Source organism: Geotrypetes seraphini, chromosome 6 (assembly GCF_902459505.1).
Source record: "Geotrypetes seraphini chromosome 6, aGeoSer1.1, whole genome shotgun sequence".
NCBI lineage: Eukaryota > Metazoa > Chordata > Amphibia > Gymnophiona > Dermophiidae > Geotrypetes > Geotrypetes seraphini.
Window position 1 is genome coordinate 249025315 of NC_047089.1, and position 257224 is coordinate 249282538.

General features: G+C 46.6%; 2 protein-coding genes across 14 annotated transcripts; both read left to right on the forward strand.

Moving 5' to 3' along the window:
- The first annotated feature begins 8473 nt into the window (after window positions 1–8473).
- On the forward strand, window positions 8474–224154 carry DDX3X (DEAD-box helicase 3 X-linked). Of its 13 annotated transcripts, none has more exons than XM_033947566.1 (19): window positions 8474–8558; window positions 30541–30595; window positions 69083–69133; window positions 86769–86828; window positions 111233–111337; window positions 143107–143230; window positions 176941–177087; window positions 177167–177266; window positions 177424–177559; window positions 178231–178316; window positions 188171–188269; window positions 188697–188857; window positions 189038–189182; window positions 189267–189411; window positions 189970–190151; window positions 194366–194483; window positions 210204–210357; window positions 221226–221398; window positions 221631–224154. In XM_033947566.1, the coding sequence occupies exons 1-19, from the start codon at window positions 8514–8516 to the stop codon at window positions 221705–221707; spliced, it is 2163 nt and encodes a 720-aa protein (XP_033803457.1). In that variant the 5' UTR covers window positions 8474–8513; the 3' UTR covers window positions 221708–224154. The 13 variants fall into 13 exon arrangements, with proteins under 13 accessions (XP_033803457.1, XP_033803462.1, XP_033803468.1 ...); XM_033947568.1 differs by having other exon boundaries at window positions 8499–8558; window positions 69086–69133; XM_033947565.1 differs by lacking the exon at window positions 8474–8558 and adding an exon at window positions 8746–8907.
- A 17846-nt stretch (window positions 224155–242000) lies between these two features.
- Window positions 242001–247928, forward strand: NYX (nyctalopin). Its single transcript, XM_033950057.1, has 2 exons — window positions 242001–242121; window positions 246541–247928. The coding sequence occupies exons 1-2, from the start codon at window positions 242001–242003 to the stop codon at window positions 247926–247928; spliced, it is 1509 nt and encodes a 502-aa protein (XP_033805948.1).
- The last annotated feature ends 9296 nt before the right edge of the window (window positions 247929–257224 follow it).

Sequence of the window (257224 nt, forward strand, 5' to 3'; positions counted from 1 at the left end):
TTATCTTTAATCAAAGCATCTACTGCTGATTTTAAAGTAGTTATGTCCTCATTTAGAGCACTAAATTTAATCTAATTATCATACTTAGAGTCTTTAACAATCTTAGACAGAGAGTCTACTTTCTTTACCAAATCAGCTGTTTCTTGGGCAGACTTTTGAACTGTTTCGTCCATTTTTTGGAGCATTTTCCAGACGACCAATAGAGTTACCTTCCTCTGGCTTGAAGCAGAATCTGCAACCTCAGCTGATTTCACCTTCTCCGTGAGATCTTTCTCTGCCCGACTTCCCTCAGCAAAGACCTTCCCCGCAGCCACCTCGGCATCGGGTCTGTTCTGCAGATTGGGTGTCTCACTCGCGGGACACATAGGAACCTACGGATCTAGAGGTGAGAAAGAAACTTCCGGCTCCAATGCAGCCGCCATGCCCCCAGGCGCCAGCTCAAGCAAGCCTTGCTCTCCAGAGATTGTAGGAGTCCTGGTGGTGTATTCCAGAGTCGTCTGGTGCAGGGGCATTGAAGCGTCCGCCGGTGAGGGTCCCATCTGCGCCTTTGTAGTTTATATGAGGCATTGTAGGAGTAAAAGCTAGAACACTAGCGAAGAGGAGAGTACTCTGGACTAGAGAGTTGCACAGGGACAGAAATCCCATCCATCCCAGCCCGGCCCCTCCAGGATCCTCTCCGTCCCCACCCGTCCCCGTCAGGATCCTCTCCGTCCCCACCCATCCCCACAAGGAATTACCTCCATCCCCGCCCGTCCCCATAAAAAGCAGCAATTCCTTCTGACAGGATCATCAATTCCAGTTTCTTTTGTGTTTGCGCTGCTGTTTTCCTTGTGGAATCTCTTTGGTGGAACCCTTTTTTTGTTTTCTGTTCAGGTAATTCACTTATAAACCCCCTCTTTTACTAAGGCTGACGTGTCCATTATATTATATGGACGAACCCTGCTTCCTAAGCCTTCCATCACCGTGGGAATCCCGTTGGCTAGAGGGGGGTCCCTGTGGGAGTCACGTGGGTTAGGGGAGATTCCCGCGATCCCCGTTCCCGTGCAGACCTCAACTCTGGACTAACGCTCGCCACTCTTTGCCATCTTGGCCACTCCAAAAAAAAGGTTTAAAGTGGGAAGAACAGGTGTAACCGACGAAGATAGGTCTGGTTACCCATCAAAATCACATACACAAGAGCACATGAACAGGGCGGATGCCTTGATTAGAGAGACCGATGGATAATGCTGCCTCAATTGGCTGCAAATTTGGATATCAGCTATGGATCTGCATTTGCTATAATGCGTGATGACTAGGATACGAGAAAGTCTGCGCATGATGGATTCCCAAACAGCTGACTGATCTGCACAAGCAATAGCGTGTGGTGGTTATGACCCAGTTCCTGAGACAGTAGAGAGGAAAATCCAATTATTCTGGAGAGAATTGTTACTGGCGACAAGACATGCGAGCATCACTGCAACCTGAAGAGCTGAAGACAAAGCATGATGAAGTAAAGAAAACGGTGCTCACCTGCCTTCAGGAGCAGCCAAAAACCCTCTTCTCTACAGAAATGCAGACGATAGTTGAATGATACAACAAATGTGGAAACTTCTATTAAAGTCATTGATTGTATTGTGCCTTTACTTTTAGATTTATCCTCGTATCCCACAGGAGGTATTTATTTATTTTTAAAATTTTCTTCCCCACTTAATGCCTAAGTGGGTTACAATAAAAACATATACAGTATAACGGGAGAGTGGGACTTGGGTGTGATAAGGATTTTCGACCATTGCTACTTTTATGAACATTTTTGAAAATTGTTGAAAACCTTTCTCTTTTCTAAATTTTTGACTAATTAGATTTTTTTTGTATTTTCATCACATTCTGTATAATTGTCCCTAGCATAATCTTTTGTTAACTGCATTGAACTTATGGCTATGCGGTCTAGAAATATGCTGTTATGATGATCTTAAGGTGGTCAAACAGGTTGAAAAGCTGACAGCGAAAGCTAGAAGGATGCTAGGTTGCATAGGGAGAGGTATGGCCAGTAAGAAAAGGGAGGTATTGATGCCTCTGTATAAGACTCCGGTGAGACCTCATTTAGAATATTGTGTACAATTCTGGAGGCTGCACCTTCAAAAACATATAAAAAAGATGGAGTCGGTCCAGAGGAAGACTACTAAAATGGTTTGTGGTCTTTGTGATAAGGCATATGGGGACAGACTTAAAAATCTCAATCTGTATACTTTGGAGGAAAGGCGGGAGAGGGGACATATGATAGAGACGTTTAAATATCTAGATATTATAAATGTTCATAAGTCGAATCTTTCATTTGAAAGGAAACTCTGCAATGCGAGGGCATAGGATGAAATTAAGAGGCGATAGGCTCAGGAGAAATCTAAGGAAATACTTTTTTACAGAAAGGGTGGTAGATATGTGGAACAGTCTCCTGGAAGACGTGATGGAAACAGAGATTGTCTGAATTCAAGAGGGCCTGGGATAAGCACGTGGGATCTCTCTGAGAGAGAAAGAGATAATGGTTACTGTGGGTAGGCAGACTGGATGGGCCATTTGGCCTTTATCTGCCATCATATTTTTATGTAAATATTACCCTGCCCTGTTCTTCTAAAATCTCAATAAATCTAGCATAATGCTAAATAACCATTGTGCCACACTCATTCCAAGCTACACCTGGGCATTGGACTATGTGAAGCTAAAAAAATTAGCACATCAGCTGCAAGAATACAAAGTTGGAGGAAGGGGAGAACATGTTGTCTCACATAGAGAAGAACATGGTGGCTGTTCCCCGCGGCTAGCAGTAGGTAACCCGCCGAAACAGTGGAAGAAAAAGTAGCCGTTGCCATGGGTACGGCAACAAGGCCATTCACTGCCACATGGAGCGGTGAATGGCCTTGTCTCCGCAGTTAAGGTCGGGGATGTGCACAGTCACCGATCAGGCATCTCCCTCCCTCCCCTTACCGTGGTGATTTTGTGTGTGTGTAGGGGGTTAATCTCCCAGCTGCCCGAGCCGGCTTTCATCAAGTTGCGTGTGGCTGCCGAAACTTCTCTTCTGATGCAACCAGAAGCAGGAAGTTGCATCAGAGGAGAAGTTTTGTCAGCCACATGTGACTTGATGAAAGCTGGCTCGGGCAGCTGGGAAACGAAAAAAGCCCAGAAAATTGACATGGTAAGGTGAGAGGAAGAAAGTTAGGGAGATGCCCTCATATGACTAAGAGATGACTTTGTCGATTGGGAGGGAGGATCTCTGGCAATGGAGGGGGCTGCTAGACCCCCGCGCGCTGAAGGGAAGTGGAGAGAGAGTGGGCTGAAGATACTGAAGGGAAATTGGGAAGAGAAGTGGAGACTGGGGAGAAGATGCTGAAGGGAAATGGGGAAGAGAAGTGGAGAGTGGGGGGAGCGGAGGGAAGAAGATGGGTGCCAGACCAATTAGGGTGGGGGTGGAGGAAGAGATAGAAGGGAGAGGCACAGTAACAGAGCATATGGAAGAGACAGAGAAGGTAGACAGTGGATGGAAGGAAATGAATGAGAAGATGAGGAAAGCAGAAATTAGACAACAAAGGCAGAAAAAAACTTTCTATTTCTTTTCTTTTTTGCTTTAGGATAAAGTAGTATATTAGTTGTGTTGATAAACATTTAGAAACAAAGCCCTGCCAGCTCAACATCACTTTAGTTCAGCAGCCAGAACTTTGATTTAAAAAGTGACAATTATACAGAATATTGTTTCTTTTTATACTTTAATAAAATAAGTTCAGTATAAAACTATTTGAGGCTTGTGTGGATGGGATCAGATGGTTTGTGGGGGAGGGGACTGAGCTCGCAGGGCTGGGACGGTGATGGTGACCAAGCTCAAGGGGACAGGATGGTGATGGGGTCCGAGCTCGAGGGGACAGGATGGTGATGAGATGGCAGGGAAGGGGACAAATTTTTTCCCCCTTGTCATTATCTAGTCTCACAAACTGTGTGTTTCTTGGTTTGACCCCCTGGCGTTCCCTGTGTTTAATTGCTAAATCCTTGTTCCCCTCTTGGCAAAACTCTGCAGTCATCTCCCAGATCTCAACTCGGTGTCCTGAGCCGGATGCTTGTTTCTTGGCCACTGGAGCAATATAATGCAGGCAGCCCATAGTGGCATGCTTCTATGCCCTGGGCTGCTGGAATGTTTTCCCACTCAACATGCACTCTCTGAGATTTCAAACTGTGATCCTTACTGGGCTGCCAGAGCTCAGTGTGAGCGTGTGGCAAAAAAATCTCATATAGACCCAACAGGCAGAGGTAATCATTGACCCTGAATCTGTGAGTACCAGGGGAAGTGCTGCAGTGCAAAACGGGATGGATGAAACTGCCTGGAGCCAGGGAGAGCAGAGCAGGGAAATGAGCCATCCCTGTGGTCAACAGGGATTCACAAATGGAAGATGAGTTAAACCTACCAAGGAAAGGAAATCTCACCTGTAGATGAGATTGAGAAGTTGGGAAGAAGTGAAGGGATGGATGAGGTCGACAGGCATTTAAAAGCAACTAGTTAGGGAAATGTGCACTGGAGCTTGCTGGGGAGTGTAGGGAAATAGAAATGTGGGTCAAGAGGAAATGAGAAGCAGAGCAGGCTAAAAAATATTTAGGGAGTGGAGCAGGAAGTGAGCTGTTAAACTCCCTGACTCCAAATCTAAAACATCAAATGATGTCTGTGCACAAAGACAAAAAAAATTAAAAAGTGCAGAGGGAGTAGGATTGGGGGGAGCGAAGACAAGGAGTACATAAGAAAAAGAAATTAGGAAAGTGAAAAGAGTGTGGTGTAGATCAGTGGTTCCCAACCCTGTCCTGCAGGACCACCACAGGTCAGTCGGGTTTTCAAGATAGCCCTAATGAATATGCATTAAGCAGATTTGCATGCCTGGAACCTCCATTACCTGCCCTTGACATTTAGATACATTCATTACTAGATGTATTTTGGTTTTCTTTGCTCGCTGAGGGGAGCTTTGTTGCGAGTTTTGAGTTCAGCACTCCCAACCATTTTTAAAAGTTGGCTTCTATACACAAACATGGGCTCTGAGGTGGTGTGCCTCAAAGTTCTATTCTTGGGCCTGTTCTTTTAACATTTTTATAAGCGATATTGCTGAAGGGCTGTCGGGTAAGCTTTGCCTCTTTGTGGATGATACCAAAATCTGCACTAGAGTAGACACTCAGGATGGTGTGAATAAAAAGAAGAAAGACCTGGCAAAGCTTGAAGAATGGTCTAAAATCTGGCAACTAAAATTTAATTCTAAGAAATGCAAGGTCATGCATTTGGGCTGCAAAAACCCGAGGGAACAGTACAGTTTAGGGGTGAAGAACTTATGTGAACGACGGAAGAACGGGACTTGGGTTTGATTATATGTGATGATCTTAAGTTGGTCAATTAGGAATTTGGTCAATTAGGTTGAAAAGGTGACGGTGAAAGCTAGAAGGATGCTAGGTTGCATAGGGAGAGGTATGGCCAGTAGGAAAAAGGAGGTATTGATGCCCCTGTATAAGACTCTGGTGAGACCTCATTTAGAATATTGTGTACAATTCTGGAGGCTGCACCTTCAAAAAGATATAAAAAGGATGGAGTTGGTCCAGAAGAAGGCTACTAAAATGGTGTGTGGTCTTCGTCATAATGAGTATGGAAATAGACTTAAAGATCTCAATATATTAGATATCCATGCAAGTGCATAATTAGATACCAGTCCTTTAAATACGTTTTCTTTGACCCATCTCAGTTAACTAGTTTTTTTTAATCTCTAAGATGCCTTGACAAAGAAGGAATTGCAACAACCTCTAATGAATAGAATTAGACTCTCTCAACCTGGTAGCAGATTTCTAAATTTGCTTCATACGAGCAGCTGGAGTGTTGAAATTGCGTGTGGCTGCTGTAAAGGTCATCTCTGATGCAACCAGAAGTTGCATCTGAGAAAAATCTTTCCTGCAGCCACACGCGATTTCAACGCTCCGGCTGCTCATAGGAAGCAAATTTAGAAATTGCCTGCCACGAAGGTAAGGGGCAGGGAGGGAGAAAGGGAGGAAAGGTGGGGTGGAGAGGAACAGACGCAGAAGGGAACTGGGGAAGGTGGGGTATGGAGGAACAGACGCTGAAGGGAAATGGGGAAGAGAGAGTTGGGGGAAGACGCTGAAGAGAACTGGGGAAGGGAGAGAGGGAGGGAAGGTGGGTGGAGAGGAACAGACGCTGAAGGGAAATGGAGAAGAGAGAGATTCCAGACTGTGGGGGGAGCGGAGGGAAGAAGATGGGTGCCAGACCAATTGAGGGGGGGGGAGGGAGAGATGGGAGAAGCACAGTAACAGAGCATATGGAAGAGACAGTGGATGGAAGGAAATAAATGAGAAGATGAGGAAAGCAAAAACCAATTTTTATTTATTTATTTTGCTTTAGGCTAAAACCGCTATCGCAGCTTAGGAAAAGAAGCCCTAAGATTCATTTACATTACATTAGAGATTTCTATTCCGCCATTGCCTTGCGGTTCAAGGCGGATTACAAAAGAATTACAATAAAGGTATTACATGAAGAAGATATCTGGTAATTACTAGAGGAGATAAAGAGTAGATGAGGTTGCTTTGGGGAATCGGGAAGGTATTAGGGAGTGGTATTGGGAAATTGGAAGGAGCTAGCGGTATCAAGTCATTTGCAGGAATTTTTTGAAGAGTAGAGTTTTTATTTCTTTTCTGAATGTTTTGTAGTCTGGGGTCGTAGTTAGTAGATTGGAGATTTGGTTGTCAAGTTTTGCTGCTTGTATGGCTAGAAGGCCATCATATAGTTTTTTCCGTTTGACTTCTTTGATTGGAGGGGATGTGAATGGAGTGTGGGTTTTCCTATGTCTAGATGATGTAGTTTGGATGAAACAGTTGTTCAGGTAGGTTGGACTGTCGCCGTTTATGGTTTTAAATAGTAGACAGTAGAATTTGAATAGTATTCTTGCTGGAATTGGATGCCAGTGTGAGTTGAGGTATGCCTCTGTGATGTGGTCATGTTTCCTCAATTAATAGATAAGTCTCAGTGCTGTGTTTTGGATTGTTTGTAGTTGTTTTATCATTGTTGCTGGGCAGGGGAAGTAGAGAATGTTGAAATAGTCTAAAAGACCTAGGAATAGGGATTGTACTAAGAGCCGGAATTGTGTTCTATCGAAGAATTTTCTCTTAACTGTGAATGATTTCTGTATTGTTTTATTGATTTGTGGTTGCATGGTGCAGCATCTATCTATCGTCATTCCTAGCAGTTTTAGGGTGGGTTGAATGGAATTGTTTGAGTTAATTTCTATATTGGTTATGGTGGGGAGTTTGTTATTTTTGAGGAGGATGAATTTTGTTTTGTCCGGGTTCAGCTTGAGTTTATGATCTCTCATCCATGTTACTATTGTTTCTAGTGTTTGGTGTAGTGCGTCTGTCATAGAGGGCTTTGGTTGATCAAAAATTATGAGAATTGTGATGTCATCAGCATAGCTATATGAGGTTAGGCCTAGTTTGTCCAGGCAGGTGCTGAGGGAAGCAGTATAGAGATTGAAGAGAGTGGGGGATAGTGGGGATCCTTGGGGTACGCAGAGGTTGGACCAAGGTTCCGATTCTTCTCCGTTACGGCACCTCAAACTTGGAACTTGCTTCCAATTTATATAAGGGAAGAAAAATCACTTAGTAAATTCACAGGTCTCCTGAAAAGCTGGCTTTTTAAGGATGCTTTTTAGTGAGCTACTTGAATTCTTTATAACTCAAACATCCTATAGCGGACTTAAAACTCCTTTAAAGGAAAATTAAGTGGGTAACTCTTTCCCAACCTATAGTTTTAAGCCCTTGTTCATTTTTGGTTTTGAATTGTATTTAAACCTACTCTCCTCTCGTGTCCTGTAATGTCTTAATTTTTAACAGAGGTGTGATTTTTGTTGTTTTTTTTCTTACCCTGATTTTATCACTATTTGTAAATCGCATTGGATTATATTGCGATCAAATCAAATTTTTAAATAAACTTGAAGATTTAAACAACCCCCCCCCCCACAACTTTCATTGCATTCCAATACCTTCCATTCCGGGGGAGGGATGATAGTAATATGTATGGAAATTTAAATTGTTTATTTGCTTAATTCCTTCAATACAATGTTATAAATTGAAATAAAAAGAATGAGGGGGGGGAAGGGATCAAAGAATGGATTAGGTCATACGGAAATATATTTTGGAGGAATGATGGAAATATTATTATTGTGTATTTATTTGATTCCTTCAGTAAAATCTTATAAATTAACCCCACCAAAATGTCACCCTTGGCATCTGCGCACCTTCTCTTTGTTGGGAAACGTGTCCAGAAAGAGCAGCACTAGGTCTAGGAAGGTTCGCCTCGGCCTCTGGGCCTCGCTGAGCTCAACCAACCCGGCTGCAGCTCCCCAGTAGCTAAACAAAGCCTAACTTGGCGGCACATCTTCAACGCCTTTCCGGCACGCTCCACCCGCTCGGCGCTGACGTCATAAACGCGGAAGTCACGCAGGGCGCAAAGACTTGCCTCCATGGCGATGGAGCCACTTCCGGGCCCGAGCGAGCTGCAGTCGAGAGTAAGGAATTTCCCCGGTCGTCGGGAACCGTCGCCTCCCGAGGAGGACAAGGGCGGGGGCATGGGGAGTCTTCGGGAGCGGGGCCGCTCGACCTCGCAAAACGGCGGCGGCGGGCGGGCCCGGCCGTGAGGCAGGGATGTTGCGCCATGACGTAGTTTGCGTGGGCTCGTTTAAGGAGACGCATAAGAGCCGGCCGTTCAGTTGGAAGCAGACCTCTCACGGAGCGTTTCGGCGACCGAGAGCGCGAGCGGAATTTCTTTAATCGCTAAGCAAAACGAAAACCCGTTCCCTTTATTCTTTAGTTATGAGTCATGTGGCCGTGGAAAATGTCCTCAGCCTAGATCAGCAGGTAAGGTGGGGGTGGGGGAGCGCTCGCTCGCTCGCGCGCTGCTACCGTCGGTGGGAGGCACGAGAGGAGGAGGGGGGGGGGGCGCGTGGCAACAGCAGCAGCTACTACTGCCGCCCAATAACGGCCCGGTCCTGGAAGGCCTTCTACAGCCTCGACGGGGCTGCGTCGTTGCAGGGCCCTTTGTCTGGGGTCTTTGTGAGGAGGTGACGTAGAGTAATCGCGCGTGTGTGTGTGTGTGTGGGGGGGGGAGTGTTTGAGGTGGAAGAGAAATGGGGAGGGGGGGGGAAGGCTTGGTGGTACGGATCAAGGGAGGGGCGCGTGCGCGCTCTGTCTCCGAGGTCTCTTCAGCGCGCGGCGCGCAATGGCGGCTTTTGTTTTCAACCTGGCTGAGGAGAAGAGTGGGGGGGAGGGGCGGGTTCGCCCAGGCCCCTCCTCTCCGCTCGTGCCTTGCTGGCCTCGAGGCCGGGAGGGGGGTGGGGGCTGCGGACAGGCTCTTTGTTCGCCCTGCGCCCGGCTTTGTTGGCGCGGGGCCTGGCCGCCAGGGCTGGTGACGCAGCTGCTTTATTGACGAGGCGGCTGGCGCCGGCCGAGACCAGGGGGGGGAGGGAGGAGGGGGGGTTCTGAGCAGCGCCGGTCCCGGCTTCTCCGGCCTTGACGAGCGCAGGCGCTCGGGCAGGCCCCGAGCGACATCCGAGCATGGGGCGAAGGGGCCTATAACGTCGCCAAGCTCCCTCGCTCGATTTAGCCATGGCTTTAGGACGTTGGTAGCTTTTGTGTTTAGCGTCAGTTGAAAAAAGCGACGTGGGGTCTAAACTGGAACAGGTTCGCTACTCTGCTTTGATCCTGTTGTGTGTCTGGCCTATGGCGTCCTCTTCCCCCCTCCTTTCTGTTCTGCTGAGTTACATTGGTGCCCTAGATATTTCAACGCTTTAGCCTGGGGAGCAATTGGGTGAACCAACATTTTGGTCTGAAGTTGAGTTCAGGCTTTATTGTAATAGAAAATCGAATTCAAGTCTCCCAATTTGGGCATGAGTCGACTTGAAATTTGTTAACCTTTATTTTGCTCCCCCCCCCCTTCTCTAGTGGCTACAGTGCCTAGGCCTGGCAACTCGGCCCTGTCTCTTAATTCTGGACCCTTTCAACATTGTGTTCTTTCAAAATACTTTATAGTATCTACTTTCTCTGGTGACTTAATGCATCACTAATGTGTCCCAAGTACTTCTGACTTTCTTGCTTTCTGGTTGTCATTACAGTGTATCAGTACTGTAATAAATCCTATTCAAGTTCATCTGCCGTAATTTGGCATTACCTACACCAATGGTTAAATCTGACTTCAGTCAGGAAAGGTTATTCTAGGCAGAAATAATGACATTTTTATTTGTTATGGTTCTGTAGCATAGGGGTCTCCAGAACATCATATGATAAGGGCAGGCAGACTCTCCCATGTGGCCCATCTGATTATTTGACACTTTCTGTCCCAGTGGTAATAGCAGACAAGTAATCCTGTCTCACTAAACTTACTGCAGCAGCACTTTAACTTTTTTTTTTCTCCAGTTCCCCCAGAGCATTAGTTTCCAGCAGATGGAGATGTACTGCAGTTTATCCAAAAAGTGGAGTCTTTGTGATCTGCTTTTCCTAACCAGGAACATGTTGGAAGTCTTGGCACAGTTGTTAACCTTGTTGAGGAACTGTGGTCAAGCACTTTGCTCTGATCTGAATGAAAAGCTGAAGCAAGTACAGTATTAGCTATTGAACCTTCATTATATGTTACTGAGTTCATAGTGCTGTGGGAATGCATCTACTACAGTGACCATGGCCTAAATTCAGTTCGGAAAAATTTGTCATCACACCTGAGTTTCAGTACTTCGACAACTGTCCTGGGTCCAGCTATTCAGTAATACTGTATATCTTTTTACCCTTTCTGGTCAGACTTTGCAGTTAATAGGACGCGGAATAAAAAGGGTATTGAGGGAATATAGTTTCTTCCCAACCAATAACCTAAGTAAACAATTTTTATAAAAATGGAGGCAGGTATGTTCCAGTAATATTTTGACGGTGATTTAGAGAAACTTATGGCGAACCAGGAAGATGAGTACTGGCCACAGTGGTAACAGTTTTTTTTTTTTTTAGAAAGCAGAATTGGATGACATGTATTTAGCAAAGGGGTCTTATCTGTTTTGTGGGAGGAGGGGTTATAAACATGTGGACAAAATATAAGTTGGATATATTATACCTGAAATATTCAGAAAGCATTTGGCAGTCCTTGAGATTCAAAATGGGAGATGGACAGTGTTCTAGTTAAGGCAGGAATTTAGTTGGTGAGGTGAAAGGTTAAAATGAGGCAGATAGACGAATGAAAGTAATGTGTAGAGTCAAAACTATAGTATTTTGAAACAAAAACCCTTAGATGAGCATTTGAGGACAGGTTTTTTTTTTTTTTTTTTTCTGTCTGCCTTACTGAGATGGTTCAAAGAAGAGCAACCAAGATGGTAAAGGGGATGGAACTCCTCTCGTAAGAGGAAAGACTAAAACAGTTAGGGCCCTTCAGCTTGGAAAAGAGATGGCTGAGGGGCGATATGATTGAAGTCTACAAAATCCTGAGTGGAGTGGAACGGGTACAAGTGGATCGATTTTTCACTACAACAATTACAAAGACTAGGGGCACTCGAAGTTACAGGGAAGTACTTTTAAAACCAATGAGACACTTTTTTTTTCACTCAGAATAGTTAAGCTCTGGAACACGGTGCCAGAGGATGTGATAAAAGCAGATAGCGTACCTAGTTTTAAGAGAGATTTAGACAAGTTCCTGGAGGAAAAGTCCATAGTCTTATTGAGAGAGACATCAGGAAGCCAATGCTTGCCCTGTATCAGTAGCATGGAATATTGCTACTCCTTGGGTATTGGCCAGGTACTAGTAAACTGGATTTGCCACACTGAGAATGGGCTACTGGGCTTGATGGCCCATTGGTCTGACCCAGTAAGGCTATTCTTATGTTGGTCATACCTTCACAGAAACCTAAAAATGGTGATTGGTGTAAAACAGTAGAACAATTTGGTAAATGGAGCAACAAGTCAGTAGGACAAGATGTTCACACTGATGTTCCTGAAAGTGCCTAAACATAAGGTCTAGTTATCCCAGGACAAGCAGGCAGGTATTCTCACATATGTGTGACGTCACCGGAGCCCGGATGCAGAAGCCTCGCAAGCAAACTTGCTTGAAGAAATGAGAAGTTTTGAGTCAGCCGCACCACACCTGCGTGAGAGCCTTCCCGCCCAGTGTAGGGCACATCTCAGTTTTCTGCGGAGCTGAGAAGTCCGTCTTTGACCCTCTGCGTTTAACTAACTAACTTCGTGCCTTCTCTCAAACACGGTTTTGTGTTATTTTCTTCACGAATCGCTGTGTTTCTTTTATTATTTAAAAAAAAAAAAAAAAAATTTTGTTTCTTTCTTCCGTCTGGTTGCCGGGGCAGGCTGCTCGGCTGCAGCCCACGGGCTTCGACCTTACAGCGGCTGTTTTTTCCTTCTATGTCCCGGCCAGCTACCGGCTTCATGAAGTGTAGCTAGTGTCAGCGTGCAATTTCTTTCCTGGACCCACATACCAGGTGCCTTAAGTGTCTTGGGCCTCACCATCAACCAAAGTCGTGCACCACTGTGCTGCTCTTCAACCTTGTGCTCACACGTTGTCTACTTTCAGTGGAGAGGCTCTTCCAGATGGAATCCGCTTCTTCCTCGACTCCGAAGTCGACCCCGGCCTCAACTTCGATTGAGGGTCCACCGGCCTCCACTGCTTCGACCTCGAACCTCATAAACCCTTCCTCATTTGCAACGGCTCTTTCCTCAACGACGACTGCTGTATCTTGCCCTGTATCCTCAGGTGAGCTAGTGCAGCAGACAGTTCCACTGGTGGTGTTTCAGGTGCATAAGACTTCCAAGTCGAAGCACATTTCCACTGCCTCGGTGGAACCTCCAGCCAAGGCAGGTGGTCCGGTTTCAGATGCGGATCCATCCTTGCCGGTTTCTTTCCAGACCATATTTGGGCAGCAATTTGTTCAGTTATTGAGCAAATATAGTTCTGCCTCGACAATGCCTCTTCTACTTCAGCTGGGAAATCAGCAGTCTCCTGCGAGGTCAAGTGTTTGCTTGTGTCCCGAGTTCCAGATTCGTACTCTATGAAAGGAGCAGAGTCTTTGCGAGTGTCTGGTCTGGCATATACACACTCTGTGCAAGGAGCAGAGTCTTTGCGAGTGTCTGGTCTGGCATATACACACTCTGTGCAAGGAGCAGAGTCTTTGCGAGTGTCTGGTCTGGCATATACACACTCTGTGCAAGGAGCAGAGTCTTTGCGAGTGTCTGGTCTGGCATATACACACTCTGTGCAAGGAGCAGAGTCTTTGCGAGTGTCTGGTCTGGCATATACACACGATGCAAGGAGAGCAGAGCCTTTGCGAGTGTCTGGTCTGGCATACGCACACTCGATGCAAGGAGAGCAGAGCCTTTGCGAGTGTCTGGTCTGGCATACGCACACTCGATGCAAGGAGAGCAGAGCCTTTGCGAGTGTCTGGTCTGGCATACGCACACTCGATGCAAGGAGAGCAGAGCCTTTGCGAGTGTCTGGTCTGGCATACGCACACTCGATGCAAGGAGAGCAGAGCCTTTGCGAGTGTCTGGTCTGGCATACGCACACTCGATGCAAGGAGAGCAGAGCCTTTGCGAGTGTCTGGTCTGGCATACGCACACTCGATGCAAGGAGAGCAGAGCCTTTGCGAGTGTCTGGTCTGGCATACGCACACTCGATGCAAGGAGAGCAGAGCCTTTGCGAGTGTCTGGTCTGGCATACGCACACTCGATGCAAGGAGAGCAGAGTCTTTGCGAGTGTCTGGTCTGGCATACGCACACTCGATGCAAGGAGAGCAGAGTCTTTGCGAGTGTCTGGTCTGGCATACGCACACTCGATGCAAGGAGAGCAGAGTCTTTGGGAGTGCATCGAGATTCCTCCATCCAGCCTCTGGAGCTTTGATCCACAGCTCCAAGCCCCATCCATTCCCTGGTGGCATCGCCTTCCCCGGCGAAGGCTCCTCGACCTTTGAGATCTGCTTCCAAGCACAGTTCTCATTGACGTTCGAGGCATGCTTCCAGGCATCGCTCTTCTAAGGAGCGCCTGTCTTCCACTAAGCCACCTGCATCTCCTCAATCAAGGTATCCACTTCCACACCTCGAGGACTCAGCAGTCTCGATTACCTCCCTATTCTTTTGATGCCTTTTTTCCAGCTGAAATTTTATCTTCAACCCAGGCTGCCTCGATGTCCTCGTGTCCTTCTCCAGGCAAGGGATTACCGGATCTCCTCATACCGTTCCAGGCACATTGTACTCCTGGAAGGGATGGGAAGTCTATGGACGAATTTGGACGTCGCATCTCTCAAAATGCTATGATGTCCTCTAAAGTGCTTAATTATAATTTTCATTTTATTACTTCTTTTCCCTAAATTTGAGTTATTTGCATACTCAAAAGCACTTTGAATTTCAAGATGTCATAGTTTTTCTATCACAACTCAGATTGCATCTCCTCCAGTCTTATGATGCCTTCGAGTTGTCTGCCCGAGCGGCTGCTTGTTCTGTTGCAATGCGCCGCCTTGCTTGGCTTCGTACCATTCACATGGATCCTACTTTTCAGGACACCTTGGCTAATATTCCTTTTGCTGGCAATGACCTCTTCGATGAATCCATTGAGGCAGCCACCATAGAATTGTCTGAGCATGACAGATCCTTTGAGACCTATGCTAAAGCCAGCTCCTGCTCATCCTGCACGCCCTTCTCCAATTTACCAGAGGCGTTTTGCTTTGAGAGTGGCTCCTTACAATCACCCTCCTCCTATGCAACAGCACCCTGAGAAGCTACAAAAATCTCAACCTTCTGCTGCACCTAAGGCTACACAGCCTTTTTGTCTGTTTAAAACGGAGCATAACCTCCACCATTCTGTCTCTGTCCTATCTTCCTCCTCTTGGAAGTAGTCTACATCATCAAGGAAGGATACTCTTCATTTCTCTCAGATTCCACCAGAGCTTCCTCCAAGAGAGTATCTTTCCAGCCCATCCCAGACCGCCCTTCTTCTTCAGGAAGTTCAAGCTCTGCTTCGTCTCCATGCCATCGAACCAGTTCCCTTGGAACAGCAGAACAGGGGGTTTTACTCACGTTACTTCCTTGTTCCGGAGAAGATGGACAATCAAATTTCAAGTTTATTAGGATTTTATATACCGCCTATCAAGGTTATCTAAGCGGTTTTTACAATCAGGTACTCAAGCATTTTCCCTCCCAATCAGCGACCCATTCTGGATCTCAGGGCTCTCAACCAATTTTTAGTCAAAGAAAAATTTTGCATGCTATCCCTGGCATCCCTGTATCCCCTCCTAGATCAGAACGACTGGTTATGCTCTCTGGAACTCAAGGAGGTTTATACTCGTATTCCCATTCATCTGGCCTCCCGCCAATACCTCAAATTTTGGGTGGGGAATCTGCATTATCAGTACAGAGTGCTGCCCTTTGGCCTGGCTTCATCTCCCAGAGTGTTCACTAAGTGCCTCGTAGTGGTAGCAGCAGCTCTAAGGAACCATGGTCTTCAGGTATTCCCCTACCTAGACGACTGGCTCATTAAAGATTCAACATCTCAGGGGGTTATTGTAACGACCCAACGGACTACGTGGTTTCTACGACGCTTAGGATTCGAAATCAACTTTCCCAAATCTCAGCTTTAACCCTCTCGGAATCTACAATTCATCGGAGCTGTTCTGGACACTGTCCAATTCAGAGCTTCCCTTCTGCAACAACGTCTGGCAGCTCTCCTGCAACTCTGTCATACAGTGTCTTATCCCAGGACAAGCAGGCATGATATTCTCACATGTGGGTGATGTCATCTACGGAGCCCCAGCGCGGACAGCTTTTCAAGCAAACTTGATTGAAGTTTCAAGTTTGCTACACTGCACCACGCATGTGCATGCCTTCTTGCCCACTAGAGGGCGCATCCCCACCTCGTGGTCCTCAGTTCAGTTTTTTCCGCGGAGCCAGAAGCCCTGTGGAAATTGAGCACTGTTAGCTTGCCTTCTGTCACCACGTCTGGGTGTTTTCGCTCGATCGCTGTGCTTTAATTACTTTACTTTAATTACTTCGTTTTTTGTTTAAAAAAAAAAACAAAAAAACTTTTATTTTTCGGTTCGGCTCCGGGGGCCCCTGTGAGCCGCGGCCGCGGGCCGTTGTTGATCCAGCCTTTTTGGCTTTCATGTCCCGTCCCTTGACGGGTTTTAAAAAGTGCACCCGGTGTGATCGGTTGCTCTATCACCGATCCTCACCGGTGGTGCTTGCTCTGTTTAGGGCCCGAGCATCCGACAGATTCTTGCGACAGGTGCTCGACTTTCCAGGCCAGAGCGCTCCGTCGACGCCGTGCCAGGATGGCGGAGCTTTTCGTGGTTGACTCCGCGGCGGGGAAGGCCTCGACGTCGGCTTCGGCCCCGGCCTTGACCTCGGCCTCAGGATCCTCGACCTCGCCGCGTCCATCGACTTCATCGAAGCCTGCTGCCCCGACCAAGCCTGCCTCGGGTAAGTCCCCGCTTCCGTCCTCAGCCCCAGGATCTATGAAGAAGCCATCCTCGGGCTCCTCGACAGCGGGTGGGTCGTCCGCGGCCCAGGCCAAAGTAGCCAAATCTAGTGCCCCGAAGGAATACTCGAGACCGAGGTCGCCCTCCAGGGAGCACCCCCCCGGCCTCGGATCTACCGGCCATGATGGGGATCCCGGCTTTCCAAGACTTGCTCCGTGCTTTGATTACCTCGGAGCTGTCCGGAGCCATCGAGCAGTTGCAGCAGGCTTCGGCCTCGACTGCACTGGCCTCGGCGGCCTCGGTCTCGGTGCCCTCGACTTCGGGTGCTGGGACGGCCCCGACCTCGACTCCGACCTTGCCCTCGGCTTCGACCTCGGGGACCCAACCTGAGAGGAGCGTTAGACCTCGAGACAAGGTGCGCCGGGTGGGAAGAATATCGTCGTCCTCTTCCTCGAGGTCCTCACGGGGCTCTTCGCCCTCGGACCGGCCTCGGGCGAGGCGTCGTCCAAGAAAGCCCAAACGTGCTCGGGGTTCTCCTCGACGACGTGGGCGCTCTTCGCCGCTCGGGGGCGAGACGTTGCGGGTCTCGGAGCTCCGCCTCGACAACCCTCAACTGTTTCGGTCCCCCGCGAGAGGGGGTTCGAGAGACTCCTCGCCGAGGCGGATGGGGCCAAGGGCTTTTCGGGGCGTAGGCGCTCCCCGACCCCTTCGAGGTCACTAGATGTGGCCTCTTGGGGATCGGGGTCTGGCAGGGAACCGAGGTATTCCCCCGAGGCTTCCCCCTTCTGTTCGGCGGGGAGGTTACGAACTCCCTCGCCGCCCGCCAGGACATCCTCCTTCTCCAGATTCGTGCACGATATGGCACGAGCTTTGGGTCTCGACTTAATGGCGGGGTCCCAGTATACTAAGGAGTTCCTCGAGGAACAGGACCTTCCCACTCCCCCAAGGGGAACTCCTCGCCTTCCTTTGAATAAGGTGTTACAACAAACCATCCTCAGAAACTTGGAATCCCCTCTTACAGTCACTGCGGTGCCGTCTAAGATGGAGTCCAAGTACCGGACCATTTCATCTAAGGGGTTCGATAAACCGCAACTCTCACACCAGTCGTTGCTCGTGGAGTCGGCGCTTAAGAAAACGCAGCCCTCCAGAGTCTCGGTGGCGGTCCCGCCCGGTAGGGAAGGTCGCACTCTAGACAAGTTTGGTCGTCGCCTCTATTCTAATTCCCTCATGGCGACCAGGGTACTCAATTACGCCTTTACGTTTTCATCCTATCTGCTTAACATGGTGAAGGACTTGCCTCAGTATCGGGAGGTCATGCCTGATTCCCATAGAGAGGGGTTTGCCACCTTCATGTCCAACTTGTCTCAATTGCGGCTCTACCTATTCCACGCGGTGTATGACGCGTTTGAGCTCGCTTCAAGGGTGTCGGCTTTTACGGTGGCTATGAGCCGCCTGGCGTGGCTCCGTACCCTCGATATGGATCCTAACCTACAGGAACTCCTGGCCAATTTACTCTGCGTGGGTTCGGAATTATTCGATGAATCACTGGAGGCGGCGACCAAACGTTTGTCGGAGCAGGAGCGCTCCTTGGCCTCTTTGGTCCGGACGAAACCTCGGCCCCCGCCGCAAAAATCATTCCGGCCGCCCCCGAGAAGATACCCGCAGAAGTCTACGCCGGCTTTTTCTAGACCTCCGGCTCAGCGACCGCCCCAGCAGGGTAGAGGAGGACAACCGAAACCTCCAGCGCAGGAACCGTCCAAGCCGGCCCCGTCCTTTTGACGGACTGGGCGGATGGGGGCGGGCCCCCTCCGCAATATCGCACGACCCCCTTCCAATCGGGGGTCGACTCAGGTCCTTTTATGTGGCTTGGACCGAGATTACATCCGACGCATGGGTGCTCCGGATCGTCTCCGAGGGCTATTCGCTCAATTTCTCAGCCACGCCACCGGACCGCCCACCCGGATCTTGTCCGGGCAACCGGAAACAACTTCCCCTTCTCCTTTTGGAGGCCAGGGCCTTGTTGAGCCTACGGGCGGTGGAACCGGTACCCCCCGACCAACGGGGGCGGGGTTTTTACTCCCGTTACTTTTTGGTCCCAAAGAAGACAGGGGACTTACGCCCCATTTTGGACCTACGGAAGCTCAACAAGTTCCTAGTCCGGGAGAAGTTCCGTATGTTGTCGCTTCCGGTGTTGTATCCTCTTTTGGAGGAAGGAGATTGGATGTGCTCCCTAGACTTAAAGGAAACATATACTCATGTTCCGGTGCATCCCGCCTTCCGCAAATTCTTACGGTTTCAAGTGGGGGAGTTGCACCTTCAATACCGGGTCTTCCCCTTCGGACTGGCATCGTCCCCTCGAGTCTTTACAAAGTGTATGGTGGTGGTCGCTGCAGCCCTGAGATCTCGGGGGCTACAGGTCTTTCCCTACCTGGACGATTGGCTGATCAAAGCGTCGACCAGGGAGGGGGTTATCTCAGCGACCCAACAGACTATCATCTTCCTTCAACGTTTGGGGTTCGAAGTGAACTTTCCCAAATCTCAATTGGACCCGACTCAATCCCTTCAGTTTATTGGAGCCGTGCTGGATACGGTTCGCCTTCGTTCGTTCCTCCCCCCTCCTCGGTTGGAGGCTCTGCTTCGATTGAGTCGTCAGGTCTCGCTGATGCCTGTAGTATCGGCTCAGCGCATGATGGTTCTTTTGGGCCACATGGCATCGACGGTCCACGTTACTGCATTCGCCCGCTTGCATCTGAGGCTTCCTCAGTGGACCTTGGCCTCGCAATGGCGTCAGGACCGCGACCCAGTATCTCGTCCAATAACGGTGACTCCTTCTTTGAGACGCTCGCTCCGTTGGTGGACCGACTCTTCCAATCTTTCCGGGGGTTTGCTCTTTCTCGTTCCTCCGCATCGCAAAGTCCTGACCACGGACTCCTCGGAGTACGCGTGGGGGGCTCACCTCGACGGTCTGCGGACTCAGGGTCTATGGTCGGCAGAGGACCGTCTTTGTCACATCAATGTGTTGGAGCTTCGGGCCATTTTTCTGGCGGCCCGAGCGTTCTGCCACTTGCTACACGATCAGGTAGTCCTCGTGCGGACGGACAACCAGGTGGCAATGTATTATGTAAACAAACAGGGCGGGACGGGCTCTTGGTCTCTGTGCCGGGAAGCCCTGCGCCTTTGGGAATGGGCGGTCTCCCAGAACATTTTTCTGCGTGCGGTTTACATTCAGGGAGAAAGGAACTGCCTGGCAGACAAACTCAGTCGTCTTCTCCAGCCGCACGAGTGATCGCTGAACTCCTGGGTTCTACGTGAGGTCTTCGACCGCTGGGGGACTCCTCAGGTGGATCTGTTTGCCTCCCCGGAGACTCACAAACTGCCCCTCTATTGTTCTCGGATGTACTCCCGGGACCGTCTCGAGGCCGATGCTTTCCTTCTCGACTGGGGGGGGAGGTTCCTTTATGCGTTCCCTCCTTTTCCTCTGATCTTGAGAACGTTGGTACATCTCAAATCGACCAGAGCCACCATGATTCTCATTGCGCCTCGTTGGCCCAGACAGCACTGGTTCTCCCTCTTCCTTCAACTCAGTGTCAGGGAACCTCTGCTTCTGCCTGTTTTTCCCTCTCTGCTGTCTCAGAGTCAGAGTTCGCTGTTACTTCCCAATCTTCAGTCTTTACATCTGACCGCTTGGTTCCTTTCCCCTTGACTTCGATTCCTGTTTCTCAGTCAGTGAGGGAGATTTTGGAAGCCTCGCGCAAGGTCTCGACTAGGCTTTGTTATTCCCAGAAGTGGACCAGATTTTCATCCTGGTGCTCCTCGAACCATCTGGACCCGAGTTCGGTTCCAGTGTCTTCGGTACTGGAATATTTGTTGCATCTGTCTAAGTCTGGGCTGAAGACGTCTTCCATTCGGGTGCATCTCAGTGCCATTGCGGCGTTCCATCGGCATATAGACGGTCGGTCGCTCTCTCTTCATCCTCTGGTAACTCGTTTCATGAGGGGTCTTGTGAATGTTCATCCTCCTCTGAAACCTCCTCCTGTAGTTTGGGATCTTAATGTGGTATTGGCTCAACTGATGAAGCCTCCTTTTGAGCCTATCGACAAATCTCTTCTTAAGTTTCTCACTTGGAAGGTGGTCTTTCTGCTTGCGCTCACATCTGCTCGTCGGATTAGTGAGCTGCAGGCTTTGGTTGCGGATCCACCTTTTACTGTGTTTCATCATGACAAGGTGGTTCTTCGCACCCATCCTAAATTTTTGCCTAAGGTTGTGTCTGATTTCCACCTCAATCAGTCCATTGTTCTTCCGGTGTTCTTCCCAAAGCCCCACTCTCATCCTGGTGAGGCGGCGCTTCACACGCTTGACTGTAAGAGGGCGTTGGCCTTTTATCTCCAACGTACCAAGTCTCATCGGAAGGTTCCTCAATTATTTTTGTCCTTTGATCCGAATCGGCTGGGACATCCTATTTCCAAGCGCACCTTGTCCAACTGGCTAGCTGCTTGTATTTCTTTTTGCTACGCTCAGGCTGGTCTCACGCTCCATGGTCGAGTCACGGGGCATAAGGTCCGGGCGATGGCAGCTTCTGTTGCTTTCCTCCGGTCTACTCCTGTAGAGGACATATGTAAAGCTGCCACTTGGTCTTCGGTTCATACGTTCACCTCCCACTACTGTCTGGACACTTTGTCCAGAAGCGACGGCCGGTTTGGCCAGTCGGTGTTACGTAACCTGTTTTCCTAAATTGCCATCCTCCCACCTGCCCTTTTTTGGTTGGCTTGGAGGTCACCCACATGTGAGAATATCATGCCTGCTTGTCCTGGGATAAAGCACAGTTACTTACCGTAACAGGTGTTATCCAGGGACAGCAGGCATATATTCTCACAACCCGCCCTCCTCCCCGGGGATGGCTTCTTTGCTGGTTATGGAACTGAGGACCACGAGGTGGGGATGCACCCTCTAGTGGGCAAGAAGGCATGCACATGCGTGGTGCAGTGTAGCAAACTTGAAACTTCAATCAAGTTTGCTTGAAAAGCTGTCCGCGCTGGGGCTCCGTAGATGACGTCACCCACATGTGAGAATATATGCCTGCTGTCCCTGGATAACACCTGTTACGGTAAGTAACTGCTTTCCCGCTCTTCCATCTCAGTGAGACACATGATGGTACTCCTGGGTCACATGGCCTCGACAGTACACGTGACTCCTTTTGCCAGACTTCACTTTAGAATTCCTCAGTGGACCCTGGCATCTCAATGGACATAGGTTTGCGAACCTCTATTTCAACACATAACTGTTACTCCTTCCTTGAAGCAGTCTCTCCGTTGGTGGATGCTCTCTTCCCAACTCTCCAGAAGCTTGCTGTTTCAAACGCCCCCTCATCAGAAGGTCCTCGCCACAGATTCCTCGACCTACGCTTGGGGCGCTCATCTCGATGGTCTCCATACACAAGGCCACTGGACCAGTACGGATCGTCAGTGTCATATCAATCTGCTGGAACTCAAAGTGATTTTCAAGGCTCAACGCTTTTCAACATCATCTTCACGACCAGGTAGTCCTTATTCGGAAGGACAACCAAGTCGCCATGTACTATGTCAAACAGGGAGGGACGGGATCTTCCTCCCTTTGTCAAGAAGCTCTGAAGGTTTGGAACTGGGCAATCTCATAACACCTTCCTCAAAGCTGTCTACATCAAAGGGGTGAACAATTGCTTGGCAGAGAACTTGAGTCGTCTTCTGCAACCTCATGAATGGACACTCCATTCCTCGCCTCTTCACATCTTTTCACAGTGGGAAACGCCGCAGATAGATCTCTTTGCAGCTCCCCACAACCACAAACTGCCTCAGTTCTGCTCCAGGATATATTCTCATCGCCTCAAGGCAGACGCTTTTCTTTTGGAATGGACAAATCTTTCTGTATGCATTCCCTCCATTCCCATTCATTTTCAAGACTCTGGTCAAGTTGCAGAACGACCATTCCACCATGATTCTGATTGCTTCTCGGTGGCTGAGACAACCTTAATACTCCCTTCTATTTCAGCTCAGCACCAGGGAGCCATACCTTCTACCAGTTTTTCCATCTCTGCTTACACACAGTCAGGGATCTCTGATTCATCCCAACCTGCACTCTCTACACCTGACTATTTGGTACCTCCCTACATAACTCCTCTTCAGTTTTCTCAACCTGTAAGAGACATTTTAGAAGCTTCTAGGAAGCCTGCCACTAGACAATGCTATCCCTAAAAATGGACTAGATTTTCTATATGGTGTTTCTCATGATAAGGAACCTCCAACATTCCTCCTTATCTTCTGTTTTGGATTACCTTTTGCACTTATCCACCTCTGGCCTCAAGTCTACATAGATTCGAGTCCATCTTAGTGCAATTACGGCTTTCTATCAGCCTATTGAAGGTAAACCTCTCTGCTCATCCGGTGGTTTCCAGATTCATGGAAGGACTTTTCAACGTCAAACCTCCTCTCAAACTGCCTCCAGTGATTTGGGACCTCCATGTTGTCCTTGCTCAATTGATGAAGCCTCCATTTGAACCAATGTCTATGGCTCATCTCAAGTATCTCACTTGGAAAGTGGTGTTTCTCATTGCTCTCAATTCTGCTCAACGAGTTAGTGAGCTGCAAGCTTTAGTTGCTGATCCACCTTTCACTGTCTTCCATCCTGACAAGGTGGTCCTCCGTACTCATCCTAAATTCCTTCTAAAAGTGGTATCGGAATTTCATCTCAACCAATCTAAATCCATTGTTCTTCCAGTGTTCTTTCCTCAGCCTCATTCTCATTTTGGAGAATCAGCTCTTCATACTCTGGACTGTAAACATGCTTTGGCCATTTATTTGGAACACACCAAACCAAACTGATCTGCTCCTTAACTTTTTGTCTCTTTCGATCCACACAAGTTGGGACATCCTATCTCTAAACGTACCATCTCCAACTGGATGGCTGCTTGTATCTCGTTCTGCTCTGCCCAGGCTGGATTACCCTTGCACAGTAGAGTCACAGCCCATAAGGTCAGAGCAATGGAAGCTTCAGTAGCTTTCCTCAGGTCTACCCCTATTGAGGAGATTTCCAAGGCTACCACTTGGTCCTTGATTCATACTTTCACTTCTCACTTTTGTCTGGATGTTTTTTCAAGACGGGATGGCCATTTTGGCCAGGCAGTATTACAAAATTATTCTCCTGAATTGCCAACACTCCCACTATCCCATTCTGGTTAGCTTGGAGGTCACCCATATGTGAGAATACGCTGCCTGCTGGTCCTTGGATAAAGCACAGTTACTTACCGTAACAAACGTTATCCAGGGACAGCAGGCAGATATTCTCACATCCCACCCATCTCCCCAGGTTGGTTTCTTAGCTGGCTTATCTTAAGTGAGGGACTGCGCCCTACATCGGGCGGGAAGGCACTCGCGCATGTGCAGTTTGGGCTATCACAAACTTTCCAAAGACTTAGTAGCAATGCACTTTTAAAGTGGTCCGTACCGGGGCTCTGTCGGTGATGTCATCCGATTGCGTTTAATACAAAATACGGCAGTCCGTTTGATTTTTGGTCTAAGAATGTTTGATCATTTGAGTCCTTTATCAAAAGCTACATTGGTTGCCTTTTGAGGCGAGAATTTTTTTTTTTAATTTGGATGTATCTGTTTCAAGGCATTATTTGGCTTAGCCCCTGAATATCTTTGCTCTCAGTTTAAAGTATACAACTCTAACAGGAATACTCAAAATAACATATTTATGTATCCATCTTTAAAATTTGTTCAATATAAGAGATTTAATGAACATTTGCTTTCCAGGCAGGGAAAATTAATATTTAGTTGAGCTCTTATTCCCTTAGCCCAGGAGTTGGCAATTCCAGTCCTCGAGAACCAGAGCCAGGTCAGGTTTTCAGACTATCCACAATGAATATGTATGAGATGGATTTGCATGCACTGCCTCCTTGAGATGCAAATCTGTCTAATGCATATTTATTGTGGATATCCTGAAAACCTGACCTGGCTTTGGCTCTCAAGGACTGGAATTGCCTACCACTGCCTTAGCCAAATCTTACTACTTTTTTTGGAAGGTATTAAAAACTAAATTATTTGAAAAATTGTGAAATTTGACGACTTTTTAACTGTTTGTATACCTCACTGTATAGCGTTTGTTTTTATGTAACTGAGCTTTTCAATTGTCTATATCAGTGGTCTCAAACTTGTGGCCCGGGGGCCACATGCGGCCCGCCAGGTACTATTTTGCGGCCCGCGGCCTCTACTAGTGCTGCTCGCTCTTTGCAGTGTCCTCTGGCCTCCCACTCTTACCTTCAGATAATTACCACAGCCTGCAGAGAGGATTGCCAGTGCTGCAGCGATCCTTGCATGCTGCCGTGGTCCTCGGCAGCATGTTCCCACTGCCGCAATCCTGCCCCTGACGTCAGAGGAGGGGCGGGACGGGACTGCGGCAGAGAGAACGTGTTGCGGAGGCCGATGGCAGCCTGCAAGGAACATTACAGCACCGGCGATCCTCTCTGCAGGCTGCGTTAATTAGCTGAAACTAAGACTGGGAGGCCAGGGGGGAAGCTGGAGGACGCTGCAAAGAAGTGGGGAACATGCAGGCCTTCAGGAGAGTGGGGGGAAGATTTATAAACTATAAGGAGTTTTACCTCATGCAAAATTGTCATTTCTTTAAGACATTACCGTATTTTCACGCAAATAACGCGCACCCGTATAAAACGCGCACACGGGTATAGCGCGCAGAAATCACGATGATATGTACAAAAACTTTGGTATACCGCGCTCACGGGTATACCGCGCATGCTGCCCGACGCTCCTTTCGCCCGCCCTGACTTTCCGTGCGCTGTCCCGACTCTCCGTTCACCCCCCCTGACTTCCGTGCACTGTCCCCCCTTGAAGGTCTGTCCCCATCCTGAAAGCCTGATGCCCCCCCCCCGACGTCCGATACATCCCTCCCCCCGAAGGACCGCCGACTCCCCAACAATATCGGGCCAGGAGGGAGCCCAAATCCTCCTGGCCACGGCGACCCCCTAACCCCACCCCGCACTACATTACGGGCAGGAGGGATCCCAGGCCCTCCTGCCCTCGACGCAAACCCCCCTCCCTCCAACGACCGCCCCCCCCCAAGAACCTCCGACCGCCCGACCCGCGACCCCCCTGGTGACCCCCACGACCCCCCACCCCCCTTCCCCGTACCTTTGGTAGTTGGGCCAGAAGGGAGCCCAAACCCTCCTGGCCACGGCGACCCCCTAACCCCACCCCGCACTACATTACGGGCAGGAGGGATCCCAGGCCCTCCTGCCCTCGACGCAAACCCCCCTCCCCCCAACGACCGCCCCCCCCAAGAACCTCCGACCGCCCCCCCAGCCGACCCGCGACCCCCCTGGCGACCCCCACGACCCCCCCACCCGCCTTCCCCGTACCTTTGGTAGTTGGCCGGACAGACGGGAGCCAAACCCGCCTGTCCGGCAGGCAGCCAACGAAGGAATGAGGCCGGATTGGCCCATCCATCCTAAAGCTCCGCCTACTGGTGGGGCCTAAGGCGCGTGGGCCAATCAGAATAGGCCCTGGAGCCTTAGGTCCCACCTGGGGGCGCGGCCTGAGGCACATGGGCCCAACCCGACCATGTGCCTCAGGCCGCGCCCCCAGGTGGGACCTAAGGCTCCAGGGCCTATTCTGATTGGCCCACGCGCCTTAGGCCCCACCAGTAGGCGGAGCTTTAGGATGGATGGGCCAATCCGGCCTCATTCCTTCGTTGGCTGCCTGCCGGACAGGCGGGTTTGGCTCCCGTCTGTCCGGCCAACTACCAAAGGTACGGGGAAGGGGGGTGGGGGGGTCGTGGGGGTCGCCAGGGGGATCGCGGGTCGGCTGGGGGGGCGGTCGGAGGTTCTTGGGGGGGGGCGGTCGTTGGGGGGGGGGGGGGGGTTGCGTCGAGGGCAGGAGGGCCTGGGATCCCTCCTGCCCGTAATGTAGTGCGGGGTGGGGTTAGGGGGTCGCCGTGGCCAGGAGGGTTTGGGCTCCCTTCTGGCCCGATATTGTCGGGAAGTCGGCGGTCCTTCGGGGTGGGGGTGCGAGCGGTCCTGCCGGGGGGGGGGGATGTATCGGACGTCGGGGAGTCGGCCGGGCAAGAGGGCTTGGGCTCCCTCTTGCTCCGATCGTGGATGCGGGTGCGGGTGGGAGCGCGTGCGAGCGGTCGTTCGGGGTGGGGGTGCGAGCGGTCCTGCTGGGGGGGTGAGTCGGGCGGGGTGGGAACTATGTTTTAAAACTTTTGTATACCGCGCTCACGCATATAACGCGCGAGGGGTATGCGCGGTAGGTAAAAACGCGTATAACGCGCGCGTTATATGCGTGAAAATACGGTAACTATTTTTTCTGCGGCCCTCCAAATACCTACAAATCCAAAATGTGGCCCTGCAAAGGGTTTGAGTTTGAGACCACTGATCTATATGTATCACTGAACAGCAGGAGTGTCAAAATCCCTCAAGGGCTGCAATCCAGTCGGGTTTTCTGGATTTCCGCAATGAATATGCATGAGATCTATTAGCATACAATGAAAGCAGTGCATGCAAATAGATCTCGTGCATATTCATTGGGGAAATCCTGAAAACCTTACTGGATTGCGGCCCTCGAGGAGACTTTGACACCCCTGATGTACAGTGCTCTTTTATGTAAACCGCTCAGAACTTAAGGCAGGGCAGTATATAAGAATAAATTATTATTATTATTATTATAATGGGATTTACAATTTCCTGCTCTGATATAGGAGAGTTTAATAACTATCATTTTCAGAAAGCTTGGGACCATTAGTGGTACCTTGGATTACGAGCATAATCCGTTCCAGGAGCATGCTCATAATCCAAAATGCTCGTTCATCAAAACAAAGTTCCCCATAGAAAATAGTGGCAATAGCAACAATTCGTTCTAGAACCCGGGGTCTATACCTGTTGGGTGTTGGGTGCTGCAGTGCCGTCTCCTCCCTCTGCCTCCTCTGTCGGTCATCTGAAGAAGAACCCCACAGTGCCGCTTTTGGGGGGGGGGATGCCAGCCGCCGGAGAACCCCACAGTGCCGCTTTGGGGGGGAATGCCAGCCGCCGGAGAACCCCACAGTGCCACTTCAGAGGGATGCCTCCTCCATCCGCCGGCCAGCCCACCACGTCGGATGCCCCCCCCCGCATGCTGGAGAGCCCCCACCCGAGCCCACATAGCTGAGCGCCGCCCCACCCGCATGCCGCGTACGACACGCACAAAGCCGATGATTGACACTGTGCGCGTCACATGCAACGTGCAGATGGGACAGCACCCTGCCGCGCAGGCCCAGACAGAGGTCCTCCAACCTGTGGAAGGCACCCGATGTAGAAGGCTGGCCGGAAGAGGAATCCCCTGAAGCGGCGCTTCCTGAACTGTAAGTGCTCGTTGATCGGGGCAGTACTCGGTTTGCGAGTCAAAAGTTTGCTGAGTGTTTTGTTCGTCTTGCAAAATACTTGCAAACGAGGTACCACTGTATTTAAGAAAGCTTTACAGGCTTTAGCATTTACACATTCAAAGTGTAAAGTTTTTTTTTTAAATAGAATTCCATAAATTGTTTTTGAAATATCTTCACTTTCTGTAAGCATTGAGCCTTTCCCATTTCTAATAGCCGTGATATGTTTCCTATTTCTCTTACATTTCAAAAATGCTGTCATCTTTTCAACCTTTCTGGCCACCTTAAGATCACATACTCTTTCATGCACAAGTTCTTCACCCCCCTAAACGGCCGTACCCTTGGGTTTTTGCAGCCCAAGAGCATTATCCTTCATTTCTTAGCACTATATTTTAATTGCCAAATTATGGACCATTTTTCAAGCTTCACCAGGTCATTCTTCATTATCTACCCCATTAGGGGTATCTACCTTATTGCTGATTTTGGTATCTGTATAGAGGCAAACCTTACCAGATAGCCCTTCAGCAATATTACTAACATGTTACGAGCAGGCCCAAAAACTGAACCTTTTAGCACCCCACTAGTGACATTCCTTTCCTCTGTGAGCTCCGTTTCTCTATCCTCTTGTCTTTCACTCAACCAGTTCCTATTCCAGTCTGTTACTTTGGGCCCATTTGGGGGGGGGGGGCATTCTGACACTGTCCCACAAGGGTTTCTGAGAGGATTTGGCTAAATTGCATTCACTCCCTCTGTCCAACTCTCTGGTCACTTACCTTTTGAGTTTTTCAGAGTACTTAGAGGTAGCAGAAAGCTTTGCTTTTTTTTATTTTTTTTTTAAGAGGCCTTTTCTGGCACTTTTTGTTCAAAACATTTTTTTATTATGAAAGGCTTTAGAAAATATCAGTGATCAACAGATCAATAGAAATGCAATCAGCCAGAAGTACAATAGATAATCATCCCTCCCCCAACCCATAACTTCAACAAACCAAGCTTGAAATACAGTAAGATCCCATCCTTTACCACTATACATGTCTGCTGAAAATATTCCCACTCTACAGCAAGTTACAGATAGACATCACTAACAAATTCCTGCTCCCCCATCTGCTTCCCCATCCCAAGGTTCACTGAATTTTCTCCCTACCAAGCAATCTTCCCGTCCAGCACTCATGAGAGGAGGTATTGATGTCCCTGTATAAGATTTTGGTGAGACCTCATTTAGAATATTGTGTACAATTTTGGAGACCGCACCTTCAAAAAGATATAAAAAGGATGGCGTAGGTCCATAGGAAGTCTAATAAAATCATGCGTGGTCTTCATCATAAGGCATATGGGGAAAGAAAGATCTCAATATGTATACTTTGGAGGAAAGGCAGGAGAGGGGCGATAGGTGTTTAAATACCTATGTGATGTAAATGCGCACGAGTTGAGTCATTTGAAAGGAAGCTCTGGAATGAGGATAGGCTCAGAAGTAATCTAAGGAAATACTTTTTAACTGAAAGGGTGATAGATGCGTGGAACAGTCTCCTCGGAAAAGGTGGTAGAGACAGACTCTGAATTCAAGAAAGCCTGGGATAGGCACGTGGGATCTTTTAGAGAGAGAAAAAGATAATGGTTACAATGGATGGGCAGACTGGATGGGCCATTTGGCCTTTATCTGCTATCATGCTTGCTTTTTTTCTCTTGGGTACAAAATTCATATACAGTATAATCTTGTTATAACGGACCTCAAAGGACTTGGAAAAACAATCTGTTATATCCAGAGTTGGCATTTTTAAAACTTTATTTAGGTCAACTTGAAACAAGCATATCAGCAACATCAATAACAAAACTCTGCAAAACATTGATATGGCATGAAATGATTGCAAAACCAGAATACTAAAAGATGTTCTAAAGCATTGTTCTTCAACCGCTGGTCCACAGAAAATTTCTGCCGGTCTGTGCAGGGCCGGCGAGATCAAGTCAGCAGTTAAATTTCCTGCCGACTGCGGTTCCTGCTGACTGCTATTCCTCCCAGCCTCAGGTGATCAAGACAGGCTGTCAACGTCAGGGCCTTCCCTCTGAGTCTTGCCTGTTAGGAAACGGAAGTTGAAACAAAATAGGCGGGAGAGTGAAGGTCCTGACTTAGGCAGCCTGCCTTGATCGCCGCCCCTGCCGAGTTGTTGAAGAGGACCGCGGGGAAGTTGCAAGCAGAACGGAGAGAGCTGCAGATGCAGGTGGAGGAAGATGGCCAGCTGTGCGAGCAAGATCTTGGGGAGCCTTCACAGTGGCTGTCTCCCCTCCCACCAGCTCTCCTACTTGCCAGGGCAGTGATTTACCGGCAACTTCCTGCAAGTACTGAGAGCTGCTGGAAGTTCTGCAGTTCTGTGGTCCCCTGGAGATAAATCATTAATACACTTCATACAAACTAATATTTCCTTTCAATACAATTGGATTTGACAACACGTTCCCTTTTCCCTCCCACATTTGATAATATAATACAGTAGATATCCCTCAACAATGCTGGCACTTATTTGTATTTTAATTTATTCATTGGTGTTATTAAGTAAATTTATATACTCTCTAATTTAGGAGGGAGAGTGGGATATAAGATTTAAATAATTACCTTCGGTTGCAGTGAGCATCTCTTGACTTCTTTCTCTTTCAGTTTGCTGGCCTAGACTTGAACTCTTCAGATTCTCAGAGTGGAGGAGCTGCAAGCAGTGAGTATTTGAGATGTTCCAGACAACACATTTTCACTTCATGATAGGGCTTTATCATTAGACTAGTTGACCAATTCTGGCCAAGTACTCTATTGTAACTTGACTGGTTAGTTATGTAAAATGTGTGGATGGGGGAGTGTGATGCAGTGGTTAAAGCTTCAGCCTCAGCACCCTGAGGTTGTGGGTTCAAACCCATGCTGCTCCTTGTGACCCTGGGCAGGTCACTTAATCCTGCCCCAGGTATTAGATAGATTGTGAGCAGGAAAAAATGCTTGAGTACCTGAATAAATTCATGTAAACTGTTCTGAGCTCCCCTGGGATAACGGTATAGAAAATTGAATAATTAAATGGGGACTCTCATCCAGTGCAATAGGTAAGACATTAGCTTATTCTGTCTCACACATTCAAGGTCTCATTCTGCATGGTAGCTTAAATTGAGTATTAGCTCGTAAGCTTTATGTACTACAGTTTCATTTTAATTTGTTGTATTTATCAATGAGAGAAGTAGACTACAAAGATTATGTACTTACCCTGATAAGCTCTTTTCCAGTAGATAAGTGAGACATTCTAGACAGATGGGTTGTGTCCCCATGGCTGTGTGCCATCTGCAAAAGGAATCCACTCCGGATTTCTTCTCTGTGCCTCTGCTGTACTTCACTGGGCTCCTTAGCTCCACCTACAATTTTTCCCTTCTGCATGTGTGCCAACAGGAGTGTTTGTTCTCTGCTCTCTCCCTTTTATTCAGTGTTTTTTTTGTCCTTTTTTCAGGGTTTCTTGCAGGGCTGTGGAGTTGGTAGATAAATTTTCCGACTCCTCAGTTTTTTGTACTTCAGACTCCGACTCCAGGTACCCGAAATTTCCTCCGACTCAGACTCCACAGCCCTGGATTCTTGTGCTGGGAGCGATTCTTCAGCTCTGCCTGCATTAAGATCACACAGACTTCGGTCTGCAGCTTATAGGCTAATCCCTGGTGGTAGCTGTCAACCAGCCTGCATTTACTTCACAGGGGCTCAAGACTGTCCATATTTCTTTTTCTGCCAAACAAAGGTTCGAGCACAAGCTATTGGGCACCCGTAGGAGACTTGGCAGTGTCTCGCAGGGTGCTGGCTTCGTCTTCTCGCGTTTGGAGGGGTGGAGGTGCAGTCAGGCATTGAGAGGCAGTACAAGCATGAGGCAGTGATTCTAACTACTGTTAGCTGAGGCGGGCATCAGCACATTACCAGTGCAGAAATTGGGGTAGATTTGAAAATGGAAGTTGTAAGGGTTTCTGCATGTCCCTCTTGTTCCCCCACCTGAAAAATCCTAAAATCACCGTTTTTGCACGGTTTTCTTTTTAATAAATAGTTTAACAAGTGGACAATACTAATACAATAAATACAAAATATTAGTCGTAATAAGTTGCAAGAGTATCATCATAACTGCCATAAGTATATTAATTACAGAATTTAAGCAAAGGTTCCCATATTAGGTCAAATCTTCTCAAATTGCCACACTTAACTGCAAACATTTTTTCATATTTAGCATATACGAGGTGCTACCCAAAAGTTCTTCAAGGAATTCAATTGAAAAAAAAATTGCTTACTGAAACTCCTATTATCCCAGGACAAGCAGGCAGGTATTCTCACTAGTGGGTAATGTCATCCGACAGAGCCCCGATGCGGACGTCTCACAAGCATACTTGCTTGAAGAAACTTCAGAAGTTTCGAGATGCCCACACCGCGCATGCGCGAGTGCCTTCCCGCCCGATGCACTGGGCGTGTCTCCTCAGTTCTTTTCTTTCCGCGGAGCTGAGAAGTTTGCTTCAACTCTCTGCGTTGAGTGAACCCTTGTTCTTGCCTTCTAGTGCTGGCAGTTTTGAGTTTATTTCTCTTATCGTGTGTTCTATTCTGTCGTTTTATTGTTTTTTCGGAAAAAAAAAACCCCAAAAACATTTTTCCGTGGATTTGACTGGATTGGCCGCGTGGCTGGGGCCCCGCAGCTTCGATCTAGCGGTGGAGCTTTTTCGGCCTATGACCCGGCCTATTACCCGGCCTATTACCGGTTTTAAAAAGTGTATCAAGTGCCAGCGCGCGATTTCGTTGACGGACCCGCATCGACGCTGTTTGCAGTGTCTCGGGCCTCAGCATTTTCCGAAATCGTGCCAGCCTTGTTCCACTCTAACAGCACGTGCTTTCAAGCGTCGCTGTTTCCTGTGGGAGTCGATGTTCGCTATGGAGGCTTCCAAGGAACCTTCGGCTTTGACCAGCCCTTCGACGTCGGCATCTGCTCCTGCTGCATCGGGTCTTTTGAAACCGGCTTCCTTCGTCGACCCCGCCTCCTGCTCCGGTGCCTTCTTCGGTCTCCTCAGGTCAGGTGACTCCACAGACCATTCCCCCCGGTGGTTCTTAAGGTGCCTATGGCTTCTAAGGCTAAGCACTCGACCGCCTGGGACCGCGAAGACCGTGTAGGGGGTCCCACTTCGGATGCGGCTCCCCCTTATCGGCTTCGATGCGGTCGCTCATGGAAGCCCACTTCCTCGAGCTCATGACTACCATGGGGCCCAAGTGGCTTGCCACAATCCAGCATGGGCATGCGGAACCTCCTCCATGGAGTCGAGCTGCCTCCTCCTCCGCTTCGCCGCTCGCTCTCACTGCTAGGCTCGGAGGCTTGGCGTTTGGCTGCAAGTTCGAGGAGTGCTTCGATTAGTGAGATGCCGCCTCTGGAACCCATCCCCGCCTCGGACAGAGACAATTGGGATTTGCCTCCGAAGAGCTGAAGCCCTGTGCATCATCAGGAGGATTTCTTCCGGAGCCCCTTGCCTGCCAAGCCGTCTCCCGACCCGTGGCATGCTGTTCGGGAGGCATCGACCCAACATCATCTTCGTTCTACGGCCTCCAGCCCCATCTACTCGTTGGAGGCCTCTGCGGAGCCATCTTCGCATCATCGTTCCAGATCTCCTTTGAGGCGGAGTGCGGGGCACCGCTCCAGGCATTCTTCGAGGCATTCGTCTAGACATTCTACCGTCTCGCCTCAGAAGAAGCTTCCTCGTATGGTGTATTCATCTTCGGATGTCTCGCCTCCTCCGGGCCCGGAGTTCGAGGATACCTTCAGATAGTTCTCTCCTTGTAGATCCCATGTCTCCTTGGATCAGGAGGCCTCGACTTCATCGAGTCCGTCTCAGCATCCTGTGTTGGCGGACCAGCTGTCTTTTTCATCTTTTCTGTGGCAGATGGGACAAATCCTTCTTCAGGTACATTAGCGACAGGAAAAAAAACACAAATGGAATAACACGCCTCAAAACACCAGACGGGAATTACGCGGAAACAGATTCCGATAAAGCCAAACTACTAATTGAATACTTCTGCTCGGTTTTTACCTGCGAGGCACCAGGGCAAGGGCCACATCTGGAAGCAATGTCAAGCGCGGAAGACCGATTTCAGAATTTTGAGTTCACACCAGCTGATGTCTACAGCGAATTGTCAAGACTCCAGGTGAGCAAAGCTATGGGTCCAGACGAATTGCACCCAAGAGTGCTCAGAGAGCTGTGCGAGGTCCTGGCGGAACCATTAGCCATGCTCTTCAATCTCTCCCTAAAGAAGGGGAGGGTCCCCCAGGATTGGAAAACAGCGAATGTTGTTCCTCTGCATAAAAAGGGTTGCAGGGCAGAGGCTGCAAATTACCGACCAGTGAGTCTCACATCGATAGTATGTAAAATCATGGAAACACTAATTAAACGTAAATTGGACACGATCTTGGATGAGGGAAATCTTAGGGATCCTAATCAACATGGATTCACTAAGGGTAGGTCGTGTCAATCCAACCTCATCAGCTTCTTTGATTGGGTAACAGGAAAGTTGGACTCAGGAGAGTCTCTGGACATAGTATACTTGGATTTCAGCAAAGCTTTTGACAGCGTCCCACACCGCAGGCTACTAAATAAGATGAAATCAATGGGGTTGGGCGAGACGATAACCGCATGGGTCAATGATTGGCTGAGTGGTAGACTTCAGAGGGTGATGGTCAATGGTACCCTTTCTGAAACATCAGAGGTGACCAGCGGAGTGCCGCAGGGCTCGGTCCTGGGTCCTCTCCTTTTTAACATATTCATAAGGGACTTGACACGAGGGCTACAGGGTAAAGCAACGTTATTCGCCGACGATGCAAAACTGTGCAACATAGTAAGTGAAAGCTTTTTACAGGATAGTATGACACAGGACCTTCGTACGTTGGAAAACTGGTCCTCGACATGGCAGCTAGGCTTCAATGCTATGAAATGTAAGGTCATGCACCTCGGTAGCAGAAATCCGTGCAGAACTTACACCCTAAATGGAGAAACATTAGCCACGACCTCAGCAGAACGAGATTTGGGAGTAATCATCAGTGCAGACATGAAGGCTGCCAAGCAGGTAGAGAAGGCCACATCCAAGGCAAGGCAAATGATGGGATGTATCAAAAGAAGTTTCGTCAGTCGGAAACCAGAAGTCATAATGCCGCTGTACAGGACCATGGTGAGACCTCATCTGGAGTACTGTGTGCAGTTCTGGAGGCCACATTACCGTAAAGACGTGATTAGAATCGAGTCGGTTCAGCGGATGGCCACTAGGATGATCTTGGGGTTCAAGGGTCTCTCATACGAAGAGAGACTGAGCAGACTGCGGCTCTACACTCTAGAGGAACGCAGGGAGAGAGGGGACATGATTGAGACATTTAAATACATCACAGGACGGGTCGAGGTGGAAGATGTCATCCTCTTGCCCAGGGGACCCTCGACCACAAGAGGGCATCCGCTTAAACTCAGAGGAGGGAAGTTTAGTAGTGACACCAGGAAGTATTTTTTCACGGAAAGGGTGGTAGATCACTGGAATAAGCTTCCGGTGCAGGTGGTCGAGGCCACCGGCGTGCTTGACTTTAAAAGTAAATGGGACATGTACGTGGGATCCCTACATAGCACGAATCACTAGCATCTAGACTTATCGGGGTGGGTCAGTAGAGTGGGCAGACTTGATGGGCTATAGCCCTTTTCTGCCGTCATCTTTCTATGTTTCTATGTTTCTATGGCAGATGATCTTGACATCACCTTGGACTCGGGTTCCAGCTACTCCAAGGAGTACCTGGATACCATGCATCTGCCTCATCCTCCTGCTTCTTAACACAAGCTCCTCGACCAGACGTTCATGTGCTGTTTTGAAACGCCGTACTCCATTCCTGGCAAACTGGATGCCAGGAATCGCACAGTGCACCATAAGGGGTTTGAGGGCTCCCAACTCTCCCATCAATCCCTGTTGGTCGAGTCCTCCCTCAAGCGATCTCATCCGTTCCAGGTATATGCCTCGGTGCCCCTGGGTCGCGAGGGGAGGACCATGGATAAGTTCGGGAGGCGCATCTACCAGAACTCGATGAAGGTGTAATTGAGAACTCGGGAAGCCATCCATTTTGCCACCTATTTGGAGTTCTTCCTTCCAGTGCTTCGGAAGTTTATGCCTTACATAGACTCTCAAGCTCGTTTTGAATACGAGGAGGTTGTCGCCTTGCTGTTCCAGCTGCGTCTTCAATTGATGCAATCCTCATATGATGCGTTTGAGCTCTTGGCACGGGCTGCCGCCTGTTCCGTGGCCATGTGTCGCTTGACATGGCTTCGGACCATTGATATGGACCCGAACCTCCAGGACAGGCTTGCCAACGTCCCGTGTGCAGGTGCGGATTTGTTGTCCATCGAGACGGTGACGAAGAAGCTGTCGGACCATGAGAGGTCATTCCAGTCCATCCTTCGTCCGAAGCCTAAACCTACTCAATCTCGACCTTCTCGACCTCCCTTGATATACCAACGGCGTTACACTCCCAGGCAGGCTCCTGCTGCGAGGCAACCGGCGAAGAGACAGCCTCCGCAGAAGTCTCAACAAAAACCTCAGCCTTCTGCTGTTCCCAAGGCTCCTCAGCCTTTTTGACTCTCTTGGCGGGAGCATAACCAACACCGTTCTGCTATCCCCTGTCTTTCCAATTGGGGGTCGCCTCCATCATTTTTACCATCGATGGATGGCTATAACCACCGACCTTTGGGTCCTTACCATCATCAGGGAAAGATATTCTCTTCAGTTCCATCGGGTCCCCCCGGACCATCCTCCAAGAGAGTATCCTTCCAACTTGACCCAGACCTCCCTTCTTCTTCAGGAAGCTCAGACTTTGCCCCGGCTTCGGGCCGTCGAGCCGGTCCCTGTGGACCAACACAACCAGGGGTGCTACTCCCGGTACTTCCTTGTTCCGAAGAAGACGGGCGACCTGTGTCCTATTCTGGACCTCGGGGTGCTCAACAAGTTCCTGGTCAAGGAGAGATTTCGCATGCTGACCCTAGCTTCTCTCTACCCCGTCCTCGTGCAGAACGACTGGTTATGCTCTCTGGATCTAAAAGAGGCCTACACTCACATTCCCATTCATCCGGGCTCTCGCAAATTCCTCAGATTTCGGGTGGGACATCTTCATCTGCAGTATTGAGTGCTCCCTTTCGGCCTGTCCTCATCTCCCAAAGTTTTCACCAAGTGTCTGGTGGTGATGGCCGCTGCACTCTAGAACCATGGTCTTCAGGTGTTTCCCTACCTCGACGACTGGCTCATCAAAGCTGCCTCGGCTCCAGGGGTCATCTCGGCGACCCAAAGGACTATTTGGTTCCTGCAGAGTCTGGGGTTGAGATAACTTCCCAAAATCTCATCTGCAACCTACCCAGTCTCTTCCCTTCATCGGGGCGGTTCTGGATACTATCCAACTCAGAGCATTCCTTCCTCCACAGCGCCTGGAAGCTCTTCTTCATCTGTCAGTCAGTGTCTTCTCGCCAATCCATCTCAGCGAGACACATGATGGTTCTCCTGGGCCACATGGCCTCTACGGTTCATGTGACTCCTTTTGCCAGACTTCACCTCAGAATTCCTTAGTGGACCCTGGCTTCTCAATGGACACAGGTGTCAGATCCTTTGACTCGTCACATCCTGGTCACTCCTGCTCTTCAGCAGTCTCTATGTTGGTGGATGATCTCTTCCAATCTATCCAGAGGTTTGCTGTTTCACACTCTTCCCCACCAGAAGGTTCTCAACGACCGATTCCTCGACCTATGCATGGGGGGCTCATCTGGACGGTCTTCGCACTCAAGGCTTCTGGACCAGTGCGGACCGGCTGTGCCATATCAATCTTCTGGAACTCAGGGCGATTTTCAATGCTCTTCAATCTTTTCAACATCTGCTTCACGACCTGGTGGTCCTCATTCGCACAGACAATCAGGTCGCCATGTATTATGTCAATAAGCAGGGGGGCACGGGATCGGCCTCCCTCTGCCAGGAAGCTCTCAGAGTCTGGGATTGGGCAATTCGCCACAGCACCTTCCTCAAAGCTGTCTACATTCAGGGGGCGGACAATGCCTTGGCGGACAACTTAAGTCGTCTCCTCCAGCCTCACGAATGGACCCTCCATTCCAAGCCCCTTCATCAGATCTTCTCTCAGTGGGGGACGCCTCAGATAGACCTCTTTGCGGCTCCCCACAACTTCAAACTGCCTCAATTCTGCTCCAGGATCTACACTCCTCATCGCCTCGAGGCAGATGCCTTTCTTCTGGACTGGAGGAATCTCTTTCTATATGCATTTCCTCCGTTTCCTCTCATTCAAAAGACTCTGGTCAAGCTGAAGTCCGACCATGCCACCATGATTCTGATAGCTCCTCGGTGGCCCAGACAGCCTTGGTACTCCCTTCTACTTCAACTCAGCAGCAGGGAGCCATTCCTTCTTCCAGTGTTTCCTTCACTGCTTACTCAGCATCAAGGATCTCTGCTCCATCCCAACCTGCAGTCTCTCCACCTGACAGCTTGGTTCCCCTCAACGTAACTCCTCTCCAGTTTTCCAAAGCGGTGAGGGATGTGTTGGAGGCTTCCTGGAAGCCTGCTACTAGACAATGCTACTCCCAAAAATGGACTAGATTTTCTACCTGGTGTGTTTCTAATCGTAAGGAGCCTCAACGAGCCTCTCTATCTTCTGTGTTGGACTATCTTCTGCACCTATCTCATTCTGGCCTCAAGTCTACATCGATACGAGTCCATCTGAGTGCAATTGCGGCTTTCCATCAGCCTCTGCAAGGGAAACCTCTCTCTGCTCATCCTGTGGTTTCCAGATTTATGAAAGGACTTTTCCATGTCAATCCTCCTCTCAAACCTCCTCCAGTGGTTTGGGACCTCAATGTTGTCCTTTCACACCTTATGAAGCCTCCTTTTGAGCCTCTCAACAGGGCTCCGCTGAAGTTTCTCACTTGGAAAGTGGTTTTTCTTGTTGCCATCACTTCTGCTCGTCGAGTCAGTGAGCTTCAGGCCTTAGTGGCGGATCTGCCTTTCATAGTATTCCATCATGACGAGGTGGTCCTCTGCACTCATCCGAAATTCCTGCCTAAAGTGGTCTCTGACTTTCATCTCAACCAATCCATAGTTCTTCCTGTGTTTTTTCCAAAGCCTCATTCTCATCCTGGAGAATCAGCTCTTCACACTCTGGACTGTAAACGTGCTTTGGCTTTCTACCTGGATCGCACCAAACCACACAGAACTGCTCCTCAACTTTTCGTCTCCTTTGATCCGAACAGGTTGGGACGCCCTGTCTCAAAGCGTACCATCTCCAACTGGATGGTGGCTTGCATCTCTTTCTGCTATGCCCTTGCTGGATTACCCCTTCCCTGTAAAGTCACAGCCCATAAGGTCAGAGCAATGGCGGCCTCTGTAGTCTTCCTCAGATCGACTCCAGACGGGATGGACAGTTTGGACAAACAGTATTGCAAAATTTATTCTCCTAAGTTGCCAACTCTCCCACCATCCCCTTGGGGTTAGCTTGGAGGTCACCCACTAGTGAGAATACCTGCCTGCTTGTCCTGGGATAAAACAATGTTACTTACCGTAACAGTTGTTATCCAGGGACAGCAGGCAGCTATTCTCGTGTCCCACCCACCTCCCCTGGGTTGGCTTCTCTGCTAGCTATCTGAACTGAGGAAACACGCCCGGTGCATCGGGCAGGAAGGCACTCGCGCATGCGCGGTGTGGGCATCTTGAAACTTCTAAAGTTTCTTCAAGCAAGTATGCTTGTGAGACGTCCACATCGGGGCTCTGTCGGATGACATCACCAACTAGTGAGAATAGCTGCCTGCTGTCCCTGGATAACAACTGTTACGGTAAGTAACATTGCTGTTTCCACCTTCCTCTTCAAAGTAATCCTCTTGAGAATGTATACAGCGATCCCAGCAGTTTTCCCATGAGTCCATGCATCTATGGAAGTCATCTTGGATGAGTGCTTTGAGGACCTCCTGTGATTCTGCCTGGATCTCTTCAATCATCTTAAATGGCACCCTTTCAGTCGTAATTTCATTTTGGGGAATAGGAAAATCTCACAGGGGGCAAGGTCAAGTGAATAGGGGGGGTGCATAATCACTAATGTTTCTGGAAGTCAGGAATTGTCGAACGAATAATGTGTAAGTGGATGCTTTGTCATGGTGGAGCAACCAATTTCTGTTTTTCCACTTGTCGGCGCTTGCGCCAAATGCTCTTGCTCAAAACGCTTCAAAACCTCACAGTATGACTGTCCTATCTCACAAGCATCGTGGATAGTTTGCCTACAATCTGCAAGGATAGTCTCAACTGGTTTCCATGTTGTACTTGTTGAAGGTCGTCTGAAACGGTTTTGTGCTCCTTTCATACTTGACAATACGCCTATTGAGATTGTATCATCTTTAAAAATCCTTGGTGTCATTATTGACAATAACCTTTCCTACCATGATCACATAAATAATACTGTTAAGTCATGCTTCTTTAGACTTCGTTTAATCAGATCAATCTCAAAGTTCTTAGAACCAAAATCTTTAAATATCCTACTTCACTCTTTAAATCATCTCTAAACTTGATTATTGCAATTCTCTACTGCTAAATATAACTCAAAAAGAAAAACGTTTACAAATTATACAAAACACTGCCGTTAAGCTAATTTATAAAGGTAAAAAATATGATCACGTCACTCCCTTTCTGATTAAATCCCATTGGCTCCCCATTAATCATCGTATTACTTATAAAATCTTATTAACATTTCAAAACTCTTGACACCAATGAACCCCAATTCATAAAGTACTTATTCCATATAGTGCTTCACGTTCTCTATGATCAAACAATCATAAACTCTTAACAGTTCCCTCCTTAAAAGTTATTGGAACCCGCCAACAAGATATGTTCTCTGTATCAGCACCGCAACTTTGGAATTCATTACCTTTACAGTTAAGAAATGAAAATAACTTAAGCGATTTTAAGAAGAATTTAAAATGCTTTTTATTCAAGGATGCCTTTAACTTATAAATTATTTCTGAGCTCTCCCTTGTTCTCTTTTTTATCCCAGGACAAGCAGGCAGCATATTCTCACATGTGGGTGACGTCATCTACGTAGCCCCAGCGCGGACAGCTTTTCAAGCAAACTTGATTGAAGTTTCAAGCTTGCTAGGCTGCACCATGCATGTGCATGCCTTCTTGCCCACTAGAGGGCGCATCCCCACCTCGTGGTCCTCAGTTCTGTTTCTTCTGCGGAGCCAGAAGCCCTGTTGATTTTGTGCTCCGTACCTTTTTGCCTTCTGCCACCGCGGCTGGGTTATTTTTCTCGGTCGCTGTGCTTTGTTTATTATTTTCTTTCGTTGCGTGTTTGAAATCCGTCAAAAAAAAAAAAAAAAAAGTTTTCGTTCGGCTCCGGGGGCTCCCGGGAGCCGCGGCCGCGGGACCTCGTTCGTTCCCGGCCGTTTTTTGTGTTCATTTCCGTCCCTTGACGGGTTTTAAAAAGTGCACCCGGTGCGATCGGTTACTTTCTATCACCGATCCCCACCGGTGGTGCTTGGTTTGCCTGGGTGCGGATCACCCGACTGACTCCTGCACTCGGTGCTCCACGTTCCAACCTAGAGCTCTCCGCCGCCGACACGCCCGCATGGCGGAGCTCTTCAGTGTGGACCCCGCGGCGGGGAAGGCCTCGACGCCCTCGACCTCGCCCCGGATGCCTTCCTCGTCGAAGCCTGCGTCCTCGAAGCCGACCCTGGGTAAGTCCCCACTTACTTCTTCTACTCCAGGGTCTTCGAAGAAGCCATCCTCGTGCTCCTCGACGGGGGCGGGTGGGTCGTCCTCGGCCCCGCCCCGGGCGTCTAAGTCGGGTGCCCAGCGGGAATACTCGATACCGAGGTCGCCCTCGAGGGAGCACCCGCCGGCCACGGACATGCCGTCCATGATGGCCATGCCCGTATTTAGGACATGATCCGAGGGCTTATTGCCTCAGAGCTGTCCTGCACCTTGGCACACCTGCAGCCTGCTTCAGCCTCGGCAGCCTTGGCCTCGTCCCCGACCTCGGTACCAGTGGTGGTCCCGGCCTCGACCCCGACCTTGCTCTCGACCTCGGTAGTCGACCAGCCTGAGCGGAGTGTGCGGCCTCGGGACAAGGTGTGCCGGGTTCGCCGGATTTCCTCTTCCTTGTCGATGTCCTCCCGCGGATCCTAACCCTCGGGTCGGCCTCGGGCAAAGCGCCGGGCCAGGAAGCCCAAGCGCCATCGAGGGTCGCCCCGACGGCGCTGTCGCTCCTCGCCGACCCGGGGAGCAGAATCTCTGAGGGTCTCGGAGCTCCGCCTGGATAATCCGAGGCTTTTGCGTTCCTCTGCGGGGAAGGGATCGTGGGACTCCTCCCCGAGGAGGTTGGAGCTCGCCTCGGTGCCTCGTACCCCGGGGACTTCTCCGAGGGGTTCTTCGGGGCATCGGAGATCCCCGACCCCGACGAAGTCTTTTGGTGTGGCTTCCTGGGGCTCGGAGTATGGCACAGGTCGGGAACCCAGGTACTCCCGTGAGGCTTCCCCGTCTTTCTTGGCGGCTCTGGCCTCTCGATGTCCTTCCCCCTCCCTCGAGGCCCTCTTCATTCTCGAGGTTTGTTATTGATATGGGGAAGGCCTTGGACTTCGACCTTTTGTCAGGGTTCCAATATTCGAAGGAGTTTCTGGAGGAACAGGATTTGCCATCTCCCCCACGGGAGTCTCCGCGTCTGCCCTTGAACAAGATCCTTCATTAGACATTCTTGCGGAACTTGGACTCCCCTTATGCTGTCACGGCGGTCCCCTCGAAAATGGAGTCGAAGTACCGCACGGTCCCCTGTAAGGGCTTCGAGAAGGCGCAGTTGTCCCACCAGTCTTTGCTGGTGGAGTTGGCTTTGAAGAAATCAGCCTTCTCGAGTCACCGCAGCGGTCCCGCCCGGGCGGGAGGGGCAGACCCTGGATAAGTTTGGGCGCCGCCTCTATCACAATTCGATGATGGCTAACCGTGTGCTTAACTATGCTTTCACCTTCTCTTCCTATCTGCGGCAGATGGTGAAGGCGATGCCCCGTTATCACGGGGTCATGCCGGATTCGCATAAGAGTGACTTTGGCAAGTTCATGAACACCTTGTCCCAGCTGCGCTTGTATCTGTTTCATGCCATCTATGACGCCTTTGAGTTGTCATCCCAGGTCTCCACCTTTGCGGTGGCTAAGCGCTGTCTAGCGTGGCTGCGCACGGTGGATATGGACCCGAATTTGCAGGAGCGCCTGGCCAATTTGCCGTGTGTGGGCTCAAACTTTTTGATGAGTCCCTGGAGGCGGCTACTAAACGCCGAGCATGAGCGCTCTATTGCCTCCTTGGTCCGTCCCAAACCCAGGGTGGCGAATCCGAAGCCGTACAGACCTCCGCCGCGGCGCTACCCGCAGAAGTCTACGCCGGCGTTCTCTAGGCCTCCTCCCCGGCGTCCCCCTCAGCAGGCCAGGGCATCACACCAGAAGCCTCAGGCACCCGGGGCGTCCAAGCCGGCGCCGTCTTTTTGACGCGCTGAGCGGATGGGGGCGGGCCCCTCCGCGCTGTCACCGAACCGGCTTCCCATCGGGGGCTGGTTACGGACCTTTTATTCGGCCTGGACTCTGATCACTTCGGATGCTTGGGCACTCCGTGTCATCTCGGAGGGTTACTCCCTAAACTTCATGACTACGCCGCCGGACAATCCACCCGGCGCGTCTCTTTCCAACCAAGCCCAGCTTCCTCTTCTCCTCTTGGAAGCCAAGGCCTTGTTGAGCCTTCGGGCGGTGGAGCTGGTACCCCCCGTACAACGGGGACAGGGGTTTTATTCCCGTTACTTTTTGGTCCCAAAGAAGACCGGGGACTTGCGCCCCATTTTGGACCTCCAGAAGCTCAACAAGTTCCTTGTCCGGGAGAAGTTCCGTATGTTATGGCTTCCGGTCCTGTACCCTCTGTTGGAAGAAGGGGACTGGATGTGCTCCCTGGACCTGAAGGAAGCTTATACTCATGTTCTGGTGCATCCCTCCTTCCGCAAGTTTCTACGGTTCTAGGTGGGGGAGTTGCACCTTCAATATCGGGTCCTCCCCTTTGGCTTGGCTTCGTCCCCTCGAATCTTCACAAAGTGTATGGTGGTAGTCGCGGCAGCCCTGAGATCTTGGGGGCTGCAGGTATTTCCCTACCTGGACGATTGGCTGATCAAGGCATCTTCCAGGGAGGGGGTTATCTCAGCGACCCAACAGACTATCGTCTTCCTTCAACGTCTGGGGTTCGAAGTGAACTTTCCCAAGTCCCAACTGTGCCCTGCTCAATCCCTTCAGTTTATCGGGGCTGTGCTGGACACAGTTCGCCTTTGTGCGTTCCTCCCTCCTCCGAGGTTGGAGGCTCTGCTTCGACTGAGCTGTCAGATTTCGCTGCAGCACTCTGTATCGGCGCAACGTCTGATGATTCATCTCGGCCACATGGCGTCGACGGTTCATGTTACACTGTTCGCCCGCTTGCACCTGAGGCTTCCTCAGTGGACCTTGGCCTCCCAGTGGCGTCGGGATCGGGACCCGGTCTCCTTTCCTGTAACAGTGACTCCTTCCTTGAGACGCTCGCTCCGTTGGTGGACCAACTCTTCCAATCTTTCCGGGGGTTTGCTCTTTCTCGTCCCTCCGCATCGTAAGGTCCTGACCACGGACTCTTCGGAGTACGCGTGGGGTGCTCATCTGGACGGTCTGAGGACTCAAGGCCTGTGGTCGGCGGAGGACCGTCTTTGTCACATCAATGTTTTAGAGCTTCGTGCCATTTTTCTGGCAGCTCGAGCGTTCTGCCACCTCCTCCACGATCAGATAGTCCTTGTACGGACGGACAATCAGGTGGCGATGTACTATGTGAACAAACAGGGGGGAACGGGCTCTTGGTCCCTGTGCCGGGAGGCCCTATGCCTTTGGGAATGGGCGGTCTCTTAGAACATCTTCCTTCAGGCGGTTTACATTCAGGGAGAGAGGAACTGTCTGGCCGACAAACTCAGTCGTCTTCTCCAACCGCACGAGTGGTCGCTCAACTCCCGAGTGCTGCACAAGGTCTTCGACCGTTGGGGGACTCCTCAAGTGGATCTGTTTGCCTCACCGGAGACTCACAAACTGCCCCTCTATTGTTCTCGGATGTACTCCCGGGACCGTCTCGAGGCTGATGCCTTCCTTCTCGACTGGGGAGGGAGGTTCCTTTATGCGTTCCCTCCTTTTCCTCTGATCTTGAGAACGTTGGTTCATCTCAAATCGACCAGAGCCACCATGATTCTCATTGCGCCTCGTTGGCCCAGACAGCACTGGTTCTCCCTGCTCCTTCAACTCAGTGTCAGGGAACCTCTGCTTCTGCCTCTTTTTCCCTCTCTGCTGTCTCAGAGTCAGAGTTCGCTGTTACTTCCCAATCTTCAGTCTTTACATCTGACCGCTTGGTTCCTTTCCCCTTGACTTCGGTTCCGGTTTCTCAGTCTGTGAGGGAGGTTTTGGAAGCCTCGCGTAAGGTTTCGACTCGGCTTTGTTATTCTCAGAAATGGACCAGATTTTCATCATGGTGTTCCTCGCAACATCTGGATCCGTGTTCTGTTTCGGTGTCTTCGGTTCTGGAATATTTGTTGCATTTGTCCCAGTCTGGCCTGAAGACGACTTCCATTCGGATGCATCTCAGTGCTATTACTGCTTTCCATCGGCATCTCGAGGGTCGGCCTCTCTCTCTTCATCCTCTGGTTACTCGTTTCATGAGAGGTCTTTTGAATGTTCATCCTCCTCTGAAACCTCCTCCTGTGGTTTGGGATCTTAATGTGGTTCTGGCTCAACTGATGAAGCCTCCTTTTGAGCCTCTTGCCAAATCCCATCTTAAGTTTCTCACTTGGAAGGTGATCTTTCTGATTGCACTCACCTCCGCTATGCGGGTTAGTGAGTTGCAGGCTTTGGTTGCGGACCCACCTTTTACTGTGTTCCATCATGACAAGGTGGTTCTTGGCACCCATCCTAAATTTTTACCTAAAGTTGTGTCTGATTTCCACCTTAATCAGTCCATTGTTCTTCAGGTGTTTTTTCCAAAGCCCCACTCTCATCCTGGCGAGGTGGCGCTTCACACGCTTGACTGTAAGAGGGCGTTGGCTTTTTATCTCCAACGCACTAAGTCTCATCGGAGGGTTCCTCAATTGTTTTTGTCCTTCGATCCTAATCGGTTGGGCCATCCTGTTTCCAAGCGCGCACCTTGTCCAACTGGTTAGCTGCTTGTATCTCTTTTTGCTACGCTCAGGCTGGTCTCCCGCTCCTTGGTCGAGTCACGGGGCATAAGGTCCGGGCTATGGCAGCATCTGTTGCTTTCCTCCGGTCTACTCCGGTCGAGGACATCTGTAAGGCTGCCACTTGGTCTTCGGTTCATACTTTCACCTCCCACTACTGTCTGGACACTTTGTCCAGAAGTGACAGCCGGTTTGGCCAGTCGGTTTTGCGTAACCTGTTTTCCTAAATTGCCATCCTCCCACCTGCCCTTTTTTGGTTGGCTTGGAGGTCACCCACATGTGAGAATATGCTGCCTGCTTGTCCTGGGATAAAGCATAGTTACTTACCGTAACAGGTGTTATCCAGGGACAGCAGGCAGATATTCTCACAACCCGCTCTCCTCCCCGGGGATGGCTTCTTTGCTGGCTATGGAACTGAGGACCACGAGGTGGGGATGCGCCCTCTAGTGGGCAAGAAGGCATGCACATGCGTGGTGCAGCTTAGCATGCTTGAAACTTCAATCAAGTTTGCTTGAAAAGCTGTCCGCGCTGGGGCTCCGTAGATGACGTCATCCACATGTGAGAATATCTGCCTGCTGTCCCTGGATAACACCTGTTACGGTAAGTAACTGTGCTTTCTTTTCCATGCATCTTTTCTTAATTCCTTGTTTTTTTTTCTTTATCTTTTTCATTATTGTATAAATTTATTAGTACATTTGTTATGTAAATTTTTTTTTTTAAATTGTATTTATTGTATAAATTGTTAGTTTTTAATATCGTATGTCATTTCCTATTTTAGTATTATGTTTAATTTACATGTTACTTTTATATATTGTAATTCGCTTAGAAACAATTTAATTAAGCGATTAATCAAATATAAATAAAACTTGAAACTTGTCCTTGAAGCGAAGAGAGGTTTTGAAGCTTCCTGTAGCAGTTTTTTTTAAAGTTTGAAACAATTTGATGCAGATTCTTTGCTCAGTAAAATCTGCCGAGTCACTAAAACACAACCTTACAAAATTGCACAGAACCAAACAACGTGACCACTTAGCTGTAAGCCTGTTGGCACACTGATTTACAAAGCATACTGCTAGACACCTCTAGTGGTGGAAGAGCATGCTATACCCAGTTCACGCATGCTGTTCACATTCCCCAAACTTTTGTCTACTACCTCGTAAACATACCAAATTCCACCAGTTGTTGTATTCCAATTTAGAAGAGTCTTTCCAGTGGAACAAGATAGATTTAATAGTTATAACTAGATTCTTCAGTAACTGGTCTTTATTCAGCACAACTACTGCATCAGTAGTACTAAAAATAATTAATCTATAAGACAAAGGAAAAAATATTGTGATCTTGACGTGAATTTCTTAGCAGTGGCTTTTTATTTTTTTTTCTCCTTCTAAAGCTCCCTGCTTCTCCAAAATTGCAGATTTTGCCTCAAAACCTGCTGGGATGGAGTCCTTGGGCTCTCCTAATGTGAATTCTTGCCAGGATTGCACAAATATAGCACCTTAAGAGCATCCTTGCACCATGTGTAGCATGGCACAACCGGTAGAGGCAGCAGCTCCAAGCTTAGCCTCTCCCATGCTTAAGCAAGTGACAAACACTTAGCTAGCTAGGCCTTCTTTATCAAAGCTTGGCACGGTTGCTAGTTCCATATTGTATGTCATTGGGCTCCTTTGCTCCACCTACAACTTTTCCCTTGGCTTTGTGGTGTGTGCTTGTAGTCTGCTTCCTTTCCCTGGCACTGATATGAGCGTTCTAATCTCAGAGCTGTATGACTCTCTGGAATGTGCTCTTAGGATACAAAGAGCCATGTCTTGTTTGCATTCTCTGACACAGGAATGCTAGCAGATTCTGGGTCAGCCTAGGGTGGATCTTTTGGTTGTGCAATTGAGTAAGCGCACCAATGAAGATGGTGTGGTGCTTAGATAATGCAGGACTATCTTGTGATGTGGTCCTCTGGAGACTTTGATGCAACTACTGCATAAAAACTGCTTTGGCGGCATCCTTTGTCATATGCGTCTCCCTCGGTTGCACATGCTGGCAAGTGAGGCTGTGGATCCTCATCAAATTATTTTGGCTGGATCAGATTGTTGCTGAAGAGGATTCAACTTTTCCAACGAGACGGAAAAGTTTAGTAACCAAGTTTTAGAACACATAGCTCCTGTAAAAACATAAAAAGACAGAGACCCTCCAATGAATGGTTTGATATTGAATTATTAGTCTTTAAACAGGAATTAAGAAAAATGGAAAGGATTTGGTTGAAATCAAACAATGAGGAGGATAAGGTAAATTGGAGACTTAAAAGAATTTTAAACTATTGATTAAAGAGAAATGTTCAAAACATTATGCACAGAGAATTGGTTCATCTAAGGTAAGGTTTTGCAATCAGACAATGAATGCTCTTGGTCTCCTGAAATTCTTGCGGAGTTTTTTTTTTTTTTTTAATCTTTATTCATTTTCAAAAATTACAAGTGTACAACAATCATTCATAAATATCTTAATTAATCACTTGAGATATTCTTATTTGTAATATTCCAAATAGATAATTATATAAGAAGCCCACCCTTCCCACCCATATACTAATAAATAACAACTATCAATTATTATCCTTCATAATCCCACCCCCCTTATCTTGACCAATATTTAGGTGTTTAAGATGTCTGATCATCAGAATAAATCAATGGCCCCCAAATCTTTTTAAACTTATAATTGCCTTGTTGTATAGCAAATACCCTTTCCATTTTATAAATATGACACACTGAATTCCACCAAAAAGTATAATTCAATTTAGTATAATCTTTCCAATTTCCTGTAATCTGCTGAATGGCAACCCCTGTTAATATTAATAAGTTTATTATTATTCGCTGAAATTTGGCTTTTAAATCTCATTGAAGTACCAAATAATATAGTATCATATGAAAGGGCAACATGATTTTCTAACAATGAATTAATTTGGGGCCAAATTAACTTCCAAAAGGCATTTATACAGGGACAAAAAAATATCAAATGATCTAATGTCCCAACTTCTAAACCACAATGCCAGCATCTATTGAATCTTGAACTATCTAACTTCTGTAAACGAACTGGGGTCCATAAAGCTCTATGCAACAAAAAAAACCAAGTCTGTCTCATAGATGCTGCCCTTGTAGTTTTTATTCTCCAAGACCAAAAACTTGAGAGGCAGAAATTTGATGCCCAAGCTCAATGCTCCAAATGTCCCTAAGACCATCCTTGATTTGAGAGCAACTTTACAATCTCCTACCTATAATTTTGTCGTTCCACAATTTAGTCATCTGGAAGATGGCTTAAGAGTAGACATGTTCTGGAATCATTTTCAGACTCAGACTGGCAACAGTTTTTAAAACTGTTTAATAAATATGTTAAATCGAATTGCTTATTGGATGATTGTCCCCCGATTATTATGAAAAATGCTTCATTTACTTTTAAAGCTGATCTATTTAAATGGGCCACTTTTTCATTGATTAATGGATTGTTTCCTGATAAATTGGGTCAAATTTTGATTACTCCTATACTTAAGAATCAGAAGGTATCAATTGCCACTAAATCCAATTATAGACCCATTGCAAATATTCCCCTGTTTACCAAATTACTGGAAGAATTGGTCAGTTTAGAACTAGTACCATATATACTTGAATATAAACCGGGATTTTTGGGCCCAAAAATGGGGGTCCCGGTTTATATTCAGATCATCTCCCAGTGACCACCCAAAACTCCCAGACTTCTTGCAGGCCTGCCTTAGGCTGGGACAGGAGGGATACCTCCCGTCTCCTGCCCTGGCCGACACTAATAATTACCCTCTGGCTTAGTAAGCCGCCACCTTTTTCTGTGGGTGGAACACCACCTCCAGGCACTATCAGCAGCACATGTCCGGCACTGTTCCCTCTAAGCTGAGCAGGAGTCCTCCACCCACAGTCTCACCAATAGAGGGTGTTGTTTTACTGTCACATTTTCAATTGTGAGGGACAGGCAAGTTCTGCAGGACTCCAGGGAACATACCTGTTCTTAGCGACTGAAAATATTCCACCCCCTAGTGGTAGCAATGCAGCTGGAGGACACCTGCTCAGCTTAGAGGGAACAGTGCGGGCCCGGCCCGGCCCGGCCCGGCCCGGCCCGGGGTCAACAATTTTCAAGTAGACTTCCTCAGACACTTTGGATACAGGCAAGTAGGCGCTGTCCTCGGCAGTTTTCCGAACCATATTGTGGTGCTGTGGTCAGCCCTGCTTAAATCTCATGGCAACAAACAAGAGAACCATTTCAGTTGAAGATCCAAAACTGGAAGCAAGGGTCTCGACTCAAGTGCAACCGTGGTCTCGGAGCTTCTCCTGTGTCTTTCCTCCCTGATCTATGATTGGCCGTATCATTTGACAGATCGAAGTCCATCCGGGCTGCGTCATTCTGGTGACTTCAGATTGGCCTTGCAGACTGAAAACGTAGATCCACTGTGTCTTTGCAAGGATTGCAGCCATTCAGACCTGCTTACACGGTCCAGTCTGCATGGAGGACCTGAGATGCTTTGCTATTATGGCATGGGTCTTGAGTGCACAGCCTTAAAAATACAAAGGCTATTCTGATGTGGTCATTGCCACTCTTCTCAAGTCTAAGAAGTCATCTACAGTTTCTGCTACACTAAGGTGTGGCAGGCATTCCAACATCGATGTGCTCGGGACTAGGTGGATCCTTGATCCAATCGGTGATTTTTGTCTTCATGCTGGTTTTGATAAAGGTCTCACTGTAGCATCTCTTCGGATCCAGGTAGCTGGGCTTTCTTGTTCTAGAGCCCTGGTATCATTGTTCTTCTTTGGTATTTCATCCTGATGCCGCTAGATTTCTGAAGGGGGGGGTCTTTGCTTCAGACTGCCAGTTAAGCAGTTGTTCCCTTCCTGGGACATCAACCTGGTGCTGTCCATCCTCACCAAGGCTCCCTTTGAGCTCCTTTTGGTATGCTTCCCCCTTGGACTTGATGCTCAAGTCTGTTACTGGTCACTATCTCAGCTTGACATGTCTCAGAATTCCAGGCTTTCTTGTAGGGAACCATTCTGTCTCTCTTGAAGACTGGTTTTTCCCTATTTATGGTTCCTTCTTGCCGAAGGTGATTTTGGCTTTCTATATTCACCAGGAAGTGCGTTTGCTGTTTGTCAGCGTACTGGTTCCAGGACACAAGATTGCTTTTGAGTAAACTTGATGTGTGCAGAGTGCTTCTTTGTTACCTGGAGGTCCCTAATAAATTTTATCTCTGACTATCTGTTTGCGCTGACTCATTCTGTTAAGTAACATAACATAGTAACATAACATAGTAGATGACGGCAGATAAAGACCCGAATGGTCCATGCCCAACTTGAATCAATTTAAATTTTTTTTTTTTTTAATTTAATTGAATTTTTTTTTAATTTTTCTTCTTAGCTATTTCTGGGCAAGAATCCAAAGCTTTACCCGGTACTGTGCTTGGGTTCCAACTGCCGAAATCTCTGTTAAGACTTACTCCAGCCCATCTACACCCTCCCAGCCATTGAAGCCCTCCCCTGCCCATCCTCCACCAAACGGCCATACACAGACCGTGCAAGTCTGCCCAGTAACTGGCCTAGTTCAATATTTAATATTATTTTCTGATTCTAAATCTTCTGTGTTCATCCCACGCTTCTTTGAACTCAGTCAGTTTTACTCTCCACCACCTCTCTCGGGAGCGCATTCCAGGCATCCACTACCCTCTCCGTAAAGTAGAATTTCCTAACATTGTCCCTGAATCTACCACCCCTCAACCTCAAATTATGTCCTCTGGTTTTACCATTTTCTTTTCTCTGGAAAAGATTTTGTTCTACGTTAATACCCTTCAAGTATTTGAACGTCTGAATCATATCTCCCCTGTCTCTCCTTTCCTCTAGGGCGGGGGTCGGCAACCTGCGGCTCCAGAGCCGCATGCGGCTCTTTTCCACCTTTGCTGCGGCTCCGGTAGTGTGTCACGCAGGCACTTACAAGTCCGGCGTCGCGGCGGGAAATAGCCATGCTGAGCAGTGAGCTCAGCACATACACAGATGAAAGCCTTGCTTGCTGATTGGTCCGGCGGCCCCGCCCCGCCGTGCCGCCGGACCAATCAGCAAGCAAGGCTTTCATCTGTGTAGTGCTGAGCTCACTGCTCAGCATGGCTATTTCCCGCCGCGACGCTGGACTTGTAAGGTGCCTGAAAAAGAAATCATCCTGGCCGGGGTCGGTGTCATGCTCCGGAGATCTACAGCCTTCCTATCTCCCTCTCCCTTCTACCTGCGGCTCTCTTCGGCAACAACGATCGACACAAGCTTCTGGCGTCGGGGCCTACCCTCTGCGAGTCCCGCTTGTTTCAACTTCCTTTTTCCACAAAGGCGGGACTCGTAGAGGGAAGGCCTCGATGTCGGCAGCTTGTCTTGATCACCGCTGCTGACGAGTTGCTTAAGAGAGCCGCGGAGCAGGGGGGTGTTGCCAGGTGCAGGTAGAAGGGAGAGGGCCAGATGCAGGACTCGTGGGTGAGGGAGGAAAAGAGAGAGGGGAGGGAAACAAAAGGAAATATTTCATACTGGGCTGGGCCGGAGTGGAGGGAGGGTGGAAAGATTCTAGCTACAGGGTGCAGTAACAAAGGAAAAGGGGAGAAAGCTGAAAATGGAGATAGTGACACAAAGAAGAGAAAGGGTAAGCAGGACCTACTGAATAAGGATAGAGATACAGAGGGGACATGAAGAGGAGGTGAAATAGAGACATAGAAGTAATGCTGAAAAAGGGAGGGAGATAAAGACATTGAAAGGGCAAATGGTGAACATGGGGTAAAGACAAAGACAGAGACAAATGAAGATTCTGAAAAAGTGGTGAGATAGGGATATAGGTGAGATGGACACAAAGAAGGGTGATGCTGGAAAATAGGTGGAATGGTAATTCTGACAGACACAGAAGGGAAATGCTGGATCAAGGAGAGATGGGGCTCAGGCTGGATGGAATGAGGAGAAATGCCTTGTTGGCCTGGAACTTCCTCTCCTACGTCAGAATTGACGTCAGGGAGCAGAATGCTGGTCAGCGCAACACTTCTGCAGGGAAAGCTTGGGACGGCGGTGGCTTGGGGGCTGTTCCCCGATTGCGGTGGCAACAAACCGAGTGGCTTGGGGGAGGGCACGGAGACAGAAAGAAGGGGGAACAGGGAGACAGAAAGAAAAAGTTGGGGGAGAGAATGAGGTCTGGAGGAGAGGAAACATACAGGAGGCTGAAAGAAAGGAAGAAAGATTGGATGCACAGTCAGAAGAAGAAAGTGCAACCAGAGACTCATAGAAATCACCAAATAGCAAAGGTAGGAAAAATGATTTTATTTTCAATTTAGTGATCCTGTATATAGCATTAAGATAAGAAACAATATATGCAGTGTTAGATTTGTTTTATAATGGTTTTGCGGCTCCAAGTTTTTTTTTCTTTTCGTAAACGGGTCCAAGTGGCTCTTTATGTCTTAAAGGTTGCAGACCCCTGCTCTAGGGTATACATATTCAGGGCTTCCAGTCTCTCCTCATACGTCTTCTGGCGCAAGCCTCCTATCATTTTCGTCGCCCTCCTCTGGACCTTCTCAAGTCTTCTTACGTCTTTCGCCAGATATGGTTTCCAAAACTGAACACAATACTCCAAGTGGGGCCTCACCAATGACCTGTACAGGGGCATCAACACCTTCTTCCTTCTACTGACTACGCCTCTCTTTATACAGCCCAGCATCCATCTGGCAGTAGCCACTGCCTTGTCACACTGTTTTTTCGCCTTTAGATCTTCGGACACTATCACCCCAAGGTCTCTCTCCCCGTCCGTGCATATCAGCTTCTCTCCTCCCAGCATATACGGTTCCTTCCTATTATTAATCCCCAAATGCATTACTCTGCATTTCTTTGCATTGAATTTTAGTTGCCAGGCATTAGACCATTCCTCTAACTTTTGCAGATCCTTTTTCATATTTTCCACTCCCTCTTCGGTGTCTACTCTGTTACAAATCTTGGTATCATCTGCAAAAAGGCACACTTTTCCTTCTAACCCTTCAGCAATGTCACTCACATACATGTTGAACAGGATTGGCCCCAGCACCGAACCCTGAGGGACTCCACTAGTCACCTTTCCTTCCTCTGAGCGACTTCCATTAACCACCACCCTCTGGCGTCTGTCCGACAGCCAGTTTCTGACCCAGTTCACCACTTTGGGTCCTAACTTCAGCCCTTCAAGTTTGTTCAACAACCTCCTATGAGGAACTGTATCAAAGGCTTTGCTGAAATCCAAGTAAATTACATTTAGCATATGTCCTTGATCCAGCTCTCTGGTCACCCAATCAAAAAATTCAATCAGGTTCGTTTGGCACGATTTACCTTTTGTAAAGCCATGTTGCCTCGGATCCTGTAACCCATTAGATTCAAGGAAGTACACTATCCTTTCTTTCAGCAACACTTCCATTATTTTTCCAACAACTGAAGTGAGGCTCACAGGCCTGTAGTTTCCTGCTTCATCCCTGTGACCACTTTTATGAATAGGGACCACATCCGCTCTCCTCCAATCCCCAGGAATCACTCCCGTCTCCAGAGATTTGTTGAATAAGTCTTTAATAGGACTTGCCAGAACCTCTCTGAGCTCCCTTAGTATCCTGGGATGGATCCCGTCTGGTCCCATCGCTTTGTCCACCTTCAGTTTTTCAAGTTGCTCATAAACATCCTCCTCAGTGAACAGCGCCGAATCTACTCCATTTTCTCGTGTAACTTTGCCAGACAATCTCGGTCCTTCTCCAGGATTTTCTTCTGTGAACACAGAACAGAAGTATTTGTTTAGCACATTTGCTTTCTCCTCATCACTCTCCACATATTTGTTCCCAGCATCTTTTAGCTTAACAATTCCATTTTTTATCTTCCTCCTTTCACTAATATATCTGAAAAAAATTTTATCTCCCTTTTTTACATTTTTAGCCATTTGTTCTTCCGCCTGTGCCTTCGCCAAACGTATCTCTCTCTTGGCTTCTTTCAGTTTCACCCTGTAGTCCTTTCTGCTCTCCTCTTCTTGGGTTTTTTTATATTTCATGAACGCCAACTCTTTCGCCTTTATTTTCTCAGCCACTAGGTTGGAGAACCATATCGGCTTCCTTTTTCTCTTGTTTTTATTGATCTTCTTCACATAAAGGTCCGTAGCCATTTTTATTGCTCCTTTCAGCTTAGACCACTGTCTTTCCACTTCTCTTATGTCCTCCCATCCTCTTTCTTTAGGTACTTTCCCATTGCATTAAAGTCCGTACGTTTGAAATCTTGGACTTTAAGTATCATGCGGCCGCTCTCCACTTTAGCCGTTATATCAAACCAAACCGTTTGATGATCGCTACTACCCAGGTGAGCACCCACTCGAACATTAGAGATACTCTCTCCATTTGTGAGGACCAGATCCAATATCGCTTTTTCCCTTGTGGGTTCCGTCACCATTTGTCTGAGCAGAGCCTCTTGAAAGGCATCCACAATCTCCCTACTTCTTTCCGATTCCGCAGACGGAACATTCCAGTCCGCATCCGGCAGGTTGAAATCTCCCAACAGCAGAACCTCCTCTTTCTTTCCAAACTTTTGGATATCCACAATCTGATCCTTATCAATTTGATGCGATTGAGTCGGAGGTCTGTAGACTACACCCACGTAGATAGAAGTTCCATCTTCTCTTTTCAGAGCAATCCATATCGCTTCTTCCTCTCCCCAGGTCCCTTGCAATTCGGTCGCTTAGATATTGATCTTTACATAGAGAGCTACTCCTCCACCTTTACGACCATCTCTGTCCTTCCTAAAAAGATTATATCCCGGTATGTTTGCATCCCATCCATGTGATTCACTGAACCATGTCTCTGTGATAGCAACAATATCTAGATCTACCTCTAATATCAGGGCTTGCAGATCATGAACTTTGTTGCTTAGACTGCGAGCATTTGTGGTCATCGCTTTCCAGCTATTTTTCAGCGATTAATCTCCTTTTTCGTATGGATTTTTGTGTTGTTCCTGCGTCGAAGGCTATGATCTGTTGTAGTGCTGCCCGATTAAGGAAAAAATGTCAATTCGATTCAGCCTATTGAATTACTTTTTTGATTAGATTTTCCTGCCCAATTGGGTGGGGGTTTCTTTTTTTTCCAAACATCCTGGTGGGTTTATTTTATATACTAGTATATAAAACATATACCACTTAATATGGGAAATACACTACCTAAGCATCTGCCTTGAAAGGGTACAAGCCTCCACGAAGAGACTTTCCTGAGCAGAGAAGGCTCAGAAGCCATGGGTTAAGGAGAACCCCAGGGGAAGCAGAGAAGACTGGACAGATGCCTTAATGTCCTTTGGCTACTGGCCCTGACACAGTGGACTTAAAACGTTGTCCATGAAACGCTGGCTGCGTCGGCCATTGCAGTCCCTGACTTCTCCCGGTGCCGCTTTATTGCGGTCCGGCAAGTCGGTGCGTAAGACCCGGCACATTGATCCCTCGACACCGGACTCCCGGGATCTAAGTTCCCAGGTTAAAGATCCTGATCTCTGGGGCGACTCTGAAGAGCCCCTGTTATCTGAAGATGAGGTTTCCTCAGGTGAAGAGGACCCTTCTGTACAGGATCCTTCTTCTAAACCAGACCATTCCTCCTTCACGACTTTTCTAAAGGAGATGTGCGAGTCTCTTTCAATTCCTTTGGAGGCTGAATCCAAAAAAATCCAAGGCATTCCTTGATGCTTTGGACTTTGATCAGCCTCCAAAGGATTTTCTTAAATTACCCCTCCATGATATTGAGGGAAACTTTCTATAAAAATCTAGAGACTCCATTGACCATCCCAGGGGCTCCTCGAAAATTGGATTCTTTATACAAAGTCATCCCCATACCTGGCTTTGATAAACCCCAGCTCCCGCATGAATCCTTATTGGTGGAGTCCACTCTCAAAGTCTGCGGGAGCTAGCGTCTATGCCTCAGTCCCTCCTGGCAGAGAATGAAAGGCCATGGATAAATTTGGCAAGAGGTTGTACCAAAATGCTATGCTGGCCAATAGATCGGGTAATTATGCCTTTCATTTTTCCTTTTATCTGAAGCACCTGATTCAAAACTTTAGCTTCTTTTGAAAAATACTTACCTGACCGCAAACGCTCTGCTTTTTGTCACTGTTCTTCCTCTCTTCTCCATCTTCGGAAGTTCATGATACGTTCAATCTATGACACATTTGAACTTACCTCAAGGGCTACGGCAATATCTGTCGCCATGCGCCGTCTGGCTTGGCTGAGAGTCTCGGAGCTTGATGTCAACCATCAAGATCGCCTGGCTAATGCTCCATGCCTAGGAGATGAACTGTTTGACTCTCTTGATTCCACCACACAAAAATTGTCAGCGCATGAGACTTACTGGGATACTCTTCTCAAAACCAAGAAGACTCCACCTGCCCGGCCTTTTTGGCAACAATCAGCCTATCAGTGACGTTACGCTGCTAGACCCTTACCATCGGCTCCTCAACAACCTAGACACCAGCGTCAGCAGCAACGTCAACCACCTCGTACGCAACAGCAGCAGCAGGTGAAACCTCCTGCACCACAGAGGTCCACTCAGCCCTTTTGACTCCATTCTCCAGGGCCTAGCCAGTATTCTACCATCCGCCCTTCGGCCTCAACCCATAGGAGGACGTCTTTCTCTGTTCATCTGCCGTTGGGAGATCATCACTTCGGACCAGTGGGTTCTCAACATCATCCGCCACGGCTATTCTCTCAACTTTCAGACTCTTCCCATCCAAAGTCCTCCAAAAGAGTCTGCTTTGAACACTCCTCAGTCCTCCCTCCTCCTTCAGGAGGTACAATCCCTTCTTCTTCTGAACGCCATAGAGGAAGTCCCTCTAGATCAGAAGGGGCAGGGATTCTACTCCAGCTATTTTCTGGTCCCCCCAAAAAACCGGACCAGACCAATATTAGATCTTCGCGATCTCAACAAATGCTTGGTCAAAGAAAAGTTCAAAATGCTTTCTCTGGCCACTCTTTATTCACGCCTCACTCAGGGCGCCTGGCTATGCTCCCTCGAGCTCAAGGAGGCATACACTCACATTCCGGTCAATCTGACCTCCAGACAGTATCGCCGCTTCATGATCAATCGCCGCCATTACCAGTACAAGGTGTTACCCTTCGGTCTTGCCTCCTCTCCCAGGGTATTCACAAAGTGTCTCATAGTGGTGGCAGCCTTTCTACGCTCCCACCATCTTCAAGTCTTCCCTTATTTGGATGACTGGTTAATCAAGGCTCCTTCATCTCAGGAAGTACTTCTTGCCATCAATCAGACCATCCTATTTCTCCAACTTCTGGGTTTCGAGATCAGTCTACCCAAGTCACATCTCATCCCCACTCAGCGGCTTCAGTTCATCGGAGCATTCTTAGACACGGTCCTCATGCGGGCGTTTCTTCCATCCAACTGCCTTCAGACTTATTCATCTCTGTCAGCAGGTGCTTCCACTGCCTTCCATCTCGGCAAAGCAAATGATACTCTTGGGTCACATGGCCTCGACAGTTCATGTCACCCCCCCCTTGCACGTCTTCACCTGCGCACTCCTTAATGGACCCTAGCTACCCAGTGGTCCCAGGCGAAGGATCCTTGCTCTCGACACATATCTGTGACATCATCTCTTCGTCAATCTCTACAATGGTGGTTGAAATCTTACAATCTATCCAGAGGCCTTCTGTTCCATCTACCTCCTCACCATCTTGTCATCACCACCAACGCCTCCCCCTATGCCTGGGGAGCTCACTTGAACGAATTCCAAACTCAGGGCCTTTGGACCGTCCAGGAAAAGAAACATCACATCAACTTCCTGGAACTCAGAGCGATGTTTTATGCCCTCAAGGCTTTCCAGCATCTCTTTCCTCAAGTTCTCCTACTTTGCACAGACAATCCAGTTGCCGTGTACTCCATCAACAAACAGGGTGGGACGGGCTCTCGCCTGTTGTGTCAGGAGGCTCAAAAGATTTGGTCTTGGGCGACAGCTCACCATATATTCCTGAAGGCTGTCTACATTCAGGGAGAATAGAATTCCTTAGCGGACAATCTCAGCAGAATTCTCCAACCCCACGAATGGACTCTCGATCCCATGACTCTTCAGTCCATTCTCGATCAATGGGGCACTCCTCAAGTGGACCTTTTTGCAGCTCCGCACAATCATCAACTCCCCCACTTTTGCTCCAGACTCTTCTCCCCTCATCGTCTAGCAGCAGATGCGTTTCTCCTAGATTGGACCAACCTATTCCTTTACGCATTTCCTCCTCTACCTCTCATGTTGTGGACTCTATTCAAGCTCAAGAGGGAACAAGCCACCATGATTCTCATAGCTCCCCGGTGGCCCAGGCAACATTGGTTCTCCCTTCTACTTCAACTCAGTTCCAGGGAGCCCATACTTCTACCACTGTTTCCTTCTCTGCTTACTCAGCACCAACAGTCTCTGCTTTATCCCAACCTCCACTCTCTGCACCTGACAGCTTGGTATCTCTCGGGCTGACCTTGGCTCATTCATTTCTTTCTCAGCCTGTCCGCTCTATTCTTGCTGCTTCCAGGAAGCCGGCCACTCATAGAAACATAGAATATGACGGCAGAAAAGGGCTGCAGCCCATCAAGTCTGCCCACGCTAATGACCCACCCCCAGACTTCACCCGGCTAGAGATCCCACATACATATCCCATTTCTTTTTAAAATCGAGCACGCTGCTGGTGTTAATCACCTGCAATGGAAGTTCATTCCAATGATCGACTACCCTTTTGGTGAAGAAATACTTCCTGGCGTCGCCATGAAATTGCCCGCCTTTGATTTTCAGCGGATGACCTCTTGTGGTTGAAGGTCCTTTAAGAAAGAAGATATCGTCTTCCACCTCGATGCGGCCCGTGATATATTTAAAAGTCTCAATCATGTCTCCCCTCTCTCTACGTTCCTCGAGCGAGTATAGCTGCAGTTTATTTAGTCTTCCCTCATATGGGAGGTTCTTGAGTCCCGAGACCATCCTGGTGGTCATTCGCTGAACCGACTCGATTCTCCGCACATCTTTTTGATAATGTGGTCTCCAGAATTGAACACAGTATTCAAGATGAGGTCTCACCATGGATCTGTACAGGGGCATTATGACTTCGGGCCTCCGGCTGACGAAACCTCTACGGATGCATCCCACCATTTGTCTAGCCTTGGATGCAGCTTACTCCACCTGCTTGACAGTTTTCATGTCTGCACTAATGATTACTCCCAAATCACGTTCTGCCTTAGTCCTAGCTAAGGTCTCACCATTCAGAGTGTAAGTTCTGCATGGGTTTTTGCTGCCAAGGTGCATGACCTTACATTTTTTGGCATTAAAGCCCAGCTGCCAAGTCGAGGACCAATGTTCCAATAAGAGCAGGTCCTGCTCCATACTGTTGGGTAAGGTGCTGTTATCTACTATGTTGCATAGTTTGGTGTCGTTGGCGAATAGGGTTATTTTACCTTGAAGCCCTTGAGTCAGGTCTCTTATGTATATGTTGAAAAGGATCGGTCCCAAGACTGATCCCTGTGGCCACTCTTCAATGCTATCGGCAGAAGTGGACCCAGTTTTCTTCCTGGTGCCTTCTATATCCTCATAATCCAACTTCGCTAGCAGTAGAACTAGTATTGGATTATCCCCTTTCTTTGTCTACTTCTGGACTCAAATCTACTTCTATCAGAGTCCACCTCAGTGCCATTACTGCTTTTCATGAGCCAGTTCACGGAAAACCTCTTATGCTCATCCCTTGGTATCCAGATTCATGCGGGGTCTTTTTAATGTGAAACCACCTCTCAAGTCCCCTCCTGTGGTCTGGGATCTTAATGTAGTTCTTTCCGCCTTAATGAAACCTCCTTTTGAACCATTGGCTACAACTCATTTCAAATTTCTCACTTGGAAAGTGGTCTTCCTTATTGCTCTCACCTCTGCCAGGAGGGTCAGTGAGTTGCATGCACTAGTTGCTGATCTACCTTTCACAGTCTTTCATCATGACAAGGTGGTTCTACGTACACATCCAAAGTTTCTTCCTAAGGTTGTCTCTGATTTTCATCTTAACCAATCCATTGTCCTGCCTGTTTTCTTTCCGAAACCTCATTCTCATCCTGGAGAACAGGCCTTGCATACTTTGGACTGTAAGCGTGCTTTGGCTTACTATCTAGAGCGCACTAAGCCTCACAGATCATCTTCCCAACTCTTTTTGTCCTTTGATCCTAATAGGATGGGATATCCTGTTTCTAAACGTACGTTATCTAATTGGCTTGCTGCTTGCATTTCCTTTTGTTATGCTCAGACCGGACTGCCACTGGAAGGTTCTGTCACGGCCCATAAGGTTAGAGCTATGGCAGCGTCTGTAGCTTTCCTCAGATCCACTCCTATTGAGGAAATCTGCAAGGCTGCTACTTGGTCCTCAGTTCATACTTTCACATCTCATTATTGTCTGGATGCTTTCTCCAGACGGGATGGACACTTCGGCCAATCTGTTTTACAAAATCTATTTTCCTAATGGCCAACCTTCCCTCCATCCCTCTTTTTGTTAGCTTGGAGGTCACCCATCAGTCAATATGCTGCCTGCTTGTCCTGGGATAAAGCACAGTTACTTACCGTAACAGGTGTTATCCAGGGACAGCAGGCAGATAGTCTTGTGTCCCACCCACCTCCCCGGGTTGGCTTCATAGCTGGCTTATCCTAACTTGGGACCGCGCGCCTCCGTCGGGCGGGAAGGCACTCGCGCATGCGCAGTGCGGCCTAACTAGAACTTTCTAAGTTCTTAGAGTGCAATCACTCTAAAATTGTCCATACCGGGGCTCCGTCGGTGCCATCACCCATCAGTCAAGAATATCTGCCTGCTGGAGAGGAAGTGACGTCATCGAAAAGCATGGCCGCTTAATTTTCGAGCTCCGGAGGGGCTCGATATTGTCGGTATAATCAAACATCTCTACAGCTCAGTGGGAGTTCAGTAGCAGGTGCATAACACTTGTGAATGGATGGCGAGCAGGAAAAAGCTGGCGAAATTTCAATATTCGGGCGCAGTGAGTGTGAATACGAGGTCGCACGCTCTGGAGTCTCTGTCGGCCTCTGCTAAGATGGTGCAGCAATTAGGGCCTAAACAAGTAGTAGCCTCTCAGGCTGGCGCCGAATCGAGAGACAAATTACTGGAAGGGAATTTGGAGAGATGGTTCCGGGAACTTAAGGAAGAAATGGTGGGGCTACGCTCGGATGTTCGAGTGGCTCTAGCGGAGATATGCTCGGAGGTGAGCGAGCTGGGCACTCGGGTGACGGCAACCGAGAGCCGCTTGACTCAAGTGGAATCCACAGTACAGGAATGTTCCACAGATCTGCACGTGGCGGTATCCCAGCTAGATGAATTGCGGAGTCAAGTGGAGGACTTAGAAAATCGATCGCGGCGCCATAATTTGCGCTTTAAGGGTTTTCCGGATACAGAACAATATAAAGATGCAAGAACAGTGATTCAGGATTTTTGTACCGACCTGCTGCGAGAAGAAGATCAGGAGGACAGGAGTCTTATAGTTTTGCAACGGGCTCATCGGAGTCTAGGACCAGCTCGGGGCACGGCCAATAGAGACATCATAGCTTGCTTTGGAGACTTCCCGCTCAAGGAACGGATCCTTCAGGCAGCAAGGCGGCACCCTAACTTCACGTGGCAAGGAGTAGCGGTGGGGGTATATCAGGACCTGGCTGCTGTGACCCTTCAAAAACGCCGTGCTTTAAAAGAAGTAAACTTATGCGGGCCGAGGGCTATCGTTATCGCTGGCTCTTTCCATTTGGATTGTTAATTACAGTGAACGGGAAACATCGCCGGGTGGATTCCTTGGCAGATGCATGGATTGCACTAAAGGACTTGGGATGCCGATTGCCAGTGGACAGTCGCGACCGTAGCTTGACAGGGACGGTGGATGAAATCGGTACCAGGGACTTGGGAGTTATCCCTGAGATTCCTCAGCCATCCACATCAGGCACCTGAACTGTTTGACTGTTCTTGGAATTGACTGTTCCTGTTCTGATTCCATTCTATATTTCTCTGATACAGAATGAGTGTGTGCTCCCTGTTGTAGATTTGAAATCCTATGGGATGTCTGGGGCGGGAGGCAGCCTGCCTATGCTTGGCTCTCCTGATGAGAACTTGTTGAATATTACTTATTTACTTTTTATAGCTTTAATACTTGGATTGCATGTTGTGTTAGCTGAATGGAGAGTGATAAGGGATGGTTGGTGTGGAGGGTAGGGCGACTTGTATGTTTGGAGTGTGACAGCCACCTTTATGGGCGAGCCTTTTTGTTTTGATCTACATTTCCTGTAATGGAGGTGTCCGAATAGGGCAGTCATTGACTGTCCAGTTTGGGGGAATGATCGGCTATCCTTCCCATTGTATCGTTTTTCTTGGTTCTTCATGCCTAATATGGCAGGCTCTTTTAGAAGTTAAGTTTATCGTTATAACATGCCTCAAACTGACTCCTTTAGCTTGGGAGTTGGTTCTTAACTAGTCTGTCTAGTACTGTGATGTTTAACTTAACAGGACACCTGCATATGTTTTTCTTTCAATGTGAGACTGGATTGCATTCTAACCATGTTTTATTACAATTCCAGTTCTGAGAGAGTATGTAAGTTTACTGAATACAGAGTTATGCTGGGGGGGGGGGGGGATGAATGCATGAACGGCTTGTGTGACTGTAGAGACTATGTAAGCAATCAAAATGAGCCTCTTTGAAATGACGTACATTTCTCATAATGGCTGATTCCAAATTGGGTAAATCGGCTAACTGGAGGGGGGTGGGAGGGGAATGGCTAGACGGAGGGAGCAAACCAGGCAGTACGTAGGGGATAAGGAACCGGAGATTCTCATTGGATCCTGGAATGTCAATGGGCTAAATAGTCCTGGTAAAAGGAGCATGGTGTTTCGGGAATTAACACGTATGAAATGGGATATCTGTCTGTTACAAGAGACACATTTGAGACCCTGAGATGTTGGTCCCCTTCAAAGACCACAATTCGATTTGATCTGGACACATCAAGGTGAGAGTGCTACTAAACGGGCGGGAGGGCTGGCCATTCTGGTGCGAAAAGGGTTGGGCCTTCAGGTGGATCACATATATCGGGACAAGAAAGGGCGCTGCTTGGCCTTACAGGGAGTGTTGCAGGGTTATCCGCTGACAATTATTAATATTTACGGGCCATGCTCTGCTCAGGTTGCCTTTTTTAAGGGCCTTCAATCTAACTTGAGATCTTTCGTTAGAGGGGCTGTCTACCTGGGGGGTGACTTTAATGTTCCACCAAACCCGGTATTGGACCACTTGGGCGGGGGGCGTAAATCCCTGAATAGTCCTGCTAATAAGGCGCTAGGCAAATTGATGACTTCATTAGGCTTAGTGGACTGTTGGCGCCTACTTCATGGATCCCAGAAATCGTTTACATTTTACTCTCATGCTCAAAATACCTATACTAGGCTGGATGGGTTGTGGATTCATCGAAATCAGATGGGTGGGATCTCCAGAGCTGAAATAGAGCCGATACATGTTTCTGATCATGCACCTGTCTGGGTGGCCTGCACTGGTATGCTGGATCAGGGAGGGCGCAGATACTGGAGGCTTAATGAGTTTCTTTTGGGCTCCCCGGCAGTGCACGCAGCGATGGAACATACGATAACAGACTATTTAGCACAGAATGATAACGGGGAGGTTACCAACGCAGTATTATGGGATGCCCTAAAAGCAGTGGTTCGTGGGGAACTTATCAAATGGGGGGCTAGATTCAAACGAAAAAGAACCCAGAGATTCCTCCAGTTGCGTCAGAGGTTGTCATTGCTGGAACGAACCCATCAAGAATCACGGGAGACACAGGTATTAACCCAGTTACAGAGGGTGCGAGATGAATTATACCAACTCCAGGTAGACGAAATTGACAGGATGCGAGCACGTTTCCGACTTCAAATTTATGAACATAGCAATAAGGCTGGGGCTCAATTGAATAGATATATCAAAATTAAGCAGAATAGGGCCACTATAACACGGATACGGGGAGTACAGAGGGGGGATATAAAGGTGGTGGACTCGGAGATCAGACGGGAGTTTTTGGCATTTTATTCTAAACTATATAGTACACCGGACCCGGTAGATCAGGAAGCTCAGGCTGCTTTTCTTGACTCCATCCCTTTGCCGCGATTATCAGACTCGGACCAAGCTTATTTACAGGAACCAGTTACAGTGGCGGAAATTTTGGGAGTGATTAAGAAGTTGAAGAATGGGAAATCACCGGGACTGGACGGGTACACTGGCTGTTTTTATAAACAATTTTCAGGGCAGTTAGGGCCACTTCTGGCGCGAGAGGTGAATGGGATTCCACAGGGATCCAGTCTTCCGAATACAATGGGGGAGGCTGGTGTTACTATACTTTTAAAACCAGGGAGGGATTCCTTGTTATGCGGGTCCTACCGACCTATTTCACTGCTGAACTTAGATGCAAAAATCTTGGCTAAAGTGCTTGCTTTGCGCCATCAATAATTCACCAGGATCAAGCGGGATTTATACAGTGTAGACAGGTGAGCGATAATATTAGGCAGACCCTTAATCTGCTATGGGGAGCGGGACTTCGGTCAGATAAATTGGTTTTGATGTCAGTAGACGCGGACAAGGCCTTTGATAGGGTTCTATGGGAATTTCTTTGGGAAGTGATGGACCGCATGGGATTGGGTCAGACTTTTACAGCATGGATTCGGGCTCTTTATAATGACCCGCGGGCTTGTCTACGTATTAATCTTATACCGATTTTTTTTCTATTTGTAGAGGGACCAGACAAGGGTGCCCGCTTTCACCTCTATTGTTTGCTCTTTCTATAGAACCTTTGGCGTTGAGCATTCGGAATCATCCGGATTTATGTGGAATTGTGATGAATGGGGTTGAACACCGGGTAGCGCTGTTCGCGGATGATATTTTACTCTATGTGGGACGGCCTGAAGTTTCTATTCCGCATCTATTGCAACTCTTTAAGTCGTATGGGGGAATCTCTGGGTTCCAAATCAATCTGGATAAAACGGAAGTTTTGAATTTGACTCTCACGCCTACAGAAGTGGAGAACATTCGGGGTGGTTTTCCTTTTAGATGGGCAACTCATGGCCTTAAATATCTAGGCATTTATATCCCCAAAGATATAACCTTGCTTTCTGAGAAGAACTATCAGCCCCTTTATCGTCGAATTAGAGCTGATTTGCAAAGGTGGCATGGCCTTTGGTTATCATGGTGGGGCAGGATCGCCCTTGTAAAAATGAATGTGCTTTCAAGGCTGTTGTTCCTGTTCCAGACATTACCAGTGCGGGTCCCAGCTCGGGGGCTAGGGAAGGAATTGCGCAGTTTTATTTGGCAACGAAAGTCTCCTAGGTTATCCCAAACTTTGCTGTGGGCGGCTAGAACTGAGGGTGGGAGGGGACTTCTGAATCTGGAATGGTATTATCACTCAGCTCAGATGAAATTGATTCTCGATTGGGATCTGGGAGAACATAAAGCGGGGTTCTGCTAGAACAGACCTCGGGGGACAGACTGTGGATCCAAAGTATACCTAATCCCTTTGTGCAACATTTGGCTCCGTTGTGGAACCAAGCTCAAGCACAGTTGGGTAATGGAGCACTGATTTCTTCCTTGGCTCCGATACAATTTGAACCTCAATTTCAGGTTGGGAGTGATAATAGGGTTTTTCATAGGTGGGCCCAGAGAGGATTGAGGGTTTTTCGAGATTTGTTGGGGACTTCCGGGATCTTACCCTTTGCCATGCTCCAGCAGAAATTTAACTTACCAGACCGGGACTATTTGGCCTATTTCCAGATCAGGCATTTTTTGCAGGCTCAGGGTTGGGGGAACGCCTTTGAGCATTGAGCAGGAATCTTTTGAGAATCTCTGGTTGTTGCTTCGACAGGTGCCCCGACCCCTATCGGTGTTGTACCAATACTGGAGAGGACATTCATCTGTTCAATTCTCCTTTCAGAAGCACTGGGAGCGAGATCTTGAGTTTTCCTTTACTACTGCGCACTGGGAAGTTATCTGCAGGGAGGTATACCGGGCTTCTACTTGTGCTTTGGTTCAAGAAAATGCTTACAAAGTACTCACTAGATGGTATTATACTCCTGAGCGGTCACACAAAATGTTTCCTGGGGTATCTGCTACCTGTTGACGATGTGGGATAAACGAGGGATCTTTTCTACACATTTGGTGGGCTTGTGTGGTTCTTGGTCCATTTTGGAAGGCTGTGGCAAGTACTTTGACCACCCTGCTTGGAGATCCGGTAGATGTGTCTCCTCAGTCGTGCCTTCTGGGGCTCTATAATGAAAGAGAACATCCTTGGCAGACTAAATTACTACGTTGGGGTCTAGCTGCTGCCAAATGTCTCATAGCTAATCACTGGAAAAATACTGTGGCTCCCTCATTATCTGACTGGACAACTAGATTTTTGTCTATTGGGAGGATGGAGATGGCGGTGGCTACTCGTCATAAGTTCCTGACCCAATCAGTAACTTGGATCAAAATAAGAGACCTATTGGATTCTTTGTAGGGTATCCTTGGCTACTTCTGCCTGGTTTGCTCATTGGATGGTGTGAGGGGTTCTGAGGGGTGGGTTTTACTGGGGGTAAGGAGCTGGGGATGTGTGCGATGAGGGGGGGAAGGGGTGGGAGGGGGGGAAGGGGCGCAATTTGTATGGTGTAAGTGCATTTTTCTGTTATGAGCCTTATTAGCAGTTGTTGGCTATGCTATTGATGTGACTGAAGAATGCTGTTCAATGTTAGATGTACAATTTGAAAAATTGAAATAAAAATTTAAATATTAAAAAAAAAAAAGAATATCTGCCTGCTGTCCCTGGATAACACCTGTCACGGTAAATAACTGTGCTTTTTGTCAGCCTATATTCTTTCTGGGAAACTGTCTCCCATTTCTGTCAAGGCGCATTCTACCAAGAGTGTGGCTTCTTCGTGGGCTGAAGCTACAGCTGTCTCCCCTGAGATCTACTGGGTGACAACGTGGTCCTCTCTACACATTTTTACCAAGCTTTAGAGAGTGGATGTGTTGGCGAGATAGGGCTCTGCCTTTTGGATCCTTGGTCTTCCAGGCTGGCACAGGAAGCCAGCACGCCCTATCTTTTTGCGGACTGCTTTTGCACAGCCCATCTGTCTAGAAGTCTCGCCTATTGCACTGGAAAAAGATGATGTACTTCCTGGGAAGCTCTTTTCCAGTAGATAGGTGAGAGATTCTAGACTCCTGCACCTGCCTACTGTTTTTCTGTTTCTGCTTCTCTAAGTTGTTTCTTGGATGCCTGCCAGCCCTTGGGGGCTGGGAAGTATACTGTGTATATGTGGGTTTTTTTTGTTTTTTTTTCTGCGGGAGTAGTTTGCTTTCCTTGGTGGCCTTTGGCTGTTTACAGTTGATGCTCTAATGTTACTTCTTGAGCAGAACGGTGGTTGCTGAATTTGATTTCTAAAGGTTTCTCTACTTCACGTTTTAGTGGCTCTCTGTGCTTGGGTTCTAACTGTATGTGGCGCTAAGAAGCCCAGTGAAGTACAGCAGAGGAACATAGAAAAAATAGTGGATTCCTTCTGCAGATGGCACATGACCATGGAGACACAACCCATCTGGCTAGAATGTCTCACCTATCTACTGGAAGAAAGCTTACCAGGGTAAGTACATAATCTTTTTGTGGTCGTCTTCTTTCATTGAGAAATGCAACAAATTAAACTGTTGTACATAAAGTTTATGAGCAGATCTCGGGATATAATGTAAGCTATCATGTAGAATGTGTCAGTGAGACAGAATAAATTAATGCAATTATGGCTCTAACCCTGTAAGTTTGTTCATATATAGCTGTAAATATCAATTCTGATTTCTTGATGATGTTTAAAAAAAATTTTTCCTAGAAGGGCGTTACATTCCTCCTCATTTAAGAAACAAAGAAGCTTCAAGACATGGTAAATATAAATATTTTAAAATTTGAAATAAAACAATTTTTTCCTCTAAATTCACATAGCTTGGTCATGAGATGTCATGGTGCAGAAGACTAGTTGAGTATCCAACTGGATTGATAAGTGTTAAAGTGAGTCTGAAAGAAGGAAAAGGGGCCTTTTTACCTTGACTCTCTTGGTCTGCTACAATAAGCAGTACTTGCCTGAAAATAAAATTAAGGCTAGTATTGTGTTAAATAGATTTTATATGGCTAATCAAGAAAGCATGGGACAGGGATTTCTTAGAGGCGGCAATGGTGGATGCTTTGGGCAGACTGGATGGGCCTTATATTTCATTTGTTTCTATGCTCTTCCCATGGATCTAAGAAGGTAGTGTACTAGTACATAGTTGTTTTGTGTAGTTATACTGCTAATTTGTGAACTGCAAAAAAGTTTTCATAAAGTGAATTCCATTTCATCTTGCTAAGCAGGTCAGACCAATGGGTTGAGTCTACTCTGCATGTGGAGGCAGAGATACTGAACTATTTTTGGTTTTTTTCAAGACAAGCAGGACAGTATATTTTCAAGTCTGAGTAATGTCATGAGATGCAGCCCTTGGTAGAGATACTCCCCAGTGTTCTAGAAGCCTTAGGGACCATCGGTACACATGTGTGCATGTTCCCATGTGCCACTGGGAAGCATGCTGTTTGTAGTTTCTTCCTCGCATCCTTTTTTGCCTGGCACTTTTTTGGCAAGTAACCAGTTCTTGCCTGTTTTATCCTTCTCACATGGGTCCAGGTTTCTATTCTTCCCAGACTCTTATTTACACTAGTTTCCTTTTTTATTTATTTATTTATTTATCCCAGGACAAGCAGGCAGCATATTCTCATGTGGGTGGCATCATTCTCGGAGCCCTGGTACGGACAGCTGCAAAAGTGCACCGGCACTTTAAGCACTTTAGAAAGTGTGCGACTGACCACATTGCCCATGTGCAAGTGCCTTCTGCCCGACGTAAGCACGTGGCTTCTTAGTTCTTAGTTTCCGTGGAGCTAAGAAGTTGCATTTTTGAACTTTCTTTTTTCCTAAAATCTTTATTCATTTTTCATCTTATAACAAGTGCACAATATTACATCATAATTTTATACACATCACTTGAATGTCTTTCTATTATCTTAAATACATAAATTAATTCCCTCCCCACCCACCCTTCCCACAAATATAATCATAAATCTCATATAAATATTACATTTTTGAACTTTCATTCTCTTGCCTTGTCTTTCCGCTTGCGTGTTTATTTACTATTCTTTTTTTTTTTTTTTCATATCCGCTTCGTGGCCTCCGTTCTCGCCTCAGCTTTTCGTTTTTGATTTGGCTGAGGTGGTTTTTCTGTCGTCTCGTCGTTAACAGGGTTTAAGAAGTGCAGCAGGTGCCAAAGGACAATTCTGTGACCGACTCTCACAGCTGGTGCATTCAGTGCCTCGGACAGGAACATCACATTGACACTTGCGTTCGTTGTTCCACTCTTAAACGCACTATAAAATGCGGCTGCCTTCAACAACAGCAATTGTTCGGTGCTGGCATGGAAGGGGAGGAATTTATACATCCATCAATATCCAAGTCATCGGCATCGAAGGCACTGACCATCCTCAGATGCACCGGCATTGACCCAGGCATTGCAGCCTCTTGCTCCTTCTGGTAAGCCAGCGAAAATCACCAGCTTCTCAGGTGGGGTTGCAGGCCACTAAGGCATTGAGTACAGTCATGTCAACCAAGCAAAAACCCCTTATGCAACATTTCCAAATCCAGAGGTGCATTGACATCTGAATCATCCACTTCAGAATGAGTCACGACACCAATGGTACCAGCATCGAAGCCACAGGTACCAGTGTCCACTTTAAGAGAGCTGTTTGAAGCTTTCTTTCGTGTGGAGTATGGGGATATATTTAAAATATTTACCTCAATACCGACTCTGCCGGTACCAGCACCATCCCAAGCTAAGTATAACCAACTAGGGTTAAGGGTTTCTTTAGTGGATGTTTGAATTCCTAAAGTTATGCACTGACACATGAAATAGTGAGTTAAAGTAAAAAATCACAGAAAACATTAAAGTTAAAAAATAAGGATTTTTTGACCGGTGATAGCCTGCTATCAGCTGACTTATCAAAGACAAGTTCTAATTATAAGCACCTGTGGGCGCTTGAGGTCTTTTCTCCCCTTCTAAAGAACCTGCGATACTAATCCAGAAGAACTTTAATTCAAATGAACATAAAACAGTACCGACCACAGCGTCCTAAATTAACCCATATCCAGTAGGGCTATTGGTCTATGACATTATTTTGAAGGATAGTGGTTACCATCACTGTCATCAATGCATTCTTCTGGTTCTCAGCACCAGTCATCGTTCAGATATGCATCAAAGCATCGTGCCTCCAGTCATTGTTCCAGTTCGTCGAGACACCATTCTTCTCCTAGACAACCTCAATTGAGCAAATGTTTTCGCAAATCAAAGCATATTTCTCCTAAGTGTTCAAAGAAACGCAAGCATCGTACACCATTTCATTCTCCAGACCAGTACGGTCACAAAAGGCAAATCTTACCCGACAACCAACCCTTCAGCAATGTTATTTATAAAAATATTAAAGAACAGAACCTTGAGGCACACCACTGGTAAACATCCCTTTTCTCAGAGAGATCTCCATTGATCACTACCCTCTGTCGCCTTCCACTCAACCAGTTCTGGACGCAGCTCATCACTTTGGGACCCATCCAAGGGCATTCAGTTTATTTATTAGATGTTTTTGTAGATACAACACATCCAGCGCACATCCTCTACCCAGTTCTCTGGTCACACAGTCAAAGAAATTGATCAGGTTTGTCTGAAAAGACCTACCTTTAGTGAATCCATGGTGCTTCTGGTCCTGTAATCCACAGGATTTCAGAAACTTCTCCATTCTCTGTTTTTAAGTGTTTCCATTAATTTGCTTTCCACAAAAGTCAGACTTACCAGCTACTCAGGATTTTATAGACTTTAATCATACCTCTCTCCTTGGCCATCTCTTTTCCAAGCTGAAGAAACCTAACCTCTTTAGTGAGGACATCTGTAAAGCAGCTACCTGGTCCTCCATGCATACAATCACTTACCACTACTGTTTGGAGAACCATTTCAGATGGGGTAGTCTGTTCGTCCAAGCAGTTCTACAAAATGTATTCTCTATTTAAATGCTAGCTTCCCTCCAAACCTTATCCTGGGAGTCCTGGAAGCTAGGGAGTCCCATGTGTGAGAATATGCTCTAGCAGGTGTTCTGAGGATTGAAGATAAATATTCTCACAACCCTCCCACTTCCCCTAGTTGGCTTCTTAACTCTCTTATTTTTTTTAAAATTATTTTTATTTTTGCTGAACTAATGGTCATTGGAGGGAATGCACCTATAGGCAGTCTTGAGACTTAATTGAAAGTGATAGTACACTTTTGCACTGCTCTTTCCAGACTCTGTGGATGACTTCACCCACATGTGAATATCTGCCTGCTGTCCTCAAATAACACATGTTACAGGTACTATAAGCAACTGCTTTCTACTTGCTTACAGTGGTTTTGCTTGATGTAAGTTTAAGTGCAGGAGGTTCAGTTGCACTCATTTCTTTTTTTTTTTTTTTTAAATTCTTTATTCATTTTAAACCTTATAACAAGTGCACAAAATTACTTCCCTAGCAACAGCAGCAGATGAATCCAGAGACCAATGGGATAGCTCACATCTACCAGCAGGCGGAGATAGAGAAACTGATTAACAGGTGGTCTTATTGGCTGGCACTCCTCCTGTCTCATCAGTAATCTCTATCTCCCAGCAGGAAAAGGTCGCTATTCAACTAGCTCCTGAATTCTGGCTGTGGCTGGAACTTTATTTTCTCCTGTTGAGGTTTCTCTTCAGTGAGACGGTCATTCTGTTTCTCCTGTTGAGATTTCTCTTCAGTGAGCTGGCAATGCTATTTCTCCTGTTGAGATTTTTCTCTTCAGTGAGACAGGGGTGTCCGGCTGAATGGTGCCGGCTTTAGAGGTTACACTTGGGCCCCCCCCCTTGTCCCTGCCTCACCCTCCCTCCATTGCTAGAGGGTCTGACTGGGTCTCAAATTTTTTCTTCTTTCCCTTCTCTGTAAAAAAAAAAAAAAAAAAAGAGACCACAGTTATTACATTCTGCCATGCTTTTGCTGCAAACTGGCTTCAACCGGCCCTAACAACAAGCTGTGAGTATGTCTGGCTTTTACAGTTGTTTGAACTTCAGGTTCTGTTTGGGAGTCTTAGTACTGTGGGTTCGGTCATCATACATTTAAGGTATGGATATTTTATTGAGGCTAAGTTTTATGACTAGAAATCCATGGAGGGAGCCGGGACTTCCCGCCCTTTGCATGCACGCGCTTTGTTTCCTTGTTGGTTACAGCGCAGCAGTAGCGATGCGATTTCATGCTCGTACTTGTTCTCTTTGTTGGGTTTCAGTGCAGCAGTAGTCCTGTTTATTCTGAGGCTCTCTTTCATCAGTGTTTGTCACAGCCATGTGCAGCTGATTGTGCAGGTGCCGGTTTATAGCAGTGCGCATGAGATGGGATATGTTTTTTTCCGGCGCTGTGGGCCGTTGTTCTGGTTATTCCCCGAGTCTGATTTTCTTTCTATGCAAGCCGCGGCAGGATAAATTTTGCGGGGCTCGAATCCGACTATGTTTCTAGGAGCGTTGATGCAGCGGCCACGTGTCAGCGAGAATCAGGCGTGCGCACGGGTCTCCGGCGATGGCGGGAGAGCTGCAGCGTTCCGGTAGTTTGTTTCCAGCTGACTTTGGTCAGGGTATGCCGGGGCTTCTCTCCTTTCCGGTTCAGACAAGTTGTATGTGTTTCACCAGCTTTGGGACAAGCTTGGGCAGCTTTATATGTCTGTGTTCCTGCTGTACTCCCTTGAAGGAAGCTGCTTGTTTAATCGGACTCTGGGGTTAGCACTCAAGGGGTTTACCAGAGAGACTCTGACCTGTGCTAGGTCACCCAGTCTCGGTTTGTCTCCGGACTGGGGCGACATACGGCAACTCACGGCACAGTGAGATCAGCAGTAAGATAGTGCCCTGTATTTCACACAGGTATCTCATTGTCTCTCTTGGGGTCCCTGCAGATTGAGTCTTTGTCTATTGGTAACTGTCCTTGTTTGGGCCTCTGTGCTGAGCTGCATGTGTCTAGTAGTGGCACAGGATATTTATGCCTAAAGGTAGTACAAGCAGTTTCCAAGTTCGGGCTGTCTCTATGGGCATAATGACACTGCGCATATTCCTGTGGCCAGGACTCTTTCTCTATTTCTGAGGGGGCCTGGACTTCAGATTTCCATGCTTATCCCGCTGGTTTCTCCTGTCACCATTTTCTCATGGCACATGCTAGACGGGCCCCCCAACCAGACAGAAAAGGCTATACAGCTCCTTTTAACCAGGAGCCAGTTACCTATTCTATCAAACCCATGGAGGATCACGCACTATGTGGCTGTTAGCCTCATCCCTGAAGCTCTCATTAACGATGTGAGCTTTGTCTGATACCTGTAAGGAGGCTGTTGTTTTCCACGGGGCGGTAGATGCAGCATCTTGATTGAGTCTAGTACGTATTCACTTTAAAGGACATACGTATTTCGCTCATGTTGCATGGGGTTAGTACTGTTTTCATGGTTCCAGTATATTCCTCTTTACATTGTGAACCTTGATTTTTCCTAGGAGAATCTTCTTGCAGATCCTACAGTCTTATTCTGCCATTCCCTGACCTTCTGCACTTCATTCTGAGGGAATCTTGACTTCTTCCAATGACTCTTCAGGCTTTCTCATGAGGGAGAAGACACTATAATGTCAGGTCAGAGGGCTGTGAAGATTTTTCAGGATGCTTGCATCTTTGCATTCTCCTCAGGTTTTCCAGTTAGTTCTTGTGAGTCTCTATGTTTTGTGTTTCCCTTTTCAGTGTTACTGGTCCTCAGGACGGTTCTTGTAGTTCTTCGGGAACTAAGGGACGTTGTTCCACTTACCGCATGGTGCCCGAGATAGGGGGCATTGGGCAGGCTGGATCCCATTCTGCTGAATTAGTTTCTCGGGGTTACACATTTCTGCAGACAACCTGGGAGTATATTTACATTTTCTCTATGGACTCCGAATCGGCACTTGGTTTGCCTGCCTCTCTTGGAGCGGTGCTTTCGGTTTTGGCACATGCCATTTTGCCTACCCAAGGCTTCATGAACGTTTTAGGTGATGTGGGCGGTGGTACCGTTTTGGCGCTACCAGGCGATTCATCTAATTTCTTCTTGACTGCCTGCTTGATTCGGACGACTTCCAGTCGGGCCATTTGACTGACATGAAAAGGGTGATATCTTTTCCTCAGTTCTTTACACGTACATCTTTGTTTTTTTTTTTTTTTTTTAATCTTTATTCCTTTTTATTTCTTTCAACAAGTGTACAATATTATTACAATTAATTCACATAACTCACTTGACATTCTTAAACAATATTATTATACATGTTTTAATACCCCCATCCACCTCCCATCCCTTCCCATATCAACAAAATATTTCATCCAAACTTATACATACTTGTACATCCCTCTTTCATAATACAATTAATCTTACATTAAATCTGTCCCTCCCCCCCACCCTTTCTTCCTCAAACTCTTTATTCATTTTATTATATAAAGTAATGCACAACAATATATATCTCATCATAGTACATATATCCCCTTATATTTCATAACAACATATTTCCAATAAATTTACCCTCTTTCCTTTTCTATTCATACCTATATACCATGTTTCTTATATCCATTAATCAGTTGAAATATACCGCTAGCTAACTAAATTATCCTATCCCCCCCACCCCACCCCATTTCTATAAATTATCCCCTAAGGAAAAAGAATAAATCTTAATCATTATAATAATCAATTAATGGCCTCCACACCTCTTGAAACCTTTTAAAATACCCCCTTTGTACTGCAAGAAATCTTTCCATCTTGTACATATGACAAACTGAGTTCCACCAGAAACTACAATTCAGTCTAGAACAGTCTTTCCAATTAGTTGTTATTTGCTGAATTCCCACACCAGTAAGAATCATCAATAATTTATTGTTTGCTGCAGATATTTGGCATTTGGCCCTCATACACATTCCAAAAACCACTGTGTCATAGGATAATGCCACATGACTCTCCATTAATATGTTGACTTGATCCCAGATTGATACCCAAAATGCCTGAATACATGGACAATAAAATAAAAGATGGTCTAAAGTTCCAACTTCAATTTTACAATGCCAGCATCTATTAGACTTAGAGCAATCTAATTTTTGTAATCTAGTAGGGGTCCAGAATGCTCTATGCAACAAAAAGAACCATGTTTGCCTAATAGATGCTGACATCGTACCTTTAATTATCCCAGGACAAGCAGGCAGGTATTCTCACTAGTGGGTGATGTCATCAGACAGAGCCCCGGTACGGACGTCTCACAAGCACGTGTTGCTTGTAGAAACTTAAAGTTTCTAGATGCCCGCACCGCGCATGCGCCGGTGCCTTCCTACCCGGAGATCCGGGCGTGTCTCCTCAGTTCTTTCTTTTCCGCGGAGCTGAGAAGTTCAACTTCTTCATGCGCTAGCTGAATTCAGTTAAATTTGCCTTCCTTGTCCGCGTTTTCGTTTTCTTTTAATTACAGTTAACAGTTCTTTTCTTTTTCAGTAAAAAAAAAAAAAAAAAAGAAGATTATTTCCTCCGGCGGGTCGAACGGGCCGGCCACGTGGCTCAGGCCCACTGGCTTCGACCTAGCGGCGGAGATTTTCCGGCCTATGTCCCGGCCAATCACCGGGTTTAAAAAGTGCAGCAAGTGCCAACGCGCGATTTCACTCACGGACCCTCACTGGCGCTGTTTGCAGTGTTTGGGCCCTGACCACATCCCGAAATCGTGCGGGCCTTGCTCTACCCTTACGGCACGCTCATTCAAGCGGCGTTGCCTATTGTGGGAATCGATGTTCAAGATGGACGCAGCTAAGGATCCCTCAGCCTCCACTTCATCTGATACCTCCCCGGTTCGGGCGAAACCGGCATCGACCACTCCTGCATCGAGTGTGGTGAAACCGGCATCGCTCACCCCGACACCATCCACGAGCTCGACGTCGGTGCCTGCCCCGGTCTCCTCGGTTCAGGTACCTCTTCCTTCCACAGTGCCACCAATGGTCATCAAAGTGCCGAAAGCTACTAAGCAGAAGCACTCGGCCTCGAAGGAGCGCGATGTCCGTGCAGGAGGACCCCCTTTCGGTGCGGATCCCTCCTTATCGGCTTCGCTACGGTCCGTGCTGGAAGCTCAATTCGTTGAGCTCATGCAGACCATCGGACCCGGGCTCATCGCTGCCATACAGGGTGACCTCCCGGTACCGGTCCAAAGGGGCGGTCCGCCCCCTCCCCCTCCCCCGCACCGTTCGACCTCGACAACCGACGAGGACGAACGGGGGAGGGCGGCGATGCCCACGCGGCAAGCCTCGCTTACCGATATGCCGCCATTAGAACCCATTACGCCTCCGCGCCAACATGGGACCAGACCTCCGATCGATACTCGAAGCCCTGGGCATAGTCAGGAAGAGTTCTTCCGTACTCCTTACCAGACTTGGGTAGCATCGCAAGAAACCGCATCGCAAACCCAGTTGCGATCCACTGCTTCCAGCCCTATCCACTTGGGGGCCTCGGGAGACCATGCGATGCACAGACGATCCCGATCCCCGTCCCGCCACCGAGACGGGCACCGATCGAGACACTCATCCTGGCACTCCTCACGCCATTCGGAGGTGTCACCGCAGAAAAAACTGCAACGTAGGGGATACTCCTCATCAGAGGTGTCCCCCCCGAGGGGCCCGGAGTACGAGGAGACACTGGTGCCCGATTCTCCTTGTCACTCCCCGATGTCCACGGACCTGGAGGCCTCCTCCTCCTCCAGCCCGTCCCACAGACCGACGCTGGCGGAACAATTGTCCTTCTCATCATTCCTCCGACAAATGGCGGAGGATCTGGATGTGACCCTTGACACGGGCTCCCGATACTCCAAAGAGTATCTGGACACCATGCATTTACCTAACCCGCCAACGGAGTCGCTTCGGCTCCCCTTGCATAAATTACTGGACCAGACCTTCATGCAGTGCTTCGAAACGCCGTATTCCATACCGGCGATCCCCAGCAAACTCGATGCTCGATACCGCATCGTGCACCATAAAGGGTTCGAGGGCCCTCAACTCTCCCACCAATCCCTACTGGTCGAGTCCTCCCTTAAACGCTCTCATCCCTCCCAGGTCTACGCCTCTGTACCGCCGGGCCGAGAGGGGAGAACGATGGACAAATTTGGTAGAAAATTCTACCAAAACTCCATGATGGCGTCACGGGTGCTAAACTACAACTTCTTTTTCTCTTCCTATCTGGAGTTCTTCTTGCCGGTGCTCCGCAAGTTCACTCCGTTCATAGACAACCAAGCTCGATTCGAGTTCGAGGAAGTGGTAGCCTTCCTCTCCCAATTACGCCTCCAGCTGATGCAATCCTCCTTCGATGCATTCGAACTCTCGGCACGCGCCGCCGCAAGCGCGGTAGCTATGCGTCGCCTAGCATGGCTCCGTACTATCGATATGGATCCCAACCTACAGGACAGACTCGCCAACGTACCATGTGCTGGAGCCGACCTGTTCGATGAGTCTATCGAAACTGTTACCAAGAAGCTGTCGGATCATGAAAAATCCTTTCAATCCATCCTGCGGCCCAAACCCAAACCTTAACAGTCTCGACCTTCCAGGCCACCCCTGATTTACCAGCGGCGTTACATGCCCAGACAAACGCCTGCTGCGAGACAGCCTGCGAAGAGACAACCTCCCCAGAAGTCTCAGCAAAAACCTCAGCCACCGGCTGTACCTAAGGCTCCCCAGCCCTTTTGAGGCCCCCCCCGGGAGCATAACCTCGGCCTCTCCCATAGGGGGCCGCCTCCATCTTTTTTACCATCGATGGGAGGCCATAACCACGGACCTATGGGTCCTCACCATCATAAGAGAAGGATACTCTCTTCAATTCCACCGGGTCCCCCCCGGACCATCCTCCAAGAGAGTATCCTTCAAGCTCGACGCAGACCGCCCTTCTTCTTCAGGAAGTCCAAACCTTACTTCAGCTTCGGGCTGTCGAGCCGGTCCCGTCAGACCAATTGAACCGAGGGTTTTACTCCCGGTACTTCCTCGTCCCGAAGAAAACGGGCGACCTGCGACCCATTTTAGACCTTCGGGCCCTCAACAAGTTCCTGGTCAAAGAGAAGTTTCGCATGTTGACTTTGGCTTCTCTATACACCCTCCTCGAGCAGAACGACTGGTTATGCTCCCTGGATCTCAAGGAGGCCTACACTCACATCCCCATTTACCCGGCCTCCCGAAAGTTCCTCAGATTTCGGGTGGGAAATCTGCACCTACAGTATCGAGTGCTACCATTCGGCCTATCTTCGTCCCCCAGAGTCTTCACAAAGTGCCTGGTGGTAGTGGCCGCGGCACTCCGGGACAGGGGTCTACAGGTATTCCCATACCTCGACGACTGGCTCATCAAGGCCCCGTCAGCCCCAGAGATCACTTCGGCGGCCTTGGCTACAACCTACTTCCTCCAGAATTTGGGCTTCGAGATCAACTTCTCCAAGTCTCATCTACAACCCACCCAGTCCCTCCCCTTCATCGGAGCGGTCCTGGACACCACCCGACTCCGAGCATTCCTGCCTCGGCAACGCATGGAGTCTCTTCTTCATCTCAGCCAGTCGGTGTCTACTCGCCAAACCCTACCGGCGAGACAACTGATGGTGCTCCTGGGCCATATGGCCTCCACAGTACATGTGACACCCTTTGCCAGACTCCACCTCAGGATCCCCCAGTGGACCCTGGCATCACAGTGGAATCAAACGTCCGATCCACTATCCAAACGCATCTTAGTCACACCTGCTCTTCGGCAGTCTCTACTTTGGTGGATGACCTCTTCGAATCTATCCAGAGGTTTGCTGATGCACTCTCCCCCCCATCAGAAAGTTCTCACAACCGATTCGTCGAACTACGCATGGGGGGCCCACCTGGAGGGTCTCCGCACCCAAGGATTCTGGACCAGTGCGGAAAGACTACACCAAATCAATCTACTGGAACTCAGAGCCATCTTCAATGCGCTCCAAGCTTTCCAACACCTACTCCACGACATGGTAATCCTCATTCGCACAGACAATCAGGCCGCCATGTATTATATCAACAAGCAAGGAGGCACGGGCTCGGCCCTCCTTTGCCAGGAAGCTCTACGAGTCTGGGACTGGGCGGTGCGCCACAACACCCTACTCAGAGCAGTATACATCCAGGGGGAGAACAACGTCTTAGCAGACAAACTAAGCCGTCTGCTACAACCGCACGAATGGACTCTCCATTCCAGCCCCCTTCACCAAATCTTCACGCAATGGGGGACGCCTCAGATAGACCTCTTTGCGGCTCCCCACAACGCCAAACTGCCTCAGTTTTGCTCCAGGATCTACACTCCTCATCGCCTCGAGGCAGATGCTTTTCTACTGAACTGGGGGAAACGATTTCTATATGCGTTCCCACCATTCCCGCTGATCCAGAAGACTCTGGTCAAGCTGAAACTCGAACGGGCCACCATGATTCTAATAGCTCCTCGGTGGCCCAGACAACCTTGGTTCTCCCTCCTACTTCAACTCAGCAGCAGGGAACCAGTACCACTTCCAGTGTTTCCTTCACTACTTACTCAACATCAAGGATCACTACTTCATCCCAACCTGCAGTCTCTCCACCTGACAGCTTGGTTCCTCTCAATGTAACCCCTCACCAATTCTCACAAGAAGTGAGGGAGGTCTTGGAAGCTTCCAGGAAGCCCGCCACGCGACAATGCTACTCCCAGAAATGGACCAGATTCTCCTCATGGTGTGTTTCTAAGTCAAAGGAACCTCAGCGAGCTTCCTTATCCTCCGTGCTGGACTATCTCCTACACCTATCTCAATCTGGGCTCAAGTCCACATCCATACGAGTCCACCTGAGCGCTATTGCGGCGTTCCACCAGCCTCTACAAGGGAAACCCCTCTCGGCCCATCCGGTGGTCGCCAGATTTATGAAAGGACTCTTCCATGTTAACCCTCCTCTCAAACCACCCCCAGTAGTTTGGGACCTCAATGTAGTCCTTTCCCACCTCATGAAGCCCCCGTTTGAACCACTCAACAGGGCCCCTCTGAAGTATCTCACCTGGAAAGTGCTTTTCCTTGTAGCCCTTACGTCCGCTCGCAGAGTCAGCGAACTCCAGGCATTGATGGCGGACCCACCATTCACAGTATTCCACCATGACAAGGTGGTCCTCCGCACTCACCCGAAATTCCTGCCTAAGGTGGTCTCCGAATTTCATCTCAACCAATCCATTGTACTTCCAGTATTCTTCCCTAAGCCTCATTCTCACCATGGAGAATCGGCCCTTCACACTCTAGACTGTAAACGTGCCTTGGCTTTCTACCTGGATCGCACCAAGCCACACAGAACCACTCCTCAACTTTTTGTCTCCTTCGACCCTAACAAGTTGGGAAGACCCGTATCAAAACGCACCATCTCTAATTGGATGGCGGCTTGTATCTCTTTCTGCTATGCCCAGGCTGGATTATCACTTCCTTGTAAGGTCACAGCCCATAAGGTCAGAGCAATGGCAGCATCAGTAGCATTCCTCAGATCAACACCAATCGAGGAAATTTGCAAGGCTGCCACCTGGTCCTCGGTTCACACATTCACCTCACATTATTGTCTGGATACCCTCTCCAGACGGGATGGACAGTTTGGCCAAACAGTATTGAAAAATTTATTCTCTTAAGTCGCCAACTCCCCCTCCATCCCACTGAGGTTAGCTTGGAGGTCACCCACTAGTGAGAATACCTGCCTGCTTGTCCTGGGATAAAGCAATGTTACTTACCGTAACAGTTGTTATCCAGGGACAGCAGGCAGCTATTCTCACGTCCCACCCACCTCCCCTGGGTTGGCTTCTCAGGCTAGCTACCTGAACTGAGGAGACACGCCCGGATCTCCAGGTAGGAAGGCACCGGCGCATGCGCGGTGCGGGCATCTAGAAACTTTAAGTTTCTACAAGCAACACGTGCTTGTGAGACGTCCGTACCGGGGCTCTGTCTGATGACATCACCCACTAGTGAGAATAGCTGCCTGCTGTCCCTGGATAACAACTGTTACGGTAAGTAACATTGCTTTCTCCAAGACCAAATACGTGGCCATTGAGATGCATTAATCTGATGCTTAATCTCAATGCTCCAAATATCTCTTAATCCATTTTTAGGCTTCTTATTCAAATAATTAGATATAGCACTCTTTTCTCCTGTACTATTTATAGGTATATCGGGGTGATGTTTTTTATTCATATAGGAGAGACATGTGTTTCTTTCCGGAGACTTGGGCGTGGGGTCTCGGTCTCAGATTGGTATTCTTCTTCGCTTACCATGACCAAGAGTATGGGATTCTGTACAGTTTCTGGGATCCATATTGCTGACTCCACTGGGGACTTCGGCTTGCTTTCCCCTTCTTACGCTACAGCAGTCGCTTTTGTTCCGGTGGTTCCCGGTATCTCAGGGCACCAATTATTTGGTATGCTCCTCCTGCATCACTCTGTATGATTTGGTGGCTCCGCGCGATTTCTCTTTTCAAGGCATGCCTCGGTCTTTGCTGGACTATCTCATGACCACCGACCATCCCGGGCTGTCGGGTTGGGGGGCTCCGTGGCTTTCATCCTCAGCTCCTGGAGTCTGGTCTTCAGAGGCGACTCAGTACTTGTTCATTCTTCTGCTCTTGAGCAGGGTCAGGCTACCTTTCTGGAGCTTCAGATCATTCTTCCGGATTGCCGCTGAAGGTCCTTTTGGTCAGTATTAGGATGGGGGTATTTCTCTACTGCTTGGGCAGTAAGTGTTGTACTCATTGGCAGGTGAAGTTGTTCTGCTTCAATGGGTGGACTCTCATCTTCGTCTTCTGTTGGCAGATCCTTTTATGGAACAGGATAAGAGTTTGGATAGACTTTCTCTCCGCGGAATCTGAGCATAGCCCATTTCTTGTATGTTACAGTGTACAGCGCTGTGTACGCTCTGGAAAGTGTGCATGTTAGTAATAGTGTAATCTTCTGCATCCTGGATATTGAGATTTGTGGCTCAAGCGTTCTAGCTCTTTTTATGGAAGTGAGATCTGCTTGACCTAGACCTCATGGCCTCGTCTCTCAATTCTAAGCTTCCTAGCTTCTTCGGCGGGCCCAGGGAGTGGGAGTTAGAGGGGGTAGCTGCATGGCTCCTTTCTCGCTTCTGCATTCTCTTTTTCAGTGTTTTCCGATGGCTTGGATTTGCCACCTCGAGCTCGCTTTCCAGGCACAGTATTTGTAGAATCTCTGGATTGGCGGCGCCATCCTTACTTTGCGGATTTGATGAGTCTTTCAACAGCCGGACTAAGAAGTTTCCTGGTATCTCCGGCTTTGCTCGCCTAGGGTCCGTTCAACATGGATATTTGTACTACTTTAGTATTACGACCTAGTTTTTTTGGAAAATCTTGGCTGACGTGTAAGGATTATGCGAAGCAGGTTGTTTCTTCTCTTATCCAGGTGCTACGGACGTCTTCTCCTGTGGCTTCTGCTTCCTTTTGGAGGTTTTTCCTTTCTTGGGTGCTTCTTAACGTTTGAACCACTCCAGAGTTCCTTTTTGGCACAGGTGTATTGCCGAGGGCTTAGCATTCAATTCCCTTCAGCTTCTAGTGCCATTCTTAGCTTGTTACAAGGGCTAGGTATATTGCTCTTCGCTTACTTCTCAGCTTCATGTAGTTCAGGTCCTAAACAGAGTGCGGTATATTCATGCGCCTCTTAGAAAGCCCGGTTTGGAGTACAATCTTCACGTACTTCTTCTCAGTATACCGAAGGCTTCATTTCATCCTTGTCTTTTGGGACTCTAAAGGGCTGTGCCGTTGAACATGGGGTTTCTTGTGGCCATGGCTTCAGCTCTGCAGTTTTCTATATTGCAGGCCTTGTTCAACGGGGATTCCTATTTCTGATTTCCGAAATATGGGGTATCAGTTCGGATGGTACCATTATTTCTTTCTAGGGGGGTGTCATCCTTTCTTTTGTCATGCTCGCTTTTCCTTCCTTCTTCCTGGGAGGGGAAATTGGGAGCAGTGCTTTTATTCACTGCATTTTTTGATATGTACGTTGCGTTCTCTGTGAGCTCGGTTTCTTACGACTTTTAGTTGTTTATATCTACTTTTTGCATTCTTCAAGGGACGCCTCAAACGTTTGGTGGCGTCCGAAGCCTCCATCGCTCAATGGGTCCAGGAGGACATTCTTTATGCTTGCTTGCTGGCAGGGAAGCGGTTGGCGAAAGAACTTCATGACCATTCCGCTGGAGCGATGGCTACTTGGGCTTGGCCCAGAGTTTTTTTTTCCTTGGAGGAGATTTGTCTCGCGGCTAATTGGTCTTCCGAGCGTGCTTTCTCTCCCCATTTCTGCTTGGATGTGGGGGCGCATGCCGTAGGGGCGTTTTGTGCTTCGGTTGTTGCGGAGACGACGTTTGCTTCCCACCCAGATTGAGGAATGCTTTGCTACATCCCATTGGTCTCTGGATTCATCTGCTGCTGTTGCTAGGGAAGGAAAAATTATGTTCTTACATGTTAATTTTCTTTCCCTTAGACGCAGCAGATGAATCCAGAGCCCCACCCTTTCTGGATATTGTCTCTCGGTTTTTTCTTTTGCAACTTTCGCAGTTTGTTATTATGGCAGGTTGTTTTCTGTATTATTGCATTTTGAGATTTGTTATGGGAAAGAAGTTTTTTACATGATATGCCTATTGCTGGTTACGTGTGCTTGGGCAAGGAGCTTTACTGATGAGACAGGCGGAGTGCCAGCCAATAGGACCACCTGTTAATCAGTTTCTCTATCTCCGCCTGCTGGTAGATGTGAGCTATCCCATTGGTCTCTGGATTCATCTGCTGCATCTAAGGGAAAGAAAATTAACAGGTAAGAACATAATTTTTCCATCATTGAAAACTTTTACAGAACACTTGAAATTCTTTCTATTATCATAAATACATAAAATTTATTTCCTTTCTACCCACCCTTCCTCAATTAATTCAATCAAACATAACATATAAATATTATAATCTTAATTATTTAATAAAATTTCATACCAACCCCCTTCCCCCTATGTATAAATATATTATCAATGAAAAATGATGTCTACTCATTACAATAATTTGCCAATGGCCCCCCTGCACTCGTGATTTCAAATCTCATGGAACTTGAAAGTACCTGAACTTCTACACTATGTAGCTCAAGCTTACATCAAGCTGATCAGTTGCTTATAGTGTGCTGAACTGTCAAATGTACTATTTCCTCAGCTAGCAAGATGAAAGAAACCAGTGGTAGGATCTGAGATACTGGATAGAGGGTTCTTGGAGTGGGGAGTTGATGAGAGAGAGATGGAGACCCATGCTAAGAGAGACTGTGAAATGGAGGCCATTACCGCTTTGCTTCACCTATCAGATGGGTAAGGTCCCACTGCTGAGATGCTTCCAGAGGTGAAACATCTCGTGTTTGGCTGATGTGCAGTAGTAACTTACCGAGCTGATTTATTAAACTTTGTCACAGAATGGGAAAAGAGCCTTAAATCAGTTTGAGAGGATTGTCTTCCCCCATCCCCACACACCTGGAATTTCACTGAACAGTGGGGTTGGGGTGGAGAGGAAATGAGGTTTCAGCTGCCAGTTGCTATATTTTGGGACTGGTTTCTAGATTTCAGTGAAAACTAGTCAGTGCCTGCTGTGAGTTACACGCTAAAATGCTGTGTGTAGGTGGCAACTGTGTGTAGGTGGCAAAGGGGGCACACTTAAATGAAGGTGTGTAGTGCTGACTTAAGTTAGTATGATAATGAAATCTTGGGCACTCAGTTACAGAATTAGTACTTGCTAAATAAGTGTAACTTATGGCACCTAGTTATACAATCCTCCCTGCTTGTATGCTTTCTGTGGTAGGGATGGAGAATATTGGGCTCTTTCAATTTCCTTGTGCAAAAGATGCAGGATGAATTATCTTCCTCAAATTTTTGGCACCCAGGTTCAGAGCTCTAACACTACTGTACAGCGCCATAAATGAGAATTCTAACTTCATTATCCTAAAACTATAAATATTAACCCAAATGCCATGGGGTAAATTGACAATGGTTAGTACTCGCATTTGATTCCATTTTCACACTTGCAAACATGAGGATTCTTTTATAATGGTGGTAGATATTTGATGGTACAGAAAGTGTATTCCTTCAGATCCCTGAATATTCGAGGCAGGAAGTTAAAAAAACTAACTTAGAAATCTAGGATCTGAGCCAGGTACCTTCATTTGCAACAACTTGGGATGCTTCTATTTTAAATTATTTCCCAGCTTGGCTTATAGTGATCTTTCAGCAAGGGTCTATTCAGCAGGCTGCTGTCATAACACTCCCGTAAGACCCAGGAGTTTGCTACCAGATGTTACAGGCATGAAGTCTGCCAAATGTAGTTGGTATCAGTGTAACATGCTTGCAGCAGTTTTGATGCCAGCTTTTTGACTGCAGAATTGCTCCTTCTTTTGCAGCAGGGAGTGTTTGTGACCACATGAGCATCCATTGCCATTCAGTGCCACCAGCAAGATGTTGTAAGTGGACTGATGCTAGGGGTAGAATGCCTAAGCATGAAAACTGAGTTGTGCAGGTTTCTTTCCACAGTGTTCACTAACTACATTCTAAAAAAATTACTTATTTTTATACCTGAGTTGGATATGATGTGGTTTTTGGCTAAATCAGGTGTCTTAACTCCGTGATCTTTAATAATTTTCTAGCAGGGGTCATGTTGGCAAAAGTGAGAGCCAATATTGATGCTGGACAAAAAGAGCCTGATAACTGTTAGCATGGCTACTCGGGTGCTTTCAGCGAAGAGAATGAATGGGGATCAAAGTTTGCGTCCTCACGAGCTTTGTCCCCGTTCCCACAAACTCTGATCCTATTCTCACAAGCCTCAAATAATTGATTTTATATTGAAATTTTATTTAAAGAATTTCTTACCCACTTATTTCTAGGCGGTTTACAAAATACAATCATAAAATGGATATAGACAAAAAGGCACATACAATAGTTTCATACAAACAAGCATTATATACATGAGTTTCTTCAGAGATGGATATCTAACATCTAGCATCTATGTATAATATCTCCTCATAAATCCTATTTAAATCATTTAAATGCTTCCTTGAATAGTTTTTAATACTTAAAATTTTTGGAAGATCTAAAAGTGCTCTCAATGGTCCTTATTAATATATAAAAAGAAAATATTCTGTACAACTTTCATTTTATAAATCACAAAGAACAAGAATCAACAAAATCCATATTCCCTCCACTATAGAGAAAACTGAACAAGCCAAATTACTAGAGAATGCTGCATAGAAAAATCATTCTAACAATACCTCAGATACACACAATAAAAATACCAAATCCATAATAGCTGACCAAAAATGGTAAACACAGTAAATTAAACCAAGAAACCACACCTTGCATGTAGTCAACACCAAAGAAATCAATTTCTTCCTTTATTGTGCAAAACAAAGATCACACATGGTAAGAATATTTAGGGGAGTACAACTAGGGCAACTGCCCCCTGGCCAAAGAGCCCTAAGCCTGCTGGAAGCTGAAGGCACAGCCTGGTAGTGGGCTTTGTAATCCTCATTTATGTCTAACACCATCTCTGGCAGGATACACATTTCAAATCTGATACATTCTAATCACAAAATAGAAAATTTTCTACCTTTTTTGTTTAATCATTCTTCAAAGTTAATTCTGTTACCTGCAGTTATGTTACTTAGACAGTGCAATTTATCAAATATAATTAAAAGTTTGTTGCCAAAACCTCAAAGCATGTACATAAAACACTATAAGCATTAATACAAAGCTTTAACAAATGGGTTTTCAACAATTTCTTAAGCTATCTTTGTTACACAGCCTCAAAGAACCTGGCAGGGCATTCTAAATCTGTGGGCCCTCCCATGGTTCATCACCTTTTTATCCCCTCCCTCTAGTTCCCAGGTGTAGGTCCAGCACCTCTCCTTTTCCTCCAGTTCCATTTCCCCCACCGCATGGGTCTAGCATCTCCTTTCCCTCTAACATTAGCCCCCCCAACCACCGCCACACACATCTAATCTAATATACAAGATTTCTGAATCACTTTAATACCATTTAGTTCAAGGCAATTTACATCAGAAAGAAGACAATAATTCTATGAGAAGAAACATTTCCTTGTAATAAAAGATGTCCTTATGAGTCCATACCGGGGCTCCGGTAGAGGTTTCGTCAGCCAGAGCCCCGAAAGTCATAATGCCTTTGTACAGATCCATGGTGAGACCTCATCTGGAATATTGTGTTCAATTCTGGAGACCACATTATCAAAAAGATGTGCGGAGAATTGAGTCGGTTCAACGAATGGCCACCAGGATGGTCTCGGGACTCAAGAACCGCCCATATGAGGAAAGACTGAATAAATTGCAGCTATACTCGCTCGAGGAACGTAGAGAGAGGGGAGACATGATTGAGCCGTTTAAATATATCACGGGCTGCATCGAGGTGGAAGACGATATCTTCTTTCTTAAAGGACCTTTGACCACAAGAGGTCATCCGCTGAAAATCAAAGGCGGGCAATTTCATGGTGAGGCCAGGAAGTATTTCTTCACCGAAAGGGTGGTCGATCATTGGAATGGACTTCTACTGCAGGTGATTAATGCCAGCAGTGTGCTAGATTTTTAAAAAGAAATGTGATATGCATGTGGGATCTCTAGCGGGATAAAATCTGAGGGTGGGTCACTAGGTGGGCAGATTTGATGGGCTTATAGCCCTTTTCTGCCGTCATATTCTATGTTTCTATCTCTTCCCTCCTGCACCAGCCCACAATTCCACATGGGTCCAGCACCTCTCCCTGTAGGCATCATAAACAAATCGCATGCACATCTTGTATCTAGGGACTGCAGTCACGAATTCAGATTCATGTCAACTTATACGAATAAAGGGAAATCAAAGTTATATGAAATATTTTATTAGATATAAAAATATATATTCACAAGCCAGCAGCAAATAACTAATTATTGTTCACATTGTATCTGAATACATACATATATTTCAGCACACAAATTATTACTCGGTAATCACAGTAAAATTAGTAAATTTGACTAATTCTTACACACAAAGTAATTCCTTACAACACTAAGTCCTGATAATAGCAGCAATCTGTTATAGCTTATCACCAAGGGAACCGAACATTCCTATCCATAACCAATACAATTCTATCTAGCCCAGCTAAAGAGAGAATTCCTTTTCTCACCCTTTAGATTATGTCTCAGCAGATCTGGGAGATGGAATTCTTCTTTGTCCTCAGCTTAGCAGATGATAGAACTTCTTATGGTTAGACAAGTCCGTTTGTCACTGGAGCAGCTGTGATATATATTAGCTAGAGTTCCTTGTGTGATAGAAACCAGATCTGTTTAAAAGACAGTTCTGCGTCTTCACTCTCATACGAGAGCAGGTCACAAGAAGCAACTTATCAGTTCTTATTGTTATGGTGTAGTGTACAGAGAAACCTAAGTTTTGATCTGAGCTCCCTCACATCAAAACATAGTCTAAATCCTCGCAAACACCTTTCTCCTTAGGTTGTGTCAGATGGCCCTCCAGGACCAATCAAAGCAGAACAGCAAGAATGAATAGTCTTCTTGTGCAGAGGCCTTGGACGGTGCCATAAATAAGCACATAACATAGTTCATAAGTCCTCCAGGTTTCACACAGAAGCTGGACAAGTTAGGGTGGGCCACTTGCCTTGACTGAAACACACAGTTCTTGTAAACACATCCAGAATGCATCAGGCAGAGGTGGTACAGGCTTGCTTGACATGAGTGAGGCCTAACCTTAGGTGTGAGGCAGGAATCGCCTCCTACATCCCTTCCCCCTAATCCCCAGTCAGATCCAGGATCCTCTACCTTCCCTTCAGCTCTGGAGCCTGCCAGCCTGTCAGCACCCCTTCATGGGTACCAACTGCTTCCACAATCCACCCCCTTGGTTAAAGTAAAAAAAACAACAAAAAAACCCCAACAATCCTGCAACTCCCATACCCACAGGTTGACCCCCTTTTATACTTAAGATACTGAAGAGCGCTGGGCAAGAAAAGGGGAGGAGAGGGGGGCCCCTCTCCTCCCCTTTTCTTGCCCAGCGCTCTTCAGTATCTTAAGAGCTTCAGCAATGGAAGAAAAAAATTCACAGGCCAACTCCAGGACCTTCCTTCAACTGAGTTCCTCCCTTCTATGTAACTTGTAGCAATATTTTTAATTAACTGGAGCCTTTTTTTCTCATTTCCTTTACTTAAACCAACATACATGGAATTATAATAGTCCAGTTGCGCCAGAAAGATGGACTTGACCAATACTGCAAAAAGATGTTAGAACAAGTGATGAACACTTTTCAGTGTGTATAAACTGAAAAAGCATTTCTTAATAAGATGGTTTACCTGACGATAAAGAAGAATCTATAAAGATTCCCAATACTCTGTAAGAAGACTCAATTGACAAAATATCACCAGAATGAAAGGTGACTGCAACGTGACATAATCATGCAAGATGGCAGCATGACAATCGTGCTCGAGGAATGGGATTAATATGGCAGATGAGTTTCAACGTGGATAAGTATAAAATGATGCATGTAGGTAACAAAAATCTCATGCACGAATACAGGATGTCCAGGGCGGTACTTGGAGAGACCTCCCAGGAAAGAGACTTGGGAGTTATGATCGACAAGTCGATGAAGCCATCTGTGCAATGTGCAGCGGTTGAATAGGGCGAACAGAATGCTAGGAATGATAAAGAAAGTAATCGTGAATAGATCGGAGAAGGTTATCATGCCGCTGTACCGGGCTATGGTGCACCCTCACCTGGAGTACTGCGTCCAGCACTGGTTGCCGTACATGAAGAAGGACACAGTACTACTCGAAAGGGTCCAGAGAAGAGCAACTAAAATGGTTAAGGGGCTGGAGGAGTTGCCATACAGTGAGAGATTGGAGAAACTGGGCCTCTTCTCCATTGAAAAGGAAACTGAGGGGACATGATCGAAACATTCAAGATAATGAAGGGAATAGACTTGGTAGATAAAGATAGGTTGTTCACCCTCTCCAAGGTAGAGAGAACGAGAGGGCACTCAAGTTAAAAGGGACAGATTCCGTACAAACGTAAGGAAGTTCTTCTCCCAGAGAGTGGTAGAAAACTGGAATGCTCTTCCAGAGTCTTGTCATAGGGGAAAACACCCTCCAGGATTCAAGACAAAGTTAGACAAGTTCCTGCTGAACCAGAACATACGCAGGTAGGGTTAGTCTGTTAGGGCGCTGGTCTTTGGCCAGAGGGCCGCTGTGTGAGCAGCCTACTGGGCACAATGGACCACTGGTCTGACCCAGCAGCAGCAATTCTTATGGTCTTAATTTTCTTTGTATTTAATTTCATTTGAACTTGAAATGTGTAATATATGCTTGATGTAAATACAAAATTGACTCAAAACAGCCAATGTCTAAGTCCTCCAATGAAATACCCAAATCCATATTCCAAGGTCAACTTGTGTAATTCTTATGGAGTGAATACAATCCATCGTCTGAAATGCCCAAAATAATCCCATAACCTTGTTCCCATAGGAAAATTTAAACCCCCTGAGCCTAAACTGATACAAAGTTGGAGCTGTTTTGTAAATCTGCCCATGAAAACAGCTTGCCGTCCTGTAGAATGCTGTAGTATTGCTTATGTTTGAGCCCAGCATCTATATCGGGGGGGGGGGGGGGGGGGGGGGGTTTCTACCTGGAGCGAACATTACATCACAAATGATGAAGCAAAGAAGCACATGCAAAGAAAGTATGGGAAAGTATAATCTAAGAACCAGTCCCCAGGGTGTCTAAACATAATTATATTTCTGAAGATCCAGGAGACCCAGGCTGCTGTATTTTCATGAACCAATCACTAATGAAGAGGTCTTTGGCTTCCTCTGCCCCCCCCCCCAAAAAAAAATAAAATAAATAAATTTGAGAATTTTATGTAAGAAGTCTCGTAGTACAGTGGTGCCTCACACAACGAACTTAATCCGTTCCAGGAGCAAGTTTGTTATGTGAAACGTTCGTTGTGTGAAACGCGTTTTCCCATAAGAATACATGTAAAACAAAATAATTCGTTCTGCAGCCCTGTTTTCCCATAAGAATACATGTAAAACAAAATAATTCGTTCTGCAGCCCTACATTTCCCTCCCTCCACCTCACCTTATATGCAGAGTTTGCCAGCTTTCTTTTTCACCCAGCCGCACGCTTTCAAAAAGCTGTGCACGCGCAGCTGCTGAAGTTGATCAATGTTCTCTTCTCCTGCAACTTCCGGTTTCCGGTTGCGTCAGAGGAGAAGATTGAACAACAGAGCATGCGCGCATGTGCTGCTCTTTGAAAGTGTGTGGCTGGCCGAAAAAGAAAGCCGGAAAACTCGGCATCTAAGGTAAGGTGGAGGGTGCTGCTGTTCCCGGCTCACATTAGGAAGCGGCGAGAGTAGTTCCGCCCCCCCCCCCCGGGCCCCTCGGGCGACTTCGTTGTGTGAAACGAAGTTCGTTATAGGGAGCAAGACAAAAAGTTCGTTATGCGCAGCGTTCACTGTGCGAGGCGTCCGTTATGCGAGGCACCACTGTACTACAGTACATAGAGCGATGTTGAAGTTTATCCTACCATATAAAGAATAGTAGCCTCCATCTATTCAAGCAAACTTTATGAAAAATTAAAAGGCAATTGTATACCCAAGTAGTAGAAAGTAGAGAATGACATGGGGAGAAATTTTTCCCTGTCCCTGTGGGAACTCGTTTTTTCCCGTTCCTGTGAGTTCTTTTCCTGTCCCTGCCCCATTCCTGCAAGCTCCATCCTCATCTGCACAAGCCTCAAACACTTTAAAATCATAAGTGTTCAAGGCTTGTGCAGTTAAGGTGGAGCTTACAGGATTGGGGCAAGGATAGGGACAGTGACAAAACTCATAGGGACGGGACAGGGAAATCGAGTTCTTGCAGAGACAAATTTGGCCCCATGTCATTCTCTAGTAGAAAGATATCAGTCCATTATAAGGGGAAAGTAACCACCCAGTTTTAGGGTTTGGTTTTTATTTGTATATCGCCATTCCTTCATTGATAGCAAAGTGGTTTCTAATTAACTTAGGTGTTCCTTTACTGTTTCTTGTAACAGAAGAAGGAAAGTAAATGAAGACAAGCTACAAATTAGAGAGAAGAGATGAGAGCAGGCAGATCTTGGCACTTCTTTCATAGTATCTAGAGCCAAAGATTTGCTGAAGTTTAACTTGAAGCCCAAGAAGTCTCCATAGTTTTCAAAACTCCAGCAGGGCTGGCAAAGATTGTGGGTTTATCAAATGTACCAGATAGTCATCTGTAAAGGCTGAGAATTTAAATTCCTGGTTACCAGTTGCAACCCTATAAGGGATTAGATGCACTAAAGTCAGCAATTGTTGCTAAACCTGTTTCCACAGCTTTTACGATAGCCTTTACCAAACTGATTCACAAAACGGTCCATTTAGTTTTTTTTTCCACTCGATTGCCCATTTTCCAATCCAGCCATGCAAATTAGCTAAAACCCCCATGCAAAGTAGCCAAGTGATTAGCAATCTGAAAAACTAAATCCTTTTTCATTCTATTAGACCAGATAAGCAACACTTTTTTTAGAGTTAATTAAGTATGACTTCCATTGCTAATGCAGACAAATTTTGATTTTATCACAGGACAAGCAGGCAGCCTATTCTCACATGTGGGTGATGTCATCCATGGAGCCCGGATGCGGACAGCCTCGCAAGCAGACTTGTAGAAAACTCTGCTGCACCGCACATGTGCGAGTGCCTTTCCGCCCAGCACATGGCGTGTCTCCTAAGTTCTCAGTTTTCCACGGAGCTGAGAAGTTAGTCTTTGACGCTCTGTGCTGAACTTAGTTCGCTTCGTGCCTTCTCTTCACCGCAGTTCATGTTTTATTTTCTTTATTACCGGATCACTGTGCTTTTCTTTTCGTTATTGAAAAAAAAATTTTCATTTTTTCGTCAACTGACTGGGGCCTGACTTTGCGGCAGCTATCTTCCCTTCTATGTCCCGGCCAGTCACGGGCTTTAAGAAGTATAGCCAGTGCCAGCGTGCGAGCTCCCTCACTGACCCACACCGCTCGTGCCTGGGGCCTGATCATTTCCTGGAGTCGTGCGTTCGCTGTGCTACCCTTCAGCCTCGAGCCCTCAAATGTCGTCTGGTTCAAGTGGAGAAGATTTTCAGGATGGACTCTTCTGCTACACCCTTGACTTCCGTCTCAGTCAACCCTAAGCAGACGGTTCTAGCGGTGGTCCTCAAACTTTCCAAGCATCACTCCAAGTCGAAACATGCTTCTTCTGCTACCTCGGAACCTTTGGACCACTTGCTGAGGCTAGTTCCACAATTGCAAGCTACTGTCCAGACCATTTTAGAGCGGGAATTTGTCCAGGTACTGAGCAAATACAGTCCTGCCTTGACTCTATTTCCTGCAGTCCAGCCTGGGCATTCAGCAGCCTCACAATTGGTCGAGTCCTTGCCTGTGCCAAGAGCTGAATCTGCACACACTATACAAGAAGGGGAGTCTTTGCGAGTGTCTCGACTGGAATCTTCACACTCACACTCAGTCTCTCCTTCGTTGAGACAGTGTCTCTGCTGGTGGATGCTCTCTCCCAATCTTTCCAGAGGTTTACTGTTTCAGACACCCTCTCATCAGAAGGTCCTCGTGACAGATTCCTCAACCTATGCTTGGGGGGGCTCACCTCAACGGTCTCCATACTCAAGGCCATTGGTCCAGCACGGGTCGTCAGTGTCATATCAATCTGCTGGAACTCAGAGTGATCTTCAATGCTTTCAAAGCTTTTCAACATCATCTTCACAACCAGGTAGTCCTCATTTGGACGGACAACCAAGTCACCATGTACTATGTCAAACGGGGAGGAACAGGATCTCTCCCTCTGCCAAGAAGCTCTACAGGTTTGGGATTGGGCAATCCTTCACAACACCTTCCTGAAAGCTGTCTACATTCAAGGAGAGAAAAACTGTCTGGCAGACAAAGTGAGTTGTTTTCTGCAACCTCACGAATGGACACTCAATTCCTCGTCTCTTTACATTTTTTCTCAGTGGAGAACTCCTCAGCTAGATCTCTTCATCTCCCCACAACCACAACCTGCCTCAGTTCTGCTCCAGGATGTACTCTCCTCATCGCCTTGAGGCAGATGCTTTTCTGTTGGAATGGACGAATCTCTTCCTGTATGCATATCCTTCATTCCCTCTCATTCTCAAGACTTGTCAAGCTCAAGACCGAAAATGCCACCATGATTCTGATAGCTCCTCGGTGGCCCAAGCAACCTTAGTACTACCTTCTACTTCAACTCAGCAGCAGGGAGCCATACCTTCTACCAGCCTTTTCTGTTTCTGCTTACACAGTCAAGGATCTCTACTTCATCCCAACCAGCAGTCTCTACACCTGACTATTTGGTACCTCTCAACATAGCTCCTCTTCAGTTTTCTCAACCTGTTCTAGACATTTTAGAGGCTTCTGGAAAGCCTGCCACTCAACAATGCTACCACCAAAAATGGACTAGATTTTCTATGTGGTGCATTTCTCAGAACAAGGAACCTCACAATACCTCCTTGTCTTCTGTCTTGGATTATCTTTTGCACTTATCTAGGCTGGATTGCATCTACAAAGCACGAGTCGCAGCCCATAAAGTCAGAGCCATGGCGGCTTCAGTCACTTTCCTCAGATCCACTCCTATTGAGGACATTTGCAAAGCTGCCACCTGGTCCTTGGTTCATACTTTCACCTCATTATTGTCTGGATGTTTTCTCCAGACGGGATGGCCATTTTGGCCAGAGTATTACAGAATTTATTCTCCTAAGTTGCCAACACTCCCACTATCCCATTCTGGTTAGCTTGGAGGTCACCCATATGTGAGAATAGGCTGCCTTCTTGTCCTGGGATGAAGCACAGTTACTTACCGTAATGGGTGTTATCCAGGGACAGCAGGCAGCTATTCTCACAACCCACCCATCTCCCCCTGTTGGCTTCTCTGCTAGCTATCTGAACTGAGGAGGAGACGCGCCCTGCGCTGGGCGGGAAGGCACTCGCGCATGCACAGTGCGGCAGATTCGAAACTTTTGAGTTTTCTACAAGCAAGTCTGCTTGCAAGGCTGTCCGCATCCGGGCTCCATGGATGACGTCACCCACATGTGAGAATAGCTGCCTGTTATCCTTGGATAACACCTGTTACGATAAGTAACTGTGCTTTCTGCCATACTTTTATTTATCTAGTTCCCATCCACTCGATCTTTAGTAAAGTTTTCATTTGTATTACTATGCTACACTGTCTTGGCCGACCAGTATTCCTGTCCACACACTTAGGCCTAGAATACTTTTTAAATCTTTAAAAAGCTTCTTTCATATTTGTATTTTATACCATCATAAGCAGTCAAGCATGTAAGATTCACATTGCTTTTACTCGGGAGTATTTCAGATATAATATACTTTTACCATATTTTTCGCTCCATAAGATGCACCCTAAATTTAGAAGAGGAAAACAAGAAAAAAACCCATTCTGAATCAAATTCTTCCTGCCAGGCTCTTCACCCAACTCCACACTCCTTGCCAGGCTCTACACGCTGACCCCTCCCTGCCATGCTCTGTACCCTGTCCCCCTTCTTGTGGTCTAGTGGTAGGCCGGGACAGGCCAGATGGGGACAGGGCACAGGGCAGTGCCTAGTGGCTGGCAGGCAGGTAGGGACAGGGAAGTCTTTGTTTCCTGCTCAGCTTTGGAAAATGCACATCTCTAATACTTTTACATTTTTGTTTCCTGCTCAGCTTTGGAAAATGCACATCTCTAATACTTTTACATTTTTATTTCCTCTTGTTTTATTTTTTTTAAAGCAATTCACATATCTAGCACAAGGCCTCTTGCCTCAGCTGTACATTTGTTGTAAATTTAAATTAGTGATTGTGGTAATTTCCTGTAATTCCAGCAGGAGATCCCCCCCTTCCCCGGTACCTTTCTGCAGGACCCCTCCCCCCCAGTACCTTTATGAAGAACTCCCCCCCAGGTACCTTTATGCAATCCTGGCGGTCCAGCGCTGCATCGGCAGCCTCCCCTGCTGGATGGCTGCTCAAGTCCCCATCTGTTGCAGCAATGAGAGGCAGTTGCGAGCCCGCCTGGCTGGTCCCACGCATCTGCCAGAATGGGAGAACCAATGGCACCATTCGGGTGGCAGTGCAGGACCAACAAGGGAGCCTGCCGATGCAGCGCTGGACCGCCAGGATTACATAAAGGTATCGGGGGGAGGGGCACGGCACATGGTATTCGCTGCATAAGACACTCTTATTTCCACCCACTTTTTAGGGGAATAAAAGTGCGTCTTATGGAGCGAAAAATATGGTAATTCATGATCACTCAGATCACTGGCTCTTTATAACCTTCTGGATACACCAGCCAGCCTGGTTTTCAGGATATTCAGTGACCATATTGAAGAAATGAAAATAGCTGCTGTACCACCTTTCGGTGGTAATTACAGCAGCATGTGGGAATTTTTTTGATTTCTCTTGGCTAGCTTGACTTAACCATTTGAAGCATGGTATTTTTAGTTAAATGTCTGGCTTATTCCTTGTTATGGACACTAATGCTTTTCTGAGGAAATAAGCCTTGTGTCTAACCAGTTCTACTAAAAATCTGAAACCTGCATTGTTTAAATGTATGCTTTGGGCATTTTATCTTAATCTGTAATTTCTCTAGCTATTCTTGAAACAGGATTGAAAATGCATGTGTTTAGTAATGCTGCCCGATTCAGGGAAAAATTTTTCTATTCGATTTGGTCTACTGAATTGATTTAAATGGCTTAACTATAGTATCAAAGAATTGATGATGATCCAGCTTTTTTTCTTTTATGCTCTTATGTACTTTTTCGTATGTACTCATAGTTTCATAGTTAAATTTTGATGAAACGCTTATTCAAAGGTACAAAGCGTTGTACATAGTAATTTAAAATAGCTGGGAGACAAACTTTTTAAATAATTAGACATACACCAACTAAACAAATATACTTATGGACTGAAAATATTGGGAAAAAAGGGAAGAACTACAATTTCTTAAAGAATACATAAAAGGAAAATACAATAGGAAAGGGGGAAAGTTAAGTAGTGCGGAAGTAAGAATGTATGTAAAAAATCAGTTGTAGGCATCTTTAATAAGCAAGCATTTTAGGCTGCTTTTAAATTTCTGCAAGTTTTGGTATAGAGGGAGAGTTCCAATTTAAAGGGGCGGTGACTGAGAAAATGAGAGTACGACGAGTACCAATTATCTTTAGGGATGGGATGTTAAGGGAATGCTGTGAGGCTGATTGTAAAGTTCTGGGAGGGTCATAAAGGGATCAGCAGTCTATCTATGAATGCCGGGGTATTAAATCTGCATAGTTTTAAAAGTCGAGGGCAATTTTATAGGTAATCCTATGTACAAAAGGCAGCCAGTGAGCTTTTTGTAACAAAGGGGTGACGTGATCAAATTTTTTAGAACCCGAAATAATTTTAATAGTTGTGTTTTGTATAAGTTGAAGACTTGTTATACCTTTTAGACACAACCCTTTATATAATGAGTTACAATAATCAATTTTGGATATTACGAGAGAATGAATTAAAACATTAAGAGAATTTATGTCAAGTTTAAGTAGAATATAGGTATTGGCTGAAAAGTTATATTTTTAAAGGTGGAGAAAAAATAAGACCCAAAGTCTCTTAATATACTAATTCATTCCCTGGTTATTTTGAAAATTGATTATTGTAATGCTTTACTTATGGGAATAGCTCAAAAAGAAATTAGACATTTGCAGATCATTCAAAATACAGTGGTGCCTCACACAACGAACTTAATTGGTTCCAGGAGCAAGTTTGTTATGTGAAACGTTCGTTATGTGAAACGCGTTTTCCCATAGGAATACATGTAAAAAAAAATAATTCGTTCTGCAGCATAAAATATGCTAAGATGACATAAAAAAGATAAATTTTTTGTTATTATTTTTATTTAGATACATCTAAAAACATACATCTCCCTGTCCTTTTACTTCCACTATCTTCCTATCCCATCTCTATTCCCTTTTGTCCCTCTCCCCATGATCAATCATCTCACCACCTCTCTCTGCCCTCACCCTCAGGGTTCAAGATTGCTTCCACTCTTTTTCCTGTTGTTCTCTCTGCCTGTCACCCTATGATTTAGCATCCCTTCTGCCCTTGTCCAATATTTCCCCTTCTCTCCCTCCCTCTCATCCCCTGCTCCAACATGTGCTTTCAGCGGCCTTCTCCACCCCTGTTTTCCCCATGTCCTTTCAGCGGCCTTCTCCACCCCTTTGTCTTCCCCAGTGCTTTCAGGGTCCTTCCCCCCCCTTCCTCCCGTTTACCCCATGTCCTTTCAGCGTTCTTTTAGACCCCTTTGTCTTCCCCAGTACTTTCAGCGGCCTTCTCCCCCCTTAAGCGTCTTTTCTTCTCCACTCCACCTTTCCTCCCTCCCTGCCTCCACCTTTGTGGCGCTTTTGCACCCGACCGACAACAGAACAGGCCCGGTCGGACAAATCTCCCTGTCCTGTAGCCGCGAATCTAAATTACCTTCTTACAGCAGCTGGATTATTGAAGCTGCTGTAAGAGGTAATTTAGATTCGCGGCTACAGGGCAGGGAGGTTTGTCGGCCGGGCCTGTTGTCGGTCGATCGGGGGACCTGACCAGCTGTGCACATTCTTCGGGGCGGACCGCCCCCTCCCCCCTCTTTCGTTCGCCATTGCCTTCTTCCTACCTGCCCTGCCGCAGCCGCACACAGCCGACCGGAAGTCTTCCTGATGTCAGCGCTGACGTCGGAGGAAGGGAGGGCTTTGCTTAAGCCCTCCCTCCGACGTCAGCGCTGACATCGGGAAGATTTCCGTTCGGCTGTGTGCTGCGACAGGGCAGGTAAGGAGAAGGAGACTACCCTCGACCAACCCCGCTGCGATCCAACCCCGCAGGAACCCCGGAAGGATGCAGCTCGGGCGACTGTTGTGTGAAACGAAGTACGTTATACGGATCACGACATAAAGTTCGTTGTGCGCAGCGTCCGCTGTGCGAGGCGGCCGTTATGCGAGGCACCACTGTACCTCAATTAAACTCATAATGAAAGCAAGGAAATTTGATCTTATACTCCAATCTGATCACTGAGATCTATTGACCAACATCTTAGTTACGCCCTCACTTAAAGTTATTAATACACGGCGGCATTTTATCTTCTCTGTTACAGCTCCTCAAACTTGGAACTCCCTCCCTGTTTATCTCGGAGAAGAAAAGAACTTAGATAAATTTAAAAGTAAACTTAAGAGCTTTCTTTTCAAAGATGCTTATGATATTTAGGAGTCCAGCCTATTTTTGCTTATTCTCATAAGGCTGCTACTTTTATTTCCCTCCTATTGTTTTTTACCATAATCGTCCTTCTTTCTTTCATTATTATTATATTTCATTACCCTGCCTTTCCCTTTTTTTCCTTTTCTGTTTATTCTGTTACTCGTTAATTTAATGTTTTGTTCAGTGTCCATCTGTCTTTTTTATAACCCCTGTTATCTGTAAATTGAATGATTTGTTCATCGCTTAGATATTTGAGTAAGTGATTAATCAAATACTTAAACTTGAAATCAAGTGTATATAAGTTCGAATGATTTTTCTTCTACACTTGTAATATGTAAAAATGAATAAAGAATTTAAAAATTAAGGTTTTTTTCCAATTCTTTATTCGTTTTTTCATCTTGCATCAAGTGTACAAATATCAATTTTCAGCTTAAATAAATAACTTAAGCCCTTCCCCCACCCTCCCTTTTCACAAATATTGTAAATCAATCATATCAAATATATTATAAACAAAAATTTTGATTAAGCCCAATAATACAACTACATAACCCCCCTTTCCCTTTATTATAAATATACTTCTAGTGTAAAAAGGTGTCTAATCATTACAATATGTTATCAATGGCCCCCAAATCTTTTTAAAATCAAGTTTAAGTTTCAGGTTTATTTAAAATATTTGATATCGCAATATCCAGGGAGGGGGACCAAAGAACTAATTATCCTAAGTTTGTAAAAACAGTTTTTGACTAGCGCACTGATTTGAGGACAGAATGAAAGTTTATTATCAATAAGAACACCTAATATTTTGGTTGTTGGAGTTGATTTAAGAGGGACATTGTCGATGAAAACCGAAGCAATTAACTCTAAACCTAAACCTTCTTTTCATGGAAAAAGCATGGTGCTTGATTTAGAAATGCTTAGAGAAAGTATATTCGCATTTAGCCAATCATGAATTTTAGCTAATTTGAGATGATGGTAGAGATCATTTTGGTTACTCGAGTCTTAATTACATGTGAATAGAGTCGAGCTCCATTGGGAGATGACCCGGTATATAAATTGAAGACTAGATTAGATTAGATTTTGGAAGTTGGATAGCTCTTAGGTCTAATAAATGCTGGTATTGTAATTTGGAAGCAGGGACTCTAGATCATTTATTATACTTTTGTCCCTGTATCATGGCCTTTTGGAAATCAATTTGGTCTCAATTGTTTATTAGAAAACCATGTAGCCCTATCATATGATACAATCCTATTTGGGACGTCAATGAGAATAAAAAGTCAAATTTAATCAAAAAATAATAAACTTTTATTAATAATGACAGGAGTCGCCATTCAACATACCACCAGAAATTGGAAAAATTACACAAGACTTAATTATACCTTCTGGTGGAATTCGTTGTGCCATATATACAAAATGGAAAGAACAATTGCCATACAAAAAGGGAATTATAATAATTTTAAAAAGATTTGGGGGCCATTGACAACTTATTGTAGTGATTAGACACCTTTTTACATTGTATAACTATAATTATGGGAGGGGGTGGTATATAGTTATAATATAGGTTGAATCAATATCTATGAATATAGCAGATGTAATTTTTTTATTGCAATATTTGTGAAAAGGGTGGGGGAGGGAGATAATTTATGTATTTAAGATGACAATAGAAATAATTTCAAGTGATATGTATGATTCAATTGATGTAATATTGTGTACTTGATGGAAGATGAAAAACTAAAGAATTGGGGAAAAAAATAAATTTTCAATTCGATTTGCTTTGCCCATCCAATCAGGCATATTTTTTTCCCCAAATGGCCAGACAAGCTTATTTTGTATCTTCACTCTTTTTGTATCTTCCCTTTTTGCCCTCTACAACCTCATGCCGATGCTGTGGTGTAAACAAAAGACTTTCCTCTGTTAGGTCATAGCTCACACACGCTGTCTTTAACACCACCTCTGGCAGGATAGATTACAAATCTGACCCATTGTAATCACAAAATAGAAAATAAAATTGTTTCTACCTTTTGTTGTCTAGTCATTTTATTATTCAAATCATGTTGGTCCCAGGCTCTGGTTTCTGTTTGTCTCCTTTTAACTTGCTCACCAGGGTTTCCTGCCAACTTTACGTTTTCTTCTTTCTCCGTGCTCATCTTTCATCTTTGTACCTTCCCTTCCACTGCCATATCAAACATTTTTTCTTTCCCACTGTCTACCATCTCTCTCTCCCCCTGCCTTGTGCTAGATCAAACCTCTCTCTTCCCCTCCATCTATGTGCAATATTTTTCTGGCTCTCCACCCTATGTCAACATTTATCTCCTCCATGTATGTCCCTCCCCTCCACCATTTCTTCCTTGCCCATTTCTACCTCTGTTGCATCTCTTCCCTTCGTCCACACCATGTCCAACAATTCTTCCTGTCTTTCCTCTCTCGTGTCTCCTTGTGCAGCACCTCCTGACCAATTCCCCCCTCCCCCCCTTAAACCTTCATATCGGACATCTTTTGGGCCTCCTGAAGCAGCAGTGGCTGGCGGGCAGAGGCAGTGTGCTGAACAGGCTGCTTCCGGCCTGCCCTGATAGGGCTTCCCTCTGCCGCATTATCCACATCATCAGTGACATCAATGATGTGGCAGAGGGAAGGCCCTAGTGGGGCAGGGCCGCAGCAATCTGTTCACATTGTCTGACCTCTTCCCACTGTCACAAGTGCTGCTGCTTTAGGAGACCCAGAGGTATGTCGGGACTCACTGAATAGAATCCAATTTTTTAAAAAATTAATTTAAGAAAACACATCAATTCAAATCAACTCGCCGTAGTGAATTGGGCAGCCCTGATGGTCACTTAAGTAGGCTTGGTTAAGGGATGCAGGATAATCTTAAGAATGAGGCAGTCATTTGAAGATTGAATACTGCTTTAAGACTGGTGCAATGGTTAGAGCCACAGCCTCAGCATCCCGAGGTTGTGTTCAAATCCCATGTTGCTCCTCATGACCCTGGGCAAGTCACTTAATCCCCCGTTACCCCAGGTACATTAGATCAATGTTTTTCAACTCGGTCTTCAAGTAGCCCCTTGCCAGTCAGGTTTTCAGGATATCCATAATGAATATGCAAAAACATGATTTGCATACACTGTCTCCATTATATGCAAATTTCTTTCATACATATGCATGTGGATATCCTGAAAACCTGACTGGCAAGGGGGGTACTCCAGGACAGAGTTCTTGTACAATTCCCCTGGAGGCTGAACTTGAAGGTTCTTACATCTAGCCTTGTCTGCAGAACTTACAAACAATTCCATCCCCCTCTCCACGGTTACCTCCTTGGACACTTCCCTCGAAGCTCAGTTTTTGTGCAACCTTGCTGCTGACTTCTGGTTTCTTCTGTTCATTAATTTTTTTCTTAATTTCTAGACTATTTTATGCGCCGCAGGTATTGTCCAAGTGCTGTAGATTCATTCTGGGGGAGTGATCCTTCGGCGGGAGGCTGCAGACTTTTACTGAGATTGTCTGCTTCTGAGGGGTGCCCTGTTAGCAGAAACTGCAGTAAGCCCCCTAGACAGCCTGCAGGTCAGTTGAGGTTCCAAGATTGGGGATCTGTCTTGCCCCGGGTTCATCCACTAAGGGGTAGAGCTGCGGTTCTGTGAAGGTATGCCAGGATTGGAACCGGACCACGTGTCTTCCCTAAAATTTCCTAGAGGATCCTGGTAGCTGCTGTCTGCGGTGACGGGGAAGGTGAGGCAGTCGGAAGATGTGGAAAAATCCAGTTTTCCCCAGCTTCCTGAGGTAATAGATCTCCATGCTTGCTTGTCAGCTAGCTTGTCTTGGTGATTTGGGGGGCTTTTCAAAAGTGGGCTTTGGATGTTTTCCCTGCATGCCCTATCCCCCCAAACCTCTGAAAAAGCAATATTGCCTTTTTCCCGGGTCGTTTTAGGGCAAAATGGGCACCCATGGTGGTCATCTTGGATTTTAAAAAACTTAAGAAATATATTTTTTGCCCTTAGAAGCTTTGTTTTTGCTACGAACGTCAAAGCTGGCCACCTCAGGACAGGATGGCATGGATTCATGCCTCAATTATGGTGGATGGCTATCTGATTCGTGGCTGCATTTCACGTGTACCACAGCCCGGGGGGTGAGGTGTGCACAGATTCCATGTTTTCCTCCTTCGGAGAGTCCCCCCTTAGTCTCTACTTCTACCAGAGACACGTTTTGCACATCCGGTCACCCTCAAATGTGCTGCATGGATGCGCATGTGCAGTTTCAGGGGAAAAGTCTCCTCCTTTGAGAGCACTACAACTAGGCACGCTGAGCGGCTTTTGCCGCTGGTTCATATTTTCCGCCTGCAAGTGTCAGATATTGTCTGGCTTTTCTGTTTGTAAAAAGGCTGTGTCTGCTTCTTCCAAGTTGTATCCAGTGCTGCAGTCTCTTTGGTTTTTTTCAGTGTCGCTGGAGAGCAGACTGGCAATTTTCACCATTGCTTCTGCCCTGGTCTCTGTCCATTTGCTGTCGCAGAATTTTTTTTTTTTTTTTCCCCTATGGCATCCATCAAGGTAGTTTTTCTAGTGGATCTTCAGGATCCCACTGCCAGCGGGTCCCTAGTGCTTGGGGTTGTCCCGGCTGTTTGCAAACTTTTTTTTTTTTTAAAATCGATGACTTTCCCTCCTTTCTGAGTCCTCAGGTGCTTTACCCTGGTTTCAGACCTCCAACTGCTGGCAGGCTTTTTTCATTAGTGCTCAACATACCATGCCTACTTTCTTTCCAGACATTCCGGATTTGGATAGGAGTGGCTTGGTGAAGGGTCCTCATAAATGTGTTGGGGCCATGGCGCGATTGTCTCCCATGGACCCGGAGTTCACCAAGGAACTGGTCCCGCCGAAGGTGCATTCGGCTGCGGCTTAAGCGCCGCATTAAACTCAGCCAGGATCCCGAGGAGGTTGTACTTTGGGACCTTGACTTCCTTGTCTCCGAAATAAATTATTTGGCGGTTGCCCTCAATGACATGAGTTTTTGCTAAGCTTGGAGCTTGCTCAGTCTCCGCCCAACAATTGCTGTGGATTCGCCAGTGGATGAGATTTCTGAAAGATCTTTCCAGTCCATGTTCCTCGTTGCAGTTACTTCTGCACGTAGAGTGTTGAAGCTTCAGGCTCTATCATGCAGAGATCCTTTTCTCTGCATCACTAAGTCTGCGGTGGTTTTGTGGACTGTGCTGCCTTTTCTTACGAAAGTGGTTTCCTGGTTCTATGTCAACTAGGAAGTTTGGCTGCCTGCCTTTGTTCCCTCAGGCTCCAGGTTGAAGGACTGTATTTTGCAGTCTCTAGATGTGAGGCGTCTCCTTTTGAGATGCCTGGAGGCCCTGAATTACTTCAATGTCTCTGGCCATCTTTGTCCTGGCAGGCCCAGCACGCCGGGGTCAGCTGGCGACCAAGGCTGCCATCTATAGATGGATCTGTGCTGCCATTTCCACTGCCTATGTGTCAGCGGGGAAGAAGCCTCTGCTTGGGGTGAAGGCTCACTCTCCCAGAGGCATGGCTTTCTTGTGGGCTGAATCGCATGTAGTTTCGCCTGAGGAGATTTGTAGGGCAGCCACATGGGTCTCTTTTCGTACATTTACCAAGTTTTCCCGACTTGATGTGGAGGCTAAGCATGATACCGATTTTGGGGGATTTTGTTCTGGCAGCGGGCTCATCAGGGGGCCCCCTGATATGTTGGAACTGCTTTGATACTTCCCTTGAGTTCAGCTTCCAGAGGAATTGTACAAGAACGAAAGATTAGGTTTCTTACCTCTGCTAATCTTTTTTTTAATTTAATTTAATTTTTTAATTTTCCCCTTGTAAATCTCCTCTGGAGGCTGAACTCCTGCCCATCTTTTCTGTCCGATTCTCAGGTTGCCTATTTAGTAACTGGTAAGCTGGATTTCTGTCTTTGACCAGTCTCACTAAGAATCGCATCAGTGTCCTATTATGTAAGGTTCAGGGGTTTGAGGGGTCCCTGGTGGGCCCTTCTGATCCTCAGGCTGTGTCTCCTTTATCAAAAAGTTATGCTATTTTGCGGTTTATATATGTTCAAATTTATTGTTGGTCATATGAGTCTGAACCCACCTGGAGAGATAGGGAAAAATGCTTGAGTACATGAATGTAAACCATATAGAACTTCAAGGATTGGCAGAGTTCCAGAAACAGTGACAAACTTAAAGGATCATACTAGAATTTTCTAGTACAGTGAGTAATATTCCTGAACACTAGGATTATGCATCTAAACTCTCAAAATGTAAGAAAATACTTCTTTACAGAAAGGGTGGTATATGCGTGGAATGGTCCCCCAGTGGAGATGGTGAGTCGAATACTATCTGAATTCAAGATAGTGTGGGACAGGCATGTAAGATCTTAGGGAGAAAAGATAATGGATGGTGGGAAAGAGCAGACTGGATGGACCACTAGGTCTTTATCTGCCATCATGTTTCTAGAATGCTGTCAATCAATCATCTTTTGAATTCGACCTCCTGCGCCCTCGTTTTTTTGCTGCAGGCAAGTTGCTCAAGCTTCTGCTCTATTATTTTGGACATTTTAACTATTTGGTCAGACTCTGTGCATAGAATTTCTACTTGTTGGGACTTCAGCCTGGGAGAAGACGCAGACTTGCGCTGCAGAAGTCTGCTGCTAACAGGATCAGCCCTTGGGGACAACTAGTTAGCTGGCCTGCTTTTGTATTTTTTTAGCTCAGGGGCTGTCATATGCATAGCTGCTTGCATCCATGATTTATTAGGAGCATGAACGCAGGCTGTTTGGCTCCTTCCCAGCTTGGCCAGGATTAAGAGCAGGCTGGCTGCATGGCCCTCTCCTCCTTCACAGCATTATGTTTTGAGTGTTGAGAGACTGTCTGACCTTGGTTTGACTGGCAGACCGAAGACCAAATTTGACTGGCAAACCTCTGAGGCAGAGTTCTTTTCTTTGCCATTTATCCCAGCTGCATCCCTCAGCTGAAGCAGGCAGGCACATGGCATACTGAGTAAGGCTATTGTAGTCTTGGGGCGGGGGGGGGGGGTGACAACAGCATGTTAGAAGGCATTGGGAACAGTTGCAGTGAGAGTGATAGGTTGAGGATGTGACAGATAAGCATGGCAGCGGGTGAGATGGCATTCAGTAGGTGAGTGGGAATTAGAAGAGCAGGTCATGGATTTGGAGGATGAAAAAAAATATGCATTTTCCTCCTTAGTGATTATGGAGGAGGTGGCAGGTGTTGAAGGGAGGTTAGTAGAAGGGACAGGTGGAGGGAGGTGATGGGGAGGCAGCCTGAGAGCTTGTGAATTTTCTGGATATTATTGTAGAACTCTGCTATAGATTGGGGAGAAATAAAAAGGGGGTAGGTGGTAGAGACAGTGAGCGTTGAAGCTGAGAGAGGCAGACTGGAATAAATGGTATGAATTTGAAGTGTATGAACTCAGTGTGCGCATGGTATTTAAGCCAGAGACATTCAGCGGAGCAGGTGCAGATGTGGCGAGTCAGCCAGGGTTAGAGCTTGGCACCCCTAACAGTGTGAAATTGAGGGAGCAAGGGTATCTAGAGCAGAGGAGAGAATATTAATAGAAGAGGGTGACTTTGTTTGACAGTCTTGTGTGATATAGTAGTTGAGAGGGGATGAGACATCAGTGGAGAGGGCTCTAGGATCAATAGCCTGAACATATTGGTGGCAATTGACCGGGTGTAGGGTGATGAATTGTGAACGTTAACAGATGGTGATCAGAGGGGAATGGTGGTATTGCAGAATTTGTTGGTCAAACAGTTGGAAGAAAGGATTAGGTCCAGGCAGTGTCCTTTCTGGTGTGTAGGGGTAGTGGAGCACAGGTGGAGATTGAATGAGGATGTTAGGGCAGGGAAGCTGAAAGGAAAGGGGGGGGGGGTCTTCGACATTGATGTTGAAGTCACCGAGGATGAGGGAAGGGGATGAGGGCTCAAGGCAGGAGAGCTAGGTGAACCCTCCTTCCGGTTATGTCTTGTCGTTAGTTCTACTTTATTTCTGTACAAACTGGGAAGTTCAGATGATAGCACTTTGGAAGCAGCGTGCAGTCAGATGCAAAGCCCTAGCATTTAGGATCACCAGACATACTTGCAAGAAAAGATTATCAAGGTAAGATTCTAATCTTAAATGTTAAGTTGACATTTTGTATTAGTTCTTGCCATATTTGGCCCTTGGTCTTCCCTCCAGCACTGCCTTTCTACAGTGCTTGGCCAGCTGGGGAAATAGCACTCTTCTATACATAATCAATGTGATACCAGTAATTGCTGATCCTGAAACTACAGTAACTACATCTTGTGGGTAGGAGGAAGGGATTGGTACAAACTATCATTTTGTCACAACCCCTGGGAGTGGGGTGAACTTTTTCTGGGGTGTTTTTATGAGAATTATTACTTTTAGGATGGACTATTAATTTTGGTTTAAGATTTTTGTGGCAGATCTCAGCCTACTGAGGGGAATGTTACAAAAATTAAAATGTTTTGCTACTCATAATGGAAACTCCACTAAATTAAATCTGAAACCTAGACCCAGCTTATCTAGTACACATGTAGAGACTGGCCACTAGTGCTGTCCGATTTGCGATTCGATTCGAATCGATTCAATTAAAAAATAAAATAAAATCTGCCTCCCGATTCAATGGCCGACCCTTCCCCTGTGCCTTCCTAAAGCAGGAGCTGCAGCGCTGCCTCTTGCTGGCCGTCCGCTGCTGCTCCTGATTGAGGGGGGAGGGTCGGTCAGAAAGGCCTCCCCCAGCATGTCCGCTCTTGCCTCCCCCAGCTTCCCCACTCTTACCTCCTTAATGCTAATAGGGCATCCTGCAGACTCGCTGGTGTTATAGCGATCCCTGCAGCTGCCCGTGGTCCTCAGCGGCACATTCTCTCTGCCGCGATCCTGCCCCTGCTCTGACGTCAGGGGCAGGATCGCGGCAGAAAGAACGTGCCAATGAGGACCACGGGCAGCTGCAGGGATCGCTATAACACCAGCGAGTCTGCAGGCTGCCCTATTAGCGTTAAGGAGGTAATAGCAGGGAAGGTGCAGGCTGCAAGGGGAGCAGGCGTTCATTTGAAGGGGGGGTAGCAGGCCTTTCTGGAAGAGCTGGCATTCGCGGCGGAGAGGAGTAAAAGAGTGCCTCCGTGGCAGAGGAGGGAGCAGGCCTTCGTGGGGGGGAGCTGGCATTCGCGGCAGAGAGGAGGAAAAGAGTGCCTTTGGCGGGGGGAGCAGGCCTTCGCGGTGGGGAGGAAGAGAGAAAGTTCCTTCGTGGGGGGAACAGGTCTTCGTGGCAGGGAGCAGGCCTTCAGGGCAGGGAGGCAGGCCTGTGCAGAGGGAGGAGGAGGAAGGAGTAAGAGAGTGGAAGGGAGATGCCAGACCTGGGGTGAAGGGAAGAGAGTCCAAACCAAAAAGAGGGGGAAGAAAGCAAAGGAGAGGTGCTGGAGAGAGAGAGAGAAATGCAAGATTACAAGGGGAAGGGAAGGGTACAAGAGGGACAGATACTGCTCCAAAGTAGGGGGGCAGGGTGCAGGATGGCTGCAGAGATAGTAGGAGAAAGCCTGTACCTAGGGAAGGGGATACAGGAGGTAAGGAAGAGAGAAAAAAGAAGCTGAATATGGGGAGAGATAAGATGCTGGGTATGGAGGGAGCATAGGAACAGGGACACAAGGGGGACAGTACTGGAGAGGAGAATAGGGACACAGAAGAGAGATGCTGGATGAAAGGGTAGATGAGAAGGAGATATGTTGGGTCTGTGGATAGTGGGTTCCATCGCTGCAGCTGCGGGGGGATGGCAATGAAAAAAAGGAAAGATGCCAGACCTCCGGGGGAAGAAAGTGAAACAGGAGAGGCCAGAGATGGAAGATGGATGGTTAGAACGGAGAAAGAAGAAAGAAGGAGAGCCTGATCAGAAAACAACCAGACCAACATGGGACCAACAAGATTTGAAAAATAACCAGACAACAAAAGGTAGGAAAAATAATTTTATTTTCTGTTATGTGATTTACAATATGTCAGATTTGAAATGTGTATCCTTCAAGAGCTGGTGTTGGACCGCAAACGTGAGTTAGGATTTAATAGAGAGGAAAAGTGTGTTTTGTTTACACCACAGGACCAGTGTGGGTAGGAGAGGGCAAAGGGGGTGAAGAGGTTATAAAATAAACCTACCAGGATATTTGGAAAAAACACCCAATTGGGCAGGAAAATCAAATCGAAAAATCGATGTAGGCTGAATCGAAATTTTTTTCCTGAATCGGGCAGCATGACTGGCCACTAGGTGTTATACAAGTCATAATGTTTGAATTTGGGCTTGAAGTAAAATCAGACTTACATTCCTTCTTTTTTTAAAGACTAATTGGCTCTTCTGTTAGCCTAATTTTGATTGTAACTTTACTTTGCCTGTGTTGTCTAGTGGAATTCATGGGTTCTGTTTTAGTGGCCTCACCTTTTTTGCACATGCGGACTTAAGACTGGGCAGAATATATATTCATCTAGATTCCTTCATTGGTAATGGGTAGTACTGGTATTTTCTATCCTGTTAAGAACACAAAATGGCTTTCAGTTTTGCACAATACTACATCAGTAACTTTTCTTTTGAAGATGACTCTGGACGTGGAGGTAATGGATACATGAATGGATATCATGATGACCGTGATAGCCGGATGAATGGCTTTGGCACCAGAGGATCGGGGCGCAATGATAGAGGTAAACTACTAGTGTGTTCCATAGGCACTATATCTTATAAAGGGCAAGCTTCTAGCCTCTAGTGTTGGGAAAACTGAGTAACTTTGTTTATCCCAGGACAAGCAGGCAGCATATTCTCTTATGTGGTGACGTCAACCACGGAGCCCCGGTATGGACAGCTTTAAAAGTGCATCACCACTTTAAGAACTTAGTTTGAACTGCCTGCACTGCACATGTGTGAGTACCTTCCTGTGTGGTGCAGGCTTGCAGTTCTTCAGTTCTTAGTTTTCCGCAGAGCTAAGAAGTTGTGTCTGAACGTTCAGTTTTTTGCTATTTGCCTGCTCACTCGCACGTTTTTCTTAATTTATTTTTAAGTTATTATTTTTAAAAGAGAGAGGAATATTTTATTCCTCTTTTTTTCCTTGGGGGTTTTGGCTGCTGAGACCTTCATTTTTCTTCAGCCATCGGTTTAGCTGTTGCGATCTTTTCAACCATTTTTCAGGCTGCTAATGGGCTAATAAAGTGTTGCAGGTGCCCAAGGTCAACCTTTTTTTCCCAACAGTTGTTGATTCAAGTCCCTTTGCCCAGAACACCCGATGGAACTTGTGCCCGGTGGTGTACCCAGCAGATAATCAGCCAGAAACTTCCACAGGAAAGATTGTTAGGGACCAACATGAGCATCAATCAGAAACCTTTGTCATCGAAGACATCGACATTGCTGTCAGGAGACATTGCTCCGTCTGGTAAGCCAGTTCAGAGGCCACCAGCTTCCCAATCGGCGTCGTAGGTCACTTTGCATTAAGTCTCTTGATGCCAACCAAGCAGTGACGATCACCTTCTGGCTTGCCTCAACCTTGAGGTGTACATCCTCATTGAGGTCACCCTCTTCGGAGCAAGCCGCAGCACCAGTGGTACCAGCAGATAAGCCAGAGGGCACAGCTCGATGCGCTGTTCTGAAGTGATTTGGGTGATGCATGTAAATTGCTTACCCTATTATCAACTCCCTCGGTACCAGTCTAACCCAAGTACATGGCTACCAGGTCCTACGTTACTGCAGCTGGTTTCTCTGGAGTGACATCTCACCACCGGTCCAGTTCTTAATCGACAATCCAATGAGCATTGTTCCTTCTTGCATACTTCAAAGAGAAATCATCGCGCTCACGTTCTTCGAAAACAGCTTCGCATCATACCTTTTTTTTTTTTTTAACTCATCGGACAGGTACTGGACTCGATGTAAGCATCGATCTTCTCAACTCATTTCTTCGCCAAGGCCTTCATATCCCTCTATCTTAGTCTGATTCAATTGAGGACTTCTGAGTCTACAACAAAGTCTCCACTCGTGTCCACCAATGTTAAATCGTCTACTGAAAGACTGTCACTATATTAGGCAGTTTGGGAAAGAGCTACCACTTGAGCTAGAAGCTGACTATAGTATTGAATACTTAGAGGACTTAAATTTATGATCGACCTCCTAAATAATTTTGTTGCTGTTCCTCTTTCTCAGCCTCTTCCTCAACCAGTTGGAGCTCTGCTCCAACTGTATTATCCCTGTTGGGGCACTCATAACCACTTCTGGATTCTAAAGGTCATTTGAGAGGGATAATCTCTTCATAAGAACTGGGAAATGCCCCTTACCATTATAGGGGCTCCCAGAAACTGACTATATATACTTTGACTTAAAAAAGTCTACTCATTTTGAGACTCTGTGCTTCAGTGCCACCAGCCCGTGAAAGACGCACTATGGGCACATTTGGCAGTCCCTTGTACCAGTACTCCATGTTGATGATCAGTGCCAAATCAATCACAATTTCTATATCTCCTATGTGAAGCATCTTATTTTGAAATTACCTTTTGATGGATACCTTCCTTCTCAATATTTACAGGAATTCCATCATATCTCTTGATCCTTTCCTCTATCTAGAATGTATCGGGTTGGATCCACTTATTCATGGTCTAAGGAGAAATCTAACATGGGTGTAGAGTCTGTAAAATTAGATTCCTTCAAATGGTATTCAGCAAACAACTTGACATGCATAAAATGACTTGCGACTGCTTATGGATTCCACCATGGCGCATAGAGCCTGTAAGATGGCTCTTTTCTGTTTCAATACAATTATATATGAAATGGAATCTAATGGGTGTAGAGCGGTGGTCTCAAACTCATGGGCTGCATGCGGACCCCAGGTATTATTCAGTGGCCTGTGGGCTGATGCGATCTAGTGTCACTCCCTTGCTGTGGCATTTTTCCATTCAAAGACATAGTAACATAGTAGATGACGGCAGATAAAGACCCAAATGGTCCATCCAGTCTGCCCAACCTGATTCAATTTAAATTTTTTTTATTTTTTTTTTATTTTTTCTTCTTAGCTATTTCTGGGCAAGAATCCAAAGCTTTACCCGGTACTGTGCTTGGGTTCCAACTGCCGAAATCTCTGTTAAGACTTACTCCAGCCCATCTACACCCTCCCAGCCATTGAAGCCCTCCCCTGCCCATCCTCCACCAAACGGCCATACACAGACACAGACCGTGCAAGTCTGCCCAGTAACTGGCCTAGTTCAATATGTAATATTATTTTCTGATTCTAAATCTTCTGTGTTCATCCCACGCTTCTTTGAACTCAGTCACAGTTTTACTCTCCACCACCTCTCTTGGGAGCGCATTCCAGGCATCCACTACCCTCTCCGTAAAGTAGAATTTCCTAACATTGCCCCTGAATCTACCACCCCTCAACCTCAAATTATGTCCTCTGGTTTTACCATTTTCCTTTCTCTGGAAAAGATTTTGTTCTACGTTAATACCCTTCAAGTATTTGAACGTCTGAATCATATCTCCCCTGTCTCTCCTTTCCTCTAGGGCAGGGGTGTCAAAGTCCCTCCTCGACGGCCGGAATCCAGTCGGGTTTTCTGGATTTCCCCAATGAATATGCATTGAAAGCAGTGCATGCAAACAGATCTCATGCAGATTCATTGGGGAAATCCTGAAAACCCGACTGGATTCTGGCCCTCGAGGACCGACTTTGACACCTGTGCTCTAGGGTATACATATTCAAGGCTTCCAGTCTCTCCTCATACGTCTTCTGGCACAAGCCTCCTATCATTTTCGTCGCCCTCCTCTGGACCGCCTCAAGTCTTCTTACGTCTTTCGCCAGATACGGTCTCCAAAACTGAACACAATACTCCAAGTGGGGCCTCACCAATGACCTGTACAGGGGCATCAACACCTTCTTCCTTCTACTGACTACGCCTCTCTTTATACAGCCCAGCATCCTTCTGGCAGCAGCCACTGCCTTGTCACACTGTTTTTTCGCCTTTAGATCTTCGGACACTATAACCCCAAGGTCCCTCTCCCCGTCCGTGCATATCAGCTTCTCTCCTCACCTCCCAGCATATACGGTTCCTTCCTATTATTAATCCCAAAATGCATTACTCTGCATTTCTTTGCATTGAATTTTAGTTGCCAGGCATTAGACCATTCCTCTAACTTTTTGCAGATCCTTTTTCATATTTTCCACTCCCTCTTCGGTGTCTACTCTGTTACAAATCTTGGTATCATCTGCAAAAAGGCACACTTTTCCTTCTAACCCTTCAGCAATGTCACTCACAAACATATTGAACAGGATTGGCCCCAGCACCGAACCCTGAGGGACTCCACTAATCACCTTTCCACATGGGTGGCGGCTCCTTGCACGATCTGCGCCTTCGTCTGAAGCCTCTCTGACATCGGAGAGAAGGCTTCAGACATAGGTGCGCATCGCGTGAGGAGCCGCCACCCACGGCTTTGAAGTGGAAAAAAGGCCACAGCAAGGGAGCCGACACTATCATTGTGTCGAAGGGAGGGGGAAAGGGAATGCTGCTGCACAGGGAAGGAGAGAAATGCTTCTAATTAGTCTGCTGCAGTCTATGTGACAAATCGAGATTCAGATTATGACATGAACATCCAATCCACGTGTATTCTCGAAAGGCAGCTTTCATATTACTGGCATTGTCTGTGGTGAACACATTGTCTTGATGATGCGCCCTAAACTCATCCAGAATTGACTTTACTGTTCATTTTATATTTTCAGATGGATGATGCTCATCCAGTAATCGAGTAGCCAAGATACATGATTCAGTTAGCCAGTTATTAACATACTATACAGTCACAGTTATGTAGCTGTGGTTGCTTTGCTTGTGTGTCCAGAGATCAGTTGTTACCCCAAACTGAGGCACTGAGGCTAACTTGTCAATGAGTGTGGTCTTCTGTTTCTCCACAACACCATCAAGATGACGAGAAGATAGTTGACCCACAGGGCAGGAATTGGTCCAGGTCAACATTCCCATATTTAGCACCTATTGAGACGAGCTTCGTTGCCAAGTTTCCAAATCCTTCCCCTTCAACGAAAGAAAAAGGCCTGACATCCATTGCACACATAGCAACCAAAACATCAACTACCTCAGATTTTAGGTTAACAGGTACTTTATTGGTATTACTTGACAGAGAAAAACCTGGCAGTGCTGTAATCTTTTTGCTGGCATCCGGTTTGCATAATAGTTCTTGTGAGCCCATAAGCCATTGGTTCCATCACGTGATCTCAAAGAGAGAATTGTCTTGCATCTTGAGCAAAGTGCAAAGGGCACTTCTTTGCTATCAACCATTACCACTTTAAAAAAGTTCCATACTTCACTCTTGCCCTTATTTGTTGCATATGAAATGTGGTCGCTGTTTGAATGTACAAGTTTCTGAACTCTAGTTTTCTTCTCCATCACAACAAACAGAAATCAGTCTCTGTAACCAATATAAATGGAAAAATTAATTTAAAATGTATTTCAGAGACTGTACTGAGCAAAATGTGGTGTCTAGGCTCTGGATGGCATCTCCCTCCATTTAAAAAAAAAAAAAAAAAAGCTAATCATATAAATGATTTTGAATAGTGACTCATATTGCCTCGAAAATAATCACGTTTATTGTACATATATTCTAATTGTAATGATTTTTGGAAATTGCTTGTATATCTTTAAAAAACAAAACCGTTACCCAATAAAACCTTTATGAAAGCTTTGAAATTATTTATACTCTGATCTGATCTGATTCACATAATAGTAACTTCCTGATAACAGATCACACAATCTTTATGATCACCTTTGAGAGAAATAGATCCCCTCAGTGTTAATACTTTAAGGGCTCCTTTTACTAAGCCGTGGTAGTGTTTTTAGCAAATGCTAACCCCCGCACTATGTGGAGAAACTAATGCCCGCTCAATGGAGGTGTTAGCATCTAGTGCATTCAGCATTGTAGCATGCGCTAAAACCGTTAGCACAGCTTAGTAAAAGGAGCCCTGTCATTACAAACAGACCAGTGTTTAGCAGCCCTGAGCCTCTGGTATCAAACTGGACAAACCCATTGCAGTGCAAACAAATGAAATGAGATTATTCTTGAAGATATGAAATCCATGCCAATAAATTAATATTTGATCTAATGATTACAATTTATAAAACTCTGTATAGAAATTGAGACATTTTCATTCACTTCGATTCCCAGGAGGAATTGGAAAACAGGCTGTAAAGTTATGTTAATTACTGTTGTAAGTGATATTTGCTGGAAATTGGCCAAACAATACTGAGCACAGGGGGATAATAAAAATGGGTTGCTATTGTAAAACAGGCACATTTTAGACTTCTCATATAGGTGACCTATTATGAAAGGAACCCTAATTCTAAATTCCTGTTCATATAGAACAGATGCATAAGTAAATGCTGAGATTTTGGCAAGTAATTATGTTAATCAGGCTTTTTATTCCACCTTTACCTATTCAGATCAAGGTCAGATGACATTACAAGAGGTTGGTTCAGTTACCCAGGAAATTACAATGGACAGTTTGACACGGACATTCAATCCAGTTTCTAGTAGATCAGTCCAGTTAATACAGTTAGGGACTGATTCTATAAAGGGCACCTAATGTTAGGCACAACCACAACGGAGCAATCCTCAGTGAGGATTTCTCACTCAACAGGATTAAGTATAGGATAGCAAATGGGCTCAAAGCCATTTACATCACTACAGAAATCCAGTGTAGATGTTTTAACTTGGCTCATATCATTTTCTCCTCTATCAAATGCAATGAGCCAAGTATTGATATAAATGACTTTGAGCCCATTTGCCATCCTATACTTAATCCTGTTGAGTGAGGATTGCTCCGTTGTGGTTGTTTCCATTTAGCCTCACTTTTTCATCTTCTCTATCTTTGTAGCTCCTAAAGTTAGGCATCTCACTGCCCCCTGCTTTACAAAGCATCCCATCACAATGATCATATACAAGCAAATAAAACAATCAAAGGACATCCAAGTATAAAAATATACAAACATATAAAGATATGTACAGTATATAAATGTAATGAATAATAATATTTAATATTAGGAGTTCAAAATATGCACTGCTGGTGCTTCTGTATAACTAATAGTGAGGTTACCAGCTATTTAATTTGTTGTTTATAATTATAGTATTGTATTAAAAACCCTTAAAGATCATTCATAATCCGGATTGCACATACTTATTTACACTGTATTAGCTAAGAAGAAAAAATATAAAAAAAGATCATGGAGCCACAGCATTGATCATCCAAGCTGAAGAAAAGTGCTATATATTTTTTATTGCATTTATTTATTGTGTATTTTGAACAACATACATAGCAAATGAGAGCATATATGAATAATTATTTAAAGAACTCATCAGTGCGCTGATGGTCCTGCTATGTTCTCCATGCAGAATACACAAGACTGAGCACTTATAATGTACTATTATGAATGATCTTTAAGGGTTTTTAATACAATACTATAATTATAAACAACAAATTAAATAGCTGGTAACCTCACTATTATGAATAATAATATATCATAAAAAACATTTAGGCAAATGTATTTCACGTGTTTTGATAAAAATAGCAAATAATTTCTTACCTAATCTCTGTCTTCTCGACTCGTGGCTCTGGTCAGGTCGGTGGTCGGTGCTCTAAATGCTCCTCCGGTCCTCGAGTCTCTGTTGGAGCCTAAAGTTTAACTTTTTTTTCCCCACACACCTCCACATCGGAAGGTTCTGACTATACACTCGTCGTCCTACGCTTGCAGGGTTTATCTTGACAGTCTTGGCACTCCAAAGTTGCTGGACCATTGGTCTGACCAGTAAGACTATTATATTCTTATCTATATCTTTTGGAACTCGGAGCGATCTTATGCTCTTGAAACATTTCAGCACATTGTGACTAACTACGTCTTCCTAATACCCCATGGACGTTCATTTTTGCAGTGTGTTAACATAAGGAGGCAGGTGTTCTCCCCTTTTTTGTCAGGTGGCATCAGAAGACTTGGGAACTGTCAATTGCTTGCAATGTAATTTTGAAAGCAGTAAGAATCTCTGGAATTCAATTCCAGGTATAATGAGATTATACAAAGATAGTATGTCTTTCAAGAAATTAACTGAATTGTTTGTAGACGCCTGTCTCTAACTGTGTGGTTATTAATTTTAAATTTGAATAATTCTGTATTAAGGAAATTTTGTGGGGAGACTGACTTATTTATTTACTGCATTTTACAAAGTTTGTGCTTGAAATTGTGGATGTAAATGTTTTTGAACATCGCTTAGATTTAAGCAATTCATAAATTTTTTATTTTTTTTTTAAATTTGAGAAGCAGTATTTTGCAGACAGATTCAGCAGGTTTCTTCAGCTACATGAGTGGACGCTCAACTCTGCAGTTCTGCATCACATATTCTCTCTTTAGGGGAATCTTCAGACTTATTTGCATTCCCCCGCAGTTGCCTCAATTTTGCGCCAGGCAGTATTTTCCCCAACACCTGGAATCTTATGTTTTTCTTCTGGATTGGACATGCAAGTTTATGCTTTTCCTCCAATCCCTCTTATCTTCGAGATGCTTGTCAAGCTCAATCAGGAATTGGACACCATGATTCTGTTGGCTCTTGATGGCCCAGGCATCCTTCTACCTCAGCTCGGTATCAAGGAACCAGTGCTTCTTCAGACTTTTCCATCTCTTCTAATGCAGAGTCATGGATCTCTTCTGCTTCTCAATCTACAGGCAGCCTCTCGAGTTGACATGGACTAAGTTTTATCTTTCTCATCCTGTCAGATGTATTTTAGAAACATCATGAAAACAGTCTATGCAGCAGTATTAACCAGCAGAAATGGACGCTGTTTTCCACTTGGTGTATTTTTCATCGTCATGATGTTGTATTAGATTTCTTCTACATTTATCCAATTTAGGCCTCAAGACAACTTCAATTTGAGTTCATCTCGGTGCTATAAATGCTTTTCAAAGCCCAGCTAATGGTAAACATCTAACTGCTCATCCTGTTGTGGCCAGATTCATTATCAGACTTTCTAAAGGTCAAACTACCTCCAGTAGTTTGGGATCTCAATGTTCACTTTTGAACCAATGTTCTCAGTTTGTCTGAAATACCTCACTTGGCTAGAGGTTTTTTCTCATCTTGTACCTCTCCAAGGAATGAGTGAACTTCAAGCACTGGTGGCGGATCCACCCCACCGTTCAGTGTTTCATCATGACAAAGTTGTGCTTCGCACCCATCTAAAGTTCTTCCAGAAGTCACAGAAAACATCTAAATTGATCTACCATACTTCAGTGTCTTTTCTTAAGTTTCATTCTCATTCTGGAGAAATGGCTCTTCATCTCTCGTTTCCAATGAGCCTGGGCTTCCTTCTTACAGAGAAGTCAGCCACATAGAGCATCTTCCCAACTTTTCGTCTCCTTTGATTCTATTAAGTTGGGGCGTTTTGTATCTAGAGAACTATATCTACAGGGTTAGCGGTTTGTATTTTCTTTTATGCTCAGGCTGGGCTGCAATTGGGAGTTGTGTCGCAGCCCACAAGTTCCGAGCTATGGCAGCTTCTCTTGCTTTTCTACGCTCAACTCCTATTGATGAAGTATGTAAAGCTGCTGCTTGGTCCTCAGTTCATACATTCACATCTCATTGTCTGGAATTCAATTCATCCAAGCAGTATTTTAAAATTTATTGTCTTAACCAACACTCCCTCCATCCCATTCTAGTAAGCTACCGTGTTTCCCCGATGGTAAGACACTGTCTTATTTTTTTTGGAAGGCCAAAATATGCTCTAGGGCTTATTTTCGGGGGGATGCCTTATTTACCCTTTCAATGTCTTTCCACCCTCCCTCCACTCCGGCCCAGCCCAGTATGAAATATTTCCTTTTGTTTCCCTCCCCTCTCTCTTCTCCTCCCTCACCCACGAGTCCTGCATCTGGCCCTCTCCCTTCTACCTGCACCTGGCAACATCCCCCTGCTCCGTGGCTCTCTTCAGCAACTCGTCAGCAGCGGTGATCAAGACAAGCTGCCGACATCGAGGCCTTCCCTCTACGAGTCCCGCCTTTGTGGAAAAAGGAAGTTGAAACAAGCGGGACTCGCAGAGGGTAGGCCCCGACGTCAGAAGCTTGTGTCGATCGCTGCTGCTGAGTTGCCGAAGAGAGCCGCGGAGCAGGGGATGTGGCCGGAAGCAGGTAGAAGGGAGAGGGAGATAGGAAGGCTGTAGATCTCCGGAGCATGACACCGACCCCGGCCAGGATGATTTCTTTTTCAGGCATGCAACTTACAAGTCCGTCGCGGCGGGAAATAGCCATGCTGAGCAGTGAGCTCAGCACCACACAGATGAAAGCCTTGCTTGCTGATTGGTCCGGCGGCATGGCCGCCGGACCAATCAGCAAGCAAGGCTTTCATCTGTGTACGTGCTGAACTCACTGCTCAGCATGGCTATTTCCCGCCGCAACGCCGGACTTGTAAGTTGCATTCCTGCGTGACACACTACCGGAGCCACGGCAAAGGTGGAAAAGAGCCACATGTGGTTCTGGAGCCGCGGTTTGCTGACCCCCGCGGTAGACGGAGGGACCACACGGAGTCACCCACCGTACCACCCGATTCGGGTAAGCACAGGTATCGGTGGGTGGCTTATTTGCGGGGGGGGGGGGGGGGTGGGTGCCTTATTTTACAATTTTTTCTAAAAAGGGGGGGCTGTCTTATTTGATGGCCCTGCCTTATCATCGGGGAAACACGGTAGGGAGTCCCATATGTGTGAATATGCTGCCTGCTTGTCCTTGGATAAAACAGTTACTTACCTTAACAGGTGTTATCCCAGGACAAGCAGCCAGCATATTCTCACATGTGGGTGACATCACCGACGGAACCTCGGTATGGACACTTTAAAAGTGCATTGCCACTCTTAAGACTTTAGGGTCATTCCATGTCAAGTGATCAGATTCTTGGAAAGTGCCCTGCATGACCATCATGGATTTTGATGAAACTTCATATGCAGAGTCCACTATGTCTCAAACGAACTTTGGTAAAGTTTTAGTTTCGCCTGTGGAATATTTGTGGAGATATAGCCATTTGTTTGATCCCATACTGCAATGAAATACAGTACGACAATGACATTCTGACAACTTTGAGACACAATGTCTCCTGAGCTGTTTCCAAAAAAACTGAAACTTAGCTACCCTGCACAACTCTTTGAGCTCTGTTCATTGCTACCAATAACAATTTTTGCCGAGCACTAATTGAATGCCTGAATTACAGTAAACTTGGCCAAAAAAATTAGTGCTCCAAAAAAGTCAAAGTTTGACATTACTTAGCTCCCACAATAATTGAGTAATAAATGCGAAATTTGGCGCATGTCTCAGTACAATGTTGTTTTCAAAAGTACATTATCCCAGGACAAGCAGGCAGGTATTCTCACTAGTGGGTGATGTCATCCGACAGAGCCCCGATACGGACATCTTGCAAGCATGTCTTGCTTGAAGAAACTCAGAAGTTTCGAGATGCCCGCACCGCGCATGCTCCAGTGCCTTCCCGCCCGATGTACCGGGCGTGTCTCCTCAGTTCTTTTCTTTCCGCGGAGCTGAGAAGTTTTACTTCATTCTGCGCTGACTGAATTTCAGTATTTTTGCCTTCTTTACTACCGCGTTTCGTTATTTATTTGATTTCTTTCAATTTTAAGTTGTTTAAAAAAAAAAAAAAAAAGTTAAAATTATTTCTTCCGGCGGTTCGGCCGGGCTGGCCTCGTGGCTTAGGCCGAGCGCCTTCGACCTAGCGGTGACGATTTTCCGGCCTATGTCCCGGCCAATCACCGGTTTTAAAAAGTGCAGCAAGTGCCAGCGTGCGATTTCGTTGACGGACCCGCATCGACGCTGTCTGCAGTGTCTTGGTCCAGACCACGTTCCGAAATCGTGCCGGCCTTGTTCCACGCTCACTGCGCGCTCGTTCAAACGACGCTGCTTACTTTGGGAGTCGATGTTTAAGATGGAGTCTGCTAAGGAGCCGTCTGCTTCAACTTCCACTGCGGTTTCGCCAGTTCGTTCGAAGCCTGCATCGACAACTCCTGCATCGTGAAGCCGGCATCGTTCACTCCGACTTCTGCTTCCGGTTCAGCATCGGTGCCTGTCCCCGTCTCCTCGGCTCAGGTACCGCCTTCCACTGTTCCTCCGGTGGTCATCAAAGTGCCTAAAGCTAGCAAGCAGAAGCACTTGGCCACAAAGGAGCGCGAAGACCGTGCTGGAGGACCCCCTTTCGGTGCGGATCCCTCCATATCGGCTTCGCTGCGATCCCTGCTGGAAGCTCAGTTTGTCGAGCTTATGCAGTCTATGGGACCCCGGCTTATCGCCTCCATTCAGGGTGACCTCCCGGTCTCGGTCCCAGGGGGCGATCCGCCCCCTCCCCCTCCTCCTCGTCGTACGATCTCTCTACTCGACGAGGAGGATCGGCGGAGGGCGGCTGGTGCTTCCAGGCGGGCTTCATTTAGTAATATGCCACCTTTAGAGCCCATCACGCCCCCTCGACAGCAGAGTGCTGTGTCAGCCCCTGATAGTCGAAGTCCTGGGCATACTGCATCGCAGGAAGAGTTCTTCCGCACTCCATACCAGACCTGGGTGGCACTGCGTGAGTCCGCATCCTTACCACCTCTGCGATCCACTGCATCAAGTCCCATCCATTCCTTGGAGGCTTCGGGAGATCGTGCGATGCACAGAAGATCTCGCTCCCCATCCCGTCACCGGGAGGGGCATCGATCTCGACACTCATCTCGACACTCTTCACGTCATTCGGAGGTGTCTCCGCAAAAGAAGATCCAGCGTATGGGATACTCCTCGTCGGATTTATCCCTGCCTGAGGGCCCGGAGTATGAGGAACCATCTACCTCCTATTCTCCTTGCCGCTCTCAGCTCTCTCTGGATCCGGAGGCTTCTACTTCTTCTAGTCTGTCTCGCCGGCCGGCGCTGGCGGACCAACTTTCTTTTTCATCCTTCCTTCGACAAATGGCGGATGATTTAGATGTGACGTTGGACACTGGTTCTCGATATTCTAAGGAGTATCTGGACACCATGCATTTACCTCACCCTCCAGCGGAGACGCTTCGCCTTCCTCTGCATAAACTGCTTGACCAGACTTTCATGCGTTGTTTTGTGACACCGTATTCCATCCCTGCAGTTCCCAGTAAATTGGATGCTCGATACCGCATCGTCCATCACAAGGGGTTTGAGGGGGCGCAACTTTCTCATCAGTCACTTCTGGTCGAGTCCTCCCTCAAGCGATCTCATCCCTCCCAGGTTTATGCCTCGGTACCTCCGGGCCGTGAAGGGAGGACAATGGATAAGTTTGGTAGACGTATCTACCAGAATTCGATGATGGCGACTCGAGTGCTCAATTATAATTTTTTCTTCTCTTCATATTTGGATTTTTTCTTGCCGGTGCTCCGCAAGTTCATCCTTTTTATCGATGCTCAAGCTCGATTCGAATTTGAAGAGGTGGTGGCGACCCTTTCTCAGTTACGCCTGCAGCTAATGCAATCCTCCTACGATGCCTTCGAACTCTCGGCACGTGCTGCGGCCTGTTCGGTCGCCATGCGTCGCCTGGCATGGCTTCGTACCATTGATATGGATCCGAACCTCCAAGACAGACTTGCTAATGTGCCTTGTGCGGGGGCTGATCTGTTCGATGAGTCTATCGAGACTGTTACTAAAAAGCTTTCGGACCATGAGAAGTCCTTCCAGTCTATTCTGCGGCCTAAGCCTAAGCCTCAGCAGTCTCGTCCTTCTAGGCCGCCTCTGATTTACCAGCAGCGTTATCAGCCGAGACAGACTCCTCCTGCGAGACAGCCTGCAAAGAGACAGCCTCCTCAAAAGCCTCAGCAGAAGCCTCAGATGCCGACTGCACCCAAGGCTACTCAGCCTTTTTGACTCTCTTCCAGGGAGCATAACCGACTTCGTTCTGTCTCCTCCCGTTTTTCCCATCGGGGGTCGTCTCCATCATTTTTGTCATCGATGGGAGGCAATCACCACGGACCTCTGGGTCCTTACCATCGTAAGAGAGGGATACTCTCTTCATTTCCAACGGGTCCCCCCGGACCACCCGCCAAGAGAGTATCCTTCCAACTCGACGCAGACCGCTCTTCTTCTACAGGAGGCGCAGGCTCTTCTGCGGCTTCGAGCCGTCGAGCCGGTGCCTGTAGATCAGCAAAATCGGGGGTTCTACTCCCGGTACTTTTTGGTTCCGAAGAAGACGGGCGATCTGCGTCCCATTTTGGACCTTCGAGTCCTCAACAAGTTTTTGGTCAAGGAGCGGTTCCGCATGCTGACCCTTGCTTCTCTCTATCCCCTCCTCGAGCAGAACGATTGGTTATGGTCTCTGGACCTCAAGGAGGCCTACACTCACATCCCGATTCATCCGGCCTCCCGCAAGTTTCTCAGATTTCGGGTGGGACATCTACATCTGCAGTATCGAGTGCTTCCATTCGGCCTGTCCTCGTCTCCCAGAGTCTTCACAAAGTGTCTGGTGGTGGTGGCCGCTGCACTCCGAAACATGGGTCTTCAGGTGTTTCCATACCTCGACGACTGGCTCATCAAGGCACCGTCGGCTCCAGAGATCATTTCGGCGACCTTGACTACAATTTGTTTCCTGCAGAGTCTGGGCTTCGAGATCAACTTCCCCAAGTCACATCTTCAGCCCACCCAGTCTCTCCCCTTTATCGGGGCTCTTCTGGATACCATTCAACTTCGAGCATTCCTTCCTCCTCAATGCATGGATGCTCTTCTTCTACTCTGCCAGTCGGTGTCTTCTCGCCCATCCATATCGGCGAGACACATGATGGTCCTCTTGGGTCACATGGCATCTACAGTTCATGTGACGCCTTTTGCCAGACTACATCTCAGGATTCCTCAATGGACCCTGGCATCTCAGTGGACTCAAGTGTCCGATCCGTTGTCCCGTCACATTGCAGTCACTCCTGCTCTACGGCAGTCTCTTCTCTGGTGGATGACCTCTTCGAATCTATCCAGAGGTTTGCTGTTTCACTCTCCTCCCCACCAGAAAGTTCTCACAACCGATTCATCGAACTATGCATGGGGGGCCCATCTGGATGGTCTTCGCACTCAGGGGTTCTGGACCAGTGCGGAACGCCTCCATCAAATCAATCTTCTGGAGCTCAGGGCCATCTTCAATGCTCTTCAAGCTTTTCAGCATCTACTTCACGACATGGTGGTCCTTATTCGCACAGACAATCAGGTCGCCATGTATTATGTCAACAAACAAGGGGGCACGGGCTCGGCCCCTCTTTGTCAGGAAGCTCTTCGAGTCTGGGATTGGGCGGTTCGCCACAACACCTTCCTCAGAGCTGTTTACATTCAGGGAAAAGACAACGTCTTAGCAGGCAAATTGAGTCGTCTTCTCCAGCCTCACGAATGGACGCTCCATTCCAAACCCCTTTATCAGATCTTTGCTCAGTGGGGAACGCCTCAGATAGACCTCTTTGCAGCCCCCCACAACTTCAAGCTGCCTCAGTTTTGCTCCAGGATCTACACTCCTCTCCGCCTCGAGGCAGACGCCTTTCTACTGGAGTGGGGGAATCGCTTCCTATATGCATTTCCTCCCTTTCCTCTCATTCAGAAGACTCTGGTCAAGTTGAGATCAGACCATGCCACCATGATTCTGATTGCTCCTCGGTGGCCCAGACAGCCTTGGTACTCCCTTCTACTTCAACTGTGCAGCAGGGAGCCAGTACTTCTTCCAGTGTTTCCTTCACTACTTACTCAACATCAAGGTTCACTACTTCATCCCAACCTGCAGTCTCTCCACCTGACAGCTTGGTTCCTTTCAACATAACTCCTCACCAGTTCTCTCAAGCAGTGAGGGAGGTCTTGGAGGCTTCCAGGAAGCCTGCTACTCGACAATGCTATTCCCAAAAATGGACTAGATTCTCTTCCTGGTGTATTTCCAATGCCACGGAACCTCAGCGAGCTTCCCTATCTTCTGTATTGGACTATCTTCTACACCTGTCTCAGTCTGGTCTCAAGTCTACCTCTATACGAGTCCACCTGAGTGCTATTGCGGCTTTCCATCAGCCTCTACAGGGGAAACCTTTGTCTGCTCATCCTGTGGTTTCCAGATTTATGAAAGGACTTTTCCATGTCAACCCTCCTATCAAACCTCCTCCTGTGGTTTGGTATCTCAATGTTGTCCTGTCTCATCTTATGAAGCCCCCGTTTGAACCTCTCAACAAGGCTCCACTTAAGTATCTCACCTGGAAGGTGGTTTTTCTGGTGGCCCTCACGTCAGCTCGCCGGGTCAGTGAGCTTCAGGCCCTAGTGGCGGATCCACCGTTTACTGTATTCCATCATGACAAGGTGGTCCTTCGTACTCATCCAAAATTCTTGCCTAAAGTGGTCTCGTAATTTCACATCAACCAATCCATCGTGCTTCCAGTGTTCTTTCCAAAGCCTCATTCTCATCCTGGGGAATCTGCTTTGCACACTCTGGACTGTAAACGTGCTCTAGCTTTCTACTTGGATCGCACAAAGCCACACAGAACTGCTCCCCAACTTTTCGTCTCCTTTGATCCAAACAAGTTGGGACGACCTGTATCGAAGCGCACCATCTCTAATTGGATGGCGGCTTGTATCTCTTCCTGCTATGCCCAGGCTGGATTATCCCTTCCCTGTAAGGTCACAGCCCATAAAGTCAGAGCAATGGCAGCCTCTGTAGCCTTCCTCAGATCGACACCGATTGAGGAGATATGTAAGGCTGCCACTTGGTCCTCGGTTCATACATTCACCTCTCATTATTGTCTGGATACTTTCTCCAGACGGGATGGACAGTTTGGCCAAACAGTGTTACAAAATTTGTTCTCTTAAGTTGCCAACTCTCCCACCATCCCATTGGGGTTAGCTTGGAGGTCACCCACTAGTGAGAATACCTGCCTGCTTGTCCTGGGATAAAGCAATGTTACTTACCGTAACAGTTGTTATCCAGGGACAGCAGGCAGCTATTCTCACGTCCCACCCACCTCCCCTGGGTTGGCTTCTCAGGCTAGCTACCTGAACTGAGGAGACACGCCCGGTACATCGGGCGGGAAGGCACTGGCGCATGCGCGGTGCGGGCATCTCGAAACTTCTGAGTTTCTTCAAGCAAGACATGCTTGCAAGATGTCCGTATCGGGGCTCTGTCGGATGACATCACCCACTAGTGAGAATAGCTGCCTGCTGTCCCTGGATAACAACTGTTACGGTAAGTAACATTGCTATTTCAACCTCCAAGCTCTTTCCATTAGTTTACCAATTAAGTGTAAAGTTGCTAATTTGTGTAAAAAGGCCAAAAATAGGGTATTTTCAGCCTGCTTTTACAGAAAAATACCTTTTAGAAACTCTTTCAAATCAGTCTCATTAGAAAGAGCATATTTCAAACCCCCTAGAAAAGTGGACTTTTACTTACCCATAACAGGTGTTATCCAGGGACAGCAGGCAGATATTCTCACAACCCACCCACCTCTCCTGGTTGGCTTCTTTGCTGGCTATCTGAACTGAGGAACACGTGCCTACCTTGGGCGGGAAGGCATTCGCGCATGTGTGGTGCAGGCAGTCGCAGAGTTTTTTTAAACTTAGTGACAGTGCACTTTTAATACTGTCCATACTGGGCTCTGAAGATGAAGTCACCCACATGTGAGCCTGTTGTCCCAGGATAACACCCATTACGGTAAGTAACTTGCTTTCAGGTTTCTCTTTCCCACATGCACCACTTTCACTTCACATTAAACATCATCTGCTATTTTGACACCCAGTCTCACAAGGTCCTCTTGCAATTAACTTTGAACAACTTCTAAGATTCTGCCCTAGACTCTCTATCTCCAATCACTTGATATCTGATTTTTTTTCTCATTCATTGAGGGAACCAATTTTTATGCATTTCCTCTGATACCTCTGATCAGGAAAACTCAACTTTGCCAAGTTTAAGGCACTAAGATACTCATAGCACTGTTTTGGCCATGCTAGGTTTGGTTTCTGCTGCTCCTAGAGCCCTCAACCAAGAAACCATACAAGTTAAAGCTTTTTCTAATATCTACTGATGCAGAAAGAGGGATCAGTCCTACACCTCCAACTCCCACTCCTTATCTCCTAAGAGCATGGCTTTTTCCTGAGCAAGTAAATGCTTCTTCCGGCTTTGGTGTCTTCTACTCGGTGGTGTTCCTGCTTCAAATGGACAAGATTTTCTTCCTGATGTATTTTGCATTATCCCAGGACAAGCAGGCAGCTATTCTCACATATGGGTGATGTTGTCCACGGAGCCCGGATGCGGACAGCATCACAAGCAGACTTGCTTGAAGAAACATAGAAGTTTCAAGTCGGCCGCACCGCAAGTGCCTTCCCACCCAGTGCAGGGTGAGTCTCCTCAGTTATCAATTTTCCACGGAGCCGAGAAGTCTGTCTTTGACTCTCTGTGTTCAACTTTCGTACTTCGTGCCTTCTATCAATGCGGTCTGTTTCTTTTCTTCGCAAATCGCTGTATTGTCTTTCTTTCAGTTTAAAAAAAAAAAGACAATTTTTTTTCTTCATTTGACTGGTGGACCAGGCAGCTCGGCTGCAGCCTGCGGGCTTCGACTTCGCTGCGGCTATTTTTCCTACTATGTCCCGGCCAGCAACAGGCTTCAAGAAGTGTAGCCAGTGCCAGCATGCGATTTCCCTCACAGACGCACACCGTTGGTGCCTCAAATGCCTTGGGCTGGACCATCGACCAAAGTCGTGCAAGCACTGTTCTACTCTTCAACCTCGAGCCCTTAATCGTCGGATTTTAGTGGAAAAGCTTTTTGAGATGGACTCTTCGGTCACACCCTCGACTTCAAAAGTTGCCTCGGTTCCACCTTCTACCGAGGGTCCTCCTGCTTCCATGACTCTGACCTCGAGCCTCATCAGACGTCTCTCAGCTCAAGTACACTTGCTGAATCTTCCCCTGAATCCTTAGGTCAGATAGCTCAGCAGAAAGTTCCAGCAGTGCTCCTCAAACTTTCTAAGACTTCTAAGTCGAAGCACATTTCCACTGCCACTTTGGAATCTATAGCCGTAGCAGGTGGTCGGGTTTCAGACGGGGATCCATCCTTGCCTGCTTCCTTCCAGACCATGTTAGAGCAACAATTTGTTCAGTTCCTGACCAAAATGGGACCGAAGCTGTCTTCTCTAATCCAGCCTGGGCAATCTGTAGACTCCTGCAAGGTCGAGCCTCTTCCTATGCCTTGAGCTGAAACTTCACACACTGCAGGGAGCAGAGTCTTTGCGAGTGTCTGGTCTGGCATCTATGCACTCTAAGCAAGGAGTAGATTCTTTGTGTGTGCCTCGACAGAAATCCTCACACTCCATACAAGGAGCAGAGTCTTTGGGAGTGCTTCTAGATTCCTCCATCAAGCCTCCTGAGCTTCGATCTACAGCTTCTAGCCCTATCCATTCACTGGTAGCAATGCCTGCTTCCATCTCTGGGGCGAAGTCTCCTCGACCCTTGAGACCTGCTTCGAAGCACCACTCTCGTCGTCGATTGAGGCCTTCATCGAGGCATACCTCCAGGCATAGCTCTTCTTCCAAAGAGCATCCTCCTTCATCTAAGCCTCGATCCACACCTTCCAGCTCTTCCAGACCACCGACTCCTCAATCGAGGTCTCCACTCCACCTCGAGGACTCAGCGGCTTCCATTGCCTTGTCCAAGTCTCATTCTTTTGAGGATTATTTTCCCGGTGAGGCTTCATCTTCGACCCAGGCCACCTCGAGGTCATCGAGTTCCTCTCGAGGCAAGGCATTGGCGGATCAGCTGTCTTTCTCTTCTTTTCTTCGCCAGATGACTGACCTGGAACTTCAATTAGATGCTGGTTCTAAATACTCTAAGGAGTATCTCGAGGTCATGCATCTTCCTCAACCTCTTGTAGAGTCACTTAAGCTTTCTCTTCACAAGCTTTTGTCTCAGACTTTTACATGATGCCTGGAGACTCCTTATACAATTCCTGGTGTTCCAGGCAAATTGGACTCCAGATATAGAACTCTACATTGCAAAGGATTTGAGAATTTGCAGCTGTTTCACCAATCCCTGCTTGTGGAGTCCTCCTTAAAGAGCTCCCATCCTTCCAGAGTTTATGCTACCGTTCTTCCTGGAAGGGAAGGGAAAACTGTGGATAAGTTTGGACATCGCATTTACCAAAATGCCATGATGTCCTCCAAAGTCCTGAATTACAATTTTAATTTTGTAACTTAAAGTTCCTCATTGATCTTCTTCCTAAATTTCTCAACTATTAGATACACAGAAGCACTTCAAATTCCAAGAAGTCATCGCTACTCTGTCTCAACTCAGATTACATCTTCTCCAGTCCTCTTATGATGCGTTCGAGTTGTCAGCCAGAGCCACTGCTTTCTCCGTAGCAATGCATCATTGACGTGGACCCTAATCTTCAGGACCGCTTGGCTAACATTTCTTGTGCAGGCAATGACCTCTTTGAATCTATCAAGGCAGCCACAAAGAAATTGTCTGAACAAGAAATCTTTTGCTTTCATTGTCAGACCAAAGCCTAAGCCAGCTCCTGCCAAGCCTTCACGACCTCCTCCAATTTCCAGAGGCGTTATGCTCAGAGGGTAGCTCCTTACAATCGTCCGCCTCCCAAGAAGCAGCAGCATCAGAAGCAACAGAAACCTCAACCTGCTGCTGCACATAAAGCTGTGCAGCCTTTTTGACTGTTTAAAACAGAGCATAACCTCTACCATTCTGTCTCTATCCTCTCTTCCCCCCGTAGGAGGTCGTCTCCATTTTTATCACCGATGGGAGACGATAACATCCGACCTCTGGGTACTGTCAATCATCAGGGAAAGGGATACTCTTCATTTCACTCGGGTTCCACCAGAGCTTCCTCCAAGAGAGTATCCTAGTCCATCCCAGACCGCCCTTCTTCTTCAGGAAGCTCAAGCTCTGCTTCGTCTCCGTGCCATCAAACCAGTTCCTTTGGAACAGCAGAACAGGTGTTTTGCTCCCGTTACTTCCTCGTTCCAAAGAAGACGGGCGATCTGTGACCCATTCTGGATCTCAGGGCTCAACAAATTTTTAGTCAAAACTTTTGCATGTTATCCCTGGCGTCCCTTTATCCCCTTTTCGAACAGAACGACTGGTTATGTTCTCTGGATCTCTAGGAGGCTTATATTCCATATTCCCATTCATCTGGCCTCCCATCAATATCTGGGATTTCGGGTGGGGAATCTGCACTACCAATACAGAGTGCTACCCTTTGGCCTGGCTTCATCTCCCAGAGTGTTCACCAAGTTTCTAGTGGTGGTAGCAGCAGCTCTAAGGAACCATGGTCTTCAGGTATTTCCCTACCTAGACTGGCTCATCAAGGATTCCACATCTCGGGGTTATTGTAGCAACCCAAATGACTACATGCTTCCTACAAAGTTTAGGATTCGAAATCAACTTTCCCAAATCCCAACTTCAGCCCTCTCAGAATCAACAATTCATCAGAGCTGTTCTAGACACTATCCAACTCAGAGCATTCCTTCCACAACAACGTCTGTAAACTCTCCTTCAACTCTTGTCATGCAGTGTCTTCTCGCTCTTCAATATCAGCGAGACACATGATAGTACTACTAGGTCACATGGCCTCCACAGTACACGTGACTCCTTTTGCCAGACTTCACCTCAGAATTCTTCAGTGGACCCTGGCATCTCAGTGGACGCAGGCTTGCGACCCACTCTCTCAACACATTGCAGCCACTCCTTCATTGAGATAGTCTCTCTGCTGGTGGGTGCTCTCTTCCAAACTCTCCAGAGGCTTGCTGTTTCAAACGCCACCCCCCCATCAGGAGGTACTCGTGACAGATTCCTCAACCAACGCTTGGGACGCTCATATCAATGGTCTCCGTACTCAAGGCCACTGGACCAGTACGGATCGTCAGTGTCGCATCAATCTATCGGCACTCAAAACGCTCTTCAACGCTCTCGAAGCTTTTCAACATCTTCGCAACAGGGTAGTCCTCATTGTGACTGACAACCAAGTCCATGTACTATTTCAACAAACGGGGGAGGGAAGGGATCTCCCTCCCTTTGTCAAGTAGTTCTGAAGGTTTGGGACTGGGCAATCTTCCACAACACCTTCCTCAAAGCTGTCTACATCCAAGGGGTGAGAAATTGTTTGGACAACTTAAGTTGTCTTCTCCAACCTCGCAAATGGACACTCAATTCCTCTCCTCTTCACATTTTTTCGCAGTGGGGAACGCCACAGATAGATCTCTTTGCAGCTCCCCACAACCACAAACTGCCCCAGTTCTGCTCCAGGATATATTCTCCTCATCGCCTCGAGGCAGATTCTTTCCTACTGGAATGGACAAATGTATGCATTCCCTCTCATTCTCAACTCTTGTCAAGTTGAAGAATGATCATGCCACCAGGATTCTGATAGCTCCTCGGTGGCCAAGACAACCTTGGTACTCCCTTCTACTTCAACTCAGCAACAGGGAGCCATATCTTCTACCAGTTTTTCCATCTCTGCTCACAGTCATGGATCTCTACTTCATCCCAACCTGCAGTCTCTACACCTGACATCTTGGTACCTCTCAATATAACTCCTCTTCAGTTTTCTCGACCTGTAAGACATTTTAGAGACTTCTAGAAAGCCTGTCTCTAGACAATGCTTCCATCAAAAAATAGACTACATTTTCTACGTGGTGCCTCTCATGATAAGGAATCTCAAGATTCCTCCTTATCTTCTGTTCTAGATTATCTTTTACACTTATCCTCCTCAGGCCTCAGGTCTACATCGATTAGAGTCCATCTCAGTGCAATTGCTGCTTTCCAACAGCCTATTGAAGGGGAAACTCCTCTTTGCTCATCCGGTAGTTTCCAGATTCATGATAGGACTTTTCAGTGTCAAACCTCTCAAACCGCCTCCAGTGGTTTGGGATCTCAATATTGTTCTTGCTCAATTGAAGCCTCCATTTGAACCAATGTCTACGGCTCATCTGAAGTATCTCACTTGGAAAGTGATGTTTCTTATTGCCCTTGCAGCTGCTCGAAGAGTCGGTGAGCTGCAAGCTTTAGTTGCTGATCCACCTTTCACTGTGTTCCATCATGACAAGGTAGTCCTTCGTACTCATCCTAAATTCCTACCTAAAGTGGTTTCTGAATTTCATCTCAACCAATCCATTATTCTTCCAATGTTTTTTTCCAATGCCTCATTCCTACCCTGGAGAATCAGCTCTTCATACTCTGGGCTGTAAGCGTGCTTTGGCCTTCTACTTGGAACGCACCAAACCTCACAGAACTGCTCCTCAACTTTTTGTCTCCTTCGATCCAAACAAGTTGGGACACCCAATTTATCCCAGGACAAGCAGGCAGCATATTCTCACATGTGGGTGACGTCATCTACGGAGCCCCAGCGCGGACAGCTTTTCAAGCAAACTTGATTGAAGTTTCAAGTTTGCTACACTGCACCACGCATGTGCATGCCTTCTTGCCCACTAGAGGGCGCATCCCACCTCGTGGTCCTCAGTTCAGTTTTTTCCACGGAGCCAGAAGCCCTGTGGATATTGAGCTCTGCTATTTTGCCTTCTGTCACCGCGTCCGGTTGTTTTTTCGTCAGTCGCTGTGCTTTATGTTATCTTTTCTTTCTTTCTTTCTTGATTGTGTGTAAAAAAAAAATAAAAGAACCAGAGTTTTTTTCTTCAGTCGGCTCCGGGGGCTCCCGTGAGCCGCGGCCGCCCAAGCCTTGTTTCCGGCCTGTTCGGGTTTCATGTCCCGTCCCTTGTCGGGGTTCAAAAAGTGCACCCGGTGTGAGCGGTTACTGTCCCTTACAGATCCACACCGGTGGTGCTTGCTCTGCTTGGGGCCCGAACATCCGACTGACTCTTGCGATCGGTGCTCCACCTTTCAGGCCAGAGCGCTCCGCCGACGCCGTGCCAGGATGGCGGAGCTCTTCGCGGGCGACTCCGCGCCGGGGAAGGCCTCGACGTCGGCTTCGGCCCCGGCCTCGACATCGGCCTCGGTTCCCTCGGCCTCGCCTCGACCTTCGTCTTCTTCGAAGCCTACACCCTCGCTTAAGCCTGCCTTGGGTAAGTCCTCTCTTCCTTCCTCGACTCCAGGGTCGACTAAGAAGCAGCCATCCTCGGGCTCCTCCACGGCGGGTGGGTCGTCCTCGGCCCCGCCAAGGAATTAGGCCACTAATGCCCCGAGGGAATACTCGAGACCGAGGTTGCCCTCCAGGGAGCATCCCCCGGCCTCAGACCTACCGACCATGGTAGGGATCCCGGCGTTCCAGGATCTGTTACGAGCCCTGATTGCCACGGAGCTGTCCGGGGCCCTCGAGCAATTGCAGCAAGCCGCGACCTCGGCTGCTCCGACCTCGATGGCTCCGGCCTCGGCGGTTTCGGCCTCGGCCTCGACTCCCTCGGGCACTGGGGCGGCACCAACCTCGACCCCGACCTTGCCCTCGACTTCGGCCTCAGGGGCCCCGCCTGAGAGAAGCGTACGGCCCCGTGACAAGGTGCGCAGGGTGCGTCGGATCTCCTCCTCCTCTTCCTCGAGGTCCTCCCGGGGCTCTTCACCCTCGGGCAGGCCTCGGGCGAGGCGTCATCCGAGGAAGGCCAAGCGGTCGCGAGGTTCTCCTCGGCGCCGTGATCGCTCTTCGCCTCTCGGGGGTGAGGCCTTGCGAGTATCGGAGCTTCGCCTCGACAACCCGAGGTTGCTTCATTCTCCCGTCCAAGGGGGTTCCCGTGACTCCTCGCCGAGGAGGAGGGGGCGTGCCTCGGTCCCTCGGACTCTTGGGACTTCTCCCAGAGGGTCTTCGAGGCGTGGACGGTCCCCGACCCCCTCGAGGCCATTGGATCGGGCCTCTTGGGGCTTGGGGTCCGGTAGGGAGCCGCACTACTCCCATGAGGCTTCCCCCTTCTGCTCGGCGGAGAGGTCGAGAACCCCCTCGCCGCCCGCCAGACCGTCCTCCTTCACCAGTTTTGTTCAGGACATGGCACGTGCTTTGGGTCTGGACCTCATGGCGGGATCCCAATACACTAAGGAGTTCCTAGAGGAGCAGGACCTCCCCGCTCCCCCGAGGGAAACCCCCAGGCTTCCTTTGAATAAGGTCCTTCAGACCTTCCTTAAAAACCTGACTTCACCTCTTACAGTCACAGCGGTGCCGTCCAAGATGGAGAACAAGTATAGAACAATCCCACCTAAAGGATTTGATAAGGCCCAACTATCTCACCAGTCTTTGCTGGTCGAGTCGGCCCTAAAGAAGACACAACCCTCCAGGGTTTCTGCGGCGGTTCCGCCCGGTAGGGAGGGTCGGACCCTCGACAAGTTTGGTCGTCGCCTCTATTCGAATTCCCTCATGGCAACCAGGGTTCTCAACTATGCCTTTACATTCTCATCTTATTTAAGGGGCATGGTGAAGGACCTCCCTCAGTATAGGGAGGACCTGCCGGATTCCCGTAGGGAGGGGTTTGACAAGTTCATGTCCAACCTTTCTCAATTGCGCCTGTACCTCTTCCATGCGGTGTACGACGCATTTGAACTTGTCTCGAGGGTGTCGGCTTTTGCGGTAGCGATGCGCCGGCTGGCGTGGCTGCGCACCCTCGACATGGACCCTAACCTGCAAGAGCGTCTGGCGGATCTTCCTTGCGTGGGGTCCGAACTGTTCGATGAATCCCTAGAGGCGGCGACCAAACGGTTGTCGGAGCAGGAACGCTCTTTGGCTTCCTTGGTCCGACCAAAACCTCGGGCCACGCCGCAAAAACCTTTCCGGCCACCCCCGAGGCGTTACCCTCAGAAGACGCCGCCGTCCTTTTCTAGACCTCCACCTCGGCGTCCACCTCATCAGGGGAGAGGAGGTCAACCTAAGCCTCCGGCGCAAGGCGCGTCCAAGCCTGCGCCGTCCTTTTGACAGTCTGTGCGGATGGGGCAGGTTCCCCTCCGTGTTCACGCCGGAACCCCTACCCATAGGGGGTCGACTCCGGGCCTTTTATGCGGCTTGGACCGAGATAACATCCGACGCCTGGGTGCTCCAGACCGTCTCCGAGGGCTACTCTCTCAACTTCTGTGCTACGCCGCCGGAACAGCCACCCGGGGCTCGCCCATACGATCGGGCCCAGCTCCCCATCCTCCTGGAGGAGGCCAGGGCCTTGTTGAAGCTTCGGGCGGTGGAACCTGTACCCCCTGACCAGCGGGGGCGCGGGTTTTACTCCCGTTACTTTTTGGTCCCCAAAAAGACCGGGGACTTACGCCCCATTCTAGACCTCAGGAGGCTCAACAAGTTCCTGGTCCGGGAAAAGTTCCAGATGTTGTCGCTTCCGGTATTATACCCTCTCTTGGAGGAAGGGGACTGGATGTGCTCCCTGGATCTGAAGGAAGCGTATACCCATGTTCCGGTGCATCCCGCCTTCCGCAGATTCTTGCGATTCCAGGTGGGCGAGCTCCACCTGCAGTACCGGGTCCTCCCCTTTGGCCTGGCTTCGTCCCCTCGAGTCTTCACGAAGTGTATGGTGGTAGTCGCGGCAGCCCTGCGGTCTCGGGGGCTTCAGGTCTTCCCCTACCTGGACTTTTGGCTGATCAAGGCCCCGACCAGGGAGGGGGTTATCTCAGCGACCCGACAGTCTATCATCTTCCTTCAATGACTGGGCTTCAAAGTGAACTTTCCCAAGTCACAGTTGTGCCCGTCCCGATCACTTCAGTTTATAGGCGCAGTGCTGGACACTGTTCGCCTCCGTTCGTTCCTCCCACTCCTCGTTTGGAGGCCCTGATTCGGTTGGGTCGTCTCGTTTCTCATCTGCCTGTGGTGTCGGCGCAGCGCATGATGATGCTTCTGGGCCACATGGCGTCTACGGTCCACGTCACTCCGTTCGCCAGACTGCACCTGAGAATTCCTCAGTGGACTCTGGCCTCTCAGTGGCGCCAGGATTGCGATCCTGTCTCTTGTCTCATAGCAGTGACTCCTTCTTTGAGACGATCGCTCTGTTGGTGGACCGACTCTTCGAATCTTTCCGGGGATTTGCTCTTTCTCGTCCCTCCACATCGCAAGGTTCTGACCACGGACTCCTCGGAGTACGCGTGGGGGGCCCACCTCGACGGTCTGCGAACCCAGGGCCTGTGGTCGGCGGAGGACCGACGCTGTCACATCAATGTGTTGGAGCTTCGTGCCATCTTTCTGGCGGCTCGAGCGTTTTGCCACCTACTCCACGATCAGGTAGTCCTCGTGCGAACGGACAACCAGGTGGCCATGTATTATGTGAACAAGCAAGGTGGGACGGGCTCTTGGTCCCTTTGCCGGGAAGCTCTGCGCCTTTGGGAATGGGCGATCTCCCAGAACATCTTCCTACAGGCGGTCTATATTCAGGGAGAACAGAACTGCTTGGCAGACAAACTAAGTCGGCTTCTCCAGCCGCACGAGTGGTCTCTCAACTCCAGAGTCCTGCGCGAGGTCTTCGACCGCTGGGGGACTCCGCAGGTGGATCTGTTTGCCTCCCCGGAGACTCGCAAACTACCCCTGTATTGTTCTCGGATGTACTCCTGGGACCGTCTAGAAGCGGATGCCTTTCTTCTCGACTGGGGAGGGAGGTTCCTTTATGCGTTTCCTCCTTTTCCCCTGATCTTGAGGACGTTGATTCGTCTCAAATCATCCAGAGCTACTATGATTTTCATTGCGCCTCGGTAGCCTCGTCAACACTGGTTCTCCCTGCTTCTTCAACTCAGTGTCAGGGAGTCTCTGCTTCTGCCTGTGTTTCCCTCTCTGCTATCTCAGAATCGGGGTTCGCTGTTGCATCCCAATCTTCAGTCGTTACACCTGACCGCTTGGTTCCTTTCCCCTTGACTTCGGTCCCGATTTCTCAGTCGGTGAGGGAAGTCTTGGAAGCCTCGCGCAAGGTCTCGACCAGGCTTTGTTATTCCCAGAAATGGACCAGGTTTTCCTCCTGGTGTTCCTCGCGTCATCTGGATCCGGATTCGGTCCCGGTGTCTTCGGTGCTGGACTACTTGTTGCATCTGTCGAATTCAGGCCTGAAGACGACATCGGTTCGGGTGCATCTCAGTGCCATTTCGGCTTTCCATCGTCACTTGGAAGGACGTTCTCTTTCGCTTCATCCTCTGGTGACTCGTTTCATGAAGGGTCTACTCAATGTTTGTCCCCCTCTGAAGCCTCCTCCCGTCGTTTGGGATTTGAATGTTGTCTTAGCTCAACTGATGAAACCTCCCTTTGAGCCTATCGACAAGTCTCTCCTGAAATTTCTTACTTGGAAAGTGGTATTTCTGATTGCCCTCACATCGGCTCGACGGATTAGTGAGCTGCAAGCTTTGGTTGCGGACCCACCTTTTACGGTGTTTCATCATGACAAGGTGGTTCTCCAAACCCATCCTAAATTTTTACCTAAAGTTGTGTCTGATTTCCACCTCAATCAGTCCATTGTCCTTCCTGTGTTCTTTCCTAAGCCCCACTCCCATCCTGGCGAGACGGCGCTCCACACGCTTGACTGTAAGAGGGCGTTGGCATTTTATCTCCAACGTACCAGGTCTCATCGGAAGGTTCCTCAATTGTTTTTGTCCTTTGATCCTAATCGTTTAGGACACCCTGTTTCCAAGCGCACCTTGTCCAACTGGTTGGCTGCTTGTATTTCTTTTTGCTACGCTCAGGCTGGTCTTACGCTCCCGGGTCGAGTCACGGGGCATAAGGTCCGGGCGATGGCAGCTTCGGTTGCTTTCCTCCGATCTACTCCTGTGGAGGACATATGTAAAGCTGCCACTTGGTCTTCGGTTCATACGTTCACCTCCCACTATTGTCTGGACACTTTGTCCAGAAACGACGGCCGGTTTGGCCAGTCAGTGTTACGTAATCTGTTTTCCTAATTGCCATCCTCCCACCTGCCCTTTTTTGGTTGGCTTGGAGGTCACCCACATGTGAGAATATGCTGCCTGCTTGTCCTGGGATAAAGCACAGTTACTTACCGTAACAGGTGTTATCCAGGGACAGCAGGCAGATATTCTCACAACCCGCCCGCCTCCCCGGGGATGGCTTCTTTGCTAGTTATGGAACTGAGGACCACGAGGTGGGATGCGCCCTCTAGTGGGCAAGAAGGCATGCACATGCGTGGTGCAGTGTAGCAAACTTGAAACTTCAATCAAGTTTGCTTGAAAAGCTGTCCGCGCTGGGGCTCCGTAGATGACGTCACCCACATGTGAGAATATCTGCCTGCTGTCCCTGGATAACACCTGTTACGGTAAGTAACTGTGCTTTCTAAGCATACTATCTCCAACTGGATGGCTGCTTTTATCTCTTTCTGCTATGCCCAGGCTGGATTACAACTACAGAGTTGAGTCACAGCCCAGAAAGTCAGAGCAATGGCAGCTTCCGTGGCCTTCCTCAGATCCACACCTATTGAGGAAATTTGGAAAGCTGCTACCTGGTCCTCGGTTCATACTTATACCTCTCACTATTGTCTGGATGTTTTCTCCAGATGGGATGGCCATTTTGGCCAGAGTATTACAAAATTTATTCTCCTAAGTTGCCAATGCTCCCACCATCCCATTCTGGTTAGCTTGGAGGTCATCCATATGTGAGAATGGGCTGCCTGCTTGCTTGTCCTGGGATAAAGCACAGTTATTTACCGTAACAGTTGTTATCCAGGGACAGCAGGCAGCTATTCTCACAACCCACCCATCTCCCCTGGTTGGCTTCTCTGCTAGCTATCTGAACTGAGGAGACTCGCCCTGCGCTGGGCGGGAAGGCACTCGCACATGTGCGGTGCAACTGATTCGAAACTTCTATGTTTCTACAAGCAAGTCTGCATGCGAGGTTGTCCGCATCCGGGCTCCGTGGATGACGTCGCCCATATGCGAGAATAGCTTCCTGCTGTCCCTGGATACGGTAAGTAACTGCTTTCTCTGGAACTCACGACCTGTTCACTGACGTCCATACCGGACTACCTTCTTCCACTTCTCTAACTCTGGTCTAAAAAGCAATTCAATTAGACTATCTCGTTGCTTTCAATGTATTTCACTCTCCCTTGGACAAAAAACCTCTATTCATCACTTGGTAGCTTGTTTCATGAAAGGCCTCTTCCATATGACATCACCTATCAAGCTTCCACCTGTTTGCGATCTCAATGTGGTTCTTTGTTCTCATAATCTCCCTTTAAGCTACTTATATCTTCCTCTCAAACTTCTCACTTGGAAAGTTTCCTTATAGCCCTTACCTCTGTATGCTGTGTGAATGAACTTCAAGATCTTCTGGTAGAATCTTGTGTATAGATGACACTATACAAGTGTTTTGAACTTGTTCAGAATTCCTACCTAGTGTCGCCTCAGAATTCCACCATATCCATTCCATAGTTCTGCCTGATTTCTCTCCAAAACTTCATATGCATTCTGGAATGGAAGCTGTTCACACTGTGGACTGCAAGCATGCTCTGGCATACTACCTGGATCAGATTAAACCTCATAACAGGATCTTAGCAACTTATTAATGTTTTTGATTCCAGGCTGCTATTACCAAGAGGACCATATCCACTTAGCTAGCAGACTGTATCTCCTTCACTTGTACTAAGGCAAGGCTGATGCTTCAGTGCTGTGTATCATCCCACAGTGTCTGATCTGTGGCTATTTCAATGGCTCGTTTTTGTTCATCATCTATTGAGGACATCTGCAAAGTGGCTACTTGGTCCTCAATCCATACCTATTCTCAGTTTGGAACAAAACTCTAGAAGATATTCAGTTTGGGCAAGCAATTTTGCAAAATCTGTTCACTTACTGAGGCTAACTTTCCCTGAACCTTCTTGTCTTGCCAGGATTATATATATAGTCAAAACGCGGTTTGCGAGTGTTTTGCAAGACGAGCAAAACACTCCAGCAAACGTTGGCTCGCAAACTGAGTGTTGCTTCGGTAAACGAGCACTTACTCGCGTGTCTATTTCCTCTCTGTGTATGCAGCGGCAGCACCAATAGAAACTGCAGGGCACGGAAGGCAAAGGCTGGTACGGACAGGGCCTGGCACAGCTCCAGAGGCACCCAAGCGGCACATTTGGGGGGGGGGGGGGGGGGGTTGAGGCAAGCAAGACCTGAACCGCTGCTGTCGCCAGAAAATGAAGGGCCGGGTCAGAGCATGCTGCAGGTTCCCACACGGCCAGCATCCCCTCAATGAGGGCTGTTGAGCTACTGGCTGTCCACGCGAGGCCACTGGAAGCTGCTGCCAAGCTGTAACAATATGCAGAGACACCGACACCACCTCGAACATTGCCGGAGTCTGAGAACACCAGGGCGGTCGCGTGGATGCCTGTCCTCCTGCCAGCTGCGCACGCGCCTATTCAGCAGCTTCCCACCCAACTGCGGGGCACTGGCAACCATAAGAGAGCTTTTGGCTGCTGCTGTTGCACCATAAACAGGGCAATCTTGCGCTTTCTTGAATTCAGGCGGGTGTTGGGTTGCTAAAAGGCTACCACTGACAATAAAGGACCCCGCTATAGGACCTGTGATTATTAGAGCCAGAGACGCTGGCAGCCGGCTCGTTGGTGACATTTCATGGAGGACTGCTAATTCCTGGACTGCAGGTGACAGTGGTGCTGGCACTCAACCATGCCACACACAGTGGAGTTCCCGACGCTAGAGAAGCTGGAAGTGAGTCAGGCGATGAGGGAGGTACAGTAGTCGGTCTCGTTTGTTCCGGCTCCTTTTGGCTAAGGAATTGGGTTTAATTTCCTCTGCAGCTCTTTGTGACTAGGCAAAGTCACTTAACCCTCCCTCTTCTGCGTCTACTTACTATCCATACCAGTTTTTGAGATGTGGAACGAATCATCCGAGTTTCAGTTATTTTCTATGAGGATATGTACTTTGATATACGAGTGCTTTGGATTACGAGCATGCTTCTGGAACGAATTATGCTCGCAAACCAAGGTACCACTGTATATAAATAAAAATAATCCTCATCCAAAGTCATGATTCTAGTAGTTTGGGAGTCCCACATGTGAGAACAATATGCCTGCTTATTAGATATTTACCTACAGCAGGCATATATCATCGCAACCCACCCACTTTCCCCTAGTTGGTTTAGAGTTCAAAACTTGTGCAGATTGAGGACTGAGCTGGCAGGGATGGAGAAAAATTTGTCAGTGTCATTTTCTAGGTCTTGCGAGTTGATGTCATGCAGAAAGGCACCTGCACACATGTGGTATGGGCACTGCCTGTAGATTTAGTGATAATGCATTTGATGCCTGTACCAGGTTCTGTGGATGTTGCCCACATGTGAGAATATGTCTGCTTTCTTCATAGAACATCTGCTACAGGTAAGTATTTCCGCTTTCTTTGTAAGATAGGTATATGTATAGCATATCACTTTGGATCTTCCTGATTTGTATTAACTTTTTAATGTACATTTAGATGTAGTATGTTATAACTTGTTTTCTAACAAAAGCATGTCCCTGCTAGTTTTATAGCTGTATCTTTGTATTTGCTATTTAATTTTTTTTTTCAGGATTATATGACAGAGATGGATGGAGTTCTGGTAGAGACAGAGATGCTTACAGCAGTTTTGGCCCCCGTAATGAAAGAGGTGGAAAATCCAGCTGTTTTGATCGTGGAAATGGGTCCAGAGGGAGGTAGGTTTGCGTTCCTAAATATATAAGCAAGTAGGATAAGGAGGTATTGGTTAATTTAGGCTAATCTGCTGTAAATTTTACTTAGCATAGACTTGGAAATCTGGTATTGGTAGTATTACATGCGGTGGCAGCTTTGACATGTCACTGGAGGCAGGGTGAGGCGGAGTTGAAAGGCCTAAAATCCAGATCTGTCATTTGTGATAAAGGATGCGTTGCAGAATAAATTTCTGGTTTATATTTGCCATTTTGCAATATGCTTTAGCTACTTGTTCAGATGCAGTCATGTTCTTTTTCAGTTATGGGACTAAATGAAGTTGTGTTGGCAGTTTTTCAGTAATCAAATATCACTAGGAGTACAAATTGTCTGATACGCTCTAAGTAAATCTGTCCACAAAATAGCTAAATAAATATTGAATATTAAACTTAATGCTTTTAGTGAAAAGTGTTCAGTATCCTTTGTCTCCTGCAATTCAAGCCACTGAGAGAACAAATATGGGACCATCATATGCTCTTTTCTGTCCCTGTATTGGCATAACAATCAGTATGTTACTTCTTATTCTTGAATATACAGTAAAACCTTGTATTGCAAGACATTGCTTGTATATCAAGTTAAAATTTAATCAAATGTTTGCAAAACATTTGCAAACCAAGTTATTTGCAATCCAAGTACATACAGTATACACTTCACAACTGAGCCGATGGTTTTTCTCTCTCTGATGCGGGAGTGTAGTGACTGTTCTAAACGAGCGAGGTCTTGCAATACAAGCACGTACAGTATTTTGTACAAGTTTTTGGGTTGTGGAACGAATCATCTGAATTTCCATTATTTCCTATGGGGAAATTCACTTTTATATACGAGTACTTTGGATTACAAGCATGCTTTTGGAACAAATTATGCTCGCAAATGAAACATAGTAGCATTTATCTCCATCATGTTGAAATAACAGATCGTGTTATGCACTATGACTTCAAAGCGGCCCAGCAGGATTTTTTTTCTTTTTTTCCTCTTTGCTTCCCAATAAAGTGACTCATGCTCCCACAATGTGTATAAATTGGCTGCTCCTCTACTTGGCCCCAAGTTTTGCCTGGTAAGGCTTCCTCAGGAGAAGAGAGGTTACAACTAAAGTAAAACCAAAACCATACCCCGAAAGGGGTGAATAAGAAGCAAAATGCTAAATTATCATTCCTAAGACCATCCACTGCTAAAACAAATTCACAACTCTTCATAAATACTTTCCAATAATTCCCAATTATGGCTAAATCCAGGAAAAGACCCACAGCTAACCAAAAGCTGAAGGACAATATAATTCCTTACTTGTACTGGGTGAGCAGACAAGACAGCACCAACTAAACAGTGCGCACATGCTGGAAATTATGCAATAACTGTCAAACGCCAAGGCAGAATTTAAAGGACCACACAGCAACACGCCAGTCCCATTGGGGTATCACATGAAAAAAATGATGCTGAGCAAATCCCGTTAGAAGCCACTCCCCCTAAAATTATCTTTCCATTAATAAAGAAAGAGTTCCCTCAAACATAAGGGGATAGCTAACGTGGTAAGGCAAGCGGAACAATACAATCCAATGGCGCATACATGCACTGGCAATCGCAATAAACCTTCAAATGATGTCGAGTAAAATTGGGGAGGACCACTCAAAGTCACCAGGCCCTTCCCCATTCGGCTCTGTGAAAAAAAATTGACTGACACTAGGCAAACCTCCAAATAACCACTCCCCCATAACCATTCATTAAAATTTTAAGAGGTATCCCCTCAATCACGGGGGGGAAACATCAAAGGGGAATTCAAAACCCAATTTTTTTCAAGGGGTCTTTTTACAAGAAGTTAAACAGTATTCTTACAAAATTTATTTGGCTAGGTAAAACTCCTAGAATCGCTTTAGTAACTTTACAAAAACCAGTTGCAGAGGGTGGGGTAAATTTTTCCCAATTTTTATAGGTATCAAGCCTATTTTACTACAAGGTATGTATTGGGTCCTCCCAGAGCTCATAAACGATACCCCAGACTGGCTATGGTCGGAATGGCGACTTATCCCAGGACAAGCAGGCATGATATTCTCACATGTGGGTGACGTCATCTACGGAGCCCCGGCGCGGACAGCTTTTCAAGCAAACTTGATTGAAGTTTCAAGTTTGCACACTGCACCACGCATGTGCATGCCTTCTCGCCCACTAGAGGGCGCATCCCACCTCGTGGTCCTCAGTTCAATTTTTTCCGCGGAGCAAGAAAGCCCTGTGGATCTGAGCTCCAGTGTTTTGCCTTCTAGCTGCCGCGTTTAGTTTGTTTTTCCATCGAATTAGTTCGCGGTGCTGTTTTCCTTTCGGTTCGTTTCTAAAAAAAAAAAAAAAAAAAAGTATTTTGTTTTTCGTTGGGCTCCGGGGGCTCCCGGAAGCCGTGGCCGCGGGACGTCGGTCGTTCCCGGCCTTCTTCTTTTTCTTCGTTGATGTCCCGTCCTGTTACGGGATTCAAAAAGTGCAGCCGGTGTGAGAGGTTGCTTTCCATCACTGACCCTCACCGGTGGTGCATTGTCTGTCTTGGGCCCGAACATCCGACAGAGTCGTGTGATCGCTGTGCTACTTTTCAAAACAGGGCCCTCCGTCGCCGTAAGGCCAGAATGGCTGAATTGTTCGCCGTCGACGCACCGCCTAAGGCCTCGACGTCGGCCTCGGCTTCGGCCCCGGCCTTGACCTCGGCCTCGGCGTCCTCGGGGGCCTCGGCTTCGCCTCGGCCCTCGTCTTCGAAGGCGTCGTCAGCGAAGCCAGCTTCGGGTAAGTCCTCTGTTCCATCCCCTTCAGCAAAGAAGCCATCCTCGAGTCAGGCCAAGGCGGGTGGGTCGACCCCGGCCCCGCATCGGACCTCGACTTCGCACACCCCGAGGGAATACTCGAGACCGAGGTCGCCCTCCAGGGAGTGTGCCCCGGACTCGGAACTCCCCACCTTCGTGGGGATTCCGGCCTTCCAGGATCTCCTCCGAGCTCTGATCTCATCGGAGCTGTCGGGAGCCCTGGAAGTGTTGCAACGTGCTGCGGTTCCGGCGGCCTCGACCTCGGCCGGGGCGCCTTCGGTCTCGGAGGCCCCGGCCTCGGCTCCCTCGACCGCGGGAGCCCCGGCCTCGGCGACCTCGGTCTCGGGTACTGTGGCCCCGTTCACCTCGGTCTCGGCCCCGCCCCTGACCTCGACCTCGGGGGAACCTCCTGAGCGGAGTGTAAGGCCCAAAGAAAAGTTGCGCAGAGTGCGCCGTCTTTCCTCCTCTTCCTCCGGGTCTTCCCGGGACGCCTCGCCCTCGACGCGACCTCGGACGAGGCGCCGATCGAGGAAGTCTAAGCGGGCCCGAGGCTCGCCTCGGCGCGATCGTTCCTCGTCGTTCGGGGGCGAGGCGCTGCAGGTGTCGGAGTTGCGCCTCGACAACCCGAGGCTCCTCCGCTCACCTCGTGGGAAGTCTTCCCGGGCCGCCTCGCCGAGGAAATGGGAGAGTGTCCCACGGACCCCGGGGTCCTCGCCCAAGGGTTCTGCGAGGAGGATAATTTCCCCTTCCCCCTCGAGGGCCCTGGAGAGGGGATCCTGGGATTCGGGATCTGTTAGGGATCCTCATTATTCTCATGAGGCCTCCCCCCTCTCCTCGGTGGGGCGGTCGAGAACCCCGTCTCCCCAGGCTAGGCCGTCCTCATTTTCATCCTTCGTTCAGGACATGGCCCAAGCCCTGGGGATTGACCTGATGGTAGGTTCTCGGTATTCCAAAGAATTTTTGGAGGAACAGGACCTTCCCACTCCTCCTAGAGAGGTGCCTAGACTCCCTCTCAACAGTGTCCTTCTGCAAACCTGGCTGAAGAACTTGTCAAACCCTCTTACAGTCACGTCTGTGCCTTCAAAAATGGAATCGAAGTATAGGACGATTCCCCCTAAAGGGTTCGATAAGGCGCAGCTCTCCCACCAGTCTCTTCTGGTGGAGTCTGCTCTTAAAAAATCACAGCCCTCACGGGTTTCTGCGGCGGTTCCACCCGGCAGGGAGGGGCGGACCCTGGACAAGTTTGGCCGTCGCCTCTATTCAAATTCCCTGATGGCCACCAGGGTTCTAAATTATGCCTTCACCTTTTCCTCCTATTTGCGTGGTATGGTGAAGGACCTTCCTCAATATCGAAACTCGTTACCGGACTCCCAAAGAGCAGGATTCGATAAGTTTATGTCCAACCTGTCTCAATTGCGGTTGTACCTATTCCATGCAGTGTACGACGCCTTTGAGCTGGTTTCGAGGGTGTCGGCCTTCGCAGTGGCCATGCGCCGCTTGGCCTGGCTTCGCACCCTCGACATGGACCCAAACCTGCAGGAACGTCTTGCAGACTTGCCTTGTGTGGGGTCCGAGTTATTTGACGAGTCATTGGATGCGGCGACCAAGCGGTTGTCGGAGCAGGAGCGCTCTTTAGCATCCCTGGTCCGCCCCAAACCTAGGCCCCCGCCGCAGAAACCCTTCCGGCCTCCGCCGCGCCGATATCCTCAGAAGTCGACCCCGGCTTTCTCGAGACCGCCTCCGAGACGTCCGTCTCAGCGAGGCAGAGGGGGACAAACCCAAGCCCCGGCGCAGGGCCCTTCTAAGCCCGCGCCTTCCTTTTGACGGGCTGAGCGGACGGGGCGGGTTCCCCTCCGCACTTTCACAGGAACCCCTTCCTATCGGGGGGCGTCTTCGGTCCTTCCGGGAGGCATGGACCGGGATTACCTCAGACGCTTGGGTGCTCCGGATCGTCTCCGAGGGCTACTCGCTCAACTTTGTGTCCTCGCCGCCGGACAGTCCCCCAAGTTTAGTCTCTTGCAACCGTTCGCAGCTACCGACCCTTCTGACCGAAGCCAAAGCCCTCTTGGAGCTTCGGGCGGTCGAGCCGGTCCCCAAGGACCAGTGGGGTACGGGGTTTTACTCCCGTTACTTTTTGGTCCCAAAAAAGACTGGGGACCTGCGCCCCATACTGGACCTCAGGAAGCTCAACAAATTCCTGGTCCGGGAGAAGTTTCGAATGCTATCTCTCCCGGTTTTGTATCCTCTCTTGGAGGAAGGGGACTGGATGTGCTCCCTCGACTTGAAGGAAGCATATACCCATGTTCCGGTGCACCCCGCCTGCCGAAGATTTCTACGATTCCAGGTGGGGGACCTCCACCTCCAGTACAGGGTACTGCCCTTCGGCCTGGCCGCGTCCCCACGAGTATTCACGAAGTGCATGGTGGTGGTTGCGGCAGCCCTGAGGTCACGTGGACTCCATGTGTTCCCTTACCTGGACGATTGGCTCATCAAAGCCCCGACCAGGGAGGGGGTTATCTCAGCGACCCGACAGTCTATTGCCTTCCTGCAAACTCTCGGGTTCGAGATAAACTTTCCAAAGTCTCAGTTGAGGCCGGCTCAGTCTCTTCAATTCATAGGTGCGGTGCTGGACACGGTGCGCCTGCGCTCCTACCTTCCGACCCAGCGGTTGGAAGCCTTGGTACGGATGAGCCGCCAGGTCTCTCAACTATCGAGGGTGTCGGCCAAGCGCATGATGATGCTGCTCGGCCATATGGCCTCGACGGTACATGTCACGCCGTTTGCGAGGCTACATCTGAGGATCCCTCAGTGGACCCTCGCGTCCCAGTGGCGTCAGGAGTGCGATCCGGTGTCTCGCCTCGTTTCGGTGACTCCGCCTTTGCGGAAATCGCTGCGTTGGTGGACAGACTCTTCAAATCTGTCCATGGGGCTACTGTTTCGCACTCCTCCCTTTCGCAAGGTCCTGACCACGGACTCCTCGGAGTACGCGTGGGGAGCCCATCTCGACGGTCTTCGCACGCAGGGCCTGTGGTCGGCAGAAGACCGTCGGTGTCATATCAACGTGCTAGAGCTGCGAGCCATCTTCCTAGCACTTCGAGCCTTCGTTCACATATTGCAGGACCAGGTGGTCCTCGTCCGCACGGACAATCAGGTGGCAATGTACTATGTGAACAAGCAGGGGGGAACGGGGTCTTGGCCCCTCTGTTCCGAGGCTCTTCGCCTTTGGGAGTGGGCGGCCTCCCGGAACATCTTCCTCCGGGCGGTCTACATCCAAGGAGAACTGAATTGTCTGGCGGACAAACTCAGTCGACTTCTGCAACCGCACGAGTGGACTCTACACTCAGCAGTTCTGCGCGAGGTTTTCGCTCGCTGGGGAACGCCACAGGTGGATCTGTTTGCCTCTCCGGAGACACACAAACTACCACTGTATTGTTCTCGGATGTACTCGCGGGATCGTCTGGAAGCGGATGCCTTCCTCCTCGATTGGGAAGGGAGGTTCCTGTATGCATTCCCTCCGTTCCCTCTGATCATGCGAACGTTAGTACATCTAAAATCGTCCACGGCCACGATGATTCTCATAGCACCTCGGTGGCCGCGTCAGCACTGGTTCTCCCTGCTACTTCAGCTCAGTGCCAGGGAGCCTCTTCCTCTGCCTGTCTTTCCTTCTCTGCTGTCTCAGAGTCAAGGATCCATGTTGCATCCCAATCTGCAGTCATTGCACCTGACAGCTTGGTTTCTTGTTCCCTGACTCCTCCGGACCTGTCTCAATCGGTGAGGGAGGTGTTGGAAGCCTCCCGCAAGATCTCGACGAGGCTTTGCTATGCGCAGAAATGGACCAGGTTTTCCACCTGGTGTTCGTCTTTTCACCTGGATCCGGTATCAGTTCCGGTATCCTCGGTTTTGGACTATTTATTCCATTTGTCGCGCTCTGGCTTGAAAACCACTTCGGTGCGTGTTCATCTTAGTGCGATTTCTGCCTTCCACCAACCTCTGGATGGACGCCCTCTGTCTCTCCATCCCTTGGTGACACGCTTCATGAAAGGGTTACTCAGGGTTTGTCCCCCTCTTAAGCCTCCGTCTGTCGTGTGGAATTTGAATGTGGTTCTGGCTCAACTGATGAAACCCCCTTTTGAGCCACTCAACAAGTCCCTCTTGAAATTTCTGACTTGGAAGGTGGTGTTTCTGATTGCCCTCACCTCCGCCAGGCGGATTGGGGAGTTGCAAGCCTTGGTTGCGGATCCCCCTTTCACCGTCTTCCATCATGACAAGGTGGTTCTCCGCACCCATCCTAAGTTTGTCCCTAAGGTTGTTTCTGATTTCCACCTCAATCAGTCCATTGTCCTTCCTGTGTTCTTTCCTAAGCCCCACTCCCATCCTGGCGAGGCGGCGCTCCACACGCTTGACTGTAAGAGGGCGTTGGCGTATTACCTTCAACGCACCAGGTCTCATCGGAAGGTCCCTCAATTGTTTTTGTCCTTCGATCCCAATCGATTAGGGCATCCAGTTTCCAAGCGCACTCTGTCTAACTGGTTGGCTGCTTGCATTTCCTTTTGCTATGCTCAGGCTGGCCTTCCTCCCCCGGGTCGAGTCACGGGGCACAAGGTCCGAGCAATGGCAGCTTCGATAGCTTTTCTCCGATCCACTCCGATGGAGGACATATGTAAGGCTGCCACTTGGTCTTCGGTTCATACATTCACCTCTCATTACTGTCTGGACACTTTATCCAGGAGTGACGGCCGGTTTGGCCAGTCAGTTTTGCAAAATCTGTTTTCCTAAATTGCCATCCTCCCACCTGCCCTTTTTTGGTTAGCTTGGAGGTCACCCACATGTGAGAATATCATGCCTGCTTGTCCTGGGATAAAGCACAGTTACTTACCGTAACAGGTGTTATCCAGGGACAGCAGGCATATATTCTCACAACCCGCCCGCCTCCCCGGGGATGGCTTCCTTGCTAGTTATGGAACTGAGGACCACGAGGTGGGATGCGCCCTCTAGTGGGCGAGAAGGCATGCACATGCGTGGTGCAGTGTGCAAACTTGAAACTTCAATCAAGTTTGCTTGAAAAGCTGTCCGCGCCGGGGCTCCGTAGATGACGTCACCCACATGTGAGAATATATGCCTGCTGTCCCTGGATAACACCTGTTACGGTAAGTAACTGTGCTTTATGTTTCCTCTGCGTTTGTCATGTTCTCAGTATTAAAATGCCTAGAATATATAAGGAAAACAGAATATTAATGGATACAAGGAAAACATTGAGATATTAGTAATTTAATACCTGTTCCAATATATAAATCAATGAATCAGACTTTATCCCAGGACAAGCAGGCAGGTATTCACACTAATGGGTGACGTGATCCAACGGAGCCCCGATGTGGACGCCTCACAAGCAGTCTTGCTTGAAGAAATTCGAAATTTTGAGTCGCCCGCACCGCGCTTGCGCGAGTGCCTTCCCGCCCAGACCAGGGCGCGTCTCCTCAGTTCCTACTTTTCCATGGAGCCGAGAAGTCCGTCTTCGACTCTCTGCGTGAAGTTTTTTCACTTGTGCCTTCTAAAGTCCGCGGTTTTGGGTTATTTTTCTCTTACTCGCTGATTTTCGTTGTTTTTTCTTGTTTTCAAAAAAAAAAAATTCTTCCATCCATTCGACCGGGCAGCCCACGTGGCCGCAGCCCCGCAGCTTCGATCTTGCGGTGGAACTTTCCCGGCCTATCACCGGTTTTAAAATGTATGCCAAGTGCCAGCGCGCAATTTCACTAACGGACCCTCATCGACGCTGTATTCGGTGTCTCGTGCCGGCCTTGCTCCACACTCACCGCACGTGCTTTCAAGCGTCGTTGCATCTTGTGGGAGTCGCTGTTCAGCATGGAGTCCTCGACGGAGCAGTCTTCATCGAAGGGCCCTTCACCTTTGACATCATCCGCTGCTCCCCAACCTTCCACCTCTGCGGTGCCGTGTCTCATCAAGCCTGCATCGTTCGTGCCGGCTCCAACTCCAGCACCCGCTGCGATGCCTTTCTCGGTCTCTTCAGGTCAGGTAGCACAGCAGCCTATTCCACCGGTAGTGCTTAAAAGTGCCCAAGGCTTCGAAGCCCAAGCACTCACACACTGCCCCTAAAGAGCGCGAGGCCCAAGCAGGTGGTCCCATTGCTGATGCGGATCCATCCTTGCCGGCTTTGTTCCAGACCTTGCTAGAGAAGCAATTCATTCGGCTCTTCACCACCATAGGCCTAAGCTTCTCTCTCAAATCCAGCCTGGGTACGCAGAGGACTTCCGCGAGGTCGAGCCGCCTCTAGTGCCTTAGCGATACACACACTCTCTACAGGGAGCAGAGTCTCTGCGAGTATCTGGTCTGGCATCGGTGCATGCATCGCAAGGAGCATTATCCCAGGACAAGCAGGCAGCATATTCTTGACTGATGGGTGACGGCACCGACGGAGCCCCGGTACGGACACTTTTAGAGTGATTGCACTCTAAGAACTTGGAAAGTTCTAGAGACCGCACCGCGCATGCGCGAGTGCCTTCCCGCCCGACCCCGACGCGCGGTCCCTCAGTTTCTTAGTTTCCGCGGAGCTAAGAAGTCGCATTTTCAACGGTTGTTGAAATATTTTTCCATTCGCCTTCCCGCTCGCGTAAACTTTTTCGGGTTCTTTTTGCCCTTTCGTTTTTCTTTCTTTAAAAAAAAAAAAAAAAAAATTTCTCTTGTTTTTGTCAAGTTTCTTGATTTGACCCGGCGGGGCCTACTGCCATCATCGAGGCCTCGGCCTTCGATTTGGCAGAAGCCGTTTTTACGTTCATGCCCCCCCAGCCCGGGTTCAAGAAGTGCCAGCGGTGTGCACGGCCTATTTCCCTTACAGACCCGCACAACTGGTGCCTTCAGTGTCTGGGTCCGGAACATCAGGCCTCTACCTGCACCCGCTGTGCCACTTTGCTTTTCCTTCCCTTTGCTTCTTTTATTCATTTATAGACACTTCAGACTCTCTGCTTTTTCTATAAGTTCCGCTTACTATAGACTGTACTTGACTTGGTGCTATGTTTGATGATGTTACTGAGTTGCCTTGATTATGTCTTGTACTTGGGCAGTATTTGGATTTACATTTGGAATGTTTTTTCCATTCTTGCATTTTGTATTTTTTCTTAAAACTTAATAAAAATATTGAACTAAAAAAAAAGAAAAAGCGGACTCTCAAAAATCGAGAGATACAGCAGAGACTGCTTTTCGGCACCGACATGTCCGACCCCGCGTCTTCGGCGCCGGTCTCGGTACCTGTTTCGTCGGCACCCACCTCATCGACGCCACGCGATACCGCGTCGGCGTCGCAGCATGCAGGTAAGCCGGCTAAGAAGCCTTCCCCGCTGGAACGTCCTCCGGTCTCCATTGCAGAGAGTCCAATCCTGCCGACCGTGAGGCGCCAGCGGAAGCGCTCCGCCCCTATTGAGGTGAGTCCCTCGACATCGGGCTCCTCATCTCCGGGGCGTCGAGCGGCACCGCAGGTACCGCAGAAGAAAAAAGCGGTACCGGTGCCCTCCCTTGATGATCGCATTGCGGCCATCTTGCAGGTACAGCTGAAGGAACAGCTCAAACAACTCCTGCCAGCTCTCCTGACACCGAGCCCTCCGGTATCGGTCCCCACTGAGCAACCGGTACCGATCGTGGAACAGCCAGTATTGTCACCATCCACTCCTTCGGTACCGGTACACTTGACCTCATCGGCATCGATGCCTGTCCTCGCACCGGAGCCTAGGTCTTATCACCAATCGGTACAGACATCGGCTCCGGTGCGACCGATAACATCGCCCGGTACCGCGTCGGTGAGGTCGGGTAAGTCGGTACAGAAGTCCCGACACCGAGAACCATCCACCCCTGAGTCTCGGGACCGTGGTCCCCATATTCGAGACCCTGATCTGTGGGGCGACTCTGAAGAACCTCTTCAGTCAGAAGGGGAGTGTTCATCAGAGGAGGACGAGCCTGTTCTGCAGGATATTTCCTCCAAACCTGATTCCACCTCTTTCTCTTCTTTTTTAAGAGATATGTGTGAATCTCTTTCCATTCCTTTGGAGGCTGAGTCTAAAAAGTCCAAAGCTTTTTTGGACGCTCTTGATTTTGACCAGCCTCCAAAGGAATTCTTGAAACTCCCTTTACATGACATCCTGAGGGAGACCTTTTACAAGAATCTGGAGACTCCTCTTACCATCCCGGGAGCCCCTCGCAAATTGGATTCCCTTTATAAAGTAATCCCTATTCCTGGTTTTGATAAACCACAGCTCTCTCATGAGTCTCTTCTTGTAGAATCCACCCTCAAGAAGTCCTTAGGAGCTAGTGTCTATGCCTCTGTCCCTCCTGGCAGAGAGGGTAAAGCCATGGACAAATTTGGTAAGCGACTTTACCAGAATGCGATGCTTGCTAATCGTTCTGGTAACTATGCTTTTCATTTTTCGTTTTATTTAAAGCATCTCCTTACCACCATGGCTTCCTTTGAGCAGTACCTTCCTGTGGGGAATCGTGAGGCTTTCCATCAGTGCTCTTCAGCTCTTTTCCAGCTTAGGAAATTCATGGTAAGGTCTATATATGACACTTTTGAGCTTACCTCTAGAGCAACAGCCATTTCTGTGGCCATGCGCCGTTTGGCTTGGCTCAGAGTCTCTGAGCTTGATGTTAATCATCAAGACCGGTTGGCTAATGCCCCATGTTTAGGGGATGAGCTGTTCGGAGATTCTATGGACTCAACGACCCAGAAGCTCTCGGCTCATGAAACCCGCTGGGATACCCTTCTTAAGACCAAGAAGAAACCTCCACCTTCACGGCCATTCAGACAGCAAACGGCCTATCAGCGGCGTTTTGTGGCTCGCCCCTTGCAGCCTTCCACTCAGCAACCTAGGAGGCAGCGTCAACAGCAGCGACAAACACCTAGACCTCAGCAGCAACAACCAGCTAAGCAGCCTCCTCCACAAAAATCGACTCAGCCCTTTTGACTTGATCCTCGAGGGCATAGCCAGCGTTCAACCATCTCCTCTCCTCCCTCAACCGATAGGAGGACGACTGTCTTTCTTTCTCAGCCGGTGGGAAGTCATCACTTCGGACCAGTGGGTCCTCAACATCATCCGCCACGGCTACTCTCTCAACTTTCACACCCTTCCGGGCCAAAGTCTACCAAAAGAGTCTGCTTTGCACACTCCTCAATCTGCCCTCCTTTGTCAGGAGGTTCAGTCCCTCCTACTTCTAAACGCCATAGAGGAAGTTCCTCTGGACCAAAGAGGGCAAGGATTCTACTCCCGGTATTTTCTAGTCCCCAAGAAAACAGGAGACCTCAGACCAATTCTAGATCTGCGAGATCTCAACAAATGTTTGGTCAAAGAAAAATTCAAGATGCTATCTCTAGCTACGCTTTATCCCCTCCTCGATCACAACGACTGGCTATGCTCTCTCGATCTCAAAGAGGCCTACACTCACATTCCAATTCATCCGGCCTCCAGACAGTACCTTCGCTTCATGATAAATCACTGTCATTACCAATACAGAGTGCTCCCCTTCGGTCTTGCCTCCTCTCCAAGAGTGTTCACAAAATGTCTGGTAGTGGTGGCAGCATTTCTACGCTCCCACCACCTTCAGGTTTTTCCCTACCTGGACGATTGGTTAATCAAGGCCATTTCATCTCAGACTGTTCTTCTGGCCACCAACCAGACCATCTTTTTTCTACAACTCCTGGGGTTCGAAATCAATATACCCAAGTCTCACCTTCTTCCTACGCGGAGACTTCAATTCATTGGAGCGGTACTGGACACGGTCCAGATGAGAGCCTTCTTGCCGGACAACCGTCTTCACAACCTCCAATCGCTCTGTCAGCAGGTGCTGTCCCAACACTCCATTTCTGCAAAGCAGATGATGATTCTCTTGGGTCACATGGCCTCCACAGTTCATGTCACACCCCTGGCACGGCTTCACCTGCGCACTCCTCAATGGACCCTGGCTCTCCAGTGGTCTCAAGCGACAGACTCTTGCTCACGACACATATCTGTGACATCGTCTCTTCGTCAGTCTCTGCAATGGTGGTTGATATCCTCAAATCTCTCCAGGGGCCTTCTGTTCCATCTGCCTCCTCATCATCTGATCATCACCACCGACGCCTCCCCTTATGCATGGGGAGCTCATCTGAACGAGTTCCAAACTCAGGGCCTTTGGACTCCTCAGGAAAAGAAGCATCACATCAGTTTCCTGGAACTCAGGGCAATGTTCTATGCCCTCAAGGCCTTCCAACACCTTCTATTTCCTCAAGTCCTTCTAATTTGCACAGACAACCAGGTGGCTATGTACTACATCAACAAGCAAGGGGGAACGGGCTCTCGCCTCTTATGCCAGGAAGCCCAGAGAATCTGGTCTTGGGCATCCTCGCGCCACTTATTCCTGAAAGCAATTTATATTCAGGGAGAACAGAACTACTTAGCGGACAAGCTCAGCAGAGTTCTCCAACCCCACGAATGGACTCTCGACCCATCGACTCTACAGTCCATCTTTGCACAATGGGGCACTCCTCAGGTGGACCTTTTTGCAGCTCCTCACAATCATCAGTTGCCCCAATTTTGCTCCAGACTTTACTCTCCTCACCGTCTGGCAGCGGATGCGTTTCTTCTGGATTGGTCCAATCTGTTCCTTTATGCTTTCCCTCCTCTGCCTCTCATGCTTCGGAACTTGTTCAAACTAAAGAGGGAACGAGCCACCATGATCCTGATTGCTCCACGGTGGCCCAGACAGCATTGGTTCTCCCTTCTACTTCAACTCAGTTCCAGGGATCCATTTCTACTTCCACTGTTTCCATCTCTGCTTACACAAGATCAGGAAACCCTCCTCCATCCCAACCTGCAATCTCTACACCTGACAGCTTGGTATCTCTCGGGCTGACTTCAACTGATTCTTTGTTATCTCAGCCTGTTCGCTCCATCCTGGACGCTTCCAGGAAACCAGCCACTCTACAATGTTACCATCAAAAGTGGACGAGGTTTTCTTCTTGGTGTCTCCTACATCATCATGACCCCAGGTCTCTTGCTGTGGAACCTCTATTGGATTATCTGCTTTCTCTGTCTACTTCTGGTCTCAAGTCTACTTCCATCAGAGTTCATCTCAGTGCCATTACGGCTTTTCATGAGCCAGTCCAGGGGAAACTCCTTTCAGCTCATCCCCTGGTCTCCAGATTCATGCGAGGTCTTTTCAATCTGAAACCACCTCTCAAAGCACCTCCGGTGATCTGGGATCTGAACGTGGTTCTCTCCGCCTTGATGAAGCCTCCATTTGAACCCTTGGCTACTGCCTCTTTCAAGTTTCTCACTTGGAAGGTACTTTTTCTTATTGCTCTCACCTCTGCCAGGAGGGTCAGTGAGCTGCATGCACTAGTTTCTGATCCACCTTTCACTGTCTTTCATCACGACAAGGTGGTTCTACGTACACATCCAAAGTTTCTCCCTAAGGTTGTTTCTGAGTTCCATCTCAACCAATCTATTGTACTACCTGTTTTTTTCCCTAAACCTCACTCTCATTCCGGGGAACAGGCTCTTCATACTTTGGACTGTAAGCGGGCTTTAGCTTACTATTTAGACCGTACTAAGCCCCACAGATCATCTCCCCAACTTTTTTTGTCCTTTGATCCGAATAAATTGGGACGTCCTGTTTCTAAACGTACGCTATCTAATTGGCTTGCTGCGTGCATTTCATTCTGCTATGCTCAGTCCGGACTGACACTGGAAGGTTCTGTCACGGCACATAGAATTAGAGCTATGGCAGCATCTGTAGCTTTCCTCCGTTCCACGCCCATTGAGGAAATCTGCAAAGCTGCTACGTGGTCCTCAGTCCATACTTTTACATCTCATTATTGTCTGGATGCTTTCTCCAGAAGGGATGGACATTTCGGCCAATCTGTTTTGCAAAATTTGTTTTCCTAATGGCCAACCTTCCCTCCATCCCCATTTTTGTTAGCTTAGAGGTCACCCATCAGTCAAGAATATGCTGCCTGCTTGTCCTGGGATAAAGCACAGTTACTTACCGTAACAGGTGTTATCCAGGGACAGCAGGCAGATATTCTTGCGTCCCACCCACCTCCCCGGGTTGGCTTCTTAGCTGGCTTATCTTAACTGAGGGACCGCGCGTCGGGGTCGGGCGGGAAGGCACTCGCGCATGCGCGGTGCGGTCTCTAGAACTTTCCAAGTTCTTAGAGTGCAATCACTCTAAAAGTGTCCGTACCGGGGCTCCGTCGGTGCCGTCACCCATCAGTCAAGAATATCTGCCTGCTGTCCCTGGATAACACCTGTTATCCCAGGACAAGCAGGCAGGTATTCTCACTAGTGGGTGATGTCATCAGACAGAGCCCCGGTACGGACGTCTCACAAGCACGTGTTGCTTGTAGAAACTTAAAGTTTCTAGATGCCCGCACCGCGCATGCGCCGGTGCCTTCCTACCCGGAGATCCGGGCGTGTCTCCTCAGTTCTTTCTTTTCCGCGGAGCTGAGAAGTTCAACTTCTTCATGCGCTAGCTGAATTCAGTTAAATTTGCCTTCCTTGTCCGCGTTTTCGTTTTCGTTTCTTTTAATTACCTTAACAGTTCTTTTCTTTTTCAAAAAAAAAAAAAAAAAAGGAGAAGATTATTTCCTCCGGCGGGTCGAACGGGCCGGCCACGTGGCTCAGGCCCACGGGCTTCGACCTCGCGGCAGAGATTTTCCGGCCTATGTCCCGGCCAATCACCGGTTTTAAAAAGTGCAGCAAGTGCCAACGCGCGATTTCACTCACGGACCCTCACGGGCGCTGTTTGCAGTGTTTGGGCCCTGACCACATCCCGAAATCGTGCGGGCCTTGCTCTACCCTTACGGCACGCTCTTTCAAGCGGCGTTGCCTATTGTGGGAATCGATGTTCAAGATGGACGCAGCTAAGGATCCCTCAGCCTCCACTTCATCTGATACCTCCCCGGTGCGGGCGAAACCGGCATCGACTCCTCCTGCATCGAGTGCGGTGAAACCGGCATCGCTCGCCCCGACACCATCCACGAGCTCGACGTCGGTGCCTGCCCCGGTCTCCTCGGTTCAGGTACCTCTTCCTTCCACAGTGCCACCAATGGTCATCAAAGTGCCGAAAGCTACTAAGCAGAAGCACTCGACCTCGAAGGAGCGCGATGCCCGTGCAGGAGGACCCCCTTTCGGTGCGGATCCCTCCCTATCGGCTTCGCTACGGTCCGTGCTGGAAGCTCAATTCGTTGAGCTCATGCAGACCATCGGACCCGGGCTCATCGCTGCCATACAGGGTGACCTCCCGGTACCGGTCCAAAGGGGCGGTCCGCCCCCTCCCCCTCCCCCACACCGTTCGACCTTGACAACCGACGAGGACGAACGAGGGAGGGCGGCGATACCCACGCGGCAAGCCTCGCTTACCGACATGCCGCCATTAGAACCCATTACGCCTCCGCGCCAACATGGGACCAGACCTTCGATCGATACTCGAAGCCCTGGGCATAGTCAGGAAGAGTTCCTCCGTACTCCTTACCAGACTTGGGTAGCATCGCAGGAACCCGCATCGCAAACCCAGTGGCGATCCACCGCTTCCAGCCCTATCCACTTGGGGACCTCGGGAGACCATGCGATGCACAGACGATCCCGATCCCCGTCCCGCCACCGAGACGGGCACCGATCGAGACACTCATCCTGGCACTCCTCACGCTATTCGGAGGTGTCACCGCAGAAAAAACTGCAACGTAGGGGATACTCCTCATCAGAGGCGTCCCCTCCGAGGGGCCCAGAGTACGAGGAGACACCGGTGCCCGATTCTCCTTGTCACTCCCCGATGTCCACGGACCTGGAGGCCTCCTCCTCCGCCAGCCCGTCCCACAGACCTACGCTGGCGGAACAATTGTCCTTCTCATCATTCCTCCGACAAATGGCGGATGATCTGGATGTGACCCTTGACACGGGCTCCCGATACTCCAAAGAGTATCTGGACACCATGCATTTACCTAACCCCCCAACGGAGTCGCTTCGGCTCCCCCTGCATAAATTGCTGGATCAGACCTTCATGCAGTGTTTCGAAACACCGTACTCCATACCGGCGATTCCCAGCAAACTCGATGCTCGATACCGCATCGTGCACCATAAAGGGTTCGAGGGCCCCCAACTCTCCCACCAATCCCTGCTGGTCGAGTCCTCCCTAAAACGCTCTCATCCCTCCCAGGTCTACGCCTCTGTACCGCCGGGCCGAGAGGGGAGAACGATGGACAAATTTGGTAGAAAATTCTACCAAAACTCCATGCTGGCGTCACGGGTGCTAAACTACAACTTCTTTTTCTCTTCCTATTTGGAGTTCTTCTTGCCGGTGCTCCGCAAGTTCACTCCGTTCATAGACAACCAAGCTCGATTCGAGTTCGAGGAAGTGGTAGCCTCTCTCTCCCAATTACGCCTCCAGCTGATGCAATCCTCCTTCGATGCATTCGAACTCTCGGCACGCGCCGCCGCAAGCGCGGTAGCGATGCGTCGCCTGGCATGGCTCCGTACCATCGATATGGATCCCAACCTTCAGGACAGACTCGCCAACGTACCATGTGCTGGAGCTGACCTGTTCGATGAGTCTATCGAAACTGTTACCAAGAAGCTGTCGGATCATGAAAAATCCTTTCAATCCATCCTGCGGCCCAAACCCAAACCTCAACAGTCTCGACCTTCCAGGCCACCCCTGATTTACCAGCGGCGTTACATGCCCAGACAAACGCCTGCTGCGAGGCAGCCTGCGAAGAGACAACCTCCCCAGAAGTCTCAGCAAAAACCTCAGCCACCGGCCGTACCTAAGGCCCCCCAGCCCTTTTGACGCCCCCCCCCCCGGGAGCATAACCTCGGCCTCTCCCATAGGGGGCCGCCTCCATCTTTTCTACCATCGATGGGAGGCCATAACTACGGACCTATGGGTCCTCACCATCATAAGAGAAGGATACTCTCTTCAATTCCACCGGGTCCCCCCGGACCATCCCCCAAGAGAGTATCCTTCAAGCTCGACGCAGACCGCCCTTCTTCTTCAGGAAGTCCAAACCTTACTCCAGCTTCGGGCTGTCGAGCCGGTCCCGTCAGACCAATTGAACCGAGGGTTTTACTCCCGGTACTTCCTCGTCCCGAAGAAAACGGGCGACCTGCGACCCATTTTAGACCTTCGGGCCCTCAACAAGTTCCTGGTCAAAGAGAAGTTTCGCATGCTGACTCTGGCTTCTCTATACCCCCTCCTCGAGCAGAACGACTGGTTATGCTCCCTGGATCTCAAGGAGGCCTACACTCACATCCCCATTCACCCGGCCTCCCGAAAGTTCCTCAGATTTCGGGTGGGAAATCTGCACCTACAGTATCGAGTGCTACCATTCGGCCTATCTTCGTCCCCCAGAGTCTTCACAAAGTGCCTGGTGGTAGTGGCCGCAGCACTCCGGGACAGGGGTCTACAGGTATTCCCATACCTCGACGACTGGCTCATCAAGGCCCCGTCAGCCCCAGAGGTCACTTCGGCGGCCGTGGCTACATCCTACTTCCTCCAGAATTTGGGCTTCGAGATCAACTTCTCCAAGTCTCATCTACAACCCACCCAGTCCCTCCCCTTCATCGGAGCGGTCCTGGACACCACCCGACTCCGAGCATTCCTACCTCGGCAACGCATGGAGCCTCTTCTTCATCTCTGCCAGTCGGTGTCGACTCGCCAAACCCTACCGGCGAGACAACTGATGGTGCTCCTGGGCCATATGGCCTCCACAGTACATGTGACACCCTTTGCCAGACTCCACCTCAGGATCCCCCAGTGGACCCTGGCATCACAGTGGAATCAGACATCCGATCCACTATCCAAACGCATCTTAGTCACACCTGCTCTTCGGCAGTCTCTACTTTGGTGGATGACCTCTTCGAATCTATCCAGAGGTTTGCTGATGCACTCTCCCCCCCATCAGAAAGTCCTCACGACCGATTCGTCGAATTACGCATGGGGGGCCCACCTGGAGGGTCTCCGCACCCAAGGATTCTGGACCAATGCGGAGAGACTACACCAAATCAATCTACTGGAACTCAGAGCCATCTTCAATGCGCTCCAAGCTTTCCAACACCTACTCCACGACATGGTAATCCTCATTCGCACAGACAATCAGGCCGCCATGTATTATATCAACAAGCAAGGAGGCACGGGCTCGGCCCTCCTTTGCCAGGAAGCTCTACGAGTCTGGGACTGGGCGGTGCGCCACAACACCCTACTCAGAGCAGTATACATCCAGGGGGAGAACAACGTCTTAGCAGACAAACTAAGCCGTCTGCTACAACCGCACGAATGGACTCTCCATTCCAGCCCCCTTCACCAAATCTTCACGCAATGGGGGACGCCTCAGATAGACCTCTTTGCGGCTCCCCACAACGCCAAACTGCCTCAGTTTTGCTCCAGGATTTACACTCCTCATCGCCTCGAGGCAGATGCTTTTCTACTGAACTGGGGGAAACGATTTCTATATGCGTTCCCACCATTCCCGCTGATCCAGAAGACTCTGGTCAAGCTGAAACTCGAACGGGCCACCATGATTCTAATAGCTCCTCGGTGGCCCAGACAACCTTGGTTCTCCCTCCTACTCCAACTCAGCAGCAGGGAACCAGTACCACTTCCAGTGTTTCCTTCACTACTTACTCAACATCAAGGATCACTACTTCATCCCAACCTGCAGTCTCTCCACCTGACAGCTTGGTTCCTCTCAACGTAACCCCTCACCAATTCTCACAAGAAGTGAGGGAGGTCTTGGAAGCTTCCAGGAAGCCCGCCACTCGACAATGCTACTCCCAGAAATGGACCAGATTCTCCTCATGGTGTGTTTCTAAGTCAAAGGAACCTCAGCGAGCTTCCTTATCCTCCGTGCTGGACTATCTCCTACACCTATCTCAATCTGGGCTCAAGTCCACATCCATACGAGTCCACCTGAGCGCTATTGCGGCGTTCCACCAGCCTCTACAAGGGAAACCCCTCTCGGCCCATCCGGTGGTCGCCAGATTTATGAAAGGACTCTTCCATGTTAACCCTCCTCTCAAACCACCCCCAGTGGTTTGGGACCTCAATGTAGTCCTTTCCCACCTCATGAAGCCCCCGTTTGAACCACTCAACAGGGCCCCTCTGAAGTATCTCACCTGGAAAGTGCTTTTCCTTGTAGCCCTTACGTCCGCTCGCAGAGTCAGCGAACTCCAGGCATTGATGGCGGACCCACCATTCACAGTATTCCACCATGACAAGGTGGTCCTCCGCACTCACCCGAAATTCCTGCCTAAGGTGGTCTCCGAATTTCATCTCAACCAATCCATTGTACTTCCAGTATTCTTCCCTAAGCCTCATTCTCACCACGGAGAATCAGCCCTTCACACTCTAGACTGCAAACGTGCCTTGGCTTTCTACCTGGATCGCACCAAGCCACACAGATCCACTCCTCAACTTTTTGTCTCCTTCGATCCTAATAAGTTGGGAAGACCCATATCAAAGCGCACCATCTCTAATTGGATGGCGGCTTGTATCTCTTTCTGCTATGCCCAGGCTGGATTATCACTTCCTTGTAAGGTCACAGCCCATAAGGTCAGAGCAATGGCAGCCTCAGTAGCATTCCTCAGATCAACACCAATCGAGGAAATTTGCAAGGCTGCCACCTGGTCCTCGGTTCACACATTCACCTCACATTATTGTCTGGATACCCTCTCCAGACGGGATGGACAGTTTGGCCAAACAGTATTGAAAAATTTATTCTCTTAAGTCGCCAACTCCCCCTCCATCCCACTGAGGTTAGCTTGGAGGTCACCCACTAGTGAGAATACCTGCCTGCTTGTCCTGGGATAAAGCAATGTTACTTACCGTAACAGTTGTTATCCAGGGACAGCAGGCAGCTATTCTCACGTCCCACCCACCTCCCCTGGGTTGGCTTCTCAGGCTAGCTACCTGAACTGAGGAGACACGCCCGGATCTCCGGGTAGGAAGGCACCGGCGCATGCGCGGTGCGGGCATCTAGAAACTTTAAGTTTCTACAAGCAACACGTGCTTGTGAGACGTCCGTACCGGGGCTCTGTCTGATGACATCACCCACTAGTGAGAATAGCTGCCTGCTGTCCCTGGATAACAACTGTTACGGTAAGTAACATTGCTTTACGGTAAGTAACTGTGCTGTCTTTGCGAGTGCCTTCGTTGGAGCCGATCCACCCGATGTAGGGGCTCGAGTCACTACGGGTGCCTCGGGGTGATTCCAGCCATCCACCCCTGCTTCGATCAACAGCCTCCAGCCCCATCCACTATCTGGGGGCCTTAACGAAAACACACTCGCCTCGTCCATCGAGACCGACGTCCAGACACAGCTCGCATCATCGATCGAGGCATTCATCAAGGCACTCGACCAGGCATGCCTTGCCTCATCGAAAACAGCCGTTTCTGCAGTATTCCCCACTGGCTACTTCTCTGCCTCCGCTACCGGAGATCGAGGACTCACTGGGGTCTATCTCACCATCACGATCTCCATCCTCATTGGATCCAGAGGCCTCAACGTCCTCGAGTCATTCTCGAGGCCCGGCTCTGGCTGACCAGCTATCTTTCTCCTCGTTCATTCGGCAGATGGCTGCTGATTTGGACATACAACTGGACACAGATTCCAAATTTTCAAAAGAGTATCTGGAGACGATGCATCTCCCTCAACCACCTGCTGAATCCCTCAAGCTTCCTCTACACAAGCTCCTGGATCAGACCTTTGTGCGATGCCTTGAAACACCTTATTCTATCCCCACTGTGCCGGGCAAATTGGATGCCAGGTACCGCACAGTACACCATAAAGGGTTTGACGGTTCCCAACTCTCCTACCAATCCCTTCTGGTGGAGTCCTCTCTGAAGCGGTCTCACCCCTCCCAGGTCTACGCCACTGTTCTCCCTTGTAGGGAGGGCAAGACTATGGACTGGTTCGGCAGGAGAATTTACCAGAACTCCATGATGACCTCCAGAGTTCTGAATTACAACTTCCACTTCATCACATATTTTGAATTTTTCCTGTCTGTCCTCCAGAAGTTCATGCCCTATCTGGACCCTGGAGCACAGTTCGAGTCCCAGAAGGTTCTGGCTTCACTATCCCAGCTCCGCTTGCAGATGATGCAGTCCTCCTATGATGCCTTTGAGCTCTCTGCTCGGGCCACGGCATGTTCGATGGCCATGCGCCGACTGGCGTTGCTCAGAACCATCGATATGGACCTCAATCTCCAGGACAGGCTGGCCAATGTCCCATGCGCTGGTACCGACCTCTTTTGAGTCCATTGAGGCGGCGACCAAGAAGCTTTCGGACCACGAGAAGTCTTTCCAGTTCCACCTCCGTCCGAAGCCCAAGCCTGCTCCCCCTTGTCCCATCACGCCCACCGTTGATCTACCAGCGGCGTTACCCACCTAAACAAGCTCCTTCCATCCGTCAGCCTGTTAAGAGGCAGCATCCTCAAAAGCAGCAACAGAAGCCACAAACGTCTGTTGTCCTTAAGGCTCCTCAGCCCTTTTGACTGTCTCAAAGAAGGGCATAACTTGTCATAATGCCTTTTTCAGTTTTGCCACCGATTTGGAGGTCGTCTCCATCATTTTTACCATCGATGGATGACTATCGCCACCGACCTCTGGGTCCTTTCTATCGTAAAGGAGGGATACATTGTTCTTCCAGTGTTTTTTCCAAAGCCTCATTCTCATCCTGGAGAATCAGCTCTTCATACTCTGGACTGTAAACGTGCTTTAGCTTTCTATCTGGAACTCACCAAGCCACACAGAACTGCTCCTCAACTTTTCATCTCCTTTGATCTGAAAAAGTTGGGAAGTCCTATCTCTAAGCGTACCATCTCCAACTGGATGGCGGCTTATCTCTTTCTGCTATGCCCAGGCTGGATTACCCATTCACAGTAAAGTCACAGCCCATAAGGTCAGCAATGGCAGCCTCTGTAGCCTTCCTCAGATCAACACCGATTGAGGAGATTTGTAAGGCTGCTACTTGGTCCTCGGTTCATACCTTCACTTCCCATTATTGTCTGGATACTTTCTCCAGACAGGATGGACAGTTTGGCCAAACAGTATTGCAAAATTTATTCTCCTAAGTTGCCAACTCTCCCACCATCCCATTGTGGTTAGCTTGGAGGTCACCTATTAATGAGAATACCTGCCTGCTTGTCCTGGGATAAAGCAATGTTACTTACCGTAACAGTTGTTATCCAGGGACAGCAGGCAGCTATTCTCACGTCCCACCCACCTCCCCTGGGTTGGCTTCTCTGCTATATCTGAACTGAGGATACACGCCCTGGTCTGGGCTGGAAGGCACTCGCGCATGCGTGGTGCGGGCGATTCGAAACTGCTTGTGAGGCGTCCACATCGGGGCTCCGTTGGATCACGTCACCATTAGTGAGAATAGCTGCCTGCTGTCCCTGGATAACAACTGTTACGGTAAGTAACATTGCTATCTGGCTAAACTTTAAGATTCAAATTGGTGGATTTAAGGTCATCTGGAAGCATTGGATGATTGCAGGGATATGCATTTTGGATGATATTTCTAATGATAAACTGCTTGACTTTTCACAGATGCAATGTAAATAGGGCCTTAATAAATCGCAAAGTTTTAGATGGATGCAACTGAAGCAAGCCATTCAGGCGGGGTTCCCTAAATGGAAAACTCTTAATCAATATAGTTTGGAGTTCTTAGTCTTTCAGGTAGACTTCCTAGAGCACCAGGCCGCACAGTGCTATAAATTGATAAATGGATTAGTAAAAAAAGAAGCCTAAAAATGGTCTTAGAGATATTTGGAGCATTGAGATTAAGCATCAAATTACTGTGTTCTCAGTGGCCACGAATTTGGTCTCGGGAGGATGAGATCTACAGTGTCCACATCTGAGACAAACTTGTTTTTTTTCTCCTACATAGAGCTTTTTGGATACCAGTTAGATTTCAAAAGTTGAATAGCTCTAAGTCTAATAGATGCTGGCATTGTAATCTTGAAGTAGAGACTCTAGATCATTTATTATTCTGTTGTCCCTTTATTTTAGCCTTTTGGAAATCTATTTGGAGCCAAATAAATTGTTTATTGGAGAATCCTGTGGCTCTATCTTATGATACAATTCTATTTGGTACGTCAATGAGGACACAGCCAAATTTCATCAAAAAATAACAAGCTTTTATTGATTGACATGGGTCGCCTTTTATTATAGCACATCTAATTGGAAGAATTGGAGTAGACTCAATTACTGTTTCTGGTGGAACTCGTGTCAAATTTAAAAAGATCTGGGGGCCATTGACAAAATTTTGCAATGAATAAATCCTATTTTTCCATTATAAGTACAAGTGTGGTTGGAGGGTGGGGGGAAGGATGTCTGAATTTGATTAAATTTTAGTTCATTGGACAAGAATTTTCATATGCTATATTTGAATGGATACAGGGTGGGAGGGAAGGGATTAAATCTTATGTATTAAAGTTGAAATAAGAAATTCAAGTGATGTATACAATTCAATATGTCAATTATTTATGCACTTGCTGTAAGATATTAAATGAATAAAGAATTTTTTTTAAAAACCCACTAAAAGAAAATACTTATGGGCAGCCCAAAGCGAAAAGAACTTCAGCACCTGCTAACTCCAGCCCAAAGTAAGAATTTTTCAACTAAAATTCTTCAGAAGAATTCAAAATCAAAGAGGAAAATAAAAAAAAATGAAATAAAATGTCCTACAGCTCAAAATATAAAAGAACATGTCAAACTCTCATAAGTTATATCCACTGTATCTCTGCATTTAACCCACCCTGTTCTACTATTCCTCACTGAAAAATCATTCTCTATTCCTTCTGCTGAAGGGGCCAGAGACACATTCCCTCTATCTGATTGGATCTGTAAAAGGATCAGGTATTTCAAATCCATTTCACTTCAATTCTTATTTATCCATTGTTCCATTATTGGCATTGTACGTGCTGATTTCTAATGCAGCTCAAATGTTCTGCAATACGTATCTTAATGGGGTGTTTAGTCTGTCCTATATAGTAAAGGTTACAGGGACAAATACAGTACACTACCTGTGCTGACTCACAACTTGTTGAATGATGAAAATAGAAATATCTATCTGACCTAGGTATTAAAACCTTTTCTGTTTGAATCACATGCTTGCAAAACTTGCAATGTCCACAACTAAAGTGGCCTGGGTTAGTAGGTATTTCTTTCCAAGACTTTCTTGTTAATTCCCCCAGGTGTATAAGCAAATTTTGGGTATTCGCAAAGATTAGAGTGGACTCTTAATAGGCCAGTGTTTGAGAACTGTCTCTAATTAAGCAGGATGTTGAGCTACCCAGTTTTCTGCACCGTCTGCCATATGTATGACTACCTCCCTTCTGGGAGGAGGTCTTGTGTATGTGCTTGATGCAGAGAACTGGAAAGCCTGAAGAAGCAAGTATGACTCCTGGAGGGCAGAATACTGGAACTGGAGGCACTTCAAGCAGTGGAGGAGGAAGATAGAAATGCAGATAACATCAAGACGGAGGACACCATCGTGGAAGACGTCGGGGAGCTGGAGAACTTCATAGAAGAAGCATACAGGGAGGCCATGGAAAAACACCAACAACAATGGAACTGCTGAGATACACCTACAGAGAATGTGGACCACCAGACGGACAGTCACCAGGAGGAAATGGGAGACACAGCAGCAAGATCTGGAAACAGTGGAGGGAACCCACAAGAAGACGAACGCCAGGATGAAAGGAAATGGAGAGGAACGAAGGACACAGACCTACGGCTGGAGAGATGGACATGCACTAGGGACACGGACCTGCAGCTGGAGAACCAAGAAAAGATAGAGGACAGCAATCATCCTGAGGGACTCTATCATCAGACAAGTCAACAGCCACATAGTAGGAAGAAGACTGAATCGATTGGTGATCTGCCTACCGGGAGCCAAGGTAGAAGACATAGTGAGCCGCATCGACAGGATCGTCGACAGTGTGGAAGAAGAAGATACGGCGGTGGTGATCCATGTGGGGACGAACAACGGGAGCAACAGGAACTACAACAGAAGTACTGAAGGACCAGTTCCGGATGCTAGAAGGGAAGCTGATGACCAGAACGAAGAGGTTAGCATTCTCTGAGATCCTGCCGGTACCCAGGGCAGATGAGAAGAGACAGATGGAGCTGCAAGCAGTCAACACGTGGATGCAGTGCTGATGTGAAGGAGGATTCCACTTCGTGTGAAACTGGACAGTGTACTGGGGGAAGAGCAAGCTATTCAGGAAGGACGGACTCCACCTCAGCAGAGACGGAACGAGGCTACTTGCAAGCAACATCAAGAGAGAAGTTGAAGTTTTTAAACTAGGAAGAAGGGGCAAACCGACAGCCGACCGAGAGAGAGAGAGAGTCGATGGTTCGGGAACCGGTATACTTGGAAGATACCGTGCAGGAAGATGGAGGGGAAGATTTTCCAGATCGCAGGCAAGACAGACCGAAAAGGACACAAGAGGGAAAGACACACGAAGGGAACAGGCTGCAAACTCAAGTGCATGTACGTGAACGTAAAGAGCCTTAGAAATAAGATGGGTGAATTAAAAGCTGTAGCACAAAAGGATAACGTTGACATCATCGGCATCACGGAAATATGGTGGACTGATGAAAATGTCTGGGATACGGTGCTACCGGGATACAAACTATACCGCAGAGACAGTGACTCAAAAAAGGAGGCGGCATTGCCATATATGTCAGAGGGAATTGAATCTACTGGAGCGAACATGCCACAACAGATGGATAAGTTAGTCTCTATGGGTCAAAATTCCAGGAACAAATGGACCGGAAACGAGGATAGGCATCTACTACCGACCCCCAGGGTAGTCTGAAAAAATTGATAGAGAAATGACGGATGAGATTAAACGCAACTGCAAGGGAGGCAGCGCAGTTATCATGGGCGACTTCAACTATCTGGGGATAGAATGGAACCTAGGCACCTCCGGTTGTGCTAGAGAGACCAAGTTCCTGGAAACTGTAGGCAATTGCTTCCTGGAACAACTTGTCAAGGAAGATACAAGAGGAAACGCAATTCTGGACTTAATTCTAAATGGACTGCGAGGACCGGCATAAGATGTAGAAGTAGAAGGGACGCTGGGAAACAGCGCTCACAATATGATTCACTTCAACCTGGAAATAGGGGCGGAACATCGGTCCAGAATGACGGCCACGGTGCTAAACTTCCGAAAAGGGAATTACGAAGGGATGAGACGCATAGAGGGGAAGAAGATTAAGAAGAGGATGATGCTAGAGCAAGCTTGGTCTCCTTTGTAAGGATATGGTCACCGAGGCACAAAATCTATATATACCGTGTATCAACAAGGGATCAAAGAGGAAAAAGAATAAAGAACCGGCGTGGCTCACTGTAGAGGTAAAGGAAGCGATTAGAGACAAAAAACCTCGTTTAAGGAATGGATAAGATCAAAAACTAAGCACAAACATCAACGCAGGTGCCATAAGGCGGTAAAAGGGAAAAAATAGCCAAGGAGGCGAAAAACTTCAAACTGTTCTTTCGGTATATTAAAAGGAAATGACCCGCAAAGGAAGCGGTGGGACCGTTGGATGACAAAAAAATAAAGGGAGCGCTAAAAGAGGACAAAGCAATCGCCGACAAACTGAACACGTTTATTGCGTCTGTATTTACCGAAGAGGATATACACAGCATACTGAAACCCATCAGGCTATATGCTGGAAGTGAAACGGGGAACTGACAGGGTTAACGGTCCGTCTAGAAGAGAGATGCAGGCAGATTGTTAGGTTTAAGAGCGATAAATCCCCGGGGTGAAATACTCACATGGATTAAAAACTGGCTGGAACATAGAAAACAGAGTGGGGGTAAATGGACAATACTCGGACTGGAAGAGCGTCACCAGTGCCGCAGGGCTCGGTGCTTGGACTGGTGCTCTTAAACATCTTTATAAACGATCTGGACATAGGTTCGACGAGCGAGGTGATTAAATTTGCAGACCATATGAAGTTATTCAGAGTAGTGAAGACGCAGGGGGATTGCGAAGATCTGCAATGTGACATAATCAAGCTCGAGGAATAGGCATCGACATGGCAGATGAGGTTCAACATGGATAAATGTAAAGTGATGCATGTCGGTAACAAAAATCTCATGCACGAGTACAGGATGTCAGGAGAGACCTCCCAGGAAAGGGACTTGTGAGTTCTGATCGATAAGTCGATTAAGCCATCCATGCAATGTGCGGCAGCGGCGAAAAGGGTGAACAGAATGCTAGAAATGATAAAGAAGGGGATCACAAACGGATCGAAGAAGGTTATCATGCCGCTGTACCAGGCCATGGTGCACCCTCACCTGGAGTACTGCATCTAGTACTGGTCGCCGTACATGAAGGAAGACAAGATACTACTCGAAAGGGTCCAGAGAAGAGCTACTAAGATGGTTAAGGGGTCGGAGGAGCTGTCATACAGAGAAGATTGAGAGGGGACATGATCGAAACATTCAAGGTACTGAAGGGAATAGACTTAGTAGATAAGGGCAGGTTATTCATCCTCTCCAAGGTAGGGAGAATGAGAGGGGCGCACTCTAAAGTTGAAAGGGAATAGATTCCGTACGAACGTAAGGAAGATGTTATTTACCCAGAAAGCAGTAGAAAACTGGAATGCTCTTCCGTAGTCTGTCATAGGGGAAAACATCCTCCAGGGATTCAAGACAAAGTTAGACAAGTTTGTGCTGAACCAGAACATACGAAGGCAGGGCTAGTCACAGGGCACTGGTCTTTGATCAGAGGGCCGCCACGTGAGCGGACTGCTGAGCACAATGGACCACTGGTCTGACCCAGCAGCAGCAATTCTTATGTTCTTATGAATGAGGTAAAACGCATACTGTAGATTTTTCTGATTTAACTGTCTGAAGTGTGAGGAGCCGTTCTCTGTGGCAATTAGCCATAGTTGTTCTCTCAGCAGCTTGAATTGCAGGAGACAAAGGATACCGAGCACTTTTCACTAAAAACACTTTGTTTTATATTCAATATATATTTAGCTATTTTGTGGAAACATATATGCTGACAAATTAACAGTTTTACAGTAATGTGAAGATTTTAGAAATCTGTTTGTTTATAATGTGGTAAATTGTTAAACCCCTTGTGTTTTGTACACAAGTAGGGTAATAGTTCTTTTTCCTGGCAAATGCTTAGTCCTTTTTCCTGAATTTACTTCTTGGTTTCCCAGATCTAAAACGAACACACTTACCTGAAGAGGTATGGGGTTAATCACCCTGGAAGCCGCTATGCGGAGTTCCGGAGGGATCACCTCTGTCCCCTATTCTTTTCAATATCTATATGTCCACCTTCAAGCTTTTCCATCTCCCCCTTTGAAACACTTCTCGAGATAGATTCAAATCTTACAAACCTCACCAAGAATATTATAGAATGCATAACAAAACTTCAATCTTGGGCCCAAACTAAATCTTATGTTTATATACCGCATCCTCTCCATAAAGATAGAGCTTGGCACGGTTTACAGAAACTTTAAAATAAGGAAGGAAAAACATAATAAGAATTAGTGATTATAAAGAGGGTAGAGATTTATATTTTTGAGAATAACCAAATTTTCAGATGCTTTCAGAATAATTGGAAGGAGCCCAGATTCCGCAGCAGGGCAGGAAGGTTATTCCAAAGCTCAGTAAATTTGAAGACAATAGATTTCCCTAACTTTCTCAGATACCTTTTAAAGAGGGGAAAGATCAAGTTTTTGGGTGGATCTGGTAGTGTCAGGTCTTGAATTCCAGGATAGTGGAATTAGGGGAGGAAGAGTGCCTTGTAGGATCTTGAATGTTAGGCAGGCACATTTAAAGTGCATCCTAGAAATTACTGGACATTACCAGATCTATCCAAAAGTTCAAATTTATCTTCCCCTCACTAAAAAGCGTTGCCTATATTGGTAAACTAGGGAAATATCTTCACTTCAAAACTACAGAGCTCTGGAATACTTTCCCTGCCCAGCTGCGCAACCTGGGCTCTTTCAAACTATTCCGTAGACACCTGAAAACTTGGCTATTTTCAAAAATGTAAATTTCCGCTTCCCCTTACCACCAGCTCCCACTGTACTTCTCTTAACTTTTGTAAACCTTGAGCTCTATATTTAGAGAAAATGCGGTATATAAGCTTAAAGTTTTTATTTTTTCAAATTTTTTATTCATTTTTACATCTTACATCAAAAACACAATATTACATCATTTAAACCTTGTAAACATTACTTGTATTTCTTCTAACATCATATAAATATTATATTCTTATCTATTGATCAAACCTTTAATATAACTTTATACCCTCCCCCCTATGTACTTTGAGTGGATAATGACGTCTAATCATTACAATCATTTGTCAATGGCCCCCAAATCTTTTTAAAATTATTATAGTTCCCTTTTTGTATGGCAATTGTTCTTTCCATTTTATAAATATGACATAGCAAATTCCACCAAAATGTATAGTTAAGCCTTTTGTAATTTTTCCAATTGTAATTTTTCCAATTACTGGTGATATGTTGTATGGCGACTCCTGTCATCAAAAGTTTTATTACTTGATGAAATTTGACTTTTTGCTCTCATTGACATCCCGAACAGAATTGTATCATATGATAATGCTACATGGTTTTCTAGTAAACAATTAATTTGGGACCAGATTGATTTCCAAAAGACCATGATACAGGAAATGAAAAATTTGAGCTATGAAGAACACCTCAGGAAACTGGGACTGTTCACACTCTAGAGGAGAAGACAGAGGCGATTTGATAGAGACTTTTAAAATATTAAAAGGATTGGATGAAATAGATCAAGAAGCAGCATTACTAACATTTTCAGATGTGACACGGACAAGAGGTCACAGCCTGAAACTGGGTGGCAGCAGGTTCAGGACGAATGCCAGGAAGTTCTGTTTCTCACAACGAGTGGTGGGCGCTTGGAATTCTCTTCCTGTGGATGTTGTGGAGGAGACTACTCTTCGGGGTTTCAAGCACAAGTTGGATATACACCTCCTTGCAAATCATATTGAGGGATACGGTAATTTCAGGTTTTCATAATAGAGAACCTAAATGGGCCGCCGCGTGAGCGGAGCGCCGGACTTGATGGACCTCGGTCTGATCCGGTGAAGGCATTTCTTATGTTCTTATGTATTAAATGGTCCAAAGTCCCTGCTTTTAGATTACAATGCCAGCATCTATTAGACTTAGAGCTATAACTTTTGTAATCGAACAGGGGTCCAAAAAGCTCTATGTAACAAAAAAAAAACAAAAACAAAAAACAAGTTTGTCTCAGATGCAGACATCGTAGATCTCATTCTCCAAGACCAAATTCGTGGCCATTGAAAAACAGTAATTTGATGCCTAATCTCAATGCTCCAAATGTCTCTAAGACCATTCTTTGGTTTTTTATTTATATATCCAGATATCAATTTATACCACGGTGTGGCTTGGTGTCCTAAGAAATCCGCCTGAAAGCATAAGAATTCCAGACTATACTGATTATTAAGATTTTTCCATTCAGGGAACCCCTCCTGAATAGCCTGCTTCAGTTGCAACCATTTAAAGCTTTGATTTATTAAGACCAAATTTATGTTGCAATTGTGAAAAATCAAGCAGTTTACCATTTGAAATAACATCATCTAAAATCCGTATACCTGCAATAATCCAATGCTTCCATACGACTTTAAATCCACCAATTTGAATCTTGGAGTTTACCCATAAAGATTGATTTGTTGATTTGTGTATTGGGTTAGGTGTTAAATTACTGACATAACGTAATGTTTTCCATGTATCCATTAATATTATATTTCCTAGGCATCTTGATACTGAGAACATGAGATAATTGTAAAGGAAACATGAGTCGCCATTCCAAATACAGTGGTACCTCGGTTTACGAGTGCACCGGTTTGCGAGTGTTTTGCAAGACGAGCAAAACATTTGCAAAATCGGCGCCTCGGAAACCGAGCGCGCTTTGATTTGCGAGCGCCCCCCTTGCGAACCGGCACCCTCCCCCCCGCGATCCGGCACCCCCCACCCCCGCCGCGACCTGAGGTCCCCCCCAACCCACCCGAACCCTCTTCTTACTTTTCTGTAGCCTCTGCAGCGGCACCGGCACCAGCATGTCCTGTGCGTGGTGCAGGTGCCTGAAGATCTGCTTCCTGTGCTGGGCCTTGAGAGTTCACGTTCGACGTGAGAGTTCACGTTTGACGTGAACTCTCAGGCCTTGCACAGGAAGCAGATCTTCAGGCACCGGCACCACGCACAGGACATGCTGGTGCCGCTGCGGAGGCTACAGAAAAGTAAGAAGAGAGTTCGGGTGGGTTGGGGGGACCTCGGGGGGGGGGGGGGGGGTGCCGCCGGTTCGCGGGGGGGGGGGGGGCCTTCGGGGGGAGCAATGCTGGTTCTCGGGGGAGAGCAGCGCTGCTGGCCTCGGGGGAGGTGGGGGTGGAAACATATCAAAGCAAGTTTCCCTTACTTCCTATGGGGAAACTTGCTTTGATATACAAGCATTTTGGATTACGAGCATGCTCCTGGAACGGATTATGCTCGTAATCCAAGGTACCACTGTACAACCAATCTGGGGTATTTTCCATGAGCTCTGGGAGGACCCAATACATACCCTGGCGTAAAATATAGGCCTGATACCTATAAAAGTTTGGAAAATTTACCCCACCCTCCGTAATTGGTTTTTGTAAAGATACTAAGGCAATTCTAGGCATTTTACCCAGCCAAACAAATTTTGTAAGAATAACATTTAACTTTTTATAAAAGGACAGCTGAAAAAAAACCTGGTATACTCATTTAATAACAAACCACAGACAATATCATTTTAATAGTTTGGACTCTCCCCCACCAAGAAAGTTTAGTTAATTGATGTAGATGTACTATCTGGTGCATGCAATCTTAAGTAAGGAAAACATTACCAATCAAGCCAGTTAAAATGGTAGTGTTAGACCAGTTGATCACACCCTTGTGAATCTGAATTGCAGTTTGAGAAGTGGTCAGCTTTGTATATTTTATTATTTCTATAGTTACCTTTGCTAATGTCTGGGTTTGCTAAACACAGATTTTTCTGAGCAGTTAGATTCCTCTTCTCCATTTCTAGTGCAGTGTGTCTCGTAGCCCTGAACGCTAGCGTTATGCATCTGAATCTGCAAGTTGCTTACAGAATGTTATCCAATCATCTTTGAACTCTGCCTCCTTCCCAGGAAGCAAGCAAGTTGCTCAGAAGTGTTTCTGGTCTGCAGTTTTATTTTCGGGTATCTTTTCTTAATATTCAGTTGTAGTCTCGGTGCCCAGAAATTCCCACTTGTTGGGACCTCTGCCTAGGAGAAGATGCAGACTTGTGCTGTAGAAATCTGCTGCTAGCATGATCAGCCCTCAGGGACACCTAGCTAGCCAGCCTGCTTTTTGTATTTTTTGGAGCTCAGGGGCTATCCCATGCATAGCTGCTTGCATCCCTGATTTATGAGGAGCTTGAGCCAGGCTGTTTGGCTCTTTTCCGGGTTGAACAGGCTTATTAGTGGGCCAGCTGTATGGTCCTCTCCCCCTTTCGCTTTGAGGTTTTCTGGGAATTAAGACTGTCTGAAATTGGTCCAACTGGCAGCCTGAAGACCACATTCGTACCATGTACCTGTAAGGCAGAGTTCTTCTCCACTTGTCTCTGCTGTACTTCTAAACTGAAGCAGACACATGGCACAGTGAATAAGGCTATTCCTGCTTGTACATTTTAGCCATGTTCCAGGAGCAGAAAATACAGCCATCACATTTAATTTTGCTTTATTACTAATGGATTTTAGTGCATTAAATGCTGCCATTGTTAGTGATACTAATTTACACTCTTCTATGAATTAATGCATCTAGTAAAGAAGTATCCACACTTATGCCTTGTCTAGATTTGATGACCGTGGAAGAGATGGCTTGGATGGATTTGGAAGCCGTGGTGACCGAGGTGGTTTCGGTAGAAATAGTCGTTGGTCTGAAGATAAATGTGATGAAGATGACTGGTCAAAGCCTCTTGCACCTAATGATAGAATTGAACAGTGAGTGATATTTAGGTATAATCTGAGTAGTTCATTTGAGAGGTTTTTTAGGTTAATGTTCATTCTTCTTTTCACACAGAGAGCTCTTCTCTGGAGGGAATACAGGCATTAACTTTGAGAAATATGATGACATTCCTGTTGAAGCAACGGGCTCCAACTGCCCTCCTCACATAGAAAGTGTATGTATTTTATGTAGCTCATTTGTAAGGGTTGGCTATAAAGGAATATTTTGTGTTGAATGTAAAGCCAATATTCCTTACTGGAAATGTTTCATTAAAAGTATTTCTGCTCTTCCATAAAATCCAGGCTATTAATATTCTCCTGCTTTCTCTCCAGTTTCATGATGTTGATATGGGAGAAATAATCATGGGTAATATTGAGCTGACTCGCTACACTCGTCCTACTCCAGTACAGAAGCATGCCATTCCTATTATAAAGCAGAAGAGAGACTTGATGGCTTGTGCCCAGACTGGTAGGCTGACTACTCACATTCAATCTGAACAGTGTGAAATAGGCTAAAGCAGCAGTGTATGGCAATTCATTTACTCAGATACGACTAATACATGCCTTTAGTGCCTTAAAGCCCAAGATGAACTTGTGCCATTAAGTTGAATTTTTTTGTGGTGCATGGGTATTTAGGCTGTTTTAATAGTTCTACAAATTGAGTTTGCTAGTCCAATTTTAGGGTGTATTCTTGTATGTCTTATTCAAAGCATGTCAGCACTTCTATTTTGGCAGCAGGTAGCTTTCTCTGGCATCCATTTCCAGTGGGAGAAGTGGAAGGCTTTAATACTGATATTCATCAGCAGTTCACTAAGAATAGGTAAAGTTTCAGTAGTATATTAAACTTCCTTAGTATCTCTCCAGACCAGTCCAGAGGTATAAGTATTTGTACTTCTCACAGGAGGAGACAGACCCACTGGCTTCAGACTTGAGCCTCTTAAGTATCCTGTGCAACCCACAATTGGTGAATATTTCCATCAAATATATGCTTATTTCATGTGCCCGGAGTGGTTTGAAGAATCTAAGGAAATTATCAGATTTTTTTCTCCCGCTTATCAACATACCTTGTTACAGTTGCACATGATTCTTATTTTCAGAAGTAGATCTATACACAATAACATGCCACAATTCAATTAATAGGTTCTGGTAAAACTGCTGCATTTCTTCTGCCAATCTTGAGCCAGATCTATGCAGATGGCCCTGGAGAAGCTTTAACCATGGCAAAAGTAAGTATCTGTATGATTCTGGCAGTGTTCCCTTCTGTCCTGTGAACTTTACAATCAGATCACCATTTAAGTCAATCCAATTGAGTTTGCAAGTTTCTATATTTGAGCTACAGGATATTTTAATTAGGAATCAGATGTCAGTCCTTCAGATCTCAATAATTCAGCACATTCAAATAGAAGAACAGATCTTCATGTACAATCACTAAAATATATATATTTGGGTTTAAGGCTATAAGAGTAATAAGCCTTTCAATCCATTAGGCAAAAGTTTTAGAGGCCATATGGTCTTTATTTGCTTTCATTTTCTATCTAGTCTGCTACTTTTACTCACCAGGGCTGTGTCAGGGTAACAATGTTAAAAAAAAAGTTACAGTACTTTACTCTGTGCACCCAAAATTCTCTTAAACTAGTGCATCTAACAATAAACCAAATAAAACATCAAACCTTTTTACCAAAAGGTTTAGAGCTGTATCAAATAGCATATATTTGGCTGAATATGAATAATGGGCATTGAACTTTAACAAACAAAAAGCAATGTGAAATCATAGAACAGCATAAGAGTTGCAATACTGGGACAGACCAGAGGTCCATCAAGCCCAGTATCCTGTTTTCAACAGTGTCCAACCCAGGTCACAAGTACCAGGCAAGATCCCAAGGAGGAACAGAAGACGACAAGCAAGACCATATGAAGAAAGAACTTGTTTTTCTTTAGCACCTCTCCAGACCGGTACAGCTTCACTGATGGGTAATACCTCACAATGACTAGCAGGCGGAGACAAAAACCTTTGGTTGCAATAAAAGTAGCTGTGTGACCAAGATGATAAAAGGGATGGAACTCCTCTCGTATGAGGAAAGACTAAAATGGTTAGGGCTCTTCAGTTTGGGAAAGAGACAGCTGAGGGGAGACATAATTGAAGTCTACAAAATCTTGAGTGGAGTAAAATGGGTACAAGTGGATTGATATTTCCCTGCATCAAAAATTACAAAGACTAGGGGGCACTCGAAGTTGCAGGGAAATACTTTTAAAACCAATAGGACTTTTTTTTTCCACTCAGAGAATAAGTCAAGCTCTGGAAAGCATTGCCAGAGGTTGTGGTAAGAACAGATAGCATAGCTGGTTTTAAGAAAGGTTTGGACAAGTTCCTGGAGGAAAGTCCATAGTTTGTTATTGAGAAAGACATGGGGGAAGCCACTGCTTGCCCTGGATAGGTAGCAAGACATGGAGGAATGCGTCCAAGACAAAATTATTGTGGCTAGGCCCTAAACTTGATTGTCTTCCTAGCTCTGTAGCATTGATATCTAGCGCTCTCCTGCAAATCGAGTTTTCTGCTAAGATCCTGGGAGTTCTTTTTGACTCCTCGCTTTCTTTTAAGGACCAGATCAGCTCTGTGATTAAGAAATCTTATTTGGCATGTCTATGAGATCTAAATGGCAAATATCTGCTAATAATAACAAGCTGTTGATGATATTAACAGGAATTGCCATCCAACAAATAACATATAATTGGAAGGACTGTAGAAGACTGAATTATTATTTTTGGTGAAATTCAGTTTGTCATGTGTTTAAAATGGAAAGAGCGTTGGCAGTTCAAAAGGTTATTATAATAAATTTAAGGATGTGTGGGGACCATTATTAAATTATAGTAATGAATAAGTTACACTTTTCCTAATTTTAATACACATGTGGATTTGGGGAGGGGGGGTTCTTGGTTTTCCATTAAGAATATATATATGAATATCATAAGAGATTATTTTCAGGTGGTATATATTAGTTATATATGATTATCCCAGGACAAGCAGGCAGCATATTCTTAACACATGGGTGACGTCACCGACGGAGCCCTCGGTACGGACCTTTTTAACTAGAAGTTTCTAGTTGGCCGCACCGCGCGTGCGCGAGTGCCTTCCCGCCCGACGGAGGAGTGCGTGGTCCCCAGTTTCTTCGTTTCCGCGGAGCGAAGAAGACGCGTGTATTTTTTCAACGGCCGTTGAAATCACTTTTTTCGCCTTCCCGCTCGCGTTTTTTTCCTAATTTTTCCTCTCTTTACCTTCGGGTTTATTTTTCTTTGATTTGCAAAAAAAAAAAAAAAACTTTCATTTTTTTTCCTTTTTCTTTCGTTTTTGCCCCGGCGGGGCCTGTTGCCATTATACAGGCCTCGGACTTCGATTTTGCGGAGGCCATCTTCCCCTTCATGCCCCCGCAGGTCGGTTTTAAGAAGTGCCAGCGGTGTGCACGCCCGATCTCCGTTTCTGACCCACACAATTGGTGTTTGCAGTGTCTGGGTCCGGAGCATCGGGCGGACTCCTGCACCCGCTGTGCCACCCTGCAAAAACGAACACTTAAAAACCGAAGAATCCAACAAACTCTTCTCTTCGGCACCGAGTCGGCGATGGACTCCTCACCTTCCACCGCGGTACCTCAAAAATCGGCACCGTCGACTTCGACACCGACCGACCCCGCATCGGCGCCGCTGGCGCCAGGTAAGCCGGCTAAGAAGCCTTCCTCTTCCCTCGAGCGCCCTCCAGCTACGGTGGCGACACCGTCCCTACCGGCATCGCACCGGTCCCGCAAGCGCTCCGCCCCGATATCGGTGAGTGCCTCGTCATCGGCCTCCTCATCGCCGGGGCGTGGAGCGGCATCCAAGGAACCGAAGAAAAAGAAAGCGGTTCCGATGCCACCCCTAGATGACCGTATCTCGGTCATTCTTCAGGCTCAGCTTCAGGAGCAGTTGAAGAAACAACTTGAACAACTGTTACCCTCTATCCTGGCACCGCTCCTTCCGGTACCAGACCGGCCCGAGCCCCGCACCGAGCCTCCGGTGTCCACTCCTTCGGTACCGGTAAACACCTCTATGCCGATCCTTTCGGCTCAACACCTTCACGCCGATCCGGTGGTTCATTCTCAGACCACAGTGGATCCTCCTCGGCACCAGGCAATGTATTATAATTGTTTGATATTTACTGTTCACTTGATGTAAGTTATAAAATGAATAAAGAATTTTTTTAAAAAAATGTTTTTCAATCTACGCATGCTGAGAAAAGTTAGACACATTTTTCATCAACACCACTTTTCCATTTTGGTTCAATCGATTATTCTATCTCATCTCGATTATTGTAATGCCCTTTACCTCGGTATCACAAAAACCTATCTCTCCAGATTACAATTGGTCCAGAATACTGCTACCAGGCTGATTTTTGAGAAGTGTAAGTTTGATCATGTGACGCCACTGCTCTTCAACCTTCACTGGCTCCTGGTGTATTTTAGAGTCCAGTTCAAGTGTGCCTGTGTTTTTAAAATTCTTCTTGGTATTTTTACTCCCTTAGTTCCTTTATCTTAGAATCTTTATAGATTCTCTTTTGCAAGAGGCGATCAACAACTTAAGCTTTCCTGCCCATCTATTAAAGGTATCAAAAGAACCAAGATTTTTGGCCTCTCTGTCCTTCAAGTTCACACAGCTTTGGAATGATCTTCCACTTTTCCTGAGAAGTTCTGGTTCCCATTCTTCTTTTTGTAAGGCTTTGAAAACTATTCTGTTTACTAAACACTTTGGTAATTAATCCTTTTTGAGATCCATTCAATATGTTTCAGCTTAATCTAACTATTGGAAACAGTCTAGCTCTCTTAGATTGAAGTCTCGGTATACAAAACCAAGTATTAGATTATTAGATTAGAGGAAGCCACTGTCTTCCATGAGTTAGTGTAGGCCTTTTTGCATAGTGGCCACCTTGTCCCTGTCTGGTAATGTATAGAGCTTGGGTGGACCCTTTCGGGGGTCTGTCTAACCTCAGGGGTGTCACACTCAGGTCACGAGTTGAGTCCCTCCACCCCTCCTTTCCTCCACCTCCCCATATTTTTCTAGAGGTGCTTCAGCAATAAGCCTTGCTACCGATACCGGCAAGGCATATAGCTTAGAGACAGTGGAGTCTGTTCTGGGGGGAAAAAAAATCCTAAATCCTGAGGCAGTGCCAGTCTGAAGGGAGCCTTCCCTTGTCTATTATTGCTCTTTTTTAAACTAACTGCCATTTGGATTTTAGCTAGGTCTCGTATTTTGCAATTTGCACTTTCATCGGAAGAAAGTGCTAAATTGTGCTGCAGATGCGAGGCACTCGCAACTGGCCTGTGCAAGCGCTGTGCAGGCTGCCACAAAGAGGAAGCTTCGTCAGCATCGTTTGCCCGTGTCTAGGCTTCCCCTTCACGAGTGCCTCACTTGCCAGCAGCTGGCAGCAGGAAAGCCCGGGCTTCACCCGCCGCCCACACAGATTTCCCCAGCTGTCGACGGTCAGGGAAATAATGTTTCCTTCACCATCGATGCAGCTCCCTTACCGCTGTTGCTGGCTTGCCTGCTTTAGCGGCTAGGACAGTTCAGGTTTCCCAGACACTACAGGCCTCAGAGGGATTGTTTTTGGCAGGAAGCACCTCCATTTTGTCTGCAACCTCAGGTGACTTTCCCCCTGTTTTGGAAAAACATGGGGCAGGTTTCTGGTGGGTCGTGTGCTATGGCAGTGAGTCCCATTGGGCCGCCAGGGAGTTCCCTCTGATTTTCTTTTTGCCTTGTACAAGGCTTACTTTCAGGTGGCCGGGGGTCCTGCTTCCGCCCTGCCGGGGTGGGGGGTTCCCTCTGCACCCACTCCCGTTCAGCCACCGTCTGCTCCAGTCACGTCCCTGCCTTCTCACTTATCCAAGTAGCTGCAGGTGTCTTGGAACGAGTTTGTTGTGTCTGATGATGAGGATCTGGACCCTTTGGGGAGACCTCCAGGATCCTCTCGGGAGGACGGATGCTGGTAGTGGGGCCATTGCAATTTTGTCTACTGGCGAGGATGCGTCCATGGTGCACATTTTTCAGTGAGACAAGCTCCAGTAGCAGATTCTTTGTCTTCTCGGCGTTGCACTTAGAGGAGGAGACGCAAGAGACCCTGTGTGTGGTGGACTCTCTGCTTCGGGGGGATCTGCTCTGCATCCCGCTCTTTTCCTATGCATCAGGATATTTGGGATATTGTCCTGGCACAGTGGAAGATGCTGGAGGAGTCCCTTCATTTTGTGCACTTCATACTTTTGAAGTCGCCAGTGGTGGGATGCAGTGATCTTGACTATCGCTAAGCGGCATACGGTGCCCGTGGAGGATATGTCAGCCTTATGGGACTTTAGGAGCATAAATTGGAGGCACTTAAGCTGAATTTTGATGTCTCTTTCTTAAGGGTCCAGGCAGCCATATTTAGTGGTTTTGTCGCTCGGGCTGTGTTTAGGTGGGCTGAGCGTGTCCTTGACCCTGAGTCTGACTGGTCTATGGTGGATCAGGAGGTGGCAAAGATTGAGATGGCTGCCTCTTATCTCTCTGATGCCTTATATAATAATAATAATTTATTTCTTGTTTATCACCCTGCCAGTAGTTCTAGGCAGTTCACAACGGTGAAATTAAAAAACATTTCAATTAATAATCACATACTCACTACTATTGAGTACGACTTGTGGACATCGGCAGTGTCCATGTCTCTTGGGTTGGCCTCGCATTTTACCTTGTGGCTTCGTGCTTGGTCGGCGATATCTAAGGCTAAGTTGACAATTTCCCTTTCGGGCGTCTCTTGTTTACCGAGGATTTGGACAAGTTGGTTCAGACTTTGACAGATTCTAAAGTGCCCCATCAGCCTAAGGACCATGTCGGTCTGCCTGCACGAAGTGGCATTGCTGGGGGCGTTTGCGTGAGTTCCGCAGATATTTCCCTGGTTGAGGGGCTGCTTCCTTCCAGGCCTCTGGGTTATCCCGGGGTCATTTCTTTCAGCGCTTGCAGTCCTTTTTGGGGGCCCAGGTGGGGGGAGGGCGTGATTCCTCCGGTGGACCCTTTTCCGCTCGGCACACTCAATGACTCCTTGGTGCCTCTCTTGGTTCCGGTGGGTGCTTGGCTGCAGGGGTGGGCTGAGATCATGTCAGGTGATTCGGAACAGTTACGCTCTGGAGTTTTCCCACTTGTTGCCAGATCACTTTCTTGCTTCTCCTCAGGCGGTGTGAAAGAAGCGAGCTTTTCTTTTTTTTTTTTTTTTTTTTAATATTTTTTATTCTTTTTTTTAAATTCTTACATCAAGTGAAATACATGTAATACATTCAATTATGAAAAAACACTTGAAATTATTATTAATTGTTCTTACAATGTGAATTAAATAAACCCTTTATCAGAATTTTATATCATATTAATATTACAATAGTTTTCCCTCCCTACCCCTTCTATATGTTCTATACATATATATATTATATATATATATATATATATATATATATATATATATATATATGTTCGCCAGACGCTTCAAAGATCGCTAGATCTCAAAGCAGTAGTGCCTGTGCCTTCATTGGAGTGGGGCACCAGCCGGTACTCCATTTACCTTGTGCCCAAGAAAGAAAGGACTTTTCAGCCCATCTTGGATCTGAAGGGATTCAACAGGGCTCTCGCATGGAGACCATACGATCGGTCATTCTGGTGCTTCAGCCGGAGGACTTTGACCTCTCTCGATCATGGAGGCCTACTTGCATGTTCTGATTTGGTGTTCCTGCGCTTTGCGATCTTGGGACAGCACTTCAGTTTTGTGCACTTCCCTTTAGTCTGGCCACGGCTCCTAAGACATTCACCAAGATCATTGTGGTTGTGGTGGCCTTGCTCAAAGGTGGCATTCTGGTTCACTCCTATCTGGATGACTGATTGATCCACGCAAAGTCGTTTCAGGAGAGCACCCAGGTTGCGGAGTTCCTGCAGTCGCTGAGATGGGTAGTCAACCTGTATAAGAGCCGGTTGGCTCTGTCTCAGCGCCTGGAGTACTTTGGGGTTCTTTTCGATACTGGCTTGGGGAAGGTCTTCCTGCCGGAGGCCAGTTTGGTCAAATTGCAGTCGCAGATTAGCCTTCTGATGGCTTCCCGATGTCCTCGGGCTCAGGGTTTTCTCCAGGTTCTGGGGTCGATGGCGGCTTCCCTGGACATGGTTCGGTGGGCCTGAGCTCACATGTGCGGTGGTTGCCCCTGATGCAAGATCTGGACTCTCCCATTCCGCTTTGGGGGTTAGTTTATCGCAGTCTCCGTTGGTGGCTACTGTCTTCCAATCTGATAGAAGGAGTGAATCTGGATCGGCACCCGTGGATGGTTCTTCTCACAAATGCCAGTCTCCTCGGTTGGGGAGCTCAGTGTCTTGATTGCTCGACTCGTGGCAGTTGGTCTCCAGAGGAGGCATCTTGGTTGATCAATGTTCTGGAGACAAAGAGTTCCAGACCTTGTTGACGGGCAGGTCTGTTTGAGCTCTCTTGGACAATGCCACGGTAGTGGCCTTTATCAATCGACAGGGGGAACCTAGAGTTTGGTGGCCCTGCTCAAGGCCTGGGCAGAGACTCATCTTCAAGACATCACGGCTTCACACATATTGGGAGTGGAGAATATCCAGGTGGACTTCCTCAGTCGGCATGTGCTAGATCCCGGCGAATGGTGTCTCGAGCCCACGGCCTTCATATTGATTGTGCAGACTTGGAGTCAGACAGTCATGGACCTGCCATGAGTATTAATGTAAAAGCACCCCGGTTTTTCAGTCTGCGCAGGAATGTTCAGGCCATGGGGCTGGATGCGTTGGTACAGCCTTGGCCGACGGCTGGTCTTCTGTATGTGTTTCCTCTGTGGCCGATGGTGGGCAGAGTTCTTCGCATTACTCAACTCCCCAGCCACGTAATGCTGATGGCCCCGGCGCCTGTGGTATATGGATCTGGTTCATCTCACGGCAGATCCTCTTCCACTGCCCCTCTCGCTCGACCTTCTGACTCGGGGTCCTATTCCAGTGTTCAATCCAGGTCCCTTTTGTCTTGTGGCTTGGCTCTTGAGCTGGAACACTTAGGTAAGAAAGGTTATTCAGATAAAGTGATCTCCACTCTTGGGGTTCCGGAGACTTTCCACTTCCAGGGCTTATGTGTGTGTGTGTGGCGTATATTTGAGGAGTGGTGTGCTGTGTGTGATGTGGTTTCCTTTTGTGCCTCTTTGCCTCTTGTTCTTGCAGGATGGCCTGGACATGGGCCTGGCCTGGTCTTTGGGTTCAGCTTGTAGCCTTGTCAGTTTCTCGCAAGTTGCTGCAAGGTCGGCGCTTGATGTCGCTGCCAGACATTCGTGTTTAACCCTTTCAGGACCATAAGGATCGTAGGCCAATTTTTGTGGTTTTGATGACATTTTTATGGTAAAAAGGGCTTGCAGATGCCAAAAAATTGATTTTTTTTGTGAAATATCATTATTTTTTTTTTTTTTAAATCACACTTCTGGCTTATGGACAGTGTGGCAAGTGAATCTTCTCGTCAATCTGGCAATGACGCTAATGAATGAATGTCGGAACCAGTTTGTTTACATAAAGGCAGTATCATATGGAATCCGTACATATCAAATTTAGAACTGTAGACTATCCCAATCAAAATTTATAGGATTTTAAAGTTATGGGACAAATATGTCCCTTGGTCCTGAAAGGGTTAAAGGCAGCCAAGTTGCTTTGGCTTCCGTGTGGTTTTTGGTTCTGTCTTGGGATCTCAGTCTGGTTCTGTCCGTGCTGTTCGCCCTCCTTTTGAGCCCTTGGGTTCCTGCTCGTTTGAAGGACTTTACTCTTGAAGCAGTTTTTTGGTGGCTAATTACCTCAGTGAGACGAGTTTCTGAGCTGCAGGCTTTCTCTTGTAGGCCTCCCTTCCTGGGGTTTTCTAGGGAGCATGTTGTGCTGCAGCCTGTTCCTTCCTTTCTGCCGAAGGTGTTTTCACCTTTTCATGTCAATTAGTCCATGTTCCTCCCGGTCTTGGGTTGTCGGGAGGGCTCTTCAGAACAGAGGCAGTTGCGCAAGTTGGATGTCTTGTCTGGTCCTTCACTCTTAAGTTCAGTGGACCCAGGACATCCGTAAATCGGATCATTTTTTTGTCCTCTTAGTGGGGGATGACTCTTCCAAGGCTACCATTTTGCGCTGGATCAAGGAGACGTCGCTTATGTTCTTCAGAAGAAATCTGTTCCGGAATATCTCAAGGCTCATTCTACTCAAGGTCAGGCAGCTGCTTGGGCTTGAGACTTTGCTTGTGCCTTCAGTGGATATTTGTAAAGCATTCCTTTGTACTACATTACCTTGTGGACGTTCAGGCACATCGGGACATGGTATTCAGTGAGCATGTTCTAGTGTTGGCCCTCCGGGGGTCCCACCCATGATGGGTGGGTATTACCATGATGGGTACTGCTTTGGTACATCCCATCAGTGAAGCTGTACTGGTCTGGGGAGGTGTTAAGAAGGAGAAATTAGTTTCTTACCTGCTAATTACTCTCCAGACCGGTACAGCCCCCCACCCTATCTATCTGTCTGTTTTTATAGTTTTAGTGTGAAGAGTGGGTTTTTTTTCTGCAGGTTCTAGTATTTTTCTAGGCCTGGGGAGATCACATGAACAGTGACTTTGGCTCAGCTGGACCTTTGTTGAAGGGGCTTCTGTCTGCATCTTCCAACAGTATTGCTCTGTGTTCATTGTTACTCGTTTTCAGAGTATTACTGTTATAATTAGCAATGTTTAGTTCTGCTTAGCTATTGGCAGACTGGTCAGATTAGGGGGAAACAGTTACTTGTATTGCATCCAAAGGTTTTTGTTTCCACCTGCTGGTCATGGATAGGTATTGCCCATCAATGAAGCTGTACCAGTCTGGAGAGTCCAAAAAGAAAATTAGCAGGTAAGAACCTAATTTTTCTTTATCCAGCATCCACCGATTCCCCCATGGGTGCAGGGTAAGAGTTCTACTGTACTTATTTTCTATCAAAAGCTGTATCATACATGTACAACAGCACATTGCACTTCTTGCACACTTAATTTTTAAAAAATTTCATTCCATAGGAAAATGGAAGGTATGGTAGACGCAAACAATATCCAATCTCCTTAGTTTTGGCTCCAACTAGAGAGCTGGCAGTCCAGATCTATGAAGAGGCCAGGAAGGTATGTACTGGTCTGTCTTGTTAGAACCAGCTGGAAAAACTAATGAATAAATTCATCTTCTCTGGGTTCCAGTATGGTGAAGATGTGGAGCACTTACTTTGATTTCAACTATTATAGAAAAATTGCATTTAATAGTCTGGTTAAGTTTAGTCATTTAGATTACCTTTTGAAATGTTCTCTAGGAGCTCTGCCTAAATGTGGTGTTCATACATTCTAAATTCAGCCATACAGTTCCCTTTTCAGTTTAGACATTGATATAGATTCCCTGTATTGGCTGTGGGCTTTGTGGCTGTGAAGCTTTGTAGCCTATAACATTCAATAGGCAGTAATTTTCCAATAATCATACTTCCATTGTGAACCACTTAATTCTGCAGTGGTTATCAAACTTGTGCAAGGGTAAACTCAAGCCTTCAATTCCTGTTTGCAGTTTGCATACCGTTCCAGGGTTCGTCCATGTGTGGTCTACGGTGGTGCTGACATTGGCCAGCAAATCCGAGATTTAGAGCGTGGATGTCACCTGCTTGTAGCAACTCCTGGGCGTCTGGTTGACATGATGGAGAGGGGAAAGATTGGATTAGACTTCTGCAAGTATGTTTCTATTCTGCTTTTTAAAGTTCAAAATTTTGTAGAATTGATTCCTAGATTAGACTTTCTGTTCACCAAAACCTCATCTGATAAGATCATAACTGCTTGAGAACTAAAGCTCAGCTATAGCTTTCACATCTTCATGTTAAGGGTGACTAAAAATTTCTCCTTACTACTTTTCAGGTACCTGGTTTTGGATGAAGCAGATCGTATGCTTGACATGGGGTTTGAGCCTCAAATTCGACGTATAGTTGAGCAGGACACAATGCCACCAAAAGGTGTGCGCCACACCATGATGTTCAGTGCCACTTTCCCCAAGGAAATCCAGGTATGAAGTATCAAGTAAAAACTTTCTTCTCTTTCCCCCCTCACTTTTTAAGAAATACACTGGGAACATTCTGTATCTTCCTAGATACTTGCTCGTGACTTCCTGGATGAATACATCTTCTTAGCAGTTGGCAGAGTTGGCTCTACTTCTGAGAACATCACCCAGAAAGTTGTCTGGGTGGAAGAGTTGGACAAGCGTTCATTTCTGCTTGACCTGCTGAATGCTACAGGTATGGTTTGACTGGAGACTAACTTTGGTGCAATAGGCTTGTAACCAATGCTGATATGGGTTTTAAGATTGCCATGTATAGAACTGTTTGTTATGGTCCATTGTGTCTGTCCCACACTTCAGCCTCTTTGCTGACTTTTCATGTAATTTGATTCTCCCATTGTGGCTTACCTTTTTTTCATGGTGAAGGTCTGAGATGGAGCATTCCTTTAATCAACCCTATTTAAGTGACCTAATAAAAGTACACCTAGAAGATATAATTTATAAGTAAATTATGTAATATGGGTAGGTAGGTCATTCGTTTTCAGTTTCAAGTTCTAATTTTTGAAAACCACTTGCTCATAACTGTAGCTTTTCAAATAAGTAACTGGGTGGAAGTGCTTTTAACCTCTCCCCATTGCAAGTTTCACTGCTGCTTAAATGTGATTTACCATATCTGGTATATACTTTAATGGTGTGAACATGAGTCCACAACTGACACAAGTATACTTTGAGGGAAAAGTAGATTGCAGTTTTTTTGTGACATGAATTCAGATTTATTTTTGCCTCAATTTTTTAGGCAAGGATTCACTGACCTTGGTATTTGTGGAGACTAAAAAGGGAGCAGATGCACTTGAAGACTTTCTGTTTCATGAAGGCTATGCTTGCACAAGTATTCATGGAGACCGCTCCCAGAGAGACCGAGAAGAGGCCCTGCATCAGTTCCGCTCAGGAAAATGTCCAATCCTTGTTGCCACAGCAGTAAGTTGTCTTAAAACTATTTTCCTTATTCTATTATATCAATCTAAAATGATGGTTTATACCCCTATCAGCAGATCAAGGTGGAAACGTGAAGATTCCAATAATCAGTACAACAAATAGGAATATTTCCATTCTCTGAGGACAAACAGGATCTCATGTGTGGGTGATGTCATCCATGGAATCCAAGTGTACTAGCACTTTAAACTTTTTAGCAGTGCATGGATGCTAGTGCTTTCCTGCCTGACATCTTTGGATTTATCATCCACTTTTGATTCATTGGATATGTCTTTACTTTTAGCTAGATTAAGGAAGACCCTTGGCTAGGTGTGTGACGGCAACTAAGAAAGCAAATAGAATGTGGGAATTATCAGGAAAGGAATGGAAAACAAAGATGAAAGTTATAATGTCCTTATATCACGTTCTGGTATGGCCACAACTCAAATACTGTGTGCAGTTCTGGCCTCTGTATCTCAAAAAAGATATAGCGGAATTAGAAAATGTATCCAAAATGATAAAAGGTTTGGGACAACTTCCTTATGAGGAGAGGCTCTTCATCTTTGAGAAGAGATGGCTCAGGGGTAATATGATGAAAGGTCTTTAAAATACTGAGTGGAGTGGAAAGGGTAGATGTGAAATGCTTGTTCATTCTTTCCAAAAATACTAGGAGGCATGAAAGGAAGCTAGCAGATTTAAAACAAACTGGAGAAAATATTCACACAACATGTAATTAAACTTGGAATTTGTTGCTGGAGAATGGTGAAATCGGTTAGCTTAGCGGGGTTTAAAAAAGGCTTGGATAATTTCCTAAAGAGAAGTCCATAGGCTATTATTGAAATGGCTTATGGAAATCTATTGCTTCTCCGGAGATAAGCAGGGCCCACTTGTTGAAGTCTCTGAGCCTGGTGTGTCTGTGCTAGAGTTGCGTGGGGACAGAAATCAAACTCGTCCCCGCTGGAATCAAATCCATCCCCACCCGTCCCTATGGACTTCAGAAGTAGTTATTTCATTTAATTATGCTACTGAATTAAAGGCTCTGGTAGAGACCCATATACAAATAAGCAAAAATACTTTAATTTAGAAATACTAATTGGGAAGAATACATACTTTGTAAACGGGTTTCAACTAGAGCCTCTTAAAAATGAGTTTTCAAAGCCAACAAAAATGCAATACAATATACATGCAAATAATAATAATCATATGCACTTATAATCAATCAGTATCAATACAAAAATAACCCCCTCTCCCAACCAACATTTTCATCGGGGAATAAAACCACACAAGACATACCCCTCCCCCCCTATAACGAATCCACAAAAGACGCCAATGGGCTCCCAAACTAACTTGAATATCTTAGTATGCCCCAGCATGTCCGCATTCAACTTCTCATACTTAAGAACATAAGAATTGCCGCTGCTGGGTCAGACCAGTGGTCCATCCTGCCTAGCAGTCTGCTTACACGGTGGCCTTCTGGTCAAAGACCTAACTGAGACTAGCCCTATCAGCGTACGTCCTTGTTCAGCAGGAACTTGTCTAACTTTTGTCTTTAATCCCTGGAGTATTTTTTCCCCTATGACAGACTCCGCAAGAGCGTTCCAATTTTCCACCACTCTCTGGGTGAAGAACTTCCTTACATTCGTATGGAATCCCCTTTCAGCTTTAGAGAGTGCCCTTTCATTCTCCCTACCTTTGAGAGGTGCACAACCTGTCCTTATCTACTAAGTCTCTCCCCTTCAGTACCTTGAATGTTTCGATCATGTCCCCTCTCAGTCTCCTCTGTTCGAGGGAGAAGAGGCTCAGTTTCTCTAATCTTTCGCTGTACGGCAGCTCCTTCAACCCCTTAACCATCTTAGTCGCTCTTCTCTGGTCTCTTTAGAGTAGCACCATCATGTACGGCAACCAGTGCTGTATGCAGTACTCCAGGTGAGGGCACACCATGGCCCAGTACAGCGGCATGATAACCTTCTCCGATCTGTTCGTGATCCCCTTTATTATTCCTAGCATTCTGTTCACCCTTTTTGTTGCCGCCGCACAAATTTGCCCACCAAAAAGTAAAACTAAGGCGATCCCAATTTTTCCAATTACGAGTTACCATGTGCATGGCTATCTGGGTCATAATAAGGAAAAGCCGACATTTATATCTATCCAATGAGGGTTTAAGATGCAATATCATCCTACTTGTGACTACCTCATATGTCAATGGAATCGATGACTCCAGTATGGTATTAATCTGTCCCCATATTGACTTCCAAAAGTTGAGTATCAAAAGACAATAGAACAGCAGATGATCCAGTGTCCCTATATCAAGATGACAGTGCCAGCATCTATTAGATTTAGAACTATCCAATTTCTGCAAATGAACAGGGGTTCAGAAACTTCTGTGTAACAAAAAAAATAACATGTTTGTCTCATAAATGCTGACACCGTACATCTCATCCTCCAAGTCCAAATTAGTGGCCATTGAGATGCAGAAATCTGCTGCTTTATCTCAATGCTCCAAATGTCTCTAAGACTAGTTTTTGGTTTTTTTTTTTTTTTTTTTTTTCATATAACCAGATAGTGGAAGCATAGGACCTGCAAGCTATAACGATTTTTTAGATATCGCCAATCAGGGAACCCCTTTTAGATATCGCCAATCAGGGAACCCCTTTTAGATATCGCCAATCAGGGAACCCCTTCTGAATGGCTTGCTTCAACCGCAACCACTTATAAATTTGAGACTTTGCAATACCAAAAGATTGTTGCAGTTGAGAAAAATCAAGTAGTGTACGTATACCTGCCTGCATCCAGTGCTTCTAGAAGATCCTAGACTCGCCAATTTGAATCTTGGGAGTTTAGCCATAATGATTGATAAGTAGATTTCTCTACTGGAATATCTGTTAATAAATTTCAAGGTTTTCCAGGTATCAGATAAAATACTATTGTCCTTAACATAATTGGGTAACTTGATACTCAACACATAAAACAATCGTAATGGGGGCATAAGCTGCCACTCTTAAGTACAACCAATCAGGGAGATGTTCCATGAGCTCAGGAAGGATCCAGTACATACCCTGACGCAGTATATAGGCCTGATGGTACCTATAAAAATTTGGGAAATTCACCCCACCCGCCACAATTGTTTTTTTGTAAAGATACTAAAGCAATACGAGTAGTTCTACTTAGCCAAACAAATTTGGTAAGAATACTATTCAATTTCTTATAAAAGGACCCCTGAAAATAAACTGGCAACATGCCCATTTGGTAGCAAACCACAGGCAAAATCATCACCTTAATTGTTTGAACTCTCCCCTACCAAGAAAGATGCAGTGGGTTCCGTTGATCACACTTTTCTGAGACCCGTGGCAAAGATTTCTTTAGCACTCCACAGACCAGTAGAGGTTAATTTTTACGAGTCTGTTTATATCCAATCATGACCATAGAGACTGAAAACAAAACTGTGGAATAGTACATAAGAGATACCTTCTTTCCCTATTCTTATCAGGCTTCTTTGTCTCCAATCTTTTAATTTTGGTATTAGCATACTGGGAATATTCCTTGCTGTTGTACTGATATCAAAATCAAGTCTCTTCCTCATCTGCTGATAGACTGGTTGAGACTAATGGGTTTTATACTCTATCAAAGCTCAAAGAAAAGAAATTTAGGGTAAATTTATCCTTTGGCATTCCTTTATTCCTTGTTGACTGTACTAAACTAAACCTTAGGTTTGTATACCACGCCATCTCCGTGAACGTAGAGCTCGGCACGGTTTACAGTTAGAATAGAAAGGAACTACAATGAGGGGTTATAGGATAGGAACTAAGAAGAAAGAGAGGGACATGGGTACTAGAGAGCGGGAGGTGTTAGGTTTTTGAAAAGCGCCAAGTTTTCAGGTGTTTGCGGAAGGATTGGAGGGAGTCCAGATTGATCTTTTATTGAGCCATAACACCATGGTTTTCATTCATAGGTACCCCAGGGCTTTCCCTCCACACAATCCTTACTTGTGCAGTGACTGTTCTTGACCAGATATCACAGTACTCTGGAGGATTGTGCTTGTGCAGCTTTAAGTCCACCCTAAAGTTGTTACCTAAGCAATGGCTGATGCATCTTTCATAGGATCTCCAGATATGTGTCTGTTGCAGCATAGGTATAAGTTGTGTATGGCACTCTTAAACCATCAGGTCAGCCCAGGAAGTTTAGTTGATTTTCTGCTTTTTAACACAAACCTTTCTTAACAGGTTGCAGCTCGAGGGCTAGACATTTCAAATGTGAAACATGTCATAAACTTTGATTTGCCAAGTGACATTGAAGAATATGTCCATCGGATTGGCCGTACTGGCCGTGTTGGTAATCTTGGTAAGTGTTTCTGTTTTTTTTTTTGTTTTGTTTGTTTTTTTTTTTAAACAATTTCTAGTCTTTAGTAATACATAAAACTTATGTGGAGCATATTGGCCAACCATTGGCAGTGGAGGTGGGTGGGCGCAGCATGCCAAATCACCTTTGGCAAAAACATAAAAATTGGTCTTGAACACCACACACTGCAGAGAGATTTTTACAAGAAGGTAGCAAGGAAAAGACAGTTGACAAACATGTACAGAAAAGGTACTATCGGCAGAATTTGGAAGGGAATAGCCCTCGGCTAGGCGTATGCTGTTCTGTTATGACTTGAAGGATGTGACTGAAACAGTATGAGGTCATGCAGGGATCAGCCAGTACTATCTCCAAGGAGTGTGGGACAGTATAAATACCCCCCCTCAGATTTCTTGCTGCTTCTAGGTTGGTTTTAAGCCAGGTTACTAAAACACTATTATCCCAAGACAAGCAGGCAGCATACTCTCAACAGTGGGTGACGTCACCGACGGAGCCCCACAGCGGACAGCCTCGAAAGCAGACTTGCTTGAAGATCTTTGTAAGAGCTTTCGAGTGCTGCACTGCACATGCGCGAGTGCCTTCCCGCCTGAGTTAGGGCGCGCGTCTCCTGTGAGGTACCTCAGTTCAACGTTTTCCGCGGAGCCGAAGTCCTCTTCTCTTCAGCTCTGCAGCCTTCGTTGCCTTCTTTCACCGCGGCTTTTTTATTTTATTAGTCGCTGTGCTCGCGTTTTCCATACGGATTGTTTTGTTAAAAAAAAATAAAACGTATTTCTGTTTTGTTTTTCTTCCGGCCAGCGGCCCTTTGGCCTAGGCCTGGCTGCTCACCTCATTCGATACGTCGACCTTTGTTTTTTCTATGTCCCTGCCTCTTACCGGGTTCAAAAAGTGTAGTCAGTGCAACAAGACCCTTTCAATCGCCGATCCTCATAGTCGGTGTATTGCTTGCCTGGGTCCTGAACATTGCCCCAATGCTTTTTCGCGCTATGCGACCCTCGAGCCCTTCGTAGACACCGTGCCATGGGCACTATGGACCAACCACCTGATAAGGTCTCGACCTATGCTTTGGGGACGGCCTCGGTCTCAAGTCCTCGACGCCAGCTTCTGCCTTTACCAAGGCCTCAACCTCGACATCTTCGGTCTCAAAGGCCTCGACGGCAATTCCTCTGAAGTCTTCCTCGGTGGGTAAGTCTCCTGTCTCTTCTTCAGGTACCATTCCTAAGAAGCCTCCAGAGTCTCAGGCATCCCAGGCTGTGTCCGCAGTCCTGCCAGTCTCTTCGAGACCTCCAGCTAAGCATGCCTCCAAGCATCGGGAATACTCATCCTCGAGGTCGCCCACCTTGGAGCGCACTGCTGCACCTTCGAGACCTGATCCTTTTGTCTCGGTGCCTATGTTCGAGGACATGTTGAAAGCCATTCTGACCACTCAGATTTCTTCGGTCATGGCTCAACTCTTCCCGTCCTTGACCCTGCTTCCTACGAGCCAGCCTGAGCTGCAGTCTGAGACTCCTGTGGAAGCACCTCAAGGCAAGCCTCGGAAGTCTTGCCAGTTCTCATCCAGTGACTCTTCACCTACTCCTCGGACACAGTCTCCTCCACCTCGATTGAAGCATCGCTCGAGGCATTCGAGGCATCTCACTTCCAAGCTCACTCGGGAGACTTTTCTATCGCAGAAACCCTCTCCTCCTTCAGATACTGAGTCTTCTATGCCTCGTTTATCAAAGGCTACTGAGACTTCTACTAAATCTAAACATAAGTCACGCAAGGCTATTACACCGGCTGCTTCTCCTCGCAGTCTATCGAGGTCTAAGATTCCTCCATCGAGACCACCTCCGAGGAAGTCTTCTCCTCCTGCCTTGACCCACTGTCCCTCAAACCCCGGGGACTTTACCATCAAGGTTTTTGAAGCGCAAACACTAACTCTTCCTCATGCAGGTAGTGCAGCTTCTTTAATCACTGTGCGCCTGGACTCTGAGCCTCCTCAGTATTCCAGAGAGGCTTCTCCTTCCTATTCGGTAGTCCCTAAGTCTCGTGCTCCTCCTGAAGGTGCCTTGACCTCAGTCTGCCTCTTTTTGCCAAGTTCGTCTTTGACATGGGAAAAGCGCTTCAGCTGGATCTCCACTCTGATTCCAGGTACACCCCTGAATACTTGACCGACTTGGAGTTGCCTCATCCACCCAAGGAGACATTGAGACTTCCTATGACTCCAGTATTGAAGCAAACTTTTTTAAAGGAATATGGAAACTCCTTATTCCATTACAGCTATTCCATCTAAGCTGGAATCCAGGTATCGCACCGTACCTTGCAAAGGCTTCGAGAAATCTCAATTGTCCCACCAGTCTTTGGTTGTGGAATCTTCTTTAAAGAAAGCTCATCCATCTAAGCTTTACACTGCAGTCCCTCCAGGTAGGGAGGGCCTTACCATGGACATGTTCGGCCGTAGATTATACCAGAATTCCATGACGGCTAACAGAATTCTCAATTATAACTACATTTTCACTGCTTATTTTAATATTTCCTCAAATTGATGCCTAAGTTTTACCCGGCTCTTGAGGAACAGTGTCTTCCAGAATTCAAACAGATTATCAGAACTCTGTCTCAACTTCAACTCTTCATGCTGCAAGCCACATACGATGCCTGTGAGCTTTCTTCCAGGGTCTCTGCTTTTGCAGTAGCCATGCGTCGCCTAGCTTGGCTTCGCATTGTTGATATGGACACCAATTTGCAAGACCGTCTAGCCAACTTGCCTTGCCAGAGAAATTAACTTTCTGATGATTCTATTGAAGCTGCTACAAAGCATCTCTGAACATGAGCGCTCTTTTGCTTCCTTGATTCGGCTGAAGCCTAAAACTCTCCTGTTCAGCCATACAAACAACCACCACGTCGTTATTCTCAAAAAAAACCCGACGTACTGTTAAAATGATGATTTTTCCTGTGGTTTGCTATCAATTGGGAATGATACCAGTGTTTTTTCAGAGGTCTTTCTATAAAAAGTTAAATAGTATTCTGGTTAAATTTATTTGGCTGGGTAAAATTGCAAGAGTGGCTCTAGTGTTTCTACAAAGACCAATTGAGGGTGGGGTAAATTTCCCCAATTTTTATAGGTATCATCAGGCCTATATCATGCGCCAAGGTATGTATTGGGTCCTCCCAGAGCTTTTGGAACAACTACCAGAATGGTTATGGGTTGAGAGATCACTTATATTTCCACTCAGGCTTGATCTTCTGCTTAGTATAAAAATGCCTAGAATACGTAAAGACAATAGAGTATTAATGGATACTTGGAAAACATTAAGACTAATAGACAAATTAACTCCTGATTCTATTTTAAAATCGACACAACAATCTATTTGGGTAAACTCCAAGATACAAATAGGCGGGTTTAAGGTTGTCTGGAAGGATTGGATTAAAGCAGGTATAAGATCCTTAAAGGAAGTAATTGATAATGGTAAGCTGCTTGATTTTTCACAATTGCAACATAAATATGGTCTGAATAAAAAAACAAAGTTATAAGTGGTTGCAATTGAAGCAGGCTACTCAGGTGGGGTTCCCTGAATGGAAATCTTTAAATGATCATTACAGCTTAGAATTCTTATGTTTCCAGGCAGATTTTCTGGGACACCAGGCCGCAAAGTGGTATAAAATTATATCTAATTATTTGAATAAGAAACCTAAAAATGGATTAAGAGATATTTGGAGCATTGAGATTAAGCATCAGATTAATGCATCTCAATGGCCACGTATTTGGTCTTGGAGAATTAAAGGTACGATGTCGTCATCTATTAGGCAAACATGGTTCTTGTTGCATAGAGCATTCTGGACCCCTACTAGATTGCAAAAATTAGATTGCTCTAAGTCTAATAGATGCTGGCATTGTAAAATTGAAGTTGGAACTTTAGACCATCTTTTATTCTATTGTCCATGTATTCAGGCATTTTGGTTGTCAATCTGGGATCAAGTTAACCTAATGATGGAAAGTCATGTGGCATTGTCCTATGACACGGTGGTTTTTGGAATGTGTATGAGGGCTAAATGCCAAATATCTGCAGCAAATAAGTTATTGATGATTCTTACTGGTGTGGGGATCCAGCAAATAATGACTAATTGGAAAGACTGTTCTAGACTGAATTGTAGTTTCTGGTAGAACTCAGTATGTCATATGCACAAGATGGAAAGACTACTTGCAGTACAGAAGGGTTATTTTAAAAGATTTCAGGAGGTGTGGAGGCCATTAATTGAATATTATAATGATTAAGGCTTACTCTTTTTCCTTATGGGATAATTTGGAGAAATGGGGGTGAGGTGGGGGGATAGGATATTCTAATTAAATAGCAGTATATTTTAACTGATTAATGCATATAAGAAATATGGTATATATGTATGAACAGAAAAGGAAAGGAGGTAAATATATTGGAAATATATTGCTATGGAATTTTAGGGGATATATGTAATATGATGAGTTATATTTGTTGTGCATTTAATTTATATAATACAATGAACAAAGAGTTGAGGAAGAAAGGGTGGGGGGAGGGATAGGTTAATGTAAGATTAATTGTAATGTAGAAGAGAGATGTCTAGGTATGTATATGTTTGGATAGATTATTTTGTGGATATGGGGAGGGATGGGAGGTGGGTGGGGGGAATTAAAATATGTATAATAACGTTGTTTAAGAATGTCAAGTGAGTTATGTGAATCATTTGTAATAATATTGTACACCTGTTGAAAGAAATAAAATGAATAAAGATTTTTTTAAAAAAACAAAAAAACGACGCCAGCTTTCTCCAGGCCTCCGCCTAGAAGGCCTCCACAGCAGCAACGACAGCAGAAACCTCAGACTCCTGCTGCGGCTAAACCAGCTCAGTCTTTTTGACATCCCAAATCTGAGCATGCCAACCTCCCTTCATCAGACTTCTCTTCTGCCAATAGGAGGTCGTCTTCACCGTTTTTATAACCAGCGGGAGATGATCACCTCAGATCTCTGGGTTCTTGCCATCCTTCGGGAGGGATACTCACTTTACTTTCTTCAGATACCTCCAGATCACCCTCCAAGAGAGTGTCCTTACAAATTTGTCGCAACTTCCCCTTCTTCAGGAAGCTCAGGCTCTTCTTCGCCTTCGAGCTGTCGAGGAAGTTCCCTTAAACCAAACGGGACATGGGCTTTTATTCCCGTTATTTTCTAGTCCCAAAGAAGATGGGGGATTTGCGACCCATTCTAGACCTCTGAGCCCTCAACAAATTTCTAGTCAAAAAGAAGTTTTTGGATGCTTTCTTTACCAACCTTATATTCCTTGATGGATCAGGGAGATTGGCTATGCTCTCTGGATCTCAAAGAAGCTTACACTGATATCCTGATTCATCCAGCCTCTTTCAAATATCTTCGATTCCAGGTGGGGAATCTTTATCTACAATACAGAGTTCTTCCTTTTGGACTCGCCTCATCCTTCAGAGTCTTCACGAAGTGTCTGCTGGTGGCTGCAGGGTCTTCAAGTTTTTCAATACCTGGACAACTGGCTCATCAAGGCCCCCTCTCAACAAGGGTTTTTTGCAGCGACTCAACAGACTATTGTTCCTCCAATGTCTGGGGTTCGAAGTCAACTTTCCAAAATCCCAGTTGACTAAAAAGTCCCACATTGGTTTCAAACTACAGGCCGATTTCATTAATTAATGTAGATGGGAAACTTTTAGATAAAATATTGGCTTTACGCTTAGCTAAGGCACTCCCTTTTATTATTGGTATGCACCAAACTGGGTTTGTTGCTAGGAGACATTCATCAAATAACACCAGATTGGCTCTTCGTATGTTGAATTTAACAAACCATGAATGATCCGGCTTTTTCTGTATCCTTGGATGCAAAGAAAGCCTTTGATCGGGTGGAATGGACCTTTATGTATCAATCTATGGAATGGTTTGGAATAGGGTCAAGATTTGTAAGAATGATTCAAACATTGTATAGCTTCCCTGCTGCTAGATTATTTTTCTGAATGTTTTAGTTTGCAAAGGGGAGTTAGACAAGGCTGTCCTCTGTCTCCTATGTTGTTTGATATTGTATTAGAACCCTTGTTCAACAAACAAAGGAAATGCAGGGTATTCCTTATTCAGATCGGGAATATAAGGTCTCTGCATACGCAGATGATATATTGCTTCATTTGAGAAATCCTGAAAAGACCATTCCATGCTTACTTGAATTGATTGAGAAATTTGGAAAATTCTCAGGTTATAAGATAAATTGGAGTAAATCAGAAATTCTTTCATTAAATGTACATTGCACAAAAGGCTTATTTTTGATTCATTTTCCTTTATATGGAAGGAAGATGGATTAAAATATTTAGGAATTTGGATTAAAAATACTCTGGAAGACACAATGAAAGAAAACAAAAAATCTTTGCTGCAGAAGGTAACAGAAATGTGCGAGCAATGGAACCCTTTACATCTTTCTTGGTGGGGGAGAGTTCAAACGGTTAAAATGATATTGCCTGTGGTTTGTTACCAAATGAGTATGTTGCCAGTTTTGTTTTTTTTTAAGAGGGTCCTTTTATAAAAAATTTAAATAGTATTACCAAATTTGTTTGGCTAGGTAAAACTCCTAGAATTGCTCTAGTATCTTTACAAAAATCAATTAAAGAGGGTGGGGTAAATTTTCCCAAACTTTTATAGGTATCAAGCCTATATTCTGCGACAGGATATGTATTGGGTTCTCCCAGAACTCATAGATAATACCCCAGAATGGTTATGGTTGGAATGGCGACTCATGTTTCCTCTACGCTTATGTCATGTTCTTAGTATTAAAATGCCTAGATTATATAAAGACAATAGAATATTAATGGATACATGGAAAACACCACTATATATTAATAATTTAACATCTGTTCCAATACAAAAGTCAACAAATCAAACTACATGGCTAAACTCCAAGATTCAAATTGGCGGATTTAAGGTCATCTGGAAGCATTGGATGATAGCAGGGATACGTATTTTGGAAGATGTTATTTCAAATGGTAAATTGCTTGAATTTTCACAATTACAATATAAATATGGCCTTAATAAATCACAAGCCTCGAACACTTAAGATTTTAAAGTGGTTGAGGCTTGTGCAGATGAGGATGGAACTTGAAGGAATGGGGTAGGGACAGGAAAAGAACTCACGGGGACGGGAAAATGAGTTCCCCTGGGGATGGGGAAAATTTGTCCTCATGTCATTCTCTAATTTCAACCTCGGGATCCTTTTTCAGCGTGCCTTTCTTTCCTCTTTGGAAAACTCTGCCATTTTTTTTTTAAATTCTTTATTCATTTTACATCTTACAACAAGTGTATCATAAAATTTTATCTTAAACAATATCACTTGATTATAAATTTGACTTAAATCATAATATTTAAACCCTCCCTCCTAATCCTACTAATTCATATGTAGTACATATATCATATAATATATTCTGTCCTATTAATCTAATCATTTAATATCAAATCAGAAATCCCACCCCCCCATACTTTGCAAGTATACCTATTAGGGAAAAATGATAGTCATAAAAACATAAAGAGTTGCCTCCACTGAGGCAGACCAGAGGTCCATCTCGCCCAGCGGTCCGCTCCCGCGGCGGCCCATCAGGCCTATTGCCTGAACAGTGGTCCCTGACTAATTTTATAACTTACCTCTAATCCTGTCCCTATAATCTACCTCAACTCTTATCTGTACCCCTCAATCCCTTTGTCCTCCAAGTACCTAGCCAAAGCTTCTTTGAAGCCCTGTAGCGTGCTCCTGCTTATCACATCCTCCGGTAGCGCGTTCCATGTATCCACCACCCTCTGTGTGAAAAAGAACTTCCTGGCGTTTGTTCTAAACCTCTCCCCTTTCAATTTCTCTGAGTGCTCCCTTGTACTTGTGGTTCCCCATAATTTGAAAAATCTGTCCCTGTCTATTTTTTCTATACCCTTCATAATCTTGAAGGTTTCTATCATGTCTCCTCTAAGTCTCCGCTTTTCCAGGGAGAAAAGCCCCAGCTTTTTCAGTCTTGTCAGTATAACTACTCATTACAATATTCTATTAATGGCCTCCAAACCTCCTGAAAGTTATTAAAATTACCTTTCTGCAAGGCTAACATTCTTTCCATCTTGTATATATGACATAATGAATTCCACCAAAAACTATAATCTCTTCAAATTTTTCCAATTAAATGTAATCTGCTGAATGGCAACTCCTTCATAAGTACCGTATTTTCACGCATATAACGCGCGCGTTATACACGATTTTACAAACCGTGCATAACCTTGCGCGTTATATGCGTGAGCGCATTTTACAACTTTTTTTTTTCAATCCGATCAGCATCCCCCCTGCGAACCGGCATCCTCCCCCCCCCCCCCCGCTCGCATCAACCCCCCTCCCCCGCGATCCTACATCCCCCCAGCACCAAACATCTCTTACCCGATTGGGCACCGGCACCAGCACCAATGCACAGGACGTGCCAGTGCCCGAAGATCCTCCCTCGTTGGTTTGGGCTGGGCTGGGCTGGGCGGTGCGATGCAGGAGAGATAATCCTTCTTCCTGCGGATCCTCCCTCGTTGGTTTGGGCTGGGCTGGGCGGTGCGATGCAGGAGAGATAATCCTTCTTCCTGCGCCGGGCTGGACTAGGCTTTGAGCATTTGCGCATGCTCAAAGCCTTCTGGTCTCGCTCTCTCCGAGAAGAGAATCTCGGAGAGAGCGAGACCAGAAGGCTTTGAGCATGCGCAAATGCTCAAAGCCTAGTCCAGCCCGGCGCAGGAAGAAGGATTATCTCTCCTGCATCGCACCGCCCAGCCCAGCCCAAACCAACGAGGGAGGATCCGCAGGAAGAAGGATTATCTCTCCTGCATCGCACCGCCCAGCCCAGCCCAGCCCAAACCAACGAGGGAGGATCTTCGGGCACTGGCACGTCCTGTGCATTGGTGCTGGTGCCGGTGCCCAATCGGGTAAGAGATGTTTGGTGCTGGGGGGATGTAGGATCGCGGGGGAGGGGGGGTGACGCGAGCGAGGGGGGAGGATGCCGGTTCGCAGGGGGGATGCCGGATCGGATTGAAAAAAAAAGTTGTAAAACGCGGGTAAGCGGGGGGGGGGGGGGGATGCCGGTTCGGAGTAAGCGGGAGGAGGTTTTAGCATGCGCGGTATACGCGTGTGCGCTATATTAAATTTTTTAAACATAAATTTGTGTTCCCCGCGCGCTATACCCGTGTGCGCGTTTTACACGGGTGCGCGTTATATGCGTGAAAATACGGTAATAGCTTATTATTCTTTGCAGAAATTTGATTTTTCTTCCTCATTGACATTCCAAATAATATAGTATCATAGGATAGAGCCACAGGATTTTCCAACAAACAATTTATTTGGCCCCAAATCGATTTCCAAAAAGCCAAAATGAATGGACAATAGAACAATAAATGATCTATGAAGTCCCCGCTTCACTATTAGACTTAGAGCTATCTAATTTTTGTAAACGAACAGGAGTCCAGAAAGCCATTTTAGCAGTCTTCAGCTGAGCTCCCACCTAGAAGGCCTCTTCCTTCTGCAGCTGAGCATGCTTCTGTCCTACTGGGGATTTTCCATGGATTTTGTGCTGGCTATGTATAAGGCGTACTGCCTGCCCAGGGCTGGTGGTCCCTTGAATTCCTGGTGATCTTGGCTTCATCGAAGGGGTCTCTTCGATGCCAGCTTTTCCTCAGCCTAAGCACCAGCATGTCTCAGAAGACATGGCTTTCCTGGATGACAATTTTGCCACCAGATGATAACCTGGGTTACTCAAGGGGGGGAGGTGCAGGCTGGGTGTCAAAGCCACCCGCATGGTGGTGCACATTTTTCACTGGGAAGAGCTGCAGGAGCTCATTCTTCAAGTGTCCTCTATTACGTTTTGAGAGTGATTCTAAAGAGGCATCACGAGCTCGGCTCGTGTGTTGGATCCTCCTCTTAGAGGGATTTGGATGGCTTCCTGTTCCTTCCTCATACATTAGGATCTCCAGGATATTGTGCATGCTCAGTGGAAGACCCCTGGCGCCCCTTTTCAGCTGGTGCAGTTCATGTCCCGCTTTTATTCCTAAGACTGTTGTCTGGTCATTCAAATCTTGTGGGTCCCAGGCTCTGGTTGTCTTCTGATAGTCTTCTGATAATTGCTTGCCAGGATCTCCTTTCTTCTTCTCTGTGCTAACCATCAATCTTCCATCTCTGTCCTCCCCTTCCATTTCCCTTCCCTGTCCCAGAGGTCTGGCATCTTTCCTTTGTTTCGTCTCCATCCACAGATCCACTGTCTCAACTACCCTTTCATTCTGCATCGCTTCTTCCTTCCCCACCATCCCAGGTTCCACCATCTCTCCCTTTGTTCCTTTCATTCCTAAATCCCATTGAATACCATCTCTCCCTCTCCTCTGTTTTAAACCCATTATTTCTTCCCCCCAAAGTTCGGCATATGCACGGCTCTTTGAACCCCCCCTTCCCTCCCTCCCTCCGTGTACTTCTACACCAGGGCCCCCTCCCCTGAACATCTGCACCCCCTGAAGGCCTACACCCCACCCCTGAAGGCCTGCATGTCCCCCCTTGAAGGCCTACAACCCATCCTTGAAGACTAGCCTGTCCCCCCTGAAGGCCTGCACCCCCCTGGAAGGCATAAGAATATAAGAAGTTGCCTCCACTGGGTCAGACCAGAGGTCCATCACGCCTAGCAGTCCGCACCCGCAGCGGCCCATCAGGTCCATGACCTGTCAGGTTTTCTTGATTTAGCCCTATGTCCCCTTATTTTTCTATCTATATTCCTTCTATACCCTATCTACCCCTATCTGTACCCCTCAATCCCCCTATCCTTCAGGAATCTATCCAATCCCTCTTTAAATCCCCGTAGTGTACTCTGCCCGATCACATCCTCTGGGAGAGTGTTCTATTTGTCCACTACCCGCTGAGTGAAGAAGAACCTCCTAGCATTAGTTCTAAACCTGTCCCCTTTCAGTTTCTCAGAGTGCCCCCTTGTACTTGTGATTCCCCGCAGTCTGAAGAATCTTTCCTTGTCTACCTTCTCTATGCCTTTCATAATCTTGAAAGTTTCTATCATGTCTCCTCTAAGTCTCCACTTCTCCAGGGAGAAGAGCCCCAGCTTGTCCAGCCTATCGGCTTATGAACAGCTTTCCATACCCTTAATCATTTTCGTCGCTCTTCTCTGTACCCGCTCAAGTATCGCCATGTCCTTCTTGAGGTACAGCAACCAATACCGTACTACCCCCCCTCCCCCCGGAAGGCATGTACCACCCCCCCTGAAGGCCTACACCCCACCCCTGAAGACCAGCTTGCACTTCCTCTGGAAGGCCTGCACCCCCTCCCCCTGGAAGGCCTGTACCCCCCTACGAAGGACTATGACTCCCTCCCCCCTGAAGGTCTGCACGTTCAGTTCACCTAAATTCAGCAGCCTGCATAAGATCGCTGGCTCTAGCGATCTTTGCAAGCTGCCATACGTCGTCCGAGTTGTCTTCTCTCTGCTGCGGTCCCGCCCCTTCTCTGACATCAAAGAAGGGGTGGGACTGCGGCAGAGATAAGACAACTCGGACGACGTATGGCAGCTTACGAAGATCACTAGAGCCAGCAATCTTCTTCTGCAGGGCAGGCTGCTGAATTTCGATAAATTGCTTCGGGAAGCCAGACACTAGCAGGGAAGCCACTTCCTGACTGACACTCCCCACTCACCCTCTAAAGCAGGAGCAGCAGGCCAGCAAGAGGCAGTGCTGCCGCTCCTGCTTTAGGAGCGAAGGGGGAAGGTCAGTCAATGAATTGGGAGACTGGTTTTTTGGTGGGGTAAATTGATTCAAATTGATTCACCCAAAGTGAATCGGGCAGCACTAATGTAAACATACCAGGATATAATCTTTTTAGGAAGGACAGAAATGGTCAAAGTTGAAGGAGTAAAGATCGATGTCCAAGCAACCGAAATGCAAGGGATCTGGGGAGAGGAAGAAGTGATATGGATCGCTCTCAAAAGAGAAGGTGGAACTTGTATCTACGTGGGTGTATTCTACAGACCTCCGACTCAGTTTGGAAGGAAAAAGGAGGTGCTGCTGTTGGGAGATTTCAACCTGCTTGATGCGGACTGGAATGTTCCATCTGCGGAATCGGAAAGAAATAGGGAGATTGCAGATGCCTTTCAAGAGGCTCTGCTCAGACAAATGGTGACTGAACCCACGAGGGGAAAAGCGATATGGGATTTGGTCCTCGCAAATGGAGAGAGTATCTCTAATTTTTGAGTGGGTGCTCACCTGGGAAGTAGCGATCATCAAACGGTGTGGTTTGATATAATGGCTAAAGTGGAGAGCGGCCGCACGATACTTAAAGTCCTAGATTTCAAATGTACAGACTTTAATGAAAAGAAAGCTGTTAGGATGGGAGGACGTAAGAGAAGTGGAAAGACAGTGGTCTAAGCTGAAAGGAGCGATAAAAATGGCTATGGATCTTTATGTGAAGAAAATAAAAACAAGAGAAAAAGAAAGCCGATATGGTTCTCCAAACTAGTGGCAGAGAAAATAAATGTGAAAGAGTTGGTGTTCGTGAAATATAAAAACCCCCAAGACGAGGGGAGAGAGAGCATATTTCTGAGGTGTCTGCAGTTGGAGAGAAGGGCTTTTCATGCCTATTAGCTGCTGCTTCCCTGTCTTCTCAGCATTTTAAAGGTCCAAATAGTGCAGCAAATCAGGCAGGCACTGAGAGGGGCACCTATACCATCAGCGAGGCCCCTGCCATCTGACTTAAAAGCTGCAGCCTCTGTGGCACGCAGCCACAGATGCGTGGCCTAAGGGGCACGCCAGGCTCCTTGGAAGCCAGTTGGAGCGAGGTTAGTGAGTGGTTTCCCCTTTGATTTATGTCTGTATAATGATATTGTAAAAATTTTCTTCTAACGGTGAAACAAAGTAAAAGTTAGTCTCAACTCCTGTATCTTCAGGCCCAATGGATAAACATTTGACATCTATGGAGGTTAATACTAAACAGACTAATTTTCAAGAGCCTCACTTAGCTCTCCTGAAAGAACTCTTCCTCTCCCTCCTTTAAATCTTGTTCAACTGGCACCTGAAGTTGGTACTAGTGCTTCTAAGGAAGCCTCAGCGCCCCAGACTGCCCATGTAGTATCCTATGAAAAAATGCCTCAAATCATACCAATGGTTGAGGATCTGGAAGGCTCTGAAGAAAATAAACAGGAAGTGACTCTAAAAGACTTGTGGCAAATTAATATTAGGATGGAGAAAATGTTGACATTAGTCATGACTCAGTCTCAGGATTTTTCAAAGGAGGTGGTAGGAAAACTAGTGAATGTTGATTCTAATATTAAAGTTTTGGATGGACGCACAATTAAGATAGAGAAGCAAGTTTCTAACCTACAAACATCTTCCATGTCAGCAATAAAGAATTCACATTCTATACATGTTAAACTAGAAATAAAGGAAAATGCTACAAGGGCAAGAAACTTGCGACTGATTAATTTTTCTGAAACACGTTTGATCTCTCCTGAGATTCTTTTTCGTAAGTATCTCAGAGAGGTTTTGGGGTTAATTAACTCTGAATCAGTACCTATTTCTACACTCTATTATATACCTAAGAAACAAAAAATTACAGTGGAACAAAGACTAGACCAATTGGCTTCTATTGATATGAATTTGACGGAATTTCTTGAAGACTCACAAGATACAATACAAACCAGGTCTACCCTCTTAGTTTCATGTACAAATGAGAGTGATAAGGTACTGATAAAAACTATATTTTATAAACTAGTGTTTAAGCCCGTTACATTAACGGGTGCTAGTAAAGCCGCCTCCTCTCACATGTCCCCTATTTTCAGCACCAGCTCCAAACCCATTTTTAACCCCCCCCTCCTCCACGGTCCAACAGCACCTCTTCCCTGCTCCCCCGGTCAGCAGCACCCTTTACCTGCTCCCCCGGTCCAGCATGTAGCCTTGTGAGCATCATGGCCAGCTTTTGTGAACCTCGCAAGCCGCTCTGCACTTCAGTAGCACGTTCCCTCTGACGCGATCGCGTACATCAGAGGAAAAGTTCTACTGAGGTGCTGTGCGGCCTGTGAAGTTTGGTACAGCCAGCCGCGATCCTCAAGGAAACAGCGCCTGACCCTCTGCTGTGCTTTGGGGAGCAGTGGCTTCAGTGGCTCGAAGCCCTCCTCCCGGCAGCCAGCGCCGCTCCGCACCTCATCAAGCCGCCAAATACGGCCACGGAGGGCAATCGGGGTGGCCAGGACACAGGCAGGGGGAGTTGGTGAGTGAGGGCAGGAGGAGGGAAGTGGCCAGAGTGTTCCCTGCCGCCGCGTTCTAAAATAGAATCTGGCCAGGGATCAGAAAACACGGTGGCAGTGAACACAAAACCCTAAGTGCGCATGCGTGCTTAGGGTTTTATTATATTGGATAAACAGGCAATGTGTTGTGGGGCTAGAATCCAAATATTTCTAGATGTGGCAAGAGTAACCCAACTTAGACGAAAAGCTTTTTTAGCTTTGAAATCTAAGGTAGTGGAATCCGGTGCCACATTTTTTCTGAAATTTCCATGTAAGTGTTTGATAACTTTTCAGGATAAGGATTACATATTTTTTGATCCTATTCAATTAGAGTATTTTCTTGAACATTCTCCCTTTTTGTAAGTTGGGGTAGAATTTTCCTTTCTTGGTTATGATAATTTCAATGAAAATAGGAGTTTAAATAGTTAAATGCCTCTATAAAATTAATGGTGTTATCCCTTATTGATTACTAAATTTTATGTTATGTAATATAATTCTTTCTCCTCAAAGATGTGGGCTTGATGGGATTTCTGATTTTCTATGACTGATTTAAGTTGTATTAAGAAATAATATTTCTATTTTTTGTGTAAATTCCCATATCCTGAATACTTGTTTGGATACATTAATAAATTCAATTAAAAAAAACAAACCAAGATGAGGAGTGAGAAAGGACTACAGGGTGAAACTGAAAGAAGCCAAGAGAGATAAGTCTGGCCAAAGCGCAGGTAGAAGAACAAATGGTTAAAAAAGGAAGACAAATTTTAACAGATATATTAGTGAAAGGAGGAAGATGAAAAATGGAATTGCTAAACTAAAAGATGCTAGGAACCAATATGTGAAGAGTGATGAGGAAAAAGCAAACGTGCTAAATACTTCTGTTCCGTGTTCACGGAAGAAAATCCTGGAGAAGACCGAGATTGTCTGGCAAAGTAACACGAGTAGATTTTTTGCCATTCACGGAGGAAAGTTTATGAGCAACTTGAAAAATTGAAGGTGGACAAAGCGATGGGACCGGAAGGGATCTATCCCAGGATACTCGGAGCTCAGAGAGGTTCTGGCGGGTCCTATTAGACTTGTTCAACAAATCTCTTGGGAGTGGTTTCTGGGGATTGGAGGAGAGTGGATGTGGTCTGAGAGCTATATTTTGATAGCTATGTATGTATTTTTGTAAACCGCTTAGTTTTAAGTGGACTAAAAATGTAATAAATACTAAAGAGCAGAGGGAGGTACATCAGAGTAAGAACCTCTGTCCTTATACACCCATTTGTGGTTCTGCCTGCATTATTCTGTCTGGAGAGTCCCTATTACAAGTAAGCAGCTTAGCCATGGTATTGAAATCATGTATTTAATTTACACATTTTCCCAAGGCAAGTTACATTGCGTACAAGAGGTATTTTTCTTGTCCTTTGTGGGTTCACAATCATTTTTTTCCATTTCAGGCCTTGCTACATCATTCTTTAATGACAAGAATGTCAACATCACAAAGGACCTATTGGATCTTCTTGTAGAAGCTAAACAGGAGGTACCAACTTGGTTGGAAAGCGCGGCTTATGAACACCACCACAGAAGTAGCAGCCGTGGGCGGTCAAAGAGGTTAGTATTTCAATCTTGCTCATAAAATTGCACACTGCTACTACTAAAATATACTGATGTGCACATTTATTTGGTCAGGATGGGCTACTTTGGTCCTTTTGACTTTTTACACCTGTTAAACTAGAGGTTTGTTGTGCTTTATCAGGGCTAGCCTGTTGCAAATACTACTAATATCCATTTAGATGCTGTGGTAAACTGGTGTGCTTTTTGTAGCCTCTCAAACTCAAGTTTTGTACAGTGTTTGCTGTTCTATTTGTATGCAGTTTAGGTTTGATGTAAGTTTGCACTAAATATTTACTAGCAAGGTCATTTCTGTTACGGAACTTGCAGAAATACATATTTCTTTAACAACTCTCTATACCAGCATAGGCATCTTACAAGCGGGTTATATCTCATGACCAGCAAGTGGAGACTGAGACAAAAACTTTGGAATGGTACTTAATAGGTTACTCCCCCTAATTACCTCAGTCTTCTCTGTCTCCAGCAAGTGTGTGAGTTGTACCCATCTCCCTTCTGTAGGGCTGTTGGATTTTGTTCAGGATTCCTAGTTCCTGTTTTTGTGCCATACTGAGCTTGGGTGGGCCCTATTTGGGGGTCCATCCGAACTCAGGGGTGTCAAACCCGGCAAGTCTTGAGCTGGGTCCCTCTCCCCTTTCCTCTACCTCCCCAGCATTTTTTTTTAGAGGTGCCTCAGCAGGTAGGCCTTGCCCCTAATTCAAGCAAGGCATACTGCTTTGAGAGCCAGTGGAGTCTGTTCTATGTAAAAAATAAAAAATCCTGAGGTATTGCCGATCTGAATGGTTCCTTGCCCTTTAAATGTAATGTATTTTACTGTATTTTTCAACTAACCATCACTTTTCTTTAGGTTGCATATGGAGCAATGAGCACTTCACAGGGGAAGTGCTCATTTTGCTCCAGATGCGAGGTACTCGCGGCTGGCCTGTGTAAGTGCTGCATGGGCCAGAGCAGTGGAGGAGCCTCGTTGGCAGTGGGTGCCTGCGGCCAGGGCTTAGCGCCGAAAGTGCCTGGCGAGTCAGCAGCTGACAGCGGAGAGGCCCAGTCTTCCCCTGCTGCCCACTGAGGGATTTCCTCAGCTGCCGACTGTGATGGTAAAAAGGATTCTCTTACCCTTCTCCCACAACTGATGCCTGCTTTAGCAGCTGGGACAGTTCAGGCTCCCAGGCTGCTACAGGAGTCATTTTCAGCTGCAACTTCGCCATTTTTGGAGGGAAGGCCCTCCAGTTGCTCTGCAGCCTCAGGTGACCTTCCCCCTGTCTTGGAAAACAGGGACAGGTTTTAGCTGGGTCTCCTGCTGTGGCAGAAGTCCCATGGGGCCGCCAGGGGGTTTTCACCAGATTTATGTTTTACCTTATGCAGAACTTATTTTCAGGTGGCTGGGGGTTCTGCGTTTGTCCCGGGGGTCTCAGAGGGGGGTTTCCTCCACACCCCCTGCGGCTCTGCCCCTCTACTTTACTGCCTCCTCCCTCATCCAAGCGTCCGCAGGTTGCTTGGGACGAAGACTTGTGGTGTGAGGAGCGTGTTGACTTCAGTGAGGACCTGGACCCTTGGGGAGACCTCCAGGATCCTCTTGAGGGGACAGCTACTGGTACCGGGGATTCGGTTTTTCCATCTACCAGTGAGGAGGCGTCGGTCATGTGAGGCGTCTTTTTCAGAGACGAGCTCCCAGTTCTGATTCAGCAGGTTTCCTTGGTGTTGTGCTTTGAGGATGCGCCACCTGAGACCCCATGTGTGGAGGATTTTCTTCTCAAAGGGATTTGATCTGCGTCCTGCTTGTTTCCTATGCATCGGGGTATTTGGGATGTTATCCAGACACAGTGGAATACGCCGGAGGCACCGTTTTGGTTTACGTGCTCCATGACTCATTTCTATCCTATCCCGGAAGGGGATAGGGCTACCTTGAAGACACCAGTGGTGGACATGGTAGTGTCAGCTATTGCTAAGCGGCATATTGTGCACGTGGAAGGTGGTTTTGCTCTACAGGACTCTGAGGAGCGTAAGTTGGAGACCATTCTTAAGCAGAATTTTAATATCTCTGCCTTGGGAGTCCAGGTGGCTGTGTGTGTGTGTGTGGGGGAGCTCATAACTCAGGCCATTTTTCGGTGGGCCGAGCATGTCCTTGACCGTGATGACTGGTCCTTGGTGGATCAGGCGGTGGCAAAGATCGAGATGGAAGCCTCTTTCCTCTGACACCTTCTATGACTTGGTGCAGATGTCCGCCAAGTCTATGGCTTTTGCGGTGACCGCTCGTCATACCTTGTGGCTTTGCGTTTGGTCAGTGGATTAAACTCACTAAATTTCCCTTTCTGTATCGCCTGGTAGACTGGCATAGTCCTTATGAATGGGTGTTATACCTCACTGCTACCAGCAGGTAGAGACTGAGAACAAACTTGTATATCAGGATCGCTTCCCGTCTTGCAATCCAGTCTTCCTCAGTCTCCATTAGCAGGTGGTAAAGACTAATTTGGCTCCCCTCTTAGTACTGTTGGAATTTTGTTTTGGACTCCTGGGTTCCCCTTTTGTGCTGGATAGAGCTTGGACAGGTCCTGTTTGGGGATCTGTCCGACCTCGGGCATGTTAAACTCGGCGGGTCTTGTGCTGGGTCCCTCCCACCACCTTACTCCACCTTCTCACATTTTTGTAGAGGTGAATCAGCCAGCACCCTGGCCCCCTGGTTGGTCAGGCTTCCAGCTTTGAGAGCCATAGTCTCTTCTGAATAAGAGAGAGAAAAAAAAATCCTGAGGTGTGCTAGTCTAAAGGGCTCAATTCCCTTTAAAACTGTCATCTAACCGGCACTTTTATTACAGCTAGGGCGTTTTTCAGCACTGAGTACTTTTAAAGGGGGAAAAAATGCTCATTGTGCTCCAGATGTGAGGTACTCGTGGCCGGCCTGTACAAGTGTTGTGCAGGTCGGTGCGGTGGAGGAGTCTCGGCAGCGGTTGCTGGCGGCCAGGGCATCTCGCCGCATGTACCTCGCAAGTTGGCTTTGGGTTGCGGAGCTGCTGGGGATTCCCTTTTTGCATCAGTCAGTTCCTTGGCCTCAGCGTCGGGAAAATCCAAGGCTTTTCAGACGCGACAGGCCACAGGAGCTCAGATTTTGGCAGTTTCAGTTCCAATTTCAGCGGGAGCCTCCTTCATTCCTGTTACCTCAGGTGACCTTCCCTCTGTTCTGGAAATACAGGGGCAAGGTATGGCAGGGTCCTCTGCTGGAGCAGGGAGTCCTTTGATTATGTTGACACTCTGTAAAGCCTATGTGTTGGCGGGGGGGGGGGGGGTGTTTGTCTTCCCCTGCCCTTGATGTCTTCCCCAGTGCAGCCCCACTCAGTGGCGGTTTTACCCCCTCTACTCTCTCATCCAAGCACCTGAGGGTTTCTTGGCATGAGGATTTTTTGCCCAAAGGAACAAGATGTTGTTGATGAGGACCTGGACCCGTGGGGAGATTTCCAGGATCCTCTTGGGGGGGGGGGGGGGGTCAGTTTTCCCCATTGAGGAGTTCAAGCCCCCCCCCCCCCCCCCGCTAGCAAAGATGCGTCAGTAGTGTGCATTTTTCAGCGGGAAGAGTTTCATGAGCTAATTCTTCAGATCATCTTTGTTTTGCACTTTGAGGACATCATGTCGAAGCCCCCACGTACGGTGGACCCCTTGCTTAAGGGGATCCGCTCAGCGTCCCGCTCTTTTCCTATGTATCAGGATATTCAGGACATTATGCTTGCATAGTGGCAGGTGCCAGAAGCTCCCTTTCGTTTTGCGTGCTCCATGGCCTGCCTGTATCCCATTCCTGAAGGGGGATAGGGACACTCTAGTCAAAATGGACACATCTAATTATCGCCCCATCTCCAACCTACCTTTTCTAATGAAACTATCCGAAAAACTAGTTTTTGAACAACTCTCAGAGTTTGTTGAATCTTCGAACGCTCTTCACCCCAACCAAACTGGTTTTCGAAAACATCATAGTACTCAATACTCATTGATCGGTCTCGTAACGAATATCCACTATTATTTAGACCACCACAAATCCGTAGCTCTTTTCTCGTTAGATCTATCGGCCGCATTCGATACAATTGATCACGAACTCTTATTAAATCATATGCAATCATTAGGCATTGAAGGCCAAGTTCTAAAATGGTTAACTTCTTTCTTATCAGACAGCACTTCCCGAGTTAAATTCAATGACGTCTATTCTTCAAACTATTCCTCAACCTATGGGGTACCACAAGGATCAATACTATCACCTCTTCTATTTAACATTTTTCTATCTCCTCTTCTTACTATCTCACAATCACTAGGTTTTACAACATTCTCTTACGCAGACGATATCCAACTTATACACCCCTTCAATCCAGAAAAAGATGAAGAAATAAAAGCCATCAATGACAAACTAGAACTAATAAAAAATTGGTTAAGTTGTAATAAACCAGCTCTGAACATTCAAAAATCAAAAACCATGCTTTTCACTTGGAAAGGAAACTTAATACCAAATATACCATTCACCCTAGATAATACCCCTCTAGAATCTGTACCCAAATTGAAAATCCTTGGAGTAATAATTGACGTAGATTTATCATTTCACAGCCATATCAGTGAAATAGTAAAATCATGCTTTTATAGACTACGTCTTATTCGTTCGATTTCTATCTTTCTAGAACCCAAATCAATTAATATTCTGGTGCATTCTCTAATCATTTCTAAAATTGATTATTGTAACTCCCTCTTAATTAACATAACTCAGAAAGAAAAAAGACGACTCCAAATAATTCAAAACACTGAAATAAAATTAATTCATAAAGCAAGAAAATACGATCATGTCACCCCATTATTGATCAAATCACATTGGCTTCCCGTTTCTCACCGAATTACTTTTAAAATCATATTCTTGGTTTATAAAACAATACTCTTCAATGAACCTCAATTTATATCTAAAATTATCTAAAATCTAAAAAGATTATCTAAAAAGATTTATATCTAAAATGGTAATTCCATATAATTCTACACGCTCTCTACGATCATCCTCCTCGAATTTATTATCAATCCCTTCTTTGAAAATTATCGGCATAAGAAGGAATGACATATTCTCCGTTATGGCTCCAACGTTGTGGAATTCCCTACCAAATTTTATTAGAAGTGAGAGAGACCTTATTTCATTTAAGAAAATGTTAAAAAACTTTTCTATTTCAAGATGCATTTGATACATGAAATGACATACTAAAATTTCCTACATCAGATAATAATCTGACAAAATTTTATTAAATCCCTTCCCTCCTTATTGTTTTTTTCCCTTTTATGTAAAATTTCAACAAAAAACGACATTGTAACTTTCCCCCTCCTCCCTACTAATTCATGTCTGTCTAGATTTTAACAATTTTTAATTTTATTTAAGTTACTTTGACTTTTTTTCGTCAATTTTAATAATATTATTAACAAACTGTTTGTTTTATGTCTAACCTGTCTAAATTGTATGTTAAACCACCGTCTGGTGGCTTTTTACTATGTACATCGCTTAGATATTATGATAAGCGATTCATCAAATGCCAATAAACTTGAAACTTGCCTGTGGTGAGACGTGGTGGTCTCGGCCATGAGGGTGATGTAGCCTTGAAGGACCCTAAGTTAGAGTCCCTCCTTAAACAGTTTTGATGTGACAGCTCTGGCGGTCCAGGTGGCGATGTGTGGCAGGCTGGTGGCTCGGGTGTGTTTTCGCTGGGCCGTGCAGGTGCTTGACAGTAAATCTGAGGATTGTGAATTGCTAAAGTGCGAAGTGTCAAAGATTGAATTGGGTGCTCCTTATCTTTCAGATGCCATGTATGACCTCGTGCAAGCTTCTGCCAAGTCATTGGCTTTTGCAGTGGTAGCTTGCCGTACCTTGTGGCTGCGCGCTTGGTCAGCTGATTTGGCATCCAAAGCTAAGTTGACAAAATTTACCTTTAAAGGATCTTTCTTGTTTGGTGAGGTCCTGGACAAGTTGGTTCAGACTCTCACTGATTCTAAAGTGTCTTGTTGTCTGAGGATAGGCCTAGGCCACTGGCTTGAGGTGATGCTGCGCATGGTCGTGTTTTCCGCCGCATCCGCCCTGGTTGAGGGGCTGCTTCTTTTCAGTCTCCTGGGCTCTCTAGAGGCAGGTTCTTCCAGTGCATGCAGTCCTTTCGTGGGGCCTTCCGGGTCCCCTCCCACCCTACCCAATGATTCCTTGCTGGCGCCTGTCTTGGTTCCGGTGGGTGCCCGTCTGCGAGATTTTTATCCAAAGTAGGCAGAGATCACTTCCGATCAGTGGGTTCTGGAGGTGATTTGGGACGGCTATGCTCTGGAGTTTGCCCGTTCCTTGCCAGATTGTTTTCTCGCTTCTCCCTCGCAGGTGGCGTGGAAACAGCAGGCCTTTCGCCAGACCCTTCAAAGATTGTTGGATCTCCACGTGGTGGTTCAGGTTCCCCTGCAGGAGTAGGGCACAGGTTGGTACTCGATTTATTTTGTGGTGCCAAAGAAAAAAGGGACCTTTCGGCCCATCTTAGATTTGAAGGGGGTCAACAGGGCTCTTCATGTGCCTTCCTTCCGCATGGAATCTCTGCGTTCTGTGATGGCGGTTCAGCTGGGGGAGTTTCTGACTTCTAGATCTGACGGAGGCCTACTTGCATATTCCTATTCAGGCCTCCCATAATCGCATGCACTTCCCTTTGGTCTGGCCACAGCTCTGCGGATGTTCACCAAGGTGATGGTGATCGTTGTGGCAGCGTTGCGAAAAGAAGGCATTCTGGTTCATCCCTACCTGGACGATTGGTTGATTTGAGCGAAGTCATTCCAGGAGAGCACCCAGATCACGGCTCGGGTGGTGGAGTTTCTGCAGTCGCTGGGATGGGTAGTCAACCTTTCAAGTGCCAGTTGTCTCCATCTCAGTGCCTGGAGTATCTAGGAGTGCTGTTTGACACCTCCTTGGGGAAGCAAATTGCAATCTCAGATTTGCCTGCTTATGGTGTACCGGTGTCCTTGGGCGCAGGATTTCCTCCAAATCTTGAGGTTGATGGCAACTTCCCTCACTGTAGTGGGGTGGGCGCAGGATTTCCTCCAAATCTTGAGGTTGATGGCGACTACCCTCACTGTAGTGGGGTGGTCACAGGCCCACGTGTCCTCTTCAGTATGCTCTTCTTCGGAGGTGGCGCCTCAGAGGCACAGTCTGGATCATCCTGTTCTGCTTCCAGGTTTGGCTCGGTGCAGTCTTCGTTGGTGGCTCCAGATCTCCCATCTTGTACAAGGGTGAGTCTGGACCAGCCGCAGTGGACAGTGCTGCTCCCAGATGCCAGTCTTCTTGGTTGGGGAGTTCAGTATCTAGGTTACTCAGCTCAGGGCACCTGGTCCACAGAGAAGGCTTCTTGATCAATCAGTGTCTTGGAGACCAGGGCCATCCGTTTGGTGCTGTTAGCCTTCTAGTCCTTTCTGATGGGCAAGTCAGTCGGGGTTCTTTCGAACAATGCTGCTGTGGTGGCCTATGTCAATCATCAGAGGGGCACCAGGAGCACTTTGGCAAAGGAGGTGGCTCTGCTCATGGTCTGTGCGGAGTCTCATCTTCAAGAAATATCAGACTCCCACATAGCCGGAGTGGAGCATATTCAAGCGGACTTCCTAAGTCGTCACGTGCTAGATCCTGGAGAGTAGTGTCTAAGCCCCGTGACCTTTCAGTTGATAGTGCAGTCTTGGGGTCAGCCCCTCATGGACCTGATGGCCACAACATCTCATACAACGCCAAAACACCCCGCTTCTTCAGTCATTGCAGAGACGGTCAGGCCGAGGGCCTAGAAGCTCTGGTTCAACCATGGCCAACTGAGGGGCTGTTGTATGTGTTCCCTCCGTGGCCATTAGTGGGAAGAGTTCTTCTCCGCATAGTTTGACATCCGAGCCTTGTGGCTCCGGATTGGCCTTGGCAACCATGGTACGTGGATCTGGTGAGGCATCTGGTGGCGGATCCTCTTGTCTGCCTGTCTTGGACGACCTTCTGATTCGTGGTCCCATTCCAATTTTCGATCCAGGTCCCTTCTGTCTTACGATTTGGCTCTTGAAAGGGATCGCCTAGGTCGGGTAGGCAATTCCGGTCCTCAAGAGCTGGAGCCAGATCAGGTTTTCAGGATAACCACAATGAATATGTATGAGATGGATTTGCATGCACTGCCTCTTTGAGATGCAAATCTATCTCATGCATATTTATTGTGGATATCCTGAAAACCTGACCTGGCTCCAACTCTTGAGGACTGGAATTGCCTACCCCTGGCCTAGGTACGAAGGGATATTCAGATAAAGTTATCTCAACTCTCCAACTTGTGGGCTTATGTGAGGGTTTGGTGTATATTTGAGGAGTGCTGTGCATGGAGTAGTCTCTTTTCATGCTTCCTTGCCTTCCATCTTAGAGTTCTTGCAGGATGGCCTTGATAGGGGACTGACTTGGTCTTTTCTCCGGGTTCAGCTTGCGGCCTTGTCAGCCTTTCGTGGGTTGTTGAAAAGTCAGCGTTTGATTACTATTCCCGATATGATTTGCTTCTTGCGAGCAGCCAAATTACTCAAGCTCTCGTACGACCCATCTTGGGATCTGAATCTGGTTCTGTGGGTTCTAGTACGCCCACTTTTTGAACTGTTGGGCGATTGTTCTTTGAAGGACCTTACTCTTAAAGCGGTGTTCTTGGTGGCCATTACTTCTGTAAGACGTGTTTCTGAGGCTTTCTCTTGTAGGGCTCCATTCTTGGAGATTTCTAGGGAGCGAGTTGTCTTACGGCCTGTTCTTTCCTTTCTGCCAAAGGTAGTTTCTCCTTTCCATGTTACTCAGGCAGTGGTCCTCCCGGTGTTGGGTAGCCGTGAGGGCTCTTTCGAGCAGAGACAGTTGCGCAAGTTGGATGTCGGTCGGGTCCTTCGCTCTTATGTGCAGAGGACCCATGAGATCAGAAAATCAGATCATCTTTGTCCTTCTAGCGGGTCCTCGTAAGGGGGATGGCACTTCTAAGATTACTATTGCGCGTTAGATCAAGGAGACTATTGTTTCTGCTTATCTGATATACAAGTTCTCAGTCTCCATCTGCTGGTAGCAGTGAGGTATATAACCCATTCGTAAGGACTATACCAGTCTACAGGCTAACAGAAAGAAAATTAGCAGGTAAGAACTAAAGAGTTGCGCGGGGGACAGAAATCCCACCCGTCCCCGTGAGGAATCCCCGCCGGTCCCTATAAACTTCAGAAATAGTTATTTCATTTAATTATGCTACTGAATTAAAGGCTCTGGTAGAAACCCATTTACAAATAAGCAAAAAGACTTTATTAATTTTGAAATATTAATTGGGAAGAATACATACTTTGTAAACGGGTTTCTACCAGAGCCTCTAATGTTTATAAATTTTTATCAACACAACTAATGTATTACTTTATCCTGAAGCAAAAAAAAAAAAAGAAATATAATTTTTTTCCTACCTTTGTTGCCTGGTTTTGCTTTCCTCATGTTCTCATTCAATTCCTTCCATCCACTATCTCTTCTCTCTGCATCTTCCATTTGCTCTGTTATGTCCCTCTCCCTTTCTCCCCCCTTCCAAATTGGTCTGGCACCCATCTTCTTCCCTCCGCTCCCCCCATAGTCTGGCATCTGTCTTTTTCCCTGCCAGCATCTTCTCCCCACTCTCTCTTCCCCATTTCCTCTCAGCGTCCTCCCCCCCCACCATCTTCCCCATGTCCTGTCAGCGTCCTTCTCTCCCCCCTCTGTCTTCCCCATGTCCTGTCAGCGTCCTTCTCCCCCCCTCTGTCTTCCCCATGTCCTGTCAGTGTCCTTCTCTTCCCCATGTCCTGTCAGCGTCCCGCCTGACCGACAACAGAACAGGCCCGGAACTACAAACCTCCCTGCCCTGTAGCCGCAAATCTAAATTACATTCTTACAGCAGCTGGGAGGTTTGTCGGACCGGGCCTTGGTACGCCACTGCCTTTCCCTACCTGCCCTGCTGCAGCACTCAGCCGACCGGAAGTCTTCCCAATGTCAGCGCTGACGTCTGAGGAAGGGAGGCCTTTGCTTAAGCCCTCCCTCCAACGTCAGCGCTGACATCGTGGAAGACTTCCAATCGGCTGTGTGCTGCGGCAGGGCAGGTAGGGAGAAGACGAGCCTCGTGAGTACATCCAACCCCGCAGGAACCCCGCGATCCTAGGGGGTGTCCCCAGGGGATCCCCGCGACCCGAAGGGGGAACCCGCGGGATTCCCGTCATCCCCGTTCCCATGCAGCTCTCTAGTAAGAACCTAAATTCTCCTTACTAGCTAATTGAGATTAGCTAATTACTTTTTTTAGCCTTCTAATTTGTTCAAGGCCTATAGGTCAGGGGAGGGAGGGAATTAGTCTAAAACTGACGCTACCTGTGCCTATTAATTGTAATTTATACTGATACGGTAGTAATTTAAAATAGCCCCTTGAAATGCTAGCCTATGTACACTGACACTTCTTAAGCTAAGGAGAACAAACTATCCCTAAAACTCCCTTAAGTGAGCAGAGTACTTTAATAAAATAAGTCCCTGAGCTTATCTATTTAGCTTTAGAATTCCCTTTCCCCAAATTTGTAAGCAATTTCTCAGCAAAGTCTTACCAGTGAAGATCCCAGTCTCTGGAAGTGTTCTTACAACAGCTCTCTGGACTGGTACAAATGGAACCATTCAATCTTGGGAGTCCTAGCTAAAGAATCAGCTTTCAAAAAAACCCATTCAAGGGCTCTGATTTCTAACCAGTGTTGTATATGTTTCAGACTTGCTACAAATGTTTGTATTGTCAGTGATGCTGCTGTCATATAAACAAAAATAGACTTTTTTTTTTAATTCTTAAAAATGAACCATTTCAAATGCTGTTTTTATGTAGTAGCCGCTTCAGTGGTGGGTTTGGTGCCAGAGACTACAGACAGAGCAGTAGTGGTGGCAGCAGCTTTGGTGGCAGCAGTTTTGGCGGCAGTGGCTTCGGAAGTAGTAGCGGCAGCAGTAACAGTAGCAGAGGAAGTCGTAGCAGCGGCCATGGAGGCAACAGAGGATTTGGCGGTAAGACCACATTTCTTCCTGTTGATACATGCTCATTACTTAGAACAATCTGCAACCTTTCCAATAGTCTAAATGTAATTTGTCAAGTTCAAGAACCACATTTGATTCTCTTTCCTTTGAAATTCTAGCATGTTCTGAAAAATTAGCTGCAAGCTTGATTTCTTTCAAAGTCTGAGGTGCTCTAAATATCCCTATTGGTATAATGCATGTGTTTCCTTTCCTTTCCCATTAGGTGGTTATGGAGGCTTCTATAACAGTGATGGATATGGAGGAAACTACAACTCCCAAGTTGATTGGTGGGGGAACTGAAGCTGCTTGCAGCAAAAATTACTCTTATCAAACAAGCTAATATGGAAACCACATGTAACTTAGCCAGACTATACCTTGTGTAGCTTCAAGAACTTGCAGTACATTACCAGCTGTGATTCTCCACTCCATTTATTTTAAGGGAGCTCAAGGTCACAAGAAGAGCACTAACGAGGATTAAGAAGCCCTACGCAGAAGGTGTTTGAAGACTTCATTGCTGTAGTTTTGGATTAACTCCCCCAAACTGCATTTATAATTTTGAATGAGGATCATTTGTTTGTTAATGTACTGTGCCTTTAACTTTAGACAACTTTTTTTTGATGTCCTGTTGGCTCAGTAATGCTCAAGATATCAATTGTTTTGAAGAATAAATTTATTGAAAACTTGGGCTAAATCAAACCTTGGCACACAGGTGTGATACAACTTAAAACAGGAATCGTTGGTTCATCCATACATAAATATAAGGAATCTTTGAGCAGTGAACTGCATTAGGGATTTCTGTCCACATTTTGATAAAACATCTTTTGAAGCATTTCAGTAGAATTTTATAGTTCCTAATGTGGCAAACTGCACAAAATTCTGATTTGCTCACTCTATCCTGGATAGGTACTTCAAACCTGAGTCTTTTAATAAGCCATTCCAGTCATGATTATGTATGGACACATGCATACATTCAAAGCACTGTTTTCAAAATGTATGTAAGCAAATACAGCAATTCCTCTCTTCAGTGTTTAGGCAGATCATAACTAAGGAGCTAGCCAGATGTGGGCAAACTATTACAGGGAAAGTTTAAGAATCCAATAACTTGAAATAGTGTTTTTTTAGAAGAACTCATCTATTTAGACTTAAATGCCTGTCATATGAAATTGAAATGGTAGAATGGCTGACTGCAGCAGCAGGTGGTCCTGCTTCTGGACCTGGCTGCTTGGTATAATAACGCATGCTAGTGTTGATGTTTTTTGGTCAAGAGGGTATGAACAGGAAGAATTATGCAGCAGGCTTTATTTTACTGCAGATCACATTACTCCGTTCAAGCTGCGTTGAAAGGTTAAACATACTTGGCTTACTGTAGACTTTGTAAAATGGCTCCAGAAGAATAAATTTAAAATTTTGAGATCACAGAGGTTGGAAATGTATATAACTGCACAAGGTAACGATTCTGCTATGTGCAGCAAGTCAGTTTTAGTTGCATAGGTTTCCATAGTATTGGTTTGTACTAAATCTGGCCAAAGATGAGTATTGTCCACCAGTAAAATGCCTCTGCCACAGGGAATTTAACCGACTTTGTGGTTGTGATCAAAACTTAATTTGTGGCATAGGAAAATGTTAACTCTAAAGTGCAATAGATTTTCAAGTGTATTGTGCCTTGTTCTCCAACCTTTTACATAGATGCACTTGACAGTATTAAGGTCATTTTGTTATGGTGCTATTTCAAATAGTCTAGGTTAGGCCCTTGTACATTTTTGCCCATAACTTTTTACAAAATACTTCTTTTTATTGCACATTCAGAGAATTTTATATGTCTTGTGTGCGTGTCCTTAACTTCCAATCTTGTCTCTTGGAGATTGAACGCAGCTTGTTTGAGGAGGGGCTAGAACTCAAGTTTCATTTGGGACCATGGGAAGGAAACTATTTGCACACAACAGATTTCTAGATACTTTTTGCTGCTAGTTTTGTGTAATATTTATTGAACATTTTGACAAATATTTATTTTTGTAAGCCTAAAAATGATTCTTTGAAAGTTTAAAGAACTTGACCAAAAGACAGTACAAAAACACTGGCACTTGAATGTTGAATGTCACCGTATGCGTGAAATTATATATTTCGGGGTAGTGTGAGCTTTTAATGTTAAGTCCTATGAAACTCTTAAGTCAAATTAAGCAGACCCGGTATTGGCAGTGTAGCCATAACTTTCTGGTGTAATTTAAGAGAAAATTGGCAATTTAAAATGAAACATGCCAAGGTTTTGATACTTGTCTTAAGATATTAATGATACACTTCTTACCACTGATGTGAAGTGTCCAGATTCTTCGATGTTTGTTGTGTGAGTTTTGTTTAGTTGTGTTTTTTATTTTCATGGAATGTCTGGCACATTGCAATCTTCAAACATGTGGTTATCTTTGTATTTGTATAATCAGTGACTTAAGTATTCAGCTGGAGCATTTTAGCAAGTTTTATTGGCAATACTTTCAATTCAGAAATAAGGTTTCTAATCATATGCAACATGGATTGAAACTTGCTAAATGTAGAGACTGAACTTGAAGTCACTGTAGGGTTAGAATTGCTTCTTGTACTAGTTAGATGCCAGCACTGCATGTGCAGTGCATTGCTCTGATTTTATGAAAATAAAAAGTTAGAATGCATTCTGTCTTTAGTTTCTCATTGCTGCAGTAATATGGAATCTTGGCACAATTAAGTTAGCCAGATTAAAATTTTTATTTAGTAAAACATTTCTTGGACTTTTATTTTCACATGCCCTTTTTGTATGTGTTATCGTGCATTAGCTGTTCTCCAACATTCAGCTTGCTGTAGGCCAGGAGGTACAGTCACAGCTGGTCAACATGCCTGGATCCTTATTGCAGTCAAACCTGTGTACATTTTCAGATTACATTTAGTGCACCCAGTGTACCAGAATGTTCAGGAACATTGGATGCAATAAAATTCTCTCTTCTGAATTGTCTTGACTTTGATTTTTTTTTTAAACTTGCTTTAGATCTTTAATTTAGGAGCATGTTTGTAGTTTTTTCCTTCTACACTTGAGCCGGAAGGTGTCTTTCTGATCTGCTATGTATATTTCTTTACTATTTTCAGGGGCGCGTGTGGGTTTGTTTGTTTGTTTTTTGTTTTTTTTAAAAAAGCTATTGGTAAACCAGAGCTCCCCAGTAAGTGGACAACACTGCATGGTGAAGAAGCAAACTTGGGTCTGCAGCCGGCAGGTTAATCTCTTGGGGACCTGTTTGGCCTGTTCGCAGAAACTATTGTGGAGATCAAGGTCTGTATCCCTAGTAGCTTAGCTCACCTACTGAATTGAGGGGTGAATGGGGTGGGGGTAAATGGGGGTTGAGGATCAGTCTGACTGGTAGCTCGAAGATTTTGGCATTTGAAGGACTGGTAGATTGAGGCAGGGATTATTCTCCCAGGTCTAGTAATCTGAAGAAGCCATATCTGCTGGCAGGTGAGAGGCTGATATGCACGGATGGGGAGAAGGGAGATAATCTAACTTTGAGCCAAGCCATAAAAGCTTAGTCTTGGCAGAAACCAGCCACTCAATGTTACCAGCAAAAGTGGACTAGGTTTTCTTCCTGGTGTCGTCTTCATCATCATGATCCAATTTCCTTGGCAGTGGAATTGGTGTTGGATTATCTCCTTTCTCTGTCTGATTCTGGACTCAAATCTACATCTATCAGAGTTCATCTCAGTGCTATTACAGCTTTTCACCTGCCACTAGAGGGAAAACCTCTCACGGCTCATCCTTTGGTTTCCAGATTCATGAAGGGGCTTTTCAGTGTGAAAGCACCTAAGCCTCCTCCTGTAGTCTGGGATCTTAATGTGGTTCTTTCCAGTTTGATGAAGCCACCATTTGAACCAATGGCCACAGCTCATCTCATGTTTCTCACCTGGAAAGTGGTTTTCCTTATTGCTCTCACCTCTGCCAGGAAGGTCAGTGAGTTACAAGCATTAGTAGCAGATCCACACCCTTCACAGTTTTTCATCATGACAAGGTGGTTCTTACGTACACGTCCAAAGTGTCTTCCAAAAGTTGTCACTGAATTTCATCTCAATTAGTCAGCTGTTCTACCAGTGTTTTTTCCTAACCCTCATTCTCATGCTGGAGAAACTGCTTTGCATACTTTGGACTGTAAGCGGGCTTTGGCCTACTATATTGACCGGACAAAGCCACAATGAACATCTCCCCAACTTTTCATCTCTTTTGATCCAAACAAGTTGGGGCATCCTGTATCCAAGAGAACAATTTTAACTGGCTGGCTGCCTGCATCTTGTTCTGCTATGCTCAGACTAAACTGGCACTGGAGAGTCATATCGCAGCCCACAAAATTAGAGCTATGGCAGCTTCTGTGGATTTCCTCAGATCTACTCCCATTGAGGAAATCTGTAAAGCTGCCACCTGGTCCTCAGTTCATACATTCACTTCGCACTAATGTTTGAGTCCCCCTTCTGATGGGATGGGCACTTCGGCCAATCTGTGTTACAAAATTTATTTTCCTAAGGCCAACACTTCCACCATCCCATTTCTGTTAGCTTGGAGGTCACCCATACGTGAGAATATGCTGCCTGCTTGTCCTGGGATAAAGCAGTTTACTGTAACGGGTGTTATCAAGGGACAGCAGGCAGATATTCTCACAACCCACCCACCTCCCCGAGTTGGCTTCTTAGCTGGCTTATCTTAATTGAGGGACTGCGTGCCCACGTCGGGCGGGAAGGTACTTTTGCATTTGCGGTTTGGGCTATCGCAAACTTTCTAAAGACTTGGTGGCGATGCACTTTTAAAGTGGTCTGTATTGGGGCTTCGTTGGTAATGTCACTCATACGTGAGAATATCTGCCTGCTGTCCCTGGATAACACCTGTTATGGTAAGTAACTGCTATCTGGGCTGGTCTAGAAAGATAAGGAAAAGGATTTTGTGATGAAGCCTAGCTTTAGTATTCCTAATTCTTCTGTCTCTGCAGTGCTTTACTACAGCAAATTACTCATAAGAACATAAGTCTTACTGGGTCAGACCAATGATCCATCAAGCCCAGTGGCCAATCCAGTTCATTAGTACCTAGCCAAAACCCAAGGAGTAGCAATATTCCATGCTACCAATCCAGTGTCTTCCCCCCTTCTTTGTCAATAACAGACTATGGACTTTTCCTCCAAGAACTTGTCCAAACCTTTCTTACAACCAGCTACACTATCCGTTCAATTGCAAAAAGTCCATTAGATCAGTGTTCTTCAACTGCCGGTCCGCAGTACGATCGATGCGGGCTCCCTCTTTCTCACTGCCGCCTGAACCTGAGCATTCTCTTTGACGTCGCAACGTCAGAGGGAAGGATTCCGGATGAGGTGCGAGGAGCTGCTGCCCGCAGGTTTGTGCACTGTCAGTGAGGTAGAGGGAGCCAGCCCGAAGATAACGGCAGGGGTGGCATAAAACGGCCAGGCGGGAGCAGGCCAGAAGGTAAGGCACAGCATGGAGGAAGGGAGACAACAAAGATAGGGGGAATGATTTTAGTTTTAAATTTAGTGATTGAATTGTGTCAATTTTGAGAATTTACATCTGCTGTCTATATTTTGTACAGTTCAGGGAGAAATGCATTTTTTCTTTGTCTCTGGGGTTGTACTGCATGCAGAGTCTTGCATCTTAGGGTTTATTTGAATATACAGTATTAGTACTTTTAGTTTTCAGTCCTGTATTTGCATGGGGTTACCTGTTTTCCAGTAGGAATGAATATTGAGAAGCATACAGTGTGCTTTATGTAGTTTAATTTAGGTTTTAAACCATTATGTGTTAATAAGATTATATTGTGTGTGTGTGTGTATATATGAAAAATGAATGGAAAAAATGGTGTTAGGGGTAGGGTCTGGGGTGGAGAATGGGCGAAGATGCGCGGATTCTGGCCCACGACTCGGCCCAGTGTTCTTCAACTGCTGGTCCGCAAACTGGTGCTGGTCCACAAAATTATTTTATATCAGCTGGTCCATAGTGTCAAAAGATTGAAGAATACTGCATTAGATGACCCTCTGATTCCTTTGATCTTCCTTCTCAGAACTATGGTGTCTAAATTTATTTTGCTGAATTCGTTATTCAGCTCCCTTGAAACAGTTGCTGACTTAGGAGGTGAATATGTAAGACCACCCGGGCTTTAAGTCAATTTTTGGTGCTGAAATGCTGCTGCAGTTGCCATCTTGGATTTCCCAATTTTTTATTTTTTAAAAAAACTCTCCCAAAAAAATGGAAACGAGAAAAAACGATGGAAGCCTGGAACTGTCACAAAAATGACCAAAAAAAGTGTCATAAAGCGGTAAGAGAAGCCAAAAAAGTCTGAGGTGAAGATAGCACAGGAAGACAAAAACTTCAAGCCCTTTTTTAGATATATAAAAGGAAGGAAACCAGCAAGAGAAGCAGTGGGCCCTCTCGACGATCAAGGAAGGAAAGGGTCAATTAAAGAGGACAAACAGGTCACGGATAGGTTAAATTCATTATCCCAGGACAAGCAGGCAGGTATTCTCACTAGTGGGTGATGTCATCAGACAGAGCCCCGGTACGGACGTCTCACAAGCACGTGTTGCTTGTAGAAACTTAAAGTTTCTAGATGCCCGCACCGCGCATGCGCCGGTGCCTTCCTGCCCGGAGATCCGGGCGTGTCTCCTCAGTTCTTTCTTTTCCGCGGAGCTGAGAAGTTCAACTTCATCATGCGCTAGCTGAATTCAGTTAAATTTGCCTTCCTTGTCCGCGTTTTCGCTTTCTTTTAATTACAGTTAACAGTACTTTTCTTTTTCAGATAAAAAAAAAAAAAAAAAAAAAAAGATTATTTCCTCCGGCGGGTCGAACGGGCCGGCCACGTGGCTCAGACCCACTGGCTTCGACCTCGCGGCGGAGATTTTCCGGCCTATGTCCCGGCCAATCACCGGGTTTAAAAAGTGCAGCAAGTGCCAACGCGCGATTTCACTCACGGACCCTCACTGGCGCTGTTTGCAGTGTTTGGGCCCTGACCACATCCCGAAATCGTGCAGGCCTTGCTCTACCCTTACGGCACGCTCATTCAAGCGGCGTTGCCTATTGTGGGAATCGATGTTCAAGATGGACGCAGCTAAGGATCCCTCAGCCTCCACTTCATCTGATACCTCCCCGGTTCGGGCGAAACCGGTATCGACCCCTCCTGCATCGAGTGTGGTGAAACCGGCATCGCTCAACCCGACACCATCCACGAGCTCGACGTCGGTGCCTGCCCCGGTCTCCTCGGTTCAGGTACCTCTTCCTTCCACAGTGCCACCAGTGGTCATCAAAGTGCTGAAAGCTACTAAGCAGAAGCACTCGGCCTCGAAGGAGCGCGATGTCCGTGCAGGAGGACCCCCTTTCGGTGCGGATCCCTCCTTATCGGCTTCGCTACGGTCCGTGCTGGAAGCTCAATTCGTTGAGCTCATGCAGACCATCGGACCCGGGCTCATCGCTGCCATACAGGGTGACCTCCCGGTACCGATCCAAAGGGGCGGTCCGCCCCCTCCCCCTCCCCCACACCGTTCGACCTCGACAACCGACGAGGACGAACGGGGGAGGGCGGCGATGCCCACGCGGCAAGCCTCGCTTACCGATATGCCACCATTAGAACCCATTACGCCTCCGCGCCAACATGGGACCAGACCTCCGATCGATACTCGAAGCCCTGGGCATAGTCAGGAAGAGTTCTTCCGTACTCCTTACCAGACTTGGGTAGCATCGCAAGAACCCGCATCGCAAACCCAGTTGCGATCCACTGCTTCCAGCCCTATCCACTTGGGGGCCTCGGGAGACCATGCGATGCACAGACGATCCCGATCCCCGTCTCGCCACCGAGACGGGCACCGATCGAGACACTCATCCTGGCACTCCTCACGCCATTCGGAGGTGTCACCGCAGAAAAAACTGCAACGTAGGGGATACTCCTCATCAGAGGTGTCCCCTCCGGGGGGCCCGGAGTACGAGGAGACATCGGTGCCCGATTCTCCTTGCCACTCCCCGATGTCCATGGACCTGGAGGCCTCCTCCTCCTCCAGCCCGTCCCACAGACCGACGCTGGCGGAACAATTGTCCTTCTCATCATTCCTCCGACAAATGGCGGATGATCTGGATGTGACCCTTGACACGGGCTCCCGATACTCCAAAGAGTATCTGGACACCATGCATTTACCTAACCCTCCAACGGAGTCGCTTCGGCTCCCCTTGCACAAATTACTGGACCAGACCTTCATGCAGTGCTTCGAAACACCGTATTCCATACCGGCGATCCCCAGCAAACTCGATGCTCGATACCGCATCGTGCACCATAAAGGGTTTGAGGGCCCTCAACTCTCCCACCAATCCCTACTGGTCGAGTCCTCTCTTAAACGCTCTCATCCCTCCCAGGTCTACGCCTCTGTACCGCCGGGCCGAGAGGGGAGAACGATGGACAAATTTGGTAGAAAATTCTACCAAAACTCCATGATGGCGTCACGGGTGCTAAACTACAATTTCTTTTTTTCTTCCTATCTGGAGTTCTTCTTGCCGGTGCTCCGCAAGTTCACTCCGTTCATAGACAACCAAGCTCGATTCGAGTTCGAGGAAGTGGTAGCCTCCCTCTCCCAATTACGCCTCCAGCTGATGCAATCCTCCTTCGATGCATTCGAACTCTCGGCACGCGCCGCCGCAAGCGCGGTAGCTATGCGTCGCCTGGCATGGCTCCGTACAATCGATATGGACCCCAACCTCCAGGACAGACTCGCCAACGTACCATGTGCTGGAGCTGACCTGTTCGATGAGTCTATCGAAACTGTTACCAAGAAGCTGTCGGATCATGAAAAATCTTTTCAATCCATCCTGCGGCCCAAACCCAAACCTCAACAGTCTCGACCTTCCAGGCCACCCCTGATTTACCAGCGGCGTTACATGCCCAGACAAACGCCTGCTGCGAGACAGCCTGCGAAGAGACAACCTCCCCAGAAGTCTCAGCAAAAACCTCAGCCACCGGCTGCACCTAAGGCTCCCCAGCCCTTTTGACGCCCCTCCCGGGAGCATAACCTCGGCCTCTCCCATAGGGGGCCGCCTCCATCTTTTTTACCATCGATGGGAGGCCATAACCACGGACCTATGGGTCCTCACCATCATAAGAGAAGGATACTCTCTTCAATTCCACCGGGTCCCCCCGGACCATCCTCCAAGAGAGTATCCTTCAAGCTCGACGCAGACCGCCCTTCTTCTTCAGGAAGTCCAAACCTTACTTCAGCTTCGGGCTGTCGAGCCGGTCCCGTTAGACCAATTGAACCGAGGGTTTTACTCCCGGTACTTCCTCGTCCCGAAGAAAACGGGCGACCTGCGACCCATTTTAGACCTTCGGGCCCTCAACAAGTTTCTGGTCAAAGAGAAGTTTCGCATGCTGACTTTGGCTTCTCTATACCCCCTCCTCGAGCAGAACGACTGGTTATGCTCCCTGGATCTCAAGGAGGCCTACACTCACATCCCCATTCACCCGGCCTCCCGAAAGTTCCTCAGATTTCGGGTGGGAAATCTGCACCTACAGTACCGAGTGCTACCATTCGGCCTATCTTCGTCCCCCAGAGTCTTCACAAAGTGCCTGGTGGTAGTGGCCGCAGCACTCCGGGACAGGAGTCTACAGGTGTTCCCATACCTCGACGACTGGCTCATCAAGGCCCCGTCAGCCCCAGAGGTCACTTCGGTGGCCTTGGCTACAACCTACTTCCTCCAAAATTTGGGCTTCGAGATCAACTTTTCCAAGTCTCATCTACAACCCTCCCAGTCCCTCCCCTTCATCGGAGCGGTCCTGGACACCACCCGACTCCGAGCATTCCTGCCCCTGCAACGCATGGAGTCCCTTCTTCATCTCTGCCAGGCGGTGTCTACTCGCCAAACTCTACCGGCGAGACAACTGATGGTGCTCCTGGGCCATATGGCCTCCACAGTACACGTGACACCCTTTGCCAGACTCCACCTCAGGATCCCCCAGTGGACCCTGGCATCACAGTGGAATCAGACGTCCGATCCACTATCCAAACACATCTCAGTCACACCTGCTCTTCGGCAGTCTCTACTTTGGTGGATGACCTCTTCGAATCTATCCAGAGGTTTGCTGATGCACTCTCCCCCCCATCAGAAAGTTCTCACAACCGATTCGTCGAATTATGCATGGGGGGCCCACCTGGATGGTCTCCGCACCCAAGGATTCTGGACCAGTGCGGAAAGACTACACCAAATCAATCTACTGGAACTCAGAGCCATCTTCAATGCGCTCCAAGCTTTCCAACATCTACTTCACGACATGGTAATCCTCATTCGCACAGACAATCAGGCCGCCATGTATTATATCAACAAGCAAGGAGGCACGGGCTCGGCCCTCCTTTGCCAGGAAGCTCTACGAGTCTGGGACTGGGCGGTGCGCCACAACGCCCTACTCAGAGCAGTATACATCCAGGGGGAGAACAACGTCTTAGCAGACAAACTAAGCCGTCTGCTACAACCGCACGAATGGACTCTCCATTCCAGCCCCCTTCACCAAATCTTCACGCAATGGGGGACGCCTCAGATAGACCTCTTTGCGGCTCCCCACAACTCCAAACTGCCTCAGTTTTGCTCCAGGATCTACACTCCTCATCGCCTCGAGGCAGATGCTTTTCTACTGAACTGGGGGAAACGATTTCTATATGCGTTCCCACCATTCCCGCTGATCCAGAAGACTCTGGTCAAGCTGAAACTCGAACGGGCCACCATGATTCTAATAGCTCCTCGGTGGCCCAGACAACCTTGGTTCTCCCTCCTACTCCAACTCAGCAGCAGGGAACCAGTACCACTTCCAGTGTTTCCTTCACTACTTACTCAACATCAAGGATCACTACTTCATCCCAACCTGCAGTCTCTCCACCTGACAGCTTGATTCCTCTCAACGTAACCCCTCACCAATTCTCACAAGAAGTGAGGGAGGTCTTGGAAGCTTCCAGGAAGCCCGCCACTCGACAATGCTACTCCCAGAAATGGACCAGATTCTCCTCATGGTGTGTTTCTAAGTCAAAGGAACCTCAGCGAGCTTCCTTATCCTCCGTGCTGGACTATCTCCTACACCTATCTCAATCTGGGCTCAAGTCCACATCCATACGAGTCCACCTGAGCGCTATTGCGGCGTTCCACCAGCCCCTACAAGGGAAACCCCTCTCGGCCCATCCAGTGGTCGCCAGATTTATGAAAGGACTCTTCCATGTTAACCCTCCTCTCAAACCACCCCCAGTAGTTTGGGACCTCAATGTAGTCCTTTCCCATCTCATGAAGCCCCCGTTTGAACCACTCAACAGGGCCCCTCTTAAGTACCTCACCTGGAAAGTGCTTTTTCTTGTAGCCCTTACGTCCGCTCGCAGAGTCAGCGAACTCCAGGCATTGATGGCGGATCCACCATTCACAGTATTCCATCATGACAAGGTGGTCCTACGCACTCACCCGAAATTCCTGCCTAAGGTGGTCTCCGAATTCCATCTCAACCAATCCATTGTACTTCCAGTATTCTTCCCTAAGCCCCATTCTCACCACGGAGAATCGGCCCTTCACACTCTAGACTGTAAACGTGCCTTGGCTTTCTACCTGGATCGCACCAAGCCACACAGAACCACTCCTCAACTTTTTGTCTCCTTCGATCCTAACAAGTTGGGAAGACCCGTATCGAAGCGCACCATCTCTAATTGGATGGCGGCTTGTATCTCTTTCTGCTATGCCCAGGCTGGATTATCACTTCCTTGTAAGGTCACAGCCCATAAGGTCAGAGCAATGGCAGCCTCAGTAGCATTCCTCAGATCAACACCAATCGAGGAAATTTGTAAGGCTGCCACCTGGTCCTCGGTTCACACATTCACCTCACATTATTGTCTGGATACTCTCTCCAGACGGGATGGACAGTTTGGCCAAACAGTATTGAAAAATTTATTCTCTTAAGTCGCCAACTCCCCCTCCATCCCACTGAGGTTAGCTTGGAGGTCACCCACTAGTGAGAATACCTGCCTGCTTGTCCTGGGATAAAGCAATGTTACTTACCGTAACAGTTGTTATCCAGGGACAGCAGGCAGCTATTCTCACGTCCCACCCACCTCCCCTGGGTTGGCTTCTCAGGCTAGCTACCTGAACTGAGGAGACACGCCCGGATCTCCGGGCAGGAAGGCACCGGCGCATGCGCGGTGTGGGCATCTAGAAACTTTAAGTTTCTACAAGCAACACGTGCTTGTGAGACGTCCGTACCGGGGCTCTGTCTGATGACATCACCCACTAGTGAGAATAGCTGCCTGCTGTCCCTGGATAACAACTGTTACGGTAAGTAACATTGCTTTCTTTGCCTCAGTCTTCACAAATGAGGACACTAATGCCAGACACAGGGAAGATATTCACCAGAGGCACAGAGGAAAGCCTAACAACAGTGAATGTGACGTTGGATATGATTTATTTTCAGATTGATAAACTAAAAAGTGACAAATCCCCTGGACCAGATGGAATTCACCCGAGAGTATTAAAGGAACTTGAGGAAATTGGCGAACTGCTACAAACTGTAGCTAACATGTCAATAAAAACTGGGCAAATACCAGAAGACTGGAGGATAGCAAATGTCATCCCAATTTTCAAAAAAGGATTAAGAGGGGAGCCAGGAAACTACCGACCTGTGAGCCTCACATCGGTTCCAGGGAAGATAATTGAAACACTAATCAAGGAGAACATTGTACAATACTTGGAGGACCACAATCTAATAAGGGCTAGTCAGCACGGCTTCAGGAAAGGGAAATCATGTCTGACAAATTTACTACAATTCTTTGAGATAGTGAACAAAAAAATGGATAGTGGAGAACCCGTGGATATAATTTACTTGGACTTTCAGAAAGCGTTTGACAAAGTCCCTCATGCAAGGCTTATGAAGAAACTACTAAGCCATGGAATAGGAGGAGAAGTACACAGATGGATCGGCAAATGGCTTGAAAACAGAAGACAAAGGGTTAGCATAAATGGGAAATTCTCGGACTGGGAGAAAGTGACCAGCGGCGTGCCCCAGGGCTCGGTTCTTGGGCCTATCTTGTTCAATATTTTTATAAACGACCTGGAAGAGGATACGACATGCAATATAATAAAGTTTGCTGATGATACAAAACTATGTCGGATGGTTGGCTCTCAAGGGGACTGCGAGGCACTCCAGAAGGATCTGAACAAGCTAGAAGCATGGGCAACAAAGTGGCAGATGAACTTTAACATAAACAAATGCAAGGTGATGCATCTAGGAAAGAAAAACAAGGAACATGAGTATAAGATGTTGGGGGTCAAGTTAGAAAAATGCGATCAGGAAAGGGATTTGGGGGTACTGATTGACAGTACCCTAAAGCCATTGGCACAGTGTGCGGCGGCGGTGGCGGCGGCGAAGAAAGCAAATAGGATGTTGGACATAATTAAAAAGGGGATTACGAGTAGATCGGAAGATGTTATATTGCCACTTTATAGAACTATGGTCAGACCGCACTTAGAATACTGTGTCCAACACTGGTCTCCATACCTTAAAAAGGATATAACTCTGCTAGAGAAAGTGCAGAGGCGAGCCACTAAACTTATTAAAGGAATGGAACATATGAGCTACAAAGATCGACTCAGGAAACTGGGACTGTTTACCCTTGAGAAGAGAAGACTGAGAGGGGATTTGATTGAGACTTTCAAAATATTAAAAGGATTTGATAAAATAGACCAAGAAGCAGCATTACTGACATTTTCACATGTGACACGGACAAGAGGTCATAGCCTGAAACTGAGTGGCAGCAGGTTCAGGACAAATGTCAGGAAGTTTTCTTTCACACAGCGCGTGGTGGATCCTTGGAATGCACTCCCGGAGGAGGTTGTGGAGGAGACTACTGTACTGGGATTCAAGCACAAGTTGGATGCCTTCCTTCTTGCATATCTTATTGAGGGATACGGTAAATCCGGGTCTCCATATAGGAGTACCTAAATGGGCCGCCGCATGTGCGGATCGCTGGACTAGATGGACCTCGGTCTGATCCGGTGGAGGCGTTTCTTATGTTCTTAAATTACCTTGTTTTGCCTCAAAACTAGTAGGAATGGAGTCCTCAGGCTCTCTTACCCCTAATTCATGCCAGTTTTGCACTGGATGGGTGCCAGAGCACCCTTGTACCATGTGCCAAACATCACATGAAGGGGAGAGGGGTGCATTGAACCCTTAGTTTTCCCTTTGGTTTCTAAGGCTGAGAAACCTCCTGGGTGGGGGCCTGTCTACTGTGAGAAAATACCGCTTGGAACCCTGGAACAGCTGCATACTTAAGCATTAGAGCATGGAAGCCGTGAAGCCCAAGAGATGTAAGGTGGAGTTACCTAAATGGGATGGAGAGCATATTTAGATAGCTGGGATCTTCATATGAGGTCTGGCAGTGAGCCAGGAGTTGTGCAAAGGGGCTTGAGCCCCCAGGGTGCATAAGTCATTAGCAGTGGCGGATTGGGATCCTGTGCACCTTTCTGACAGGGACTCAAGAGGGCAAGGGATCAGTCTGTATGCCCTTACTGTTATTCTTCCCTGCTGGGAGATAAAAGGTCATAAAGTACACAGGAAGCAGTGGTGGCCCTTAACTAAGGGGAGGATCCCACAGTATGCTTCCTTTTCAAGCCTTTGGCACTATTAGAGCTCATTACTGACTCCCTGCAGGAGTTAGTTACTCCTAGCGGACCCCTTCACTCTGTTTTGAGTGGAGTGAGAACGCATCCCATGTTTTTTCCCTGGCTTCCTGATATGAGTGTTTTACATAGCTCTTTAAAAGTATCCAAAACAATGTCTAAGCTCTGTATCCTTTGGCACAGAAGTATCAACAGATGTTCATGCAGCTTAAGGTGGATTCCTTGGTTGCTCAAGTAACCAAGCACATGTCCCTGACCAGCTCCCTGAGACTAGCCCTACCTGCGTATGTTCTGGTTCAGCAGGAACTTGTCTTTGTCTTGAATCCCTGGAGGATGTTCTCTATGGCAGACTCTGGAAGAGCATTCCTGTTTTCTACCACTCTCTGGGTGAAGAAGAACTTCCTTACGTTCGTACGGAATCTATCCCCTTTCAATTTATGAGAATGCCCTCTCGTTCTCCCTACCTTGGAGTGGGTGAACAACCTGTCCTTATCTACCAAGTCTATTCCCTTCAGTACCTTGACTGTTTCGATCATGTCCCCTCTCAATCTCCTCTGTTCGAGGGAGAAGAGGCCCAGTTTTTCTAGTCTTTCGCTGTACGGCAACTCCTCCAGCCCTTTAATCATCTTAGTCGCTCTTCTCTGGACCCTTTTGAGTAGTACCGTGTCCTTCATGTGTGGCGACCAGTGCTGGATGCAGTACTCCAGGAGAGGGTGCACTATGGCCTGGTACAACAGCATGATAACCTCTGATCTGTTTGTGATTCCCTTCTTTATCATTCTAGCATTCTGTGTTCACCCTTTTTGCCACCGCCGCACATTGCGTGGACGGTTTCATCGACTTGTCTATCAGAACTCCCAAGTCTCTTTCCTGGGGGGGTCTCCAAATACCGCCCCGGACATCCTGTATTTGTGCATGAGATTGTTACCTACACTGAACCGCAGCTGTAGAAATGCCATAGAGCCATTGCCATCAGAATCGGATTCCAGCAGATACTCTACAGTCATACCTTGATTTGTGAGTGTTTTGCAAGATGAGCAAAATACTCCAGCAAATTATGATGAGTACTGTCCTGCTAAACAAGCGTGTATGCACGCACGTCGATGAGCACTCTGCCCTGCTCATCATCGTGTGCTTATATGTGACACCTGTACATGATTGTTTAGCGGGACGGTGCAAGGCTACATGAGCTTTCCAAAGTGGTGTGGAAAGGGAGGCTGGTGGACATCAGAGGCATCGCCCTGAAGCACATTCAGCGGGAGGGCAGTGATGTGCGGCTGTATGGGAACCCTGAGGGTTGTCATCGCCTGGCCACCTACAAACTGCTGAAGGGGCTGTAGCACCTGGACATCATCCAGGCAGGTACCCACCCCTGTGGAATGAATCGTCTGCCTTTCTATTTTCTGTGGGGAAATTTTCTTTGGTATGAGTGCTTTGGATGAATTATGCTCGTAAACCAAGGTGCCACTGTACTTCATAGTGCCCATGAAAGGCTCAGAGGATTGGAGACCCATTCTGAATCGCATGTCAATGAGGCCTTACAGATTTCACACTTTTGCATGGAAACCATGTGGTCAGTCATCACAGTAACATAGAAACATGATGGCAGATAAAGGCCAAATGGCTCATCCAGTCTGCCCATCTATAGTAACTATGATATTTCTGTCGGAGAGATCTCGCATGCCTATCCCAGGCCCTCTTTAATTCAGACAGTCTCTCCACCACCTCTTCCTGGAGACTGTTCTATGTATCTACCACCCTTTCTGTAAAAAAGTATTTCCTTAGATTACGCTGGAGCCTATCACTTCTTAACTTCATCCTATGCCCTCATTGCAGTTTCCTTTCAAATGAAAGAGACTCAACTCATGCGCATTTACATTAGGTAGTTATTTAAACATCTCTATCATATATCCCCTCTCCCGCCTTTCCTCCAAAGTATACAGGTTGAAATCTTTAAATCTGTCCACATGCACCTTATGATGACCACATACCCTTTTAGCAGCCTTCCTCTGGACCGACTCATACTTTTTATATCTTTTTGAAGGTGCGACATCCAGAATTGTAGACACTATTCTAAATGAGGTCTCACTAAAGTCTTATACAGGGGCATCAATTCCTCCTTTTTCTTACTGGCCATACCTCTCTCTATGCAACCTAACATCCTTCTAGCTTTCGCCGTCACCTTTTCAACCTGTTTGGCAACCTTAAGATCATTCCATACAATCACACCCAAGTCCCTTACTTCACCCCCCTAAACTGTACTGTTCCCTTGGGTTTTTGCAGCCCAAATGCATAACCTTGCATTTATTAGCATTAAATTTTAGCTGCTGAATTTCAGACCATTCTTCAAGCTTTGCCAGGTCTTCATGTTATTCATGTCACCCAGCAAGTCTACTCTATTGTGGATTTTGGTATCATCCGCAAAGAGGCAAATTTTACCCTTCAGCAATATAGTTTATAGAAATGTTAAAAAGAACAGAACCTTGAGCCACACCACTGTTAACATCCCTTTTCTCAGAGTGATCTACATTGATCTGTTATTGAGAAATACATGGGGGAAGCCACTGCTTGCCCTGTATCAGAAGCATGGAATATTGTTACTCCTTGGGTTTTGGCCAGATACTAGTGACCTGGATTGGCAACTACAGCACAGAAATACTACTAGTCTCCCTCTTATACACAGCCAAACAACATCTCAATAAAGGCAAAAAAATGCTACTCAAACAACTTGATCTCACAGTGGCATTTGACCTAGTAGATCACAACATCCTACTACAAATACTGGAGGCAATAAGAATTGCAGCCAGAGTTTACATTTGGTTTGAAGGATTCCTCTGCTCAAGAAAATAGAGTTAAAAAGTAAACAAGGAACAGTTGGAATCCTGGAACAACCCCTGCAGAGTCCCCCAAGGCTCCCCACTATCTCCAACACTTCAATCTTTACATAGCCACACTTGGCACACGCTTAGATGAAATAGGCATAACTTCATACAGCTATGCAGACTACATCATCATCCCGCCTTTCAACCCAACCCAACACAACAAACAAACTACACACTGCACTAGAAACTGTCAAAATGAATGAGACACCACAAATTAAAGCTGAATCAAGACAAAACCAATTTCTTACTTCTAGAAAAAAAACAAAGCCCCCAACCATAACAAACCTAGAAATAGACTCCATCACATACCCCATGCAACCCAACCTAAAACTGCTTGGAATAATGCTAGACAAAGGCTTCACCATGCAATTTGAAATCGGCAAAACCATCCAGAAGGCAATTGCAACCATGCGCAACCTAAGGCAAGTCCAAAAATACTTCAACAACGAACAATTCAAACTCTTGGTACAAGCGCTAATCCTAGGCCTGGACTACTGTAACATCCTATACCTGTCATGCCCAACCAACATGATAAAACAATTACAAACAGTCCAAACTACAGCTCTTAGGCTGATTTACTTGCTGAAAAAAATATGACCACATTACCACCACCTTCTGAGATTCACACTGGCTCCCAGTACAAGTACGCATACAATACAAATTCTACTGCACCCTATTCAAAGCCCTAAATGGAAATGGACCAAGCTATCTGAGCAACCGCCTAAACAGGAAAAACACATCCAGACCAAGGAGAACTCATGCATACTTTACCCACCCCCCAATCAAAGGTATACAAAGTAAAAAAATATACGACAGACTTAGCCACCAGAGCAGCAAAACTAGACCGCCTCCTCTCCAATCTGCTGACTATAGCACCCAACTACAAAACATTCAGGAAAGAACTTAAAACCTTTCTATTCAAGAAATTTGTCAAATGATCTAACTAAACCTGATTGACCCTCCACAGATCCCGACGCATACTACATCTATTAACCATGTATTCTCCATGGAAATGCCCAGGCCAACTCTTGTAAACCGCCTAGAACTGAAAGGTATTGGGATAGAAGACACCAATGTAATATAATGTCTGACTCAGTAAGGCTATTCTTATGTTCTTATGCTATCTATCGCCTTCCACTCAACCAGTTCATGACCCAGCCTGTCACTTTGGGACCCATCCCAAGGGCACTCAGTTTATTTATTAGATGTCTGTGTCAAAAGCTTTGCTAAGATCTAAATACACCACATCTAGCACACTCCCTCTATTCAATTCTCTGGTCACCCTGTCAAATTAATCAGATTTGTCTGACAAGACCTACCTCTAATGAATACATGTTGCCTCAGGTCCTGTAATTCACAGGATTCCAGAAACTTCACCACTCTTTATTTTAAGTGTTTTAAGTTTGCTTACCGCAAAAGTAAAACTTACTGGCCTGTAATTCCCTACTTCTTCCTTACTTCCACTTTTGTGGAGAGGGACCACATCCGTTCTCCAGACCTCCGGTACCACTTCCGACTCTAGAGACATAAGAACATAAGCAGTGCCTCCGCCGGGTCAGACCATAGGTCCATCCTGCCTGGCAGTCCGCTCCCGCGGCGGACCAAACCTGTCTGAATCACCAGAAGGGGCTCCCTTGCCACCTTGGTTTCTCATTGAAGTCCTATCTTCCCATCGAAGTCCTAACCCTCCGGTCTTGCACATGCACGACCTGGTTGGGTTTCTATACTTATTACCTGGTTAGCTTTCTATACTTGTGTTACATCCCAGCTCCTCCCTCAGTATCCCACGATCCCTTTATCCCTCAGGAATCCGTCCAATCCCTGTTTGAATCCCTGTACCGTACTCTGCCTGATCACTTCCTCCGGTAGCGCATTCCAAGTGTCCACGACTCTTTTAAAAGGTCAGTCAGCGGAGCTACCAGAGCTTCCTTCCCTAAGTTCCTTCAGCACCCTCGGATGTACACCATCCGGCCCCATCGCTTTGTCTACCTTTGTTTTAGCTAGCTCCTCATGAACACAACCCTCTGAAAATTGATCAGGGTCTATTACTCCTCCATCCCTATTTACGTTTGTCTTCTGCGGTCCCACTTCAGCCGTGAACACAGAAGAAATATTTAAGCAATTTGGCCTTTTCTTTATCAACTTCTACATATTCCTCCCCTTCACTTTTGAGTCTCACAATGCCACTTTTGCACATCTTCCCATCACTGATATATCTAAATTCTTGTCTCCCTGTTTTACTGTGTCAGCTATTTTTTCTGCCATTTGCATATTTGCTTTCCTGACTACTCGACCAGCCTCTCTTAACTTTTCCAGATATTTGTGCCTGTCTTCCTCTTTCTGCAATCTTTCTAAGTTTTGTAGTTTATGAAAGCTAACCTCTTATTCCTTTCCTTCTCAGCTATTACTTTTGAGAACCTAAAGCAGCCTTCTTTTTCTCTTACTTCACAAAAAGGTTTGTTGCCCTTACAATCACTTTTCAGTTTTGTCCACTGCTTTTCCACTCCTTCCAGATGTTCCTATCCAGACAATATTTCCTCGACTTAAACCCCCATCCAAGCAAAGTTCGGTTTTTTGAAGTGTAGAACTTTAGCTTTTGATTGAGCCCTCTCTATATCTATCTTAATATTAAACCGTACCATGCAGTGCTGCCTGATTCAGGAAAAAAAAATTTTCAATTTAGCCTATTGAATCAATTTTTTTATTTGATTTTCCTACCCAAGTGGATGTTTTTGTTTGGTTTTTTGTTTTGTTTTTTCAAACATCCTCTTCACCCCCTTTGCCCTCCTACTCATACTGGCGCTGTGGTGTAAACAAAATAAACCAAAAAAACTTTTCTTCTCTCTGCTAATTCCTAGCTAATGTTCACGGTCTAACACCAGCTCTGGCAGGATACACATTTCACATCTGACATATTGTAATCCTAAAACAGAAAATAAAATTATTTTTTCTACCTTTTGTCTGGTCATTATTCAGATCATGTTGGTCCCAGGCTCTGGTTGTCTTCTGGTAAAGGTCTCCTTCATAGAGATGGGACAACATGATGTTTCTAGCTCCAAACCTGAATGGGCTCCCTAAGCAGCTGCTCTTCTTACTCACCCCTTACCAGAATTCAAGTATGCCCAGGACATTTATGCAGAAGCAAGTAGTGAGAGTGCAAGGTAGAAAGATTACTCAACATCTAAAGGAGGGGGCTGGTTGGGATGGGAGACAATTTTGGGATTTTTAGGCCACCTTTTTACGGAATTGGGTTTGAATCCTACAAGCAGCTACTTGTGACTCTGGGCCTTCATTGCTCCAGGCACATTTATTTAAATTATGAACCCACTGGGAACAAAGAACGTGCTTCCATAAAATAAAACACATCGAGTCCACCTTATTCTGGTCAAAAGTAGATAAAACAATCCAAGTAGATAACCCCAAAGACTTCATTTCACAGTGGAGCAAATTGAGCAATAACATCCTTGATGAACAAGCCCCACTAAGAACCAAAACCAGAACCTGCAGACGATCAGACCAATGGTTCGACGACGAATCACTCCTCAAGAGACAATCGAGTTTCAAGTTTAATGGTTCTTTTGATTAATCGCTTAATCATATTTCTAAGCGATGAACAGTTTAAAATACATTTAGTGGGAAACAATACAATACAAACTTTAAATAATAACATTGGGTTTAAGATTAACTCATCATACTCATAACACAAGGAAAAAAGGGGATGCGAAATACAAATCAATATAGAAAAGCAGAACAAAAAGGGAAAAGTACAAGAGGGAATGTAGACGACTGGAAAGAAAATGGAGAAAAACCAACCTAGATCACACGAAAACCACCTGGAAAAAAATTAACAAACAATACAAACTTCTATTAAAAGAAAAGAGAAAAAAACACTACACCAACCTAATAGGACGGAAACCCAAGACACCAAAAAAACTATGAACAACATTGGACAGCTAGCAAGAGGCAGCGCTGTCACTCCTGCTTTAGGAGACACGGGGAGGAGGGTTGGTCATTGAATCGGCCAGGCTGAATTTTTTTTTTTTTTTTTTTTAACAACACGAATCGCTTTGAATCGGTGAATTGGGCAGCACTACTGGATATCAGGTGATCACCCATTATAACATCAGAAACACTTTCCCCATTTTAAGCACAAAGTCCAGTATGACCCCCATCCTATGTGGGTTCCATTACCAACTGCTGGAACAGTTCTTGTAGTGAATCCAGAATCTCCTTACTTCTAGACGACCCTGCAATAGGGATACTCCAATCAACATCCGGCATGTTAAAATCACCTATTACTATTAAATCTCTCTACTTCTTCCATCTGTGAAGGAGGCCTGTATATCACACCAATATAAATATATTCACCATTCCCTCTTTCCAAATTGATCCACAGTGCCTCTTCCTTGCCCTGTTGATCCTACAATTGTGTGGCTTTAATATGATCTTTAACATATAATGCTACTCCCCCTCCTTCCTGCCCTGTCTTTCCTGAACAAATTATAGCCTGGAATAACTACATCCCAGTCATAGTTCTCCATGAACCATGTCTCCATGATCACCACTATATCCACCTCATCTTCCATCACAACTTCTAGATCCAGAATCTTGTTTCCCATACTTCAAGCATTAGTATTTACTGCTTTCCAGACATTGCCTCCTTTTCCCATCCATGTAGAGGTATTCAGTGATTTACTTATCTGAGGGCTTATACTCACCCGGGAGCTGTGATCACCCTGCCCCCTCACTTCTAGTTTAAAGCCAGTAGATTAGCCAGCCTGCTGGTGAAGACACTTCTTCCCTTCTTTCATAGATGCACATCATCCTTAGTTAGTATTTTCAGCCTTCAGCGTTTACCCATTTTCTTCTAAGCTAGGCAATTGTTATACTGCCTGCACCACTGCAACAAAGCCAGCCAGTACTCAGACTTTACTCTTTTAAAACTAGAAGCAATTCTTTTAGATCTCCCAGGCGCCTTCTACCACCCTGCTCCAGCCACTGGAGTCCAGGTCATGAGCATTGCTGTCTTGCATATGTTGTGAAGAGCACCCTCCATTCTCATTCACTGGTTAAAAAAAAAAAAAAGCACCTCTGAAGGCTAGAAGTCCCATTAGTCCTCTTGCATATGTTTCCTAAACTCAACAGGATATAGAAATTAAATTGAATTTCTCTCTTGAAACATTTTCTTAAAAGAGTACTCCACTCACCTTTTAGAGGTCTCCCAGTTGACTCAGAATACACACGGCTGCATCAATCCTTGTACTTCAGTTGTTTCAGTATCTGGGCTTTTTAGAGAATCCACCCCTTAGTTTAAAAATGCAAAAGCTTCACCACCACTACCAGGCTTATTAATCTATAGTTATTTGGGTTACCCTGGAGCCCTTTTTGAAAACTGGTGTTACGTTTGTTAGTTTCCAGTCCTCAGATACAGCTACAAAGCTAATTTTTTATTTGAGTTCCATTAGAACTTTTGGTTGAATACAGTCAGGTCCCAGTGATTTGCTACTATTTAGCTTGTCAGTTTGTTTTAGTACCTTGGAAACTTTGCCTACAAAGAATGATTCAGTTCTATTCCATCACTATTTCAATCATGAACCCATGTTTTCTTTAAATTAAATACATTTGCTGGTGGCATCTCATACTGAACACTAGCAGACTGTCACTAAGGTGGCAGGGAGCCAGGTAGAGATTTCAGTAGGCATAAAGTAGATTTGTTTCTCAGTAATCTGCCTTTTCCTTTCCGCTGTGAAGCACAATCATATTTATCCAGCCCTGCTAATCCCTTATTTGATACAAAGGATTTTCCTACCATTTGCATGCTAGCTTTTTGGGCATTAAAAACCAACTCCTGAGATGGAATGGAATAATACAAGCTGGTGTTTCCCAGAGGCAGACAAAATCTGAAAGGTCCCTGGTAGGTAAGTAATTTTGCAAGACTTACTTAATTTCTTGTTCTTCATTGTTCTAAATTTGCTTTTTAGTGGGAAAGAAGAAAGCTATGTGTAGTAAGGCTGAACCATGCACTGGTGCCTTGACATAATATTCCGCTTTCATCTCTCCACGTTAGAGATTACAACAGAAAAGTCACAGTGGACAGGATTGGGGATGTTTGTGACTGTCTTAAATTGTAAGTACTGTATTTGCTTTTTGAGTGTCAAAACTGTAGGAAGTAGCTTTGTACAGGTCCCCTTCTGTTTTTCACCCTTTCCACCCCTTCCCTCTTCCTATAAGACTGCCATTGGCATGCTTTTGGGTTTCACTTATATATTCTGATATTTATTAGCGTTTGCTTATTTCGGATCTGAAGAAGGGTTCCTTTCAAAAGCTAATAAAAAAAAAAATGCATTCCTAGTCCAATAAAAAGGGATCACCTTCTTTTATTTCTATTTATTACCGATTCCGGTTGGCCTAGGCAGGCACCTGAGGCCCTACCTGTGGGTGGGGTTTGAGCCGCCTGGACCAATCAGGCCTTAAGGCCCGCCATTCGAGGGATGGCTGGCCTGCCTGACAGATGGGCTTGGGACCCGTTCATTTGGCCAACTTGTACGGGGAGGGGGATTGGGGGTGGTGGGGTCAGCGGGGGAGGGCCGATCGGGGTTTGGGGGGCGATTGTGGGAGGGGGTGCATTGAGGGTAGGAGGGCCTGGGATCCCTCCTGCCCATATCTTAATGGAGGTGGGGGGTATAGGGGGTCGCCTGGCCAGGAGGGTTTGGGCTCCCTCCTGCCCCAATCATAATCGGCGGGGGAGTCGCAGCTCGCCGGGGCAAGAGGGCGTGAGCTCCCTCTTGCCCCAATCTTGTTGGGGGTGGGTCACGGCTCACCAGGGCAGGAGGGCTTGGGCTCCCTCCTGTCCGATCTTGTCGAGGGGGGGGTGATCACATCGCGGCAGGGGAGATAGCCTATCTCTCCTGCCGCGATAACAATCCAAAGTGCTGCGGTTGACGGCACTTTGGGATCGTTATCGCAGCAGGAGAGATTGGCTTTCTCCCCTGCCACGATGTGATCAACCCTCTACCTGAAGTGCAACAAACCGCGGCAGGAGAGATTGGGTATCTCTCCTGCCGCGGGTCGTGGCAGAAGAGATGAGCCATTTCTCTTGCTGCGATGGTTGCGGTGGGGAGGGGGGGGGTGGTTGCCAGGCCGCTGAGCTGATTACGCCAGCTGCCATCAGCTCAGCGGGCCCTTTTTTGGCACTTATACTTGTTTTGACTTGGTCTAATTCAAAACGTTTAAGTGCCGACTAAGCAACCTGTCAAAAGGTTTGGTTATACCTGCTGTATGCCTAGGTGTAGGTTGGCCCACCTCCCGCCCTTTCCCCTTGTCTAAAAATGCCTCTTTTTGCTCTATGCATTTAGAGGCAGGGGAAAGGCCTAAGCTGGTTTGATTATGGGTACTTGGACGATCAGGCTTTTTGATCGTCCAAGTACCCATTTAGGCCACTTTTTAGACTTTTTTTTTTTTTTAATTATTATTATGAGCCCCTTAACTTTTATTTGAGATATTTAATAAAACCTGTTTCTCTCTTTTCTCTTACCCCATCCTCTCTCATTGTGCCATTCTATTGTCTCTGTTCACCCAAGTTCTTTTTCTGCAACCCATCTGTGCTGTGTGGCTCTGTGCTCGCTCCTGCCCACCTCACTGTTTTTGCACTCAAGAGAAAAATTGCTCTGTTTTATGTGACCATCTTGGACTCTCTCAGGTCCCTAATGGGTTCCCCTGTAAGGCTTCCTTCATCAGTCTGGATAAAAATAACATCAAGTTCCTGTCCGAGAAGGCCTTTGGTACCTTGCCATCTCTCCAACGCCTTTCACTTAATCACAACAACCTCTCCTTCATTACCCCTGGAACCTTCAAAGGTTTGCCTAATTTAGCAGAGCTTAAAATGGCACATAACAAGTACATTCGATATTTGCACACTCGAACCTTTACAGCTCTAAAAAAGCTCACCAAACTGGACCTTGCAGATTGCAATCTCTTTAATGTGCCTGATAGGATTTTTATAGATCTTCCCTCTTTGCAAGAGCTGATTTTCTTTCAAAATAACTTCCGAAGGATCCCTGGGGCTATTCGAGGAATGAGGAATCTAACTCACATTTACTTAGAGAGAAACAAAATAGAAGCTGTGGCCTACAATTCCCTCCAAGACCTTGGCAATCTGACATATCTGAATCTTCAGGCTAATAAAATTAGTGTTATTCATGATAAATCATTTCAAGACTGTAAGAGAATGGAATACCTATACCTGAATGACAACCTGCTAAGTGAACTCCCTGAAGCATCATTTAAAGAACTAAGGCACCTGAAAATGTTGAATCTTGGTAGAAATTTTATAAGGAATGTGTCCAGTGCTTGGTTTCAGGACTTGGTTGAACTAGAGGTGCTGTATTTAGACCAGAACAGTATCAGTTATATAGAAGAAGGGACCTTTGAAAATCTGAGCAGTCTTGTGTCTTTGCATTTAAATGGCAACAACTTAAAATCTTTCTCCTATTCAATTTTTAAGCCTATTTACTTCCTAGGAAAACTTTATCTCTTCCGGAACCCCTGGGACTGTAACTGCAAAATCGAATGGCTGAAAGAGTGGATGGAAAGTTACAGGCTGGTTCGTGATATTCCCTGTTTTTCACCAAAGTCAGTAGCTGGTGTTGATCTCAGTGAAGTAACTTTTCATAAATCACCTGAAGGCTTCTGCCTTGATCCGGCTGAACATAATACCTCAGTCACCCCCACCGTGGTGGTGGGAATTCATTCTACCATGGAGAGCAAACTCAACAGCTTTCTCTCCAAGTTGCTTCTCCACAGGGGACGTCTTCCAGCGAGCAGAAATGTTTCCAGTACATTTAGCAATTTCACTGGCATTGAAGGAATGGATGATGGCTCCTCATCAGGGATTGAGGAACATGACAAGACACATCTCACAAATTGTCTTCTTGTATTTATTATGGCACAGATAGTAGATGTTCTTTAGAGGAAAAGATGATCCTGAAGTAAAAGGATCACTGCTTAGATTATTAACACAATATAGTGAAATGGGATTAAAGTAATCAGCTGTACTAATGAACTTTGTCCATCGCTTGTAACTTAAGAAAATGAAACCACAGTAGGTAAAATGTGACTATCTCTGGGAAAAGATGACTAAAGTAATTCATCTCTCTTTTTTTTTTAATTCTTTATTCATTTTTATAACTTACATCAAGTGTAACAAAAAGTAACATCATTTTTACTTAAATATATCACTTTTAATCATACTCAATATATTTTATCCCATTCTCTCCCAATTCTTCAATATATCATAACACATATATCATATCATAAAGACTTTCCTTTCATTCAAAGCACCTAGTTAAAATTAAAAAAAATACTCCCCCTCCCCATTATTTCATTTGTACTAACCAGGGAAATGATATTTATTCATTGTAATAATTTGTTAATGGCCCCCACACATCTTGAAATGTATTAAAATTTCCTTTCTGAAGAGCTAATGTTCTTTCCATTTTATAAATATGACACACTGAATTCCACCAAAAACTATAGTTTAATCTACTCCAATTTTTCCAATTGCATGTAATTTGTTGTATGGCGACTCCTGTTAAAATAAGTAAGAGTTTATCATTTTTGGAAGATATTTGGCTCTTAGCCCTCATAGACATGCCAAATAATACTGTATTATACGATAATGCCACATGATTTTTTAACAAACTATTAATTTGGCCCCAAATTGATTTCCAGAAAGCCATAATAAATGGACAATAGAACAATAAATGATCTAAAGTCCTTCAAGATGACAATGCCAACATCTATCCGACTTAGAGCAATCTAATTTTTTTAAACGAACAGGGGTCCAGAATGCTCTATGTAACAGGAAAAACCATGTTTGTCTCATAGATGCAGACATTGTACATCTCATTCTCCAAAACCAAATTCGTGGCCATTGAGACGCAGTAATTTGATGCTTAATCTCAATGCTCCAAATGATCCGGAGACCAGTCTTTGGTTTTTTTATTTATAAATCCAGATATTAATTTGTACCACTGAGCGGCCTGGTGTCCCAGGAAATCCACCTGAAAGCATAAAAACTCTAAACTATATTGATTATTAAGATTTTTCCATTCAGGGAATCCCACTTAAATGGCCTGCTTCAGTTGCATCCATCTAAAATTTTGTGATTTATTAAGGCCATATTTATGTTGCAACTGTGAAAACTCAAGCAGTTTACCATTAGAAATAACATCTTCTAACACACGCATTCCTGCAATCATCCAATGCTTCCAGATGACCTTAAATCTGCCAATTTGAATCTTGGAGTTCAGCCATATAGTTTGATTTGTTGATTTGTGAATTGGAATAGGTGACAAATTATTCACATACTAGTCTTTAAGCCCGTTACATTAACGGGTGCTAGAATAGATGTGTCTGTCTGTCTTTCTTTCTTTCTCTCTCTCCTTGGCTGCTGTCTGTATCCTTCTGTCTCCCCCTCCCCCCCCCCCCCCCCCCCGAGCAAAGCTGTCTGCCCCCAGCACCCACCTCCCCCCCAAATGTCTCTCCATGGCTCTCTTCTGTCTTCCCCCCAGAGCAAAGCTGTCTGTCCCCAGCACACCTCCCCCCAAAGCAGCCCCCTTTCCCTATCTCTCCATGGCCCCTTTTGTCTCCCCCCAGCACACCCCTCCTCCCAAAGCAGCCCCCTTTCCCTCTCCCTGTCTCTCCATGGCCCCTTCTGTCTTCCCCCCAGAGCAAAGCTGTTTGCCCCAAGCACACCCCTCCCCCCAAAGCAGTCCCCTTTCCCTCTCCCGCTGACTCTCTGGCCCCCTTTCTCTGTCTGTCTTTCTGTCCCTCTCCCTGCCCCTGTGTCTTTCTTTCTTTATGTCTCCCTCCCTCCCGCTGTCTGTCTGTCATTTTTCCACATTTCCCTGTGCAGCAGCATTTCCATCCCACTTCCCTATGCAGCAGCAACAGCATTTCCCTCCTATCCCCCCCTTTCCTGTGCAGAAGCAGTAGCAAAATTTTCCCCCACTCCCCTTTCCCTTCTCTTCCCTTCTCTTCCCTGCTCCATTCGGCCCCTCCCCCTTCTTTTACTGCCGTTGTCCTGCTTGATCTGGCCTGCTCCTGCCCCTCCCACCGCCGACAAACCTCGGGGCTCCAGCCGCGTAGGCAGCACCTTAAACACACTGCTTCGCGGCCTTCTACTGCCGATTTCCTCTGCCGCGTCTGTCTCCGATGATGTCATCAGAGATGCTGCAGAGAAGGGCACGAAGCAGCATGTTTATAGTGCTGCCTACGCCGCTGGAGCCAGAAGGTTTGTGGAGGGTCAACGGCCGGAGCGGGGCTGCTGTCCACTACTTGTTTGCTACCACTGGTGCTGCCTACTCCGCTGGAGCCGGGAGGTTTGTAGAGAGCACAGTCGCGCGCATGCGCCTCCAGCCCCTGCAAGCGCTGTGAGGTGTCAATTAGAATGTTGCCACAGAAGCATACCTCATGGCGCCAGGACTCATGAATTTTTGAGAGCGCATGCGTGCTCTAGCGTTTTATTATTATTGATCTTAATGTTTTCCATGTATCTATAAATAATCTAGGCATTTTGATACTAAGTACATGGCATAATCGTAGAGGAATCATGAGGCGCCATTCCAACTATATCTGGGATATTATCAACAGGCTCTGGGCGGATCCAATACATACCCTGGCGCATAATATAGGATTCATTATACCTAAAAAAGTTGGGAAATTTACCCCTCCCTCTGTAATCGATTTTTGTAGAGATACTAAAGCAATTCTAGCCTTTTTGCCCAGCCAAATAAATTTTGTGAAAATATTATTTAACTTTTTATAAAAAGACCCCTGAAAAAAAAACTGGTAACATACTCATTTGATAACAAACCACAGGCAAAATCATCATTTTAATAGTTTGAACTCTCCCACACCAAAAAAGATGTAAAGGATTCCATTTCTTACACATTTCTGTTATCTTCTGTAATAAAAATTTTCCATTCACTTTCATTGTTTCTTCCAACGTGTTTTTTTATCCAAATGCCTAAATAATTTATTCCGTCCTCTTTCCATAGAAAGGGGAATGTTTCAAATAAACCTTTTGTACAGTGGAAGAACTTCTGATTTACTCCAATTTATCTTCTACCCTGAGAATTTTCCAAATTTTTCTATCAATTCTAGTAAGCTTGGAATGGTTGTTTCTGCTTTTCTCAAATGAAGCAGTATATCATCTGCATAAGCAGAAACCTTATATTCCCGATCTGAATAAGGAATACCCTGTATCTCCTTCGCTTGCTGAATAGCTAATAACAAGGGTTCTAATACAATATCAAAAAGCAAAGGAGATAATGACAGCCTTGTCTAACCCCCCTCTGCAGACTAAAACGCTCTGAGAAGTTATTAATATATAATCTAGCAGCAGGAGAGCTATACAATGTTTGAATCATTTGTATAAATCCTGAACCTATACCAAACCATTCCATTGCTTGATACATGAAGGCCCATTCTACCTATCCAAGGATACAGTAAAGGCTGGATCATTCATGTCTCTGAGCAACAAATCATTTTGGTGCATACCAATAATAAAAGGGAGAGCTTTGGCCAAGCGTAAAGCCAATGTTTTAGCTAGAAGTTTGCCATCTACATTAATTAAGGAAATAGGCCTGTAATTTGAAACCAATGTGATTCATCTCTTAGAGAAAGGAAGAGAGAATGGTTACTGCGGATGGGCAGACTGGATGGGTCATTTAGCCTTTATCTGCCATCATGTTTATATGTTTCTAAAATGTTAAGAATGGCTGGATTTTTCACGCTATGGGTCCTTCAGCAGACTGAAAAAGTTTTATGCTTGAACTTCTGTAATTTTTTTTTTTTTTTTAAATCACATAAAAAGATGGAGTTTGGATTGTTGAATTGCAACTTGTTTGCTCTAACAGAATGAATTAAAATTTAATTTTTGTTTTATTTCTAGTATATTTAATCATATTTCCCAAGAGATGGTCACAAGTACTGCTTATAAGATACTACAGCTTGACCTATTAAATAAACCATTTGTGGACCTGATCAAAATGTTTGAGGAGCCGACACAACTTTCACTGTAAAACGTGAGATGATGATGTGAAAAAACTTAGTCAAAGAAAAAGTTCATCTTCCAACAACCAGTTAGTTAATAAGTATCAATGTGAGCTTATAGGTTGCAGTTTCCCCACCAAAAAAGAACATGCATGTGTGTGCAAATTGTTTGAAATGGACCACACTGAATACACCTTCGCTACTGAATGAGTTTTTGAATAATGAGTAACTTTAGTTCTTTGCATGCTCAATTCTGATATCATGGTGCAGGTCAGGACATGGCTGGCTGAGTGTTGCTTTCAAGCTCCTTCCTCCTACAAGATGGGTGTAGAGCAGAGTTGGAGCTCACTCCCCTTGGTGCAGGTGGTCAGCAGCGTCCTCACACCTGCAGTCTGCTTGGAGAGGAGAAGAACATAAGAACAGCCTTACTGGGTCAGACCAATGGTCCATCTAGCCCATTAATAATAATAATAATTTTATTTTTATATACCCCCAAAGCCATGATAGTTTGAGGCAGTTTACATACAAGAGGTGCTGGACAATCAGTGAAGTAGTTACAATACAAAGTCATCGAAGTAATTACAATCAAAGCCCATCCTCATAGTGGCAACCCAGGTCACTACTACATGGCAGAAACACAAATCATAGCAACATTCTGGAACCCCAAATAGTAGCAGCATTCCATGTGGAATCCCCAAAGAGTTGCAAAATTCCAGAACCCCAAAGAGTAGCAACATTCCATGCTACTGATCCAGGGCAAACAGTGGCTTCCCGCGTGTCTTTCTCAATAACAGACTATGGACTTTTCCTCCAGGAAATTGTCCAAACTTTTCTTAAAATCAGTTTAATGTCTGTGCCTCTTTCTCCAAGTAGAGGGAAGAGGGGTAATCTATGCAACAGGAAGGATGCTGGGATAGAGAGGAGGCAGCAGTGGCAAGTGCTGAGGGGTAGAGAGAAGCAAAGGGTGAGAAGGGATGCCCTTTATTATAGAATGATGTGACAATGTAGGAATACGAGGGGGGAGAAGAAGAGTATAGGAGATAAAGGGATGGAAGTATAGGAGAGGAAAATGGAGTGGGGGTTAGGAAGAGAGGCATGAGAAGAGATGATTGGGGAGAGGAAGAGAAAATGAGGAGGAAGAGGAGACTATTTGGTGGCTGCCCAATCATTGAAAGAGGATGAGAAGAGAGGAACAGGACAGAACTTCACCTGTGCGTAAACTGAGGAAAGATTGGGTTGTCGGTGTGAGGTCATTTAAATACATTGGAGGGTCTAGCAGCGGCCTCTTCAAAACGTATGTATACAATCGTTCACGTCTTACTTCCCCTTAATTAGTTGGAACGTGCTTACGATAAACAAGATATTCCTCTCTCCATCACTCATGGTTGAAAATGTGACCAGCAACAGTACTTGGCAGAAGCTGTGTCCACCACAATCCAGTGGAGCTTTTCTGCTTGTTAAAATGCCAGTGGATCACCCCCTCCTACCTTGTCTCGTAATATGACCAGGTTGAGCAGGATGCAAAATGAAAGCAATAAGACAACTTTTGAAATATAACAGTAGCATTGTTAAAATATATATTTTCTCCTATAAAATAAGGTCCCACTATACTGAATTACTGGAAACGGGTTGCTATTCAATAAATTCACACTATAATACCTGGCATCAATTGCTATTGTTCCTATACTCTCAATAGATGGAGGTGAATCCTGAAACATAAGTGGGTAGAAACATTTTACAAATACCCAGAAATAAATAAGTTTGTTCATTTGTCATATTTCCATTCATGTTCACATCCTCATGTACCCCACAAAAGATGCAATGTGACTCTGTGCCCAAAATATTTCCCAGTGGATATTTGCTGCAGTGACATCCAGCCAGTCTGTGGTTGCCAACCAGCCAATAGTTAGCTGGCTTGACCTTTTTTTTTTTTTTTCAAAGGAAGGCCAGCAGCCAGCAGAATCCAATGTACATAAGAACATAAGCATTGCCATACTGGGGCAGACTGAAAGTTCATTAAGCCCAATATCTAATTTCCAATAGTGACCTGGAAGTTGGGATCACTTCTTCACTCTTTCCAAAAATACTAGGACTATGGGGCATGTGATGAAGCTACTAAGTAGATTTGCAACAAACCAGAGAAAATATTTCTTCACACAACATGTAATTAAACTCTGGAATTTGATACCGGAGAGTGTGATGAAATCAGTTAGCTTAGCAGGGGTTTAAAAAAAAGTTTGGACAATTTCCTAAAAGAGAAGTCCATAGGCCATTTTTTAGATGGTTTGGGGAAATCCACTGCTTATTCCTAGGATAAGCAGCATAAAATCTAGTTTACTACTTGGGATCTAGCTAGATACTTGTGACCTGAGATCCACCAAGGAGGGGGCCTAAGGCTCTGATTGGCCCAGGTTGCTTAAGAACCCTCCCATAGAGGGGGTGGGTGCTGGGGGGCATTACTTGGGGGTGGGATGGAGAAGGCATCTCTCCCACTGCCGGAGAGGGAGGGGGTGCTTGACTTCATCAGCAGGAGGGAGTGGCCATCTCCTGCTGGGGGTGAGGGGGGGGTGGCTTTACGTTGGCAAAACACAGCTGTGAATCACTTGGCGATTATAATCACTCAGAGTGCTCATTTTAATATTAATGACCTCATTGAACTACATTTGCATGGCAGTATCGGAGACTGGTAGAAAACTTGGAAAAGACCACGGTAAGCCATTTTAATAATCTGTTGCTACCATACATGCATGCTAAATCGTTGAGTGAGCATGTTAAAAAGGCACATTTTAGTTTTGAAAATCTGCCCCTCAGTCTTGTCCCTGACACTAACCTAAATACAGTTCAAAGCATGTATATTGTGGAACAGTGTACATACTCTTGTTTTGTACGAGTGAGGTTGTTCAGTTTTCACGCAGCCAGTCAATATTCACCAATGTAAAAGGTCTTGGAATCTATCCTCAGCCTTCTGCACATTTAATGCTATACTGAGTCTACTGGCATCTATGTCTGAAATTGGTGCATGCTTGATATTAAGCTGCTGTTGACTTTTCTGCCCCCTCCTCACCTCATGTTAGCCATTGTTGATACAGATGTTGAATAAATCCATAATCTGTTCCATGCACTGAATTCAGTACTTTTGGATGTTTAGGCTATTTATGAATATATTAATCATCTTATGTGTCAGTCTGTATTATAAAGGGACATCTGTCCAATGACATCCAGTCATATGCATTAGATTAAACTAGGTATTTCCCTGTGGAAAATAAAAGATTAAAGAAACTAGATGAGAAACCAAAAGTGAAAATCTTACTGATTTTTTTTTTACTTTCTGTGGCTCTTGCAATATAGTGAGAGTTTTTTGGGTTTCATCAAAATATTTTTTGTGGAGCTCCTAAAATTCTCCTCCAAGATAACACTAGTCATATGTTACATTCTGTGGACAGCAGAGTCATAGTTACAAACAGCACAGTAGCACACCTGCTTACTGGCTTTCATTGAGGTGATGGTGAATACGATGGGAGGAGTGTGTACAAATCTATATTATAATTTGTATCAGTCAGAATGGTACCATCTCTTTATTGTTAACTGTTTTCAAAATCAGGATATTGGAAATGCTATAGTTTGTGAACCTTCTTATAGAAACATAGAAAATGACGGCAGAAAAGGGCCATGGCCCATCAAGTCTGCCCACTCTAATGACCCACCCCCCCTGACTTTACTCCCCTAGAGATCCCACATGAATATCTCATTTTCTTTTAAAGTCTGACATGCTGTTGGCCCCAATCACCTGCAGTGGAAGTTCATTCCAATGATCGACCACTCTTTCAGTGAAGAAGTACTTTCTGGAATCACCATGAAACTTCCCTCCTCTGATTTTCAGCGGATGCCCTCTGGTGGTCAAGGGTCCTATAAGACAGAAAACATCATCTTCTACTTCGATACGGCCCGTGATATACTTAAACGTCTCAATCATGTCTCCCCTCTCTCTTTGTTCCTCAAGTGAGTACAGCTGCAATTTATTTAGCCGTTCCTCATACGTGAGATCCTTGAGCCCCAAGACCATCCTGGTGGCCATTCGCTGGACCGACTCAACTCTCAACACATCTTTCCGGTAGTGTGGTCTCCAGTATTGAACACAATACTCCAAATGAGGTCTCACCATGATAGGAATGATGAAACTGCAGAATGTGCCAATACTGCAAAGCTGCTGCTGCTACTATTTATAATTTCTATAGCACCAAATGGTGTACACAGCACTGTACATTTAACATATGGACCCTGCTCAGAAGAGCTTACAATCTAATTTGGACAGTCAAGACCTCTCAGGGTTGGGGAGTTCTGGTAGAAGGAATGGATAAAGGTATCTGATAATGGGAGTTAAGAGTTGAAAGCAGTTTCAAAGTGGGGTTTTAGCTTGGATTTGATTACCCTCCTCTCCCCAATAACTCAATGATGAACCCTGTAGGTGCTACAGAGGGGCAAATCTGGGGTAGGGGTGGGTGTGGGGATTTATCAAAATAGATGGAGAAATGGGTAATCTGCTATGGCCCAGAGCTCCTGAGGAGGACAGACACCACCACCTCTTCAAGTTTTGGGCTTCCATGAATAAAACACAGCTTAGAAGGTTTAACAGAGATTACATTATTCATTCTATAAATGGTGCCAAAAATTAAATGCTGATTATCTCAATGCTATTTTGTAAAGGGTGGTCCAGGAAGAGTTCTATTTACAGAATAGTGTTGAGTACCAAATTCTGTGCTGGACTTTGGGAGCAGTGACTTAACACCAGCTGAGACCTGGTGTAAACATGCCTATTCTCACATCATTAACATCTAACAGATGTTAACTTAACCATTTACAATATAAACAAGTCACCTACCGGCGTGCAATCTGCACTGAGTGTGTGGGCGATTGTCCAGATACACCCTAGATTCTTTAAAGTGGACAAAGGAAAGAACCAAGTCATCCAGATTCTCCAGCATGTACAAGGCAGTATGCACGAAAAGAAACATCTGACAGGGCTGGCTTCAAGAATAATGTGTCGGACTATTAGAAAAGAAGATTACCGAGGTAAGACCCTAATCTTTCCTTCTAGTGCAGGGGTAGGCAATTCCGGTCCTCGAGAGCCGGAGCCAGGTCAGGTTTTCAGGATATCCACAATGAATATGTATGAGATGGATTCGCATGCATTGCCTCCTTGAGATGCAA

Excerpts from the sequence above, each read along its gene's own strand:
- DDX3X (XM_033947566.1), top strand. The coding sequence starts at position 8,514 with ATGGCGATGGAGCCACTTCCGGGCCCGAGCGAGCTGCAGTCGAGA. Across the intron at positions 143,231-176,940 it reads GGAAATGGGTCCAGAGGGAG|ATTTGATGACCGTGGAAGAG; the intron begins GTAGGTTTGCGT and ends TGCCTTGTCTAG. Across the intron at positions 188,270-188,696 it reads TCTATGAAGAGGCCAGGAAG|TTTGCATACCGTTCCAGGGT; the intron begins GTATGTACTGGT and ends TCCTGTTTGCAG.
- NYX (XM_033950057.1), top strand. The coding sequence starts at position 242,001 with ATGATGTTTCTAGCTCCAAACCTGAATGGGCTCCCTAAGCAGCTGCTC. Across the intron at positions 242,122-246,540 it reads GCAAGTAGTGAGAGTGCAAG|TTCTTTTTCTGCAACCCATC; the intron begins GTAGAAAGATTA and ends TGTTCACCCAAG.